Source organism: Phyllobates terribilis, unplaced genomic scaffold (genome assembly GCF_046119375.1).
Source record: "Phyllobates terribilis strain yellow unplaced genomic scaffold, ASM4611937v1 Scaffold_19__1_contigs__length_20705806, whole genome shotgun sequence".
Lineage (NCBI taxonomy): Eukaryota > Metazoa > Chordata > Amphibia > Anura > Dendrobatidae > Phyllobates > Phyllobates terribilis.
Genome location: NW_027362779.1, coordinates 408187 through 696544, shown reverse-complemented (window position 1 = coordinate 696544; position 288358 = coordinate 408187).

Below are 288358 nucleotides of genomic sequence, written 5' to 3'. Positions count from 1 at the left end.
CACAGTATATATATATATATATATATATATATATATATATATATACACTACTCAAAAAATAAAGGGAACCCTTAAACAACAGAATATAACTCCAAGTAAATCAAACTTCTGTGAAATCAAACTGTCCACTTAGGAAGCAACACTGATTGACGATCAATTTCACATGCTGTTGTGCAAATGGAATAGACAATAGATGGAAATTATTGGCAATTATCAAAACACTCTCAATAAAGGAGTGGTTCTGCAGGTGGGGACCACAGACAACATCTCAGTACCAATGCTTTCTGGCTGATGTTTTGGTCACTTTTGAATGTTGGTTGTGCTTTCACACTCGTGGTAGCTTGAGATGGACTCTACAACCCACAGAAGTTGCTCAGGTAGTGCAGCTCTTCCAGGATGGCACATCAATGCGAGCTGTGGAAAGAAGGTTTGCTGTGTCTGTCAGCGTAGTGTCCAGAGGCTGGAGGCACTACCAGGAGACAGGCCAGTACACCAGGAGACGTGGAGGGAGCCGTAGGAGGGCAACAACCCAGCAGCAGGACCGCTACCTCCGCCTTTGTGCAAGGAGGAACAGGAGGATCACTGCCAAAGCCCTGCAAAATGACCTCCAGCTGACCACAAATGTGGATGTGTCTGCAAAAACGGTTAGAAACCAACTCCATAAGGGTGGTATGAGGGCCCGACGTCCACAGATGGGGGTTGTACTCACAGCCCAACACCGTGCAGGACGCTTGGCATTTGCCACAGAACACCAGGATTGGCAAAGTGGCAACTGGCGCCCTGTGCTCTTCACAGATGAAAGCAGGTTCACACTGAGCACATGTGACAGACGTGACAGAGTCTGGAGGCACCATGGAGAACGATCTGCTGCCTGCAACATCCTTCAGCATGACCGGTTTGGCAGTAGGTGAGTAATGGTGTGGGGTGGCATTTCTTTGGAGGGCCGCACAGCCCTCCATGTGCTCGCCAGAGGTAGCCTGACTGCCATTAAGTACTGAGATGAGATCCTCAGACCCCTTGTGAGACCATATGCTGGTGCGGTTGGCCCTGGGTTCCTCCTAATGCAGGACAATGCCAGACCTCATGTGGCTGGAGTGTGTCAGCAGTTCCTGCAAGATGAAGGCATTGAAGTTATGGACTGGCCCGCCCGTTCCCCAGACCTGAATCCGATTGAGCACATCTGGGACATCATGTCTTGCTGCCTGGGACCCGTTCAAGATCCGGAAGGGAGCGAAACGGCCATCGTCCTCTCTCTCACTCCCCCGCACACCCTTAGGGGTCTCCATCCTATGCCGCCAGACAACATGTACTGTTAGTACTAATAAAGGACATCTTCGGAACTTTTGTTGAGTGCTACCTTTATTTTTGCTTCTGCATTACTAGACTGTTTACTTGGACATGCACCACCATGTATCCGGGAGTTTCATTTCATTGAATGAGAGGTGTATTTAAAGCAGAGGTGGTGCCGGATTTCTTCTCTTTTATTGCTCATTTGACATGTCTTGCTCCATGCACCAATGTCACGTTGCACCACAGACTGTCCAGGAGTTGGCGGATGCTTTAGTCCAGGTCTGGCAGGAGATCCCACAGGAGACCATCTGCAACCTCATCAGGAGCATGCCCAGGCGTTGTAGGGAGGTCATACAGGCACGTGGAGGCCACACACAATACTGAGCCTCATCAGGAGCATGCCCAGGCGTTGTAGGGAGGTCATACAAGCACGTGGAGGCCACACACAATACTCAGCCTCATCAGGAGCATGCCCAGGCGTTGTAGGGAGGTCATACAGGCACGTGGAGGCCACACACAATACTCAGCCTCATCAGGAGCATGCCCAGGCGTTGTAGGGAGGTCATACAGGCACGTGGAGGCCACACACAATACTCAGCCTCATCAGGAGCATGCCCAGGCGTTGTAGGGAGGTCATACAGGCACGTGGAGGCCACACACAATACTCAGCATCATCAGGAGCATGCCCAGGCGTTGTAGGGAGGTCATACAGGCACGTGGAGGCCACACACAATACTCAGCCTCATCAGGAGCATGCCCAGGCGTTGTAGGGAGGTCATACAGGCACGTGGAGGCCACACACAATACTCAGCCTCATCAGGAGCATGCCCAGGCGTTGTAGGGAGCTCATACAGGCACGTGGAGGCCACACACAATACTGAGACTCATTTTGACTTTTTTTAAGGATATTACATCAAAGTTGGATCAGCCTGTAGTGTGTTTTTCCACTTTAATTTTGGGGGTGACTCCAAATCCAGGCCTCCATTGGTTAATAAATTTGATTTCCATTGATGATTTTTGTGTGATTTTGTTGTCAGAACAAAGTATTCAATGAGAATATTTCATTCATTCAGATCTAGGATGTGTTATTTGATTGTTCCCTTTATTTTTTTGAGCAGTGTGTATATAAATATACCAGGATGGGGGATATTAACAGAATTGGGGGACATTACCCCTATAACAGTGTAAGCAGCAGACCCCCTCCCCCTTAACAGGGCATAATGACCACATTTTTTGCTTACATTTTTTTTCTATTTACCTACTCTAAAACCTAGGTACGTCTTATGGTCCGGTGCGTCTTATAGTCCGAAAAATTCGGTATATGCATTCAGTATATATATACTACTAGCTATTGAACCCGTTCTACGCCCGGGTGGACAGCATTTTTATTGGTATATGGTCTCCCATGCTGGTATGTGCTGCCCCCCTCCTTGTATTTGTGCTGTCCCCATCCTGTCCCCACCATCCAATCCTGGTATGCGTGGTACACCTCACCCCCAATCCTGGTATGCTTGACACCCCTCACCCCCAATCCTGGTATGCGTGGCACCCCTCACCCCCAATCCTGGTATGCGTGGCACCCCTCACGCCCTATCCTGGTATGCGTGGCACCCCTCATCCCCAATCCTGGTATACGTGGCACCCCTCATCCCTATCCTGGTATGCGTGGCACCCCTCATCCCTATCCTGGTATGTATGGTACCCCTCATCACTATCCTGGTGTGTATGGTATCCCTCATCCTGGTATGCATGGTACGCCATCCCTCATCCCGGTATGCATGGCACTCCATCCCTCATCCCCAATCCCGGTATGCGTGGCACCCCTCATCCTCAATCCCGGCATGCGTGGCACCCCTCATCCCCAATCCCTGCATGCGTGGCACCCCTCATCCCCAATCCCGGCATGCGTGGCACCCCTCATCCCCAATCCCGGCATGAGTGGCACCCCTCATCCCAATCCTTGTATGTGTGGCACCCCTCATCCCCAATCCCGGTATGCGTGGCACCCCTCATCCCCAATCCCGGTATGCATGGCACCCCTCATCCCCAATCCCGGTATGTGTGGCACCCCTCATCCCCAATCCCGGTATGCGTGGCACCCCTCATCCCCAATCCCGGTATGCGTGGCACCCCTCACCCCCAATCCCGGTATGCATGGCACCCCTCACCCCCCAATCCCGGTATGCGTGGCACCCCTCATCCCCAATCCCGGTATGCGTGGCACCCCTCATCCCCCAATACCAATATGCGTGGCAACCCTCATCCCCAATCCCAGTATGCGTGGCACCCCTCATCCCCAATCCCGGTATGCATGGCACCCCTCATCCCCAATCCCGGTATGCGTGGCACCCCTCACCCTCAATCCTGGTATGCATGGTCCCCTCACCCCCCAATCCTGGTATGCGTGTTACCCCTCACCCCCCAATCCTGTTATGCGTGTTACCCCTCACCCCCCAATCCTGGTATGCGTGGCACCCCTCACTCCCCAATCCTGGTATGCGTGGCACCCCTAACCCCCCAAATCCTGGTATGCGTGGTACCCCTCACCGCCCAATCCTGGTATGTGTGGCACTCCTCACCCCCCAATCCTGGTATGTGTGGCACCCCTCACCGCCCAATGTTGGTATGCGTGGTACCCCTCACCCCCAATCGTGGTATGTGTGTTACCCCTCACCCCCCAAATCCTAGTATGCGTGGTACACCTCACCCCACAATCCTGGTATGTGTGGTACCCCTCACCCCCAATCTTGGTATGCGTGGTACCCCTCACCCCCAATCCTGGTATGTGTGGTACCCCTCACCTCCCAATCCTGGTATATGTGGTACCCCTCACCCCCCAATCCTGATATATGCATGGTCCCCTCACCCCACAATCCTGTTATGTGTGGCCCCCTCATCCCTTTCACACTGTACACACATACACAAAAAAAAACAGTTATACTCACCTTTCTTCTCTGTACTCCAGCACTGCTGCGTCCTCTTCTGCCGGAGGCCGAGGGAGAAGTGCGGCGCTGGAGCACCGCGCTGTCCGGCGCCATTTTTCTGAAGACACACTGTAAATGTGTCTTCAGTAAAATGGCGCCGGATAGCGCAATGCGCATGCGTCGATCTGACGCCTTCACTCCGCCCCCGGTCTCCAGCGAAGAGAGGCGCCGCGACAACGCTCCTCCCGGTCAGGTAAGTATGTAAGTATGGCGCCGGAGATCGCGGTATGCGTTCGGTGTCTACGCATCCCGCGATCTCCGGCGCCATACACCTCCTCTTACCTGTAACGGCTGGATGCCTGCTTCTCTCTGGAGCCAGGCTGCGCATCACACATGCGTAGTCTATCGAAGCTTCAGACAGAGACACGCATGCCGCCTTATATATACTATGGTAGATCGGCCCACTCAGTTGCACACAGAAGTAGCCACCGGAGCACTGTCTCCTTAAGTCTCTCACTGGTTTATTTGAAGATGCTGCATAAGCCAGTGAAGAGTTAGCAAAAATAAATACGTGCTTTCTGACCTAAGGAAAAACAAAACATAACATACAGCCGTGTTACTGTGGGGATCTGCCCGCTCAGGAGAACAACCATCCACTAGTTCAGCTTTTCCTTCTCAGGACACAAAGCGCTGGAGTTCCTCTCTACAGCCCTACTGAACACTGAATGCCTTAGAAGGCCGTCTATATATATCCTAGTCCTCACCCAGGGGTGGAGATATGATGAATGACCTCCCAACCCGTTCTATGGTCGTTCACAAAAACCCAGCCCTTAAAATGGCCGATTAATCCCTCTCAACACATAGTGTGCTGGTGTAAAACTTATGGGTTTCAAATCACTGAAGCTAATAGCCTCAGTGAAACATACCTCCCCTCCAGCACTTTGCCAGTGACTTTGTCACCATGTATATATAATCAGCATACTGTATATATATTATAAGCATACTGTATATATCCTTTTAAAAGCAGAAGTGTTAATAAATTATTTTTATCAGTTAACAAAATGCAGAGTAAAGTTTGATGGATGAACCAAGATCTCAGTAATAATAATTGTATTTTTTTATTAATAATAGGATAGAAGGGAGGGACAAAACCAGGAACAGAATCAGTAGGCAAACTTATAATCAGGAAAACAGCCGGGGTCAGATACCAGGTGATCAGTAACCGCCACGTCTGCGAGCAGTATGAATACCGCGGAGCCTGGTGACAGAGGTGATACTGAGATTGTCCCGGCAGAGATGTAACAGTCAGAAGGCCACCGGTAGATGGTGAAGGTCCTTCTGTACAGCTCCAGCAGTGATGGTGGATCTGCTGGACTTCAGGGCGCTGGATGCGGAGGTTTACCGTCTTTTAGATGTCTCTAGGGGAACGGTGACAACACGCAAATACGCGAGCAGCCCTGGATAATCCACGCCGGCAGGATGATAGGATCCGGCGGAAGATGGAACCTATGAGAAGAGAAGGAAATATAATGTAAGTGATGGGACTCCATATGACATGATACTACTGTGCGGTCACTGTGGCCGGACGGCAGAGGAATCTCATCACACAGAGGTCAGGGATCATCGTCAGCCATCATACATGTGACAATCCCATCTCCGACAGATGACATCTGCTCCACATGAATTATTCTCACTGACGACATCACACAACATGGAGATGACTCTCACACTTACCTCGTCTCTTTTTCCCCTTTTTCCCATTTTCTGATTTTTCGTCATCAGCTTGAAATTCTGATCAGAAAAAAGAAAAAACAACAACTCACTAAAGACATATTGTTATGGGGTCTGCATTGTATCGCTCCTGTATATAGTATATAGATTGTTCTAGTCCTTTCCCCTATAGTCCTGATAATCTGGTATTACACAATAGGGCAGAATAAGTCCTATATACCGGACATGACCTCATATGAGGGGCATTAGATGTGTCACTAATATGGAGCAGTGAGCGCCCTGTGTGCCGCCATGTGGTGCATCCCTAATGAGCGATATTCTACTATAGGAGACGATGTCTCATTATGATGACGGAGGTTACTGGATGCAACAATGTATCACAGAATCCATGATAATACTGTACAAAGTTACAGAAATGGAGACACAGTATGGGCCCATGGGCAAAGTAATTGGGATCCATGGAACATAGATAACATAGGAGACCTATTACAGAAAAACCATGTGGAAATATTTCACCGTTGATGATAACATTCACATTGTTTGTGCTATAGACATGTACATACCTGACAATGGGGACGAGGACGGCAAGCTGGTTATAGCATCGTCTCTAGCAGATTCAGGAGAAGATCCTTTCTGCCTGTTAGGAAGAAGAAAAACGTGTCAATCACAAGTAAATTCAGTATAAAAGGGATTGTCTCACTAGAAGAACCCCGACTATAAGGCCTAATAGGACATATGAAAGTCATAGTGGGGAAGGTCTCCTGCTCAAAACTACCTTCTATGGAGCAGAGCGGAAAACAACTACCAATAATGGCCAGCATGTAATACTACATCTGTCCCACAATGTGGGCAATACTACCAATGCCTGACCGGCAGCAATTATGGGCTGTTATCTCCAGCGGATTCTGAAGCCAAAAGCGCAATGACCGCTGATCATGTGGCGGTGGATGCTGCATTCGATATGATGGTATTTATGTCCTATATTTGGTGTTGTGCACATATATTAGTCTGGAGCTCCCAGTAATGACTCCACAATCTACTCACATTTCTGAGATGTTTCTGCTGGATGCCGGGGTACACTCTGGAGGGGACTTGATAACGGTGGTACAGAGCTAAATAAGGACAAAAATAAGATATGAAATTCTATTTTTTACTTTTAGAGGTCTTTTTATGTATTCTGGATTTATTGATCACTTACTTTAGAAAGCCTTTTAGAGGATGTTGTAAAATTTTGGAAGAAAAGGCTCTCATTATCCTCACTTGTGTCCTCCTCCTCTGAGACAATAGGCTTGTCTGTATCAGCGTGATCTACAATACATAGGTAATGAAGTGTTATTAGTGGTTGTCAGTATAACACAGTCACCATTTATCACTACTATTAATGGGAACCGATTGTCACATATTATGGAAGATGAGACAAACAGCCGCTTAGTCTAGATGATGTCTTCTACTTACTGATAAATAAGCTGGTGTCCATATCTGACACAAGCCGAGGAATGTACTCTGGCTTCTGACTTAGAAGGTTTTCAAATTCTAAGTCACTCAGGAATGGATAACTCTTGATCTCAAATGCTCCTCCTGGAAAAAGAAAAACAAAAGTGATGCGGACATTGCTAGAGGCTGCTCCATATCTGAACAGTATATCTTAAGTAATGACAAAACCGAAGGAAACAAACTAAAAGTTATATTATGGAGAACTAGAAATAGGCAAGCAGATAGAGGAGTGCTGATCCTCATGGACAGGAGCGATGAGTCCTCGTTGTAAAAAGTGAATATTAATACTAATACAGTATATCAGTTACCTGTCCCAAGTCTTTGTGCAGGATTTGTTCTGAGCAGGTCATTAATGAGGTCCTGAGCATCGGGGGGAGGAGAGCGATCCCAATCCCAAATTATGTCTCCTGTTATATAGAAAATTACAGAAAATAAAACCTCTGTTTTGGCCTGTAAGATAAAGTAGAGGAAATAACTAAATTCATGTAACCAGTCAAAGCAATGATCGGATTATTCTACTTACCAGTGACAATATTTTTATAGAGCTCAGATAGGGAATCCCCATGAAATGGTACATATCCCACCAGAAACTCATGCAGGATGATCCCCATTGACCACCAGTCCGCAGGTCTTCCATAGCCTTTCTTCAGGATGATTTCTGGGGCCATGTAGAGCGGGGTGCCACAGTCCTGGAAACCAACAGAAGATAAAGATAAGAATCGATGAAATGATTATTATGACAAGTTCTCTACATAAAAACTCAATGACAGAAGATAAAATATCAGTGGAAAAGTTCTCTAGAAATGAAGAACGTAGAGAAGAGACAATAGTGTGATGAGATTTGTAAAGAACCATCTAAGTTCCTGTAAGTGATGCCAACCTCATGGTCCTGGAACTCTCTGGCGATGTCCTCCAATGATTCCTTGTGGGTGTTGGTTTCTGGTATCATGACACCAACTTTTGAAATCCCAAAATCGGCGACTTTAATGTGTCCAGCCGGTGTAATCAGGAGGCTGTGAAAGAGAAGATGGTTTTAGTCTCACAGGCTGTGTGGTAATAAATAACTTACCCCCTTTATTATACTACAGGGGGCACTTACTTCTCTGGTTTCAGGTCTCTATGCAACACACCATAGCTGTGCAGGTATTCCACAGCAAGTATCGCTTCTGCAAAATACAGGCGGGCCAAGGGGACAGATAAAGGACCCTTGGTGCTTAGGAGGATCCCACAGTCTCCACCTATAGAAGAAAGGAAATATGAGCGGTGAGGGGTTTATACAGCAGATCACCACGATGGATCATGAGAAGTGAGCGGAGACATTGGGGCAGGAGAGAATATATACAGATATAATGTATAGAGCACAGAATATTAGTCTGAGGTCATGGTGAGATGTCGTCCATGTCACTAATAGAGTGATGTCTCATCTCGTCTACAGCTGGCGATACTGACGTGCTCAGTGCGGACATACAGGGAGATCACACACATCAATGACTTTCCATAATATCTATAGTAAATGCTCTGCGGGGATGTAACCGTCCACAGGGACAAGTCCTAATGATATGAGCGGTGATAAGATGTCAGCAGACATGGGCTGAATATAATACATGTACATGTCCTACCTCCTACATACTCCATGACCATACACAGGTGAGATCTAGTAGGGAAGGAGCAGAGCATGGAGGTCACAAAGGGACAGTCAGCGAATGTCAGGATGTCCCTCTCCAGATAGGCCCCTTCCACATGTTTTGGAGTATCCAGGTCCCGCTTGGAAATTTTCTTCATAGCGAAGATCTTCTGTGAGTCTTTATGGTGAACTAAGTGGACGGACCTGGAGAGAAGAAGAAACCATGGTTTATAGTGAATCCTTATTAACAGTCCTTCTATAGAAGTCATTATATGATCTTCTGTTCTAATGTTTAATACCAGAAGTCCGACCATTACTAGAAATCCACATCTAGAAATACATGAGATAATACTACATAGACCATCTATGGGAGGGTCTGCACAATACCACGTCTGCCAGACCCTCACCCAGGTCAAATTATCATCTATGGGAAGTCTGCACAATGCCACGTCTGCCAGACCCTCACCCAGGTCACATTATTACCTGTGGGAAGTCTGCACAATGCCACGTCTGCCGGACACTCACTCAGGTCACATTATCACCTGTGGGAGGTCTGCACAATGCCAAGTCTGCCAGACCCTCACCCAGGTTACATTATCACCTGTGGGAGGTCTGCAAAATGCCACATCTTCCACACCCTCACCCAGGTCACATTGTCACCTATGGATGTCTGCACAATGCTACGCCTGCCATACCCTCACCTAGGTCACATTATCACCTATGGGAAGTCTGCACAATGCCACGTCTGCCGGACCCTCACCCAGGTCACATTATCACCTTTCACCTCAGATCATGTCCCTATGATAACACTGAATGGCAGAGCACAGAGGCTGAAGCATTGTCATAGGGAACCCTGAGAAATGTGGCTTATGCCAACTGAAATCTCACCCAAAAGATCCGCTGCTGATCAGCTTAGATGTTTCGTAGTCGCTCATACGCGGCTTTCTCGCCGGGATCAATGATTCCATCAAGTCCTAGAAAAGAAGAAGAAGAAGAAATGATATTAAGATCTAGAACAGACCTGGGCAAACTGCGGCCCGCGGGCCACATCCGGCCCTTTGACAGCTTCTGTGTGGCCCGCTGACACAGTCAGCCAGACGCAGGAGAAAGCCTGAGCTATTATCTTACTCAGACTCAGCATTCTGATTGTAGCTCCGCCCCCCTGTGGATGCCATCTTCTCATTGGTGGATGTGGGGATGCTCAGTTCCTTGCTTGCAGAGCAGAGCTACTGTAATGTCTTCAGGTCAGGAGTGTTCAAGAAGAGGGAAACTTGGACTACTACACCCATCTGCTGCACATAGTGGGCAAGTGACATCTAAGTTGAGCCCCATGGTATAAAATAACAGCTAGGAGTTGACATTGTGTCTACTGTGCTGATCAGTTCACAGCACAGCACTGCCTCCTTTCTCAGACCGCAGTTTACACTCAGTGAGAGCAGCTAATTATCTGCAGCTTACTGAGTCTTCCCCTGGCAGCTCAGACTGATCGGAGAGAACATTTGTATTCCTAGTGAATGACTCCAACAGTGAAGTGCCCCTCCTCACCTGGGATATTCTATGTGCTCCCCAAACTGCACCCCACATACTCTGCTGCCTCTCCACCTTTGAGTGAGGGTTAACCCTTACCTCACCCTTTACACTGAGCTTTTGAGTTATTGCGCTGTGTTCTATGTCCTGTGCAGGTGAGGTAAGTGTTAAGCTCCTCACAATGCTCCCTGCTGTGATCTGTGACTTATCACAGCCATAGACTTTAATAAAGATCCCCCCCACCTGCCTGTTACCTCCTGCCCCACATGTGATGTGGATCTATGCATGTGGAACAGGGGTGGGCAAACAACTTTTTTTTTCCACATGCTCCCAATTTATGTATTGATTGATCAATTGCCAATGCTTGCTATGATAAACTTTATTGTAGCAAGTATTATCAGGGTGTGTTCACACAACTGTATTTTCGGTCCTAGTGCTTTTCGTGAAAAAAATAAAATAAACCTGACTTCACACGGACAGGACTAGTAGCAATGCTTTGCAATTGAGCTATTCAGATTACAGTTTAAGTCCATGGCCCCACTATCAGTATTTGGCAGAATTTTTTTCTCAGGAGTGGGAGCCAAAACCAGGTGAGGAACAATCAGAGAATAATAGAAGATATAATAGAAACAAGTCACCAGTTCTGCATTTATCACCCACTCCTGAGAACAAATACTGTCTGAATACTGATAGTGGGGCCGTGGCCTAACACAGACCAAATATCCGTGTGAAAAAGATCACAGCACACACCAGTTTCTTCTGTGTATCGGATAACACTCACTTATTGAAGTCAGAGTTTGCAAAAAAAAAATTGAATCCCATATTAATCATCTGTATGGCATCTGATTTTTACAGATACATTTCGATTACAATCATACGAAACTGTATTTGTTTTTGTACATTTTATTCACTTCTGATATATAAAAATGGATCACAATACAGATGATAAAAATAGTCTGCCTTTCTGGATGACAATCATGACATCGCTCGTGTAAACGTAATCATATAATCACCTTCTTTTTATAAAGCGATAAAATTAATATTGAGCAGAATTAAAGGGGCGGCCTAAAACAGAAGGTAAATTTCATACTAAATGTCTATTTAATTCAATCCAATCACTTATCTAGTACAGTTCAATTAAAAATTCCCTACCATTTCCTCTCTACTCTAACTTCTTGTTTGTTTTTTCTCATCCAATGATGTTTTGTTGAGAATTCCAGTGCATTTTGGGATACTCACATGGGACGTCATCAAGGGGAAAAGGATGCAATCACTGACGCTGCTTTCCTCACATTTAAACGAAGCACCATCAGTGACCTCTGTTTCGGAGTCTGGGTTAGTCCCTGCTTGCTGCGTGGTGTCCTTACAATTTCCACTGACAGCGCACTCTCTTGCTGGCTCATCACTTCTCTTTAGAGCCAGCAAGGGAGTGCACTGTCACTGTTCATTCAAAGGAATATAGTGCCGGGAGCTCATACTGTCCATAGGTCATAATTTATAACCGATGCATTATCAGTAGAGCAGGGACTAGCCCAACCTCTGAAACAGACATAATTGATGCCACTTCATTTCATGGAGGGGGCAGAAGCTGCGGAAGTGACCACAGCTTCTACCACCTTATGACGTCCTGTGTGAGTATTCCAAACAAAATGCCATTGGAGGTTAAAAAAAAAAGACTGGAAGTCAGACTGGAGAGGGTATATTAGGGAATTTTCAATTGAAGTATATAAAAAAAGGAGATTAGAAAATTACATTATTTAGATAAATGTTTAGTATGAAATTCACCTTTGGTTTCAGACCACCCCTTTAAGTTCAGCCGACTGGTTCGGCCCTCAAAAGCAGTGCCAGTTTCTCATGTGGCCCCTTGGGAAAATTAATTGCCCACCCCTGATCTAGAAGCTGCTGGAGAAAATCTCCAGATGCAGAAACGTCTCCTCCTATATTATGTCCCAGCTGATGTCACTGATCCGATAGGTGAGCAGAAACCTGCTGACGGATTCCCTATAATATAAACGCTATTATCTAATGCAATAGTGTCATCTCCTCTAATAATAGAGGCGCCCCCTGGTTATATGGGGGATAATACTGGACGGGTCATTCACACCCCGTGATCTGGTGATACACAGACATCTACCTCTATAATACTTACACCGGCAGGTTCTTGGATCTCCGGGATCTCTAAGATTACACTGTCAGGATCCAACAGCTCAGTTGTTTCTAAAATAGTGATAAAATGATGAAGAAATAAAATGTATTAGAGGATATTAATCCTACACACATAATACAACAATATAATGGAGAAATGACTATTCTGTATGGAGGACTATGTGGCGCCCATTATTCTGTATGGAGGGCTATGTGGGGCCCCTTATTCTGTATGGAGGACTATGTGGGGCCCATTATTCTGTATGGAGGACTATGTGGGGCCATTATTCTGTATGGAGGACTATGTGGGGCCCATTATATTGTATGGAGGACTATGTGGGGCCCATTATTCTGTATGGAGGGCTATGTGGTGCCCATTATTCTGTATGGAGGGCTATGTGGGGCCCATTATACTGTATGGAGGACTATGTGGGGCCAATTATACTGTATAGAGGACTATGTGGGGCCCATTATTCTGAATGGAGGGCTATGTGGTGCCCATTATACTGTATGGAGGGCTATGTGGGGCCCATTATTCTGTATGGAGGACTATGTGGGGCCCATTATACTGTATGGAGGACTATGTGGGGCCCGTTATACTGTATAGAGGACTATGTGGGGCCCATTATTCTGAATGGAGGGCTATGTGGTGCCCATTATACTGTATGGAGAGCTATGTGGGGCCCATTATTCTGTATGGAGCACTATGTTGAGCCCATTATTCTGTATGGAGGGCTATGTGGTGCCCATAGTACTGTATGGAGGGCTATGTGGGGCCCATTATTCTGTATGAAGGACTATGTGGGGCCCATTATACTGTATTGAGGACTATGTGGGGCCCATTATAATGCATGGAGGACGGACTATGTGGTCCCATTATACTGTATGGAGGACTATGTGGGGCCCATTATACTGTATGGAAGACTATGTGGGGCCATTATACTGTATAGAAGACTATGTGGTCCCATTATACTGTATTGAGGACTATGTGGGGCCATTATACTGTATGGAGCACTATGTGGAGCCCATTATTCTGTATAGAGGACTATGTGGTGCCCATTATACTGTATAGAGGACTATGTGGGGCCCATTATTCTGTATGGAGGACTATGTGGGGCCCATTATTCCGTATGGAGGACTATGTGGGCCCATTATTCTTTATGGAGGACTATGTGGGGCCATTATTCTGTATGGAGGACTATGTGTTGCCCATTATACTGTATGGAGGACTATGTGGGGCCTATTATTCTCTATGGAGGACTATGTGGGGCCCATAATACTTTATGGAGGACTATGTCGGCCCATAATATTGTATGGAGGACTATGTGGGGCCTATTATTCTCTATGAAGGACTATGTGGGGCCCTTTATACTGTGTGGTGGACTATGTGGGGCCCATAATACTGTATGGAGGACTATGTGGGGCCCATTATTCTCTATGGAGGACTATGTGGGGCCCATTATTCTGTATGGAGCACTATGTGGGGCCCATTATACTGTATGGAGGACTATCTGGGGCCTATTATTCTCTATGGAGGACTATGTGGGGCCCTTTATACTCTACGGTGGACGATGTGGGGCCCATAATACTGTATGGAGGACTATGTGGGGCCCATTATTCTCTATGGAGGACTATGTGGGGCTCATTATTCTGTATGGAGGACTATGTGGGGCCCATTATTCTGTATGGAGGATTATGTGGGGTCAATTATCCTGTATGGAAGACTATGTGGGGCCATTATACTGTGTGGAGGACTGTGTGGGGCCATTATTCTGTATGGAGCACTATGTGGGGCCAATATTCCGTAAGGAGGACTGTGTGGGGCCATTATTCTTTATGGAGTACTATGTGGGGCCATTATTCTTTATGGAGTACTATGTGGGGCCATTATATTGTATGGAGGACTATGTGGGGCCATCATTCTGTATGGAAGACTATGTGAGGCCTATTATTCTGTACGGTGTAATATGTGGGGTCCATTATTCTGTATGGAGGACTATGTGGGGCCCATTATTCCGTATGGAGGACTATGTGGTGCCCATTATACTGTATGGAGTACTATGTGGTGCCCATTATACTGTGTGCCGGACTATGTGGGGCCCATTATTCTGCATGGAGGGCTATCTGGGACACATTATTCTGTATGGATGACTTTGTGGGACCCATTATTCTGTATGGAGGACTATCTGGGGCCCATTATTCTGCATGGAGGACTTTGTGGGGCCGATTATTCTGTTTGGAGGACTTTGTGGGTCCCATTATTCTGTATGGAGGACTATGTGGGGCATTATTCTGCATGGAGGACTATGTGGGGACCATTATTCTGTATGGAGGACTATGTGGGGCCCATTATTCTGCATGGAGCACTATGTGGGGCCAATTATTCTGCATGGAGCACTATGTGGGGCCCATTATTCTGCATGGAGGGCTATCTGGGGCACATTATTCTGTATGGATGACTTTGTGGGACCCATTATTCTGTATGGAGGACTATCTGGGGCCCATTATTCTGTATGGAGGACTTTGTGGGGCCCATTATTCTGTATGGAGGACTATGTGGGGCATTATTCTGTATGGAGGACTATGTGGGGCCCATTATTCTGTATGGAGGACTATGTGGGGCCCATTATTCTGCATGGAGCACTATGTGGGGCCCATTATTCTGCATGGAGGACTATGTGGAACCCATTATTCATTATGGAGGACTTTGTGGTACCCAGTATACTGATTGGCTCGTGACTTTTTCCAAGTTTTTCATTTTGGCTCTCTGTATGTTTGATTAGAGAGTGGAAAGAGTAAATGTGAAATGATCCCATGTTCTCTATAATATCCGGATTTTTCCTGTAGAAGGTTGTGTGATCGGCTCACCTGTAGTCAGATCGCTGCTCGGTCCCGGCTGACTTGTATTAGGGTCAGGGGTTTCTGGGGTCACATTTTGCTCATCTTCGGTGTCGCCTTCTGGTGTCTCCTGATTGATAGAATATATAGAATTAGCACGAGGAACCTTCCACTAAATCACCAAATCCACAAATCAGGAAGGACTGAACCTGCATTTACAGACACACCAACTGTAACTATACAGATCAGACGCCATCATGAGGACTTTTCTCAGATAAAATGGATTAAGATGAGGTAACATTGCAAAAACATTAATATGGATAATAGAGGGAGACAGAGGCGGAAATACAGACTTCCCACCACTGAGCTGTGACTACATCAGCAGAATACAGACTGCCATCAGCAGAGACAGGCGGCCATATTACCTCCTGTGCTTGCCAGGAGCTGACAGGGAGGCCGATAAGATCTAACACCAGATCTTCTGATATCTGGCTGGTGATCTGGAGAAGATCAGAAAACAAGGACGTGTGATAGAGAAGATGATGGATCCTTACCGGGCGTTCCGATGAGCGGGCCGGACCTTCCAGTACACACAGGACTTTTTCGGCCAGTTCTTTAACAAAAGACAAATCTCTATATTGAGATCTTTTTTCAGCCTAAAAAGAAGAAAAGAAACACAAATGAAAAATCTCGAGATGAGAAAGATCACAATGAAGGCCGCCATTGTATCTGACGTCTGCTCCTCTCTGCAGATACATTGACTACATATCTGGGGTCTTGTCCTGTTTTATATTGGAAGAAAGAAGAAGCTTCTATCCCACCGTTATTATCCATTATTGTGGAGAAGATTTGTGCGGAGCGTCCACCATTTACCTGCTGTGGAATGTCCTGATGTTCTATAGCGAGAAACTGCAAGTGCTCAGTCACTATGGAGCCAACAACGGCAGCCATGACCCTGTGTAGATTGTACACAGTGACTGTGAGCTCTGATATCATAATGGCCGACCATCACTAGTGATGTCATCATGGAATCTTGTGATGGAATCTTATAGCGGCTGCTCTGCACAAATACATGCTGCCAAGCAATATTTAAAGTGTGTGGGGGCTCATGCTGTATATAGGGGGCTATGTGAGGGCTCAGCTATTTATAGCGGGCTATGTGAGGGCTCATGCTGTATATAGAGGGCTATGTGAGAGCTTGGCTGTATATAGTGAGCTATGTGAGGGCTCATACTCCAAATAGGATTCTGTGTGTGAGCTCATACTGTACATTGGTGCTATGTATGGGCTCTTACTGTATAAAGGGTGCTGTGTGTGGGCTCTTACTGTATATAGGGTATGTGTGTGGGCTCTTACTGTATGTAGGGGGATGCCAGCACACTTAATTCTGCTCAATAATAAGTGATACAGTTAATAATATAAAATATAATTAATATGTTAATATTGAGCAGAATTAATTTCAGCCTATTGGTTCGGCCTCCACAACAGTCACATCTCTCATGTGGCCCCTCAGTAATATTACTTTCCCACCCCTGCTCTATTATGTATAGCGCTCTGTTATGTGTAGTGCACCCGAGCACCTGCATGTTAATCGAATGACTTATCACATGATCTATCAAAGGCAATCTTGTGACATGTCATGTGATACATCGGGTGCTGTGGCCCCACACCTCCTAAACTGCCCAGGGCCCTGGCTACTCTTAATCAGCCCCTGCTTCTATCCCACCATTATTATCCATTATTGAGAAGTTTTATGCGGAGCGTCCGCCATTTACCTGCTGTAGTAATGTCCTGATGTTCTGAGGTAAATCCGTCAGATACTCTGAGGTGAGATGACCTCGGTGGTATTTGGTCAGGCAGTCTCTTACGAGCTCCATCACCAGCCGGTGAGTGAAGCTGAGGACGCCATCGGGTGGTAGAAGCACAATCTCAGGGCGATTGGTGGTAAGAATCTCCCATAGAGCTTCTACTTGAAGATTGTCCAAAAGTAATTCAGCCATAGAAGCTGCAAGTGCGATCAGTCACTATATATAATAGCGAGAAACTGCAAGTGCGCTCAGTCACTATGGGATAGCGAGAAACTGCAAGTGCGATCAGTCACTATAGAATAGCGAGAAACTGCAAGTGCGCTCAGTCACTATGAAGCCAACAAAGGCAGCCGCGACCCTGTGTACATTGTATATATAGTGACTGTGAGCTGTGATGTCATAATGCCCGACCATGACCTGTGATGTCATCATGGAATCTTGTGATGGAATCTTCAAGGAGTGGCTCTACACACATACTTGCTGCCTAGCAATATGCTTTTTTGGCCGTACTGTTTTATTTCCAAATACAACACAACCAGGATAAGGGAATGTTCACACGTTGCGTTTTTGCAGCATTTTTTTCCACACCAAAAACCAGGTTGTACTCAGGAAAAACACTGCATACAATCCACACTTATTTGCTGTGTTTTTGCAGTGTTTATACTTGTGTTGTTTTTTTTTCATTCATTTGAATGGGTGAAAAATGCTGCAAAACCCCTGAAAGAATTAACATCCTGCAAATTTAAAATAAAAAAAGGAAAAAAACGCAGCATGTGAATGAGACTTTAGAAATCTCATTCACTAAGCTGGTACTGTAAAACGCAATGTTTTAGCAGCAGAAAAATAACCCTGAAAAAAATGCCACTTGTGAACATTCCCCAAAGATATAATAGTCATATTATGGGAAATATTGTGTATATTTATTCCTCGCGTGTCTTTTTTTTACCAAATAACATTTACCTCATTGGTTGGAGACTTTACTATTAACAACTGTGACAAATATTGAAGAATTAATGATAAGTGACCCAAGTGATCAATCATTTACGTCATTAATGGTGATGAGCGAGCACTAAAATGCTCGGGTGCTCGTTGCTCGGGTCGAGCACATTGGAATACTCGGGTGCTCGACCCGAGTAACGAGCCCATTGTAAGTCTATAGGAAACTCGAGCATTTTTCAGGCGGCTCCCCCCGGCGGTCTACAGAGGGCCTAAAAATTGCCCAAATCGATGGGAATAATGCTCGAATGACATGGTAACAGCATGGGGAAGACCCCTGGAAGCATCTATGACTCCCAGATCACTGCTGTCAACAACGTGGTCAGAGGTATTACGCCACTTTTACAGACTCACAATAAAACTTACAAAAACGAAACCAAAATGGATTTTCCTGGGAAATATGTTAAGGAACATCCTTTCCAGGGTAATGACTTGTATATAAGGCAAAATAAATAACCAAAAACAAAAATGCTCCTCCACACCTTGGGCTATGTTCACACGTAGCGTTTTTGATGCGTTTTTACACTTTTGCATTGCTTTTAACCAACACAAATGCATTCACCTGGGAATGTCATTTTAACATTTTACAACATTATCTGGCCATGTGGTGTGTGACACATCATCAGACACATGCATACAGTGCTGAAAAGACGTGGGAACAGCATGGGGAAGACCTCTGGAAGCATCTCTGACTCCCAGGTCACTGCCTAAAAGTGTGCCCATCATAAGAGATGCTTGGCGCATGCGAAGATGCCTCCCGCCATGCACCTGTCGTTGCAGACTTGCAAAAATCACCGTCCACGTCCTTGTCCCACTGCAGCGTTCACTTGTCCCTTCTCCATTCCTTGGAATGCAAGCGCAAGTATGCAGGTAGCCACCCACCTACCCACCCACAGGCTGCAATACTATACTGCCAAATTTTTGACAGCTGCTTGCACTTGAAATGTAGCCTTTTAGGCTCGTGGAGGCGGAAGTTTTTCATAACCTCATGCCGGCGGCGGCTGGGTGTCCATACTCGGTCCCCAGCCGCCAATATATTTCCCAGTATCGCCTCTGCCTTCCACAAGCACGGGTCCCACAACATTACCCGTGCCCCCCCAGTGCACTTACTGGGAACGACCGCCTAACCAAACACATGTGGACAGGTGAATGTGGCCAGGGACGGTACGGAGCCAGTCCGCAACTTTTTTTTGCTGACAGTTGTATTTAGCTCGGTGAAAGGACTGGCATAGAGGGAAACCGTATCTACCCTGGGTGTCATTTCTCCCAGGAAGTCCTGTAATTGAGCTTGTTGCAGAAGCAATGGCAGCCCGTCCAACATCAACTCGCACTTGTCGGTGGTGCTTTGACACACACACATCTTTCTTTGCGCATTTAATTTCTTGAATACAGAGTTGGACAATGGCCTGATCTGTAATGCATTTTGAGAAATAACATGCATAAGCATGGCCGATCAACATTAAAAAGGCAGCCACAGAGTGTCCGGAAACCTTCCCCCACACTTTTATTAGCCAGGGCTGCTTTTCGGCAGGGTTGGACGGGCCCACCAGAGAGGGAAACCGTATCTACCCCGGCTGTCAGTTCTCCGTCACCAGGTTCCGCCCATTGTCACACACGACCATGCCTGGCTGTATGTTCAGCGGTGAGAGCCACAGATCAGGCTGCTGTGTTACAGCTTTCAACAACTCTGCAGCGCTGGGCGGTTTGTCACCTAAGCATTAAGCATGTTATCTTCAGCACAGCCTGTTGCCGCTTGGCCAAGGCAGTGCTGCAGTTCTGTCAGCTTGTGACTGATGTGGTCATTACTGCTGGTACTTTTCTGTGGGAATTTGCTTGCCTCCTACCAGCCTGGTATATTTCCAGTAAACTATGGTACGACGCCATGGTATTAGCACTGCCCCAGTACCAGTAGCGAAGCCTTCCCCAATTTCCTTCTCAGGAATTTTATTTGGTAGACTGAGTGGCTGCCCAAATACATTTTCTCACAAAGGAGCTGAAGATAGCGTGGCAGTAGGTGCAAGTTTCTCCAGCCTGTTAGATATTAGAGGGTGAATGGCAGCATTGGATCAGTGGTTAGCACTGAAGACTTGTAGCGCTGGGATCCTGGGTTCAAATCCCAGCAAAGTCAACATCTGCAAGGACTTTGTATGTTCTCCCCGTGTTTGCGTGTGTTTCCTCCTCAGTAAAAAAGCAGCCATAGAGTGTCCGGGAACCTTCCCATACACTTTTCTTAGGACTGCTTTTCGGCAGGGTTGGACGGTCCCAGCAGAGAATCCTCTGGTGTGCCTTGGCTTCTACCTCAGGAGAGTTCATGATAGCGCTAACTTTGCAGCTGCTATGGGGCTCTTGAGCAGGTGAGAAAGGTCAGAATCAAATCCTCTGGTGGGCGCAATGTTTTTCAATCTGAAACAGCTTATCAGTGGGAGTTGTATTTCACCACAGCCATATTCTTTAGCTCGGTGAAAGGACTGGCATAGAGGGAAACCGTATCTACCCCGGCTGTCAGTTCTCCGTCACCAGATTCCACCCATTGTCACACACGACCATGCCTGGCTGTATGTTCAGCGGTGAGAGCCACAGATCAGGCTGCTGTGTTACAGCTTTCAACAACTCTGCAGAGCTGGGCGGTTTGTCACCTAAGCATTAAGCATGTTATCTTCAGCACAGCCTGTTGCCGTTTGGCCAAGGCAGTGCTGCAGTGCTGTCAGCTTGTGACTGATGTGGTCATTTCGGAGATGGAGGAGGAGGTGCAGGAGCTGAACAATGTGATTACATTGAGGTTAAATTGGTGACGCTGCTTTTTATACTAAAGAAATATCCTATTGTTTTGTTTACGTTATTTTTTAAGACAAATGCATTCACTGGGAAATGTCATTTTAACATTTTACAACCTTATCTGGCAATGTGGTGTGTGACACATCATCAGACACATCCTGTTTTATTTATGATGGAGGGACTCTGAAAGTCATAAAGCCTATTTTTATAGGGACATCAGATGGCCCTCACTATTCTTAAAAGGTCAGCAGTCTGCCCTAGCTATTGTTAGACAGCCATCAGCCGGTTATGCTTTGTTGTTCCCATTATTAACAAGTGGGTCTCCTATACTGTTATTGCGTATCCAGTGACTGCAAAGGCTGCCAAAAATTTGGACACAACCCAATACCCCTTTGAAGAGACATAGAGGAGGGTCTCAGTAAAAGAAATGTTCCCATTATAAAGGTGCAAGTCTCCTATAGTGGTAATGCCCATGCTGTGACTGCAAGGGCTGACCAATTTTAGGAAAAAGCCCACTAAGAATTTAAAGACACACAGAGCAGGGCCACAGTAACAAGGTACGACATGTTCCCATTAGAAAGGAGAGGGTTTGCTATACAGTTATAGGGTATGCAGTGAGTCCAACGGCTGAAAAATTTTAAGAAATACCCCACAAAGAATTTAAAGACACACAGAGCAGGGCCACAGTAACAAGGTACGAAATGTTCCCATTAGAAAGGAGAGGGTCTGCTATAAAGTTGTAGGGTATGCAGTGAGTCCAACGGCTGACCAATTTTAGGAAAAACCCCACTAAGAATTTAAAGACACACAGAGCAGGGCCACAGTAACAAGGTACGACATGATCCCATTAGAAAGGAGAGGGTTTGCTATACAGTTATAGGGTATGCAGTGAGTCCAACGGCTGACCAGTTTTAGGAAAAACCCCACTAAAAATTTAAAGACACACGGAGCAGGGCCACAGTAACAAGGTACGACATGTTCCCATTAGAAAGGAGAGGGTCTGCTATACAGTTATAAGGTATGCAGTGAGTCCAACGGCTGACCAATTTTAGGAAAAACCCCACTAAGAATTTAAAGACACACAGAGCAGGGCCACAATAATGACAATTTCCCATTAGAAAGGAGAGAGTCTCCCATAGTGTTGGCCTATGCAGTGAATGCAAGAGCTGCCAAAAATTTGGAGGCACTTCAATGCCCCTTGGAAGAGACGTGGAGGAGGGCCTCATAAAAAATGTTCCCATTAGAAAGCAGCGGGCCTCCTATACTTGTAATGCCCATGCACTAAGTGTATGGGCTGACAAACATTTACCCCTGGGGGGTATACATGAACATACTGTATAAAAAAAATTTTTTACGGGCATCATAAACACCCTTTAAAAAAATTATGTGGGTGTTGCATCACGGACCACGGTCACCCTGGTGATATGGTGGTGGAGGATGAAGAGAAGGAGGAGGACAAGAGCAAATAGCCAAAATCAGTAAGTGTATACCCATGTGTGGGTGTAAAAAGGTGCATGGGAATACATCTCCCAAGAAAAGACACTGGATTGGAGTTTATGTTACGCTGCTATCATTTGGTGGTGATGAGAAGTCTGGCCCAATCCACCCCTTGTTCATTTTTATAAGAGTCAGCCTGTCAGCATTTTCAGTTGACAGGCAGATGCGCTTATCAGTTATAATTCCACCAGCGGCACTAAAAACCCGCTCTGATAAAATGCTGGCGACAGGGCAGGCCAGGCCAGGACCTCCAAGTCATAGAGAGCCAGTTCATTCCACGTATCCAGCTTGGATGCCCAATAATTATAAGGCACAGAGGAATCACGGAGGACGTTGGTACGGTCAGCAAGGTACTCCCTCAGCATCTTCCCAATCTTTGCACTCCTTGTGATAGTACCCCGCGCTTCAGGGCCTGTGCGATGGGAGGGTCTGAGAAAACTCTCCCAGAACTTTGACAGTGTTCCCCTGCCTCTGCTGGATTGAAGTTGTGTCTCTCTCGCCTGTACTCCTTGGTTGTCCAACAAAGTGTGCCCTCTGCCCCCAGCGTTTTCAGATGGGAATTTTCTTAATAGTTCCGCAACAAGGGCCTTCTGGTACTGCCCCATTTTTGTACACCTGTCTGCCTCAGGAATAACAGATATAAAGTTCTCCTTGTAGCGTGGGTCTAGAAGTGTCACCAACCAGTAATGACTGTCACCCAAAATTTTGAGAACGCGAGGGTCATGGGAAAGGCAGCGTAACATAAACTCAGCCATGCGTGCCAGACTACTAACAGGCAAGACTTCAGTGTCCTCACCAAGAGGATGACTGACCATGCTCTCCTCCTCCTCCTCTCTGTCCTCTGGCCATCCACGCTGAACAGACGGTATGACAGCTGTGCAGGTAGTACCATCTATAGTGCATGAAACTAGCTCCTGTCCTTCCTACTCCTCTTCCTCATTGTCACCCAATCTACGTTGGGATGAGATGAGGCTGGGCTGTGTGTAATCACCCTGTATGGTTCCTTGCTCCATCTCATCATGCTCTGCCTGCAATGCATCCTCTTTGATTGTGAGCAGAGAGCGTTTCAGAAGACAGAGAAGTGGGATGGTGACGCTAATTGTGATGTCATCGTCGCTCACCATCTTGGTGGAGTCCTCAAAGTTTTGGAGGATGGTACATATGTCTGACATCCATGTCCACTCCTGAGGTCTTATGTGTGGAGTCTGAACTGAATACCGACGGCCTTGTTGATGCTGGTAGTCAACAACTGCCCTCTTCTGCTCACAATTCCTTCCCAACATCTGCAGTGTAGAGTTCCAACGCGTGGGGACATCACACAGCAGTCTGTGAGCCGGTAGCTGCAAACGTTGCTGAAGCACTGCAAGGGCGGCGGAAGCTGTAGCTGACTTTCTAAAATGGGCACACTGGTGGCGTACTTTAACAAGCAGATCTGGCAGCTCCGGGTAGGATTTGAGAAACCGCTGAACCACGAGGTTAAGCACATGGGCCAGGCATGGTACGTGTGTGAGCTCGCCTCGCCTCAGAGCCGCCACCAGGTTCCGGCCATTGTCACACATGACCATGCCTGGCTGAAGATTCAGCGGTGTGAGCCACAGATCTGCCTGCTCTTTCAGAGCTGTCCACAACTCTTCAGCATTGTGGGTCTTTTCACCCAAGCATATTAGCTTCAGCACAGCCTGTTGCAGCTTGGCCGAGGCAGTGCTGCAGTGCTTCCAGCTTGTGACTGATGTGGTCATTTCGGAGATGGAGGCTGAAGAGGAGGAGGAGGCTAAGGAGGATGAGGTGCAGAAGCTGTAGACCGTGGGGGCAACGCTGATTGACCTAGGGCCCGCAATCCTTGGCGTCGGTAGGACGTGTTCCGTCCCAAGGTCCGACTGGGTCCTGGCTTCCACTATGTTAACCCAGTGTGCCACCAGCGAGATGTACCGTCCCTGCCCACAAGCACTTGTGGATGATATGCATCTCCTGCTTTAACAGACACAAGAGAGGACAAATCTTGCCAAGTAGCTGAGTATGTCTTCTGAATAGCCAAAACTGCACGGTAGAAAGGCATGGGTTGTTTCTCTGGGTCTGGCAATTGGTTGCAGAGTGTCATGGCTTGAGTCGGTGTGAATTTTACATACATGATAGGTTCTGGTTTGCCAAGAGCAGGTGGTGGTATGATAGGCTTAAGGGTTAAATTAGATGGTGGTCTAGGTAGGCTTGGCAGCAACTTTTCTTCATCCACATCATTTTTAATTGGTACTGGTGTGATGGGAGTCACATGTGTTTGACAAGCATCTTTCATTGCCCTTGCAGTGTCAGTCTGTTTACTGACTAGACATATCTCGGTTAGATGGCAAGAAGGCTTAGAGGCCTCTTCTATCACTGTCTGTACTAGCTCCCTTGCACATGCTCTGACTGGGTATCCAAAGATACCGGAGCTAATTAAAGGAAGTGCTATAGTCTTAATGCCAGCAGTCTTGTTTGCAATGTCTAATGCTGCGTGTACAGTCTGGCACAAGAGCCGTGCACTATTATCTGGATAGGAAGGGTCATAGATGGGCCCCACTGCATGAATAATAGTGTTACAGGGTAAATCGCCTGATTCGGTAACTGTGACCATTGCTGGCTGGAAAGGACCATGTCGTCATACAATATTATCACTTTCCCTTTGAATACTGTCTCCCCCTGCCATGACAATATCTCTAGCCAGGCTACCCCTGTGCTGCAGGTGGCTATTGGTAGCATTCACTATAGCATCCACCCGCTGAGTGACCATGTTCCCTACACCCACAGAGATTAGTACCCCAGCCCCTGTCTGACACTGGGCAATCATTTTCTCAAAAATAGGATCCCAGTCCTCTGGGGGGCCCGACACAAAGCTGCCATTATCCACATGTTGATATGATGGGGCAACAGATGGAGCCCCTTCACCTGAATGAGGGACAGGTGATGTAAGAGCTGGGAACATTGGTGTCGGAGGTGGGGAAGATGCTGAGGTAGATTGCTGAGGTGGGGTGTAATATTGTCCTTGCATAGTCACAACCGGATATATAGAAACTGGTGGAGAAACTAATTGGGCATTAGGCTTTGGAATATCTGTCGTCTCATTGTTATCAGGCCTTCCGGGTGGAGTAAGATGGCCGCCACAGAAAGTACCTGTGGGTGGGACTTCCTTTGAGTCATGCATTCCAAAGGTGGGAGGGCACCTGGGTGGTGTGTCTGTCCAAGAGCAGTCAAGAGAAGGCGCTGTGGCTACAAAGTCAGTGGGGAGGGGGGATGGTCTATGAACTCCACAATGTAAACCATTGTCCCCAGAGTCTAAAGTTTGCACATCACTCCTAGAACATGTCCACCCCCTGAGGCCATTATAAGGTGGTGGCTCAACAGTTTTCAAAGCAACATTAAAAACATGGTTCTTAACATACATGTAATATACATCATCATTATCATCTGTTCTCTCTTCCTCTTCCCATCCCTCTTTTGCTATGTCATTTGCCATAGCCACAGATAATAAACCTGTTTCCTCTAGTTTACCCTTTTTTTTTTTTTTTTTCTTTAAAGCTATTTTCCACAGCCCCCGCTGAAGTCTTCCCCTCCTATTCATTCCTACAATGTCCATTAACTGTTTAACCCTAGCAACATACTTAACCCCTTCCCTGTCAGCTACCAGTGTTTGAGCCGTATAGCTGTTATTCGACACCAACTTTCTTTGTGAACAGTCTCAAGAATTTATGCATGGCTGACGAACGTTGACACAATACAAACAGAAAGACGGACCAGACAAAGTGAATTCTTGTGTCAGTATGACTCAATGAAACAGAATAATCTCCTTATTAATAACCGCAGATACTAGCTGGCCAGCCTAGCTTCTGTTTCCTACCCTCGTGCGTTCTATCTTCCAAGAACAGGATGTTTTTTTAGGGAGCGATACAGAACTGCAAAACTTTCTTTTTTTTTTTTAAACCTTCCTCACATCATCCCCCCTACGTTCTCTCAAGAACAGGAGGTATATGGAAATGCAATGTGGGATTCCATCCAGGAGAATACTCCGTTCACAAGTCACACACGACAGCTCATCCACTAAGTCAGTCTCAAACACAAACAAATTAGAATAAGCAAAGGTTACAGTGGATTGGAATGTGAGTGGGTTTCGATAACACCAGCAGGGTCACCCCTATCCCCACTTAAGGATTACCACAACAGACCGACTCGTGCCCTCTGCTAATCTATGAACGACTGGAAACACAAGCAAGTCTGTAATTACAGTGTAATTAACTAGAGTTACCGTGTAAGGGGGGTGATCAGGCCCATCCAGTCATCCACGATCCACAGCTGGACACCTTCATTCGGTCTGCCCTGGTGTGGTGCCCGTGTGGTGCCCCAGTTGGGCGCCAATTGTGGAAGTGAGGTTCAAAGGACCCCAACCCTTTGCTTATCCCTTGCCAAATTAAATTATTCAAGTGTATACGTGAAGCTTTGATATCGGACAGACAGAGTCAGATACTGAACTTCTCTTGAAGAGAAATGGCGCAGGAAAGATGTGTTTATTATTCCAGCATAACATATATATGTTCAGTATGGAGGAAAGTCCCAATAGGGTGTTGCCCTGAGGCAATTGAGCAATCACAGTGGTCTCTGGCCCATGGTATAGATAAGTCTCATTATCTTGTCCTATGGGGTTAAATGTTTCCTCCCCAGATATTCTCCTCATTCCTCAGGATATTCTCTTGGGAGGTGTCATGTTGAATCCTTTGTCTCGTCTCCTTCTTGTAAACAATTTGAAAGTCCACCTCTATAACCAGCTCCAACTAATCCTTTCAGGATATTTATATAGTGACACACGAGTACAGATATCTGATATATATATATATCAAGGTTTTCATAATATATATTAAAGTGAGGGTATATATGACTAAATGATATCCAATATAACAGATATATGCAAAACAAGATTCATAACATATAACAGAATATAAGTATAGATATTTAGTATACATCAGAGTTTCATATAATGTTTTTTAGTAGATTTTAGAATCTTATCTTTAACACACTTATCCACGTCTCCGTGGTTAGGTGGACTTTACCGGTAACTGCATTGTTGAGAGCACGGCTAATGTTTTGGGACACGTGCTTGTGTAATGCGGGGACGGCACACCGAGAGAAATAGTGGTGGCTGGGGACCGAGTAGCGAGGGTCGGCCGCCGCCATCAGGATGCGGAATGCTTCCGCCTCCACGAGCCTAAAAGGCAACATTTCGAGCACAAGCAGTCGTGAAATGTGAGAATTTAGCAGTGTGGCCTGTGGGGCGTTGGCTGCATTTTCGCGCTTGCATTCCAAGGACTGGGGTATGGACAACTGAACGCTGCGCTGGGACAAGGACATGGACTTGCTTCCTGATGCTGCTACTTGAGAGTGTGCAACGACAGGTGCAGGGCAGGAGGCATCTTCACATGCACTATGGACAGGGGATTGGCTTGCATGCACAACAGCGGAAGAAGCAATGGTGCCACCCGCAGACACTGTTCCTGGACCCTGGGGTTCGGCCCACAAAGTCGGGTGCTTTGCTGCCATGTGCCTGATCATGCTGGTGGCGGTTAGGCTGGTCGTTTTGCCACAACTGCTGATGCTGGCCTGGCAGGTGGTGCAAATGGCCTTTTTGGGGTTATCGGCAGAGTCTTTAAAAAACAACCAGACTCGGGAAGACCTAACAGTTGTACTGACAACTTCCTTCGTGTTGGTGTTACGGGGAACGGTAGCCTGCCTTCTGTCTGCGGCCACCACACTGCTTCTTCCTGCCTGTTGGGGTGCTCTGCCTCCCTCCCCCTGTGTGCTGCTGTGCTCTCTCTGAATGTCCTCCTGCCAGGTTGGGTCAGTTACTATATCATCCACCACCTCGTCTTCCACTTCCGCACCCTGGTCCTCCTCCTGACTTTCTGGCAATTGTGTCTCATCATCGTCCATCTCTTGTGACACTTTCCCACCGTCGCCTTGGTGTGACCGTGGCTGCTCAAATACTGTATTTGGGCATCGCTACACGCGATCTCCTCTTGCCCCGCTTCAAATGGACAGGGCGAGAGGCCCGAATCTATAAATGGAAAAGTGAACAGCTCTTCAGAGTGTCCAAGTGTGGGATCAGTTGTCTCTGGGTACTCAGCATGGTGGGAGGAAGGAGGATCAGGGTGAGGAATATGCTGTCCAGACTCACGGCTACTGAGACTTGACCGTGTGGAAGACAGGGTGGTGGTGGTGGTGGCTAAGTGACTGGAAGCATTATCCGCTATCCAACCAACAACCTTTTGACACTGCTCTGGGTTCAATAGTGGTGTGCTGCGGTCCCCTAGTAATTGGGACAGGAAGGTCAGGCGAGAAGATGTGGGTGTTTGTTGTGGCACAATTTTGGCTTGCCCACGGCCTTGTCCTCGGCCTCTGCATGCACCATTACCATCACGTCCAGTTCCCCGTCCCTTGCCACGTGCCTTGCCCATTTTAAATGGAGGACAGTATCTTCCATGCTCACTACAAATGACTGAGTTTGGACTGAACTTATATGTGATCCGTGTGATGGAGAAAACAAAGTTTTAAATACCTGGCCTGTAGGTAAGTAGTTTGAACAGCAAACTGCTGTGAATTGCTTCACTGACACACTAAAGGAAATTTTTAATGGAGGCCAGAAATGGCAGTATTTTCTGACAACGTATATGTGATCCGTTTGACGGAGAAAACACAGTTTTTAATAGTCGAATTTCTAGAGCTCTAATATGGAAAGGACCTGGCTGTATTCTGCCGTGCCAACAAGCAAAAAAAAATCCGTGTTCTCTGGATTGCTTTTTAAGCAAATAATGAGGATTAAGATCCAAAGAAAAGTATTCCTGGCCCCTGAGACCTGGGCCTTTGTATAGAAATATCTAACAGCATCAGAAGGCAGAAATGGAATGGAGACTCTTGTGCTATATGTACTGCAGTCTGCTATATACACCGTCTGCCTATACACCCTGCCTGCCTGATATCTCTGCAGATGAATTAGTCCTCAGAAGGACTGTTTGTTAAGATGGATATGTGTAATGTACGGTTTTTCTCCCTACACTACCTAATACACAATCAAATCTCTCCCTATCGCAGCAGCAGCTCTCCCTACACTGCCTGATTCCGAAGGGACTGTGACGAACATGGCGGCGCCAGGTCTGATATAGACCTGATGACACTGTGCGACCAGCCAATCACTGTAATGCCCACAACCAACATGGCTACTGCATTACAGTGCATGGCAGGCAATCCCTGCATGTTCATTGGCTCTCTAAAGAGCGCCAAACATGCAGGGAGGGGACCCGAGTTCCCCCCCGAGCAACCCGAAAATACTCGGCGAGCACTGAGCATCTCGAGCAGTGAGATGCTCGGGCGAGCACCGAGCAGTAGCGAGCATGCTCGCTCATCACTATTTACTACCTTATTTGGCCATGTGGTGTGTGACACATCATCAGACACATGCATACATTGCTGAAAAGACATGGCAACAGCATGGGGAAGACCCCTGGAAGCATCTCTGACTTCCAGGTCACTGCCTAACACTGTGGTCATCAGACTTGATCCTATATTACTGCGGTAATAATACAGACATTTTTGTCAACGTGACAAATATTAAACTCCATTTAAAATGGGCAAGATGTGTGGCAAGGGACGGGGAAGTGGATGTTATGGTGATTGTGCACGCAAAGGCCGAGGCCGTGGGCAAGATGAAACTGTGCCTGCTGAGGGAGCACAACAAACACCCTCATCATGTCGAACTACCTTCCTGTCCCAATTTCTAGGGGGCCGCGGAACACCACTATTGAAGCCAGAGCTGTGAGAAAAGGTTTTTGGTTGGATAGCAGATAATGCTTCCAGTCACTTTGCCACCACCACCCTGTCTTCCACATTTTTGTTCAAGATTATTGTAATTGTTTTTGCAATGTATACCCCTTTTTCACATCTAAAGCGCCATGGAATAAATGGCGAAAAAGTAACAATAATAATGTGGTCCAGTCTCATTAGCCGTGAGTCTGGACCACATTATTATTGTTACTTTTTCGCCATTTATTCCATGGCGCTTTAGATGTGAAAAAGGGGTATACATTGCAAAAACAATTACAATAATCTTGAACAAAAATGTGACAGTGACTGGTACAGGAGAGGAGAGGACCCTGCCAGCGAGGGCTCATAGTTTACAAGGGATGGATGAGGATACAGTAGGTGAGGACACAGCTGATCGTGCAACGGTGTGGTGGAGCGAGGGTTCCTGCAGGTTGTACGCTTGTCGGAAGAGGTGGGTGTTCAGCTTCCTTTTAAAAGTTTCAACAGTAGGTGAGAGTCAGAAATGGTGGGGTAGAGAGTTCCAGAGTTGGGGGGATGCACGGGAGAAATCTTGTATGCTATTGTGGGAAGAGGAGATAAGAGGGTAGAGAAGGTGATCTTGTGAGGATCGGAGGTTGCGTGCAGGTAAGTACTGGGAGACTAGGTCACAGATGTATGGAGGAGAAAGGTTGTGAATGGCTTTGCATGCCAAGGTTAGGGTTTTGAACTGGAGACAGTGAAGGGATTGACAGAGAGGAGAGGCCAGGGAATAGCGGGGGGATAGGTGGATTAGTCTGGCAACAGAGTTTAGGATATATTGGAGAAATGCGAGAGTGTTAGAAGGGAGGCCACAGAGCAGGAGGTTGCAGTCATCAAGACGGGAGATGATGAGGGCGTGCACTAGTGTTTTTGTAGATTCGTGGTTGAGGAATGTGCGGATCCAGGAGATTTTTTTACTTAAGTCGGCATCTTCCTCACCCTCTTTCCTCCCACCATTCCGAGTGCCCTGAGACAACTGATCCCATACTTGGACTCTCCGAAGAGCTGTTTTGTTCATATTTCCATTTATAGATTCTGGCCTCTCGCTCGGTCCGCACGGAAGTGGAAAGAGCTTGGATATGTGGTTTGAAGGAGAGATTAGAGTCCAGGGTTACCCCAAGAGCTGTTCACTTTTCCATTGATAGATTCGGGCCCCTCGGACGGCCAGTTTCAAGCAGGGCAACAGAAGATCGCATGTAGCGATTTGAGCAGCATTGGTCACCCGAAGGTGACTGTGGGAAACTGCAATTACTGTTGAAAAGATGGTTGATGATGAGACACAATGGACAGAAAGTCAGGAGGAGGACCAGGGTGCGGAAGTGGAAGACGAAGCGGTGGACAATGAAGTCACTGATCCGACCTGGCAAGGGGACATGCAGAGCGAGGACAGCAGCATACAGGGGGAGGGAGGCGTAGCACCACAATAGGCAGGAACAAGCAGTGTGGTGGCCACAGACACAAGGCGGGCAACTGCTCCGCGGAGCACCAACATGACGGAAGTTGCCAGTTCAACTGTTAGGTCTTTCCAAGTCTGGTTCTTTTTTAAAGACTGTTTAGATAACCCCAAAAAGGCCATTTGCAACATCTGCCAGGCCACCATCAGCAAGAGCACCAAAACTACCAGCCTGACCACCACCAGCATGCTCAGGCGCATGACAGCAAAGGACCTGACTAGCTGGGCCGAATGCCAAGGTCCAGAAACAGTGTCTGTGGGTGACACCACTGCCTCTTCCGCTGTTGTGCGTGCACTCCAATCCTTTTCCATGGTGCATGTGAAGATGCCTCCCACCCTGTACCTGTCATTGCAGACTTGCAACCATCACCGTCCACGTCTTGTCCCTTTGCAGCGTTCAGTTGTCCCTACCCCAGTCCCTGGAATGCAAGCGCAAGTATATAGCCAGTCGCTCACCCACCCACCCACAGGCTGCAATACTATACTGCCAAATTTTTGACAGCTGCTTGTGACTCGCCCCCTGAGCCGTGGGGCACTCGGATCCGGGCAATTAGGGAAACGGTGGGAGTAGTAGTGGCAACCCGGTTCCGTGGCTCCGGGTGGTCAGGCCAGTGGTAGTCCGTTATGTGCTGATGTTTATGTCCGACTACGCCACCCGTGGATTGCGGTTATTAGGAACCGCCGCTGCATGCAGACCGCTGGGGCTGATGAGGTGTGCAGCTAGGGTAGTGTGACTCCCCACGGGAAGAGTGCGGCCCCAGGGTAGTATAGTGGATGGTGGGAGTGATGGTAGTGAGAGTCCCAGTGCTGATAGTGCTGGAGGAGCAAGGAGCACACAGACAACAGGTTGCAGTCCAGGGTCTTTACTAAAACAGGTAAACTGACCCACAAACAGTCCCAGCTAGGAGGGGACCTGGATGTCTGAGAGCAACGGGGAAATTGGCCCTGGTCAGGGTGAGGGTGTAGGCCTACCGTGCTTTCTGCGCTCCTTCTGGCTATCTCCTCGTTATAGGGTAACTGCCCACGTTTCCGAGCTTTCGGTGTATTCTCGCCTGTATGGCCTGCGACGTGGGTTCCTTTCTGCTCCCAGCCTTGTACGGCTTTACTGGTCCCTTCGGTTGTGGCAGGGCCTCCAGGCTTCTTAGGCCAAGGAATATACAGTCCCCTGCGGACTGGTTATCTGCTGGAGGATGTAGAATCCTCCCAGCCTCAGACACCAAAGTCTGGTAAATTAAGTCCTTTATCTGCCAGGACAGGCTCTCTTCGCCTCTTGTCTCTGGCTTGTGGCTCTCGTCCTGCCACACTTCCTCTTAGGTGCAATACAACTGTCTGTCCCTGCTCTGCTCTGGGACACATCTCATTGCTGAGACAGGCCATCAAGTTCTCCCTAACCCTGCCCCCAGCACCAGCTTTTCTGGGGCAGCCTGCTCCCCCTACTGGCCTGAGACAGGAGGCATTGCATGCTAATGTTCCCCTGACTAGAGAACCTCCCCCTTGCTCTCAGACACAGCTTTATTTACACTTGTGGCATTCAGGCCAGGGTGACACATTCCCCCCTAGTGAAATTTAGTACTCCGGAACTAAACAATAAACAAAGACAATATTCATAACAATAAAACATTAATAGACAGACGACGCACAAATTGAGTTCTTAAGGTCACAGTGTGGTCTGTGACCGGGTGTCCATATCACCAGCACAACGGGGAGCCTTAACAGTCTTAGTTCATTCCTGGGTTAGGCTCCGAACGCAGTCCATACAAGGTCCCGGTTATAAAAAGTCCATAACCTTTGAGTCCTTACGGTAGCTGCAAGAAACTGAAACACAGAATTACCAAACAAGCATGTAACTTGGCAAACAATTCAACATTTGGCAACAGGGTCATTTACAATTTTAGCGTGCTCTATATTCTCCAGCGAGCGGGTATCTGCCCCTTTGTGCTCCTGGTTGACCTACGTAGCCCACTGTCTGGTGGTGGACCAACCTGGCTTTCCCCACTAGCGTTAGGGGTACAGCTACCAGCTGGGTGTACAGGTAGGGCAGGCAGCTATCTGCGAGTCCTTTGGCTTACCGCAGGCATGGCAGGCTCACTGTCAGCAGAGGGTTGACTCTCCTGGGCTGCTGGTACAGGCTCTTCTGCCCTGGAACTGCTTGCTCCTCTTCACCTTCCGGCTCTGGTGTTGGTTGTTGCTGTGCCGGTTGCAGGAAATGCAGGACGGGTACCACTATGGCATCATTTATGCGAGTCCAGGACTGAGGGAACTCTCCGAGAACGGTGCTGATCATTTCTTCCTTGTCCTCTGCGGGTTCAAGGTCACTCTGATCCTCTTCTGCACTACGGAGTTGCTCGGGGCACCTTTTGAGGTGGTCTCTGGAGACGACACTAGTGGTTTCTCCTCCGTCCTTGGTGATTACGCACACCTTTGGGTTGTCGTGGTCAGACTGCAGTACGGTGTAGGGTTCCCTTTCCCACTGGTCGTCCAACTTATGTAGCCTTCTTTTTCGCTTTAGGACTTGCTCACCAGGTTCTAGGGGACCAGCAGGGGCGTGTTGATTGAAGAGTTTTTCTTGCCTCTCTCTCACCTGGGCCAGGCTCTTCTCCACACTCTCCTGTACCTTCTTGTACTGCAGTTGCCTTTCCGTATCCCAGTCCGCATCCGGGGAGGTGTCCTCAGGTATTAGGACTCCCATCTCCAGGTCTACGGGCAGCTTACCTGGTCTAGCTCGCATCAGGTAAGCCGGGGTGCAGTTTGTAGCATTCACCGGGATATTGTTGTATAGGTCTATTAGGTCCGGCAGTTTTTCTGGCCACAGGCTGCGTTCCTCCAGGGGCAACGTCTTCAGGAGATCAATGACCATATTGTTCATCTTCTCACACATCCCGTTGGTTTGTGGATGGTAAGGCGTTGTCCGAATCTTCTTACAGCCATAGAGGTTGCAGAACTCCTGGAAGATTTCATCCTCGAACGCTGGACCCTGGTCTGTCAGGACCTGTTCCGGATACCCGTGTGGATGGCAGAAATATTGCTGGAAGGCTCTGGCCGCTGTTTGGGCTGTCAAGTCCTTTACCGGGACCACCACTAGAAAACGGGAATAGTGGTCCACGATTGTCAGGGCATAGATGTATCCAGACCGGCTTGGAGCCAATTTGACGTGGTCCAGAGCTACCAGCTCAAGAGGCTGCGTGGTGACGATGGGCCTCAAGGGTGTCTTCTGGCTGGTGCGGTCCTTCCTCCTCAGGTGACAAGGGCCACAATCTCTGCACCACTTTTCTACAGCTCCTCTCATGCCAACCCAAAAGAACCTTCCTCTTAGCAGGAACTCCAATTTCTTCCATCCGAAGTGTCCCGCTCTGTCATGGTAAGCCCCCAGGACCATGGCTGCATCCCGTCTTGGGACCACGACTTGCCAGGTCAGCTCGTGCATCCGGTGGTTAACAATCCTTCTGCACAACTTGCCTTCGTAGAGGAACAGCTTGCTCTTCTCCTTCCATAGCTGCTTTGCTTCCTCTGGGGCATCTGGATCTAAGCGGGCGTCTTCCCGGGTCAGCAGATCTTTCACCAGGCGGACTGCAGGGTCACTATCTTGGGTCTCGGCCCAGCTGTGGTGAGGTAGGGGATTGATTATCACAGTGGTTAGATCCTCCTCCTTCACGCGGTGAGAGTATTGAGCGGCTCCATACCGGTGAAACGCGGGGAGTTCTACCTCCTCCAGCTCTTCTGGGTCTTCGTCACCTTCAGGTAAGTGAGGCATCCTTGATAGGGCGTCCGCGTTGGCATTGGTTTTGCCTGCCCGGTACTTGATCACGAAGTCATAGTTTGAGAGACGGGCCATCCACCGCTGTTCTAGGGCACCCAGTCTTGCATTGTCCAGGTGTGTCAACGGGTTGTTGTCCGTGTACACGGTGAACTTCGCGGAGGCCAGGTAATGCTTGAAGCGTTCCGTCACGGCCCATACCACCGCCAAGAATTCTAGCTTGAAGGAGCTGTAATTCTCCGGGTTCCTCTCGGTGGGCCTCAGCTTCCGGCTGGCGTACGCGATCACCCTTTCTCTGCCCTGTTGGTTTTGGGACAGTACGGCTCCCAGTCCCACATTACTGGCATCTGTGTGGAGAATGAAAGGCTGGCCATAATCAGGGTAGGCCAAGATCTCGTCCCCTGTGAGGGCCATCTTTAGCTGGCGGAAGGACTCCTCTTCCGGTTTATCCCACTTGAAGGGCGGCTTTTGGCTCCTGGACTTAGACTGTCCGATCAGGAGGTCCTGCATAGGAGCTGCCATCTTGGTGAACCCGGGGATGAACCTTCGGTAGTAGCCTACCAACCCGAGAAACTGTCTCACCTCTTTGATGTTCGAGGGTCTTGGCCAGCTCTTGATTGCCGTGACCTTGTCAGGGTCGGGGGCCACTCCTTCCGCGCTTACCACGTGCCCTAGGTACTGGACCTTTGGTTTCAACAGGTGACACTTCAATGGTTTCACCTTCAGGCCGTAGCCTGCCAGGGCTTCGAACACCTCGGCCAGGTGCTTTAGGTGGTCCTCGTAGGTCTTCGAATAGACGATCACGTCGTCCAGGTAAAGGAGAACCGTCTCGAAGTTTCGGTGCCCTAGACAGCATTCCATCAACCGCTGGAAGGTCCCTGGTGCGTTGCAGAGCCCGAAAGGCATACAGTTGAACTCACTCAGTCCCATCGGGGTGGTGAAGGCGGTCTTCTCCTTGTCAGCCTCTGCCACAGGAACCTGCCAGTACCCGCTAGTAAGGTCCAAAGTAGAAAAGAAGTTAGCTGATTTTAGTGCGGCTAAAGACTCCTCTATTCTAGGCAACGGGTATGCGTCTTTGTGGGTGATACGGTTGATTTGTCTATAGTCTACACACATTCTCATGGTGCCGTCTTTCTTTTTGACCAGAACCAAGGGGGCTGCCCAGGGGCTACAGCTGTCTCTAATGACCCCAGCTTCTTTCATCTCTCTTAGCATGCCCTTTGCGTTCTGATAATGTGCAGGGGGTACAGGTCTGTGCCTCTCTTTTATTGGTGGGTGGCTCCCTGTGGGGATGTGGTGTTCTATCCCTTTTACTCTGCCGAAGTCTAGCGGGTGCTTACTAAAGACTCTCTCGTACTCCTGTACCACCCGGTAGACTCCTTGTTTTTGGTGCAGGGGAGTGGAGTCAGCACCCACATTGAGTTTCTGGCACCAGTCCTCCTTTTGTTTCTGGGAGCCATTACCCTCCGCCTGAGGAGATGGAGGCAAGGGTTCCACGGCCCTGATAGCTTTGTGTTCGACAACAAACAGTTTGGCGAGTGTAGCGTACCTGGGTAAGTGTACCTCCCTCTCCCCAATGTTGAGGATGCGGACGGGCACCCTCCCATGACGGACATCAACCACCCCCCGGGCTGTCAAAATGGTGGGCCTGCTGTCTGAGTACACGGGTTCTACCATGGCTTGGTAGTCTCTACCTCTCAACCCGATTGCAGTCCGACACCAGATCATCATTTCACTTTTGGGAGGCATGGAAATGGGGAATGCGTCACTCAGTCTTACGCTACCGATCTCACCACCAGACAGTTCTACCTGCTGCCGTCTCATCAGGGCTTTTATCTCCTTGTTGAGGACTCTCTGTTGGCTGGAACTAGCATTCACCGCCACCTGTTGTAAGATTACAATTACCTTTGAAAGACAATTTTCAATTACGTTAGTACCCACAGTTATTTTAGGGTGACTTTCACGACGGTAATGTCCACAATAATTACTCCCTGTGCCGGCAGTTCAACTTTACCAATTTTAATGGTCATCTCCTTGAACCCCATCTGCGGCACGGGTAAGCCATTACTAGCGATGATGCTCAAGTTACTGTCTGGATACCGTGTGATATCAGCATCAGTCCAATACTGCTTAAAAAGTACATAAGGGATAGTGGTTACTTGCGACCCAGTATCCAGCAAGGCGCTCATGGGGATACCGTCCAGCACCACGGGTAAAACCGGGCGCCCCCCAACGTACTTATCACGCCAATTATAAGGGCCTGGTGATCTTATGCCTGGGGGTTGGCCCTCTGCCCCAGGTTGGACCCGTTTAAATTACAGTACCTGGAAATGTGTCCGGGCTGGTTGCATCGACGGCAAATGGGCTGTCCATCCTCTGCGTAGCGGTCTGTGGGCCTCCCTCGGAACGACGGGATCCTCCTCTGTCGACGCCACGGGACATCCTCCGGACTTGAAGCCAGCTCGATGGGTCTTGACGGGTCCACTTGCAACGCCTGGACGGTCCTGGTCAATGCCGCGACACTCCTGGTCAGCTCCTGGACTTGGTGGTGCAGGTCTTTCGACGGGGCTTGGTTCAGGGCCTGTGCATCAGCCTCCACGGAGTCCATAGAGGAGGGCGCCGCCTCCTGGTGGTAGGTGAGAGCAGGGCACCGGGGGTTTATAGCGCCACTAGTTGCAGATTCACGGAGCACCCTTATGGCCCTGTCCTTAAATTGGGCAAAGGTCAGGTCGGGGTTCTGAAAGAACATGAGGCGCAGTTGGGCCCTGTGGGCGCTAGACAGCAGACCTTCTATGAATTGTTCTGTTAGCAGCTTATCCGTTTCCTGCACACTGCCAGGGTCAGTTTGTTGAATAGCCCTCAAGGCTTCCTGCAGATTTAGGGCATAGTCTCTGATGCTGTCCTGTGCCCGCTGCTTACATCCATAGAACCTCATTTTAATCTCAGCGGAGGTACGTGTGTCAAAGGTACCCCGCAGCCGGGCCAGAATACCCTTCACAGTCCTTTTCTCCTCAGTGGGCCATGATTTTACCTCCCTTTGGGCTGCGCCAGTTAACTGCCCTGTCAATATGCTGACCTTCTGTTCCTCTGTCAGGGGGTAAACGTGGAACAAACTGTATAGCCTTTCCTTGAAGTCAGTTAGGGCATGGGGCTCCCCTGAGTATTTGGGCAGCCAGGCCGCTCCAGGGATGTAGGGCAGGGAAAAGGGCATCAGCGCTGCTGCAGCTGCTTTGGTGGTAGTGGGGGCCTCTGTGTCCGACATCTTCTTCCCCCCTAGTCAAGCGTGGCCTACCTTCCGACGATCCTCTTCTGTAGGCCGCGGCTCCGCTGCTGCTGCTATGGACGAGGACCTGGCGTCGCGTCCTGATGACGTCAGCGTCGCTCTCTCTCCCTTCCAGGACCTTGCGCAGCGTCGGTGCGTGGGGCGGAGCTTCGGATCTCGCGCGGTTTTGACGTCCACGCCCCTCTTCTTCCCGCGCGGCGTCCTGGAGATGGCGTCCGATGGCGGGAAACAGCTGCAGATGGCGGGAAGACGGCAGAAGACGGCAGGAAAAGGTCCAAGATGGCGTCTGATGGCGGGAATCGGCTCCGGATGGCGGGAAACGACTCCGGACGGTGGGAAACTTCGCCACAGGTAAATTACAAAAGTCTTTTTCAGGCACGCAGTACCCGGTGGTTGCGGGCACGAAATCCTGCCGACTACGCCAAAGCTGACTCGCCCCCTGAGCCGTGGGGCACTCGGATCCGGGCAATTAGGGAAACGGTGGGAGTAGTAGTGGCAACCCGGTTCCGTGGCTCAGGGTGGTCAGGCCAGTGGTAGTCCGTTATGTGCTGATGTTTATGTCCGACTACGCCACCCGTGGATTGCGGTTATTAGGAACCGCCGCTGCATGCAGACCGCTGGGGCTGATGAGGTGTGCAGCTAGGGTAGTGTGACTCCCCACGGGAAGAGTGCGGCCCCAGGGCAGTATAGTGGATGGTGGGAGTGATGGTAGTGAGAGTCCCAGTGCTGATAGTGCTGGAGGAGCAAGGAGCACACAGACAACAGGTTGCAGTCCAGGGTCTTTACTAAAACAGGTAAACTGACCCACAAACAGTCCCAGCTAGCAGGGGACCTGGATGTCTGAGAGCAACGGGGAAATTGGCCCTGGTCAGGGTGAGGGTGTAGGCCTACCATGCTTTCTGCGCTCCTTCTGGCTATCTCCTCGTTATAGGGTAACTGCCCACGTTTCCAAGCTTTCCGTGTATTCTCGCCTGTATGGCCTGCGACGTGGGTTCCTTTCTGCTCCCAGCCTTGTACGGCTTTACTGGTCCCTTCGGTTGTGGCAGGGCCTCCAGGCTTCTTAGGCCAAGGAATATACAGTCCCCTGCGGACTGGTTATCTGCTGGAGGATGTAGAATCCTCCCAGCCTCAGACACCAAAGTTTGGTAAATTAAGTCCTTTATCTGCCAGGACAGGCTCTCTTCGCCTCTTGTCTCTGGCTTGTGGCTCTCGTCCTGCCACACTTCCTCTTAGGTGCAATACAACTGTCTGTCCCTGCTCTGCTCTGGGACACGTCTCATTGCTGAGACAGGCCATCAAGTTCTCCCTAACCCTGCCCCCAGCACCAGCTTTTATAGGGGCAGCCTGCTCCCCCTACTGGACTGAGACAGGAGGCATTGCATGCTAATGTTCCCCTGACTAGAGAACCTCCCCCTTGCTCTCAGACACAGCTTTATTTACACTTGTGGCATCCAGGCCAGGGTGACACACTTGCACTTGAAATATGGCCTTTTAGGCTCGTGGAGGTGGAAGCTTTCCAGCCGGGTATCCATACACGTCCCCAGCCACCATTATTTCTCCTGGTGTTGTCCCCGCCTTCCACCAGCACGGGTCCCAGAACTTTACCCGTGCCCTCCTCAGCGCACTTAGTGTGAAGGACCGCCTAACCACAAACACATGGACAAGTGAATGTGGCCAGGGATGGTACATCTCACTGACACATTTCACTGGGTTAATATTCTGGAAGCCGGGACCCAGTGGGACCTTGGGACGGAATGCGTACTCCCGACGCAGAGGATTGCAAGCCCTGGGTCAACCAGGGTTGCCCCCACATTCTACAGCTCCTGCACCACCTCCTCCTCTTCAGCCTCCATCTCCATCACTTGATTCATTTTTTTCAGGAGATATTCCAGATTATGTACTAAAACTTTGTGGGTGCCAATAACAATAAGCAGGACTGTATGCTTAGTTGACAAACCACACACCATTGCAGAGTTGTTGAAAGCTGTGTCAGAGAACCTGGTGGCGGCTCTGAAGCTAGGCAAGCTCACACGCGAGCCATTCCTGGCCCATGTGCTCAACTTAGTGGTTCAGCTGTTTCTCAAAACCTACCCAGGTCTGCCACAGCGACTTGTGAAAGTACGCTGCATGTGTGCCCATTTCAGAAAGTCAGCTACAGCTTTCACCGCTCTGGCAGGGCTTCAGCAGCTTTCAGATCACCGACTAGTGTGCGATGTGACCACGGATTGGAAATCAAAGTTGCAGATGTTTGGAATGATTTTGAGCAGCAGAGAGCAGTTGAGTACCAGCTTCAATACGCCCGTCGGCATTCAGGTCAGCCTCCGCACATAAGAGCTGATGAGTGGGCATGAATGTCTGACATCTGTGCCGTCCTCCAAAACTTTGAGGACTCCACCAAGATGGTGAGCGGCGATGGCGCCATAATTAGCATCATCATCCCGCTTCTCTGTGTACTGGAACAATCGCTGCTCACAATTAAAGAGGAGGCATTGCAGGTGGAGCAAGGAGCTATACAGGGTTATGCTACTCAGCCCAGCCTCATCTCATCCCGACGCGGATTGGGTGATAATGAGGAGGAGGAAGAGAACATGGACAAAAGTCCTCTTGATGAGAACAGGGAAGTCTTGGCTGTTGGCAGTCTGGCACACAAGCCGACTTGGGCATTACAGAAAACTGGCACGGCACGAGAGAAGTCTTGTAGACAGAGGTGTGAGGTTCTGATTAAGGAGAATGTCAGTCTTAGATCAGTTGCAGAACGGAGGGCATGGGAGGGGTGATACACAGAAATGAGGGAAGAGATATAGGCCGGTGCAGAACTGTGGAGAGCTTGGTGGGTGAAAGAGATGAGTTTGTATTGTATTCTGTAGTGATTGTTTAACCTAACCAGTGCAATGACTCGCAAAGGGTAGAGGCTTCGGTGAAGCGGCTTAATAATAATAATTAGGGTTGAGCGAGTATGTTCTGTCCGAGTATGCTCGGGCCGAGCTCCAAGTATTTACAGCTGCTCAGTGATATGGTTGAATCGCTCCCGGGTGCATGATTTGCAACTGTTTGACAGCTTTATTACTTGTGAGGAATGTGTAAGAAATAGACATTACTTCCATGTAATAAAACTGTCAAAACAGTCGCAAATCATGCACACGGGAGCGATTCAACCATATCACCGAGCAGCTATAAATACACGGAGCTCGGCCCGAGCATACTCGCCGAAAGGGTTAATAGAACATACTCGCTCAACACTAATAATAATCTTTTTATTTATATAGCGCCAACATATTCCACAGCGCTTTACAATTCAGACAATTTATAGACATTATGGGCACTGTCCCCATTGGGGCTCACAATCTACATACCCTATCAGTATGTCTTTGGAGTGTGGGAGAAAACCAGAGAACCCAGAGGAAACCCATGCAAACACAGGGAGAACATACAAACTACTTGCAGATGTTGTCCTTGGTGGGATTTGAACCCTGAACCCAGAACCCCAGTGCTGCAAGGCTGCAGAGCTAACCACTGAGCCACCGTGCTGCCCTTTATAGAAATACGACTCTGGCTGCTACATTCAGAAAGGATTGGAGAAGAGAGTTTGTTTAGAGGGAAATTGATTAGAAGATAGCTGCAGTAATTAATCAGAGACACAGTAAGAGTTTTTACAGTATCAAAGGTGCGAAAAGGTTGAATTCTGGATATGTTTTTAAGGTGCAGGTGACATGTGTGGGAGTTATGGTGGCACCACCTAAAAGAAATTGCAAAGTCAGGTATAGGTAGGATAGTAAAAGTCAGATATAGGTAGGTTAGTAAAAGTCAGGTAAAGGAAAGGTAGGTTAGATGGCTACGTGCGGCCTCCTGCTGTGTATAGATGGCTACGTGCGGCCTCCTGCTGTGTATAGATGGCTACGTGCAGTCTCCTGCTGTGTATAGATGGCGCCGTGCGGCCTCCTGCTGTGTATAGATGGCGCCGTGCGTGTGGCCTCCTGCTGTGTATAGATGGTGCCGTGAGGCCTCCTGCTGTGTATAGATGGCTATGTGTGGCCCCCTGCTGTGTATAGATGGCTATGTGCGGCCTCCTGCTGTGTATAGATGGCATCGTGCGGCCTCCTGCTGTGTATAGATGGCGCCATGCGGCCTCCTGCTGTGTATATGGCTACGTCCGGCCTCCTGCTGTGTATAGATGGCTACGTGCGGCCTCCTGCTGTATATAGATGGCTACGTGCGGCCTCCTACTGTGTATAGATGGCTACGTGCAGCCTCCTGCTGTGTATAGATAGCTACGTGCGGCCTCCTGCTGTGTATAGATGGCTACGTGCAGCCTCCTGCTGTGTATAGATTGCGCCGTGCAGCCCCCTGCTGTGTATAGATGGCTACGTGCGGCCTCCCGCTGTGTATAGATGGCTGCGTGCTTCCTCCCGCTATGTATAGATGGCTACGTGCTTCCTCCCGCTGTGTATAGATGGCTATGTGTGGCCCCCTGCTGTGTATAGATGGCTACGTGCGGCCTCCTGCTGTGTATAGATGACTACGTGTTGCCTCCTGCTGTGTATAGATGGCTACATCCGGCCTCCTGCTGTGTATAGATGGCTACGTGCGGCCTCCTGCTGTATATAGATGGCTACGTGCGGCCTCCTGCTGCGTATAGATGGCTATGTGCAGCCTCCTGCTGTGTATAGATGGCTACGTGCGGCCTCCTGCTGTGTATAGATGGCTACCTGCAGCCTCCTGCTGTGTATAGATGGCGCCGTGCAGCCCCCTTCTGTGTATAGATGGCTACGTGCGGCCTCCTGCTGTGTATAGATGACTACGTGCAGCCTCCTGTTGTGTATAGATGGCGCCGTGCAGCCCCCTGCTGTGTATAGATGGCTACGTGCGGCCTCCTGCTGAGTATAGATGGCTACGTGCGGCCTCCTGCTGAGTATAGATGGCTACGTGTGCTCAATATTAAGTCATCCAATGTTAGGCTGTGTGCCCACGATGCAGAAATGCTCCAGATTTTTTTTGAGCGTTTCTGCATCTCCCTGGCAGAAAAAACGCATGCGGATTGTACATGCGGATTGTACATGCGGATTGTACGTGCGTTTTTCCTGCCAGGGACAAGCGGATGTGATGCGTTCTTCACATGCATTTTCGCATGCGGGTTGTAAAGCGTTTTCCAAGCGATTTTAGCATCACTTGGAAAAGTACTTGACAACTTGGTCACACTATATAAATACATGCAACCGGCAAGGATTTATATAGTGTGACCGAAAGAATGGTAAAAAATAAATATACTTACCTTCTGATGGCCTGCCGACGTCAGCGGTCGCGTGACCCGTCACATGACTAAATGACGTCACCACAGGTCCTTTAGTCTACCGCGAGCTGCCGGCGAGCCAGGACGCATCGGATAAAGACACTTGGGGCCATCAGAAGGTAAGTATAATATTTATTTTTTATTTTATTCTTTTTTTTACAGGTTCCATGGTACTCGGGTCCGGAGGAGAGTCTTCTGTTCTCCAAACCCGGGTACCATCCGCACATTGAAACGCATGGAATCCGCATGTACAGATGCAGTGATGCGGATACCATGCGTTCCAATGCAAGTCAATGGCGGCGAAAACGCAGCTCTTCCGCAAAATAATTGGTAGTGCTGCGGATTTTTCCACAATGATACCAAGCGGAAACGCTTAAAAAACCCATAGTGGGCACACAGCCTAAAAAAAAATATTATAAATTATTATTATAATTAATATATTAATATTGTGCCAAATTAATTTCACGTGAACTATCACATGATCTATCACAGGTGATCATGTGACATGTGATACATCAGGTGTGCGTGTGTGTGTGTGTGTGGGGGGGGGGGCGCCTTCTAAACTGCCCGGGGCCCTTGCTACTCTTAATCCACCCCTGCACCCTCCACACTACTTATATGCACATGTAGCTCTTTCACGGACTGTTCCTCCATTACTGAGAAATCAGCTTTTAAATTGGTATGCAAATGAGGCTGAAGAGCTATGGTAGATCTGAAGCCTCTGAATGGTATAAGTATATACAGTACAGATAAATCCAGAGTCTTATCGGTGACATGTTCTTGCTGATCATAGTCATTCACTTTCCCTTCTCTCCTCTATTTAGCCCAGATCACCGTGATAACTTCTTCCATCCACGATGTGTCTCTGCAGAACTTAATGCACAGACGTCTTTGGATTATTATTTAACCGGCACTTTTCCCACTTTTTCCCACCTCTACACAAACTGCATAATGCTATAACCAGCTCTCTGCCTCCATATACTAAAAGTCTCACGTCTGAGCTTCCACATGGTAAAAATGCCCCCATTGTGCTACTATATAGAAATATTAATCTTTCTAGGCACATTAAGGAATAGTTCCCACTCTGTGCCTCTATATAGTAATAATGCACCCCTCTGTGCCTCCATGTAGTAATAGTGCCTCCTCTGTGTCTCCATATAGTAATAGTGCCTCCTCTGTGTTTCCATATAGTAATAGTGCCCCCTCCGTGTCTCCATATAGAAATAATGCCCCCTCTGTGCCTCCATATAGTAATAGTGCCCCCTCTGTGTCTCCATATAGTAATAGTGCCCCCTCCGTGTCTCCATATAGAAATAATGCCCCCTCTGTGCCTCCATATAGTAATAATGCCCCCTCCGTGCCTCCATATAGTAATAGTGCCTCCTCTGTGTCTCCATATAGTAATGATACCCCCTCTGTGTCCCCATATAGTAATAGTGCCCCCTCCATGCTTCCATATAGAAATAGTGCCTCCTCTGTGTCTCCATATAGTAATAGTGCCTCCTCTGTGTTTCCATATAGTAATAGTGCCTCCTCTGTGTCTCCATATAGTAATAGTGCCCCCTCCGTGTCTCCATATAGAAATAATGCCCCCTCTGTGCCTCCATATAGTAATAGTGCCCAATCTGTGTCTCCATATAGTAACAGTGCCACCTCCGTGTCTCCATATAGAAATAATGCCCCCTCTGTGCTTCCATATAGTAATAATGCCCCCTCCGTGCCTCCATATAGTAATAGTGCCTCCTCTGTGTCTCCATATAGTAATAATGCCCCCTCTGTGTCCTCGTATAGTAATAGTGCCCCCTCCGTGCCTCCATGTAGCAATAATGCCCCCTCTGTGTCTCCATATAGTAATAGTGCCTTCTCTGTGTCTCCATATAGTAATAGTGCCCCCTCAATGTCTCCATATAGAAATAATGCCCCCTCTATGCCTCCATAAAGTAATAGTGCCCCCTCTGTGTCTCCATATAGTGATAGTGCCACTTCTATTCCTCCATATAGTAATAGTGCCCCCCTCTGTTTTTCCATATAGTGATAGTGCCCCCTCTGTGCTTCCATATAGTGATAGTGCCCCTTCTATTCCTCCATATAGTGATAGTGCCTCTTCTGTGCCTATATGCAGTATGTCCATATACCAGGCATAGTGCTCCTCTGTAATTCTATATATTACTAGTGCCTCCATACAATTGTAATCCCCCCTTTACATCCTCCCATCCAGTGCCCTGGCAATAAAATAAAAATAAATGAAAACTCCCTTCTCCCACAACGAGTGGTGCTGTCCTTGTGCCGCAGTCTGTAGCTGCAGGCGGTGCGATGGAGTGATGTCATTGCGCTGGAGAAGCCTATAATTCAGGCATGTGCTGCGAGGACTGGCAGATGGTGGTGCAGGGGGCTGTATATAATGTATGGACAGACAGGTGGGAGGTATACAGACATGTAATATGTGCACCGCTCATTTAGACATAGACAACAGAATCAATTACATTTTATAATATATATTTGGAATAAGAAATTTTTACCCCAAGGAGGCGGAGGCTCGTAAAGTGCCTGCCGCACCCAGAGCACTTAAAGGGAAGTTGTCATGTCAGATAACGCTATCAACCTGTTTGGTTTTGAACCTGCAGGTCGTATTACAGGTAAGAGTGCTATCTATGAAAAACACTGTTAGCTTTCCTATGCAGAAAATTCACAAGCTTTTATCAGAGCGCTGACTGCTGTTATGTTCTGCAGCTTAGAACTAAAGAATAGGAGGGAAAAGCTGTCCCTGCACTGAGACTCAGCTAAACTCTACGCTGGGGTGGGTGCTCTATTCCTTGTGAATAGCCCCACCGAAACTCCTGCACTGAACTCAAACAAAGACCTGAAGGAAGGGGAAAAGGGGTCCCTAACAGATCTAAGGACTAGGAGAAAAAACAGGAGACCTCATAATAGAAAAGTTAGTTGCAGAAACGAAGATTAAAGGGAACAAAACTGGTGGAACAAGAAGTCCCAGCATATCAATTGTCCAAAGCACAGAGAACTTAGCAAGGAAACTTAGCCAGAGCACAAGCGTAACAACACTGATGTCTAGCGGGGAATGGGAGACAGGTGCTGAGTAATAAAGAGTGAAGAGATCACGTGACCAAGACACCCAGCACCAGAGGAAAAGACTAGAAGCCAGCAAACCACAACAAGATGGCCGATAGTAAAACAATATAGATTCTAACACCTGCCTTTTTTATATTTTATACAGTGGACCTCACTACGGTTTCGAGGGGATCGCACCCAATATTCCACGGTGCGGCTATTATTTGTTTTCACATATTTTTCTCTATCTATCCAGATCATCCTAATTTCTAGTTTTCATCTTTATGTATCTCATTTTCTATGTTATCTATCTATGTCAGATCAATGTATTTATTATGGTTAATAAAAGGCTGTAAAAGTAAGTATAAGTAATGAAAAACAAATGGAGGGTCAATTTCTAACTAAATCACATGACTGTGTATAAAAAAAAGCATGTTAGAGAGGCAGAGCCTCCCAGAAGCAAAGATGGTCAGAGGTCACCGATCTGTGAACAACTGCGTCTAATAATTGTAGAATAATTTCAGGAAATTTTTCCTCAATATGAAATTACAAAGACTTTGAATATCTTCCATCTACAGGCCATAAAATCATCAAAAAATTCTGGAAAAATCCATGTGCACAAAGAATGGGGCTGATGGTCAATATTGAATGCTCATGATGTACGGACCCTGAGAAGGCTCTGCATGATATCAAGACATGATTCAGTCATCCAAGTCACTGCATGGGCTCAAAAAAATTTCCAGAAATCATTGTCTGTGATCACAGTTCACCATGCGTTCCACAAATGTAAATGACAGCTCTATCATGCAAAGAAAAAGCAGAATATCAGCACAATCCAGAAACGCTGTAGTCTTCTCTGCACTCATTTATAATGGACTCAGGCGAAATAGAAAACTGTTCTGTGGTCAGAAAAATCAAAATGTGAAATTCGTTATGGAAACCACAGACGCTGTGCCCTCAGAGTGAGAGGGACCATTCAGCTTGTTATGGAGGAGACGGACCATCCAGCTTGTTATCAAGGAGAGGGACCATCCAGCTTGTTACGGAGGAGAGTAAACATCCAGCTTGTTATGGAGTTAAAGGATCATCCAGCTTGTTATGGAGAAGAAGGACCATCCAGCTTGTTATCATGGAGAGGGACTATCCAGCTTGCTATGGAGGAGAGGGACCATCCAGCTTGTTATGGAGGAGAGGGACCATCCAGCTTTTTATCAAGGGGAGGGACCTTTATCAAGGAGAGGGACCATCCAGCTTGTTACGGAGGAGAGTAAACATCCAGCTTGTTATGGAGTTAAAAGATCATCCAGCTTGTTATGGAGAAGAGGGACCATCCAGCTTGTTATCATGGAGAGGGACCATCCAGCTTGTTATGGAGGAGAGGGACCATCCAGCTTGTTATGGAGGAGAGGGCATTTGCAGCTTGTTATGGAGGAGAGGGACCATCCAGCTTTTTATCAAGGGGAGGGACCTTTATCAAGGAGAGGGACCATCCAGCTTGTTACGGAGGAGAGTAAACATCCAGCTTGTTATGGAGTTAAAGGATCATCCAGCTTGTTATGGAGAAGAGGGACCAGCCAGCTTGTTATCATTGAGAGGGACCATCCAGCTTGTTATGGAGGAGAGGGACCATCCAGCTTGTTATGGAGGAGAGGGCATTTGCAGCTTGCTATGGAGGAGAGGGACCATCCAGCTTTTTATTAACGGGAGGGACCTTTATCAAGGAGAGGGACCATCCAGCTTGTTATCGAGGAGAAAAAACATCCATCTTGTTATTGAAGAGAGGAACCATCCAGCTTGTTATGGAGGACATGAACCATCCAGCTTGCTGTGGACGAGAGAGACCATAAAGCTTGTTATGGAGGAGAGAGACCATAAAGATTGTTATGGAGTAGAGGAACCATCGAGCTTGATATGGAGGAGAGGAAACATCCAGCTTGATATGGAGGAGAGGAACCATCCAGCTTGATATGGAGGAGAGGAACCATACACCTTATCATGTAGGAGAGGGTCAATCCACCTTGTTATGGAGGAGAGGGACCATCCAGCTTGTTATTGGCACACAGTTCTTTATCTCTGATAGTATCTGGCTGCATTAATGCCTATTATAGGGACAGCACTCACATGAAATGCACCATCAATGCTGAGCCTTACGTGTAGAGATGTTATAACAACATCTGCTCCATCCAGACAACGTCTATTTCAGGGAAGACCTTGTATATGTTGACAGGACAATGGTAAACCACATCCTGCATCCATCACACACCACGGCTCTGCAGAAAAAGAGTCCTGGTGATGAACCGGCCACCTGCAGTCCAGACCTTTCACCAATAGAAAATATTGTGAGCATCATGAAACAAAAAATCCGACAAAGGAGGAGCAGTGAGAATCCGACATCAGACAAGAATGGGTCAACGTTCTTCCCCCAGAACTCCAGCGATTATGTCCTCCCTTCCCCAATTAGGACAACAGTAGAGAAAAACAGGAGCTAAATACCCCATAAGTAATAGCAACAACAAATATAATGCGCATAAAATATGTATTAACTTTATTAAACACTTAAAAAAAATAATAGAGTATCATGAAAAGTATACATGGTTGCTGGTGAAAAACACAAAAAAGTGTAACCACACTGGCAAAGTTCAGATGTCAATACAACAGAAGCAACTGAATAAATATATAACACATGAAACCACATGAGTGTATCAGTCATGTATGGTGACAATCACTGATACAAAAAAAATCCCATCTCAAATGAGTGGTAATAAGATGTTAGGCATAATAGATCCCAGGTGGGAAAAAGGCTCTGTCACAAGGCAAATGCCAGACAGTCCTCATGCTATGATAGCAGTAGTGTGTATAATGCCATACGAATAGCGTCACATGTAGGAGTATGTGCTGTCATGTGTCAAAAGGACACACATTCAGCTGAAGTGTATTGCAGCGCACAGACCCTTCGGGTCCATGCACAGCGATACATGCTGCCAGCCAATCAGAGGCCAGACGCTGACGCCATGCGCTCCCGTCACTTGTACTCTGAAGTCAGCTGCCGGCTTCAGAAGAGGATGCCGCTCGGAGGGGGAGCGCAGGGCAGGGGAGTATTTATTTTTTTCTTTCTAAACCAGTGAGTACATGGTGACCATACTTCTACACAGGTGACTATGGGGAGTGCATTATACTATATGGAGGATATGGGCTTTGTATTATACTAAGATGGAGGACTATGGGCTGTGCATTATATTATATGAAGGATATGGGCTGTGATTTATACGAATACGGAGGACTATGGGGGTGCATCATATTATATGGAGGTGCAGTATACTATATGGAGGACAATGGGGAGTGCATTATACAATATGGAGGACTATGGGAGTGCATTATACTATATGGAGGACTATAGAGAGTGCATTATACTATATGGAGGACTATGGAGAGTGCACTATACTATATGGAGGACTATGGGGAGTGCATTATACAATATGGAGGACTATGGGGAGTGCATTATACTATACGGAGGACTAAGGGGAGTGTATTATACTATATGGAGGACTATGGAGTCCATTATTCTATATGAAGGACTATGGGGAAGAGCATTATACTATATGGAGGACTATGGGGTGCATTATACTACATGGAGGACTATAGAGAGTCCATTATACTATATGGAGGACTATGGAGAGTACATTATACTATATGGAGGACTATGAGGAGTGCATTATACTATATGGAGGACTATGGGCTGTGCATTATACTATATGGAGGACTATGGGGAGTGCATTATTCTATATGGAGGACTATGGGGAAGTGCATTATACTATAAGGAGGACTGTGGGCTGTTCATTATACTATATGGAGGACTATGGGCTGTGCATTATACTATATGGAGGATTATGGGGAGTGCATTTTTCTACATGGAGGTCTATGGGGAAGTGCATTTTACTATATGGAGGACTATGGGGAGTGCATTATTCTTTATGGAGGACTATGGGGAAGTGCATTATACTATATGGAGGTCTATGGGGAGTACATTATTCTATATGGAGGACTATGGGGAAGTGCTTTATACTATATGGAGGACTATGGGGATTGCATTATACTATATGGAGGACTATGGGGAGTGTATTATACTATATGGAGGACTATGGGGTGCATTATTCTATATGGAGGACTATGGGGAAGTGTGCTATACTATATGCAGGACTATGGGCTGTGCATTATACTATATGGAGGACTATGGAGAGTGCATTATACTATATGGAGGACTATGGGGAGTGCATTATTCTATATGGAGGACCATGGGGAAGTGCATTATACTATATGGAGGACTATAGGGAGTGCATTATACTATATAGAGGACTATGGGGTGCATTATTCTATCTGGAGGACTATGGGGAAGTGCATTATACCATATGGAGGACTATGGGGTGCATTATTCTATCAGGAGGACTATGGGGAAGTGCATTATACCATATGGAGGACTATGGGATGCATTATACTATACGGAGGACTATGGGATGCATTATACCATATGGAGGACTATGGATGCATTATACTATATGGAGGACTATGGGGGTGCATTATACCATACGGAGGACTAGGGGGAGTGCATCATACTATATGGAGGACTATGGGGAGTGCATTATTCTAAATGAAGGACTATAGGGAGTGCAATATAATATATGGAGGACTATGGAGAGTGCATTATACTACATGGAGGACTATGGTGAGTGCATTATACTATATGGAGGACTATGGGGTGCATTATTCTATATGGAGAACTATGGGGAAGTGCATTATACTATATGAAGGACTATGGGCTGTGTAGTATACTATATGGAGGACTATGGAGACTGTATTATACTATATGGAGGACTATGGGGAGTGCATTATTCTATATGGAGGACTGTGGGAAGTGTATTATGCTATATGGAGGACTATGGAGAGTGCACTATACTATATGGAGGACTATGGGGAGTGCATTATACTATATGGAGAACTATGGGCAGTGCATTATACCATATGGAGGACTATGGGATGCATTATACTATATGAAGGAGTATGGTGGTGCATTATACAATATAGAGGACTGTGGGGAGTGCATTATACTATATGGAGGACTATGGAGAGTGCATTATACTATATGGAGGACTTTGGAGAATGCATTATACTATATAGAGGATTATGGAGAGTGCATAATACTATATGGAGGACTATGGGGAGGGCATTATACTATAAGGTGGACTATGGGGTGCATTATTCTATATGGAGAACTATGGGTTGTGCATTATACTATATGGAGGACTATGAGTTGTACATTATACTATATGGAGGACTATGGAGAGTGCATTGTACTATATTTGGGACTATGGGGAGTGCATTATTCTATATGGAGGACTATGGGGTGCATTATACTATGTAGTGGACTATGGAGAGTGCATTATACTATATGGAGGACTATGGGGAGTGCATCATACTATATGGAGTACTATGGGGAGTGCATTATACCATATGAAGGACTATGAGATGTATTATACTATATGGAGGACTATGGGGTGCATTATACTATATGGAGGACTATGGGGAAGTGCATTATACTATATGTAGGACTATGGGCTGTGCATTATACTATAAGGAGGACTATGGAGAGTGTATTATACTATATGGAGGACTATGGGGAAGTGCATTATACTATATGGAGGACTATGGGGAGCGCATTATACTATATAGAGGACTATGGGGAGTGTATTATGCTATATGGAGGACTATGGGCTGTGCATTTAACTTTATGGAGGACTATGGAGAGTGCATTATATTATATGGAAGTCTATGGGGAGTTCATTATTCTTTATGGAGGACTATGGCGAAGTGCATTATACTATATGGAGGACTATGGAGAGTGCATTATACTATATGGAGGACTATGGGGAGTGCATTATACTATATGGAGGACTATGGGAAGTTCATTATAACATATGGAGGACTATGGGATGCATTAAACCATATGGAGGACTATGGGATGCATTATACTATATGGAGGACTATGGGGGTGCATTATACAATATGGATGACTATGGGGAGTGCATTATACTACATGGAGGACTATGGGAAATGCATTATTCTATATGGAGGACTATGGGGAGTGCAATATACTATATGGAGGACTATGGGGTGCATTATACTAAATGAAGGACTATGGGCTGTGTATTATACTATATGGAGGACTATGGGAAGTGTATTATACTATATGGAGGACTACGGAGAGTGCACTATACTATATGGAGGACTATGGGGAGTGCATTATACTATATGAAGAACTATGGGGAGTGCATTATACCATAAGGAGGACTATGGGATGAATTATACCATATGAAGGACTATGGGGCTGCATTATACAATATAGAGGACTATGGGATGCATTATACTAAATGAGGACTATGGGGGTGCATTTTACAATATGGAGGACTATGGGGAGTGCATTATACTATATGGAGGACTATGGGGAGTGCATTATTCTATATGGAGGACTATAGGGAGTGCATTATACTATATGGATGAATATGGGGAGTGATTTATACTATATGGAGGACTATGGGGAGTGCATTATACTATATGGAGGACTATGGGGAGTATATTATACTATATGGAGGACTATGGGGTGCATTATTCTATATGGAGGACTATGGGTTGTGCATTATACTATATGGAGGACTATGGAGAGTGCATTATACTATTTTTTGGACTATGGGGAGTGCATTATTCTATATGAATGACTATGGGAAAGTGCATTATACTATATGGAGGACTATGGAGAGTGCATTATACGATATGGAGGACAATGGAGAGTGCATTATACTATATGGAGGACTATAGGGGTGCATTATACAATATGGAGGACTATGAAGAGTGCATTATACTATGTGGAGGACTATGGGGAGTGCATTATTCTATATGGAGGACTATGGAGAGTGCATTATACTACATGAAGGACTTTGGGGAGTGCATTATACCATATTGAGGACTATTGGATGCATTATACTACAAGGAGAACTATGGGGGTGCATTATTCAAAATGTTGGACTATGGGGAGTGCATTATACTATATGGAGGACTATGGGGAGTGCATTATTCTATATGGAGAACTATCGGGAGTGCATTATACTGTATGGAGTATAATGCGGAGTGCAGTATACTGTATGGAGGATTATGGGGAGTGCATTATACTGTATGGTGGACTATGAGGCACATTATACTATACGGAGGACTATGGGGAGTGAATTGTACTCTAAGATGGACTATGGGGCACATTATGCTATATGGAGGACTATGGGGAGTGCATTATACTATAAGGAGGACTATGGGATGCATTATATTATATGGAGGACCATTGGGAGTGTATTATACTATATGAAGGACTATGCGGACTGCAGTATACTATATGGAAGACTATGGGGAGTGCATTTTACTATACAGAGGACTATGGTATGCATTATACCATATGGAGGACTATGGGATGCATTCTACTATATGGATGACTAAGGAATGCATTATATTATATGGAGGACTATGGGGAGTGCATTATGCTACATGGAGGACTATGGGATGCATTATACTATATGGAAAACTATGGGGATTGCATTATGCTATATGGAGGACTATGGGATGCATTATACTATATGGAAGACTATGGAATGGATAATATTATATGGAGGACTATGGGGAGTTCATTATACTGTATGGAGGATTATTGAGAGTGCATTATACTATATGAAGGACTGTGGGATGCATTATACAACATGGAGGACTATGGGATGCATTAAACTATATGGAGGACTATGGGGAGTGCATTATACTATATGGAGGAGTATGGGGAGAACATATACTATATGGAGGACTATGGTATTCATTATACTATATGGAGGACTATAGGGAGTGCATTATACTATATGGAGGACTATGGGATGCATTATGTTTTATGGAGGACTATGGGGAGTGCATTATTCTATATGGAGGAGTATGGGGAGAGCATATACTATATGGAGGACTATGGGATTTATTATACTATATGGAGGACTATAGGGAGTGCCTTATACTATATGGAGGACTATGGGATGCATTATGTTTTATGGAGGACTATGGGGAGTGCATTATACTATATGGAGGAGTATGGAGAGAGCATATACTATATGGAGGACTATAGGATTCATTATACTATATGGAGGACTATAGGGAGTGCATTATACTATATGGAGGACTATGGGATGCATTATGTTTTATGGAGGACTATGGGGAGTGCATTATTCTATATGGAGGAATATGGGGGTGCATTATACTATATGGAGGAATATGGGGAGTTTATTACACCATATTGTGGACTATGGGGAGTGCATTATACTATATGGTGGACTATGGGGAGTGCATTATACTATATAGAGGACTATGGGGAGTGAATTATACTATATGGAGGACTATGGGGGTCCATTATACTATATGGAGGACTATGGCGAGAGCATTAAACTATATGGAGGACTATGGAGAGTGCATTATACTATATGGAGGACTACGGGGAGTACATTATACTATATGGAGGACTATGGGGAGTGCATTGTACTGTATGGAGGAGTATTGGGAGTGCATTATATTATATGAACGGCTATTGGGCACATTATACTATATGGAGTACTGTGGTGAGTGCATCATACTGTATGGAGGACTATGGGGAGTGCATTATACCATATGGAGCACTATGGGGAGTGCATTGTACTATATAGAGGACTATGGGGAGTGTATTACACTATATGGAGGACTATGGGGTGCATTGTACTGTATAGAGGACTATGGGATGCATTATACTATATGGAGGACTATGGGGAGTGCATTATACTGTATGGAGGACTATGAGGAGTGCGTTATGCTATATGAAGGACTATGGGATGCGTTATACTATATGAAGGACTATGGGATGCATTATACTATATGGACGACTATGGGGAGTGCATTATACTATATGGAGGACTATGGGATGCATTAAACTATATAGAGGATTATGGGGAGTACATTATACTATATGGAGGACTATGGGATGCATTATGTTATATGGAGGACTATGGGGAGTGCATTATACTATATGGAGGACTATGGGATGCATTATATTATATGGAGGATCATGGGAAGTTCATTATAATATATGGAGGACTATGGGGAGTGCATTATACTATATGGAGGACTATGGGATGCATTATATTATATTGAGGACTATGGGGAGTGCATTATACTTTATGTAGGACTATGGGATGCATTATATTATATGGAGGACCATGGGAAGTTCATTATACTGTATGAAGGACTATGGGGAGTGCATTATACTATATGTAGGACTACGGGATGCATTATTTTATATGAAGGACTATGAGGAGTGCATTATACTATATGGAGGACTATGTGGTACATTATACTATATGGAGGACTATGGGGAGTGCATTATGCTATATAGAGGACTATGGAGAGTGAATTATACTGTATGGAGGACAATGTGGTGCATTATACTATATGGAGGACTATGAGGAGTGCATTATACTGTTTGGAGGACTATGTCATGTATTATACTATATGAAGGTCTATGTGGTGCATTATACTATATGGAGGACTATGGGGAGTGTATTATGCTATATGGAGGACTATGGGGAGTGCAGTATGCTATATGGAAGACTATGGGGAGTGCATTATACTATATGGAGGACTATGGGGAGTGCATTATACTATATAGAGGACTGTGGGGAGTCTATTACACTATACGGAGGACTATGGGATGCATTATACCATATGAAGGAATATGTGATGCATTCTATTATATGGAGGATTATGGGGAGTGCATTATACTGTATGGAGGAATATGTGGTGCATTATACTATATGGAGTACTATGGGGAGTGCATTATACTATATGGAGGACTATGGGGAGTGCATTATACCATATGGAGGACTATGGGATGCATTATGTTATATGGAGCACTATAAGGAGTGCATTTTACTATATGGAGGACTATGGGGGTGCATTACACTATATGGAGGACTATGACGAGAGCATTATACTATATGGAGGACTATGGAGAGTGCATTATACTATATGGAGGACTATGGGGAGTACATTATACTACATGGAGGACTAAGGGGAATGCATTATTCTGTATGGAGGACTATGGGGAGTACATTATATTATATGAAGGGCTATGGGGCACATTATACTATATGGAGGACAAGGGAGAGTGCATTATACTGCATGGAGGACTATGGGGAGTGGATTATACTATATAGAGGACTATATGATGCATTATATTATATGAAGGACTATGGGGAGTGCATTATACAATATGAAACACTATGGGGAGTGCATTATACTATATGGAGGACTATGGGGAGTGTATTATACTATATGGAGGACTATGGGATGCATTGTACTATATAGAGGACTATGGGATGCATTATACTATATGGAGGATTATTGGGAGTGCATTATACTGTATGGAGGACTATGAGGAGTGCATTATACTATATGAAGGACTATGGGATGCATTGTACTATATGGAGGACTATGGGGATTGAATTATACTGTATGGAGGACTATGAGGAGTGCATTATACTATATGGAGGACTATATGAAGTGCACTATACTATATGGAGGACTACGGTATGTATTATACTGTATAGAGGACTATGGGGAGTACATTATACTATATGGAGGACTATGGGATGCATTATGTTATATGGAGGACTATGGGGAGTGCATCATACTATATGGAGGACTATGGGATGCATTATGTTAAATGGAGCACTATGGGGAGTGTATTTTACTATATGGAGGACTATGGGGGTGCATTATACTATATGGAGGACTATGGCGAGAGCATTATACTATATGGAGGACTATGGAGAGTGCATTATACTATATGCAGGACTATGGGGAGTGCATTATACTATATGGAGGACTATGGGGAATGCATTATTCTGTATGGAGGACTATGGGGAGTACATTATATTATATGGAGGGCTATGTGGCACATTATACTATATGGAGGACAATGAGGAGTGCATTATACTGTATGGAGGACTATGGGGAGTCCATTATACTATATAGAGGACTATATGATGCATTATATTATATGAAAGACTATGGGGAGTGCATTATACAATATGAAACACTATGGGGAGTGCATTATACTATATGGAGGACTATGGGGAGTGTATTATACTATATGGAGGACTATGGAATGCATTGTACTATATAGAGGACTATGGGATGCATTATACTATATGGAGGATTATTGGGAGTGCATTATACTGTATGGAGGACTATGAGGAGTGCATTATACTATATGAAGGACTATGGGATGCATTATACTATATGGAGGACTATGGAGAGTGCATTATACTGTATGGAGCACTATGAGGAGTGCATTATACTATATGGAGGACTATATGAAGTGCACTATACTATATGGAGGACTACGGGATGTATTATACTGTATAGAGGACTATGGGGAGTACATTATACTATATGGAGGACTATGGGATGCATTATGATATATGGAGGACTATGGGGAGTGCATTATTCTATATGGAGGACTATGGGATGCATTATATTATATGGAGGACCATGGGGAGTTCATTATAATATATGGAGGACCATGGGGAGTGCATTATACTGTATGGAGGACTATGGGAAGCATAATATTATATGGAGGACTATGGGGAGTGCATTATACTATATGGAGGACTATGGGATGCATTATATTATATGGAGGACCATGGGGAGTTCATTATACTTTATGGAGGACTATGGGGAGTGCATTAAACTATATGTAGCAGTATGGGGAGTGTATTATACTATTTGGAGGACTATGGGATGCATTATTTTATATGAAGGACTATGAGGAGTGCAATATGCTATATGGATGAGTATGTGGTCCATTATACTATAATGAGGACTATGGGGAGTGCATTATGCTATATGGATGACTCTGGGGAGTGGATTATACTGTATGGAGGACTATGTGGTGCATTATACTATATGGAGGACTATGTGGTGCATTGTGTAACGGGTCTGGGAGGCGGAACCTCTGGGCTACTATACAAGGGAGCGGTCCTTGTAAGGGAGCGGGTGGCGACCAGGCAGGCAGTAACAGCAGGTGACCGGGACAGTCTCTGGGTGTACGGGCAGGAGGTCACGGCAAGTGATCAGGGCAGTCTCTGGAAGAACGGGCTGGAGGTCACGGCAAGTGACCGGGGCAGTCTCTGGAAGAACGGGCTGGAGGTCACGGCAAGTGACCGGGGCAGTCTCTAGGTAAAGGGTAGGTACGACCTGTGATGGCTGAACCTCCAGGTAGGCTAGCAAGGCAGATGGAGGATGTGTGCTCCCAGGTGAGCAAGCGAGAGTCTCTGGAATAGCAGGTGGTCACAGCACGTGACGGCGGAGCCTCCAGGTAGGCAAGCAGGCAGGTAGCGGAGAAGCGCTCCCAGGTGAGCGGGCAAGAGTCTCTGGAATAGCTGGTGGTCCCAGCACGTGACAGCGGAACCCCCGGGCAGACAAGCAGTCAGGTAGTGGAGAAGCGCTCCCAGGTGAGCGGGCAAGAGTCTGGAATAGCTGGTGGTCACAGCACGTGACAGCGGAGCCTCCGGGCAGGCAAGCAGGCAGGTAGCGGAGAAGCGCTCCCAGGTGAGCGGGCAAGCTGGTCCATAGACAGACTGACCGGAGTTGTAAGGCAGACCGTCGGACCTCAGGCAAGCAGGCAGGTAGCTGATGTGCGCTCCCAGGTGAGCGGGCAAGTTGGTCCTTAGACAGACTGACCGGAGTTGTAAGGCAGACCGTCGGACCTCAGGCAGGCAGGCGGGTAACAGGAAATCAGGCAGGATTAGGACAGCAAGCTGGCAGGAATCTGGCAGGTAACTGGCAGGTAACTGGCAACGGGACCTGAGGGCTGAAGCAGAGTAGAACGGTGCAACAACATTGCTCGGGCACCTCCATTTTGGAGGAGGTGCCTTATATATGGTAAAGTCCTCCGGCCATTGGCCGGGGACTCCTTAGGACGGCGCGCGCGGCCGCTTTAAGAGGGAGGGAGGGCGCGCGCGCGCGCCCTAAGCACAGTGGCCGGGAAGGAGCGCGCGCTGCCAGCAGAGCGGGAGAGGGACGCCGGGCACGGAGCAGAGCGGTGAGGGGAACAGCGTCCCTGCCTAGCAGAGGGTAGGGACACCGGCACTACAGTACCCCCCCCTTTAGGCCCCCCCTTTTTTAGGCCAGATAGAAATTTAGCTAGGATGAGAGGGGCATGGATGTTCTCCCGGGGCTCCCACGTTCTCTCCTCAGGACCAAACCCCTTCCAATCTACCAGAAAAAAGGTCTTTCCTCTTACCCTTTTGGTGGCAAGAATGTTCTCTACCTCAAACTCGTCCTCAGCAGAAACCGGAGCAGGAGGCGTACCTGTAGACTTGGAAAAAGAGTTAAGCACCACGGGTTTGAGGAGAGATACATGGAAGGAGTTAGGGATCCGTAAGTTGGCCGGGAGTTTCAATTTATAGGCCACCGGGTTGATCTGACTGATGACCTCCAGAGGACCGATGAACCGAGGCCCTAACTTGTAAGAAGGTATCTTGAGTCGAACATATTTAGATGAGAGCCAGACTTTATCTCCTGGACGAAATTGTGGAGGATCCAGGCGTTTTTTGTCAGCGTGTCTTTTCATACGCTCGGATGACAGAAGGAGTGCGGACCGGGTACTCTCCCATATGGAGGAAAATTTGCTAACGAGAGATTCCGCAGCCGGGTTGTCCACAGAGGTGGAGACAGGAAAAGGAATCCGAGGATGCTGACCAAAGACTACAAAAAACGGGGATTTGGAGGAGGATTCGCTCTCGTGATTATTATAAGAGAACTCGGCCCATGGTAGGAGATCCACCCAGTCAGAATGGTGGGCATTAACGAAGTGCCGGAGGTAACTGGTCAGGTTCTGATTGATCCGCTCCACTTGACCATTGGACTGTGGGTGGTAAGCGGAAGAGAAGTCCAGGGTGACGTCTAGTAGTTTACAAGTGGCTCTCCAGAAACGTGAGGTGAACTGTACCCCACGATCCGACACGATGTGGAGGGGCAGGCCATGAAGACGGAAGATGTGGCGGATAAAGTCTTTAGCCAGCTCGGGTGCAGACGGAAGGCCTGGCAGGGGAATAAAGTGAGCCATCTTGGAAAAGCGGTCAGCGACCACCCAAATGACCGTACAACCGGCAGAGACGGGGAGATCAGTTATAAAGTCCATTGCTATATGCTGCCAGGGGGCAGCAGGTACAGGAAGCGGAAGGAGGCGTCCGGCTGGCAGATGTCTCGGGACTTTGTTGCGGGCGCAGGACACACAGGCAGAAACAAAGTCTATTATGTCCTTGTGCAGGGTAGGCCACCAATAGTGCCGGGCAATAAGCTGGAGGGTCTTTTTCTGACCGGTGTGGCCAGCTAGTTTAGACGAATGGCCCCAGTGTAGGATCTTCTCCCGATCAGGTACTGAAACAAACGTCTTACCGGGAGGGAGACGATTTAGACTCACGGGAGCCACCTGCATTACTCTGGCGGGATCGATGATATGTTTAGGTTCTTCCTCGAGATCGGACACCAGAAAGGATCGGGACAAGGCGTCTGCTTTGACGTTTTTGTCAGCCGGGCGAAAATGAAGAACAAAATCAAAGCGAGCAAAAAACAAGGACCACCGGGCTTGGCGCGGGTTAAGTCTCTGGGCATGCTGGAGGTAAGCCAAGTTCTTGTGGTCAGTGTAAATTATTACCGGATGAAGAGCCCCCTCGAGTAGGTAACGCCACTCCTCCAACGCCAGCTTGATGGCCAATAACTCTCGGTCTCCTATGGAATAGTTGCGCTCAGAAGAGGAGAAGAGTTTGGAGAAGAAGCCACAAGTTACCATTCTCCCGGAAGATGATTTTTGAGTAAGTACCGCTCCGGCTCCAGAGGAGGAGGCGTCAACTTCCAGGAAGAACTGCTTGTTGCCGTCCGGGCGATGCAGCACCGGGGCGGAAGAGAAGGCCTGTTTTAGGGAAAGAAAGGCCTCCTCTGCTTCGGGCGGCCACTCTTTGGGATTAGTACCCTTACGGGTGAGCGCGGAAATTGGGGCAGTCCGGGAAGAGAAGTGCGGGATGAAGAGGCGGTAATAGTTGGCGAAGCCCAGGAACCGTTGAATAGCCTTCAACCCCTCTGGTCGGGGCCATTTCTCGATGGCAGACAGTTTCTCAGGATCCATTTGTAGGCCGGTCTGAGAGATAATGTAGCCCAGAAACCGAAGCGAGGTCTGCTCAAAGAGGCACTTCTCATATTTAGCGTAGAGATGGTTCTGCCTGAGCCTGAGCAGGACCTGACGAACATCCCTCCGGTGAGTCTGGAGATCCGGAGAGAAGACCAAGATGTCGTCCAGGTACACCACTACGCAGGAGTAGAGAAGGTCCCGGAAGATGTCATTGACCAACTCTTGAAAGACGGCAGGAGCGTTACAGAGGCCAAAGGGCATTACCAGATATTCATAGTGGCCGTCCCGGGTGTTGAATGCCGTCTTCCATTCATCCCCCTGACGGATACGAACCAGGTTGTACGCCCCACGGAGGTCCAGTTTGGTGAAGATTCTAGCCCCCCTCAGACGATCAAATAACTCCGGAATGAGCGGAAGGGGGTACTTATTCTTCACCGTGATCTGGTTAAGGCCTCTATAGTCTATACAGGGACGGAGAGAGCCGTCCTTCTTTTTGACGAAAAAGAAGCCTGCTCCCGCCGGGGAGGTAGATTTCCGGATGAATCCCCTGGCCAGATTCTCCTCAATATATTCGGACATCGACCGGGTCTCAGCAGCGGATAATGGATAAATACGCCCACGGGGAGGAGAAGTACCAGGTAACAGGTCGATAGGGCAGTCGTATGGTCTATGAGGGGGTAGTGTCTCTGCCTCCTTTTTATTAAAGACATCAGCATAAGACCAATAAGGAATCGGAAGTCCAGGTAGATTAGCTGGGGTAGGAGAAGGACAGACGGGATGAACGGGAACCAGACAGGTCTTATGACAGCCCTGTCCCCAGCGAAGGACTTCTCCGGTCTGCCAGTCAAGAACGGGTGCATGTTTCTGGAGCCAAGGTAGGCCTAGCAAGAGGGCGTGAGAGAGTCCAGGCAGAACATGGAAGGAGATACTTTCAGAATGCAGCATTCCCACCTGCAGAGTAATGGATTCGGTGATGAGTTGGATGGGGCGTGGTAAGAGCCCCCCATCCACGGCAGCAACAGACAAGGGTACAGCCAGAGGTTTGGTGGGGATGCGGTATTTCTCTACCAGGGACTGTGAAATAAGATTCCCGGCTGCTCCAGAGTCCAGTTGGGCTAGTTCGAAATAAAGGTTCTCCCCGTAGACGATTGAAACTGACAACAGCAGGGATGGAGAGGATTTATTCTTGTCTAGGTGGACCTCTCTGAGCGAACCTAGACACAGGCGTTTCCCGACCTCTCCGGGCAGGCACGGATCCGGTGCTCCTTACTGCCACAGTAGAAGCAGGTCCCCTCGGCACGGCGTAAGTCCTGACGGGTCTTGACCATCTTGGTCTGGTCGACCTGCATAGGCTCAGGAGGGTGTACCTGGTTAGAGACAGAAGGAGTGACGGGTTTCTGAAAAGTAGGAGCTAGACGTGGTAACCTCCTCTCACGGGTGACCTCTCTGGCACGCTCCTGGAACCGTAGGTCAATCCGGGTGGCAAGAGTTATTAAGTCATCGAGAGTGGTAGGAATGTCCCGACCGGCAAGTTCATCTTTAATACGGCCGGACAGACCCTCCCAGAAGACGGAAACCAGAGCGTCGTTATCCCAGGCCAGCTCCTAGGCAAGGGTACGGAACCGTATGGCATATTGGCCCACGGTGAGACTTTCCTGACGGAGGCGTAGCAACGATGATGCGGATGAGGTCTTCCGTCCGGGTTCGTCGAAGACTTTCCGGAAGGCCGTGAGAAAAGCAGGCAAGTTGGACACCAGGGGGTCTCCTCTCTCCCATAGAGGATTTAGCCAGGCCAGGGCCTCCCCGGTGAGATGGGACATGATGAATGCAATTTTGGCTCGGTCGGAGTTAAACTGGTGGGACAATAGTTCAAAGTGCAGGGTGCACTGATTTATGAAGCCCCGAGCCTGGGCTGAGTCGCCTCTGAAGCGAGGAGGTGCAGAAAGCCGAGGTCCGGGGTAGGATATCATGGTATTAGTGGACAGCGGAGCTGCCGGATTGCGAGACATGGCACTGGCGGAGGTTGTTGGTGGAACAGTCAGAGTGTCAAGGCGAGTATTGACATTCCGCAGGTGACCCAGGATGGACTCCTGTTGGGACCTTTGACGGGACAGTTCATGACACAGGTCCGAGAGCGAGGGAGCTTGGGTGCCACCGGGTTCCATGGCCCGAGCAAACTGTAACGGGTCTGGGAGGCGGAACCTCTGGGCTACTATACAAGGGAGCGGTCCTTGTAAGGGAGCGGGTGGCGACCAGGCAGGCAGTCACAGCAGGTGACCGGGACAGTCTCTGGGTGTACGGGCAGGAGGTCACGGCAAGTGATCAGGGCAGTCTCTGGAAGAACGGGCTGGAGGTCACGGCAAGTGACCGGGGCAGTCTCTGGAAAAACGGGCTGGAGGTCACGGCAAGTGACCGGGGCAGTCTCTAGGTAAAGGGTAGGTACGACCTGTGATGGCTGAACCTCCAGGTAGGCTAGCAAGGCAGATGGAGGATGTGTGCTCCCAGGTGAGCAAGCGAGAGTCTCTGGAATAGCAGGTGGTCACAGCACGTGACGGCGGAGCCTCCAGGTAGGCAAGCAGGCAGGTAGCGGAGAAGCGCTCCCAGGTGAGCGGGCAAGAGTCTCTGGAATAGCTGGTGGTCCCAGCACGTGACAGCGGAACCCCCGGGCAGGCAAGCAGGCAGGTAGTGGAGAAGCGCTCCCAGGTGAGCGGGCAAGAGTCTGGAATAGCTGGTGGTCACAGCACGTGACAGCGGAGCCTCCGGGCAGGCAAGCAGGCAGGTAGCGGAGAAGCGCTCCCAGGTGAGCGGGCAAGCTGGTCCATAGACAGACTGACCGGAGTTGTAAGGCAGACCGTCGGACCTCAGGCAAGCAGGCAGGTAGCTGATGTGCGCTCCCAGGTGAGCGGGCAAGTTGGTCCTTAGACAGACTGACCGCAGTTGTAAGGCAGACCGTCGGACCTCAGGCAGGCAGGCGGGTAACAGGAAATCAGGCAGGATTAGGACAGCAAGCTGGCAGGAATCTGGCAGGTAACTGGCAGGTAACTGGCAACGGGACCTGAGGGCTGAAGCAGAGTAGAACGGTGCAACAACATTGCTCGGGCACCTCCATTTTGGAGGAGGTGCCTTATATATGGTAAAGTCCTCCGGCCATTGGCCGGGGACTCCTTAGGACGGCGCGCGCGGCCCCTTTAAGAGGGAGGGAGGGCGCGCGCGCGCGCCCTAAGCGCAGTGGCCGGGAAGGAGCGCGCGCTGCCAGCAGAGCGGGAGAGGGACGCCGGGCACGGAGCAGAGCGGTGAGGGGAACAGCGTCCCTGCCTAGCAGAGGGCAGGGACGCCGGCACTACACATTGTACTATATGAAGGACTATGGTGAGTTCATTATAGTATATGGAGGACTATGGGGAGTGCATTATACTATATGGAGGACTATGGGGAGTTCATTATACTGTATGGAGGACTATGTGGTGTATTATACTATATGGAGGACTATGTAGTGCATTATACTATATGGAGGACTATGGGGAGTGTATTATACTATATGAAAGACTATGGGGAATGCAGTATTGTATATGGAAGACTAAGGGGAGTGCATTATACTATATTGAGGACTATGGGGAGTGTATTATACTATATAGAGGACTGTGGGGAGTCAATTATACTATACGGAGGACTATGGGATGCATTATACTATGTGGAGGAATATGGGATGCATACTATTATATTAAGGACTATGGGGAGTGCATTATACTATATGGATAACTATGGGGAGTGCATTATACTGTATGGAGGACTATGTGGTGCATTATACTATAAGGAGTACTATGGGGAGTGCAATATACTATATGGAGGACTATGGGGAGTGCATTATACTGTATGGAGGACTATGTGGTGCATTATACTATAAGGAGGACTATGGGGAGTGCATTATACTATATGAAGGACTATAGGGAGTGCATTATACTATATGGAGGACTATGGGGAGTGGATTATACTGTATGGAGGACTTTGTGGTGCATTATACTATATGGAGGACTATGTGGTGCATTATACTATATGGAGAACTATGGGGAGTGTATTATACTATATGGAGGACTATGGGGAGCGCAGTATGCTATATGGAAGACTATGGGGAGAATATTATACTATATAGAGGACTGTGGGGAATCCATTATACTATATGGAGGACTACGGCATGCATTATATTATATGAAGGACTATGTGGAATGCATTATGCTATATGGAGGACTATGGGATGCATTATACTATATGGAGAACTATGGGGAGCATATTATACTATATGGAGGACTATGGGATGCATTATACTATATGGAGGAATATGGGACGCATTCTATTTTATGGAGGACTATGGGAAGTGCATTATACTGTATGGAGTACTATGTGGTGCATTATCCTATATGGAAGACTATGGGGAGAATATTATACTATATAGAGGACTGTGGGGAATCCATTATACTATATGGAGGACTACGGCATGCATTATATTATATGGAGGACTATGGGGAATGCATTATGCTATATGGAGGACTATGGGATGCATTATACTATATGGAGGACTATGGGGAGTGTATTATACTATATGGAGGATTATGGGATGCATTATACTATATAGAGTACTGTGGGGAGTCCATTATACTATATGGAGGACTATGGGATGCATTATATTATATGGAGGACTATGGGGGGGTGCATTATGCTATATGGAGAACTATGGGATGCATTATACTATATGGAGGACTATGGGGAGTGTATTATACTATATGGAGGAGTATGGGATGCATTATATCATATGGAGGACTATGGGGAGTGCATTATACTTTATGGAAGACTATGGGGAGTCCATTATACTATATGGAGGACTATGGGATGCATTATTATATGGAGGACTATGGGGAGTGCATTGTAATACACTGCTCAAAAAAATAAAGCAAACATTCAAATAACCCATCCTAGATCTGAAAGAATGAAATATTCTCATTGAATATTTTGTTCTGTACAAAGTTGAATGTGCTGACAACAAAATCACACAAAAATCATCAATGGAAATCAAATTTATTAAGCAATGGAGGCCTGGATTTGGAGTCACCCCCAAAATTAAAGTGGAAAAACACACTACAGGCTTAAATGTCCTTAAATGTCCTTAAAACAAGACAAAATGAGGCTCAGTATTGTGTGTGGCCTCCACGTGCCTGCATGACCTCCCTACAATGCCTGGGCATGCTCCTGATGAGGTTGCGGATGGTCTCCTGTGGGATCTCCTCCCAGACCTGGACTAAAGCATCCGCCAACTCCTGGACAGTCTGTGGTGCAACATGACGTTGGTGGATGGAGCGAGACATGATGTCCCAGATGTGCTCAATCAGATTCAGGTCTGGGGAACGGGCGGTACAGTCCATAACCTCAATGCCTTCATCTTGCAGGAACTGCTGACACACTCCAGCCACATGAGGTCTGGCATTGTCCTGCATTAGGAGGAACCCAGGGCCAACCACACCAGCATATGGTCTTACAAGGGGTCTGAGGATCTCATCTTGGTACCTAATGGCAGTCAGGCTACCTCTGGCGAGCACATGGAGGGCTGTGCGGCCCTCCAAAGAAATGCCACCCCACACCATTACTGACCCACTGCCAAACCGGTCATGCTGAAGGATGTTGCAGGCAGCAGATCGCTCTCCACGGCGTCTCCAGACTCTGTCACGTCTGTCACACGTGCTCAGTGTGAACCTGCTTTCATCTGTGAAGAGCACAGGGCGCAAGTGGCGACTTTGCCAATCCTGGTGTTCTAAGGCAAATGCCAAGCGTCCTGCACGGTGTTGGGCTGTGAGCACAACCCTCATCTGTGGACATCGGGCTCTCATTCCAACCTCATGGAGTCGGTTTCTAACCATTTGTGCAGACACATGCACATTTGTGGCCTGTTGGAGGTCATTTTGCAGGGCTCTGGCAGTGCTCCTCCTGTTCCTCCTAGCACAAAGGTGGAGGTAGCGGTCCTGCTGCTGGGTTGTTGCCCTCCTACGGCCCCCTCCATGTCTCCTGGTGTACTGGCCTGTCTCCTGGTAGCGCCTCCAGCCTCTGGACACTACGCTGACAGACACAGCAAGCCTTCTTGCCACAGCTCGCATTGATGTGCCATCCTGGATGAGCTGCACTACCTGAGCAACTTCTGTGGGTTGTAGAGTCCGTCTCGTGCTACCACGAATGTGAAAGCACAACCAACATTCAAAAGTGACCAAAACATCAGCCAGAAAGCATTGGTACTGAGATGTGGTCTGTGGTCCCCACCTGCAGAACCACTCCTTTATTGAGGGTGTCTTGATAATTGCCAATAATTTCCATCTATTGTCTATTCCATTTGCACAACAAAATATGAAATTAATTGTCAATCAGTGTTGCTTCCTAAGTGGACAGTTTGATTTCACAGAAGTTTGATTTACGTGGAGTTATATTCTGTTGTTTAAGTGTTCCCTTTATTTTTTGAGCAGTGTATATGGAGGACTATGGGGAGTGCATTATACTATATGGAGGACTATGGGATGCATTATATTATATGGAGGACTATGTGGAGTGCATTATACTATATGGAGGACTATGGGGAGTGTATTATACTATATAGAGGATTGTGGGGAGTCCATTATACTATATGGAGGACTATGGGATGCATTATACCATATGGAGGACTATGGGATGCATTATATTATATGGAGGACTATGGTTTGCATTATAGTATAGAGAGGACTATGGGGAGTGTATTATACTATGTGGAGGACTATGGAACGCATTATACTATATGGAGGACTATGGGGAAAGCTTTATACTATATGGAGGACTGTGTGGTGCATTATACTATATGGAGGACTATGGGGAGTGCATTATACTGTATGGAGGACTATGTTGTGCATTATATTAAATGGAGGACTATGGGGAGTGCATTATACTATATGGAGGACTATGGTGTTGTGGTGTTGCTATCAGAGTGTCAAGAGTGGGAGAAGAGGGTTGCATTGACAATCCAACACAATGGGCAGCAATTTGAACACATTTTATAAGTGGTCATAAAGTTACATTAAAACCAAGCACACCATTGTTTTTCTTATCAAATTCTCAATAAGTTTGATGTGTCACATGACCCTCTTTCCTTTGAAAAAAATAAAGTTGGATCCAAAATGGCCGACTTCAAAATAGCCGCCATGGTCACCACCCATCTGGAAAAGTTTTCCCCTCACATATACTAATGTGCCACAAACAGGAAGTTGATATTACCAACCATTCCCATTTAATTTAGGTGTATCCATGTAAATGGCCCACCCTGTATATAATCAGAATGGGGGGGTCCAAATCTTGCTCCGGGACCCATCAGCCTCGTTACGCCACTGGTTATATATTATACTAGGTATTGAACCCCTTCTACGCCCGGGTGGTGAGCATTTTTATTGGTATATTTCTGGCGCCATTTTTTTTTAAGACACTGTCTGCAAATTCGCATATACATTGTCTTCAATAAAATAGCGCCGGATAAGCGCCATTTTACTGAAGTAATGTACTACAACGTCAACACAGCAGTGCACACGTGCCAGCCAAAGGGATAATGGTGATGGGTGGTGCATGCGCACTGCTATGTTGACGTTGTAGTACATTACTTCAATAAAATGGCGCTGGAGTCAGCGTTTGCGCTTATCCGGCGCTATTTTATTGAAGACACTGTATATGCGAATTTGCAGACAGTGTCTTAAAAAAATGGTGCCGGATAGCATGGTATAGGCATACACTGAGTCCGGGTCATTCTATTGAAGTATTGTACTACAAAATTAAAGGGAACCTGTCACCAGAAGTAACACCGTTAACCTGCACATATGTGATTAATCTGCAGGTTAATAGCGTTATTATGTTGCCCGACGCCTGCACGTAGTCGAATGCAGCAGGGAGAAAATAAACCTTCCTGGTATATGATCCCCCAATCCTGGTCCCCTTCTTGGTATATGCTCCACCCCATCCTTGTATATGTTCCCCCAATCCTTGAATATGCTCCCCCCATACTGGTATAAGCTCCCCCCATACTGGTATATGCTTCCTCCATCCTGGTATATGCTCCCTCCATCCTGGTATATGTTCCCCCATCTTGGTATATGCTCTCCCCATCCTGGTATATGCTCCCCCATCCTAGTATATACCCCCCCCCATCCTGGTATATGCTCCCCCCATCCTGGTATATGCTCCCTCCATCCTGGTATATGCTCCCTCCATCCTCGTATATGCTTCCCCTATCCTGGTGTATGCTCCCCCAATCCTGGTATATGCTCCCCCAGTCCTCGCATATGCTCCCTCCATCCTGTTATATGCCCCCCCATCCTGGTATGTGCTACACCCATCCTGGTATATGCTGCCTCAATCCTCGTATATATGCCCCCCCACCCTGGTATATGTCCCCCCATCCTGGTATATGCTTCCCTACCCTGGTATATGCTCCCCCAATTCTTGTATATGCTCCCTCCATCCTGGTATATGTTCCCCCATCCTGGTATATGCTTCCCTATCCTGGTATATGCCCCCCCATCCTGTTATATGCTCCCTCCATCCTGGTATATGCCCCCATCCTGGTATATGCTCCCCCCATCCTGGTATATGCTCCCCCCATCCTGGTATATCCCCCTATCCTGGTATATGCTCCTCCCCATCCTGGTATATGCTCCCCCCATCCTGGTATATGCTACCGCTATCCTGGCATGTGCTCCCCCCATCCTGGTATATGCTCCTCCCCATCCTGGTATATGCCCCACATCCTGGTATATCCCCACATTCTGGTATATGCTCCCCGTTATATGCTCCCCCATCCTGGTATATGCTCCCCCCATCCTGGTATATGCCCACCATCCTGGTATATGCTCCCCTTCATCCTGGTATATGCTCCCCCCATCCTGGTATATGCTCCCCACATCCTGGTATATGCCCCCTCCATCCTGGTATATGTCCCCCATCCTGGTATGTGCTCCCCCCATCCTGGTATATACCCCCCATCCTGGTATATGCTCCCCGCATCCTGGTATATGCTCCCCCTATCCTGTTATATGCTCCCACCATCCTGGTATATGCTCCCCCATCCTGGTATATACTTCCCCATCCTGGTATATGCTCCCCCCTTCCTGGTATATGCTCCCCCCATCCTGGTATATGCTCCCTCCATCCTCATATATGTTTCCCCTATCCTGGTATATGCTCCCTCCATTCTGGTATATGCCCCCCCATTCTGGTATACACTCCACCCATCCTGGTATATGTTGCCTCAATCCTCGTATATGCCTCCCCACCCTGGTATATGCCCCCCATCCTGGTATATGCTTCCCTACCCTGGTATATGCTCCCCCAATTCTTGTATATGCTCCCTCCATCCTGGTATATGCCCCCCATCTTGTTATATGCTCCCTCCATCCTGGTATATTCTCCCCCCATCCTGGTATATGCTCCCCCATCCTGGTATATGCTCCCCCCATCCTGGTATATGCTCCCCCTATCCTGGTATATCCCCCCATCCTGGTATATGCTCCTCCCCATCCTGGTATATGCTCCCCCCATACTGGTATATGTTCCCCCATCCTGGTATATGCTCCCCCCATCCTGGTATATGATCCCCCAATCCTGGTCCCCTTCTTGGTATATGCTCCCCCCCATCCTTGTATATGTTCCCCCAATCCTCGTATATGCTCCCCCCATACTGGTATAAGCTCCCCCCATACTGGTATATGCTCCCTCCATCCTGGTATATGCTCCCTCCATCCTGGTATATGCTCCCCCATCTTTGTATATGCTCTCCCCATCCTGGTATATGCTCACCCATCCTGGTATATAGCCCCCCATCCTGGTATATGCTCCCCCCATCCTGTTATATGCTCCCTCCATCCTGGTATATGCTCCCCCATCCTGGTATATACTTCCCCATTCTGGTATATGCTCCCCCATCCTGGTATATACCCCCCCATCCTGGTATATGCTCCCCCCATCCTGGTATATGCTCCCCCCATCCTGTTATATGCTCCCTCCATCCTGGTATATGCTCCCCCATCCCGGTATATACTTCCCCATTCTGGTATATGCTCCCCCCATCCTGGTATATGCTCCCTCCATCCTGGTATATGCTCCCTCCATCCTCATATATGCTACCCCTATCCTGGTATATGCTCCCCCAATCCTGGTATATGCTCCCCCAATCCTCGTATATGCTCCCTCCATCCTGTTATATGCCCCCCCATCCTGGTATATGCTCCACCCATCTTGGTATATGCTGCCTCAATCCTCGTATATGCCCCCCCACCCTGGTATATGTCCCCCCATCCTGGTATATGCTTCCCTACCCTGGTATATGCTCACCCAATTCTTGTATATGCTCCCTCCATCCTGGTATATGCCCCCCCAACCTGGTATATGCTTCCCTATCCTGGTATATGCCCCCCCATCCTGTTATATGCTCCCTCCATCCTGGTATGTGTCCCCATCCTGGTATATGCTCCCCCATCCTGATATATGCTCCCCCCATCCTGGTATATGCTCCTCCCCATCCTGGTATATGCTCCCCCCATCCTGGTATATAGCCCCCATTCTGGTATATGCCCCCCATCCTGGTATGTGCTCCCCCCATCCTGGTATATGCTCCCCCTATCCTGTTATATGCTCTCTCCATCCTGGTATATGCTCCCCCATCCTGGTATATACTTCCCCATCCTGGTATATGCTCCCCCCATCCTGGTATATGCTCCCTCCATCCTGGTATATGCTCCCTCCATCCTGGTATATGCTCCCTCCATCCTCGTATATGCTTCCCCTATCCTGGTATATGCTCCCCCAATCCTGGTATATGCTCACCCAATGCTAGTATATGCTCCCTCCATCCTGGTATATGCCCCCCCATTCTGGTATATGCTCCCCCCTATCCTGTTATATGCTCCCTCCATCCTGGTATATGCTCCCCCATCCTGGTATATACTTCCCCATCCTGGTATATGCTCCCCCTATCCTGGTATATGCTCCCTCCATCCTGGTATATGCTCCCTCCATCCTGGTATATGCTCCCCCATCTTGGTATATGCTCTCCCCATCCTGGTATATGCTCCCCCATCCTGGTATATACCCCCCCATCCTGGTATATGCTCCCCCCATCCTAGTATATGCTCCCCCCATCCTGTTATATGCTCCCTCCATCCTGGTATATGCTCCCCCATCCTGGTATATACTTCCCCATTCTGGTATATGCTCCCCCCATCCTGGTATATACCCCCCCATCCTGGTATATGCTCCCCCCATCCTGGTATATGCTCCCCCCATCCTGTTATATGCTCCCTCCATCCTGGTATATGCTCCCCCATCCTGGTATATACTTCCCCATTCTGGTATATGCTCCCCCCATCCTGGTATATGCTCCCTCCATCCTCATATATGCTTCCCCTATCCTGGTATATGCTCCCCCAATCCTGGTATATGCTCCCCCAATCCTCGTATATGCTCCCTCCATCCTTTTATATGCCCCCCCATCCTGGTATATGCTCCACCCATCCTGGTATATGCTGCCTCAATCCTCGTATATGCCCCCCCACCCTGGTATATGTCCCCCATCCTGGTATATGCTTCCCTACCCTGGTATATCATAGAATCATAGAATCATAGAATGGTAGAGTTGGAAGGGACCTCCTGGGTCATCTGGTCCAACCCCCTGCTCAAAGCAGGATTCACTAGATCATCTCAGACAGATGTCTGTCCAGCCTCTGTTTGAAGACGTCCATTGAAGGGGAACTCACCACCTCTCGTGGCAGCCTGTTCCACTCATTAATCACCCTAACTGTCAAAAAGTTTTTTCTAATATCTAATCTGTGTCTCCTCCCATTTAGTTTCATCCCATTGCTTCTAGTCTTTCCTTGTGCAAATGAGAATAAAGATGATCCTTCTACAATGTGACAGCCCTTGACATATTTGTAGACAGCTATTAAGTCTCCTCTCAGTCTTCTTTTTTGCAAGCTAAACATTCCCAAATCCTGCAACCGTTCCTCATAGGACATGGTTTGCAGACCAGTCACCATTCTGGTCGCTCTTCTCTGAACTTGCTCCAGTTTGTCTATGTCTTTTTTAAAATGTGGTGCCCAAAACTGTACACAGTATTCCAGATGAGGTCTGACCAAAGAGGAGTAAAGACCAATAATGACTTCACGTGATCTAGACTGTATGCTTCTGTTAATACATCCCAGAATTGTATTTGCCTTTTTTGCTGCTGCATCACACTGTTGACTCATGTTCAGTCTATGATCTATTAGTATACCTAAGTCTTTTTCACATGTACTGTTGCTTAGCTCTATTCCTCCCATTCTGTATATGCTTTTTTCATTTTTATTGCCCAGATGTAGTACTTTGCATTTTTCCCTGTTAAAAACCATTCTGTTGGTTGCTGCCCACTGCTCCAGTTTATTTAGGTCTTTTTGAATCCTCTCTCTCTCTTCTCTAGTATTAGCTATCCCTCCTAGCTTTGTGTCATCAGCAAATTTAATCAGTTTACCCTCAATTCCTTCATCTAAATCATTGATAAAGATGTTGAACAATACAGGTCCCAGGACGGAGCCCTGTGGTACCCCACTTGAGACATTCATCCAGCTGGATGTGAAGCCATTTACAACCACCCTTTGAGTCCGATCACTAAGCCAGTTATGAATCCACCTAACAGTTGCCTGGTCCATTGCATACTTGGTCATTTTTTCAATAAGGATGATGTGAGATACTTTGTCAAATGCTTTGCTGAAGTCAAGATATACTATATCTACAGCATTTCCCTGATCCACCCAGTCAGTGATTCTGTCATAGAAGGAAATTAAGTTAGTCTGACATGACTTGTTAGTTACAAACCCATGCTGACTCTGGTTAATCACTTCATTCTTATCCATGTACTTACATACATGTTGTTTAATAATTTGTTCAAAGATCTTTCCTGGTATAGAAGTCAGACTCACCGGCCTATAGTTCCCTGGGTCCACCTTCTTCCCCTTTTTGAAGATAGGAACAACATTTGCTCTTCTCCAGTCTTCTGGGACTTCTCCTGTTCTCCAAGAATTTTCAAAGATTATGGAGAGTGGTTCTAAAATTTCTTCTACAATCTCCTTCAGTACTCTGGGGTGTAATTCATCTGGACCTGGAGACTTGAACTCATTTATGTTAGCTAAATATTCCCTCACAATCTCTCTGTTTACTGATAACTTGGATTCCTCTATTCCTTTAAAAGGACAGTGAAGATCAGTTGATGTTACATTTTCTTTCTGAGAGAAAACAGATGCAAAATAGGAATTAAAAAGTTCGGCCTTCTCAACATCCTCTCTTACCATTTCTCCATTTTCATCCTGTAAAAATCCTATAGCATCTTTGACTTTTCTTTTACTTTTGACATACCCCCAAAATCCTTTTTTATTGCTTTTGACATCTCTTGCAAGCCTTAATTCATTGTCAGCTTTAGCTAACCTGATACGTGCCCTACAGGATCTGCAGACTGCATTATAATCTTCTTTAGATATGCCTCCCTCTTTCCATTTAATAAACATTTCTTTCTTTCTTTTTAGCATGTGTTTAAGTTCTGTGTTCATCCATCCTGGTTTCCTTAAATGCTTCCCATTTTTCCTACTTTTCGGGATTGTTAACGATTGTGCTTTGAGAATCTCATTTTTAAAAATTTCCCATCCTTCCTGGACATTTTTGTCCTTAAGGACATCCAGCCATTGGATCCCTCCTATTCTCTTTCTGAGTCTCTTAAAATCTGCCTTTCTAAAATCTAACCTTGAAGTTTGAGTCTTCACATGTCTTCCTCCTCTAGTTATCCAAAATTCTATAATAGCATGATCGCTGCCTCCTAGGGTCCCAGCCACCTTTACCTCCTCAACCATTTCCTCCCTGTTTATAAGAATTAGATCCAAAGTAGCAGATCCCCTTGTTTTCTCCCCTACCTTTTGGAAGATAAAGTTGTCAGCAAGAGAGGATAAGAATTTGCTTGACCTGTTAGTTTTACTTGAGAGAGATTCCCAACAAATGTCTGGATAGTTGAAATCTCCCATGACCACTACGTCATATTTTTTGGAGAACTTGGTCATTTGATACATAAAGAGTTCATCCATATCTTCAGCTTGCCCAGGTGGCCTGTAGTAAATGCCTACAATGGTGTCCTTTCCGTTGTTCTCTCCTTGTATTCTTACCCAAACAGTTTCCACAGAACTCCCAGTCTCTGAAGCTTCAATCTCTGTGCAGATATACGCTTCTCTAACATACAATGCAACACCTCCTCCTCGTTTATCAAGTCTGTTTCTTGCAAATAAGTTGTATCCTTTTAGCCTTTTATTCCAATCATGTGTATCGTCCCACCAAGTTTCAGTGATTCCAATGACATCATATTCCTTTTCCTGCATTAGTAGTTCCAATTCTCCTTGTTTGTTGCCCATGCTTTGTGCATTTGTATAAAAACATTTTAGTTTGTGATTGGTTTCTCTTCCTCCCATATTTTTATTATTTTGATTTTTTTGTCTTTGTTCTTCTTTTCCACTTCCAGTAGCAGAGATCTCAATAGTATTTGTCAGCTGTATGGCTTTTTCTGGCCTTTTGCTTCCACTCCCACATTGTTCTAGTTTAAAGCTCTTCTGATGAGTGTAGCAAGGCGACTTCCAAATACATGTTTTCCAGTCTTCGTAAGGTGCACCCCATCTCTAGCAAGTAGTCCATCGTATAGGTAATTCATTCCGTGATCCAGAAATCCAAATCCTTGTTGACGGCACCATCGACGTAGCCAGTTGTTCACCTGTAGAATCTTATTCCACCTCATTGTTCCATGGCCATCCACTGGGAGGATGGATGAGAAGACCACCTGCGCTCCCAATTCTTTCACTTTCTTGCCTAAGTCTTCAAAGTCACTGCAGATGGTTTCCAGGTCCTTTCTTGCGGTGTCATTTGTCCCCACATGTATTAGCAGGAATGGGTAGTGATCTGTAGGTCTGAAGAGTCTTGATATCCTGTCAGACACATCTTTAATTTTTGCTCCTGGAAGACAGCACATTTCTCTTGAGGTTATGTCTGGTCTGCAGATAGCGGTCTCTGTTCCTCTTAACAGGGAATCCCCCATGACCACCACTCTCCGTTTTTTCTTCACAACATTCTTCTTTCTCCATCCAGGAGGATTCTGAGGGCTTACAAGGTTATTCATTGCTGGCAAAGTCTTATCTTGCTGTATTTCTTCATGGTTCTCCTGTGTGAGAGCCTGGTACTGGTTCCTGAGCAGTATGGGTGCTGACTGCCTCTCGATCCTCCTGCTTCTGTGGGTCACATGCTTCCATTCCTCTGTTTCGTCAGGTGCAGTTCGAATTTCTTCTCTTTCTGAATCATGAAGAGATAATTCTGCTCTGTCTAAGAACTCTTCACCTTCCTTAATGATTTTCAAGGTAGTTAACCTCTCTTCTAGATTTCGCAACTTTTCCTCCAACAGGGACACAAGCTTGCATTTCTGGCATGTGAAGTCTGGCTTTTCCACTGGCAAGTCTGTGAACATGTAGCAGGATATGCAGCTCACCAAATGGCTCCTGGACTCTTCCATGTTCTTATTGTTAATGTTCTGAAAACAGTGAAAAAAGCTTAAAAAAAAAGGTTCAAAAAGCTTCAAAATGCATCGGTTTACCGATGTCCTTTTTTCAGCTCCAACAGCCAAAATCCAGTGTTCTTTGAGCTCGCGGAGACTCTTCACTTACCCCAAAATGCAGTGGGAATATGCAAATTATCTCCTCAGGACTCCTCCCCTGGTTTACCGATGTCCTTTTTTCAGCTCCAACAGCCAAAATCCAGTGTTCTTTGAGCTCGCGGAGACTCTTCACTTACCCCAAAATGCAGTGGGAATATGCAAATTATCTCCTCAGGACTCCTCCCCTGGTTTACCGATGTCCTTTTTTCAGCTCCAACAGCCAAAATCCAGTGTTCTTTGAGCTCGCGGAGACTCTTCACTTACCCCAAAATGCAGTGGGAATATGCAAATTATCTCCTCAGGACTCCTCCCCTGGTTTACCGATGTCCTCTTTTCAGCTCCAACAGCCAAAATCCAGTGTTCTTTGAGCTCGCGGAGACTCTTCACTTACCCCAAAATGCAGTGGGAATATGCAAATTATCTCCTCAGGACTCCTCCCCTGGTTTACCGATGTCCTTTTTTCAGCTCCAACAGCCAAAATCCAGTGTTCTTTGAGCTCGCGGAGACTCTTCACTTACCCCAAAATGCAGTGGGAATATGCAAATTATCTCCTCAGGACTCCTCCCCTGGTTTACCGATGTCCTTTTTTCAGCTCCAACAGCCAAAATCCAGTGTTCTTTGAGCTCGCGGAGACTCTTCACTTACCCCAAAATGCAGTGGGAATATGCAAATTATCTCCTCAGGACTCCTCCCCTGGTTTACCGATGTCCTCTTTTCAGCTCCAACAGCCAAAATCCAGTGTTCTTTGAGCTCGCGGAGACTCTTCACTTACCCCAAAATGCAGTGGGAATATGCAAATTATCTCCTCAGGACTCCTCCCCTGGTTTACCGATGTCCTTTTTTCAGCTCCAACAGCCAAAATCCAGTGTTCTTTGAGCTCGCGGAGACTCTTCACTTACCCCAAAATGCAGTGGGAATATGCAAATTATCTCCTCAGGACTCCTCCCCTGGTTTACCGATGTCCTTTTTTCAGCTCCAACAGCCAAAATCCAGTGTTCTTTGAGCTCGCGGAGACTCTTCACTTACCCCAAAATGCAGTGGGAATATGCAAATTATCTCCTCAGGACTCCTCCCCTGGTTTACCGATGTCCTTTTTTCAGCTCCAACAGCCAAAATCCAGTGTTCTTTGAGCTCGCGGAGACTCTTCACTTACCCCAAAATTCAGTGGGAATATGCAAATTATCTCCTCAGGACTCCTCCCCTGGTTTACCGATGTCCTTTTTTCAGCTCCAACAGCCAAAATCCAGTGTTCTTTGAGCTCGCGGAGACTCTTCACTTACCCCAAAATGCAGTGGGAATATGCAAATTATCTCCTCAGGACTCCTCCCCTGGTTTACCGATGTCCTTTTTTCAGCTCCAACAGCCAAAATCCAGTGTTCTTTGAGCTCGCGGAGACTCTTCACTTACCCCAAAATGCAGTGGGAATATGCAAATTATCTCCTCAGGACTCCTCCCCTGGTTTACCGATGTCCTCTTTTCAGCTCCAACAGCCAAAATCCAGTGTTCTTTGAGCTCGCGGAGACTCCTCACTTACCCCAAAATGCAGTGGGAATATGCAAATTATCTCCTCAGGACTCCTCCCCAATTCTTGTATATGCTCCCTCCATCCTGGTATATGCCCCCCCATCCTGGTATATGCTTCCCTATCCTGGTATATGCCCCCCCCCATCCTGTTATATGCTCCCTCCATCCTGGTATGTGTCCCCATCCTGGTATATGCTCCCCCATCCTGGTATATGCTCCCCCCATCCTGGTATATGCTCCTCCCCATCCTGGTATATGCTCCCTCCATCCTGGTATATGCCCCCCATTCTGGTATGTGCTCCCCCCATCCTGGTATATGCTCCCCCTATCCTGTTATATGCTCTCTCCATCCTGGTATATACTTCCCCATCCTGGTATATGCTCCCCCCATCCTGGTATATGCTCCCTCCATCCTGTATATGCTCCCGCCATCCTGGTATATGCTCCCTCCATCCTCGTATATGCTTCCCCTATCCTGGTATATGCTCCCCCAATCCTGGTATATGCTCACCCAATGCTAGTATATGCTCCCTCCATCCTGGTATATGCCCCCCCATTCTGGTATATGCTCCCCCCTATCCTGTTATATGCTCCCTCCATCCTTGTATATGCTCCCCCATCCTGGTATATACTTCCCCATCCTGGTATATGCTCCCCCCATCCTGGTATATGCTCCCCCCATCCTGGTATATGCTCCCTCCATCCTGATATATGCTACCTCCATCCTCGTATATGCTTACCCTATACTGGTATATGCCCCCCATCCTGGTATATGCCCCCCATCCTGGTATATGCCCACATTCTGGTATATGCTCCCCCGTTATATGCTCCCCCATCCTGGTATATGCTCCCCCATCCTGGTATATGCTCCCCCCATCCTGGTATATGCCCCCCATCCTGGTATATGCTCCCCCTCATCCTGGTATATGCTCCCCCCATCCTGGTATATGCTCCCCCCATCCTGGTATATGCCCCCCATCCTGGTATATGTCCCCCATCCTGGTATGTGCTCCCCCCATCCTGGTATATACCCCCCATCCTGGTATATGCTCCCCCCATCCTGGTATATGCTCCCCCTATCCTGTTATATGCTCCCACCATCCTGGTATATGCTCCCCCATCCTGGTATATACTTCCCCATCCTGGTATATGCTCCCCCCATCCTTTTATATGCTCCCCCCATCCTGGTATATGCTCCCTCCATCCTGGTATATGCTCCCCCAATCCTGGTATATGCTCACCCAATGCTAGTATATGCTCCCTCCATCCTGGTATATGCCCCCCCATTCTGGTATATGCTCCCCCCTATCCTGTTATATGCTCCCTCCATCCTGGTATATGCTCCCCCATCCTGGTATATACTTCCCCATCCTGGTATATGCTCCCCCTATCCTGGTATATGCTCCCTCCATCCTGGTATATGCTCCCTCCATCCTGGTATATACTTCCCCATTCTGGTATATGCTCCCCCCATCCTGGTATATGCTCCCTCCATCCTCATATATGCTTCCCCTATCCTGGTATATGCTCCCCCAATCCTGGTATATGCTCCCCCAATCCTCGTATATGCTCCCTCCATCCTTTAATATGCCCCCCCATCCTGGTATATGCTCCACCCATCCTGGTATATGCTGCCTCAATCCTCATATATGCCCCCCCACCCTGGTATATGTCCCCCATCCTGGTATATGCTTCCCTACCCTGGTATATGCTCACCCAATTCTTGTATATGCTCCCTCCATCCTGGTATATGCCCCCCCATCCTGGTATATGCTTCCCTATCCTGGTATATGCCCCCCCCCATCCTGTTATATGCTCCCTCCATCCTGGTATGTGTCCCCATCCTGGTATATGCTCCCCCATCCTGGTATATGCTCCCCCCATCCTGGTATATGCTCCTCCCCATCCTGGTATATGCTCCCTCCATCCTGGTATATGCCCCCCATCCTGGTATGTGCTCCCCCCATCCTGGTATATGCTCCCCCTATCCTGTTATATGCTCTCTCCATCCTGGTATATACTTCCCCATCCTGGTATATGCTCCCCCCATCCTGGTATATGCTCCCTCCATCCTGTATATGCTCCCTCCATCCTGGTATATGCTCCCTCCATCCTCGTATATGCTTCCCCTATCCTGGTATATGCTCCCCCAATCCTGGTATATGCTCACCCAATGCTAGTATATGCTCCCTCCATCCTGGTATATGCCCCCCCATTCTGGTATATGCTCCCCCCTATCCTGTTATATGCTCCCTCCATCCTGGTATATGCTCCCCCATCCTGGTATATACTTCCCCATCCTGGTATATGCTCCCCCCATCCTGGTATATGCTCCCCCCATCCTGGTATATGCTCCCTCCATCCTGATATATGCTACCTCCATCCGCGTATATGCTTACCCTATACTGGTATATGCCCCCCATCCTGGTATATGCCCCCCATCCTGGTATATCCCCACATTCTGGTATATGCTCCCCCGTTATATGCTCCCCCATCCTGGTATATGCTCCCCCATCCTGGTATATGCTCCCCCCATCCTGGTATATGCCCCCCATCCTGGTATATGCTCCCCCTCATCCTGGTATATGCTCCCCCCATCCTGGTATATGCTCCCCCCATCCTGGTATATGCCCCCCATCCTGGTATATGTCCCCCATCCTGGTATGTGCTCCCCCTATCCTGTTATATGCTCCCACCATCCTGGTATATGCTCCCCCATCCTGGTATATACTTCCCCATCCTGGTATATGCTCCCCCCATCCTTTTATATGCTCCCCCCATCCTGGTATATGCTCCCTCCATCCTGGTATATGCTCCCCCAATCCTGGTATATGCTCACCCAATGCTAGTATATGCTCCCTCCATCCTGGTATATGCCCCCCCATTCTGGTATATGCTCCCCCCTATCCTGTTATATGCTCCCTCCATCCTGGTATATGCTCCCCCATCCTGGTATATACTTCCCCATCCTGGTATATGCTCCCCCTATCCTGGTATATGCTCCCTCCATCCTGGTATATGCTCCCTCCATCCTGGTATATGCTCCCCCATCTTGGTATATGCTCTCCCCATCCTGGTATATGCTCCCCCATCCTGGTATATACCCCCCCATCCTGGTATATGCTCCCCCCATCCTAGTATATGCTCCCCCCATCCTGTTATATGCTCCCTCCATCCTGGTATATGCTCCCCCATCCTGGTATATACTTCCCCATTCTGGTATATGCTCCCCCCATCCTGGTATATACCCCCTCATCCTGGTATATGCTCCCCCCATCCTGGTATATGCTCCCCCCATCCTGTTATATGCTCCCTCCATCCTGGTATATGCTCCCCCATCCTGGTATATACTTCCCCATTCTGGTATATGCTCCCCCCATCCTGGTATATGCTCCCTCCATCCTCATATATGCTTCCCCTATCCTGGTATATGCTCCCCCAATCCTGGTATATGCTCCCCCAATCCTCGTATATGCTCCCTCCATCCTTTTATATGCCCCCCCATCCTGGTATATGCTCCACCCATCCTGGTATATGCTGCCTCAATCCTCGTATATGCCCCCCCACCCTGGTATATGTCCCCCATCCTGGTATATGCTTCCCTACCCTGGTATATGCTCACCCAATTCTTGTATATGCTCCCTCCATCCTGGTATATGCCCCCCCATCCTGGTATATGCTTCCCTATCCTGGTATATGCCCCCCCCATCCTGTTATATGCTCCCTCCATCCTGGTATGTGTCCCCATCCTGGTATATGCTCCCCCATCCTGGTATATGCTCCCCCCATCCTGGTATATGCTCCTCCCCATCCTGGTATATGCTCCCTCCATCCTGGTATATGCCCCCCATCCTGGTATGTGCTCCCTCCATCCTGGTATATGCTCCCCCTATCCTGTTATATGCTCTCTCCATCCTGGTATATACTTCCCCATCCTGGTATATGCTCCCCCCATCCTGGTATATGCTCCCTCCATCCTGTATATGCTCCCTCCATCCTGGTATATGCTCCCTCCATCCTCGTATATGCTTCCCCTATCCTGGTATATGCTCCCCCAATCCTGGTATATGTTCACCCAATGCTAGTATATGCTCCCTCCATCCTGGTATATGCCCCCCCATTCTGGTATATGCTCCCCCCTATCCTGTTATATGCTCCCTCCATCCTGGTATATGCTCCCCCATCCTGGTATATACTTCCCCATCCTGGTATATGCTCCCCCCATCCTGGTATATGCTCCCCCCATCCTGGTATATGCTCCCTCCATCCTGATATATGCTACCTCCATCCTCGTATATGCTTACCCTATACTGGTATATGCCCCCCATCCTGGTATATGCCCCCCATCCTGGTATATCCCCACATTCTGGTATATGCTCCCCCGTTATATGCTCCCCCATCCTGGTATATGCTCCCCCATCCTGGTATATGCTCCCCCCATCCTGGTATATGCCCCCCATCCTGGTATATGCTCCCCCTCATCCTGGTATATGCTCCCCCCATCCTGGTATATGCTCCCCCCATCCTGGTATATGCCCCCCATCCTGGTATATGTCCCCCATCCTGGTATGTGCTCCCCCCATCCTGGTATATACCCCCCATCCTGGTATATGCTCCCCCCATCCTGGTATATGCTCCCCCTATCCTGTTATATGCTCCCACCATCCTGGTATATGCTCCCCCATCCTGGTATATACTTCCCCATCCTGGTATATGCTCCCCCCATCCTTTTATATGCTCCCCCCATCCTGGTATATGCTCCCTCCATCCTGGTATATGCTCCCTCCATCCTCGTATATGCTCCCCTATCCTGGTATATGCTCCCTCCATTCTGGTATATGCCCCCCCATTCTGGTATACACTCCACCCATCCTGGTATATGCTGCCTCAATCCTCGTATATGCCTCCCCACCCTGGTATATGCCCCCCATCCTGGTATATGCTTCCCTACCCTGGTATATGCTCCCCCAATTCTTGTATATGCTCCCTCCATCCTGGTATATGCCCCCCATCTTGTTATATGCTCCCTCCATCCTGGTATATTCTCCCCCCATCCTGGTATATGCTCCCCCATCCTGGTATATGCTCCCCCCATCCTGGTATATGCTCCCCCTATCCTGGTATATCCCCCCATCCTGGTATATGCTCCTCCCCATCCTGGTATATGCTCCCCCCATACTGGTATATGTTCCCCCATCCTGGTATATGCTCCCCCCCATCCTGGTATATGATCCCCCAATCCTCGTATATGCTCCCCCCATACTGGTATAAGCTCCCCCCATACTGGTATATGCTCCCTCCATCCTGGTATATGCTCCCCCATCTTGGTATATGCTCTCCCCATCCTGGTATATGCTCCCCCATCCTGGTATATACACCCCCATCCTGGTATATGCTCCCCCCATCCTGTTATATGCTCCCTCCATCCTGGTATATGCTCCCCCATCCTGGTATATACTTCCCCATTCTGGTATATGCTCCCCCCATCCTGGTATATACCCCCCCATCCTGGTATATGCTCCCCCCATCCTGGTATATGCTCCCCCCATCCTGTTATATGCTCCCTCCATCCTGGTATATGCTCCCCCATCCTGGTATATACTTCCCCATTCTGGTATATGCTCCCCCCATCCTGGTATATGCTCCCTCCATCCTGGTATATGCTCCCTCCATCCTCATATATGCTACCCCTATCCTGGTATATGCTCCCCCAATCCTGGTATATGCTCCCCCAATCCTCGTATATGCTCCCTCCATCCTGTTATATGCCCCCCCATCCTGGTATATGCTCCACCCATCCTGGTATATGCTGCCTCAATCCTCATATATGCCCCCCCATCCTGGTATATGCTTCCCTACCCTGGTATATGCTCACCCAATTCTTGTATATGCTCCCTCCATCCTGGTATATGCCCCCCCAACCTGGTATATGCTTCCCTATCCTGGTATATGCCCCCCCATCCTGTTATATGCTCCCTCCATCCTGGTATGTGTCCCCATCCTGGTATATGCTCCCCCATCCTGGTATATGCTCCCCCCATCCTGGTATATGCTCCCCCCATCCTGTTATATGCTCCCTCCATCCTGGTATATGCTCCCCCATCCTGGTATATACTTCCCCATTCTGGTATATGCTCCCCCCATCCTGGTATATGCTCCCTCCATCCTCATATATGCTTCCCCTATCCTGGTATATGCTCCCCCAATCCTGGTATATGCTCCCCCAATCCTCGTATATGCTCCCTCCATCCTTTTATATGCCCCCCCATCCTGGTATATGCTCCACCCATCCTGGTATATGCTGCCTCAATCCTCGTATATGCCCCCCCACCCTGGTATATGTCCCCCATCCTGGTATATGCTTCCCTACCCTGGTATATGCTCACCCAATTCTTGTATATGCTCCCTCCATCCTGGTATATGCCCCCCCATCCTGGTATATGCTTCCCTATCCTGGTATATGCCCCCCCCATCCTGTTATATGCTCCCTCCATCCTGGTATGTGTCCCCATCCTGGTATATGCTCCCCCATCCTGGTATATGCTCCCCCCATCCTGGTATATGCTCCTCCCCATCCTGGTATATGCTCCCTCCATCCTGGTATATGCCCCCCATCCTGGTATGTGCTCCCCCCATCCTGGTATATGCTCCCCCTATCCTGTTATATGCTCTCTCCATCCTGGTATATACTTCCCCATCCTGGTATATGCTCCCCCCATCCTGGTATATGCTCCCTCCATCCTGTATATGCTCCCTCCATCCTGGTATATGCTCCCTCCATCCTCGTATATGCTTCCCCTATCCTGGTATATGCTCCCCCAATCCTGGTATATGTTCACCCAATGCTAGTATATGCTCCCTCCATCCTGGTATATGCCCCCCCATTCTGGTATATGCTCCCCCCTATCCTGTTATATGCTCCCTCCATCCTGGTATATGCTCCCCCATCCTGGTATATACTTCCCCATCCTGGTATATGCTCCCCCCATCCTGGTATATGCTCCCCCCATCCTGGTATATGCTCCCTCCATCCTGATATATGCTACCTCCATCCTCGTATATGCTTACCCTATACTGGTATATGCCCCCCATCCTGGTATATGCCCCCCATCCTGGTATATCCCCACATTCTGGTATATGCTCCCCCGTTATATGCTCCCCCATCCTGGTATATGCTCCCCCATCCTGGTATATGCTCCCCCCATCCTGGTATATGCCCCCCATCCTGGTATATGCTCCCCCTCATCCTGGTATATGCTCCCCCCATCCTGGTATATGCTCCCCCCATCCTGGTATATGCCCCCCATCCTGGTATATGTCCCCCATCCTGGTATGTGCTCCCCCCATCCTGGTATATACCCCCCATCCTGGTATATGCTCCCCCCATCCTGGTATATGCTCCCCCTATCCTGTTATATGCTCCCACCATCCTGGTATATGCTCCCCCATCCTGGTATATACTTCCCCATCCTGGTATATGCTCCCCCCATCCTTTTATATGCTCCCCCCATCCTGGTATATGCTCCCTCCATCCTGGTATATGCTCCCTCCATCCTCGTATATGCTCCCCTATCCTGGTATATGCTCCCTCCATTCTGGTATATGCCCCCCCATTCTGGTATACACTCCACCCATCCTGGTATATGCTGCCTCAATCCTCGTATATGCCTCCCCACCCTGGTATATGCCCCCCATCCTGGTATATGCTTCCCTACCCTGGTATATGCTCCCCCAATTCTTGTATATGCTCCCTCCATCCTGGTATATGCCCCCCATCTTGTTATATGCTCCCTCCATCCTGGTATATTCTCCCCCCATCCTGGTATATGCTCCCCCATCCTGGTATATGCTCCCCCCATCCTGGTATATGCTCCCCCTATCCTGGTATATCCCCCCATCCTGGTATATGCTCCTCCCCATCCTGGTATATGCTCCCCCCATACTGGTATATGTTCCCCCATCCTGGTATATGCTCCCCCCCATCCTGGTATATGATCCCCCAATCCTCGTATATGCTCCCCCCATACTGGTATAAGCTCCCCCCATACTGGTATATGCTCCCTCCATCCTGGTATATGCTCCCCCATCTTGGTATATGCTCTCCCCATCCTGGTATATGCTCCCCCATCCTGGTATATACACCCCCATCCTGGTATATGCTCCCCCCATCCTGTTATATGCTCCCTCCATCCTGGTATATGCTCCCCCATCCTGGTATATACTTCCCCATTCTGGTATATGCTCCCCCCATCCTGGTATATACCCCCCCATCCTGGTATATGCTCCCCCCATCCTGGTATATGCTCCCCCCATCCTGTTATATGCTCCCTCCATCCTGGTATATGCTCCCCCATCCTGGTATATACTTCCCCATTCTGGTATATGCTCCCCCCATCCTGGTATATGCTCCCTCCATCCTGGTATATGCTCCCTCCATCCTCATATATGCTACCCCTATCCTGGTATATGCTCCCCCAATCCTGGTATATGCTCCCCCAATCCTCGTATATGCTCCCTCCATCCTGTTATATGCCCCCCCATCCTGGTATATGCTCCACCCATCCTGGTATATGCTGCCTCAATCCTCATATATGCCCCCCCATCCTGGTATATGCTTCCCTACCCTGGTATATGCTCACCCAATTCTTGTATATGCTCCCTCCATCCTGGTATATGCCCCCCCAACCTGGTATATGCTTCCCTATCCTGGTATATGCCCCCCCATCCTGTTATATGCTCCCTCCATCCTGGTATGTGTCCCCATCCTGGTATATGCTCCCCCATCCTGGTATATGCTCCCCCCATCCTGGTATATGCTCCTCCCCATCCTGGTATATGCTCCCCCCATCCTGGTATATGCCCCCCATTCTGGTATATGCCCCCCATCCTGGTATGTGCTCCCCCCATCCTGGTATATGCTCCCCCTATCCTGTTATATGCTCTCTCCATCCTGGTATATGCTCCCCCATCCTGGTATATACTTCCCCATCCTGGTATATGCTCCCCCCATCCTGGTATATGCTCCCTCCATCCTGGTATATGCTCCCTCCATCCTGGTATATGCTCCCTCCATCCTCGTATATGCTTCCCCTATCCTGGTATATGCTCCCCCAATCCTGGTATACGCTCACGCAATGCTAGTATATGCTCCCTCCATCCTGGTATATGCCCCCCTCATTCTGGTATATGCTCCCCCCTATCCTGTTATATGCTCCCTCCATCCTGGTATATGCTTCCCCATCCTGGTATATACTTCCCCATCCTGGTATATGCTCCCCCCATCCTGGTATATGCTCCCCCCATCCTGGTATATGCTCCCTCCATCCTGGTATATGCTCCTTCCATCCTGGTATATGCTCCCCCATCTTGGTATATGCTCTCCCCATCCTGGTATATGCTCCCCCATCCTGGTATATACCCCCCCATCCTGGTATATGCTCCCCCCATCCTAGTGTATGCTCCCCCCATCCTGTTATATGCTCCCTCCATCCTGGTATATGCTCCCCCATCCTGGTATATACTTCCCCATTCTGGTATATGCTCCCCCCATCCTGGTATATACCCCCCCATCCTGGTATATGCTCCCCCCATCCTGGTATATGCTCCCCCCATCCTGTTATATGCTCCCTCCATCCTGGTATATGCTCCCCCATCCTGGTATATACTTCCCCATTCTGGTATATGCTCCCCCCATCCTGGTATATGCTCCCTCCATCCTGGTATATGCTCCCTCCATCCTCATATATGCTTCCCCTATCCTGGTATATGCTCGCCCAATCCTGGTATATGCTCCCCCAATCCTCGTATATGCTCCCTCCATCCTTTTATATGCCCCCCCATCCTGGTATATGCTCCACCCATCCTGGTATATGCTGCCTCAATCCTCGTATATGCCCCCCCACCCTGGTATATGTCCCCCATCCTAGTATATGCTTCCCTACCCTGGTATATGCTCACCCAATTCTTGTATATGCTCCCTCCATCCTGGTATATGCCCCCCCATCCTGGTATATGCTTCCCTATCCTGGTATATGCCCCCCCATCCTGTTATATGCTCCCTCCATCCTGGTATGTGTCCCCATCCTGGTATATGCTCCCCCATCCTGGTATATGCTCCCCCCATCCTGGTATATGCTCCTCCCCATCCTGGTATATGCTCCCTCCATCCTGGTATATGCCCCCCATCCTGGTATGTGCTCCCCCCATCCTGGTATATGCTCCCACTATCCTGTTATATGCTCTCTCCATCCTGGTATATACTTCCCCATCCTGGTATATGCTCCCCCCATCCTGGTATATGCTCCCTCCATCCTGTATATGCTCCCTCCATCCTGGTATATGCTCCCTCCATCCTCGTATATGCTTCCCCTATCCTGGTATATGCTCCCCCAATCCTGGTATATGCTCACCCAATGCTAGTATATGCTCCCTCCATCCTGGTATATGCCCCCCCATTCTGGTATATGCTCCCCCCTATCCTGTTATATGCTCCCTCCATCCTGGTATATGCTCCCCCATCCTGGTATATACTTCCCCATCCTGGTATATGCTCCCCCCATCCTGGTATATGCTCCCCCCATCCTGGTATATGCTCCCTCCATCCGGATATATGCTCCCTCCATCCTCGTATATGCTTACCCTATACTGGTATTTGCCCCGCATCCTGGTATATGCCCCCCATCCTGGTATATCCCCACATTCTGGTATATGCTCCCCCATTATATGCTCCCCCATCCTGGTATATGCTCCCCCATCCTGGTATATGCTCCCCCCATCCTGGTATATGCCCCCCATCCTGGTATATGCTCCCCCTCATCCTGGTATATGCTCCCCCCATCCTGGTATATGCTCCCCCCATCCTGGTATATGCCCCCCATCCTGGTATATGTCCCCCATCGTGGTATGTGCTCCCCCCATCCTGGTATATACCCCCCATCCTGGTATATGCTCCCCCTATCCTGTTATATGCTCCCACCATCCTGGTATATGCTCCCCCATCCTGGTATATACTTCCCCATCCTGGTATATGCTCCCCCCATCCTTTTATATGCTCCCCCCATCCTGGTATATGCTCCCTCCATCCTGGTATATGCTCCCTCCATCCTCGTATATGCTCCCCTACCTGGTATATGCTCCCTCCATTCTGGTATATGCCCCCCTATTCTGGTATACACTCCACCCATCCTGGTATATGCTGCCTCAATCCTCGTATATGCCTCCCCACCCTGGTATATGCCCCCCACACTGGTATATGCTTCCCTACCGTGGTATATGCTACCCCAATTCTTGTATATGCTCCCTCCATCCTGGTATATGCCCCCCATCTTGTTATATGCTCCCTCCATCCTGGTATATTCTCCCCCCGTCCTGGTATATGCTCCCCCATCCTGGTATATGCTCCCCCCATCCTGGTATATGCTCCCCCTATCCTGGTATATCCCCCCATCCTGGTATATGCTCCTCCCCATCCTGGTATATGCTCCCCCCATACTGGTATATGTTCCCCCATCCTGGTATATGCTCCCCCCCATCCTGGTATATGATCCCCCAATCCTGGTCCCCTTCTTGGTATATGCTCCCCCCATCCTTGTATATGTTCCTCCAATCCTCGTATATGCTCCCCCCATACTGGTATAAGCTCCCCCCATACTGGTATATGCTCCCTCCATCCTGGTATATGCTCCCTCCATCCTGGTATATGCTCCCCCATCTTGGTATATGCTCTCCCCATCCTGGTATATGCTCCCCCATCCTGGTATATACCCCCCATCCTGGTATATGCTCCCCCCATCCTGGTATATGCTCCCCCCATCCTGTTGTATGCTCCCTCCATCCTGGTATATGCTCCCCCATCCTGGTATATACTTCCCCATTCTGGTATATGCTCCCCCCATCCTGGTATATGCTCCCTCCATCCTGGTATATGCTCCCTCCATCCTCATTTATGCTTCCCCTATCCTGGTATATGCTCGCCCACTCCTGGTATATGCTCCCCCAATCCTCGTATATGCTCCCTCCATCCTGCTATATGCCCCCACATCCTGGTATATGCTCAACCCATCCTGGTATATGCTGCCTCAATCCTCGTATATGCCCCCCCACCCTGGTATATGTCCCCCCATCCTGGTATATGCTTCTCTATCCTGGTATATGCTCACCCAATTCTTGTATATGCTCCCTCCATCCTGGTATATGCCCCCCCATCCTGGTATATGCTTCCCTATCCTGGTATACGCCCCCCCATCCTTTTATATGCTCCTTCCATCCTGGTATGTGCCCCCATCCTGGTATATGCTCCCCCATCCTGGTATATGCTCCCCCCATCCTGGTATATGCTCCTCCCCATCCTGGTATATGCTCCCCTCATCCTGGTATATGCTCCCGCTATCCTGGCATATGCTCCCCCCATCCTGATATATGCTCCCCCATCCTGGTATATGCTCCCCCCCATCCTGGTATATGCCCCCCATCCTGGTATATCCCCCCATTCTGGTATATGCTCCCCCGGTATATGCTCCCCCATCCTGGTATATGCTCCCCCATCCTGGTATATGCTCCCCCCATCCTAGTATATGCCCACCATCCTGGTATATGCTCCCCCTCATCCTGGTATATGCTCCCCCCATCCTGGTATATGCTCTCCCCATCCTGGTATATGCCCCCCATCCTGATATATGCCTCTCATCCTGGTATGTGCTCCCCCCATCCTGGTATATACCCCCTATCCTGTTATATGATCCCTCCATCCTGGTATATGCTCCCCCATCATGGTATATACTTCCCCATCCTGGTATATGCTCCCCCCATCCTGGTATATGCTCCCCCCATCCTGGTATATGCTCCCTCCATCCTGGTATATGCTCCCCCTATCCTGGTATATGCTCCCCCAATCCTGGTATATGCTCCTCCAATCCTCGTATATGCTCCCTCCATCCTGGTATATGCCCCCCCATCCTGGTATATGTTCCACCCATCCTGGTATATGCTGCCTCAATCCTCGTATATGCCCCTCCACCCTGGTATATGCCCCCCATCCTGGTATTTGCTTCCCTACCCTGGTATATGCTCCCCCAATTCTTGTATATGCTCCCTCCATCCTGGTATATGCCCCCCATCCTGTTATATACTGCCTCCATCCTGGTATATGCTCCCCCCATCCTGGTATATGCTCCCCCATCCTGGTATATGCTCCCCCTATCCTGGTATATGCTCCCCCTATCCTGGTATATCCCCCCATCCTGGTATATGCTCCTCCCCATCCTGGTATATGCTCCCCCCATACTGGTATATGCTCCCCCATCCAGGTACATGCTCCCCCCATCCTGGTATATGCCCCCCATCCTGGTATATGCCCCCCATCCTGGTATATCCCCCATCCTGGTATATGCTCCCCTCATCCTGGTATATGCTCCCCCATCCTGGTATATGCTCCCCCCATCCTGGTACATGCCCCTCCATCCTGGTATATGCTCCCCCTCATCCTGCTATATGCTCCCTTTAGCCTGGTATATGCTCCCCCCATCCTGGTATATGCCCCCCATCCTGGTATATGCCCACATCCAGGTATGTGCTCCCCCCATCCTGGTATATTCTCCCCCCATCTTGGTATATGCTCCCCCCTATCCTGGTATATGTCACTCCCCGATCCTGGTATATGCTCCCCCCATCCTGGTATGTCACCCCCTGATCCTTGTATATGCTCCCTCCCATCCTGGTATATGTCACCCCCGATCCTGGTATATCGTCCCCCCCATCCTGGTATATACTTCCCCTCATCCTGGTATATGCTCCACCCCATCCTAGTATATGTCAACCCCCAATCCTGGTATATGCTCCCCCCATCCTGGTATATGTCACCCCCCGATCGTGGTATGTGCTCCCCCCATCCTGGTATATGTCACCCCCGATCCTGGTATATGCTACCCCCATACTGATATATGCTCCCCCTCATTAGGTATATGCTCCCCCATCCTGGTATATGCTCCCCCTCATTCTGGTATATGCTCCCCCCATTCTGGTATATGCTCCCCCCATCCTGGTATATGCCCCCCCCATCCTGGTATATGCTCCCCTTCATCCTGGTATATGCTTCCTCCATCCTTGTATATGCTCCCCCCCATCATGGAGAACAAGGAAGCACAAAAGAACTTCATGAAAACATGAAAATACAAAATCTTTATTGAAAAAAATCAAGAATAGAAAAAATGGAAAACACTCAGAGGCATAAAATTAAAAACAATGGAGGAGCATGGAGACGAGGAACAGGTTAAATGTACTGCCCTATGTAAATCAATTGCCTGAAGGCAAAATATGGCACTGCAAAAACAGGTCATAAAGAGGTAGCTCAAGTGTCTATCCAATTGAAAGGTCGCACAGTGAGAGACTTCTGTTTAATGCAGGTTCTAATATAGAAGCATTTTCCCAAAGTGGATGCAAGTATGACACTCAGTACATTAATAGAAATAAGTGTCATGAAAGACAATATAGTCAAAGTGACAACCAATCCAATATATAATATGAAAAGGTTCCATACTTACAGCCGCTGTGGTTGCGTCGCCGCACCTCGCTCCTGCTCTACCCCAGCATCCTGGTATATGCTGCCCCCCATCCTGGTATATGCTCCCCCTCATCCTGGTATATGCTCTCACCCATCCTGGTATATGCTCCCCCTCATCCTGGTATATGCTCTCCCCCATCCTGGTATATGCTCCCCTCCATCCTGGTATATGTCACCGCCGAACCTGGTATATGCTCCCCCCCATCCTGGTATATGTCACCCCCCAATCCTGGTATATGCTCCCCGTCATCCTGGTATATGCTCCCCCTCATTCTGGTATATGCTCCCCCCCATCCTGGTATATGCCCCCCATCCTGGTATATCCCCCATCCTGGTATATGCTCCCCTCATCCTGGTATATGCTCCCCCATCCTGGTATATGCTCCCCCCATCCTGGTACATGCCCCTCCATCCTGGTATATGCTCCCCCTCATCCTGGTATATGCTCCCCCTAGCCTGGTATATGCTCCCCCCATCCTGGTATATGCCCCCCATCCTGGTATATGCCCCTATCCAGGTATGTGCTCCCCCCATCCTGGTATATGCTCCCCCCATCCTTATATATGTCACCCCCATCCTGGTATATTCTCCCCCCATCCTGGTGTATGCTCCCCCCTATCCTGGTATATGTCACTCCCCGATCCTGGTATATGCTCCCCCCATCCTGGTATGTCGCCCCCTGATCCTTGTATATGCTCCCTCCCATCCTGGTATATGTCACCCCCGATCCTGGTATATCGTCCCCCCCATCCTGGTATATACTTCCCCTCATCCTGGTATATGCTCCACCCCATCCTAGTATATGTCAACCCCCAATCCTGGTATATGCTCCCCCCATCCTGGTATATGTCACCCCCCGATCGTGGTATGTGCTCCCCCCATCCTGGTATATGTCACCCCCGATCCTGGTATATGCTACCCCCATACTGATATATGCTCCCCCTCATTAGGTATATTCTCCCCCATCCTGGTATATGCTCCCCCTCATTCTGGTATATGCTCCCCCCATTCTGGTATATGCTCCCCCCATCCTGGTATATGCCCCCCCCATCCTGGTATATGCTCCCCTTCATCCTGGTATATGCTTCCTCCATCCTTGTATATGCTCCCCCCCATCATGGAGAACAAGGAAGCACAAAAGAACTTCATGAAAACATGAAAATACAAAATCTTTATTGAAAAAAATCAAGAATAGAAAAAATGGAAAACACTCAGAGGCATAAAATTAAAAACAATGGAGGAGCATGGAGACGAGGAACAGGTTAAATGTACTGCCCTATGTAAATCAATTGCCTGAAGGCAAAATATGGCACTGCAAAAACAGGTCATAAAGAGGTAGTTCAAGTGTCTATCCAATTGAAAGATCGCACAGTGAGAGACTTCTGTTTAATGCAGGTTCTAATATAGAAGCATTTTCCCAAAGTGGATGCAAGTATGACACTCAGTACATTAATAGAAATAAGTGTCATGAAAGACAATATAGTCAAAGTGACAACCAATCCAATATATAATATGAAAAGGTTCCATACTTACAGCCGCTGTGGTTGCGTCGCCGCACCTCGCTCCTGCTCTACCCCAGCATCCTGGTATATGCTCCCCCCCATCCTGGTATATGCTCCCCCTCATCCTGGTATATGCTCTCACCCATCCTGGTATATGCTCCCCCTCATCCTGGTATATGCTCTCCCCCATCCTGGTATATGCTCCCCTCCATCCTGGTATATGTCACCGCCGAACCTGGTATATGCTCCCCCCAATCCTGGTATATGTCACCCCCCAATCCTGGTATATGCTCCCCGTCATCCTGGTATATGCTCCCCCTCATTCTGGTATATGCTCCCCCCATCCTGGTATATGCCCCCCATCCTGGTATATCCCCCATCCTGGTATATGCTCCCCTCATCCTGGTATATGCTCCCCCATCCTGGTATATGCTCCCCCCATCCTGGTACATGCCCCTCCATCCTGGTATATGCTCCCCCTCATCCTGGTATATGCTCCCCCTAGCCTGGTATATGCTCCCCCCATCCTGGTATATGCCCCCCATCCTGGTATATGCCCCCATCCAGGTATGTGCTCCCCCCATCCTGGTATATGCTCCCCCCATCCTTATATATGTCACCCCCATCCTGGTATATTCTCCCCCCATCCTGGTGTATGCTCCCCCCTATCCTGGTATATGTCACTCCCCGATCCTGGTATATGCTCCCCCCATCCTGGTATGTCGCCCCCTGATCCTTGTATATGCTCCCTCCCATCCTGGTATATGTCACCCCCGATCCTGGTATATCGTCCCCCCCATCCTGGTATATACTTCCCCTCATCCTGGTATATGCTCCACCCCATCCTAGTATATGTCAACCCCCAATCCTGGTATATGCTCCCCCCATCCTGGTATATGTCACCCCCCGATCGTGGTATGTGCTCCCCCCATCCTGGTATATGTCACCCCCGATCCTGGTATATGCTACCCCCATACTGATATATGCTCCCCCTCATTAGGTATATGCTCCCCCATCCTGGTATATGCTCCCCCTCATTCTGGTATATGCTCCCCCCATTCTGGTATATGCTCCCCCCATCCTGGTATATGCCCCCCCATCCTGGTATATGCTCCCCTTCATCCTGGTATATGCTTCCTCCATCCTTGTATATGCTCCCCCCCATCATGGAGAACAAGGAAGCACAAAAGAACTTCATGAAAACATGAAAATACAAAATCTTTATTGAAAAAAATCAAGAATAGAAAAAATGGAAAACACTCAGAGGCATAAAATTAAAAACAATGGAGGAGCATGGAGACGAGGAACAGGTTAAATGTACTGCCCTATGTAAATCAATTGCCTGAAGGCAAAATATGGCACTGCAAAAACAGGTCATAAAGAGGTAGCTCAAGTGTCTATCCAATTGAAAGGTCGCACAGTGAGAGACTTCTGTTTAATGCAGGTTCTAATATAGAAGCATTTTCCCAAAGTGGATGCAAGTATGACACTCAGTACATTAATAGAAATAAGTGTCATGAAAGACAATATAGTCAAAGTGACAACCAATCCAATATATAATATGAAAAGGTTCCATACTTACAGCCGCTGTGGTTGCGTCGCCGCACCTCGCTCCTGCTCTACCCCAGCATCCTGGTATATGCTCCCCCCCATCCTGGTATATGCTCACCCTCATCCTGGTATATGCTCTCACCCATCCTGGTATATGCTCCCCCTCATCCTGGTATATGCTCTCCCCCATCCTGGTATATGCTCCCCTCCATCCTGGTATATGTCACCGCCGAACCTGGTATATGCTCCCCCCCATCCTGGTATATGTCACCCCCCAATCCTGGTATATGCTCCCCGTCATCCTGGTATATGCTCTCCCCCATCCTGGTATATGCTCCCCTCCATCCTGGTATATGTCACCCCCCAATCCTGGTATATGCTCCCCGTCATCCTGGTATATGCTCCCCCTCATTCTGGTATAGCTCGCACCCATCCTGCTATATGTCACCCCCCGATCCTGGTATATGCTCCCCCTCATCCTGGCATATGCCGCCCCCCATCCTGGTATATGTCACCCCCGATACTGGTATATGTCACCCCCCCCCGATCCTGCCTGTCCTGCTCATCCATCCACAAACACTCCTACTCACCCTTCCCCCGCAGCACATCGTCTGTGTTAAATATGTAAATAAAATGGCGCTGGAGTCAGTGTGTGCACATACTGCGCTATTTGGCGCCATTTTGTTGAAGACACTGCGAATTTGTCTTCAACAAAATGGTGCTGGATATCGCGCTATGCGCTGGCTCCGGCACAGACTCCTCCTTAAGCCTCGCCGGAGACGTGGTCAGCGCCTATGCACATGGTGATCTCCGGCGACGCACTCTTCCTCCAGCCTCGTCCTCCCGGCGCAGACTATAGAGGCTTAGGACAGAAGGACACATCCCTGGATATATATATCTCATCTCTCCCAATTACATGGAGTCTATTAGGATCCCTGATCTATTATGTGTCGCCATCTGCACAGATCCAATGTCACACAAAAGGAAGCGACATTTTTAGCGAGTAAACAGCGCATTCCGTCCTCTGCTGATCTACAGCGCCATCTAGAGGCTGATCAGCGGCGCATCAGCTCAGCCTACTCGTTTTCATCTTCGCACCAGATGACGCGTTACCGGGATAAAATATGATTGGGTCCCAGTGAAAATACAAGACTGGGAGCCGGCTGCTCTGCTCCAATCGTCGCGCTTTGGAAGATACCAACTCTTTGTAGCCCTCAGGGGGAGCTGAGGAGAATAAATTGTTATTGTTTGTAAAAGTGCAGATATTTAATGAACTGATAGGTAAAATAAAGATGCGGCTGCGATCAGTGACGGGACAGAGTAAGAGCGGCCGCTGCAGTTCCCCCCCAGTGCTCAGATCAGTGGTAGACGCGACTCCATCTCCGCATTCGGAAGCCGGAAGTTGCAGGCAGTGTTGTGAGAGAGGAGCAGAGAGACAGGTGGGTGATTGGTGCTGTGTGCGCTGCCCCCTGCTGGTCGCATCGCCGCAGTGCAGGTTGTTATGGGCTGATCAGGGGCCCCTATGCCGCTCTCCATGGTGCGACCCCCACTGCTGTGTCTTGGGGTCTGTTACACCTGATATATAGGAGCTGAGTACAGGCGGCTGCTGGGGCCCCTGATACCATTACTATGTGGCCCTTACACCTCATATATAGGAGCTGAGTACAGGCTGCTGCTGGGGCCCCTGATACCATTACTATGTGGCCCTTACACCTGATATATAGGAGCTGAGTACAGGCGGCTGCTGGGGCCCCTGATACCAATACTATGTGGCCCTTACACCTGATATATAGGAGCTGAGTACAGGCTGCTGCTGGGGCCCCTGATACAATTACTATGTGGCCCTTACACCTGATATATAGGAGCTGAGTACAGGCTGCTGCTGGGGCCCCTGATACCATTACTATGTGGCCCTTACACCTGATATATAAGGGCTGAGTACAGGCTGCTGCTGTGGCCCCTGATACCATTACTATGTGGCCCTTAAACCTGATATATAAGGGCTGAGTACAGGCGGCTGCTGGGGCCCCTGATACCATTACTATGTGGCCCTTACACCTGATATATAGGAGCTGAGTACAGGCTGCTGCTGTGGCCCCTGATACCATTACTATGTGGCCCTTAAACCTGATATATAAGGGCTGAGTACAGGCGGCTGCTGGGGCCCCTGATACCATTACTATGTGGCCCTTACACCTGATATATAGGAGCTGAGTACAGGCGGCTGCTGTGGCCCCTGATACCATTACTATGTGGCCCTTACACCTGATATATAGGAGCTGAGTACAGGCGGCTGCTGGGGCCCCTGATACCATTACTATGTGGCCCTTACACCTGATATATAGGAGCTGAGTACAGGCGGCTGCTGGGGCCCCTGATACCATTACTATGTGGCCCTTACACCTCATATATAGGAGCTGAGTACAGGCGGCTGCCGGGGCCCCTGATACCATTACTATGTGGCCCTTGCATCTGATATATAAGGGCTGAGTACAGGCAGCTGCTGGGGCCCCTGATACCATTACTATGTGGCCCTTACACCTGATATATAGGAGCTGAGTACAGGCGGCTGCTGGGGCCTCTGATACAATTACTATGTGGCCCTTACACCTGATATATAGGAGCTGAGTACAGGCTGCTGCTGGGGCCCCTGATACCATTACTATGTGGCCCTTACACCTGATATATAGGAGCTGAGTACAGGCGGCTGCTGGGGCCCCTGATACCATTACTATGTGGCCCTTACACCTGATATATAGGAGCTGAGTACAGGCTGCTGCTGGGGCCCCTGATACCATTACTATGTGGCCCTTACACCTGATATATAAGGGCTGAGTACAGGTGGCTGCTGGGGCCCCTGATACCATTACTATGTGGCCCTTACACCTGATATATAAGGGCTGAGTACAGGCGGCTGCTGGGGCCCCTGATACCATTACTATGTGGCCCTTACACCTGATATATAGGAGCTGAGTACAGGCGGCTGCTGTGGCCCCTGATACCATTACTATGTGGCCCTTACACCTGATATATAGGAGCTGAGTACAGGCAGCTGCTGGGGCCCCTGATACCATTACTATGTGGCCCTTACACCTGATATATAAGGGCTGAGTACAGGCAGCTGCTGGGGCCCCTGATACCATTACTATGTGGCCCTTACACCTGATATATAGGAGCTGAGTACAGGCGGCTGCTGGGGCCCCTGATACCATTACTATGTGGCCCTTACACCTGATATATAGGAGCTGAGTACAGGCGGCTGCTGTGGCCCCTGATACCATTACTATGTGGCCCTTACACCTGATATATAGGAGCTGAGTACAGGCGGCTGCTGGGGCCCCTGATACCATTACTATGTGGCCCTTACACCTGATATATAGGAGCTGAGTACAGGCGGCTGCTGTGGCCCCTGATACCATTACTATGTGGCCCTTACACCTGATATATAGGAGCTGAGTACAGGCGGCTGCTGGGGCCCCTGATACCATTACTATGTGGCCCTTACACCTGATATATAAGGGCTGAGTACAGGCAGCTGCTGGGGCCCCTGATACCATTACTATGTGGCCCTTACACCTGATATATAGGAGCTGAGTACAGGCGGCTGCTGGGGCCCCTGATACCATTACTATGTGGCCCTTACACCTGATATATAAGGGCTGAGTACAGGTGGCTGCTGGGGCCCCTGATACCATTACTATGTGGCCCTTACACCTGATATATAAGGGCTGAGTACAGGCGGCTGCTGGGGCCCCTGATACCATTACTATGTGGCCCTTACACCTGATATATAGGAGCTGAGTACAGGCGGCTGCCGGGGCCCCTGATACCATTACTATGTGGCCCTTGCATCTGATATATAAGGGCTGAGTACAGGCAGCTGCTGGGGCCCCTGATACCATTACTATGTGGCCCTTACACCTGATATATAGGAGCTGAGTACAGGCAGCTGCTGGGGCCCCTGATACCATTACTATGTGGCCCTTACATCTGATATATAGGAGCTGAGTACAGGCGGCTGCTGTGGCCCCTGATACCATTACTATGTGGCCCTTACACCTGATATATAGGAGCTGAGTACAGGCAGCTGCTGGGGCCCCTGATACCATTACTATGTGGCCCTTACACCAGATATATAGGAGCTGAGTACAGGTGGTTGCTGGGGCCCCTGATACCATTACTATGTGGCCCTTACACCTGATATATAGGAGCTGAGTACAGGCGGCTGCTGGGGCCCCTGATACCATTACTATGTGGCCCTTACACCTGATATATAGGAGCTGAGTACAGGCGGCTGCTGGGGCCCCTGATACCATTACTATGTGGCCCTTATATCTGATATATAGGAGCTGAATACAGGCGGCTGCTGGGGCCCCTGATACCATTACTATGTGGCCCTTACACCTGATATATAGGAGCTGAGTACAGGCAGCTGCTGGGGCCCCTGATACCTTTACTATGTGGCCCTTACACCTGATATATAGGAGCTAAGTACAGGCAGCTGCTGGGGCCCCTGATACCATTACTATGTGGCCCTTACACCTGATATATAAGCTCTGCTGGGACTCTGTATCCCGCCTGCATTGCATAATGGGGCCCCTGAATACTCTGCACATAAGGGCCCATAGCTCTAATTATGTTGTTTGCAATAGTCGCCCTCCTGCCACCCTGTAATATCGGGTCCCTGCCTGGTGTGGCCCCTATGACTTAATGTCTCCCAGTAAGTGCAGTACACCAGTTATCAGTCTACACGGCCAGGGTCCGGGACCCCTGTTGTTTTTGTACTGGCTTTGTAATATATGCTCATTATCAGGGCGCCCTCTTCTCAGACATCCATCTAATCATCCGTCTGTCTCATCCATATTTGCCATATGGAGGTTTCCAGAAATAGGGCAGAACCTACTGGACTTCTGTGAAAGTTGACGAATCTGTTGAGCGCGGCTGAAGCCTCCTGGGAGCCGTGGTAAAATTGTGGAGCAGTGGGGTCTGAAAAAGGAATCATGACTATAAGGACAACGTTTGCACAAAGTGATTTCTTTCGAGCCCAACAGCCACTGTGTAAACCTGACAAAAATGCCCCCATCTATCCATCCATTCATCACTCTCATACTCTGTCTATGCAGGTATGTATCTCATCATTCTTCCTTACGGAGTTTCACATGGACCAGTCGGGGCTTTGGTGCGAACTCCCTCACAAAACTGGATTCGGTAGTGTGTGCTGACGAGGCCATAGGCTTAGTAGACTGCGCCTCCAGTAGGCGTACACACCTGATGCACGACAGAGGGCACATTCACTCTGTCTGGACCATTATAGTCTATGGCCACGTCAGATCATATGCCCGAATCCCGTTCAGGTGTAGGCTGCAGCAGGTGGCAGCTGCCTTCTGTGCCCCGCTCCTCCGCCACTGCCGTTCCCCCCAACACCCAGAGCCACAGTATATATATATATATATATATATATATATATATGTACACTACTCAAAAAAATAAAGGGAACACTTAAACTACAGAATATAACTCCAAGTAAATCAAACTTCCGTGACATCAAACTGTCCACTTAGGAAGCAACACTGATTGACAATCAATTTCACATGCTGCTGTGCAAATGGAATAGACAATAGATGGAAATTATTGGCAATTATCAAAACACTCTCAATAAAGGAGTGGTTCTGCAGGTTGGGACCACAGACCACATCTCAGTACCAATGCTTTCTGGCTGATGTTTTGGTCAATTTTGAATGTTGGTTGTGCTCTCACACTAGTGGTAGCTTGAGATGGACTCTACAACCCACAGAAGTTGCTCAAGTAGTGCAGCTCTTCCAGGATGGCACATCAATGCGTGCTGTGGAAAGAAGGTTTGCTGTGTCTGTCAGCGTAGTGTCCAGAGGCTGGAGGCGCTACCAGGAGACAGGCCAGTACACCAGGAGACGTGGAGGGGGCCGTAGGAGGGCAACAACCCAGCAGCAGGACCACTACCTCCGCCTTTGTGCAAGGAGGAACAGGAGGAGCACTGCCAGAGCCCTAAAAAATGACCTCCAGCTGACCACAAATGTGGATGTGTCTGCACAAACGGTTAGAAACCCACTCCATAACGGTGGTATGAGGGCCCGACGTCCACAGATGGGGGTTGTGCTCACAGCCCAACACCGTGCAGGACGCTTTGCATTTGCCACAGAACACCAGGATTGGCAAAGTCGCCACTGGCACCCTGTGCTCTTCACAGATGAAAGCCGGTTCACACTGAGCACATGTGACAGACGTGACAGAGTCTGGAGACGCCGTGGAGAGCGATCTGCTGCCTGCAACATCCTTCAGCATGACCGGTTTGGCAGTGGGTCAGTAATGGTGTGGGGTGGCATTTCTTTGGAGGGCCGCACAGCCCTCCACGTGCTCGCCAGAGGTAGCCTGACTGCCATTAGGTACCGAGATGAGATCCTCAGACCCCTTGTGAGACCATGTGCTGGTGCGGTTGGCCCTGGGTTCCTCCTAATGCAGGACAATGCCAGACCTCATGTGGCTGGAGTGTGTCAGCAGTTCCTGCAAGATGAAGGCATTGAGGTTATGGACTGGCCCGCCCGTTCCCCAGACCTGAATCCGATTGAGCACATCTGGGATATCATGTCTCGCTCCATCCACCAACGTCACGTTGCACCACAGACTGTCCAGGAGTTGGCGGATGCTTTAGTCCAGGTCTGGGAGGAGATCCCACAGGAGACCATCCGCAACCTCATCAGGAGCATGCCCAGGCATTGTAGGGAGGTCATACAGGCACGTGGAGGCCACACACAATACTGAGACTCATTTTGACTTGTTTTAAGGACATTACATCAAAGTTGAATGAGCCTGTAGTGTGTTTTTCCACTTTAATTTTGGGGGTGACTCCAAATCCAGGCCTCCATTGGTTAATAAATGTGATTTCCATTGATGATTTTTGTGTGATTTTGTTTTCAGCACATTCAGCTTTGTACAGAACACAGTATTCAATGAGAATATTTCATTCATTCAGATCTAGGATGTGTTATTTCAGTGTTCCCTTTATTTTTTTGAGCAGTGTATATATAAATATACCAGGATGGGGGATATTAACAGAATTGGGGGACATTACCCCTATAACAGTGTAAGCAGCAGACCCCCTCCCCCTTAACAGGGCATAATGACCACATTTTTTGCTTACATTTTTTTTCTATTTTCCTCCTCTAAAACCTAGGTACGTCTTATGGTCCAGTGCGTCTTATAGTCCGAAAAATACGGTATATGCATTCAGCATATATATACTACTAGCTATTGAACCCGTTCTACGCCCGGGTGGCGAGCATTTTTATTGGTATATGGTCTCCCATGCTGGTATGTGCTGCCCCCCTCCTTGTATTTGTGCTGCCCCCATCCTGTCCCCACCATCCAATCCTGGTATGCGTGGTACCCCTCACCCCCAATCCTGGTATGCGTGGCACCCCTCACCCCCAATCCTGGTATGCGTGGCACCCCTCACCCCCAATCCTGGTATACGTGGCACCCCTCATCCCTATCCTGGTATGTGTGGCACCCCTCATCCCTATCCTGGTATGTATGGTACCCCTCATCCGTATCCTGGTATGTATGGTACCCCTCATCACTATCCTGGTGTGTATGGTATCCCTCATCCTGGTATGCATGGTACCCCATCCCTCATCCCGGTATGCATGGCACTCCATCCCTCATCCCCAATCCCGGTATGCGTGGCACCCCTCATCCCCAATCCCGGAATGTGTGGCACCCCTCATCCCCAATCCCGGCATGCGTGGCACCCCTCATCCCCAATCCCGGCATGCGTGGCACCCCTCATCCCCAATCCTGGCATGCGTGGCATCCCTCATCCCCAATCCCGGCATGCGTGGCACCCCTCATCCTCAATCCTTGTATGTGTGGCACCCCTCATCCCCAATCCCGGTATGCGTGGCACCCCTCATCCCCAATCCCGGTATGCATGGTCCCCTCACCCCCCAATCCTGGTATGCGTGTTACCCCTCACCACCCAATCCTGGTATGCGTGGCACCCCTCACCCCCGCAATCCTTGTATGCGTGGCACCCCTCACCCCCCAAATCCTGGTATGCGTGGTACCCCTCACCGCCCAATCCTGGTATGTGTGGCACTCCTCACCCCCCAATCCTGGTATGTGTGGCACCCCTCACCGCCCAATGCTGGTATGCATGGTACCCCTCACCCCCAATCGTGGTATGTGTGTTATCCCTCACCCCCCAATCCTGGTATGCGTGGTACCCCTCACCCCACAATCCTGGTATGTGTGGTACCCCTCACCCCCAATCTTGGTATGTGTTTTACCCCTCACCCCCAATCTTGGTATGTGTGTTACCCCTCACCCCCAATCCTGGTATGTGTGGTACCCCTCACCCCCAATCCTGGTATGTGTGGTACCCCTCACCCCCCAATCCTGGTATGTGTGGTACCCCTCACCCCCCAGTCCTGATATATGCATGGTACCCCTCACCCCCCAGTCCTGATATATGCATGGTCCCCTCACCCCACAATCCTGTTATGTGTGGCCCCCTCATCCCTTTCACACTGTACACACATACACAAAAAAAAAAACAGTTATACTCACCTTTCTTCTCTGTACTCCAGCGCTGCTGCGTCCTCTTCTGCCAGAGGCCGGGGGAGGAGTGCGGCGCTGGAGCACCGCACTGTCTGGCGCCATTTTGCTGAAGACACACTGTAAATGTGTCTTCAGTAAAATGACGCCGGATAGCGCAATGCGCATGCGTCGATCTGACGCCTTCACTCCGCCCCCGGTCTCCAGCGAAGAGAGGCGCCGCAGCAACGCTCCTCCCGGTCAGGTAAGTATGTAAGTATGGCGCCGGAGATCGCGGTATGCGTTCAGTGTCTACGCATCCCGCGATCTCCGGCGCCATACACCTCCTCTTACCTGTAACGGCTGGATGCCTGCTTCTCTCTGGAGCCAGGCTGCGCATCACGCATGCGCAGTTTATCGAATCTTCAGACAAAGACACGCATGCCGCCTTATATATACTATGGTAGATCGGCCCACTCAGTTGCACACAGAAGTAGCCACCGGAGCGCCGTCTCCTTAAGTCTCTCACTGGTTTATTTGTAGGTGCTGCATAAGCCAGTGAGGAGTTAGCAAAAATAAATACGTGCTTTCTGACCTAAGGAAAAACAAAACATAACATACAGCCGTGTTGCTGTGGGGATCTGCCCGCTCAGGAGAACAACCATCCACTAGTTCAGCTTTTCCTTCTCAGGACACAAAGCGCTGGAGTTCCTCTCTACAGCCCTACTGAACACTGAATGCCTTAGAAGGCCGACTATATACATCCTAGTCCCCACCCTGGGGTGGAGATATGGTGAATGACCTCCCAACCCGTTCTATGGTCGTTCACAAAAACCCAGCCCTTAAAATGGCCGATTAATCCCTCTCAACACATAGTATGCTGGTGTAAAACTTATGGGCTTCAAATCACTGAAGCTAATAGCCTCAGTGAAACATACCTCCCCTCCAGCACTTTGCCAGTGACTTTGTCACCATGTATATATAATCAGCATACTGTATATATATTATAAGCATACTCTATATATCCTTTTAAAAGCAGAAGTGTCAATAAATTATTTTTATCAGTTAACAAAATGCAGAGTAAAGTTTGATGGATGAACCAAGATCTCAGTAATAATAATTGTATTTTTTTTTTATTAATATTAGGATAGAAGGGAGGGACAAAACCAGGAACAGAATCAGTAGGCAAACTCATAGTCAGGAGGACAGCCGGGGTCAGATACCAGGTGATCAGTAACCGCCACGTCTGCGAGCAGTATGAATACCGCGGAGCCTGGTGACAGAGGTGATACTGAGATTGTCCGGGCAGAGATGTAACAGTCAGAAGGCCACCGGTAGATGGTGAAGGTCCTTCTGTACAGCTCCAGCAGTGATGGTGGATCTGCTGGACTTCAGGGCGCTGGATGCGGAGGTTTACCGTCTTTTAGATGTCTCTAGGGGAACGGTGACAACACGCAAATACGCGAGCAGCCCTGGATAATCCACGCCGGCAGGATGATAAGATCCGGCGGAAGATGGAACCTATGAGAAGAGAAGGAAATATAATGTAAGTGATGGGACTCCATATGACATGATACTACTGTGCTGTCACTGTGGCCGGACGCAGAGGAATCTCATCACACAGAGGTCAGGGATCATCGTCAGCCATCATACATGTGACAATCCCATCTCCGACAGATGACATCTGCTCCACATGAATTATTCTCACTGACGACATCACACAACATGGAGATGACTCTCACACTTACCTCGTCTCTTTTTCCCCTTTTTCCCATTTTCTGATTTTTCGTTGTCAGCTGGAAATTCTGATCAGAAAGAAGAAAAAACAACAACTCACTAAAGACATATTATTATGGGGTCTGCATTGTATCGCTCCTGTATATAGTATATAGATTGTTCTAGTCCTGTCCCCTATAGTCCTGACAATCTGGTATTACACAATAGGGCAGAATAAGTCCTATATACCGGACATGACCTCATATGAGGGGCATTAGATGTGTCACTAATATGGAGCAGTGAACGCCCTGTGTGCCGCCATATGGTGCATCCCTAATGAGCGATATTCTACTATAGGAGACGATATCTCATTATGATGGCGGAGGTTACTGGATGCAACAATGTATCACAGAATCCATGATAATACTGTACAAAATTACAGAAATGGAGACACAGTATGGGCCCATGGGCAAAGTAATTGGGTTCCTTGAAACATGGATAACATAGGAGACCCATTAAAGAAAAACTATGTGGAAATATTTCACCCTTGATGACAACATTCACATTGTTTGTGCTATAGACATGTACATACCTGACAATGGGGACGAGGACGGCAAGCTGGTTATAGCATCGTCTCTAGCAGATTCAGGAAAAGATCCTTTCTGCCTGTTAGGAAGAAGAAAAACGTGTAAATCACAAGTAAATTCAGTATAAATGGGATTGTCTCACTAGAAGAACCCCAACTATAAGGCTTAATAGGACATATGAAAGTCATAGTGCGGAAGTCTCCTGCTCAAAACTACCTTCTATGGAAACAACTAGCAACAATGGCCGGCATGTAATACTACATATCTCCTGCAGTGTGGGCAAAACTAACAATGCCTGACCGGCAGCAATTATGGGTTGTTATCTCCAGCGGATTCTGAAGCCAATAGCCAATGACCGCTGATCATGGGGCGGTGGATGCTGCATTCAATATTATGGTATTTATGTCCTATATTTGGTATTGTGCACATATATTAGCCTGGAGCTCCCAATAATGACCCCATAATCTACTCACATTTCTGAGATGTTTCTGCTGGATGCCGGGGTACACTCTGGAGGAAACTTGATAGCGGTGGTACAGAGCTAAAAAAGGACAAAAATAAGATATGAAATTCAATTTTTTACTTTTAGAGGTCTTTTTATGTATTCTGGATTTATTGATCACTTACTTTAGAAAGCCTTTTAGAGGATGTTGTAAAATTTTGGAAGAAAAGGCTCTCATTATCCTCACTTGTGTCCTCCTCCTCTGAGACAATAGGCTTGTTTGTATCAGCGTGATCTACAAGACATAGGTAATGAAGTGTTATTAGCGGTTGTCAGTATAACACAGTCACCATTTATCACTACTATTAATGGGAAACGATTGTCACATATTATTGAAGACGAGACAAACAGCCGCTTAGTCTAGATGACGTCTTCTACTTACTGATAAATAAGCTGGTGTCCTCATCTGAAACAAGCCGAGGAATGTACTCCGGCTTCTGACTTAGAAGGTTTTCAAATTCTAAGTCACTCAGGAATGGATAACTCTTGATCTCAAATGCTCCTCCTGGAAAAAGAAAAACAAAAGTGATGCGGACATTGTTAGAGGCTGCTCCATATCTGAACAGTATATCTTAATCTTAAGTAATGACAAAACCGAAGGAAACAAACTGAAAGTTATATTATGGAGAACTAGAAATAGGCAAGCAGATAGAGAAGTGCTGATCCTCATGGACAGGAGCGAAGAGTCCTCGTTGTAAAAAGTGAATATTAATACTAATAAAGTATATCAGTTACCTGTCCCAAGTCTTTGTGCAGGATTTGTTCTGAGCAGGTCATTAATAAGGTCCTGAGCATCGGGGGGAGGAGCGCGATCCCAATCCCAAATTATGTCTCCTGTTATATAGAAAATTACAGAAAATAAAACCTCTGTTTTGGACTGTAAGATAAAGTAGAGGAAATAACTAAATTCGTGTAACCAGTCAAAGCAATGATCGGATTATTCAACTTACCAGTGACAATATTTTTATAGAGCTCAGATAGGGAATCCCCATGAAATGGTACATATCCCACCAGAAACTCATGCAGGATGATTCCCATTGACCACCAGTCGGCAGGTCTTCCATAGCCTTTCTTCAGAATGATTTCTGGGGCCATGTAAAGCGGGGTGCCACAGTCCTGGAAACCAACAGAAGGTAGAAATGAGAATTGATGAAATTATTATTATGACAAGTTCTCGACATAAAAACTCAATGACAGAAGATAAAATATCAGTTGAAAAGTTCTCTAGAAATGAAGAACGTAGAGAAGAGACAATAGTGTGATGAGATTTGTAAAGAACCATCTAAGTTCCTGTAAGTGATGCCAACCTCATGGTCCTGGAACTCTCTGGCGATGTCCTCCAATGATTCCTTGTGGGTGTTGGTTTCTGGTATCATGACACCAACTTTTGAAATCCCAAAATCGGCGACTTTAATGTGTCCAGCCGGTGTAATCAGGAGGCTGTGAAAGAGAAGATGGTTTTAGGCTCACGGGCTGTGTGGTAATAAATGATAACTTTCCCCCCTTTATTAAACTATAGGGGGCACTTACTTCTCTGGCTTCAGGTCTCTATGCAACACACCATAGCTGTGCAGGTATTCCACAGCAAGTATCGCTTCTGCAAAGTACAGGCGGGCCAAGGGGACAGATAAAGGACCCCTGGTGCTTAGGAGGGTCCCACAGTCTCCACCTATAGAAGAAAGGAAATATGAGCGGTGAGGGGTTTATACAGCAGATCACCACGATGGATCATGAGAAGTGAGCGGAGACATTGGGGCAGGAGAGAATATATACAGATATAATGTATAGAGCACAGAATATTAGTCTGAGGTCATGGTGAGATGTCGTCCATGTCACTAATAAAGTGATGTCTCATCTCGTCTACAGCTGGCGATACTGACGTGCTCAGTGCGGACATACAGGGAGATCACACACATCAATGACTTTCCATAATATCTATAGTAAATGCTCTGCGGGGATGTAACCGTCCACGGGGACAAGTCCTAATGATATGAGCGGTGATAAGATGTCAGCAGACATGGGCTGAATATAATACATGTACATCTCCTACCTCCTACATACTCCATGACCATACACAGGTGAGATCTAGTAGGGAAGGAGCAGAGCATGGAGGTCACAAAGGGACAGTCAGCGAATGTCAGGATGTCCCTCTCCAGATAGGCCCCTTCCACATGTTTTGGAGTATCCAGGTCCCGCTTGGCAATTTTCTTCATAGCGAAGATCTTCTGTGAGTCTTTATGGTGAACTAAGTGGACAGACCTGGAGAGAAGAAGAAACCATGGTTTATAGTGAATCCTTATTAACATTCCTTCTATAGAAGTCATTATATGATCTTCTGTACTAATGTTTAATACCAGAAGTCCGACCATTACTAGAAATCCACATCTAGAAATACATGAAATAATACTACATAGATCATCTATGGGAGGGTCTACACAATGCCACGTCTGCCGGACCCTCACTCAGGTCACATTATCACCTGTGGGAGGTCTGCACAATGCCACATCTTCCACACCCTCACCCAGGCCACATTGTCACCTATGGAAGGTGTGCACAATGCTAGGTCTGCCAGACCCTCACCCAGGTCACATTATCACCTATGGGAAGTCTGCACAATGCCACGTCTGCCGGACCCTCACCCAGGTCATGTTATCACCTTTCACCTCAGATCATGTCCCTATGTTAACACTGAATGGCAAAGCACAGAGGATGAAGCATTATCATAGGGAACCCTGAGAAATGTGGCTTATGCTAACTGAAATCTCACCCAAAAGATCCGCTGCTGATCAGCTTAGATGTTTCGTAGTCGCTCATACGCGGCTTTCTCGCCGGGATCAATGATTCCATCAAGTCCTAGAAAAGAAGAAGAAGAAGAAATGATATTAAGATCTAGAAGCTGCTGGAGAAAATCTCCAGATGCAGAAACGTCTCCTCCTATATTATGTCCCAGCTGATGTCACTGATCCGATAGGTGAGCAGAAACCTGCTGACGGATTCCCTATAATATAAACGCTATTATCTAATGCAATAGTGTCATCTCCTCTAATAATAGAGGCGCCCCCTGGTTATATGGGGGATAATACTGGACGGGTCATTCACACCCCGTGATCTGGTGATACACAGACATCTACCTCTATAATACTTACACCGGCAGGTTCTTGGATCTCCGGGATCTCTAAGATTACACTGTCAGGATCCAACAGCTCAGTTGTTTCTAAAATAGCGATAAAATGATGAGGAAATAAAATGTATTAGAGGATATTAATCCTACAGACATAATACAGCAATATAATGGAGAAATGACTATTCTGTATGGAGGACGATGTGGGGCCATTATTCTTTATGGAGGACTATGTGGGGCCATTATATTGTATGGAGGACTATGTGGGGCCATTATTCTGTATGGAGGACTATGTTAGGCCTTTTATTCTGTATGGTGGAATATGTGGGGCCCATTATTCTGTATGGAGGACTATATGGGGCCCATTATTCTGTATGGAGGACTATGTGGGGCCTATGATTCTCTATGGAGGACTTTGTGGGGCCCATAATACTTTATGGAGGACTATGTGGGCCCATAATACTGTATGGAGGACTATGTGGGGCCTATTATTCTCTATGAAGGACTATGTGGGGCCCTTTATACTCTACGGTGGACTATGTGGGGCCCATAATACTGTATGGAGGACTATGTGGGGCCCATTAATCTCTATGGAGGACTATGTGGGGCCCATTATTCTGTATGGAGGACTATGTGGGGCCCATTATTCTGTATGGAGGATTATGTGGGGTCAATTATCCTGTATGGAGGACTATGTGGGGCCATTATACTGTGTGGAGGACTGTGTGGGGCCATTATTCTGTATGGAGCACTTTGTGGGGCCATTATTCCATAAGGAGGACTATGTGGGGCCATTATTCCTTATGGAGGACTATGTGGGGCCATTATATTGTATGGAGGACTATGTGGGGCCATTATTCTGTATGGAGGACTATGTGGGGCCTATTATTCTGTATGGTGGAATATGTGGGGTCCATTATTCTGTATGGAGGACTATGTGGGGCCCATTATTTCGTATGGAGGACTATGTGGTGCCCATTATACTGTATGGAGTACTATGTGGTGCCCATTATACTGTGTGCCGGACTATGTGGGGCCCATTATTCTGTATGGAGGGCTATCTGGGGCACGTTATTCTGTATGGATGACTTTGTGGGACCCATTATTCTGTATGGAGGACTATCTGGTGCCCATTATTCTGTGTGGAGGACTTTGTGGGGCCCATTATTCTGTTTGGAGGACTTTGGGGGGCCCATTATTCTGTGTGGAGGACTATGTGGGGCATTATTCTGTATGGAGGACTATGTGGGGCCCATTATTCTGCATGGAGCACTATGTGGGGCCCATTATTCTGCATAGAGGACTATGTGGGACCCATTATTCATTATGGAGTACTTTGTGGGACCCATTATTCGTTATGGAGGACTTTGTGGGACCCATTATACTGCATTCTGGTTGGCTCGTGACTTTTTCCAAGTTTTTCATTTTGGCTCTCTGTATGTTTGATTACAGAGTGGAAAGAGTAACTATGACATTATCCCCTGTTCTCTTTAATATCTGGATATTTCCGGTAGAAGGTTGTGTGATCGGCTCACCTGTAGTCAGATCGCTGCTCGGTCCCGGCTGACTCGTATTAGGGTCAGGGGTCTCTGGGGTCACATTTTGCTCGTCTTCGGTGTCGCCTTCTGGTGTCTCCTGATTGATAGAATATATAGAATTACCACGAGGAACCTTCCACTAAATCACCAAATCCACAAATCAGGAAGGACTAAACCCGCATTTACAGACGCACCAACTGTAACTATACAGATCAGCCGCCATCATGAGGACTTTTATCAGATAAAATGGATTAAGATGAGGTAACATTGCAAAAACATTAATATGGATAATAGAGGGAGACAGAGGCGGAAATACAGACTTCCCACCACTGAGCTGTGACTACATCTGCAGAATACAGACTGCCATCAGCAGAGACAGGCGGCCATATTACCTCCTGTGCTTGCCAGGGGCTGACAGGGAGGCCGATAAGATCTAACACCAGATCTTCTGATATCTGGCTGGTGATCTGGAGAAGATCAGAAAACAAGGACGTGTGATAGAGAAGATAATGGATCCTTACCGGGCGTTCCGATGAGCGGGCCGGACCTTCCAGTACACACAGGACTTTTTCGGCCAGTTCTTTAACAAAAGACAAATCTCTATATTGAGATCCTTTTTCAGCCTATAAAGAAGAAAAGAAACACAAATGAATAATCTCGAGATGAGAAAGATCACAATGAAGGCGGCCATTGTATCTGACGTCTGCTCCTCTCTGCAGATACATTGACTACATATCTGGGGTCTTGTCCTGTTTTATATTGGAAGAAAGAAGAAGCTTCTATCCCACCGTTATTATCCATTATTGTGGAGAAGATTTGTGCGGAGCGTCCACCATTTACCTGCTGTGGAATGTCCTAATGTTCCATAGCGAGAAACTGCAAGTGCTCAGTCACTATGGAGCCAACAACGGCAGCCATGACCCTGTGTAGATTGTACACAGTGACTGTGAGCTCTGATGTCATAATGGCCGACCATCACTAGTGATGTCATCATGGAATCTTGTGATGGAATCTTATAGCGGCGGCTCTGCACAAATACATGCTGCCAAGCAATATTTAAAGTGTGTGGGGGCTCATGCTGTATATAGGGGGCTATGTGAGGGCTCAGCTATTTATAGCGGGCCATGTGAGGGCTCATACTGTATATAGAGGGCTATGTGAGAGCTTGGCTGTATATAGAGGGCTATGTGAGGGCTCATACTCTAAATAGGATTCTGTGTGTGAGCTCATACTGTACATTGGTGCTATGTATGGGCTCTTACTGTATAAAGGGTGCTGTGTGTGGGCTCTTACTGTATATAGGGTATGTGTGTGGGCTCTTTCTGTATGTAGGGGGATGCCAGCACACTTAATTCTGCTCAATATTAAGTGATACAGTTAATAATATAAAATATAATTCATATGTTAATATTGAGCAGAATTAATTTCAGCCTATTGATTCAGCCTACACAACAGTCACATTTCTCATTTGGCCCCTCAGTGATATTACTTTCCCACCCCTGCTCTATTATGTATAGCGCTCTGTTATGTGTAGTGCACCCGAGCACCTGCATGTTAATCGCGTGACTTATCACATGATCTATCAAAGGCAATCTTGTGACATGTCATGTGATACATCGGGTGCTGGGAGCCCACGGCTCCTAAACTGCCCAGGGCCCTGGCTACTCTTAATCAGCCCCTGCTTCTATCCCACCATTATTATCCATTATTGAGAAGTGTTATGCGGAGCTTCCGCCACTTACCTGCTGTAGTAATGCCCTGATGTTCTGAGGTAAATCCGTCAGATACTCTGAGGTGAGATGACCTCGGTGGTATTTGGTCAGGCAGTCCCTTACAAGCTCCACCACCAGCCGGTGAGTGAAGCTGAGGACGCCATCGGGTGGTAGAAGCACAATCTCAGGGCGATTGGTGGTAAGAATCTCCCATAGAGCTTCTACTTGAAGATTGTCCAAAAGTAATTCAGCCATAGAAGCTGCAAGTGCGATCAGTCACTATATATAATAGCGAGAAACTGCAAGTGCGCTCAGTCACTATGGGATAGCGAGAAACTGCAAGTGCGATCAGTCACTATAGAATAGCGAGAAACTGCAAGTGCGCTCAGTCACTATGAAGCCAACAAAGGCAGCCGTGACCCTGTGTACATTGTATATATAGTGACTGTGAGCTGTGATGTCATAATGCCCGACCATGACCTGTGATGTCATCATGGAATCTTGTGATGGAATCTTCAAGGAGTGGCTCTACACACATACTTGCTGCCTAGCAATATGCTTTTTTGGCCGTCCTCTTTTATTTCCAAATACAACACAACCAGGATAAGGGAATGTTCACACGTTGCGTTTTTGCAGCATTTTTTTCCACACCAAAAACCAGGTTGTACTCAGGAAAAACACTGCATACAATCCACACTTATTTGCTGTGTTTTTGCAGTGTTTATACTTGTGGGTTTTTTTTTTCATTCATTTGAATGGGTGAAAAATGTTGCAAAACCCCTGAAAGAATTAACATCCTGCAAATTTAAAATAAAAAAAGGAAAAAAACGCAGCATGTGAATGAGACTTTAGAAATCTCATTCACTAAGCTGGTACTATAAAACGCAGTGTTTTAGCAGCAGAAAAATAACCCTGAAAAAAATGCCACTTGTGAACATTCCTCAAAGATATAATAGTCATATTATGGGAAATATTGTGTATATTTATTCCTCGCGTGTCTTTTTTTACCAAATAACATTTACCTCATTGGTTGGAGAGTTTACTATTAACAACTGTGACAAATATTGAAGAATTAATGATAAGTGCCCCAAGTGATCAATCATTTACGTCATTAATGGTGATGGGCGAGCACTAAAATGCTCGGGTGCTCGATGCTCGGGTCGAGCACATTGGAATACTCGGCTGCTCGACCCGAGCAATGAGCCCAATGTAAGTCTATGGGAAACTCGAGCATTTTTCAGGCGGCTCCCCCCGGCGGTCTGCAGAGGGCCTAAAAATTGCCCAAATCGATGGGAACAGTGCTCAAATGACATGGGAACAGCATGGGGAAGACCCCTGGAAGCATTTCTGACTCCCAGGTCACTGCTGTCAACAATGTTGTCAGAAGTATTTACACCACTTTTACGGACTCACAATAAAATATACAAAAACGAAACCAAAATGGATTTTCCTGGGATGTATGTTAAGGAACATCCTTTCCAGAGTTATAACTTGTATATAAGGGAAAATAAATAACCAAAAACAAAAATACACCTCCACACCTTGGGCTATGTTCACACGTAGCGTTTTTGATGCGTTTTTGCACTTTTGCATTGCTTTCAACCAACACAAATGCATTCACCAGGAAATGTCATTTTAACATTTTACAACCTTATCTGGCCATGTGGTGTGTGACACATCATCAGACACATGCATACAGTGCTGAAAAGACATGGGAACAGCATGGAAGCATCTCTGACTCCCAGGTCACTGCCTAAAAGTGTGCCCATCATAAGAGATGCTTGGCGCATGCGAAGATGCCTCCCGCCATGGACCTGTCGTTACAGACTTGCAACAATCACCATCCACGTCCTTGTCCCTCCTCAGCGTTCAGTTCCTTGGAATGCAAGTGCAAGTATGCAGGCAGCCACCAACCTACCCTGAAATACTATACTGACAAATTTTTGACAGCTACTTGCACTTGAAATGTAGCCTTTTAGGCTCGTGGAAGCTTTTCATAACCTCATGTCGGCGGCGGCCGGGTGTCCATACTCTTTCCCCAGCCACCACTATATTTCCCGGTATCGCCTCTGCCTTCCACAAACACGGGTCCCACAACATTACCCGTGCCCTCCCCAGTGCACTTACTGAGAAGGACCGCCTAACCACAAACACGTGGACAGGTGAACGTGGCCAGGGACGGTACATAGCCAGTCCACAACTTTTTTTTGCTGACAGTTGTATTTAGTTCGGTGAAAGGACTGGCATAGAGGGAAACCGTATCTACCCTGGGTGTCATTTCTCCCAGGAAGTCCTGTAATTCAGCTTGTTGCAGAAGCAATGGCAGTCCGTCCAACATCAACTCGCACTTGTCGGTGGTGCTTTGACACACACACATCTTTCTTTTCGCATTTTATTTCTTGAATACAGAGTTGGACAATGGCCTGATCTGTAATGCTTTTTGAGAAATAACATGCATAAGCATGGCCGATCCACATTAAAAAAGCAGCCACAGAGTGTCCGGAAACCTTCCCCCACAATTTTATTAGCCAGGGCAGCTTTTCGGCAGGGTTGGACGGGCCCACCAGAGAACCGGAGACTACTCCGGCGGGCCCTGGCTTCTCCTTCTGGAGAGTTCATAGTGCTGAGGTGAGGCCATGATGATGATAGAGGCCACCATCTGCTTAGTTTTCTGTTACTTGGAATGCAAGTGCAAGTATGCAGCCATCCACCCACCCACAGGCCGCAACACTCAACTGCCAGATTTGTGGGCAGCTGCTTGCACTTGAAATATGGCTTTTTAAGCTCGTGGAGGTGGAAGCTGTCCACAACCTTATGGCGGCGGCGACTGGGTATCTATACTCGGTCCCCAGCCGCCATTATTTTTTCCGGTATTGTCTCCTCCTTCCACAAGCATGGGTCCCACAACATTACCCGTGCCCTCCCCAGTGGAAGGACTGCCTAACCACAAACACGTGGACAGGTGAATATGGCCAGAGACGGTACGGAGCCAGTCCACAACTTTTTTTGCTGAGAGTTGTATTTAGCTCGGTGAAAAGACTGGCATAGAGGGGAACATCATACTGTGTGTGGGGGAATGTACTGTGGGGGCATCATACTGTGTGGGGGGAATGTACTGTGGGGACATCATACTGTGTGTGTGGGGGAATGTACTGTGGGGACATCATACTGTGTGTGTGGGGGAATGTACTGTGGGGACACCATACTGTGTGTTGGGGGGAAATGTACTGTGGGGACATCATACTGTGTGGGGGGAATGTACTGTGTGTGAAGGAATGTACTGTGGGGGCATCATACTGTGTGTGGGGGAATTATACAGTGTGTTGGAGGAATGTACTGTGGGGGCATCATACTGTGTATGTGTGGGAATGTACTGTGGGGGCATCATACTGTGTGTGGGGAGGAATGTACTGTGGGGAATCATACTGTCTGTGGGGGGAATGTACTGTGGGGACATCATACTGTGTGTGGGGGAATGTACTGTGGGGACATCATATTGTGTGTGGGGGGAATGTACTGTGGGGGTATCATACTGTGTGTGGGGGAATGTACTGTGGGGACATCATACTGTGTGTGGGGGAAATGTACTGTGGGAGCATCACACTGTGTGTGGGGGGGAATGTACTGTGGGGACATCATACTTTGTGTGGGGGGGGATGTACTGTTTGGACATCATACTGAGTGTGGGGGAATTTACTGTGGGGGCATCATACTGTGTGTGAGAATTTACTGTGGGGACATCATGCTGTGTAGGGGCATTATATTGTGTGTGAGGGGGAATATACTGTGGGGGCATCATACTGTGTGTGTGGGAATGTACTGTGGGGGCATCATACTGTGTGTGGGGAGGAATGTACTGTGGGGGCATCATACTGTGTGTGTGGGGGGAATGTACTGTGGGGGCATCATACTGTGTGTGTGGGGGGAATGTACTGTGGGGACATCATACTGTGTGTGGAGGAATCTATTGTGGGGACATCATACTTTATGGGGAGGAATGTACTGTGGGGACATCATACTGTGTGTGTGAGGGAATGTACTGTGGGGGCATCATACTGTGTGTGGGGAGGAATGTACTGTGGGGCCATCATACTGTGTGTGGGGGGATGTACTGTGAAGACATCATACTGTGTGTGGAGGAATGTACTGTGGGGGCATCATACTGTGTGTGTGAGGGAATGTACTGTGGGGACATCATACTGTGTGTGGGGAGGAATGTACTGTGGGGCCATCATACTGTGTGTGGGGGGGGGAAGTACTGTGAGGACATCATACTGTGTGTGGGGGGGAATGTACTGTGGGGACATCATACTGTGTGTGGGGGGGAATGTACTGTGGGGGCATCATACTGTGTGTGGGGGGGAATGTGCTGTGGGGACATCATACTGTGTGTGGTGGAATGTACTGTGGGGACATCATACTTTGTCGGGGGAATGTACTGTGGGGGCATCATAATGTGTGTGTGAAGAGCTGTTTATCATCGTACAATGATTGAATAACGGGAGCAGATGATTTATAAAAAGCACTGAATTATATGGTGTGGATTTGCTGCTACTGTGTCACCCCAGGCCTGGATGCCACAAACTTGTAAGGCTGTGTCTGAGAGCAGGAGGGAGGTTCTCTGGTCATGGACCATTAGCATGCAGCACCTCCTGTCCCAGGCCAGTAGGGGGAGCAGGCTGCCCCTATAAAAGCTGGTACTGAGGGCAGGGTTAGGGAGACCAGGACCCACTTCTGAAGCATCCAGAAGGGTTCCCAGAAGAGAGGGACAGGTCAGCGGCAGCTGAGGAGTCCAGGAGGCTAAGGAGGAACAGCAAGCCAGGGACAGAGTCGACGAGAGCTGGTCCTGGCTGAGAGAGAACAACATACCGGACACTGGGATCCGAGGCTGTCAGAATTGCAAGTCCTGCAGCAGATCATCTACTTGCGAGGGATTTTAGGTCCCTTGGCCTAAGAAGCCTGGAAGCTCCGCCACACAGAGGGACCAGTACAGCACAGACAAGCTATAGGTACCTAGGGCCCGAGTCGCAAGCCATACAGGCGTAGTACACGGCCAGCTCAGGGACGTGGGCTATCATACCACTAAAGGGGGAGATAGTCAGCAAGGGCAGAGAGAGAACGGTAGGCCTACCCACTCACCCTGACCAGTGGAGCTCGCCCGAATGCCCTCAGACACCCAGGTCCATTCCTCCCTGTACTCCTGGTGGGTCTGTGATAAGATCTGCAGTAAAAGACCCTGGACTGCATTATTGGACTCTGTGTGATTACTGCTGCGCCTGCACCATCACCCCCAGCATCCTATTACATTGCTCTGAGGCTACACTCCTCCCGTGGGGAGTTGTACTATTCCCTGCTGCACCCCCAACACCAGCCTCAGCGGTCTGCCCCGCAGCGGCGGTCCTCCCTGACCGCAATCCACAGGTGGCGTAGTCGGACTTTCAAAACCTACAAATACACTGCCACAGCATTTGGTCTGACCACCTTGAGCCACGGGACTGGGTCGCCACTACTACTCCCAGCATTGCCCTGTTGTCTGGTTCCGAGAGCCCCACGGCCCAGGGGGCGAGTCACTACAAGTAAGGATAGACGATACAATAAGCTCTATCGTAACATGTAGCAGCGAGTCAGCGGAATGTATCAATTCTAATATTGAGCAGAATTGATTTCAGCCTGTTGATTTTTCCCTCCAGAACAGTGGAGGGCTCCTCGGGAAAATAAATTGGCGATCCCTGGTATAACGTAATACTAAAATCTCACATTTTATGAGAGAAAACTGTATTTTATAACGATGCTTCCGTACATAATTCGAGAGAACTTCTTTTCATCAGACGACCCCTTTATCACCTATCCAAGGTGATCGGTGGTGTCCAACAGCTTAGAGCGGCACTGATGGGCAGAATGCGGCACTTTTATCACTTTTGGAATTGGGCAGCGGTGCACATGCTCAGTCTGACCTCCATTCTTGCCCTTTGGGGCTGCAGAGCGCTCTGCTTTTTCCAACAGCTCCATTGAGAATGAATGGATCAGTGGTCGGGCATCCAACCAGACGCTCCATTTTGTAACAGGGATAGAAATAGATGAGAAGATGCACTTAAATGTTTGGCCGCAGCAAGAGTGCATCGAGTGCCTGTGCTTGGTTTGAACAGTCATTCTGTGCTGACAGAGTCCCTTTAAGGCCTCAAACCTATTAGATAATTGTCAGCCCTACATTGTTTCTGGGCAGACAGTTACACAAGATTATGTCCCATTTCATGAAGATTGGCCTTTTACACGCCTGTTTTAGTGAAGGATTAGCTGGAAAAACCTGCGGCGCTGTTAAGCTTCTCCCCAAGAAGCTCCGCAAGGCTTCAAAATTTTGCCGGTGCTGGTCAAGACTGGTGGACACATGGGAAAAGTCAAATTTTGGCAAAGTTGAACAATCTGCATTGTGTGTAATATTTTATGATACAATAAATGATTAGAAAAATGCAAGTTTTATTAATGAGAAAAAAACTGAACTTTGCAGAATTTGTTGGCGACATAGAAATATGTAAAAAATATAAAAGTGTAAAAAAATTTTTACAATTTTTGATGCTTACATTAAAAACTTGAGCAATTCCCCCAAAAATCATTAGAGCCATGAAATCAATACATATACAGATGAAACCAGAAGTTTCCATCCACTATATAAAGAGACACATCTGCATGTTTTTATCAATATCTGACATGAAATCAGAATAAATCTTTCCCGTTTTAGGTCAATTAGGATTACCATCATTTTTGATATTTTCCAAATGCCAGAATAATGAGAGAGAGAGAATGTTTTAAGGCATTTTTATTACTTACTGCAAAGTCTTAACATTATTCTAATCACTAATCAGTGTGTATATTTGTTCACGACACAATAGAATCCCATAATTTCTGCCTATTCACATCTTAGTATTATGTATGATCAGGTTAGAGTGTATGGCTGCTGAGCGCTAGCATTTATGGGCGCCTCCCCCTGACCTTGGCTGTTTCTGGCTCTTAGACCCTGCTAGCACGCACTGCCGTCATGTCCGTGACTGCACTGCCGGCTTGCGGGTCAAATGCCAGAAGCCGCAGAGTCACATGTATTGTGGCGGGCACAGAATGTCTCACGCCGTATACCAGCCAGAACACATACCGGAAAGTCAGGTGACACAATTTTTTCTCTCCGGCTCGGTTCATGATTGGATTAGGCTCCCTATATAACATCTGGCGTTCCCCTCCCTGGCACGACCCCTGAGGAAGTGTTGATGAAACGCGCGTCGGGGTGGAGGGACGCGTGCTTACCCTGCCTAGAAGCTGCCATTCTAACCAGGTATTTCTTTCTCATGATGTGTTGAGCTGTTTTGTCTATTTGTGGACAGTGCCACTATTACACTATAGTTATTCTATGGGACCGTACCCAGCCTCTTTTATGTACCCAGTCTCCCCTGATAGATATACTAACATTATTAACCGCTATATGCATTAGTTTCTTTGAGGCTGGAAACAATACGTTATCTTTATCTAAGCACTTTGCACTTTTTTGCTGGACAGTCGACTCTATATCATCATATGCACTGCCGCTTTACATTTTATAGGCGTATCTCAAACTCATCAGTGATAGTCTAGTGACCGTTATAATAGCATATGCATTTCTTTCTTTCTATTTTTGCCACATGAGCGGTTATTCAGATTGAAATCTTTTGTAGTGCATTTGTATAGTCACATTATTTCAGTAATGGGGTAATATATGGTTATTACTCTTGCTGCGCAGATATAGGGTACAGCATTTGTTTGTCCCTCACATTTGAGGCCCCTGGTATTTTAATTATTGTTATTTTATGTTCTAATAAAATTATATTGTTAATATTATTTGAAGTGTTCATGTTTTTGTTTATCCTACCAGGGTCCTGGTTATAGCAGAATCAATTTTTGATATATATAAAGTCAAAAGTTTACATACATTTCATTAGTATTTGGTACCATCACCCTTAAACTGAATGACTTGGGTCAAACTTTTGGGATATCCTTCCACAAACTTCTCACAATAGTTGGTCGGAATTTGGACCCATTCCTCCTGACAAAACTGGGGTAACAGATCCAGGTTTGTAGGTCGCCTTGCTCGCAGCAAGAGTGCCCATAAATTTTCAATAGGATTGCAATCAGAGCTTTGTGATAGCCACGCCGAAACATTGACTTTGTTATTCTTAAGCCACTTTGTTCCCATTTTGTCAATATGCTTCGGGTCATTGTCCATTTGGAATACCCATTTCCGCCCAAGCTTTAACTTCCTGGCTGATGTCTTGAGATGTTGCTTCAGTATTGCCACATAATCTTCTTTTCTCATGGTGTCATCTATTTTGTGAAGTGAACCAGTCCCTCCTGCAGCAAATCAACCCCAGATCATGATGCTGCCACCCCCATGTTTCACAGTTGGGATGGTGTTCTTAGGCTTCCAAGCTTCTCCCTTTTTCCTCCAAACGTAGCGATGGTCATTATGCCAAAAAAGTTCAATTTTAGTTTCATCAGACCACAGACATGTCTCCAAAAATTAAGGTCTTTGTTCCTGTGTGCATTTGCAAACATTAATTTGGCTTTTTTATGTTTCTTTTGGAGTAATGGCTTCTTCCTGGCAGAGTGGCCTTTCAGCCCATGTTGATACAGTACTCGTTTCACTGTGGTTATTGACACAATCTTACCAGCTTCCGCCATCATCTTCACAAGGTCTCTTGCTTTTGTCCTTGGGTTGATATGCACGTGTCGGACCAAAGCACGTTCATCTCTGGGACACAGAACCCGTCTCCTTCCTGAGCGATAAGATGGCAGTACATTCCCATCTTGTTTGTACTTGCGTATAATTGTTTGTACAGATGACCGAGGCACCGTCAGGTATCTTGAAATTGTATCTAAGGATGAGCCAGACTTGTGCAAGTCCACAATTCTCTTCCTGATATCTTCGCTAATTTCTTTAGACTTTCCCATGATACTACAGAAAAAAAAACTATTAGAAGCTTCCAAACACATTACATCATCATATGGGCAGTCCAGAATTGTTTAAAGGCATAGTAATCTTAGTGTGTGTAAACTTTTGACTTTGCAGTAAGTAATAAAAATGACTTAAACATTCTCTCTCTCTCATTATTCTGGCATTTGGCAAATTTTCAAAATTATGGTAATCCTAATTGACCTAAAACGGGAAAGGTTTATTCTGATTTCATGTCAGATATTGAGAAAAACATGCAGATGTGTCTTTTTATATAGTGTATGGAAACTTCTGGTTTCAACTGTATGTGTGTGTATGTATGTATATATGTATATATTACACATACAGTTATGGCCGAAAGTGTTCACTCCCTTGAAATTGTTTCAGAAAATGAAGTATTTCTCCCAATTATTGCTGTTACACATGTTTTGCTATACACACTTTATTTTCTTTGTGTGTATTGCAACAACACAAAAAAGCAGAAAAAAAGGCAAATTGGACATAATTTCACACACAGCCCCAAAAATGGTCTGAACAAAATTGTTGGCACCCTCAACTTTAATATTTGGTTGCTCACCCTTTGGAATAAAATAACTGCAATCAATCGCTTCCTATAACCATCAACAAGCTTCTTACACCTCTCAGCTGGAATTTTGACCACTCTTCTTTTGTAAACTGCTCCATGTCTCTCATAGTTGCTGCTACTTCATACCTCTCCAGCGCTATGTTTCCATCCATTTCTGCGGGCTTCTTGAAGTATGTTTTGGGTCATTCTCCTGGAAGAACCATGACCTAGGACGCAAACCCAGCTTTCTGACACTGGGCACTACATTGCGACCCAAAATCCGTTGGTAATATTTTTCAACAATTTTGGTTCTCAAGTACTCAGACAGTTCTCTTCTCTTTCTGTACTCCATGCTTAGTGTGGCACACACAATGCAAAGATTGAGTCAACTTCTCCACTTTTTATCTGGTTTCAGGTGTGATTTTCATATTGCCCACACCTGTTACTTGCCACAGGTTAGTTTGAATGAGCATCACATGCTTGAAACAAAGTTGTTCACCCACAATTTTGGAAAGGTGCTATCAATTTTGTCCGGCCCATTTTTGGGGTTTTGTATGAAATGATGTCCAATTTGCCTTTTTTCCTTTTGTTTGTTTTTTTCTTTTGTTCCAATACACACAAAGAATATTAAACATGTGTATAACAAAACATGTGTAATTGCAATAATTTTCTGGGAGAAATACTTCATTTTCTGGAACAATTTTAAGATTGCCAACACTTTCGGCCGTGGCCATATATAGTAGCTGAGTACAGGTGGCTGCTGGGGCCCCTGATACCATTACTATGTGGCCCTTACACCTGATATACAGTGGTGGCCAAAAGTATTGGCACCCCTGCAATTCTGTCAGATAATACTCAGTTTCTTCCTGAAAATGATTGCAATCACAAATTCTTTGGTATTATTATCTTCATTTAATTTTCTTGCAAAGAAAAAACACAAAAGAGAATGAAACAAAAATCAAATCAATGATCATTTCACACAAAACTCCAAAAATGGGCCAGACAAAAGTATTGGCACCTTCAGCCTAATACTTGGCTGCACAACCTTTAGCCAAAATAACTGCGAACAACCGCTTCCGGTAACCATCAATGAGTTTCTTACAATGCTCTGCTGGAATTGTAGACCATTCTTCTTTGGCAAACTGCTCCAGGTCCCTGATATTTGAAGGGTGCCTTCTCCAAACTGCCATTTTGAGATCTCTGCACAGATGTTCCATGGGATTCAGGTCTGGACTCATTGCTGGCCACCTTAGAAGTCTCCAGTGCTTTCTCTCAAACCATTTTATAGTGCTTTTGGAAGTGTGTTTTGGGTCATTGTCCTGCTGGAAGACCCATGACCTCTGAGGGAGACCCAGCTTTCTCACACTGGGCCCTACATTATGCTGCAAACTTTGTTGGTAGTCTTCAGACTTCATAATGCCATGCATACGGTCAAGCAGTCCAGTGCCAGAGGCAGCAAAGCAACCCCAAAACATCAGGGAACTTCCGCCATGTTTGACTGTAGGGACCATGTTCTTTTCTTTGAATGCCTCTTTTTTTTCCTGTACACTCTATGTTGATGCTTTTTCCCAAAAACCTCTACTTTTGTCTCATCTGACCAGAGAACATTCTTCCAAAACGTTTTAGGCTTTCTCAGGTAAGTTTTGGCAAACTCCAGCCTGGCTTTTTTATGTCTCGGGGTAAGAAGTGGGGTCTTCCTGGGTATCCTACCATACAGTCCCTTTTCATTCAGACGCCGACGGATAGTACGGGTTGACACTGTTGTACCCTCGGACTGCATGGCAGCTTGAACTTGTTTGGATGTTAGTCGAGGTTCTTTATCCACCATCCGCACAATCTTGCGTTGAAATCTCTTGTCAATTTTTCTTTTCCGTCCACATCTAGATAGGTTAGCCACAGTGCCATGGGCTTTAAACTTCTTGATGACACTGCGCACGGAAGACACAGGAACATTCAGGTCTTTGGGGATGGACTTGTAGCCTTGAGATTGCTCATGCTTCCTCACAATTTGGTTTCTCAAGTCCTCAGACAGCTCTTTTGTCTTCTTTCTTTTCTCCATGCTCAATGTGGTACACACAAGGACACAGGACAGAGGCTGAGTCAACTTTACTCTGTTAGAACCCTCCTGTTAGTTTTTGCTATCTTGTGTTTTGCGGTCACGTGACTAGCTGCCTATATATTCCAGCTCCGCCCTTCTGGCTTTGCTGGACTTCAGTGTTTTTTGCCTGTCTCTCTAGCCAGGTGCTTCGGTGCCTATCTCTGTCTAGTTTGCTTGGTCCTCTGGACCTCTAGTACTTTTTGTTCAGTTTGTATTTTTGCTCTGCAACAACTTCTGTTAGGAGGTGTCCATTTTTTGTCCCAGTCCTTAGTTCTTTTAGGGACCCCTCCCTTTATTCTATAGGTCTCTGTTCAGACTAGCCGAGGACGAAGGCGGGTCTGTTCACAAGGAACAGGCTGCCCGCTACATCGTAGGGATTCAGCTTAGTCTTACTGTAGGGACAGCTTTTCCCTTTCTTTCCTTAGTTTATGTTGCAGATCATAACATAATCCATGTTAAATGGCTGCAAGTGTGATTTAGTTATTGCCAATTGTATCCAATGTGGCTTTAGGACAATTCTTTTTGTGTTTTTTCATTGAAGACAAATTAAATGAAGATAATAAGACCAAAGAATTTGTGATTGCAATCATTTTCAGGAAGAAACTGAGTATTATCTGACAGAATTGCAGGGGTGCCAATACTTTTGGCCACCACTGTATAGGAGCTGAGTACAGGCAGCTGCCGGGGCCCCTGATACCATTACTATGTGGCCCTTACACCTGATATATAGGAGCTGAGTACAGGCGGCTGCTGGGGCCCCTGATACCATTACTATGTGGCCCTTACACCTGATATATAGGAGCTGAGTACAGGCGGCTGCTGGGCCCTTGATACCATTACTATGTGGCCCTTACCCCTGATATATAGGAGCTGAGTACAGGCGGCTGCTGGGGCCCCTGATACCATTACTATGTGGCCCTTACCCCTGATATATAAGGGCTGAGTACAGGCGGCTGCTGGGGCCCCTGACACCATTACTATGTGGCCCTTGCACCTGATATAAAAGGGCTGAGTACAGGCGGCTGCTGGGGGCCCTGATACCAGTACTATGTGGCCCTTACACCTGATATATAAGGGCTGAGTACAGGCGGCTGCTGGGGCCCCTGATACCATTGCTATGTGGCCCTTACACCTGATATATAAGGGCTGAGTACAGGCGGCTGCTGGGGCCCCTGATACCATTGCTATGTGGCCCTTACACCTGATATATAAGGGCTGAGTACAGGCGGCTGCTGGGGCCCCTGATACCATTACTGTGTGGCCCTTACACCTGATATATAAGGGCTGAGTACAGGCGGCTGCTGGGGCCCCTGATACTATTACTATGTGGCCCTTACACCTGATATATAGGAGCTGAGTACAGGCGGCTGCTGGGGCCCCTGATACCATTACTATGTGGCCCTTACACCTGATATATAGGAGCTGAGTACAGGCGGCTGCTGGGGCCCCTGATACCATTACTATGTGTCCCTTACACCTGATATATAAGCTCTGCTGGGACTCTGTATCCCGCCTGCATTGCATAATGGGGCCCCTGAATACTCTGCACATAAGGGCCCATAGCTCTAATTATGTTGTTTGCAATAGTCGCCCTCCTGCCACCCTGTAATATCGGGTCCCTGCCTGGTGTGGCCCCTATGACAATGTCCCCCTGTAAGTGCAGTACACCAGTTATCAGTCTACACGGCCAGGGTCCGGGACCCCTGTTGTTTTTGTTCTGGCTTTGTAATATATGCTCATTATCAGGGCGCCCTCTTCTCAGACATCCATCTAATCATCCGTCTGTCTCATCCATATTTGCCATATGGAGGTTTCCAGAAATAGGGCAGAACCTACTGGACTTCTGTGAAAGTTGACGAATCTGTTGAGCGCGGCTGAAGCCTCCTGGGAGCCGAGGTAAAATCAGTGGCCGTGGTAAAATTGTGGAGCGGTGGGGTCTGAAAAAGGAATCATGGCTATAAGGACAACGTTTGCACAAAGTGATTTCTTTCCTGCCCAACAGCCACTGTGTAAACCTGACAAAAATGCCCCCATCTATCCATCCATTCATCACTCTCATACTCTGTCTATGCAGGTATGTATCTCATCATTCTTCCTTACGGAGTTTCACATGGACCAGTCGGGACTTTGGTCCGAACTCCCCCACAAAACTGGATTCGGTAGTGTGCACTGACGAGGCCATAGGCTTAGTAGACTGCGCCTCCAGTAGGCGTACACACCTGATGCACGACAGAGGGCACATTCACTCTGTCTGGACCATTATAGTCTATGGCCACGTCAGATCATATGCCCGAATCCCGTTCAGGTAAAGGCTGCAGCAGGTGGCTGCTGCCTTCTGTGCCCCTCTCCTCCGCCACTGCCGTTCCCCCCAACACCCAGAGCCACAGTGTATATATATATATATATATATATATATATATACACTATTCAAAAAAATAAAGGGAACACTTAAACAACAGAATATAACTCCAAGTAAATCAAACTTCTGTGAAATCAAACTGTCCACTTAGGAAGCAACACTGATTGACAATCAATTTCACATGCTGCTGTGCAAATGGAATAGACAATAGATGGAAATTATTGGCAATTATCAAAACACTCTCAATAAAGGAGTGGTTCTGCAGGTTGGGACCACAGACCACATCTCAGTACCAATGCTTTCTGGCTGATGTTTTGGTCACTTTTGAATGTTGGTTGTGCTTTCACACTAGTGGTAGCTTGAGATGGACTCTACAACCCACAGAAGTTGCTCAAGTAGTGCAGCTCTTCCAGGATGGCACATCAATGCGTGCTGTGGAAAGAAGGTTTGCTGTGTCTGTCAGCGTAGTGTCCAGAGGCTGGAGGCGCTACCAGGAGACAGGCCAGTACACCAGGAGACGTGGAGGGGGCCGTAGGAGGGCAACAACCCAGCAGCAGGACCGCTACCTCCGCCTTTGTGCAAGGAGGAACAGGAGGAGCACTGCCAGAGCCCTGAAAAATGACCTCCAGCTGACCACAAATGTGGATGTGTCTGCACAAACGGTTAGAAACCCACTCCATAACGGTGGTATGAGGGCCCGACGTCCACAGATGGGGGTTGTGCTCACAGCCCAACACCGTGCAGGACGCTTTGCATTTGCCACAGAACACCAGGATTGGCAAAGTCGCCAATGGCACCCTGTGCTCTTCACAGATGAAAGCCGGTTCACACTGAGCACATGTGACAGACGTGACAGAGTCTGGAGACGCCGTGGAGAGCGATCTGCTGCCTGCAACATCCTTCAGCATGACCGGTTTGGCAGTGGGTCAGTAATGGTGTGGGGTGGCATTTCTTTGGAGGGCCGCACAGCCCTCCACGTGCTCGCCAGAGGTAGCCTGACTGCCATTAGGTACCGAGATGAGATCCTCAGACCCCTTGTGAGACCATGTGCTGGTGCGGTTGGCCCTGGGTTCCTCCTAATGCAGGACAATGCCAGACCTCATGTGGCTGGAGTGTGTCAGCAGTTCCTGCAAGATGAAGGCATTGAGGTTATGGACTGGCCCGCCCGTTCCCCAGACCTGAATCCGATTGAGCACATCTGGGATATCATGTCTCGCTCCATCCACCAACGTCACGTTGCACCACAGACTGTCCAGGAGTTGGCGGATGCTTTAGTCCAGGTCTGGGAGGAGATCCCACAGGAGACCATCCGCAACCTCATCAGGAGCATGCCCAGGCATTGTAGGGAGGTCATACAGGCACGTGGAGGCCACACACAATACTGAGACTCATTTTGACTTGTTTTAAGGACATTACATCAAAGTTGAATGAGCCTGTAGTGTGTTTTTCCACTTTAATTTTGGGGGTGACTCCAAATCCAGGCCTCCATTGGTTAATAAATGTGATTTCCATTGATGAGTTTTGTGTGATTTTGTTTTCAGCACATTCAGCTTTGTACAGAACACAGTATTCAATGAGAATATTTCATTCATTCAGATCTAGGATGTGTTATTTCAGTGTTCCCTTTATTTTTTTGAGCAGTGTATATATAAATATACCAGGATGGGGGATATTAACAGAATTGGGGGACATTACCCCTATAACAGTGTAAGCAGCAGACCCCCTCCCCCTTAACAGGGCATAATGACCACATTTTTTGCTTATATTTTTTTTCTATTTTCCTCCTCTAAAACCTAGGTACGTCTTATGGTCCGGTGCGTCTTATAGTCCGAAAAATACGGTATATGCATTCAGCATATATATACTACTAGCTATTGAACCCGTTCTACGCCCGGGTGGCGAGCATTTTTATTGGTATATGGTCTCCCATGCTGGTATGTGCTGCCCCCCTCCTTGTATTTGTGCTGCCCCCATCCTGTCCCCACCATCCAATCCTGGTATGCGTGGTACCCCTCACCCCCAATCCTGGTATGCGTGGCACCCCTCACCCCCAATCCTGGTATGCGTGGCACCCCTCACCTCCAATCCTGGTATACGTGGCACCCCTCATCCCTATCCTGGTATGTGTGGCACCCCTCATCCCTATCCTGGTATGTATGGTACCCCTCATCTCTATCCTGGTATGTATGGTACCCCTCATCACTATCCTGGTGTGTATGGTATCCCTCATCCTGGTATGCATGGTACCCCATCCCTCATCCCGGTATGCATGGCACTCCATCCCTCATCCCCAATCCCGGTATGCGTGGCACCCCTCATCCCCAATCCCGGAATGTGTGGCACTCCTCATCCCCAATCCCGGCATGCGTGGCACCCCTCATCCCCAATCCCGGCATGCGTGGCACCCCTCATCCCCAATCCTGGCATGCGTGGCATCCCTCATCCCCAATCCCGGCATGCGTGGCACCCCTCATCCTCAATCCTTGTATGTGTGGCACCCCTCATCCCCAATCCCGGTATGCGTGGCACCCCTCATCCCCAATCCTGGTATGCATGGTCCCCTCACCCCCCAATCCTGGTATGCGTGTTACCCCTCACCACCCAATCCTGGTATGCGTGGCAACCCTCACCCCCGCAATCCTGGTATGCGTGGCACCCCTCACCCCCCAAATCCTGGTATGCGTGGTACCCCTCACCGCCCAATCCTGGTATGTGTGGCACTCCTCACCCCCCAATCCTGGTATGTGTGGCACCCCTCACCGCCCAATGCTGGTATGCATGGTACCCCTCACCCCCAATCGTGGTATGTGTGTTATCCCTCATCCCCCAATCCTGGTATGCGTGGTACCCCTCACCCCACAATCCTGGTATGTGTGGTACCCCTCACCCCCAATCTTGGTATGTGTGTTACCCCTCACCCCCAATCTTGGTATGTGTGTTACCCCTCACCCCCAATCCTGGTATGTGTGGTACCCCTCACCCCCAATCCTGGTATGTGTGGTACCCCTCACCCCCCAATCCTGGTATGTGTGGTACCCCTCACCCCCCAGTCCTGATATATGCATGGTACCCCTCACCCCCCAGTCCTGATATATGCATGGTCCCCTCACCCCACAATCCTGTTATGTGTGGCCCCCTCATCCCTTTCACACTGTACACACATACACAAAAAAAAAAACAGTTATACTCACCTTTCTTCTCTGTACTCCAACGCTGCTGCGTCCTCTTCTGCCAGAGGCCGGGGGAGGAGTGCGGCGCTGGAGCACCGCACTGTCCGGCGCCATTTTGCTGAAGACACATTGTAAATGTGTCTTCAGTAAAATGACACCGGATAGCGCAATGCGCATGCGTCGATCTGACGCCTTCACTCCGCCCCCGGTCTCCAGCGAAGAGAGGCGCCGCAGCAACGCTCCTCCCGGTCAGGTAAGTATGTAAGTATGGCGCCGGAGATCGCGGTATGCGTTCAGTGTCTACGCATCCCGCGATCTCCGGCGCCATACACCTCCTCTTACCTGTAACGGCTGGATGCCTGCTTCTCTCTGGAGCCAGGCTGCGCATCACGCATGCGCAGTTTATCGAATCTTCAGACAAAGACACGCATGCCGCCTTATATATACTATGGTAGATCGGCCCACTCAGTTGCACACAGAAGTAGCCACCGGAGCGCCGTCTCCTTAAGTCTCTCACTGGTTTATTTGTAGATGCTGCATAAGCCAGTGAGGAGTTAGCAAAAATAAATACGTGCTTTCTGACCTAAGGAAAAATAAAACATAACATACAGCCGTGTTGCTGTGGGGATCTGCCCGCTCAGGAGAACAACCATCCACTAGTTCAGCTTTTCCTTCTCATGACACAAAGCGCTGGAGTTCCTCTCTACAGCCCTACTGAACACTGAATGCCTTAGAAGGCCGACTATATACATCCTAGTCCCCACCCTGGGGTGGAGATATGGTGAATGACCTCCCAACCCGTTCTATGGTCGTTCACAAAAACCCAGCCCTTAAAATGGCCGATTAATCCCTCTCAACACATAGTATGCTGGTGTAAAACTTATGGGCTTCAAATCACTGAAGCTAATAGCCTCAGTGAAACATACCTCCCCTCCAGCACTTTGCCAGTGACTTTGTCACCATGTATATATAATCAGCATACTGTATATATATTATAATCATTCTCTATATATCCTTTTAAAAGCAGAAGTGTCAATAAATTATTTTTATCAGTTAACAAAATGCAGAGTAAAGTTTGATGGATGAACCAAGATCTCAGTAATAATAATTGTATTTTTTTTTTATTAATATTAGGATAGAAGGGAGGGACAAAACCAGGAACAGAATCAGTAGGCAAACTCATAGTCAGGAGGACAGCCGGGGTCAGATACCAGGTGATCAGTAACCGCCACGTCTGCGAGCAGTATGAATACCGCGGAGCCTGGTGACAGAGGTGATACTGAGATTGTCCGGGCAGAGATGTAACAGTCAGAAGGCCACCGGTAGATGGTGAAGGTCCTTCTGTACAGCTCCAGCAGTGATGGTGGATCTGCTGGACTTCAGGGCGCTGGATGCGGAGGTTTACCGTCTTTTAGATGTCTCTAGGGGAACGGTGACAACACGCAAATACGCGAGCAGCCCTGGATAATCCACGCCGGCAGGATGATAAGATCCGGCGGAAGATGGAACCTATGAGAAGAGAAGGAAATATAATGTAAGTGATGGGACTCCATATGACATGATACTACTGTGCGGTCACTGTGGCCGGACGCAGAGGAATCTCATCACACAGAGGTCAGGGATCATCGTCAGCCATCATACATGTGACAATCCCATCTCCGACAGATGACATCTGCTCCACATGAATTATTCTCACTGACGACATCACACAACATGGAGATGACTCTCACACTTACCTCGTCTCTTTTTCCCCTTTTTCCCATTTTCTGATTTTTCGTTGTCAGCTGGAAATTCTGATCAGAAAGAAGAAAAAACAACTCACTAAGGACATATTGTTATGGGATCTGCTTTGTATCGCTCCTGTATATAGTACATAGATTGTTCTAGTCCTGTCCCCTATAGTCCTGACAATCTGGTATTACACAATAGGGCAGAATAAGTCCTATATACCGGACATGACCTCATATGAGGGGCATTAGATGTGTCACTAATATGGAGCAGTGAACGCCCTGTGTGCCGCCATATGGTGCATCCCTAATGAGCGATATTCTACTATAGGAGACGATATCTCATTATGATGGCGGAGGTTACTGGATGCAACAATGTATCACAGAATCCATGATAATACTGTACAAAATTACAGAAATGGAGACACAGTATGGGCCCATGGGCAAAGTAATTGGGTTCCTTGAAACATGGATAACATAGGAGACCCATTAAAGAAAAACCATGTGGAAATATTTCACCCTTGATGACAACATTCACATTGTTTGTGCTATAGACATGTACATACCTGACAATGGGGATGAGGACGGCAAGCTGGTTATAGCATCGTCTCTAGCAGATTCAGGAAAAGATCCTTTCTGCCTGTTAGGAAGAAGAAAAACGTGTAAATCACAAGTAAATTCAGTATAAATGGGATTGTCTCACTAGAAGAACCCCAACTATAAGGCTTAATAGGACATATGAAAGTCATAGTGGGGAAGTCTCCTGCTCAAAACGACCTTCTATGGAAACAACTAGCAACAATGGCCGGCATGTAATACTACATATCTCCTGCAGTGTGGGCAAAACTAACAATGCCTGACCGGCAGCAATTATGGGTTGTTATCTCCAGCGGATTCTGAAGCCAATAGCCAATGACCACTGATCATGGGGCGGTGGATGCTGCATTCAATATTATGGTATTTATGTCCTATATTTGGTATTGTGCACATATATTAGCCTGGAGCTCCCAATAATGACCCCATAATCTACTCACATTTCTGAGATGTTTCTGCTGGATGCCGGGGTACACTCTGGAGGAAACTTGATAGCGGTGGTACAGAGCTAAAAAAGGACAAAAATAAGATTTGAAATTCAATTTTTTACTTTTAGAGGTTTTTTTATGTATTCTGGATTTATTGATCACTTACTTTAGAAAGCCTTTTAGAGGATGTTGTAAAATTTTGGAAGAAAAGGCTCTCATTATCCTCACTTGTGTCCTCCTCCTCTGAGACAATAGGCTTGTTTGTATCAGCGTGATCTACAAGACATAGGTAATGAAGTGTTATTGGCGGTTGTCAGTATAACACAGTCACCATTTATCACTGCTATTAATGGGAACCGAATGTCACATATTATTGAAGACGAGACAAACAGCCGCTTAGTCTAGATGACGTCTTCTACTTACTGATAAATAAGCTGGTGTCCTCATCTGAAACAAGCCGAGGAATGTACTCCGGCTTCTGACTTAGAAGGTTTTCAAATTCTAAGTCACTCAGGAATGGATAACTCTTGATCTCAAATGCTCCTCCTGGAAAAAGAAAAACAAAAGTGATGCGGACATTGTTAGAGGCTGCTCCATATCTGAACAGTATTTCTTAATCTTAAGTAATGACAAAACTGAAGGAAACAAACTGAAAGTTATATTATGGAGAACTAGAAATAGGCAAGCAGATAGAGAAGTGCTGATCCTCATGGACAGGAGCGAAGAGTCCTCGTTGTAAAAAGTGAATATTAATACTAATAAAGTATATCAGTTACCTGTCCCAAGTCTTTGTGCAGGATTTGTTCTGAGCAGGTCATTAATAAGGTCCTGAGCATCGGGGGGAGGAGCGCGATCCCAATCCCAAATTATGTCTCCTGTTATATAGAAAATTACAGAAAATAAAACCTCTGTTTTGGACTGTAAGATAAAGTAGAGGAAATAACTAAATTCATGTAACCAGTCAAAGCAATGATCGGATTATTCTACTTACCAGTGACAATATTTTTATAGAGCTCAGATAGGGAATCCCCATGAAATGGTACATATCCCACCAGAAACTCATGCAGGATGATTCCCATTGACCACCAGTCGGCAGGTCTTCCATAGCCTTTCTTCAGAATGATTTCTGGGGCCATGTAAAGCGGGGTGCCACAGTCCTGGAAACCAACAGAAGGTAAAAATGAGAATTGATGAAATTATTATTATGACAAGTTCTCGACATAAAAACTCAATGACAGAAGATAAAATATCAGTTGAAAAGTTCTCTAGAAATGAAGAACGTAGAGAAGAGACAATAGTGTGATGAGATTTGTAAAGAACCATCTAAGTTCCTGTAAGTGATGCCAACCTCATGGTCCTGGAACTCTCTGGCGATGTCCTCCAATGATTCCTTGTGGGTGTTGGTTTCTGGTATCATGACACCAACTTTTGAAATCCCAAAATCGGCGACTTTAATGTGTCCAGCCGGTGTAATCAGGAGGCTGTGAAAGAGAAGATGGTTTTAGGCTCACGGGCTGTGTGGTAATAAATGATAACTTTCCCCCCTTTATTAAACTATAGGGGGCACTTACTTCTCTGGCTTCAGGTCTCTATGCAACACACCATAGCTGTGCAGGTATTCCACAGCAAGTATCGCTTCTGCAAAGTACAGGCGGGCCAAGGGGACAGATAAAGGACCCCTGGTGCTTAGGAGGGTCCCACAGTCTCCACCTATAGAAGAAAGGAAATATGAGCGGTGAGGGGTTTATACAGCAGATCACCATGATGGACATGAGAAGTGAGCGGAGACATTGGGGCAGGAGAGAATATATACAGATATAATGTATAGAGCACAGAATATTAGTCTGAGGTCATGGTGAGATGTCGTCCATGTCACTAATAAAGTGATGTCTCATCTCGTCTACAGCTGGCGATACTGACGTGCTCAGTGCGGACATACAGGGAGATCACACACATCAATGACTTTCCATAATATCTATAGTAAATGCTGTGCGGGGATGTAACCGTCCACGGGGACAAGTCCTAATGATATGAGCGGTGATAAGATGTCAGCAGACATGGGCTGAATATAATACATGTACATGTCCTACCTCCTACATACTCCATGACCATACACAGGTGAGATCTAGTAGGGAAGGAGCAGAGCATGGAGGTCACAAAGGGACAGTCAGCGAATGTCAGGATGTCCCTCTCCAGATAGGCCGCTTCCACATGTTTTGGAGTATCCAGGTCCCGCTTGGCAATTTTCTTCATAGCGAAGATCTTCTGTGAGTCTTTATGGTGAACTAAGTGGACAGACCTGGAGAGAAGAAGAAACCATGGTTTATAGTGAATCCTTATTAACAGTCCTTCTATAGAAGTCATTATATGATCTTCTGTACTAATGTTTAATACCAGAAGTCTGACCATTACTAGAAATCCACATCTAGAAATACATTAAATAATACTACATAGATCATCTATGGGAGGGTCTACACAATGCCACGTCTGCCGGACCCTCACTCAGGTCACATTATCACCTGTGGGAGGTCTGCACAATGCCACATCTTCCACACCCTCACCCAGGCCACATTGTCACCTATGGAAGGTGTGCACAATGCTAGGTCTGCCAGACCCTCACCCAGGTCACATTATCACCTATGGGAAGTCTGCACAATGCCACGTCTGCCGGACCCTCACCCAGGTCACGTTATCACCTTTCACCTCAGATCATGTCCCTATGATAACACTGAATGGCAAAGCACAGAGGATGAAGCATTATCATAGGGAACCCTGAGAAATGTGGCTTATGCTAACTGAAATCTCACCCAAAAGATCCGCTGCTGATCAGCTTAGATGTTTCGTAGTCGCTCATACGCGGCTTTCTCGCCGGGATCAATGATTCCATCAAGTCCTAGAAAAGAAGAAGAAGAAGAAATGATATTAAGATCTAGAAGCTGCTGGAGAAAATCTCCAGATGCAGAAACGTCTCCCCCTATATTATGTCCCAGCTGATGTCACTGATCCGATAGGTGAGCAGAAACCTGCTGACGGATTCCCTATAATATAAACGCTATTATCTAATGCAATAGTGTCATCTCCTCTAATAATAGAGGCGTCCCCTGGTTATATGGGGGATAATACTGGACGGGTCATTCACACCCCGTGATCTGGTGATACACAGACATCTACCTCTATAATACTTACACCGGCAGGTTCTTGGATCTCCGGGATCTCTAAGATTACACTGTCAGGATCCAACAGCTCAGTTGTTTCTAAAATAGCGATAAAATGATGAGGAAATAAAATGTATTAGAGGATATTAATCCTACAGACATAATACAGCAATATAATGGAGAAATGACTATTCTGTATGGAGGACTATGTGGGGCCATTATTCTTTATGGAGGACTATGTGGGGCCATTATATTGTATGGAGGACTATGTGGGGCCATTATTCTGTATGGAGGACTATGTTAGGCCTATTATTCTGTATGGTGGAATATGTGGGACCCATTTTTCTGTATGGAGGACTATATGGGGCCCATTATTCTGTATGGAGGACTATGTGGGGCCCATTATACTGTATGGAGGACTATGTGGGGCCTATGATTCTCTATGGAGGACTTTGTGGGGCCCATAATACTTTATGGAGGACTATGTGGGCCCATAATACTGTATGGAGGACTATGTGGGGCCTATTATTCTCTATGAAGGACTATGTGGGGCCCTTTATACTCTACGGTGGACTATGTGGGGCCCATAATACTGTATGGAGGACTATGTGGGGCCCATTAATCTCTATGGAGGACTATGTGGGGCCCATTATTCTGTATGGAGGACTATGTGGGGCCCATTATTCTGTATGGAGGATTATGTGGGGTCAATTATCCTGTATGGAGGACTATGTGGGGCCATTATACTGTGTGGAGGACTGTGTGGGGCCATTATTCTGTATGGAGGACTATGTGGGGCCCATTATTTCGTATGGAGGACTATGTGGTGCCCATTATACTGTATGGAGTACTATGTGGTGCCCATTATACTGTGTGCCGGACTATGTGGGGCCCATTATTCTGTATGGAGGACTATGTGGGGCCTATTATTCTGTATGATGGAATATGTGGGGCCATTATTCCTTATGGAGGACTATGTGGGGCCATTATATTGTATGGAGGACTATGTGGGGCCATTATTCTGTATGGAGGACTATGTGGGGCCTATTATTCTGTATGATGGAATATGTGGGGTCCATTATTCTGTATGGAGGACTATGTGGGGCCCATTATTTCGTATGGAGGACTATGTGGTGCCCATTATACTGTATGGAGTACTATGTGGTGCCCATTATACTGTGTGCCGGACTATGTGGGGCCCATTATTCTGTATGGAGAGCTATCTGGGGCACGTTATTCTGTATGGATGACTTTGTGGGACCCATTATTCTGTATGGAGGACTATCTGATGCCCATTATTCTGTGTGGAGGACTTTGTGGGGCCCATTATTCTGTTTGGAGGACTTTGTGGGGCCCATTATTCTGTGTGGAGGACTATGTGGGGCATTATTCTGTATGGAGGACTATGTGGGGCCCATTATTCTGCATGGAGCACTATGTGGGGCCCATTATTCTGCATAGAGGACTATGTGGGACCCATTATTCATTATGGAGGACTTTGTGGGACCCATTATTCGTTATGGAGGACTTTGTGGGACCCATTATACTGCATTCTGGTTGGCTCGTGACTTTTTCCAAGTTTTTCATTTTGGCTCTCTGTATGTTTGATTACAGAGTGGAAAGAGTAACTATGACATTATCCCCTGTTCTCTATAATATCCGGATATCTCCTGTAGAAGGTTGTGTGATCGGCTCACCTGTAGTCAGATCGCTGCTCGGCCCCGGCTGACTCTTATTAGGGTCAGGGGTTTCTGGGGTCACATTTTGCTCGTCTTCGGTGTCGCCTTCTGGTGTCTCCTGATTGATAGAATATATAGAATTACCACGAGGAACCTTCCACTAAATCACCAAATCCACAAATCAGGAAGGACTAAACCCGCATTTACAGACACACCAACTGTAACTATACAGATCAGCCGCCATCATGAGGACTTTTATCAGATAAAATGGATTAAGATGAGGTAACATTGCAAAAACATTAATATGGATAATAGAGGGAGACAGAGGCGGAAATACAGACTTCCCACCACTGAGCTGTGACTACATCTGCAGAATACAGACTGCCATCAGCAGAGACAGGCGGCCATATTACCTCCTGTGCTTGCCAGGGGCTGACAGGGAGGCCGATAAGATCTAACACCAGATCTTCTGATATCTGACTGGTGATCTGGAGAAGATCAGAAAACAAGGACGTGTGATAGAGAAGATGATGGATCCTTACCGGGCGTTCCGATGAGCGGGCCGGACCTTCCAGTACACACAGGACTTTTTCGGCCAGTTCTTTAACAAAAGACAAATCTCTATATTGAGATCTCTTTTCAGCCTATAAAGAAGAAAAGAAACACAAATGAATAATCTCGAGATGAGAAAGATCACAATGAAGGCGGCCATTGTATCTGACGTCTGCTCCTCTCTGCAGATACATTGACTACATATCTGGGGTCTTGTCCTGTTTTATATTGGAAGAAAGAAGAAGCTTCTATCCCACCGTTATTATCCATTATTGTGGAGAAGATTTGTGCGGAGCGTCCACCATTTACCTGCTGTGGAATGTCCTAATGTTCCATAGCGAGAAACTGCAAGTGCTCAGTCACTATGGAGCCAACAACGGCAGCCATGACCCTGTGTAGATTGTACACAGTGACTGTGAGCTCTGATGTCATAATGGCCGACCATCACTAGTGATGTCATCATGGAATCTTGTGATGGAATCTTATAGCGGCGGCTCTGCACAAATACATGCTGCCAAGCAATATTTAAAGTGTGTGGGGGCTCATGCTGTATATAGGGGGCTATGTGACGGCTCAGCTATTTATAGCGGGCTATGTGAGGGCTCATACTGTATATAGAGGGCTATGTGAGAGCTTGGCTGTATATAGAGGGCTATGTGAGGGCTCATACTCTAAATAGGATTCTGTGTGTGAGCTCATACTGTACATTGGTGCTATGTATGGGCTCTTACTGTATAAAGGGTGCTGTGTGTGGGCTCTTACTGTATATAGGGTATGTGTGTGGGCTCTTTCTGTATGTAGGGGGATGCCAGCACACTTAATTCTGCTCAATATTAAGTGATACAGTTAATAATATAAAATATAATTCATATGTTAATATTGAGCAGAATTAATTTCAGCCTATTGATTCGGCCTACACAACAGTCACATTTCTCATGTGGCCCCTCAGTAATATTACTTTCCCACCCCTGCTCTATTATGTATAGCGCTCTGTTATGTGTAGTGCACCCGAGCACCTGCATGTTAATCGCGTGACTTATCACATGATCTATCAAAGGCAATCTTGTGACATGTCATGTGATACATCGGGTGCTGGGAGCCCACGGCTCCTAAACTGCCCAGGGCCCTGGCTACTCTTAATCAGCCCCTGCTTCTATCCCACCATTATTATCTATTATTGAGAAGTTTTATGCGGAGCTTCCGCCACTTACCTGCTGTAGTAATGTCCTGATGTTCTGAGGTAAATCCGTCAGATACTCTGAGGTGAGATGACCTCGGTGGTATTTGGTCAGGCAGTCCCTTACAAGCTCCACCACCAGCCGGTGAGTGAAGCTGAGGACGCCATCGGGTGGTAGAAGCACAATCTCAGGGCGATTGGTGGTAAGAATCTCCCATAGAGCTTCTACTTGAAGATTGTCCAAAAGTAATTCAGCCATAGAAGCTGCAAGTGCGATCAGTCACTATATATAATAGCGAGAAACTGCAAGTGCGCTCAGTCACTATAGGATAGCGAGAAACTGCAAGTGCGATCAGTCACTATAGAATAGCGAGAAACTGCAAGTGCGCTCAGTCACTATGAAGCCAACAAAGGCAGCCGTGACCCTGTGTACATTGTATATATAGTGACTGTGAGCTGTGATGTCATAATGCCCGACCATGACCTGTGATGTCATCATGGAATCTTGTGATGGAATCTTCAAGGAGTGGCTCTACACACATACATGCTGCCTAGCAATATGCTTTTTTGGCCGTCCTCTTTTATTTCCAAATACAACACAACCAGGATAAGGGAATGTTCACACGTTGCGTTTTTGCAGCATTTTTTTCCACACCAAAAACCAGGTTGTACTCAGGAAAAACACTGCATACAATCCACACTTATTTGCTGTGTTTTTGCAGTGTTTATACTTGTGTTTTTTTTTTTTCATTCATTTGAATGGGTGAAAAATGTTGCAAAACCCCTGAAAGAATTAACATCATGCAAATTTAAAATAAAAAAAGGAAAAAAACGCAGCATGTGAATGAGACTTTAGAAATCTCATTCACTAAGCTGGTACTGTAAAACGCAGTGTTTTAGCAGCAGAAAAATAACCCTGAAAAAAATGCCACTTGTGAACATTCCCCAAAGATATAATACTCATATTATGGGAAATATTGTGTATATTTATTCCTCGCGTGTCTTTTTTTACCCAATAACATTTACCTCATTGGTTGCAGAGTTTACTATTAACAACTGTGACAAATATTGAAGAATTAATGATAAGTGACCCAAGTGATCAATCATTTACGTCATTAATGGTGATGGGCGAGCACTAAAATGCTCGGGTGCTCGATGCTCGGGTCGAGCACATTGGAATACTCGGCTGCTCGACCCGAGCAATGAGCCCAATGTAAGTCTATGGGAAACTCGAGCATTTTTCAGGCGGCTCCCCCCGGCGGTCTGCAGAGGGACTAAAAATTGCCCAAATCGATGGGAACAGTGCTCAAATGACATAGGAACAGCATGGGGAAGACCCCTGGAGGCATTTCTGACTCCCAGGTCACTGCTGTCAACAACGTTGTCAGAAGTATTTACGCCACTTTTACGGACTCACAATAAAACATACAAAAACGAAACCAAAATGGATTTTCCTGGGAAGTATGTTAAGGAACATCCTTTCCAGGGTTATAACTTGTATATAGGGGAAAATAAATAACCAAAAACAAAAATACTCCTCCACACCTTGGGCTATGTTCACACGTAGCGTTTTTGATGCGTTTTTGCACTTTTGCATTGCTTTCAACCAACACAAATGCATTCACCAGGAAATGTCATTTTAACATTTTACAACCTTATCTGGCCATGTGTTGTGTGACACGTCATCAGACACATGCATACAGTGCTGAAAAGACATGGGAACAGCATGGAAGCATCTCTGACTCCCAGGTCACTGCCTAAAAGTGTGCCCATCATAAGAGATGCTTGGCGCATGCGAAGATGCCTCCCGCCATGGACCTGTCGTTACAGACTTGCAACAATCACAGTCCACGTCCTTGTCCCTTCTCAGCGTTCAGTTCCTTGGAATGCAAGTGCAAGTATGCAGGCAGCCACCAACCTACCCACCGGCTGCAATACTATACTGACAAATTTTTGACAGCTATTTGCACTTGAAATGTAGCCTTTTAGGCTCGTGGAAGCTTTTCATAACCTCATGTCGGCGGCGGCCGGGTGTCCATACTCTTTCCCCAGCCACCACTATATTTCCCGGTATCGCCTCTGCCTTCCACAAGCACGGGTCCCACAACATTACCCGTGCCCTCCCCAGTGCACTTACTGAGAAGGACCGCCTAACCACAAACATGTGGACAGGTGAACGTGGCCAGGGACGGTACATAGCCAGTCCGCAACTTTTTTTTGCTGACAGTTGTATTTAGCTCGGTGAAAGGACTGGCATAGAGGGAAACCGTATCTAACCTGGGTGTCATTTCTCCCAGGAAGTCCTGTAATTCAGCTTGTTGCAGAAGCAATGGCAGTCCGTCCAACATCAACTCGCACTTGTCGGTGGTGCTTTGACACACACACATCTTTCTTTTCGCATTTTATTTCTTGAATACAGAGTTGGACAATGGCCTGATCTGTAATGCTTTTTGAGAAATAACATGCATAAGCATGGCCGATCCACATTAAAAAAGCAGCCACAGAGTGTCCGGAAACCTTCCCCCACAATTTTATTAGCCAGGGCAGCTTTTCGGCAGGGTTGGACGGGCCCACCAGAGAACCGGAGACTACTCCGGCGGGCCCTGGCTTCTCCTTCTGGAGAGTTCATAGTGCCGAGGTGAGGCCATGATGATGATAGAGGCCACCATCTGCTTAGTTTTCTATTACTTGGAATGCAAGTGCAAGTATGCAGCCATCCACCCACCCACAGGCCGCAACACTAAACTGCCAGATTTCTGGGCAGCTGCTTGCACTTGAAATATGGCTTTTTAAGCTCGTGGAGGCGGAAGCTGTCCACAATCTTATGGCGGCGGCGACTGGGTATCTATACTCGGTCCCCAGCCGCCATTATTTTTTCCGGTATTGTCTCCGCCTTCCACAAGCATGGGTCCCACAACATTACCCGTGCCCTCGCCAGTGGAAGGACTGCCTAACCACAAACACGTGGACAGGTGAATGTGGCCAGAGACGGTACGGAGCCAGTCCACAACTTTTTTTGCTGAGAGTTGTATTTAGCTCGGTGAAAAGACTGGCATAGAGGGGAACATCATACTGTGTGTGGGGGAATGTACTGTGGGGGCATCATACTGTGTGGGGGGAATGTACTGTGGGGACATCATACTGTGTGTGTGGGGGAATGTACTGTGGGGACACCATACTGTGTGTGGGGGGGGAAATGTACTGTGGGGACATCATACTGTGTGGGGGGAATGTACTGTGGGGGCATCATACTGTGTGTGAAGGAATGTACTGTGGGGGCATCATACTGTGTGTGGGGGAATTATACAGTGTGTTCGGGGAATGTACTGTGGGGGCATCATACTGTGTATGTGTGGGAATGTACTGTGGGGGCATCATACTGTGTGTGGGGAGGAATGTACTGTGGGGAATCATACTGTCTGTGGGGGGAATGTACTGTGGGGACATCATACTGTGTGTGGGGGAATGTACTGTGGGGACATCATATTGTGTGTGGGGGGAATGTACTGTGGGGGTATCATACTGTGTGTGGGGGAATGTACTGTGGGGACATCATACTGTGTGTGGGGGAAATGTACTGTGGGAGCATCATACTGTGTGTGGGGGGGAATGTACTGTGGGGACATCATACTTTGTGTGGGGGGGATGTACTGTTTGGACATCATACTGAGTGTGGGGTATTTACTGTGGGGGCATCATACTGTGTGTGAGAATTTACTGTGGGGACATCATGCTGTGTAGGGGCATTATATTGTGTGTGAGGGGGAATATACTGTGGGGGCATCATACTGTGTGTGTGGGAATGTACTGTGGGGGCATCATACTGTGTGTGGGGAGGAATGTACTGTGGGGGCATCATACTGTGTGTGTGGGGGGAATGTACTGTGGGGACATCATACTGTGTGTGGAGGAATCTATTGTGGGGACATCATACTTTATGGGGAGGAATGTACTGTGGGGCATCATACTGTGTGTGTGAGGGAATGTACTGTGGGGGCATCATACTGTGTGTGGGGAGGAATGTACTGTGGGGCCATCATACTGTGTGTGGGGGGGGATGTACTGTGAGGACATCATACTGTGTGTGGGGGGGTGTACTGTGGGGACACCATACTGTGTGTGTGGGGGAATGTACTGTGGGGACATCATACTGTGTGTGGGGGGGTGTACTGTGAGGACATCATACTGTGTGTGGGGGGTGTACTGTGAGGACATCATACTGTGTGTGGGGGGGAATGTACTGTGGGGACATCATACTGTGTGTGGTGGAATGTACTGTGGGGACATCATACTTTGTCGGGGGAATGTACTGTGGGGGCATCATAATGTGTGTGTGAAGAGCTGTTTATCATCGTACAATGATTGAATAACGGAAGCAGATGCTTTATAAAAAGCACTGAATTATATGGTGTGGATTTGCTGCTACTGTGTCACCCCAGGCCTGGATGCCACAAACTTGTAAGGCTGTGTCTGAGAGCAGGAGGGAGGTTCTCTGGTCATGGACCATTAGCATGCAGCACCTCCTGTCCCAGGCCAGTAGGGGGAGCAGGCTGCCCCTATAAAAGCTGGTACTGAGGGCAGGGTTAGGGAGACCAGGACCCACTTCTGAAGCATCCAGAAGGGTTCCCAGAAGAGAGGGACAGGTCAGCGGTAGCTGAGGAGTCCAGGAGGCTAAGGAGGAACAGCAAGCCAGGGACAGAGGCGACGAGAGCTGGTCCTGGCTGAGAGAGAACAACATACCGGACACTGGGATCCGAGGCTGTCAGAATTGCAAGTCCTGCAGCAGATCATCTACTTGCGAGGGATTTTAGGTCCCTTGGCCTAAGAAGCCTGGAAGCTCCGCCACACAGAGGGACCGGTACAGCACAGAGAAGCTACAGGTACCTAAGGCCCGAGTCGCAAGTCATACAAGCGTAGTACACGGCCAGCTCAGGGACGTGGGCTATCATACCACTAAAGGGGGAGATAGTCAGCAAGGGCAGAGAGAGAACGGTAGGCCTACCCACTCACCCTGACCAGTGGAGCTCGCCCGAATGCCCTCAGACACCCAGGTCCATTCCTCCCTGTACTCCTGGTGGGTCTGTGATAAGATCTGCAGTAAAAGACCCTGGACTGCATTATTGGACTCTGTGTGATTACTGCTGCGCCTGCACCATCACCCCCAGCATCCTATTACACTGCCCTGAGTCTACACTCCTCCCATGGGGAGTTGTACTATTCCCTGCTGCACCCCCAACACCAGCCTTAGCGGTCTGCCTTGCAGCGGCGGTCCTCCCTGACCACAATCCACGGGTGGCATAGTCGGACTTTCAAAACCTACAAATACACTGCCACAGCATTTGGTCTGACCACCTTGAGCCACGGTACTGGGTCGCCACTACTACTCCCAGCATTGCCCTGTTGTCCGGTTCCGAGAGCCCCACGGCCCAGGGGGCGAGTCAGCTTTGGCGTAGTCGGCAGGATTGTGACCAACCCTCCACGAACGGGTATTGCGTGCCTGAAAAAGACTGTACACGTACCTTAAAAGGAGGTTTGCCGCCATCCGGAGCCGTTTCCCGCCATTTTCAGCCGTCTCCCGCCATCTTCAGCAGTTTCCCGCCATCTTCAGCCGTTTTCCCGCCATCGGACGCCATCTGCAGGACGCCGCACGGGAAGAAGAGGGGCGTGGACGCCCAAAGCGCGCGAGGCTTGAAGCCCCGCCCTACGCACCGACGCTGCGCAAGGTCCTGGAAGGAGAGAGAGCGAAGCTGACGTCACCGGGACCTCGTCCGGAGCAGCACCAGCGGAGCCGCGGCCTACGGAAGAGGATCAACGGAAGGTAGGCCTCGCTTAACTAGGGGGGAGGAAGATGACGGACGCGGAGGGGCCCTCTACAACCAGCGGGGCTGCAGCAGCAGTGATGCCGTTCTCTATGCCCTACATCCCCGGAGCAGCCTGGCTGCCCCAATACTCAGGGGACTCCCATACCTTGACTGACTTTAGGGAAAGACTGCACAGTTTATTTAAAGTTTATCCCCTGACAGAAGAACAGAAAGTGAGCATTCTAATGGGGCAGCTCACCGGTGCAGCCCAGCGGGAAGTGAAATCATGGTCAGATGAGGAGAAAAGGACAGTAAAGGACATTCTGACCCGGCTGCGGAGTACTTTTGATACCCGTACCTCAGCAGAAATCAAAATGCGGTTCTATGGCTGTAAGCAGCGGGCCCAGGATAGTATCAGAGACTATGCCTTGAACCTGCAAGAAGCCCTGAGAGCTATCAAAATAGCTGACCCTGGCAGCGTACAGGACACCGATAAACTGTTGACTGACCAGTTCATAGAAGGTCTGCTGTCCAGCGCCCACAGAACCCGGCTGCGCCTCATGTCCCTACAGAACCCCGATTTGACTTTTGCGCATTTCAAGGATAGGGCCATCCGGGTGCTCAGAGAACCCGCACCAGGTGGCGCTGTAGCTTCCCGGCGCCCTGCCATCACTTACCACCAGGGGGCAGCGCCCTACCCCGCAGACCTTGTGGGGGCTGATGCACAGGCCCTAAATCCATCCCAGCCTGCAGAACTGCACCATCAGGTCCCGGAGCTAACAAAGAGTGTGGCTGCATTGACCAGGACTGTACAGTCGTTGCAGGTGGAACCGTCAATTCCCATCAAGCTGGCTTCCAGTCCGGAGGATGTCCCGTGGCGTCGACAGAGGAGGATCCCGTCGTTCAGAGGGAGGCCCGCCGACCGCTACACTGAGGATGGACAGCCGATTTGCCGCCGTTGCAGTCAGCCGGGACACATAGCAAGGTACTATACTTTAAATGGGTCCGACCTGGGGCAGAGGGCCAACCCCCAGGCATAAGGTCATCAGGCCCATCTAATTGGCGTGATAAGTACGTGGGGGGACGCCCAGTCTTACCCGTAGTGCTAGACGGTATCCCCATGAGTGCACTGCTGGACACCGGGTCTCAAGTGACTACCATCCCCTACGTACTTTTCAAGCGGTACTGGAGTGACGCTGACATAACCCGCTATCCAGACGATGACTTAAGCGTCATTGCCAGCAATGGCCCACCCGTGTCGCAGGTGGGGTTCAGAGAGATGACCATCAAGATTGGAAAGGTGGAACTGCCGGCACAGGGAGTGATCATTGTGGACATTGACCGTCGTGAAAGTCACCCTAAAATAACCTTGGGTACTAAAGTAATTGAAAACTGTCTTTCAGAAGTAATTATGATTTTGCAGCAGGTGGGTCCTCCAGAAAGAGATAAGAGCCCTGATGAGACGGCAGCAGGTAGAACTGTCTGGTGGTGAGATCGTTAGCGTAAGAATGAGTGACCCATTCCCCATTTCCTTGCCTCCCAAAAGTGAAATGGTGATATGGTGTCGGACTGCAATCGGGTTGAGAGGCAGAGACTACCAAGCCATGGTAGAACCCGTGTACTCAGACAGCAGGCCCACCATTTTGACAGCCCGGGGGGTGGTTGATGTCCGTCATGGGAGGGTGCCCGTTCGCATTCTCAACATTGGGGAGAGGGAGGTACACTTACCCAGGTACGCTACACTTGCCAAACTGTTTGCTGTTGAGCACAAAGCTATCAGGGCCGTGGAACCGTTGCCTCCATCTCCACAGGCGGAGGGTAATGGCTCCCAGAAACAAAAGGAGGACTGGTGCCAGAAACTCCATGTGGGTGCTGACTCCACTCCCCTGCACCAAAAACAAGGAGTCTACCGGGTGGTACAGGAGTACGAGAGAATCTTTAGTAAGCACCCGCTAGACTTCGGCAGAGTAAAAGGGATAGAACACCATATCCCCACGGGGAGCCATTCACCAATAAAAGAGAGACACAGGACTGTACCCCCTGCACATTATCAGAACGCAAAGGGTATGCTGAGAGAAATGAAAGAAGCTGGGGTCATTAGAGATAGCTGTAGCCCCTGGGCAGCCCCCTTGGTTCTGGTAAAAAAGAAAGACGGTACCATGAGAATGTGTGTGGACTATAGACAAATCAATTGTATCACCCATAAAGATGCGTACCCGTTACCTAGGATAGAGGAGTCTTTAGCAGCTCTAAAATCAGCTAATTTCTTCTCTACTTTGGACCTTACTAGCGGGTACTGGCAGGTTCCTGTGGCAGAGGCTGACAAGGAGAAGACCGCCTTCACCACCCCGATGCGATTGAGCGAGTTCAACTGTATGCCCTTCGGGTTCTGCAACGCACCAGGGACCTTCCAGAGGCTGATGGAATGCTGTCTAGGGCACCGAAACTTCGAAACGGCCTCCTTTACCTGGACGACGTGATCGTCTACTCGAAGACTTACGAGGACCATCTAAAGCACCTGGCCGAGGTGTTCGAAGCCCTGGCAGGCTATGGCCTGAAAGTGAAGCCTTCAAAGTGCCACCTGTTAAAACCGAAGGTCCAATACCTAGGACACGTGGTGAGTGCAGAGGGAGTAGCCCCCGATCCCGACAAAGTTACAGCCATCAAGAGCTGGCCAAGCCCCTCTAACATCAAGGAAGTGAGGCAATTCCTCTGGTTGGTAGGCTACTACCGAAGGTTCATCCCCGGGTTCACTAAGATGGCAGCCCCTATGCAGGACCTCCTGATAGGGTAATCTAAATCCAGAAGTCACAAGCCACCCTTGAAGTGGGACAAGCCGGAAGAGGAGTCCTTCCGCCTGTTGAAGATGGCCCTCACGGGGGATGAGATCCTGGCCTACCCCGATTATGGCCAGCATTTTATCCTCCACACAGATGCCAGTATGTGGGGCTGGGAGCCGTACTTTCACAGAACCAACAGGGCAGAGAAAGGGTGATCGCGTATGCCAGCCGGAAGCTGAGGCCCACTGAAAGAAACCCGGAGAACTACAGCTCCTTCAAGCTAGAATTCTTGGCAGTGGTGTGGGCCGTCACAGAGCCGTTTAAGCATTACCTGGCCTCCGCAAGGTTCACCGTGTACACGGACAACAACCCGTTGACACATCTGGACAATGCAAGACTAGGTGCCCTAGAACAGCGGTGGATGGCCCGGTTATCCAATTATGACTTCTCAATCAAATACCGGGCAGGCAGAACCAACGCCAACGCAGACGCCCTATCAAGAATGCCTCACCTACCTGAAGGAGAAGAAGACTCGGAAGAGCTGGAGGAAATAGAGCTCCCTGCGTTCCACCGGTATGGGGCCATTCAGCATTCTCATCGGGTAAGAGACAAAGACTTAACCACCGTCATGTTCAACCCCTTACCCCACCACAGCTGGGCTGAAACGCAAGACAGCGACCCTGCAATACGCCTGGTGAAAGACATGTTAACCCAGGAAGACGCTAGCCCTGGCCCGGACGCTCCAGAGGAAGCCAAGCAGATATGGAAGGAGAAAAGCAGGCTATTCCTCTACGAGGGTAAGCTGTGCAGAAGGCTTGTCAACCACTGGACGCACGAGCTGACCTGGCAGATAGTGGTCCCAAGGCGAGATGCAGCAATGGTCCTGGAGGCCTACCATGACAGAGCGGGACACTTCGGGTGGAAGAAACTGGAGTTCCTACTGAGGGAGCGGTTCTATTGGGTCGGCATGAGAAGGGCCATAGAGAAGTGGAGCAGGGACTGCGGCCCATGTCACCTCAGAAGGAAGGACCGTACCAGCCAGCAGACACCCCTGAGGCCCATCGTCACCAGGCAGCCTCTTGAGCTGGTAGCTCTGGACCATGTGAAATTGGCTCCAAGCCGATCGGGCTACGTCTATGCCCTGACAATTGTGGACCATTACTCCCAGTTCCTGGTAGTGGTTCCTGTTAAAGACCTGACCGCCCAAACAGCGGCCCGAGCCTTCCAGCAACACTTCTGCCGTCCACATGGGTATCCGGAACAGGTCTTGACAGATCAAGGTCCAGCGTTTGAGGCTGAAGTATTCCAGGAGTTCTGCAACCTCTACGGCTGTAGGAAGATTCGGATGACGCCTTACCACCCGCAAACTAACGGGCTGTGTGAGAAAATGAACAATATCATCATTTATCTCCTCAAGACGTTACCCCTGGAAGAACGCAGCCTGTGGTCGGAGAAGCTGCCAGACCTGATTGATTTGTACAACCATATCCCGGTGAATGCTACAAATTTCACCCCGGCTTACCTAATGCGAGCAAGACCAGGTAAGCTGCCGATAGACCTGGAGATGGGAGTCCTGACACCCGAGGACACCTCCCCAGATGCAGACTGGGATACGGAATGGCGGCTACCGTACAAGAAGGTACAGGAGAGTGTGGAGAGGAGTCTGGCTCAAGCGAGAGAAAAGCAAGAGAGGCTCTTCAACCAACACGCCCCTGCTGGTCCCCTGGAACCTGGTGAGCAGGTCCTGAAGCGTAAGAAAAGGATACACAAGCTTGATGACCAGTGGGAGAGAGACCCGTACACAGTACTGCAGTCCGACCACGACAACCCGAAGGTATGTGTGATCACCAAGGATGGAGGAGAAACCACTAGTACTGTTTCCAGAGACCACCTAAAACGGTGCCCCGAGCAACTACAGAGTCCAAATGAAGATCAAGATGACCTTGAATCCGCAGAGGACAAGGAAGAGATGATCAGCACAGTTCTCGGAGAGTTCCCCCGGACCTGGACTCAGATAAATGGCGCAATACTGGTACCCGTCCTACACTTCCTTCAGCCTACCCAGCAGGAGCCTACCGGAGAGCAAGAAGAGCAAGCAGCCCCAGAGGCAGAAGAACCCATGCCAGCAGCCCAGGAGAGTCATCCCTCTGCTGACAGGGAGCCTGCCATGCCTGTGGTAAGCCAAAGAACCTGCGGACAGCTGCCTGCCCTACCTATGAACCTAGCTAGTAGCTGTACCCTCAATGATAGTGGGGAAAGCCAGGTTGGTCCACCACCAGACAGTGGGTTAAGGAGATCAACCAGCAGCACTAGGGGACAAACACCAGCTCGCTGGAGGATATAAGTGCGAGATCTAAACGTACCATGTATATATTTAATATGTTTGTTACCTGTAGCTAATAGTGTTTTCTCCAGTTTTTCTAGATATATGGACTGACAGGTTATGAACTTTGGATAACCGAACTACCTTGTAAATAGTTGCACTTGGTGCCTCTTGCGAAGATGGCCACGGAAGAAAAACCTGTCTGGCGTGGCCCCGAGTGGTCCAAAGTAGTTTGCTTCGCCTTGCAGCCACGCCCAGGGCCAACGCTTGGGGTTTGCTTTGGACATGTCCCCGCACCGGTTAAGACTTCGCCTTACTGGGTGAAACGGACACCCGGTCACAGACCACGCTGTGACCTAAAGAACTCAATATGTGGTGTTGTTTGTTGTTTTCTTCTCTGTTGTGTTTATGTTATAATTTATACCCGGTATTCGTGTTTCTTGTTAGTCCCGGAGTACTAAACTTTACTAGGGGGGAATGTGTCACCCCATGTCTGGATGCCACAAACTTGTAAGGCTGTGTCTGAGAGCAGGAGGGAGGTTCTCTGGTCATGGACCATTAGCCTGCAGCACCTCCTGTCCCAGGCCAGTAGGGGGGGCAGGCTGCCCCTATTAAAGCTGGTACTGAGGGCAGGGTTAGGGAGACCAGGACCCACTTCTGAAGCATCCAGAAGGGTTCCCAGAAGAGAGGGACAGGTCAGCGGCAGCTGAGGAGTCCAGGAGGCTAAGGAGGAACAGCAAGCCAGGGACAGAGGCGACGAGAGTCGGTCCTGGCTGAGAGAGAACTACATACCGTACACTGGGATCCGAGGCTGTCAGGATTGCAAGTCCTGCAGCAGATCATCTACCTGCGAGGGATTTTAGGTCCCTTGGCCAAAGAAGCCTGGAAGCTCCGCCACACAGAGGGACCGGTACAGCACAGAGAAGCTATAGGTACCTAAGGCCCGAGTCGCAAGCCATACAGGCGTAGTACACGGCCAGCTCAGGGACGTGGGCTATCATACCACTAAAGGGGGAGATAGTCAGCAAGGGCAGAGAGAGAACGGTAGGCCTACCCACTCACCCTGACCAGTGGAGCTCGCCCGAATGCCCTCAGACACCCAGGTCCATTCCTCCCTGTACTCCTGGTGGGTCTGTGATAAGATCTGCAGTAAAAGACCCTGGACTGCATTATTGGACTCTGTGTGATTACTGCTGCGCCTGCACCATCACCCCCAGCATCCTATTACACTGCTCTGAGGCTACACTCCTCCCATGGGGAGTTGTACTATTCCCTGCTGCACCCCCAACACCAGCCTCAGCGGTCTGCCCTGCAGCGGCGGTCCTCCCTGACCGCAATCCACAGGTGGCGTAGTCGGACTTTCAAAACCTACAAATACACTGCCACAGCATTTGGTCTGACCACCCTGACCCACGGGACCGGGTCGCCACTACTACTCCCAGCATTGCCCTGTTGTCCGGTTCCGAGAGCCCCACGGCCCAGGGGGCGAGTCACTACAAGTAAGGATAGACGATACAATAAGCTCTATCGTAACATGTAGCAGCGAGTCAGCGGAATGTATCAATTCTAATATTGAGCAGAATTGATTTCAGCCTGTTGATTTTTCCCTCCAGAACAGTGGAGGGCTCCTCGGGAAAATAAATTGGCCATCCCTGGTATAACGTAATACTAAAATCTCACAATTTATGAGAGAAAACTGTATTTTATAACGATGCTTCCGTGCATCAATCGAGAGAACTTCTTTTCATCAGACGACCCCTTTATCACCTATCCAAGGTGATCGGTGGTGTCCAACAGCTTAGAGCGGCACTGATGGGCAGAATGCGGCACTTTTATCACTTTTGGAATTGGGCAGCGGTGCACATGCTCAGTCTGACCTCCATTCTTGCCCTTTGGGGCTGCAGAGCGCTCTGCTTTTTCCAACAGCTCCATTGAGAATGAATGGATCAGTGGTCGGGCATCCAACCAGACGCTCCATTTTGTAACAGGGATAGAAATAGATGAGAAGATGCACTTAAATGTTTGGCCGCAGCAAGAGTGCATCGAGTGCCTGTGCTTGGTTTGAACAGTCATTCTGTGCTGACAGAGTCCCTTTAAGGCCTCAAACCTATTAGATAATTGTCAGCCCTACATTGTTTCTGGGCAGACAGTTACACAAGATTATGTCCCATTTCATGAAGATTGGCCTTTTACACGCCTGTTTTAGTGAAGGATTAGCTGGAAAAACCTGCGGCGCTGTTAAGCCTCTCCCCAAGAAGCTCCGCAAGGCTTCAAAATTTTGCCGGTACTGGTCAAGACTGGTGGACACATGGGAAAAGTCAAATTTTGGCAAAGTTGAACAATCTGCATTGTGTGTAATATTTTATGATACAATAAATGATTAGAAAAATGCAAGTTTTATTAATGAGAAAAAAACTGAACTTTGCAGAATTTGTTGGCGACATAGAAATATGTAAAAAATATAAAAGTGTAAAAAATTTTTTACAATTTTTGATGCTTACATTAAAAACTTGAGCAATTCCCCCAAAAATCATTAGAGCCATGAAATCAATACATATACAGATGAAACCAGAAGTTTCCATCCACTATATAAAGAGACACATCTGCATGTTTTTATCAATATCTGACATGAAATCAGAATAAATCTTTCCCGTTTTAGGATAATTAGGATTACCATCATTTTTGATATTTTCCAAATGCCAGAATAATGAGAGAGAGAGAATGTTTTAAGGCATTTTTATTACTTACTGCAAAGTCTTAACATTATTCTAATCACTAATCAGTGTGTATATTTGTTCACTACACAATAGAATCCCATAATTTCTGCCTATTCACACCTTAGTATTATGTATGATCAGGTTAGAGTGTATGGCTGCTGAGCGCTAGCATTTATGGGCGCCTCCCCCTGACCTTGGCTGTTTCTGGCTCTTAGACCCTGCTGGTACGCACTGCAGTCATGTCCGTGACTGCACTGCCGGCTTGCGGGTCAAATGCCAGAAGCCGCAGAGTCACATGTATTGGGGCGGGCACAGAATGTCTCACGCCGTATACCAGCCAGAACACATACCGGAAAGTCAGGTGACACACTTTTTCTCTCCGGCTCGGTTCATGATTGGATTAGGCTCCCTATATAACATCTGGCGTTCCCCTCCCTGGCACGACCCCTGAGGAAGTGTTGATGAAACGCGCGTCGGGGTGGAGGGACGCGTGCTTACCCTGCCTAGAAGCTGCCATTCTAACCAGGTATTTCTTTCTCATGATGTGTTGAGCTGTTTTGTCTATTTGTGGACAGTGCCACTATTACACTATAGTTATTCTATGGGACCGTACCCAGCCTCTTTTATGTACCCAGTCTCCCCTGATAGATATACTAACATTATTAACCGCTATATGCATTAGTTTCTTTGAGGCTGGAAACAATACGTTATATTTATCTAAGCACTTTGCACTTTTTTTCTGGACAGTCGACTCTATATCATCATATGCACTGCCGCTTTACATTTTATAGGCGTATCTCAAACTCATCAGTGATAGTCTAGTGACCGTTATAATAGCATATGCATTTCTTTCTTTCTATTTTTGCCACATGAGCGGTTATTCAGATTGAAATGTTTTGCAATGCATTTGTATAGTCACATTATTTCAGTAATGGTGTAATATATGGTTATTACTCTTGCTGCGCAGATATCATAGAATCATAGAATCATAGAATGGTAGAGTTGGAAGGGACCTCCTGGGTCATCTGGTCCAACCCCCTGCTCAAAGCAGGATTCACTAGATCATCTCAGACAGATGTCTGTCCAGCCTCTGTTTGAAGACGTCCATTGAAGGGGAACTCACCACCTCTCGTGGCAGCCTGTTCCACTCATTAATCACCCTAACTGTCAAAAAGGTTTTTCTAATATCTAATCTGTGTCTCCTCCCATTTAGTTTCATCCCATTGCTTCTAGTCTTTCCTTGTGCAAATGAGAATAAAGATGATCCTTTACAATGTGACAGCCCTTGACATATTTGTAGACAGCTATTAAGTCTCCTCTCAGTCTTCTTTTTTGCAAGCTAAACATTCCCAAATCCTGCAACCGTTCCTCATAGGACATGGTTTGCAGACCAGTCACCATTCTGGTCGCTCTTCTCTGAACTTGCTCCAGTTTGTCTATGTCTTTTTTAAAATGTGGTGCCCAAAACTGTACACAGCATTCCAGATGAGGTCTGACCAAAGAGGAGTAAAGACCGATAATGACTTCACGTGATCTAGACTGTATGCTTCTGTTAATACATCCCAGAATTGTATTTGCCTTTTTTGCTGCTGCATCACACTGTTGACTCATGTTCAGTCTATGATCTATTAGTATACCTAAGTCTTTTTCACATGTACTGTTGCTTAGCTCTATTCCTCCCATTCTGTATATGCTTTTTTCATTTTTATTGCCCAGATGTAGTACTTTGCATTTTTCCCTGTTAAAAACCATTCTGTTGGTTGCTGCCCACTGCTCCAGTTTATTTAGGTCTTTTTGAATCCTCTCTCTCTCTTCTCTAGTATTAGCTATCCCTCCTAGCTTTGTGTCATCAGCAAATTTAATCAGTTTACCCTCAATTCCTTCAGGAATAGGGTACAGCATTTGTTTGTCCCTCACATTTGAGGCTCCTGGTATTTTAATTATTGTTATTTTATGTTCTAATAAAATTATATTGTTAATATTATTTGAAGTGTTCATGTTTTTGTTTATCCTACCAGGGTTCTGGTTATAGCAGAATCAATTTTTGATATATATAAAGTCAAAAGTTTACATACATTTCATTAGTATTTGGTACCATCACCCTTAAACTGAATGACTTGGGTCAAACTTTTGGGATATCCTTCCACAAGCTTCTCACAATAGTTGGTCGGAATTTGGACCCATTCCTCCTGGCAAAACTGGTGTAACAGATCCAGGTTTGTAGGTCACCTTGCTCGCAGCAAGAGTGCCCATAAATTTTCAATAGGATTGCAATCAGAGCTTTGTGACGGCCACGCCAAAACATTGACTTTGTTATTCTTAAGCCACTTTGTTCCCATTTTGTCAATATGCTTCGGGTCATTGTCCATTTGGAATACCTATTTCCGCCCAAGCTTTAACTTCCTGGCTGATGTCTTGAGATGTTGCTTCAGTATTGCCACATAATCTTCTTTTCTCATGGTGTCATCTATTTTGTGAAGTGAACCAGTCCCTCCTGCAGCAAATCAACCCCAGATCATGATGCTGCCACCCCCATGTTTCACAGTTGGGATGGTGTTCTTAGGCTTCCAAGCTTCTCCCTTTTTCCTCCAAACGTAGCGATGGTCATTATGCCAAAAAAGTTCAATTTTAGTTTCATCAGACCACAGACATGTCTCCAAAAATTAAGGTCTTTGTTCCTGTGTGCATTTGCAAACATTAATTTGGCTTTTTTATGTTTCTTTTGGAGTAATGGCTTCTTCCTGGCAGAGTGGCCTTTCAGCCCATGTTGATACAGTACTCGTTTCACTGTGGTTATTGACACAATCTTACCAGCTTCCGCCATCATCTTCACAAGGTCTCTTGCTTTTGTCCTTGGGTTCATATGCACATGTCGGACCAAAGCACGTTCATCTCTGGGACACAGAAAACGTCTCCTTCCTGAGCGATAAGATGGCAGTACATTCCCATCTTGTTTGTACTTGCGTATAATTGTTTGTACAGATGAACGAGGCACCGTCAGGTATCTTGAAATTGTATCTAAGGATGAGCCAGACTTGTGCAAGTCCACAATTCTCTTCCTGATATCTTCGCTGATTTCTTTAGACTTTCCCATGATACTACAGAAATAAGCAGTGTGTTTCAGGTGTGCATTAAAATACATCTACACGTGTGTCTCTAATTAACTCAGATGTTGCCAAAAAAACTATTAGAAGCTTCCAAACACATTACATCATCATATGGGCAGTCCAGAATTGTTTAAAGGCATAGTAATCTTAGTGTGTGTAAACTTTTGACTTTGCAGTAAGTAATAAAAATGACTTAAACATTCTCTCTCTCTCTCATTATTCTGGCATTTGGCAAATTTTAAAAATTATGGTAATCCTAATTGACCTAAAACGGGAAAGGTTTATTCTGATTTCATGTCAGATATTGAGAAAAACATGCAGATGTGTCTTTTTATATAGTGTATGGAAACTTCTGGTTTCAACTGTGTGTGTGTGTGTATGTATATATGTATATATTACACATACAGTTATGGCCGAAAGTGTTCACTCCCTTGAAATTGTTTCAGAAAATGAAGTATTTCTCCTAATTATTGCAGTTACATCTGTTTTGCTATACACACTTTATTTTCTTTGTGTGTATTGCAACAACACAAAAAAAGCAGAAAAAAAGGCAAATTGGACATAATTTCACACACAGCCCCAAAAATGGTCTGAAGAAAATTGTTGGCACCATCAACTTTAATATTTGGTTGCTCACCCTTTGGAATAAAATAACTGCAATCAATCGCTTCCTATAACCATCAACAAGCTTCTTACACCTCTCAGCTGGAATTTTGACCACTCTTCTTTTGTAAACTGCTCCATGTCTCTCATAGTTGCTGCTACTTCATACCTCTCCAGCGCTATGTTTCCATCCATTTCTGCGGGCTTCTTGAAGTATGTTTTGGGTCATTCTCCTGGAAGAACCATGACCTAGGACGCAAACCCAGCTTTCTGACACTGGGCACTACATTGCGACCCAAAATCCGTTGGTAATCTTCAGATTTCATGATGCCTTGCACACAGTCAAGGCACCCAGTGCATGAGGCAGCAAAACAACCACAAAACGTCTTTGAACTTACACCATATTTGACTGTAGGTAGTGTGTTCTTTTCTTTGTAGGCATTATTCCATTTTCGGTAAACAGTAGAATGATGTGCTTTACCAAAAAGCTCTGTCTTGGTCTCATCTGTCGAAAAGATGCTTTCCCAGAAGGATTTTGGCTTGCATACATTTTGGCACACTTCAGTGTAGCTTTTTATATCTCTGTGTCAGCAGTGGGGTTCTCTTGGGTCTCCTGCCTTAGCGCTTATTTGCGCTAACACTGATGCACCCTGAGCTTGCAGGACAACTTTGAATTTCTTTGGAACTTGATTGGCACTGCTTATCCATCATCCGGACTATCCTGCGTTGCAACCTTTCATCAATTTTTCTCTTCCATCCACGTCCAGGGAGATTAGCTACAGTGCCATGACTTGTAAGCTTCTTAATTATGTTTCGCACCGTGGACAAAGGGACATCAAGATCTCTGGAGATGGAATTGTAACTTTGAGATTGTTGATATTTTTCAACAATTTTGGTTCTCAAGTACTCAGACAGTTCTCTTCTCTTTCTGTTCTCCATGCTTAGTGTGGCACACACAGACACAATGCAAAGATTGAGTCAACTTCTCCACTTTTTATCTGGTTTCAGGTGTGATTTTCATATTGCTCACACCTGTTACTTGCCACAGTTTAGTTTGAATGAGCATCACATGCTTGAAACAAAGTTGTTCACCCACAATTTTGGAAAGGTGCTATCAATTTTGTCCTGCCCATTTTTGGGGTTTTGTATGAAATGATGTCCAATTTGCCTTTTTTCCTTTTGTTTGTTTTTTTCTTTTGTTCCAATACACACAAAGAATATTAAACATGTGTATAACAAAACATGTGTAATTGCAATAATTTTCTGGGAGAAATACTTCACTTTCTGGAACAATTTCAAGATTGCCAACACTTTCGGCCGTGGCCATATATAGTAGCTGAGTACAGGCGGCTGCTGGGGCCCCTGATACCATTACTATGTGGCCCTTACACCTGATATACAGTGGTGGCCAAAAGTATTGGCACCCCTGCAATTCTGTCAGATAATACTCAGTTTCTTCCTGAAAATGATTGCAATCACAAATTCTTTGGTATTATTATTAGAGATGAGCGTTGTTCTACTTGAACTGTTCGCCAATCTCAAATTCGAGCTGTTTTGGGCGGTGTTCGAGCCGTTCGGCGAACACGAACAATTTGAGAAAAATTCGGCTGTTCGAGGTTATGTTCGATAACTGTTCGTGCACCAAAATCATAACTGGATTTTTTCTCAGTAATGATGAAAATTAATGTTAATACGCAGTTTGAGTGTACAGCGGGGTGGGGGGAGGGGCAGGGGATGGATCTCTGCAGGAACAATGAAGATCTCCATTTTTTTTTCTCTTTCCCGCATTTGCAGTGGGGAGGTGCAATCTGTCAGCCTATCAGCAGCGCACACACGGAGCGAAGTGCTTTTTTTCACACAAGCAAGGGCATGTGTCATTGGCAGTGTATGTCACATGTCCTTGCCCTATAAGACCAAGCCATTTTCCCCGTCGCCACCATTTTCTCACTGCTGCAGCTGCGTGTTAGACGGCACCGCTGTTGCTGTGTGCGCTATACCTTGTTAATTTCAAGCCAATTTTCGCACAAATATACAGATAGCTTGGGAGTAGGGAATAGTTGTGATTGCAGTCCTTTTAAGGACTAGGTTACAGCATTTCCTACGACTTTTATCAGGCAGGTCTGTGCTCTTAAATAGATAGGTTGTGGGAGTAAAGACTAATTGTAATTGGAGTCCTTTTCAGGACTAGGTTACATCAGTTCCTATCAGTTTTTGCCAGGCAGGTCTGTGCCAGTGCTGTGCAAGTTTTTTTCACAGCATTTGGCTGAATCTAGCAAAGCTAATCCTTTTTGGCCTATTGCAGAGTGTGTTAGTCAGTGGAGTAGCCTATCTGTGTTGCAAGATATACCACCTGTGTATAGAATACCAATTTTTTTACTGCACCTAGTGAAGTAAAATCTTTTGGGCATAGCATCATTCTATTAGTCCATCTATACTGACCTCCATCAGGTTGCAAACTGAATATATTTTTTTCTGCATCTACCTCTGAAAAAATATTGGGCTTCTAGCTGTGTGTGGGACTTGTTGTATTAGTCCATCTATACTGACCTCCATCAGGTTGCAAACTGAATATATTTTTTTCTGCATCTACCTCTGAAAAAATATTGGGCTTCTAGCTGTGTGTGGGACTTGTTGTATTAGTCCATCTATACTGACCTCCATCAGGTTGCAAACTGAATATATTTTTTTCTGCATCTACCTCTGAAAAAATATTGGGCTTCTAGCTGTGTGTGGGACTTGTTGTATTAGTCCATCTATACTGACCTCCATCAGGTTGCAAACTGAATATAATTTTTTTCTGCATCTAGCTCTGAAAAAATATTTGGCCTTCTAGCAGTGTGTGGGACTTGTTCTATTAGTCCACCTATACTGACCTCCATCAGGTTGCAAATTCAAAATAATTTTTTGTATGCATCTAGCTCTGAAAAAATATTTGGCCTTCTAGCAGTGTGTGGGACTTTCTCTGTTAGTCCATCTATACTGACCTCCATCAGGTTGCAAACTGAATATAATTTTTTTCTGCATCTAGCTCTGAAAAAATATTTGGCCTTCTAGCAGTGTGTCGGACTTTCTCTATTAGTCCATCTATACTGACCTCCATCAGGTTGCAAATTAAAAATAATTTTTATCTGCATCTACAATACCTCTGAAAAAATATTTGGGCTTCTAGCAGTGTGTGGGACTTGTTGTATTAGTCCATCTATACTGACCTCCATCAGGTTGCAAACTGAATATATTTTTTTCTGCATCTACCTCTGAAAAAATATTGGGCTTCTAGCTGTGTGTGGGACTTGTTGTATTAGTCCATCTATACTGACCTCCATCAGGTTGCAAACTGAATATATTTTTTTCTGCATCTAGCTCTGAAAAAATATTTGGCCTTCTAGCAGTGTGTCGGACTTTCTCTATTAGTCCATCTATACTGACCTCCATCAGGTTGCAAATTAAAAATAATTTTTATCTGCATCTACAGTACCTCTGAAAAAATATTTGGGCTTCTAGCTGTGTGTGGGACTTGTTGTATTAGTCCATCTATACTGACCTCCATCAGGTTGCAAACTGAATATATTTTTTTCTGCATCTACCTCTGAAAAAATATTGGGCTTCTAGCTGTGTGTGGGACTTGTTGTATTAGTCCATCTATACTGACCTCCATCAGGTTGCAAACTGAATATATTTTTTTCTGCATCTACCTCTGAAAAAATATTGGGCTTCTAGCTGTGTGTGGGTCTTGTTCTATTAATCCATCTATACAGACCTCCATCAGGTTGCAAACTGAATATAATTTTTTTCTGCATCTAGCTCTGAAAAAATATTTGGCCTTCTAGCAGTGTGTGGGACTTGTTCTATTAGTCCACCTATACTGACCTCCATCAGGTTGCAAATTCAAAATAATTTTTTGTATGCATCTAGCTCTGAAAAAATATTTGGCCTTCTAGCAGTGTGTGGGACTTTCTCTGTTAGTCCATCTATACTGACCTCCATCAGGTTGCAAACTGAATATAATTTTTTTCTGCATCTAGCTCTGAAAAAATATTTGGCCTTCTAGCAGTGTGTCGGACTTTCTCTATTAGTCCATCTATACTGACCTCCATCAGGTTGCAAATTAAAAATAATTTTTATCTGCATCTACAATACCTCTGAAAAAATATTTGGGCTTCTAGCTGTGTGTGGGACTTGTTGTATTAGTCCATCTATACTGACCTCCATCAGGTTGCAAACTGAATATATTTTTTTCTGCATCTACCTCTGAAAAAATATTGGGCTTCTAGCTGTGTGTGGGACTTGTTGTATTAGTCCATCTATACTGACCTCCATCAGGTTGCAAACTGAATATATTTTTTTCTGCATCTAGCTCTGAAAAAATATTTGGCCTTCTAGCAGTGTGTGGGACTTTCTCTGTTAGTCCATCTATACTGACCTCCATCAGGTTGCAAACTGAATATAATTTTTTTCTGCATCTAGCTCTGAAAAAATATTTGGCCTTCTAGCAGTGTGTGGGACTCTCTCTATTAGTCCATCTATACTGACCTCCATCAGGTTGCAAACTGAATATAATTTTTTTCTGCATCTAGCTCTGAAAAAATATTTGGCCTTCTAGCAGTGTGTCGGACTTTCTCTATTAGTCCATCTATACTGACCTCCATCAGGTTGCAAATTAAAAATAATTTTTATCTGCATCTACAGTACCTCTGAAAAAATATTTGGGCTTCTAGCTGTGTGTGGGACTTGTTGTATTAGTCCATCTATACTGACCTCCATCAGGTTGCAAACTGAATATATTTTTTTCTGCATCTACCTCTGAAAAAATATTGGGCTTCTAGCTGTGTGTGGGACTTGTTGTATTAGTCCATCTATACTGACCTCCATCAGGTTGCAAACTGAATATATTTTTTTCTGCATCTACCTCTGAAAAAATATTGGGCTTCTAGCTGTGTGTGGGTCTTGTTCTATTAATCCATCTATACAGACCTCCATCAGGTTGCAAACTGAATATAATTTTTTTCTGCATCTACCTCTGAAAAAATATTGGGCTTCTAGCTGTGTATGGGTCTTGTTCTATTAATCCATCTATACAGACCTCCATCAGGTTGCAAACTGAATATATTTTTTTCTGCATCTACCTCTGAAAAAATATTGGGCTTCTAGCTGTGTGTGGGTCTTGTTCTATTAATCCATCTATACAGACCTCCATCAGGTTGCAAACTGAATTTAATTTTTTTCTGCATCTACCTCTGAAAAAATATTGGGCTTCTAGCTGTGTGTGGGACTTGTTGTATTAGTCCATCTATACTGACCTCCATCAGGTTGCAAATTGAATATAATTTTTTTCTGCATCTAACCCAGCCAATAGTTTTGGCCTAATACCACAGTTTGGCCACTCAGCTCTGCTCGGTTACCATCCATTGTTTTTTTGTGCAAACAACTCCAGAGTTGTGAATTAGTTAACCACCAAAATGAGTGGAAAAAGGCCTGCTGCTGGTGGAAAGGGGAATAGGCGTGTTGGGAAGGGGAAAAAAGGTTGTGTCCGTGGGGTAGGTGTTAAAGCAACAGTAACATCTGCAGAAGAAAGACCATCTTCCAGCCAAACTAAAATGTCTACTTCTTTTAGTGGACAATGTGATAAGATCCCTTTCTTACGGCCACGCCAATCGCTACAAATTCCAGATGAGGCACAAAAACAGCAGGTGCTTCAACGGATATCAAGTGCTCCTTTAAGTGGGCTCTCCTCCACATCAACTTCAACATCACAAATACTCCAGTCCTCAAAGGTGTCACCCCAATCGCACTTGCTTCCTCACAGCTCCCAAATCTCCAGCTGCCCGTCTGAGTATGAGGTAGAACAGATGGTTGAGTCTGCAGAGCTGTTTACTCATACTATAGCCTGGGAATCAGAGGTCGACTCCAGCGCTTCTGTGAATCCAGACGAGGAAATGATCTGCACTGATGCCCAGAATCTTTATGAGTCGGATCCAGGACCAGACGCAGAAGGTTCTGACCATAATGTAGACCCTCATTCCCAAACTGTAACTCCTGTTGGTGGAGACAATGAGGAAGACGATGATAAGACTCAAATACCTGACTGGAGCGACAACTTTAGTTTTTTGTCAGGGCAGGACCAGGTTGTCTCTGAGGACGACGGGTGTGATAACGCACAGGGTGATGATGATGAGGTTGGAGATCCCACTTACTGTCAACCCACAGTCAGCCAAGAGATGAGGTCAGCAGAGGAGGTGGAGGAAGATGCTAGTGACTACGAGGTCAGGTTGCGCCTTCCTGGACAGAGACGTAGTACTGGAAGCACGTCAACAACTGCATCCTCAAACACAACTCTGCCTCTCACCACAAGTCGTGGTGGCTCTTCAGGTCGCATGGGTGCTAAGCCTTGCATAGCCTGGGCATTTTTTCAGATCGATAAAGATGACCCAACTCGTGTTATCTGTAACATTTGTCAGCAAAAGCTAAGTAGAGGCCAAAAAATACATAGTTTGAGTACTTCATGCATGAACCGACACATGGACATGAAGCATAAGTTGCAGTGGGAAGCTCAGTGTGCTACAATGCGGCCTAGCCGGCCGGGCCAACCACCGTCTGCCATATCTTGTGCATCCGCGGCCTCTTCATCCTCTGTGACTGGGGGGACAGCAGTCACACCTGTTTTGGGGCGCAGACCTGCCACCTCTTTACCCGCAACAGCCAGCGTGATTGGCAGGTCATCATTTTCTTTGGAGGTGGGAACACCAGCTGGTGTTGAGCGCTGTCCGACATCGATAGCACCACCTTTGGATCAAGGCAACCTAACATGTCCGCCTGCATCTTCCTCACAGACCGGCAGTTTGCCGGGGACACCCTTATCAACCCCGTCTAAGCACAATAGCCAGCCCTCGGTCCCTCAGATGTGGACAAGTAAAAGACCATTTCCTCTTAGCCATGAGAAAGCTAAGAGGTTGAATTTCACCATCTGCAAGCTCTTGGCTACAGAAATGCTGCCTTTCCGCCTGGTGGACACAGAGGATGTCCGTCGCAGTGCCCCAGTACCAGATGCCCAGTCGGCACTACTTCTCAAAGAAAGGTGTGCCTGCGCTCCACCAGCATGTCGCACACAACATCACCGCTTCTTTGAGAAACTCTGTGTGTGACAGGGTGCATTTCACCACAGACACTTGGACGAGTAGGCATGGACAGGGGCGTTACATGTCGCTGACTGGGCACTGGGTAACTATGGTGACAGCAGGACAAGGGGCTGCTGTCCAAGTCTTGCCGTCCCCACGAGTTGTGCGTCAATCCTCTTTATGTCAAAGTTCCTCCACTGCTTCTGCCTCCTCAACCTCCTCTCGGTCTTCCACCTGCACCCAAAGCCTGTCTGGTCATGCCACAAGCTTTCTAACTGCGCAGAAGGAATCCTGCACACCTCCTTACTATGCTGGCAGTAGGGCTCAACGTCATCAGGCGGTTTTTACATTGAAATGTCTGGGAAATGTGAGTCACACAGCTGAGGAGTTGTGGTCAGCTCTGGAGAACCAATTTCATGAATGGTTGTCTCCACTGGACCTGAAACCAGGGAAGGCCGTGTGCGACAATGCTGCAAACCTGGGTGCGGCCCTTCGCCGGGGCAATGTCACACACGTGCCTTGTAAGGCTCACGTGTTGAACCTGGTTGTCCAGCAATTTTTAGCCCACTATCCCAGACTAGATGGCCTTCTGCAGAGGGCACGGTCGCTGTGTGCTCACTTCCGCCGTTCGCATCCCGCAGCTCAGCGACTTACATCTCTACAGAAGTCGTTGGGCCTGCCACTTCACCGGCTAAAATGCGATGTGCCTACCCGGTGGAATTCAACTCTGCACATGTTGCAGCGACTGTGGCAGCACCGACAAGCCCTGGTGCAATACGTTCTGACGTATAGCCTGGGCCAACGAGATTCAGAGGTGGGGCAAATCACGCTGGAGGAGTGGTCTCAGATCAGGGACCTATGCACCCTTCTGCACAGTTTTGAAATGGCGACGAAGATGTTTAGTGCTGACGATGCCATTATCAGCATGACTATTCCGGTGATTTACATGCTGGAGCACATGTTAAACAGAATTCGGAGTCAGGTGGTGGCACAAGAGGAGGTGGAGGAAGTAGAGGAGGAGGAGTTGTATGCGGAAGGGCTAACATCTGCAAGGTCCAGACGGTCGGCAGCACCAAGGCGGCAGGCATGTGAGGGTGGGGGAGATGGTTTTACCAGGGCGCATGGTAGCAGCCAAACTAGTGAGGAAGGTGCAGGAGCCCAGGAAGAAGTGGAGGACGAACTGATGGAAGACTCATCAGATGAGGGAGACCTTGATCACATTTCTGTTGTGCGAGGTTGGGGGGAGAGGACAGAGGAAGGAAGCATGATTGTTACCTCGCCACCAACACAACAGGGACTTGGTGCTCCTGGATGCGCAACACACATGAGTGCCTTCTTGCTGCACTACCTGCAACATGACCCTCGAATTGTGAGAATTAGAAATAATCCTGACTACTGGGTTGCCACACTGTTAGATCCCCGGTACAAAAGTAAATTTGCAGAAATTATTCCTGCCATAGAAAGGGATGCACGCATGCAGGAGTATCAGCAGAGACTGTTGCAGAATCTTACATGTGCTTTTCCACAAAATACCAGTGGTGCACGTAGTGAATCTCACAGTTCCAACTTGCCAACCGTGGGACCGTCAAGTGTTCAGCACTCAAACCGTAACAGAACCACAGTATCTGCTGGTAACATCAATTTTGCGGAATCATTTCACCACTTTTTTAGCCCATCCTTTGCAAGGCCACAGGAGACAAGAAGTCTGACACATAGTCAACGCCTAGAGACGATGGTACAGGAGTATCTCCAAGTAAACATTGAAGCCACGACTGTGTCACTGGACCCTTGCTCTTTTTGGGCTTCCAATCTGGATAAATGGCCGGAGCTAGCCACTTACGCCTTGGAGATCTTGTCATGCCCCGCAGCCAGCGTTCTGTCTGAACGTGTGTTCAGCGCTGCTGGTGGTGTGCTGACAGATAAGCGCACGCGGCTCTCCACTGATAATGTAGACAGACTCACGTTCATAAAGATGAACAAATCATGGATCCGAAACGACTTTTCTACCCCTGTGTCATCCTGGGGAGAGTAAAAGCTTGATGATTGGTTAAAATCACCCTACCAACCGTTTTAAGCTTTCAAATTACTAATCATGTTTATCTGTATCTTGACTGGAAAATAATTTGGGCTTTGTAGCAGTGTGCAGCACTGATCCTATTAGGCCATCTATACTAAAGCTTCACCAGATTTAAAATTAAAAATAATTTTTAGCTGCATCTAGCCCGGAAAATAATTTTGGGGCTCCGAGATGCGCAAGACACATAAGTGCCTTCTTGCTGCACTACCTGCAGCATGACCCTCATATTGTCAGAATTCGAAGTAATCTTGACTACTGGGTTGCCACACTCTTAGATCCCCCAAACTTTTCGATCAACCTTTTCATTTTAATAAAGACCAAAAAAATGGTCATTTTTGAAATTATAAGCATTAGCAGGTTGTTGGAAACTGAAATCAAACAGTTTTCAACTCAAAACTTTATTCTAGGTGATGTTACATTTTCACATAGGACCCCTTGTTCGAAAGGAGCTTCTGAACTCTCTCGTCCATTGAATTTGTCAGGTTTTGGATGGTTTCTGCTTCAATTGTTTTGCATGAGGACAGAATACCCTCCCAGAGCTGTTGCTTAGATGTGAACTGCCTCCCGCCATCATAGACACTCCTTTTAATGATGCTCCTATGGTTCTGAATGGGGTAGAGGTCAGGGGAGCATGGGGGTCACACCATAAGTTTGTCCCCTTTTATGCCCATATCAGCCAGAGATGCAGATGTTTTATGTGCAGCATGAGATGGTGCATTATCATGCAGAAAAATGATCTTGCTGTGAAATACATGGTTCTTCTTCTTGAACCATGGCAGGAAGTGCTGTTTGAGAAAATCCACATACATTATGGAGTTCATCTTTAGCGCCTTCAGGGATCCTAAAGGGGCCGACAATCTCTCTCCCCATGATTCCAGCCCAAAACATTACTCCACCTCCTCCTTGTTGGCGCTGTAGCCGTGTTTGCGTGGGGTGTCCATCAACCAGCCATCCTCCACTCCATCCATCTGGACCATCGAGCGCTGCACGGCACTCATCCGTGAACAAAACTGTTTTGAAATCAGTCTTCATGTAATGTTTGGCCCACTGGAGCCGTTTCTGCTTGTGTGAAGTGGATAGAGGAGGTCGACAGGATGGCGTATGCACAGCTGCAAACCTCTGAAGGACCCTGCATCTTGTTGTTCGGGGGACGTTGGAGGCACAAGCAGCTTCAAAAACTTGTCTGCTGCTATGACAAGGCTTTTTTGCCGCTGCTCTTTCAACCTGACGTAACTGCCTGTAGGAAAGAGTCCTCAATTTGCCCTTATCAGCACGCACACGTGTGTACTGTGAATCAGCTACATACTTCTTGATTGCCAAGACACTTCATCCTGATCATCGCACAATGTTGATTGTAGTCATGCCTTGACCTAAACACTCCACAATTTGTTGCTTCTCAGCAGCCGACACATCCTTTTTCTTTCCCATTTTGGCAGAAAATGTAGGCTGCTTAATAATGTGAGAGAGCCTTCTTAAGTAGTCTTGCCTTTCATTGGACACACCTGCCAAACTAATTAGCACAGGTGTCTGCAATTGCTTACAGTGATCTAAAGAGCCCTGACACACATCACCATCAATGAGTTTAACTGACAAACAAACAAATTCTTCCCTTATCACTCCTAAACACTTTTTGCATAATAATTTGGAACGCAGTGTACATGTGCTTTTCCACAAAACACCAGCGGTTCACGTAGTGAATCTTACAGTTCTAACTTGCCAACCGTGGTCTGTATGGAGTTGTTCAATAAAGGGCCCAAAATTAAGATAACATAGATGGGAGAGGTCTCTATGAATAGGAATTCCTAAGTATTTGATACCCTGTGAGGGCCAGGCAAAGGGAAAGTTGGACTGGATGGAATCCTATATGGATTTGGGGAGGGAGACATCGAGGGCCTCAGACTTCGCTGCATTGATTTTAAAATTTGACCATGTAACAAAGTGATCTATTTCAGCCATAACAGCATGGATGGATATATGTGATTGAGTGATATATACTAGGACATCATCAGCAAATAGAGAGCACTTGTACTCGGTGCCTCCCACCTCAATCCACCTAATATTGGGGTTATGGCGAATTGATGAGAGCAGGTGCTCCGTCACTAGGATGTATAAGAGAGGGGACAGAGGACATCCCTGCCTTGTCCCATTGGTGATTGTGAAAGGTGCTGAAAATGTTCTGACGCACCCCCTGGGCCTTGAGACACCCGGAGCCGGACCCTTTTTGGTGGATGCTGGTGGTTGTAGTCTTCGTGGCGGCGACCCGGTTCCGTGGCTCAGGGCGGTCAAACCAGTGGCGGAACTATTTATGTGGTTTTGATGTTTAAATGTACGACTATGCCACCCGTGGATTGCGGTCAGAGTGAACCGCCGCTACAGGGCAGACCGCTGAGGCTGGTGTTGTGGGTGCAGCAGAGCGTAGCATAACTCCCCACGGGAGGAGTATAGCCTCAGGGCAGTGTATGCGGAGGATGGGGGTGATGGTGCAGGGCAGCAGCAGTAACGACACGGAGTCAGTGATGCAGTTCAGGGTCTTTACTCACAGTTCTTATTATCCAGACCACGTCTGCAGGTAACGGCTGCCCACGTCGTACTGTGCTCACCAGGTGAGGGGCTCAGACAACTCCCAGATAACTTTGGAGCACTTCACAGGACCCCCTTTGTGTGTCCTTTGTCTGGCCTTTCTTACCAACACTTCTGTCCGGCTGCCTCGGGCCTCCTCTTGGTAAACTTGGCGCCAGTTTCCCTGACCCTATGTGGTGCCTTCCTAGCGGGTGTAGCGAGGGGCTGCGCCACATAAAATGTCAGAGCCTCCGGTTTCTAGCTGAGGGTCGTTTCCTGCCTCCACTAGTTCGGGGACCGGTCTCCCCCTTTGGCCTGACCCCTCCACGCAGGTGGATTCGGGCGTGCGGTGGCGACTCGCCCGTCCGCACCCCTGGGATCCCTTCATTCCTCGTTCCTGGAGCCTTCTCCGCTCCTCTTCCTTCCTTCTCCCTCTTCCAGGCCTGGGCCTCTGTTACTAGGCCCGCCTCCGGAGCAGAGCTCATGCAGAACCCCTGCTCCCTGCCACTTCTGCTCAGACTTCTCTGCACTGAACTAAGATGGTGCCCACCTTTTATACTCCCTTCTCAATGCACCCAGGAACTGCTTCCTCCCTGCTCCTGCACTACAGGGTTCCCCTTCCTCAGTGTTCCCTCCCCCCACTCCAGCCAGGGACAGGGACTGTCGTGCCCATCTCAGGGGCATATTGGTCGCCCTGCCCCACGGCAATGTGGTGTAATGCATGCAGGTGTCGGGTCCTGATCCACACTCCATCCTTACCTGAGAGTGAGATATCACACCTCTGGGTGAGGTGCAATACGTCTGTAGCAACCGAGCCCTCAGGGTGCTACAGTTCCATTTATCTTCAGCCTAGGTGACGTATTGTGATACAGGGCCGTGATTTTGGCTATAAAAGGGTCCCCTAGACCCCTACCCCAAGCTTTTTAAGAGAATCATATATGGCGTGCCAGGAGACTCTATGGAATGCTTTCTCAGCATCCAACGAGAGTATCTAATTACAAATTTTTAACTGCATCTAGCCCAGGAAATACTTTGTGCCTAGTAGCAGTGTCTGCTAGTCAGCGGATTATCCCGGCTGTTAAGCAAGCTACACCACCTGTAGTTTAGACACTTAATTTTTTCAAAGGAAATGCTTCGGGACCATGGGATACTTAGTGAAGAGCATCAGGAGGCACCCCAAGGCATAGGGGCTGGGACTGGCAGTAGGATGCCTTGCGGTGGACAGCCGAGCTCGATCCTTATAAAAGCTTTTTAACTGCAGCAGCTTTAGTGGACGCTACTGGAGCTGGAATTACGCGGCTGCTGGCATGAGACTTGCCCTCCAATAGATCCTTGTAAATGGATTTAAAGTGTATTCATTCAAATTAGAGAGACAATTTAAATTAAAAAGCTTAGAGCTGCCTCCACCACAGGGGGCTCGCTCGACCCACCAGCGGACAGGCACCAGTATTGGGAGAGGGGGACTGGCCATCAGGGTTCACCGCGGCTCTGGCACAAACCCGGCGACACGGAGGTGGCACGGGCAGGAGCGGACTGGCCGTGTCGGCTTCTCACTTTTTGGATTTTAGAAGGGCATGACATGCCTATATCTGTGTCTCCCCCTCCTTTTACTCCTCCACCTCTTTTATTTTCGCATGACTATATGTACTTGTCACTTTTCCATGTGTTAGTTATGTCTTCTGAGCAGTTTGTCAGCTTTTGGACACCTTTGAAGGTGTGTTCTATGTGTTTCTATGTGTTTTTGTTTGCCTGCCATTGGTTTTAACGGTGTTCGAAGGTGTTCGACGAACAGTTCGACGAACAGTTCGGCGAACACACGGGTGTTCGACGAACCGAACTCGAACACTACGGGGGTGGCTCAACACTAATTATTATCCTCATTTAATTTTCTTGCAAAGAAAAAACACAAAAGAGAATGAAACAAAAATCAAATCAATGATCATTTCACACAAAACTCCAAAAATGGGCCAGACAAAAGTATTGGCACCCTCAGCCTAATACTTGGTTGCACAACCTTTAGCCAAAATAACTGCGAACAACCGCTTCCGGTAACCATCAATGAGTTTCTTACAATGCTCTGCTGGAATTGTAGACCATTCTTCTTTGGCAAACTGCTCCAGGTCCCTGATATTTGAAGGGTGCCTTCTCCAAACTGCCATTTTGAGATCTCTCCACAGGTGTTCTATGGGATTCAGGTCTGGACTCATTGCTGGCCACCTTAGAAGTCTCCAGTGCTTTCTCTAAAACCATTTTATAGTGCTTTTGGAAGTGTGTTTTGGGTCATTGTCCTGCTGGAAGACCCATGTCCTCTGAGGGAGACCCAGGTTTCTCACACTGGGCCCTACATTATGCTGCAAACTTTGTTGGTAGTCTTCAGACTTCATAATGCCATGCACACGGTCAAGCAGTCCAGTGCCAGAGGCAGCAAAGCAACCCCAAAACATCAGGGAACCTCCGCCATGTTTGACTGTAGGGACCGTGTTCTTTTCTTTGAATGCCTCTTTTTTTCCCTGTACACTCTATGTTGATGCTTTTTCCCAAAAAGCTCTACTTTTGTCTCATCTGACCAGAGAACATTCTTCCAAAACGTTTTAGGCTTTCTCAGGTAAGTTTTGGCAAACTCCAGCCTGGCTTTTTTATGTCTCGGGGTAAGAAGTGGGGTCTTCCTGGGTATCCTACCATACAGTCCCTTTTCATTCAGATGCCGACGGATAGTACGGGTTGACACTGTTGTACCCTCGGACTGCAGGGCAGCTTGAACTTGTTTGGATGTTAGTCGAGGTTCTTTATCCACCATCCACACAATCTTGCGTTGAAATCTCTTGTCAATTTTTCTTTTCCGTCCACATCTAGATAGGTTAGCCACAGTGCCATGGGCTTTACACTTCTTGATGACACTGCGCACGGAAGACACAGGAACATTCAGGTCTTTGGAGATGGACTTGTAGCCTTGAGATTGCTCATGCTTCCTCACAATTTGGTTTCTCAAGTCCTCAGACAGTTCTTTTGTCTTCTTTCTTTTCTCCATGCTCAATGTGGTACACACAAGGACACAGGACAGAGGCTGAGTCAACTTTAATCTGTTAGAACCCTCCTGTTAGTTTTTGCTATCTTGTGTTTTGCGGTCACGTGACTAGCTACCTATATATTCCAGCTCCGCCCTTCTGGCTTTGCTGGACTTCAGTGTTTTTTGCCTGTCTCTCTAGCCAGGTGCTTCGGTGCCTATCTCTGTCTAGTTTGCTTGGTCCTCTGGACCTCTAGTACTTTTTGTTCAGTTTGTATTTTTGCTCTGCAACAACTTCTGTTAGGAGGATTCCATTTTTTGTCCCAGTCCTTAGTTCTTTTAGGGACCCCTCCCTTTATTCTATAGGTCTCTGTTCAGACTAGCCGAGGACGAAGGCGGGTCTGTTCACAAGGAACAGGCAGCCCGCTACATCGTAGGGATTCAGCTTAGTCTTACTGTAGGGACAGCTTTTCCCTTTCTTTCCTTAGTTTATGTTGCAGATCATAACATAATCCATGTTAACTGGCTGCAAGTGTGATTTAGTTATTGCTAATTGTATCCAATTTGGCTTTAGGACAATTATTTTTGTGTTTTTTCATTGAAGATAAATTAAATGAAGATAATAAGACCAAAGAATTTGTGATTGCAATCATTTTCAGGAAGAAACTGAGTATTATCTGACAGAATTGCAGGGGTGCCAATACTTTTGGCCACCACTGTATAGGAGCTGAGTACAGGCGGCTGCTGGTGCCCCTGATGCCATTACTATGTGGCCCTTACACCTGATATATAGGAGCTGAGTACAGGCGGCTGCTGGGGCCCCTGATACCATTACTATGTGGCCCTTACACCTGATATATAGGAGCTGAGTACAGGTGGCTGCTGGGGCCCCTGATACCATTACTATGTGGCCCTTACCCCTGATATATAAGGGCTGAGTACAGGCGGCTGCTGGGGCCCCTGACACCATTACTATGTGGCCCTTACACCTGATATATAGGAGCTGAGTACAGGCGGCTGCTGGGGCCCCTGATACCATTACTATGTGGCCCTTACACCTGATATATAGGAGCTGAGTACAGGCGGCTGCCGGGGCCCCTGATACCATTACTATGTGGCCTTTACACCTGATATATAGGAGCTGAGTACAGGCGGCTGCTGGGGCCCCTGATACCACTACTATGTGGCCCTTACACCTGATATATAAGGGCTGAATACAGGCGGCTGCTGGGGCCCCCGATACCATTACTATGTGGCCTTTACACCTGATATATAGGAGCTGAGTACAGGCGGCTGCTGGGGCCCCTGATACCATTACTATGTGGCCCTTACACCTGATATATAGGAGCTGAGTACAGGCGGCTGCCGGGGCCCCTGATACCATTACTATGTTGCCCTTACACCTGATATATAGGAGCTGAGTACAGGCGGCTGCCGGGGCCCCTGATACCATTACTATGTGGCCCTTACACCTGATATATAGGAGCTGAGTACAGGCGGCTGCTGGGGCCCCTGATACCATTACTATGTGGCCCTTACACTTGATATATAGGAGCTGAGTACAGGCGGCTGCCGGGGCCCCTGATACCATTACACTGGTGCCTTGTTATTAGGTCAATTCCATTATAAAACATTGTATCCGTCATTGTTGAGCTCTGCTGGGACTCTGTATCCCGCCTGCATTGCATAATGGGGCCCCTGAATACTCTGCACATAAGGGCCCATAGCTCTAATTATGTTGTTTGCAATAGTCGCCCTCCTGCCACCCTGTAATATCGGGTCCCTGCCTGGTGTGCCCCCTATGACTTAATGTCCCCCTGTACGACAGAGGGCACATTCACTCTGTCTGGACCATTATAGTCTATGGCCACGTCAGATCATATGCCCGAATCCCGTTCAGGTAAAGGCTGCAGCCACCGCAGCCATGCTGCCTTCAATGCCCCGCTCCTCCGCCACTGCCGTTCCCCCCACCACCCAGAGCCACAGTATATATATATATATATATATATATATATATATATATATATACACACTACTCAAAAAATAAAGGGAACCCTTAAACAACAGAATATAACTCCAAGTAAATCAAACTTCTGTGAAATCAAACTGTCCACTTAGGAAGCAACACTGATTGACAATCAATTTCACATGCTGTTGTGCAAATGGAATAGACAATAGATGGAAATTATTGGCAATTATCAAAACACTCTCAATAAAGGAGTGGTTCTGCAGGTGGGGACCACAGACCACATCACAGTACCAATGCTTTCTGACTGATGTTTTGGTCACTTTTGAATGTTGGTTGTGCTTTCACACTCGTGGTAGCTTGAGATGGACTCTACAACCCACAGAAGTTGCTCAGGTAGTGCAGCTCTTCCAGGATGGCACATCAATGCGAGCTGTGGAAAGAAGGTTTGCTGTGTCTGTCAGCGTAGTGTCCAGAGGCTGGAGGCGCTACCAGGAGACAGGCCAGTACACCAGGAGACGTGGAGGGGGCCGTAGGAGGGCAACAACCCAGCAGCAGGACCACTACCTCCGCCTTTGTGCAAGGAGGAACAGGAGGAGCACTGCCAGAGCCCTGCAAAATGACCTCCAGCTGACCACAAATGTGGATATGTCTGCAAAAACGGTTAGAAACCAACTCCATAAGGGTGGTATGAGGGCCCGACGTCCACAGATGGGGGTTGTACTCACAGCCCAACACCGTGCAGGACGCTTGGCATTTGCCACAGAACACCAGGATTGGCAAAGTGGCAACTGGCGCCCTGTGCTCTTCACAGATGGAAGCAGGTTCACACTGAGCCCATGTGACAGACGTGACAGAGTCTGGAGACACCGTGGAGAACGATCTGCTGCCTGCAACATCCTTCAGCATGACCGGTTTGGCAGTGGGTGAGTAATGGTGTGGGGTGGCATTTCTTTGGAGGGCCGCACAGCCCTCCATGTGCTCGCCAGAGGTAGCCTGACTGCCATTAAGTACTGAGATGAGATCCTCAGACCCCTTGTGAGACCATATGCTGGTGCGGTTGGCCCTGGGTTCCTCCTAATGCAGGACAATGCCAGACCTCATGTGGCTGGAGTGTGTCAGCAGTTCCTGCAAGATGAAGGCATTGAAGTTATGGACTGGCCCGCCCGTTCCCCAGACCTGAATCCGATTGAGCACATCTGGGACATCATGTCTTGCTCCCTGGGACCCGTTCAAGCTCCGGAAGGGAGCGAAACGGCCATCGTCCTCTCCCTCACTCCCCCGCACACCCTTAGGGGTCTCCATCCTATGCCGCCAGACAACATGTACTGTTAGTACTAATAAAGGACATCTTCGGAACTTTTGTTGAGTGCTACCTTTATTTTTGCTTCTGCATTACTAGACTGTTTACTTGGATATGCACCACCATGTATCCGGGAGTTTCATTTCATTGAATGAGAGGTGTATTTAAAGCAGAGGTGGTGCCGGATTTCTTCTCTTTTATTGCTCATTTGACATGTCTTGCTCCATGCACCAATGTCACGTTGCACCACAGACTGTCCAGGAGTTGGCGGATGCTTTAGTCCAGGTCTGGCAGGAGATCCCACAGGAGACCATCCGCAACCTCATCAGGAGCATGCCCAGGCGTTGTAGGGAGGTCATACAGGCACGTGGAGGCCACACACAATACTCAGCCTCATCAGGAGCATGCCCAGGCGTTGTAGGGAGGTCATACAGGCACGTGGAGGCCACACACAATACTGAGACTCATTTTGACTTTTTTTAAGGATATTACATCAAAGTTGGATCAGCCTGTAGTGTGTTTTTCCACTTTAATTTTGGGGGTGACTCCAAATCCAGGCCTCCATTGGTTAATAAATGTGATTTCCATTGATGATTTTTGTGTGATTTTGTTGTCAGCACATTCAACTTTGTACAGAACAAAGTATTCAATGAGAATATTTCATTCATTCAGATCTAGGATGGGTTATTTGATTGTTCCCTTAATTTTTTTGAGCAGTGTATATATAAATATACCAGGATGGGGGATATTAACAGAATTGGGGGACATTACCCCTATAACAGTGTAAGCAGCAGTCCCCCTCCCCCTTAACAGGGCATAATGACCACATTTTTTGCTTACATTTTTTTTCTATTTACCTACTCTAAAACCTAGGTACGTCTTATGGTCCGGTGCGTCTTATAGTCCGAAAAATACGGTATATGCATTCAGTATATATATACTACTAGCTATTGAACCCGTTCTACGCCCGGGTGGACAGCATTTTTATTGGTATATGGTCTCCCATGCTGGTATGTGCTGCCCCCCTCCTTGTATTTGTGCTGTCCCCATCCTGTCCCCACCATCCAATCCTGGTATGCGTGGTACCCCTCACCCCCAATCCTGGTATGCTTGACACCCCTCACCCCCAATCCTGGTATGCGTGGCACCCCTCACCCCCAATCCTGGTATGCGTGGCACCCCTCACGCCCTATCCTGGTATGCGTGGCACCCCTCATCCCCAATCCTGGTATACGTGGCACCCCTCATCCCTATCCTGGTATGCGTGGCACCCCTCATCCCTATCCTGGTATGTATGGTACCCCTCATCACTATCCTGGTGTGTATGGTATCCCTCATCCTGGTATGCATGGTACTCCATCCCTCATCCCGGGATATGCATGGCACTCCATCCCTCATCCCCAATCCCGGCATGCGTGGCACCCCTCATCCCCAATCCCGGCATGAGTGGCACCCCTCATCCCCAATCCTTGTATGTGTGGCACCCCTCATCCCCAATCCCGGTATGCGTGGCACCCCTCATCCCCAATCCCGGTATGCATGGCACCCTTCATCCCCAATCCCGGTATGCGTGGCACCCCTCATCCCCAATCCCGGTATGCGTGGCACCCCTTTCACACTGTACACACATACACAAAAAAAAAACAGTTATACTCACCTTTCTTCTCTGTACTCCAGCACTGCTGCGTCCTCTTCTGCCAGAGGCCGAGGGAGAAGTGCGGTGCTGGAGCACCGCGCTGTCCGGCGCCATTTTTCTGAAGACACACTGTAAATGTGTCTTCAGTAAAATGGCGCCGGATAGCGCAATGCGCATGCGTCGATCTGACGCCTTCACTCCGCCCCCGGTCTCCAGCGAAGAGAGGCGCCGCGACAACGCTCCTCCCGGTCAGGTAAGTATGTAAGTATGGCGCCGGAGATCGCGGTATGCGTTCAGTGTCTACGCATCCCGCGATCTCCGGCGCCATACACCTCCTCTTACCTGTAACGGCTGGATGCGTGCTTCTCTCTGGAGCCAGGCTGCGCATCACACATGCGCAGTCTATCGAAGCTTCAGACAGAGACACGCATGCCGCCTTATATATACTATGGTAGATCGGCCCACTCAGTTGCACACAGAAGTAGCCACCGGAGCGCTGTCTCCTTAAGTCTCTCACTGGTTTATTTGAAGATGCTGCATAAGCCAGTGAAGAGTTAGCAAAAATAAATACGTGCTTTCTGACCTAAGGAAAAACAAAACATAACATACAGCCGTGTTGCTGTGGGGATCTGCCCGCTCAGGAGAACAACCATCCACTAGTTCAGCTTTTCCTTCTCAGGACACAAAGCGCTGGAGTTCCTCTCTACAGCCCTACTGAACACTGAATGCCTTAGAAGGCCGTCTATATATATCCTAGTCCTCACCCAGGGGTGGAGATATGATGAATGACCTCCCAACCCGTTCTATGGTCGTTCACAAAAACCCAGCCCTTAAAATGGCCGATTAATCCCTATCAACACATAGTGTGCTGGTGTAAAACTTATGGGTTTCAAATCACTGAAGCTAATAGCCTCAGTGAAACATACCTCCCCTCCAGCACTTTGCCAGTGACTTTGTCACCATGTATATATAATCAGCATACTGTATATATATTATAAGCATACTGTATATATCCTTTTAAAAGCAGAAGTGTTAATAAATTATTTTTATCAGTTAACAAAATGCAGAGTAAAGTTTGATGGATGAACCAAGATCTCAGTAATAATAATTGTATTTTTTTTTTATTAATAATAGGATAGAAGGGAGGGACAAAACCAGGAACAGAATCAGTAGGCAAACTTATAATCAGGAAAACAGCCGGGGTCAGATACCAGGTGATCAGTAACCGCCACGTCTGCGAGCAGTATGAATACCGCGGAGCCTGGTGACAGAGGTGATACTGAGATTGTCCCGGCAGAGATGTAACAGTCAGAAGGCCACCGGTAGATGGTGAAGGTCCTTCTGTACAGCTCCAGCAGTGATGGTGGATCTGCTGGACTTCAGGGAGCTGGATGCGGAGGTTTACCGTCTTTTAGATGTCTCTAGGGGAACGGTGACAACACGCAAATACGCGAGCAGCCCTGGATAATCCACGCCGGCAGGATGATAGGATCCGGCGGAAGATGGAACCTATGAGAAGAGAAGGAAATATAATGTAAGTGATGGGACTCCATATGACATGATACTACTGTGCGGTCACTGTGGCCGGACGGCAGAGGAATCTCATCACACAGAGGTCAGGGATCATCGTCAGCCATCATACATGTGACAATCCCATCTCCGACAGATGACATCTGCTCCACATGAATTATTCTCACTGACGACATCACACAACATGGAGATGACTCTCACACTTACCTCGTCTCTTTTTCCCCTTTTTCCCATTTTCTGATTTTTCGTCATCAGCTTGAAATTCTGATCAGAAAAAAGAAAAAACAACAACTCACTAAAGACATATTGTTATGGGGTCTGCATTGTATCGCTCCTGTATATAGTATATAGATTGTTCTAGTCCTTTCCCCTATAGTCCTGATAATCTGGTATTACACAATAGGGCAGAATAAGTCCTATATACCGGACATCACCTAATATGAGGGGCATTAGATGTGTCACTAATATGGAGCAGTGAGCGCCCTGTGTGCCGCCATGTGGTGCATCCCTAATGAGCGATATTCTACTATAGGAGACGATGTCTCATTATGATGACGGAGGTTACTGGATGCAACAATGTATCACAGAATCCATGATAATACTGTACAAAGTTACAGAAATGGAGACACAGTATGGGCCCATGGGCAAAGTAATTGGGATCCATGGAACATAGATAACATAGGAGACCTATTACAGAAAAACCATGTGGAAATATTTCACCGTTGATGACAACATTCACATTGTTTGTGCTATAGACATGTACATACCTGACAATGGGGACGAGGACGGCAAGCTGGTTATAGCATCGTCTCTAGCAGATTCAGGAGAAGATCCTTTCTGCCTGTTAGGAAGAAGAAAAACGTGTAAATCACAAGTAAATTCAGTATAAAAGGGATTGTCTCACTAGAAGAACCCTGACTATAAGGCCTAATAGGACATATGAAAGTCATAGTGGGGAAGTCTCCTGCTCAAAACTACCTTCTATGGAGCAGAGCGGAAAACAACTACCAATAATGGCCGGCAGGTAATACTACATCTGTCCCACAATGTGGGCAATACTACCAATGCCTGACCAGCAGCAATTATGGGCTGTTATCTCCAGCGGATTCTGAAGCCAAAAGCGCAATGACCGCTGATCATGTGGCGGTGGATGCTGCATTCGATATGATGGTATTTATGTCCTATATTTGGTGTTGTGCACATATATTAGTCTGGAGCTCCCAGTAATGACTCCACAATCTACTCACATTTCTGAGATGTTTCTGCTGGATGCCGGGGTACACTCTGGAGGGGACTTGATAACGGTGGTACAGAGCTAAATAAGGACAAAAATAAGATATGAAATTATATTTTTTACTTTTAGAGGTCTTTTTATGTATTCTGGATTTATTGATCACTTACTTTAGAAAGCCTTTTAGAGGATGTTGTAAAATTTTGGAAGAAAAGGCTCTCATTATCCTCACTTGTGTCCTCCTCCTCTGAGACAATAGGCTTGTCTGTATCAGCGTGATCTACAATACATAGGTAATGAAGTGTTATTAGTGGTTGTCAGTATAACACAGTCACCATTTATCACTACTATTAATGGGAACCGATTGTCACATATTATGGAAGATGAGACAAACAGCCGCTTAGTCTAGATGATGTCTTCTACTTACTGATAAATAAGCTGGTGTCCATATCTGACACAAGCCGAGGAATGTACTCTGGCTTCTGACTTAGAAGGTTTTCAAATTCTAAGTCACTCAGGAATGGATAACTCTTGATCTCAAATGCTCCTCCTGGAAAAAGAAAAACAAAAGTGATGCGGATGTTGCTAGAGGCTGCTCCATATCTGAACAGTATATCTGAAGTAATGACAAAACTGAAGGAAACAAACTAAAAGTTATATTATGGAGAACTAGAAATAGGCAAGCAGATAGAGGAGTGCTGATCCTCATGGACAGGAGCGATGAGTCCTCGTTGTAAAAAGTGAATATTAATACTAATACAGTATATCAGTTACCTGTCCCAAGTCTTTGTGCAGGATTTGTTCTGAGCAGGTCATTAATGAGGTCCTGAGCATCGGGGGGAGGAGAGCGATCCCAATCCCAAATTATGTCTCCTGTTATATAGAAAATTACAGAAAATAAAACCTCTGTTTTGGACTGTAAGATAAAGTAGACGAAATAACTAAATTCATGTAACCAGTCAAAGCAATGATCGGATTATTCTACTTACCAGTGACAATATTTTTATAGAGCTCAGATAGGGAATCCCCATGAAATGGTACATATCCCACCAGAAACTCATGCAGGATGATCCCCATTGACCACCAGTCGGCAGGTCTTCCATAGCCTTTCTTCAGGATGATTTCTGGGGCCATGTAGAGCGGGGTGCCACAGTCCTGGAAACCAACAGAAGGTAAAGATAAGAATCGATGAAATGATTATTATGACAAGTTCTCTACATAAAAAGCCAATGACAGAAGATAAAATATCAGTGGAAAAGTTCTCTAGAAATGAAGAACGTAGAGAAGAGACAATAGTGTGATGAGATTTGTAAAGAACAAGCTAAGATCCTGTAAGTGATGCCAACCTCATGGTCCTGGAACTCTCTGGCGATGTCCTCCAATGATTCCCTGTGGGTGTTGGTTTCTGGTATCATGACACCAACTTTTGAAATCCCAAAATCGGCGACTTTAATGTGTCCAGCCGGTGTAATCAGGAGGCTGTGAAAGAGAAGATGGTTTTAGGCTCACGGGCTGTGTGGTAATAAATAACTTCCCCCTTTATTATACTACAGGGGGCACTTACTTCTCTGGTTTCAGGTCTCTATGCAACACACCATAGCTGTGCAGGTATTCCACAGCAAGTATCGCTTCTGCAAAGTACAGGCGGGCCAAGGGGACAGATAAAGGACCCCTGGTGCTTAGGAGGGTCCCACAGTCTCCACCTATAGAAGAAAGGAAATATGAGCGGTGAGGGGTTTATACAGCAGATCACCACGATGGATCATGAGAAGTGAGCGGAGACATTGGGGCAGGAGAGAATATATACAGATATAATGTATAGAGCACAGAATATTAGTCTGAGGTCATGGTGAGATGTCGTCCATGTCACTAATAAAGTGATGTCTCATCTCGTCTACATCTGGCGATACTGACGTGCTCAGTGCGGACATACAGGGAGATCACACACATCAATGACTTTCCATAATATCTATAGTAAATGCTCTGCGGGGATGTAACCGTCCACGGGGACAAGTCCTAATGATATGAGTGGTGATAAGATGTCAGCAGACATGGGCTGAATATAATACATGTACATCTCCTACCTCCTACATACTCCATGACCATACACAGGTGAGATCTAGTAGGGAAGGAGCAGAGCATGGAGGTCACAAAGGGACAGTCAGCGAATGTCAGGATGTCCCTCTCCAGATAGGCCGCTTCCACATGTTTTGGAGTATCCAGGTCCCGCTTGGCAATTTTCTTCATAGCGAAGATCTTCTGTGAGTCTTTATGGTGAACTAAGTGGACAGACCTGGAGAGAAGAAGAAACCATGGTTTATAGTGAATCCTTATTAACAGTCCTTCTATAGAAGTCATTATATGATCTTCTGTACTAATGTTTAATACCAGAAGTCCGACCATTACTAGAAATCCACATCTAGAAATACATTAAATAATACTACATAGATCATCTATGGGAGGGTCTACACAATGCCACGTCTGCCGGACCCTCACTCAGGTCACATTATCACCTGTGGGAGGTCTGCACAATGCCACATCTTCCACACCCTCACCCAGGCCACATTGTCACCTATGGAAGGTGTGCACAATGCTAGGTCTGCCAGACCCTCACCCAGGTCACATTATCACCTATGGGAAGTCTGCACAATGCCACTTCTGCCGGACCCTCACCCAGGTCACGTTATCACCTTTCACCTCAGATCATGTCCCTATGATAACACTGAATGGCAAAGCACAGAGGATGAAGCATTATCATAGGGAACCCTGAGAAATGTGGCTTATGCTAACTGAAATCTCACCCAAAAGATCCGCTGCTGATCAGCTTAGATGTTTCGTAGTCGCTCATACGCGGCTTTCTCGCCGGGATCAATGATTCCATCAAGTCCTAGAAAAGAAGAAGAAGAAGAAATGATATTAAGATCTAGAAGCTGCTGGAGAAAATCTCCAGATGCAGAAACGTCTCCTCCTATATTATGTCCCAGCTGATGTCACTGATCCGATAGGTGAGCAGAAACCTGCTGACGGATTCCCTATAATATAAACGCTATTATCTAATGCAATAGTGTCATCTCCTCTAATAATAGAGGCGCCCCCTGGTTATATGGGGGATAATACTGGACGGGTCATTCACACCCCGTGATCTGGTGATACACAGACATCTACCTCTATAATACTTACACCGGCAGGTTCTTGGATCTCCGGGATCTCTAAGATTACACTGTCAGGATCCAACAGCTCAGTTGTTTCTAAAATAGCGATAAAATGATGAGGAAATAAAATGTATTAGAGGATATTAATCCTACAGACATAATACAGCAATATAATGGAGAAATGACTATTCTGTATGGAGGACGATGTGGGGCCCATTATTCTGTATGGAGGACTATGTGGGGCCATTATACTGTATGGAGGACTATGTGGTGCCCATTATTCTGTATGGAGGGCTATGTGGGGCCATTATACTGTATGGAGGACTATGTGGTGCCCATTATTCTGTATGGAGGGCTATGTGGGGCCATTATACTGTATGGAGGACTATGTGGTGCCCATTATTCTGTATGGAGGGCTATGTGGGGCCATTATACTGTATGGAGGGCTATGTGGGGCCCATTATACTGTATGGAGGACTATGTGGGGCCATTATTCTGTATGGAGGACTATGTGGGGCCCCTTATTCTGTATGGAGGACTATGTGGGGCCCATTATACTGTATGGAGGACTATGTGGGGCCCATTATTCTGTATGGAGGGCTATGTGGTGCCCCTTATTCTGTATGGAGGGCTATGTGGGGCCCATTATACTGTATGGAGGACTATGTGGGGCCATTATTCTGTATGGAGGACTATGTGGGGCCCATTATACTGTATGGAGGACTATGTGGGGCCCATTATTCTGTATGGAGGGCTATGTGGTGCCCCTTATTCTGTATGGAGGGCTATGTGGGGCCCATTATACTGTATGAAGGACTATGTGGGGCCATTATTCTGTATGGAGGACTATGTGGTGCCCATTATACTGTATGGAGGACTATGTGGGGCCCATTATTCTGTATGGAGGGCTATGTGGGGCCCCTTATTCTGTATGGAGGACTATGTGGGGCCCATTATTCTGTATGGAGGACTATGTGGGGCCATTATTCTGTATGGAGGACTATGTGGGGCCCATTATACTGTATGGAGGACTATGTGGGGCCCATTATTCTGTATGGAGGGCTATGTGGTGCCCATTATTCTGTATGGAGGGCTATGTGGGGCCCATTATACTGTATGGAGGACTATGTGGGGCCAATTATACTGTATAGAGGACTATGTGGGGCCCATTATTCTGAATGGAGGGCTATGTGGTGCCCATTATACTGTATGGAGGGCTATGTGGGGCCCATTATTCTGTATGGAGGACTATGTGGGGCCCATTATACTGTATGGAGGACTATGTGGGGCCCATTATACTGTATAGAGGACTATGTGGGGCCCATTATTCTGAATGGAGGGCTATGTGGTGCCCATTATACTGTATGGAGGGCTATGTGGGGCCCATTATTCTGTATGGAGCACTATGTTGAGCCCATTATTCTGTATGGAGGGCTATGTTGTGCCCATAGTACTTTATGGAGGGCTATGTGGGGCCCATTATTCTGTATGAAGGACTATGTGGGGCCCATTATACTGTATTGAGGACTATGTGGGGCCCATTATAATGCATGGAGGATGGACTATGTGGTCCCATTATACTGTATGGAGGACTATGTGGGGCCCATTATACTGTATGGAAGACTATGTGGGGCCATTATACTGTATGGAAGACTATGTGGTCCCATTATACTGTATGGAGGACTATTTGGGGCCATTATACTGTATGGAGCACTATGTGGAGCCTATTATTCTGTATGGAGGACTATGTGGTGCCCATTATACTGTATAGAGGACTATGTGGGGCCCATTGTTCTGTATGGAGGACTATGTGGGGCCCATTATTCCGTATGGAGGACTATGTGGGCCCATTATTCTTTATGGAGGACTATGTGGGGCCATTATTCTGTATGGAGGACTATGTGTTGCCCATTATACTGTATGGAGGACTTTGTGGGGCCTATTATTCTCTATGGAGGACTATGTGGGGCCCATAATACTTTATGGAGGACTATGTCGGCCCATAATACTGTATGGAGGACTATGTGGGGCCTATTATTCTCTATGAAGGACTATATGGGGCCCTTTATACTGTATGGTGGACTATGTGGGGCCCATAATACTGTATGGAGGACTATGTGGGGCCCATTATTCTCTATGGAGGACTATGTGGGGCCCATTATTCTGTATGGAGCACTATGTGGGGCCCATTATACTGTATGGAGGACTATCTGGGGCCTATTATTCTCTATGGAGGACTATGTGGGGCCCTTTATACTCTACGTTGGACGATGTGGGGCCCATAATACTGTATGGAGGACTATGTGGGGCCCATTATTCTCTATGGAGGACTATGTGGGGCTCATTATTCTGTATGGAGGACTATGTGGGGCCCATTATTCTGTATGGAGGATTATGTGGGGTCAATTATCCTGTATGGAAGACTATGTGGGGCCATTATACTGTGTGGAGGACTGTGTGGGGCCATTATTCTTTATGGAGCACTATGTGGGGCCATTATTCCGTAAGGAGGACTGTGTGGGGCCATTATTCTTTATGGAGTACTATGTGGGGCCATTATATTGTATGGAGGACTATGTGGGGCCATCATTCTGTATGGAGGACTATGTGAGGCCTATTATTCTGTACGGTGGAATATGTGGGGTCCATTATTCTGTATGGAGGACTATGTGGGGCCCATTATTCCGTATGGAGGACTATGTGGTGCCCATTATACTATATGGAGTACTATGTGGTGCCCATTATACTGTGTGCCGGACTATGTGGGGCCCATTATTCTGCATGGAGGGCTATCTGGGGCACATTATTCTGTATGGATGACTTTGTGGGACCCATTATTCTGTATGGAGGACTATCTGGGGCCCATTATTCTGCATGGAGGACTTTGTGGGGCCGATTATTCTGTTTGGAGGACTTTGTGGGGCCCATTATTCTGTATGGAGGACTATGTGGGGCATTATTCTGCATGGAGGATTATGTGGGGCCCATTATTCTGTATGGAGGACTATGTGGTGCCCATTATTCTGCATGGAGCACTATGTGGGGCCAATTATTCTGCATGGAGCACTATGTGGGGCCCATTATTCTGCATGGAGGGCTATCTGGGGCACATTATTCTGTATGGATGACTTTGTGGGACCCATTATTCTGTATGGAGGACTATCTGGGGCCCATTATTCTGTATGGAGGACTTTGTGGGGCCGATTATTCTGTTTGGAGGACTTTGTGGGGCCCATTATTCTGTATGGAGGACTATGTGGGGCATTATTCTGTATGGAGGACTATGTGGGGCCCATTATTCTGTATGGAGGACTATGTGGGGCCCATTATTCTGCATGGAGCACTATGTGGGGCCCATTATTCTGCATGGAGGACTATGTGGGACCCATTATTCATTATGGAGGACTTTGTTGTACCCAGTATACTGATTGGCTCGTGACTTTTTCCAAGTTTTTCATTTTGGCTCTCTGTATGTTTGATTAGAGAGTGGAAAGAGTAAATGTGAAATGATCCCCTGTTCTCTATAATATCCGGATATTTCCTGTAGAAGGTTGTGTGATCGGCTCACCTGTAGTCAGATCGCTGCTCGGTCCCAGCTGACTCGTATTAGGGTCAGGGGTTTCTGGGGTCACATTTTGCTCATCTTCGGTGTCGCCTTCTGGTGTCTCCTGATTGATAGAATATATAGAATTAACACGAGGAACCTTCCACTAAATGACCAAATCCACAAATCAGGAAGGACTGAACCTGCATTTACAGACACACCAACTGTAACTATACAGATCAGACGCCATCATGAGGACTTTTCTCAGATAAAATGGATTAAAATGAGGTAACATTGCAAAAACATTAATATGGATAATAGAGGGAGACAGAGGCGGAAATACAGACTTCCCACCACTGAGCTGTGACTACATCAGCAGAATACAGACTGCCATCAGCAGAGACAGGCGGCCATATTACCTCCTGTGCTTGACAGGGGCTGACAGGGAGGCCGATAAGATCTAACACCAGATCTTCTGATATCTGGCTGGTGATCTGGAGAAGATCAGAAAACAAGGACGTGTGATAGAGAAGATGATGGATCCTTACCGGGCGTTCCGATGAGCGGGCCGGACCTTCCAGTACACACAGGACTTTTTCGGCCAGTTCTTTAACAAAAGACAAATCTCTATATTGAGATCTTTTTTCAGCCTAAAAAGAAGAAAAGAAACACAAATGAATAATCTCGAGATGAGAAAGATCACAATGAAGGCGGCCATTGTATCTGACGTCTGCTCCTCTCTGCAGATACATTGACTACATATCTGGGGTCTTGTCCTGTTTTATATTGGAAGAAAGAAGAAGCTTCTATCCCACCATTATTATCCATTATTGTGGAGAAGATTTGTGCGGAGCGTCCACCATTTACCTGCTGTAGTAATGTCCTGATTTTCCATAGCGAGAAACTGCAAGTGCTCAGTCACTATGGAGCCAACAACGGCAGCCATGACCCTGTGTAGATTGTACACAGTGACTGTGAGCTCTGATGTCATAATGGCCGACCATCACTAGTGATGTCATCATGGAATCTTGTGATGGAATCTTATAGCGGCTGCTCTGCACAAATACATGCTGCCAAGCAATATTTAAAGTGTGTGGGGGCTCATGCTGTATATAGGGGGCTATGTGAGGGCTCAGCTATTTATAGCGGGCTATGTGAGGGCTCATACTGTATATAGAGGGCTATGTGAGGGCTTGGCTGTATATAGTGAGCTATGTGAGGGCTCATACTCTAAATAGGATTCTGTGTGTGAGCTCATACTGTACATTGGTGCTATGTATGGGCTCTTACTGTATAAAGGGTGCTGTGTGTGGGCTCTTACTGTATATAGGGTATGTGTGTGGGCTCTTTCTGTATGTAGGGGGATGCCAGCACACTTAATTCTGCTCAATATTAAGTGATACAGTTAATAATATAAAATATAATTCATATGTTAATATTGAGCAGAATTAATTTCAGCCTATTGATTCGGCCTACACAACAGTCACATTTCTCATGTGGCCCCTCAGTAATATTACTTTCCCACCCCTGCTCTATTATGTATAGCGCTCTGTTATGTGTAGTGCACCCGAGCACCTGCATGTTAATCGAATGGCTTATCACATGATCTATCAAAGGCAATCTTGTGACATGTCATGTGATACATCGGGTGCTGTGGCCCCACACCTCCTAAACTGCCCAGGGCCCTGGCTACTCTTAATACGTTCCTGCTTCTATCCCACCATTATTATCCATTATTGAGAAGTTTTATGCGGAGCTTCCGCCACTTACCTGCTGTAGTAATGTCCTGATGTTCTGAGGTAAATCCGTCAGATACTCTGAGGTGAGATGACCTCGGTGGTATTTGGTCAGGCAGTCCCTTACAAGCTCCACCACCAGCCGGTGAGTGAAGCTGAAGACGCCATCGGGTGGTTGAAGCACAATCTCAGGGCGATTGGTGGTAAGAATCTCCCATAGAGCTTCTACTTGAAGATTGTCCAAAAGTAATTCAGCCATAGAAGCTGCAACTGCGATCAGTCACTATATATAATAGCGAGAAACTGCAAGTGCGCTCAGTCACTATGGGATAGCGAGAAACTGCAAGTGCGATCAGTCACTATAGAATAGCGAGAAACTGCAAGTGCGCTCAGTCACTATGAAGCCAACAAAGGCAGCCGTGACCCTGTGTACATTGTATATATAGTGACTGTGAGCTGTGATGTCATAATGCCCGACCATGACCTGCGATGTCATCATGGAATCTTGTGATGGAATCTTCAAGGAGTGGCTCTACACACATACTTGCTGCCTAGCAATATGCTTTTTTGGCCGTACTGTTTTATTTCCAAATACAACACAACCAGGATAAGGGAATGTTCACACGTTGCGTTTTTGCAGCATTTTTTTCCACACCAAAAACCAGGTTGTACTCAGGAAAAACACTGCATACAATCCACACTTATTTGCTGTGTTTTTGCAGTGTTTATACTTGTGTTGTTTTTTTTTCATTCATTTGAATGGGTGAAAAATGCTGCAAAACCCCTGAAAGAATTAACATCCTGCAAATTTAAAATAAAAAAAGGAAAAAAAACGCAGCATGTGAATGAGACTTTAGAAATCTCATTCACTAAGCTGGTACTGTAAAACGCAATGTTTTAGCAGCAGAAAAATAACCCTGAAAAAAATTCCACTTGTGAACATTCCCCAAAGATATAATAGTCATATTATGGGAAATATTGTGTATATTTATTCCTCGCGTGTCTTTTTTTTACCAAATAACATTTACCTCATTGGTTGGAGAGTTTACTATTAACAACTGTGACAAATATTGAAGAATTAATGATAAGTGACCCAAGTGATCAATCATTTACGTCATTAATGGTGATGAGCGAGCACTAAAATGCTCGGGTGCTCGTTGCTCGGGTCGAGCACATTGGAATACTCGGGTGCTCGACCCGAGTAACGAGCCCATTGTAAGTCTATGTGAAACTCGAGCATTTTTCAGGCGGCTCCCCCCGGCGGTCTACAGAGGGCCTAAAAATTGCCCAAATCGATGGGAATAATGCTCAAATGACATGGTAACAGCATGGGAAAGACCCCTGGAAGCATCTATGACTCCCAGATCACTGCTGTCAACACCGTGGTCAGAGGTATTACGCCACTTTTACAGACTCACAATAAAACTTACAAAAACGAAACCAAAATGGATTTTCCTGGGAAATATGTTAAGGAACATCCTTTCCAGGGTAATGACTTGTATATAAGGCAAAATAAATAACCAAAAACAAAAATGCTCCTCCACACCTTGGGCTATGTTCACACGTAGCGTTTTTGATGCGTTTTTACACTTTTGCATTGCTTTTAACCAACACAAATGCATTCACCTGGGAATGTCATTTTAACATTTTACAACATTATCTGGCCATGTGGTGTGTGACACATCATCAGACACATGCATACAGTGCTGAAAAGATGTGGGAACAGCATGGGGAAGACCTCTGGAAGCATCTCTGACTCCCAGGTCACTGCCTAAAAGTGTGCCCATCATAAGAGATGCTTGGCGCATGCGAAGATGCCTCCCGCCATGCACCTGTCGTTGCAGACTTGCAACAATCACCGTCCACGTCCTTGTCCCACTGCAGCGTTCACTTGTCCCTTCTCCATTCCTTGGAATGCAAGCGCAAGTATGCAGGTAGCCACCCACCTACCCACCCACAGGCTGCAATACTATACTGCCAAATTTTTGACAGCTGCTTGCACTTGAAATGTAGCCTTTTAGGCTCGTGGAGGCGGAAGTTTTTCATAACCTCATGCCGGCGGCGGCTGGGTGTCCATACTCGGTCCCCAGCCGCCAATATATTTCCCAGTATCGCCTCTGCCTTCCACAAGCACGGGTCCCACAACATTACCCGTGCCCCCCCAGTGCACTTACTGGGAACGACCGCCTAACCAAACACATGTGGACAGGTGAATGTGGCCAGGGACGGTACGGAGCCAGTCCGCAACTTTTTTTTGCTGACAGTTGTATTTAGCTCGGTGAAAGGACTGGCATAGAGGGAAACCGTATCTACCCTGGGTGTCATTTCTCCCAGGAAGTCCTGTAATTGAGCTTGTTGCAGAAGCAATGGCAGCCCATCCAACATCAACTCGCACTTGTTGGTGGTGCTTTGACACACACACATCTTTCTTTGCGCATTTAATTTCTTGAATACAGAGTTGGACAATGGCCTGATCTGTAATGCATTTTGAGAAATAACATGCATAAGCATGGCCGATCAACACTAAAAAAGCAGCCACAGAGTGTCCGGAAACCTTCCCCCACACTTTTATTAGCCAGGGCTGCTTTTCGGCAGGGTTGGACGGGCCCACCAGAGAGGGAAACCGTATCTACCCCAGCTGTCAGTTCTCCGTCACCAGGTTCCGCCCATTGTCACACACGACCATGCCTGGCTGTATGTTCAGCGGTGAGAGCCACAGATCAGGCTGCTGTGTTACAGCTTTCAACAACTCTGCAGCGCTGGGCGGTTTGTCACCTAAGCATTAAGCATGTTATCTTCAGCACAGCCTGTTGCCGCTTGGCCAAGGCAGTGCTGCAGTTCTGTCAGCTTGTGACTGATGTGGTCATTTCGGAGATGGAGGAGGAGGTGCATGAGCTGAACAATGTGATTACATTGAGGTTAAATTGCTTTTTATACTAAAGAAATATCCTATTGTTTTGTTTACGTTATTTTTTAAGACAAATGCGTTCACCGGGAAATGTCATTTTAACATTTTACAACCTTATCTGGCAATGTGGTGTGTGACACATCATCAGACACATCCTGTTTTATTTATGATGGAGGGACTCTGAAAGTCATAAAGCCTATTTTTATAGGGACATCAGATGGCCCTTACTATTCTTAAAAGGCCAGCAGTCTGCCCTAGCTATTGTTAGAGAGCCATCAGCCGGCTATGCTTTGTTGTTCCCATTATTAACAAGTGGGTCTCCTATACTGTTATTGCGTATCCAGGGCTGCTTTTCGGCAGGGTTGGACGGGCCCACCAGAGAACCGGAGACTCCTCCGGCGGGCCCTGGCTTCTCCTTCAGGAGAGTTCATAGTGCCGAGGTGAGGCCATGATGATGATAGAGGCCACCATCTGCTTAGTTTTCTGTTACTTGGAATGTAAGTGCAAGTATGCAGCCAGCCACCCACCCAGCCACAGGTCACAACACTAAACTGCCAGATTTGTGGGCAGCTGCTTGCACTTGAAATATGGGTTTTTAAGCTCATGGAGGCGGAAGCTGTCCACAATCTTATGGCGGTGGCGACTGGGTATCCATACTCGGTCCCCAGCCGCCATTATTTTTCCCGGTATCGTCTCCGCCTTCCACAAGCATGGGTCCCACAACATTACCCATGCCCTCCCCAGTGGAAGGACCGCCTAACCACAAACACGTGGACAGGTGAATGTGGCCAGGGACGGTATGGAGCCAGTCCACAACTTTTTTTGCTGAGAGTTGTATTTAGCTCAGTGAAAAGACTGGCATAGAGGGAAACCGTATCTACCCTGCGTGTCATTTCTCCCAGGAAGTCCTCTAAAGCTGCTTGCACTTGAAATGTGACCTGAATATTACTGCTGGTACTTTTCTGTGGGAATTTGCTTGCTTCCTACCAGCCTGGAATATTTCCAGTAAACTATGGTACGACGCCATGGTATTAGCACTGCCCCAGTACCAGTAGCGAAGCCTTCCCCAATTTCCTTCTCAGGAATTTTATTTGGTAGACTGAGTGGCTGCCCAAATACATTTTCTCACAAAGGAGCTGAAGATAGCGTGGCAGTAGGTGCAAGTTTCTCCAGCCTGTTAGATATTAGAGGGTGAATGGCAGCATTGGATCAGTGGTTAGCACTGAAGACTTGTAGCGCTGGGATCCTGGTTTCAAATCCCAACAAGGTCAACATCTGCAAGGACTTTGTATGTTCTCCCCGTGTTTGCGTGTGTTTCCTCCTCAGTAAAAAAGCAGCCATAGAGTGTCCGGGAACCTTCCCACACACTTTTCTTAGGACTGCTTTTCGGCAGGGTTGGACGGTCCCAGCAGAGAATCCTCTGGTGTGCCTTGGCTTCTACCTCAGGAGAGTTCATGATAGCGCTAACTTTGCAGCTGCTATGGGGCTCTTGAGCAGGTGAGAAAGGTCAGAATCAAATCCTCTGGTGGGCGCAATGTTTTTCAATCTGAAACAGCTTATCAGTGGGAGTTGTATTTCACCACAGCCATATTCTTTAGCTCGGTGAAAGGACTGGCATAGAGGGAAACCGTATCTACCCCGGCTGTCAGTTCTCCGTCACCAGATTCCGCCCATTGTCACACACGACCATGCCTGGCTGTATGTTCAGCGGTGAGAGCCACAGATCAGGCTGCTGTGTTACAGCTTTCAACAACTCTGCAGAGCTGGGCGGTTTGTCACCTAAGCATTAAGCATGTTATCTTCAGCACAGCCTGTTGACGTTTGGCCAAGGCAGTGCTGCAGTGCTGTCAGCTTGTGACTGATGTGGTCATTTCGGAGATGGAGGAGGAGGTGCAGGAGCTGAACAATGTGATTACATTGAGGTTAAATTGGTGACGCTGCTTTTTATACTAAAGAAATATCCTATTGTTTTGTTTACGTTATTTTTTAAGACAAATGCATTCACTGGGAAATGTCATTTTAACATTTTACAACCTTATCTGGCAATGTGGTGTGTGACACATCATCAGACACATCCTGTTTTATTTATGATGGAGGGACTCTGAAAGTCATAAAGCCTATTTTTATAGGGACATCAGATGGCCCTCACTATTCTTAAAAGGTCAGCAGTCTGCCCTAGCTATTGTTAGACAGCCATCAGCCGGTTATGCTTTGTTGTTCCCATTATTAACAAGTGGGTCTCCTATACTGTTTTTGCGTATCCAGTGACTGCAAGGGCTGCCAAAAATTTGGACACAACCCAATACCCCTTTGAAGAGACATAGAGGAGGGTCTCAGTAAAAAAAATGTTCCCATTATAAAGGTGCAGGTCTCCTATAGTGGTAATGCCCATGCTGTGACTGCAAGGGCTGACCAATTTTAGGAAAAAGCCCACTAAGAATTTAAAGACACACAGAGCAGGGCCACAGTAACAAGGTACGACATGTTCCCATTAGAAAGGAGAGGGTCTGCTATACAGTTATAGGGTATGCAGTGAGTCCAACGGCTGACCAATTTTAGGAAAAACCCCACTAAGAATTTAAAGACACACAGAGCAGGGCCACAGTAACAAGGTACGACATGATCCCATTAGAAAGGAGAGGGTTTGCTATACAGTTATAGGGTATGCAGTGAGTCCAATGGCTGACCAGTTTTAGGAAAAACCCCACTAAAAATTTAAAGACACACGGAGCAGGGCCACAGTAACAAGGTACGACATGTTCCCATTAGAAAGGAGAGGGTCTGCTATACAGTTATAAGGTATGCAGTGAGTCCAACGGCTGACCAATTTTAGGAAAAACCCCACTAAGAATTTAAAGACACACAGAGCAGGGCCACAGTAATGACAATTTCCCATTAGAAAGGAGAGAGTCTCCCATAGTGTTGGCCTATGCAGTGAATGCAAGAGCTGCCAAAAATTTGGAGGCACTTCAATGCCCCTTGGAAGAGACGTGGAGGAGGGCCTCATAAAAAATGTTCCCATTAGAAAGCAGCGGGCCTCCTATACTTGTAATGCCCATGCACTAAGTGTATGGGCTGACAAACATTTACCCCTGGGGGGTATACATGAACATACTGTATAAAAAAAATTTTTTACGGGCATCATAAACACCCTTTAAAAAAATTATGTGGGTGTTGCATCACGGACCACGGTCACCCTGGTGATATGGTGGTGGAGGATGAAGAGAAGGAGGAGGACAAGAGCAAATAGCCAAAATCAGTAAGTGTATACCCATGTGTGGGTGTAAAAAGGTGCATGGGAATACACCTCCCAAGAAAAGACACTGGATTGGAGTTTATGTTACGCTGCTTTCATTTGGTGGTGATGAGAAGTCTGGCCCAATCCACCCCTTGTTCATTTTTATAAGAGTCAGCCTGTCAGCATTTTCAGTTGACAGGCAGATGCGCTTATCAGTTATAATTCCACCAGTGGCACTAAAAACCCGCTCTGATAAAACGCTGGCGACAGGGCAGGCCAGGCCAGGACCTCCAAGTCATAGAGAGCCAGTTCATTCCACGTATCCAGCTTGGATACCCAATAATTATAAGGCACAGAGGAATCACGGAGGACGTTGGTACGGTCGGCAAGGTACTCCCTCAGCATCTTCCCAAACTTTGCACTCCTTGTGATAGTACCCCGCGCTTCAGGGCCTGTGCGATGGGAGGGTCTGAGAAAACTCTCCCAGAACTTTGACAGTGTTCCGCTGCCTCTGCTGGATTGAAGTTGTGTCTCTCTCGCCTGTACTCCTTGGTTGTCCAACAAAGTGTGCCCTCTGCCCCCAGCGTTTTCAGATGGGAATTTTCTTAATAGTTCCGCAACAAGGGCCTTCTGGTACTGCCCCATTTTTGTACACCTGTCTGCCTCAGGAATAACAGATATAAAGTTCTCCTTGTAGCGTGGGTCTAGAAGTGTCACCAACCAGTAATGACTGTCACCCAAAATTTTGAGAACGCGAGGGTCATGGGAAAGGCAGCATAACATAAACTCAGCCATGCGTGCCAGACTACTAACAGGCAAGACTTCAGTGTCCTCACCAAGAGGATGACTGACCATGCTCTCCTCCTCCTCCTCTCTGTCCTCTGGCCATCCACGCTGAACAGACGGTATGACAGCTGTGCAGGTAGTACCATCTATAGTGCATGAAACTAGCTCCTGTCCTTCCTACTCCTCTTCCTCATTGTCACCCAATCTACGTTGGGATGAGATGAGGCTGGGCTGTGTGTAATCACCCTGTATGGTTCCTTGCTCCATCTCATCATGCTCTGCCTGCAATGCATCCTCTTTGATTGTGAGCAGAGAGCGTTTCAGAAGACAGAGAAGTGGGATGGTGACGCTAATTGTGATGTCATCGCCGCTCACCATCTTGGTGGAGTCCTCAAAGTTTTGGAGGATGGTACATATGTCTGACATCCATGTCCACTCCTGAGGTCTTATGTGTGGAGTCTGAACTGAATACCGACGGCCTTGTTGATGCTGGTAGTCAACAACTGCCCTCTTCTGCTCACAATTCCTTCCCAACATCTGCAGTGTAGAGTTCCAACGCGTGGGGACATCACACAGCAGTCTGTGAGCCGGTAGCTGCAAACGCTGCTGAAGCACCCTCAAGGGCGGCGGAAGCTGTAGCTGACTTTCTAAAATGGGCACACTGGTGGCGTACTTTAACAAGCAGATCTGGCAGCTCAGGGTAGGATTTGAGAAACCGCTGAACCACGAGGTTAAGCACATGGGCCAGGCATGGTACGTGTGTGAGCTCGCCTCGCCTCAGAGCCACCACCAGGTTCCGGCCATTGTCACACATGACCATGCCTGGCTGAAGATTCAGCGGTGTGAGCCACAGATCTGCCTGCTCTTTCAGAGCTGTCCACAACTCTTCAGCATTGTGGGTCTTTTCACCCAAGCATATTAGCTTCAGCACAGCCTGTTGCAGCTTGGCCGAGGCAGTGCTGCAGTGTTTCCAGCTTGTGACTGATGTGGTCATTTCGGAGATGGAGGCTGAAGAGGAGGAGGAGGCTAAGGAGGATGAGGTGCAGAAGCTGTAGACCGTGGAGGCAACGCTGATTGACCTAGGGCCCGCAATCCTTGGCGTCGGGAGGACGTGTTCCGTCCCAAGGTCCGACTGGGTCCTGGCTTCCACTATGTTAACCCAGTGTGCCAAAAGCGAGATGTACCGTCCCTGCCCACAAGCACTTGTGGATGATATGCATCTCCTGCTTTAACAGACACAAGAGAGGACAAATCTTGCCAAGTAGCTGAGTATGTCTTCTGAATAGCCAAAACTGCACGGTAGAAAGGCATGGGTTGTTTCTCTGGGTCTGGCAATTGGTTACAGAGTGTCATGGCTTGAGTCGGTGTGAATTTTACATACATGATAGGTTCTGGTTTGCCAAGAGCAGGTGGTGGTATGATAGGCTTAAGGGTTAAATTAGATGGTGGTCTAGGTAGGCTTGGCAGCAACTTTTCTTCATCCACATCATTTTTAATTGGTACTGGTGTGATGGGAGTCACATGTGTTTGACAAGCATCTTTCATTGCCCTTGCAGTGTCAGTCTGTTTACTGACTAGACATATCTCGGTTAGATGGCAAGAAGGCTTAGAGGCCTCTTCTATCACTGTCTGTACTAGCTCCCTTGCACATGCTCTGACTGGGTATCCAAAGATACCGGAGCTAATTAAAGGAAGTGCTATAGTCTTAATGCCAGCAGTCTTGTTTGCAATGTCTAATGCTGCGTGTACAGTCTGGCACAAGAGCCGTGCACTATTATCTGGATAGGAAGGGTCATAGATGGGCCCCACTGCATGAATAATAGTGTTACAGGGTAAATCGCCTGATTCGGTAACTGTGACCATTGCTGGCTGGAAAGGACCATGTCGTCATACAATATTATCACTTTCCCTTTGAATACTGTCTCCCCCTGCCATGACAATATCTCTAGCCAGGCCACCCCTGTGCTGCAGGTGGCTATTGGTAGCATTCACTATAGCATCCACCCGCTGAGTGACCATGTTCCCTACACCCACAGAGATTAGTACCCCAGCCCCTGTCTGACACTGGGCAATCATTTTCTCAAAAATAGGATCCCAGTCCTCTGGGGGGCCCGACACAAAGCTGCCATTGTCCACATTTTGATATGATGGGGCAACAGATGGAGCCCCTTCACCTGAATGAGGGACAGGTGATGTAAGAGCTGGGAACATTGGTGTCGGAGGTGGGGAAGATGCTGAGGTAGATTGCTGAGGTGGGGTGTAATATTGTCCTTGCATAGTCACAACCGGATATATAGAAACTGGTGGAGAAACTAATTGGGCATTAGGCTTTGGAATATCTGTCATCTCATTGTTATCAGGCCTTCCGGGTGGAGTAAGATGGCCGCCACAGAAAGTACCTGTGGGTGGGACTTCCTTTGAGTCATGCATTCCAAAGGTGGGAGGGCACCTGGGTGGTGTGTCTGTCCAAGAGCAGTCAAGAGAAGGCGCTGTGGCTACAAAGTCAGTGGGGAGGGGGGATGGTCTATGAACTCCACAATGTAAACCATTGTCCCCAGAGTCTAAAGTTTGCACATCACTCCTAGAACATGTCCACCCCCTGAGGCCATTATAAGGTGGTGGCTCAACATTTTTCAAAGCAACATTAAAAACATGGTTCTTAACATACATGTAATATACATCATCATTATCATCTGTTCTCTCTTCCTCTTCCCATCCCTCTTTTGCTATGTCATTTGCCATAGCCACAGATAATAAACCTGTTTCCTCTAGTTTACCCTTTTTTTTTTTCTTTTCTTTAAAGCTATTTTCCACAGCACCCGCTGAAGTCTTCCCCTCCTATTCATTCCTACAATGTCCATTAACTGTTTAACCTTAGCAACATACTTAACCCCTTCCCTGTCAGCTACCAGTGTCTGAGCCGTATAGCTGTTATTCGACACCAACTTTCTTTGTGAACAGTCTCAAGAATTTATGCATGGCTGACGAACGTGGACACAATACAAACAGAAAGACGGACCAGACAAAGTGAATTCTTGTGTCAGTATGACTCAATGAAACAGAATAATCTCCTTATTAATAACCGCAGATACTAGCTGGCCAGCCTAGCTTCTGTTTCCTACCCTCGTGCGTTCTATCTTCCAAGAACAGGATGTTTTTTTAGGGAGCGATACAGAACTGCAAAACTTTCTTTTTTTTTTTTAAACCTTCCTCACATCATCCCCCCTACGTTCTCTCAAGAACAGGAGGTATATGGAAATGCAATGTGGGATTCCATCCAGGAGAATACTCCGTTCACAAGTCACACACGACAGCTCATCCACTAAGTCAGTCTCAAACACAAACAAATTAGAATAAGCAAAGGTTACAGTGGATTGGAATGTGAGTGGGTTTCGATAACACCAGCAGGGTCACCCCTATCCCCACTTAAGGATTACCACAACAGACCGACTCGTGCCCTCTGCTAATCTATGAACGACTGGAAACACAAGCAAGTCTGTAATTACAGTGTAATTAACTAGAGTTACCGTGTAAGGGGGGTGATCAGGCCCATCCAGTCATCCACGATCCACAGCTGGACACCTTCATTCGGTCTGCCCTGGTGTGGTGCCCGTGTGGTGCCCCACGTTGGGCGCCAATTGTGGAAGTGAGGTTCAAAGGACCCCAACCCTTTGCTTATCCCTTGCCAAATTAAATTATTCAAGTGTATACGTGAAGCTTTGATATCGGACAGACAGAATCAGATACTGAACTTTTCTTGTAGAGAAATGGCGCAGGAAAGATGTGTTTATTATTCCAGCATAACATATATATGTTCAGTATGGAGGAAAGTCCCAATAGGGTGTTGCCCTGAGGCAATTGAGCAATCACAGTGGTCTCTGGCCCATGGTATAGATAAGTCTCATTATCTTGTCCTATGGGGTTAAATGTTTCCTCCCCAGATATTCTCCTCATTCCTCAGGATATTCTCTTGGGAGGTGTCATGTTGAATCCTTTGTCTCGTCTCCTTCTTGTAAACAATTTGAAAGTCCACCTCTATAACCAGCTCCAACTAATCCTTTCAGGATATTTATATAGTGACACACGAGTACACATATCTGATATATATATATATCAAGGTTTTCATAATATATATTAAAGTGAGGGTATATATGACTAAATGATATCCAATATAACAGATATATGCAAAACAAGATTCATAACATATAACAGAATATAAGTATAGATATTTAGTATACATCAGAGTTTCATATAATGTTTTTTAGTAGATTTTAGAATCTTATCTTTAACACACTTATCCACGTCTCCGTGGTTAGGTGGACTTTACCGGTAACTGCATTGTTGAGAGCACGGCTAATGTTTTGGGACACGTGCTTGTGTAATGCGGGGACGGCACACCGGGAGAAATAGTGGTGGCTGGGGACCGAGTACCGAGGGTCGGCCGCCGCCATCAGGATGCGGAATGCTTCCACCTCCACGAGCCTAAAAGGCAACATTTCGAGCACAAGCAGTCGTGAAATGTGAGAATTTAGCAGTGTGGCCTGTGGGGCGTTGGCTGCATTTTCGCGCTTGCATTCCAAGGACTGGGGTATGGACAACTGAACGCTGCGCTGGGACAAGGACATGGACTTGCTTCCTGGTGCTGCTACTTGAGAGTGTGCAACGACAGGTGCAGGGCAGGAGGCATCTTCACATGCACTATGGACAGGGTATTGGCTTGCATGCACAACAGCGGAAGAAGCAATGGTGCCACCCGCAGACACTGTTCCTGGACCCTGGGGTTCGGCCCACAAAGTCGGGTGCTTTGCTGCCATGTGCCTGATCATGCTGGTGGTGGTCAGGCTGGTCGTTTTGCCACAACTGCTGATGCTGGCCTGGCAGGTGGTGCAAATGGCCTTTTTGGGGTTATCGGCAGAGTCTTTAAAAAACAACCAGACTCGGGAAGACCTAACAGTTGTACTGGCAACTTCCTTCGTGTTGGTGTTACGGGGAACGGTTGCCTGCCTTCTGTCTGCGGCCACCACACTGCTTCTTCCTGCCTGTTGGGGTGCTCTGCCTCCCTCCCCCTGTGTGCTGCTGTGCTCTCTCTGAATGTCCTCCTGCCAGGTTGGGTCAGTTACTATATCATCCACCACCTCGTCTTCCACTTCCGCACCCTGGTCCTCCTCCTGACTTTCTGGCAATTGTGTCTCATCATCGTCCATCTCTTGTGACACTTTCCCACCGTCGCCTTGGTGTGACCGTGCTGCTCAAATACTGTATTTGGGCATCGCTACACGCGATCTCCTCTTGCCCCACTTCAAATGGACAGGGCGAGAGGCCCGAATCTATAAATGGAAAAGTGAACAGCTCTTCAGAGTGTCCAAGTGTGGGATCAGTTGTCTCTGGGTACTCAGCATGGTGGGAGGAAGGAGGATCAGGGTGAGGAATATGCTGTCCAGACTCACGGCTACTGAGACTTGACCGTGTGGAAGACAGGGTGGTGGTGGTGGTGGCTAAGTGACTGGAAGCATTATCCGCTATCCAACCAACAACCTTTTGACACTGCTCTGGGTTCAATAGTGGTGTGCTGCGGTCCCCTAGTAATTGGGACAGGAAGGTCAGGCGAGAAGATGTGGGTGTTTGTTGTGGCACAATTTTGGCTTGCCCACGGCCTTGTCCTCGGCCTCTGCATGCACCATTACCATCACGTCCAGTTCCCCATCCCTTGCCACGTGCCTTGCCCATTTTAAATGGAGGACAGTATCTTCCATGCTCACTACAAATGACTGAGTTTGGACTGAACTTATATGTGATCCGTGTGAGGGAGAAAACAAAGTTTTAAATACCTGGCCTGTAGGTAAGTAGTTTGAACAGCAAACTGCTGTGAATTGCTTCACTGACACACTAAAGGAAATTTTTAATGGAGGCCAGAAATGGCAGTATTTTCTGACAACGTATATGTGATCCGTTTGACGGAGAAAACACAGTTTTTAATAGCCGAATTTCTAGAGCTCTAATATGGAAAGGACCTGGCTGTATTCTGCCGTGCCAACAAGCAAAAAAAAACCTGTGTTCTCTGGATTGCTTTTTAAGCAAATAATGAGGATTAAGATCCAAAGAAAAGTATTCCTGGCCCCTGAGACCTGGGCTTTTGTATAGAAATATCTAACAGCATCAGAAGGCAGAAATGGAATGGAGACTCTTGTGCTATATGTACTGCAGTCTGCTATATACACCGTCTGCCTATACACCCTGCCTGCCTGATATCTCTGCAGATGAATTAGTCCTCAGAAGGACTGTTTGTTAAGATGGATATGTGTAATGTACGGTTTTTCTCCCTACACTACCTAATACACAATCAAATCTCTCCCTATCGCAGCAGCAGCTCTCCCTACACTGCCTGATTCCGAAGGGACTGTGATGAACATGGCGGCGCCAGGTCTGATATAGACCTGATGATACTGTGCGACCAGCCAATCACTGTAATGCCCACAACCAACATGGCTACTGCATTACAATGCATGGCAGGCAATCCTTGCATGTTCATTGGCTCTCTAAAGAGCGCCAAACATGCAGGGAGGGGACCCGAGTTCCCCCCCGAGCAACCCGAAAATACTCGGCGAGCACTGAGCATCTCGAGCAGTGAGATGCTCGGGCGAGCACCGAGCAGTAGCGAGCATGCTCGCTCATCACTATTTACTACCTTATTTGGCCATGTGGTGTGTGACACATCATCAGACACATGCATACATTGCTGAAAAGACATGGGAACAGCATGGGGAAGACCCCTGGAAGCATCTCTGACTTCCAGGTCACTGCCTAACACTGTGGTCATCAGACTTGATCCTATATTACTGCGGTAATAATACAGACATTTTTGTCAACGTGACAAATATTAAACTCCATTTAAAATGGGCAAGATGTGTGGCAAGGGACGGGGAAGTGGATGTTATGGTGATTGTGCACGCAGAGGCCGAGGCCGTGGGCAAGATGAAACTGTGCCTGCTGAGGGAGCACAACAAACACCCTCATCATGTCGAACTACCTTCCTGTCCCAATTTCTAGGGGGCCGCGGAACACCCCTATTGAAGCCAGAGCTGTGAGAAAAGGTTTTTGGTTGGATAGCAGATAATGCTTCCAGTCACTTTGCCACCACCACCCTGTCTTCCACATTTTTGTTCAAGATTATTGTAATTGTTTTTGCAATGTATACCCCTTTTTCACATCTAAAGCGCCATGGAATAAATGGCGAAAAAGTAACAATAATAATGTGGTCCAGTCTCATTAGCCGTGAGTCTGGACCACATTATTATTGTTACTTTTTCGCCATTTATTCCATGGCGCTTTAGATGTGAAAAAGGGGTATACATTGCAAAAACAATTACAATAATCTTGAACAAAAATGTGACAGTGACTGGTACAGGAGAGGAGAGGACCCTGCCAGCGAGGGCTCATAGTTTACAAGGGATGGATGAGGATACAGTAGGTGAGGACAAAGCTGATCGTGCAACGGTGTGGTGGAGCGAGGGTTCCTGCAGGTTGTACGCTTGTCGGAAGAGGTGGGTGTTCAGCTTCCTTTTAAAAGTTTCAACAGTAGGTGAGAGTCAGAAATGGTGGGGTAGAGAGTTCCAGAGTTGGGGGGATGCACGGGAGAAATCTTGTATGCTATTGTGGGAAGAGGAGATAAGAGGGTAGAGAAGGTGATCTTGTGAGGATCGGAGGTTGCGTGCAGGTAAGTACTGGGAGACTAGGTCACAGATGTATGGAGGAGACAGGTTGTGAATGGCTTTGCATGCCAAGGTTAGGGTTTTGAACTGGAGACAGTGAAGGGATTGACAGAGAGGAGAGGCCAGGGAATAGCGGGGGGATAGGTGGATTAGTCTGGCAACAGAGTTTAGGATATATTGGAGAAATGCGAGAGTGTTAGAAGGGAGGCCACAGAGCAGGAGGTTGCAGTCATCGAGACGGGAGATGATGAGGGCGTGCACTAGTGTTTTTGTAGATTCGTGGTTGAGGAATGTGCGGATCCAGGAGATTTTTTTACTTAAGTCGGCATCTTCCTCACCCTCTTTCCTCCCACCATTCCGAGTGCCCTGAGACAACTGATCCCATACTTGGACTCTCCGAAGAGCTGTTTTGTTCATATTTCCATTTATAGATTCTGGCCTCTCGCTCGGTCCGCACGGAAGTGGAAAGAGCTTGGATATGTGGTTTGAAGGAGAGATTAGAGTCCAGGGTTACCCCAAGAGCTGTTCACTTTTCCATTGATAGATTCGGGCCCCTCGGACGGCCAGTTTCAAGCAGGGCAACAGAAGATCGCATGTAGCGATTTGAGCAGCATTGGTCACCCGAAGGTGACTGTGGGAAACTGCAATTACTGTTGCAAAAGATGGTTGATGATGAGACACAATGGACAGAAAGTCAGGAGGAGGACCAGGGTGCGGAAGTGGAAGACGAAGCGGTGGACAATGAAGTCACTGATCCGACCTGGCAAGGGGACATGCAGAGCGAGGACAGCAGCATACAGGGGGAGGGAGGCGTAGCACCACAATAGGCAGGAACAAGCAGTGTGGTGGCCACAGACACAAGGCGGGCAACTGCTCCGCGGAACACCAACATGACGGAAGTTGCCAGTTCAACTGTTAGGTCTTTCCAAGTCTGGTTCTTTTTTAAAGACTGTTTAGATAACCCCAAAAAGGCCATTTGCAACATCTGCCAGGCCACCATCAGCAAGAGCACCAAAACTACCAGCCTGACCACCACCAGCATGCTCAGGCGCATGACAGCAAAGGACCTGACTAGCTGGGCCGAATGCCAAGGTCCAGAAACAGTGTCTGTGGGTGACACCACTGCCTCTTCTGCTGTTGTGCGTGCACTCCAATCCTTTTCCATGGTGCATGTGAAGATGCCTCCCACCCTGTACCTGTCATTGCAGACTTGCAACCATTACCGTCCACGTCTTGTCCCTTTGCAGCGTTCAGTTGTCCCTACCCCAGTCCCTGGAATGCAAGCGCAAGTATATAGCCAGCCGCTCACCCACCCACCCACAGGCTGCAATACTATACTGCCAAATTTTTGACAGCTGCTTGTGACTCGCCCCCTGAGCCGTGGGGCACTCGGATCCGGGCAATTAGGGAAACGGTGGGAGTAGTAGTGGCAACCCGGTTCCGTGGCTCAGGGTGGTCAGGCCAGTGGTAGTCCGTTATGTGCTGATGTTTATGTCCGACTATGCCACCCGTGGATTGCGGTTATTAGGAACCGCCGCTGCATGCAGACCGCTGGGGCTGATGAGGTGTGCAGCTAGGGTAGTGTGACTCCCCACGGGAAGAGTGCGGCCCCAGGGCAGTATAGTGGATGGTGGGAGTGATGGTAGTGAGAGTCCCAGTGCTGATAGTGCTGGAGGAGCAAGGAGCACACAGACAACAGGTTGCAGTCCAGGGTCTTTACTAAAACAGGTAAACTGACCCACAAACAGTCCCAGCTAGGAGGGGACCTGGATGTCTGAGAGCAACGGGGAAATTGGCCCTGGTCAGGGTGAGGGTGTAGGCCTACCGTGCTTTCTGCGCTCCTTCTGGCTATCTCCTCGTTATAGGGTAACTGCCCACGTTTCCGAGCTTTCCGTGTATTCTTGCCTGTATGGCCTGCGACGTGGGTTCCTTTCTGCTCCCAGCCTTGTACGGCTTTACTGGTCCCTTCGGTTGTGGCAGGGCCTCCAGGCTTCTTAGGCCAAGGAATATACAGTCCCCTGCGGACTGGTTATCTGCTGGAGGATGTAGAATCCTCCCAGCCTCAGACACCAAAGTCTGGTAAATTAAGTCCTTTATCTGCCAGGACAGGCTCTCTTCGCCTCTTGTCTCTGGCTTGTGGCTCTCCTCCTGCCACACTTCCTCTTAGGTGCAATACAACTGTCTGTCCCTGCTCTGCTCTGGGACACGTCTCATTGCTGAGACAGGCCATCAAGTTCTCCCTAACCCTGCCCCCAGCACCAGCTTTTCTGGGGCAGCCTGCTCTCCCTACTGGCCTGAGACAGGAGGCATTGCATGCTAATGTTCCCCTGACTAGAGAACCTCCCCCTTGCTCTCAGACACAGCTTTATTTACACTTGTGGCATCCAGGCCAGGGTGACACATTCCCCCCTAGTGAAATTTAGTACTCCGGGACTAAACAATAAACAAAGACAATATGCATAACAATAAAACATTAATAGACAGACGACGCACAAATTGAGTTCTTAAAGTCACAGTGTGGTCTGTGACCGGGTGTCCATATCACCAGCACAACGGGGAGCCTTAACCAGGTGGGAGTCTGTCCTACCCCAAGTCCTTCACAGTCTTAGTTCATTCCTGGGTTAGGCTCCGAACGCAGTCCATACAAGGTCCCGGTTATAAAAAGTCCATAACCTTTGAGTCCTTACGGTAGCTGCAAGAAACTGAAACACAGAATTACCAAACAAGCATGTAACTTGGCAAACAATTCAACATTTGGCAACAGGGTCATTTACAATTTTAGCGTGCTCTATATTCTCCAGCGAGCGGGTATCTGCCCCTTTGTGCTCCTGGTTGACCTACGTAGCCCACTGTCTGGTGGTGGACCAACCTGGCTTTCCCCACTAGCGTTAGGGGTACAGCTACCAGCTGGGTGTACAGGTAGGGCAGGCAGCTATCTGCGAGTCCTTTGGCTTACCGCAGGCATGGCAGGCTCACTGTCAGCAGAGGGTTGACTCTCCTGGGCTGCTGGTACAGGCTCTTCTGCCCTGGAACTGCTTGCTCCTCTTCACCTTCCGGCTCTGGTGTTGGTTGTTGCTGTGCCGGTTGCAGGAAATGCAGGACGGGTACCACTATGGCATCATTTATGCGAGTCCAGGACTGAGGGAACTCTCCGAGAACGGTGCTGATCATTTCTTCCTTGTCCTCTGCGGGTTCAAGGTCACTCTGATCCTCTTCTGCACTACGGAGTTGCTCGGGGCACCTTTTGAGGTGGTCTCTGGAGACGACACTAGTGGTTTCTCCTCCGTCCTTGGTGATTACGCACACCTTTGGGTTGTCGTGGTCAGACTGCAGTACGGTGTAGGGTTCCCTTTCCCACTGGTCGTCCAACTTATGTAGCCTTCTTTTTCGCTTTAGGACTTGCTCACCAGGTTCTAGGGGACCAGCAGGGGCGTGTTGATTGAAGAGTTTTTCTTGCCTCTCTCTCACCTGGGCCAGGCTCTTCTCCACACTCTCCTGTACCTTCTTGTACTGCAGTTGCCTTTCCGTATCCCAGTCCGCATCCGGGGAGGTGTCCTCAGGTATTAGAACTCCCATCTCCAGGTCTACGGGCAGCTTACCTGGTCTAGCTCGCATCAGGTAAGCCGGGGTGCAGTTTGTAGCATTCACCGGGATATTGTTGTATAGGTCTATTAGGTCCGGCAGTTTTTCTGGCCACAGGCTGCGTTCCTCCAGGGGCAACGTCTTCAGGAGATCAATGACCATATTGTTCATCTTCTCACACATCCCGTTGGTTTGTGGATGGTAAGGCGTTGTCCGAATCTTCTTACAGCCATAGAGGTTGCAGAACTCCTGGAAGATTTCATCCTCGAACGCTGGACCCTGGTCTGTCAGGACCTGTTCCGGATACCCGTGTGGATGGCAGAAATATTGCTGGAAGGCTCTGGCCGCTGTTTGGGCTGTCAAGTCCTTTACCGGGACCACCACTAGAAAACGGGAATAGTGGTCCACGATTGTCAGGGCATAGATGTATCCAGACCGGCTTGGAGCCAATTTGACGTGGTCCAGAGCTACCAGCTCAAGAGGCTGCGTGGTGACGATGGGCCTCAAGGGTGTCTTCTGGCTGGTGCGGTCCTTCCTCCTCAGGTGACAAGGGCCACAATCTCTGCACCACTTTTCTACAGCTCCTCTCATGCCAACCCAAAAGAACCTTCCTCTTAGCAGGAACTCCAATTTCTTCCATCCGAAGTGTCCCGCTCTGTCATGGTAAGCCCCCAGGACCATGGCTGCATCCCGTCTTGGGACCACGACTTGCCAGGTCAGCTCGTGCATCCGGTGGTTAACAATCCTTCTGCACAACTTGCCTTCGTAGAGGAACAGCTTGCTCTTCTCCTTCCATAGCTGCTTGGCTTCCTCTGGGGCATCTGGATCTAAGCGGGCGTCTTCCCGGGTCAGCAGATCTTTCACCAGGCGGACTGCAGGGTCACTATCTTGGGTCTCGGCCCAGCTGTGGTGAGGTAGGGGATTGATTATCACAGTGGTTAGATCCTCCTCCTTCACGCGGTGAGAGTATTGAGCGGCTCCATACCGGTGAAACGCGGGGAGTTCTACCTCCTCCAGCTCTTCTGGGTCTTCGTCACCTTCAGGTAAGTGAGGCATCCTTGATAGGGCGTCCGCGTTGGCATTGGTTTTGCCTGCCCGGTACTTGATCACGAAGTCATAGTTTGAGAGACGGGCCATCCACCGCTGTTCTAGGGCACCCAGTCTTGCATTGTCCAGGTGTGTCAACGGGTTGTTGTCCGTGTACACGGTGAACTTCGCGGAGGCCAGGTAATGCTTGAAGCGTTCCGTCACGGCCCATACCACCGCCAAGAATTCTAGCTTGAAGGAGCTGTAATTCTCCGGGTTCCTCTCGGTGGGCCTCAGCTTCCGGCTGGCGTACGCGATCACCCTTTCTCTGCCCTGTTGGTTTTGGGACAGTACGGCTCCCAGTCCCACATTACTGGCATCTGTGTGGAGAATGAAAGGCTGGCCATAATCAGGGTAGGCCAAGATCTCGTCCCCTGTGAGGGCCATCTTTAGCTGGCGGAAGGACTCCTCTTCCGGTTTATCCCACTTGAAGGGCGGCTTTTGGCTCCTGGACTTAGACTGTCCGATCAGGAGGTCCTGCATAGGAGCTGCCATCTTGGTGAACCCGGGGATGAACCTTCGGTAGTAGCCTACCAACCCGAGAAACTGTCTCACCTCTTTGATGTTCGAGGGTCTTGGCCAGCTCTTGATTGCCGTGACCTTGTCAGGGTCGGGGGCCACTCCTTCCGCGCTTACCACGTGCCCTAGGCACTGGACCTTTGGTTTCAACAGGTGACACTTCAATGGTTTCACCTTCAGGCCGTAGCCTGCCAGGGCTTCGAACACCTCGGCCAGGTGCTTTAGGTGGTCCTCGTAGGTCTTCGAATAGACGATCACGTCGTCCAGGTAAAGGAGAACCGTCTCGAAGTTTCGGTGCCCTAGACAGCATTCCATCAACCGCTGGAAGGTCCCTGGTGCGTTGCAGAGCCCGAAAGGCATACAGTTGAACTCACTCAGTCCCATCGGGGTGGTGAAGGCGGTCTTCTCCTTGTCAGCCTCTGCCACAGGAACCTGCCAGTACCCGCTAGTAAGGTCCAAAGTAGAAAAGAAGTTAGCTGATTTTAGTGCGGCTAAAGACTCCTCTATTCTAGGCAACGGGTATGCGTCTTTGTGGGTGATACGGTTGATTTGTCTATAGTCTACACACATTCTCATGGTGCCGTCTTTCTTTTTGACCAGAACCAAGGGGGCTGCCCAGGGGCTACAGCTGTCTCTAATGACCCCAGCTTCTTTCATCTCTCTTAGCATGCCCTTTGCGTTCTGATAATGTGCAGGGGGTACAGGTCTGTGCCTCTCTTTTATTGGTGGGTGGCTCCCTGTGGGGATGTGGTGTTATATCCCTTTTACTCTGCCGAAGTCTAGCGGGTGCTTACTAAAGACTCTCTCGTACTCCTGTACCACCCGGTAGACTCCTTGTTTTTGGTGCAGGGGAGTGGAGTCAGCACCCACATTGAGTTTCTGGCACCAGTCCTCCTTTTGTTTCTGGGAGCCATTACCCTCCGCCTGAGGAGATGGAGGCAAGGGTTCCACGGCCCTGATAGCTTTGTGTTCGACAACAAACAGTTTGGCGAGTGTAGCGTACCTGGGTAAGTGTACCTCCCTCTCCCCAATGTTGAGGATGCGGACGGGCACCCTCCCATGACGGACATCAACCACCCCCCGGGCTGTCAAAATGGTGGGCCTGCTGTCTGAGTACACGGGTTCTACCATGGCTTGGTAGTCTCTACCTCTCAACCCGATTGCAGTCCGACACCAGATCATCATTTCACTTTTGGGAGGCATGGAAATGGGGAATGCGTCACTCAGTCTTACGCTACCGATCTCACCACCAGACAGTTCTACCTGCTGCCGTCTCATCAGGGCTTTTATCTCCTTGTTGAGGACTCTCTGTTGGCTGGAACTAGCATTCACCGCCACCTGTTGTAAGATTACAATTACCTCTGAAAGACAATTTTCAATTACGTTAGTACCCACAGTTATTTTAGGGTGACTTTCACGACGGTCAATGTCCACAATAATTACTCCCTGTGCCGGCAGTTCAACTTTACCAATTTTAATGGTCATCTCCTTGAACCCCATCTGCGGCACGGGTAAGCCATTACTAGCGATGATGCTCAAGTTACTGTCTGGATACAGTGTGATATCAGCATCAGTCCAATACTGCTTAAAAAGTACATAAGGGATAGTGGTTACTTGCGACCCAGTATCCAGCAAGGCGCTCATGGGGATACCGTCCAGCACCACGGGTAAAACTGGGCGCCCCCCAACGTACTTATCACGCCAATTATAAGGGCCTGGTGATCTTATGCCTGGGGGTTGGCCCTCTGCCCCAGGTTGGACCCGTTTAAATTACAGTACCTGGAAATGTGTCCGGGCTGGTTGCATCGACGGCAAATGGGCTGTCCATCCTCTGCGTAGCGGTCTGTGGGCCTCCCTCGGAACGACGGGATCCTCCTCTGTCGACGCCACGGGACATCCTCCGGACTTGAAGCCAGCTCGATGGGTCTTGACGGGTCCACTTGCAACGCCTGGACGGTCCTGGTCAACGCCGCGACACTCCTGGTCAGCTCCTGGACTTGGTGGTGCAGGTCTTTCGACGGGGCTTGGTTCAGGGCCTGTGCATCAGCCTCCACGGAGTCCATAGAGGAGGGCGCCGCCTCCTGGTGGTAGGTGAGAGCAGGGCACCGGGGGTTTATAGCGCCACTAGTTGCAGATTCACGGAGCACCTTTATAGCCCTGTCCTTAAATTGGGCAAAGGTCAGGTCGGGGTTCTGAAAGAACATGAGGCGCAGTTGGGCCCTGTGGGCGCTAGACAGCAGACCTTCTATGAATTGTTCTGTTAGCAGCTTATCCATTTCATGCACACTGCCAGGGTCAGTTTGTTGAATAGCCCTCAAGACTTCCTGCAGATTTAGGGCATAGTCTCTGATGCTGTCCTGTGCCCGCTGCTTACATCCATAGAACCTCATTTTAATCTCAGCGGAGGTACGTGTGTCAAAGGTACCCCGCAGCCGGGCCAGAATACCCTTCACAGTCCTTTTCTCCTCAGTGGGCCATGATTTTACCTCCCTTTGGGCTGCGCCAGTTAACTGCCCTGTCAATATGCTGACCTTCTGTTCCTCTGTCAGGGGGTAAACGTGGAACAAACTGTATAGCCTTTCCTTGAAGTCAGTTAGGGCATGGGGCTCCCCTGAGTATTTGGGCAGCCAGGCCGCTCCAGGGATGTAGGGCAGGGAAAAGGGCATCAGCGCTGCTGCAGCTGCTTTGGTGGTAGTGGGGGCCTCTGTGTCCGACATCTTCCTCCCCCCTAGTCAAGCGTGGCCTACCTTCCGACGATCCTCTTCTGTAGGCCGCGGCTCCGCTGCTGCTGCTATAGACGAGGACCTGGCGTCGCGTCCTGATGACGTCAGCGTCGCTCTCTCTCCCTTCCAGGACCTTGCGCAGCGTCGGTGCGTGGGGCGGAGCTTCGGATCTCGCGCGGTTTTGACGTCCACGCCCCTCTTCTTTTTCGCGCGGCGTCCTGGAGATGGCGTCCGATGGCGGGAAACAGCTGCAGATGGCGGGAAGACGGCAGAAGACGGCGGGAAAAGGTCCAAGATGGCGTCTGATAGCGGGAATCGGCTCCGGATGGCGGGAAACGACTCCGGACGGTGGGAAACTTCGCCACAGGTAAATTACAAAAGTCTTTTTCAGGCACGCAGTACCCGGTGGTTGCGGGCACGAAATCCTGCCGACTACGCCAAAGCTGACTCGCCCCCTGAGCCGTGGGGCACTCGGATCCGGGCAATTAGGGAAACGGTGGGAGTAGTAGTGGCAACCCGGTTCCGTGGCTCAGGGTGGTCAGGCCAGTGGTAGTCCGTTATGTGCTGATGTTTATGTACGACTACGCCACCCGTGGATTGCGGTTATTAGGAACCGCCGCTGCATGCAGACCGCTGGGGCTGATGAGGTGTGCAGCTAGGGTAGTGTGACTCCCCACGGGAAGAGTGCGGCCCCAGGGCAGTATAGTGGATGGTGGGAGTGATGGTAGTGAGAGTCCCAGTGCTGATAGTGCTGGAGGAGCAAGGAGCACACAGACAACAGGTTGCAGTCCAGGGTCTTTACTAAAACAGGTAAACTGACCCACAAACAGTCCCAGCTAGGAGGGGACCTGGATGTCTGAGAGCAACGGGGAAATTGGCCCTGGCCAGGGTGAGGGTGTAGGCCTACCGTGCTTTCTGCGCTCCTTCTGGCTATCTCCTCGTTATAGGGTAACTGCCCACGTTTCCGAGCTTTCCGTGTATTCTCGCCTGTATGGCCTGCGACGTGGGTTCCTTTCTGCTCCCAGCCTTGTACGGCTTTACTGGTCCCTTCGGTTGTGGCAGGGCCTCCAGGCTTCTTAGGCCAAGGAATATACAGTCCCCTGCGGACTGGTTATCTGCTGGAGGATGTAGAATCCTCCCAGCCTCAGACACCAAAGTTTGGTAAATTAAGTCCTTTATCTGCCAGGACAGGCTCTCTTCGCCTCTTGTCTCTGGCTTGTGGCTCTCGTCCTGCCACACTTCCTCTTAGGTGCAATACAACTGTCTGTCCCTGCTCTGCTCTGGGACACGTCTCATTGCTGAGACAGGCCATCAAGTTCTCCCTAACCCTGCCCCCAGCATCAGCTTTTATAGGGGCAGCCTGCTCCCCCTACTGGCCTGAGACAGGAGGCATTGCATGCTAATGTTCCCCTGACTAGAGAACCTCCCCCTTGCTCTCAGACACAGCTTTATTTACACTTGTGGCATCCAGGCCAGGGTGACACACTTGCACTTGAAATATGGCCTTTTAGGCTCGTGGAGGTGGAAGCTTTCCAGCCGGGTATCCATACACGTCCCCAGCCACCTTTATTTCTCCTGGTGTCGTCCCCGCCTTCCACCAGCTCGGGTCCCAGAACTTTACCCGTGCCCTCCTCAGCGCACTTAGTGTGAAGGACCGCCTAACCACAAACACATGTGTGGCACCCCAGGGGTCTGGTTTCCACAGTAATGCAATGTTATGTCTGAGAGCAGGTGGGAGGTCTCTTGGTCAGGAATCCTATGCATGCCACACCTCCTGCCCAGTCCTGGGAGGGGAAGAACTTCCCCTATATAAACCTGGGGCTGAGGCAGGGTTAGAGAGTTCAGAGGGAGAGTGCAGCCAGGAGGGCTGACAGGGAGCTGTGGCTCCGGCTGGGCCCAGCTCCTGGGCCATGCCAGAAGTAGAGAAGAGAAGCAGATATAGGAAAGAACATCAGGAGCTCTGTGGGAGCAGTGCTACAAGGAGTCAGGGGCTGGCAGCTGCAGAGCTCGCCCTGACTGAGAAGTTATCACCGGACCCGGAGTCCGAGGCTGTGGGGACTAACTCCTAACCAGCAGCAGAATCCGTCAGGCAGGGGATTTCAGGTCCTCTGGCCAAGAAACCTGAAGGCACGGTCACACGCATGGGACCAGCACCGCCGTCATGGAGCGGAAGCTACTAGAAGGCCCCGAGTCACCGGCCATACGGGTGAGCACCACACGGTACACTCAGGGACGTGGGCTACTTATACCCGCTTCTAGCAAGGTAGCCAGAAGAGTACAGTCAGTTTGGGAGGCCTACAACTCCGCCTGGCCAGGGGAGATCCCATCTGCTCAAGGACTGACCAGGCCCCGATCGCTAGCCAGTACTCCGGGAGGGTCTATCTTTGTCACCAGTAAAGGTCCTGAATCACACCGCATCGTCTCTGAGTGATTCCTGCTACCCCCATCATCCACGTCGGCTGCCCTGAGGCCATACCCCTCCCGTTGGGGGTTATACAATCTACGCTGCACTATCCTACCACCGGCCTCAGCGGTCTGCCCTGCAGCGGCAGCTCCATAGCTGCATTCAACGGGTGGCATAGTCGTCCAACATCTACCGCTGATACAGCGCCACTTAGTCTGACTCCCTGGGCACGGACCGGATCACCGCCACGAGACTACAACCCTCAAGAGATCCGGCTCCGGGTAAGCTCCCGCGTGCGCAACGCAGCGCGACACAGGCCCAGGGGCGCGTCAACTTTTGGCGTAGTCGGCAGGATTTCGTGCCCGCAACCACCGAGTACTGCGTGCCTGAAAAAGACTGTTCAAACTTACCAGTGGTGAAGATTCCTGCCATCCGGCGCCATCTTCAGCCTTCTTCCCGCCATCGGTGAAGATTCCCGCCATCCGGCGCCATTTTCAGCCTTCTTCCCGCCTTCCGTGGAGTTTTCCCGCCGTTGGACGCCATCTTGAAGACGCCGCGCGGGAAGAAGAGGGGCGTGGACTCCGAAAGCGCGCGAGAACTGAAGCCCCGCCTCACGTCCGGACGTTGCGTAAGGTCCTGGAAGGAGCCTAGCAGACGCCGACGTCACAGGAGCGCGACGGAAGGTCCTCAACCCTGACGATCCACTGCGGAGCCGCGGCCGACGGAAGAGGATCATCGCAAGGTAGGCCACGGTCCACTAGGGGGGAGAAGGATGCCGGATACGGAGGAGAGCTTCACCGCTTCAACCCCCGCCAGCGCCACCGCTGTTGAGGTCATGCCTTTCACCATGCCCTATATCCCGGGGGCAGCCTGGCTACCCCAGTACTCAGGGGAGTCACATACCCTGCATGACTTTAGAGAAAAGCTGGATAGCCTCTTCCAGGTGTACCCCCTCACAGAGGAGCAAAAAGTGAGCATCCTGGTGGCCCAATTAACCAGGGCAGCCCAAAGGGGGGTAAAGTCCTGGCCACCTGGGAGGAGGACTGTCGCAGAGATACTAACCCAGCTAACCGAGGAGGAGCTGCAGTACTACCAATACGAGGAAAGCCAAGAGGACCCGGACGGGTCTGAGGACTACCCTCAGGAGGGAGCACAAAGAGGACATAGCTACTGAAGGGAAGTAGCGTGAATAAAGAGCTGTAAATAGTTACCCGTAAGGGTACAAGGACTGCTGCTAATTAAAATATGGTCCCCGTTGGGATTAGTGAATTGTTCCCCATGTGCCCCTATCCCTTACCAGGCTGAGGACTGTGAGCAGCCATCCCCTATCCCTTACCAGGCTGAGGACTGTGAGCAGCCAATCCTTATCCCCACTGGCCGAGGACTGAGAGCGGCCATATCCTGTAAATAATTATGTGTTTCTAGTAATTTCTAGGAGTCCTTGGTGGATTTACCGGGAATCCTTTGTACAGTTAGTGGAGCGTAACCCAGGATGGACTAAAAGACTGTTAAGAACTCGGGGCAGGACCGACCCCTATCTGGTTACGTCTCCCTGTTTTGGTGAAATGGACACCTTGCTTTCTTCAAAGACTGCACCCGGTTACGGACATGCCGTGACCACCTTTATGTGTTTCTTTATTGTATTGTTATTGTTATACCTTGTTATGTTTTTCTAAAAATATGTTTAGTCCCGGAGTACTAAATTTCACTAGGGGGGAATGTGGCACCCCAGGGGTCTGGTTTCCACAGTAATGCAATGTTATGTCTGAGAGCAGGTGGGAGGTCTCTTGGTCAGGAATCCTATGCATGCCACACCTCCTGCCCAGTCCTGGGAGGGGAAGAACTTCCCCTATATAAACCTGGGGCTGAGGCAGGGTTAGAGAGTTCAGAGGGAGAGTGTAGCCAGGAGGGCTGACAGGGAGCTGTGGCTCCGGCTGGGCCCAGCTCCTGGGCCATGCCAGAAGTAGAGAAGAGAAGCAGATATAGGAAAGAACATCAGGAGCTCTGTGGGAGCAGTGCTACAAGGAGTCAGGGGCTGGCAGCTGCAGAGCTCGCCCTGACTGAGAAGTTATCACCGGACCCGGAGTCCGAGGCTGAGGGGACTAACTCCTATCCAGCAGCAGAATCCGTCAGGCAGGGGATTTCTGGTCCTCTGGCCAAGAAACCCGAAGGCACGGTCACACGCATGGGACCAGCACCGCCGTCATGGAGCGGAAGCTACTAGAAGGCCCCGAGTCACCGGCCATACGGGTGAGCACCACACGGTACACTCAGGGACGTGGGCTACTTATACCCGCTTCTAGCAAGGTAGCCAGAAGAGTACAGTCAGTTTGGGAGGCCTACAACTCCGCCTGGCCAGGGGAGATCCCATCTGCTCAAGGACTGACCAGGCCCCGATCGCTAGCCAGTACTCCGGGAGGGTCTATCTTTGTCACCAGTAAAGACCCTGAATCACACCGCATCGTCTCTGAGTGATTCCTGCTACCCCCATCATCCACGTCGGCTGCCCTGAGGCCATACCCCTCCCGTTGGGGGTTATACCATCTACGCTGCACTATCCTACCACCGGCCTCATCGGTCTGCGCTGCAGCGGCAGCTCCATAGCTGCATTCAACGGGTGGCATAGTCGTCCAACATCTACCGCTGATACAGCGCCACTTAGTTTGACTCCCTGGGCACGGACCGGATCACCGCCACGAGACTACAACCCTCAAGAGATCCGGCTCCGGGTAAGCTCCCGCGTGCGCAACGCAGCGCGACACAGGCCCAGGGGCGCGTCACATGGACAAGTGAATGTGGCCAGGGATGATACATCTCACTGACACATTTCACTGGGTTAACATTCTGGAAGCCGGGACCCAGTGGGACCTTGGGACGGAATGCGTACTCCCGACGCAGAGGATTGCAAGCCCTGGGTCAACCAGGGTTGCCCCCACATTCTACAGCTCCTGCACCACCTCCTCCTCTTCAGCCTCCATCTCCATCACTTGATTCATTTTTTTCAGGAGATATTCCAGATTATGTACTAAAACTTTGTGGGTGCCAATAACAATAAGCAGGACTGTATGCTTAGTTGACAAACCACACACCATTGCAGAGTTGTTGAAAGCTGTGTCAGAGAACCTGGTGGCGGCTCTGAAGCTAGGCAAGCTCACACGCGAGCCATTCCTGGCCCATGTGCTCAACTTAGTGGTTCAGCTGTTTCTCAAAACCTACCCAGGTCTGCCACAGCAACTTGTGAAAGTACGCTGCATGTGTGCCCATTTCAGAAAGTCAGCTACAGCTTTCACCGCTCTGGCAGGGCTTCAGCAGCTTTCAGATCACCGACTAGTGTGCGATGTGACCACGGATTGGAAATCAAAGTTGCAGATGTTTGGAATGATTTTGAGCAGCAGAGAGCAGTTGAGTACCAGCTTCAATACGCCCGTCGGCATTCAGGTCAGCCTCCGCACATAAGAGCTGATGAGTGGGCATGAATGTCTGACATCTGTGCCGTCCTCCAAAACTTTGAGGACTCCACCAAGATGGTGAGCGGCGATGACGCCATAATTAGCATCATCATCCCGCTTCTCTGTGTACTGGAACAATCGCTGCTCACAATTAAAGAGGAGGCATTGCAGGTGGAGCAAGGAGCTATACAGGGTTATGCTACTCAGCCCAGCCTCATCTCATCCCGACGCGGATTGGGTGATAATGAGGAGGAGGAAGAGAACATGGACAAAAGTCCTCTTGATGAGAACAGGGAAGTCTTGGCTGTTGGCAGTCTGGCACACAAGCCGACTTGGGCATTACAGAAAACTGGCACGGCACGAGAGAAGTCTTGTAGACAGAGGTGTGAGGTTCTGATTAAGGAGAATGTCAGTCTTAGATCAGTTGCAGAACGGAGGGCATGGGAGGGGTGATACACAGAAATGAGGGAAGAGATATAGGCCGGTGCAGAACTGTGGAGAGCTTGGTGGGTGAAAGAGATGAGTTTGTATTGTATTCTGTAGTGATTGTTTAACCTAACCAGTGCAATGACTCGCAAAGGGTAGAGGCTTCGGTGAAGCGGCTTAATAATAATAATTAGGGTTGAGCGAGTATGTTCTGTCCGAGTATGCTCGGGCCGAGCTCCAAGTATTTACAGCTGCTCAGTGATATGGTTGAATCGCTCCCGGGTGCATGATTTGCAACTGTTTGACAGCTTTATTACTTGTGAGGAATGTGTAAGAAATAGACATTACTTCCATGTAATAAAACTGTCAAAACAGTCGGAAATCATGCACACGGGAGCAATTCAACCATATCACCGAGCAGCTATAAATACACGGAGCTCGGCCCGAGCATACTCGCCGAAAGGGTTAATAGAACATACTCGCTCAACACTAATAATAATCTTTTTATTTATATAGCGCCAACATATTCCACAGCGCTTTACAATTCAGACAATTTATAGACATTATGGGCACTGTCCCCATTGGGGCTCACAATCTACATACCCTATCAGTATGTCTTTGGAGTGTGGGAGAAAACCAGACAACCCAGAGGAAACCCATGCAAACACAGGGAGAACATACAAACTACTTGCAGATGTTGTCCTTGGTGGGATTTGAACCCAGAACCCCAGCGCTGCAAGGCTGCAGTGCTAACCACTGAGCCACCGTGCTGCCCTTTATAGAAATACGACTCTGGCTGCTACATTCAGAAAGGATTGGAGAAGAGAGTTTGTTTAGAGGGAAATTGATTAGAAGATAGCTGCAGTAATTAATCAGAGACACAGTAAGAGTTTTTACAGTATCAAAGGTGCGAAAAGGTTGAATTCTGGATATGTTTTTAAGGTGCAGGTGACATGTGTGGGAGTTATGGTGGCACCACCTAAAAGAAATTGCAAAGTCAGGTATAGGTAGGATAGTAAAAGTCAGATATAGGTAGGTTAGTAAAAGTCAGGTAAAGGAAAGGTAGGTTAGATGGCTACGTGCGGCCTCCTGCTGTGTATAGATGGCTACGTGCGGCCTCCTGCTGTGTATAGATGGCTACGTGCAGCCTCCTGCTGTGTATAGATGGCGCCGTGCGGCCTCCTGCTGTGTATAGATGGCGCCGTGTGGCCTCCTGCTGTGTATAGATGGCGCCGTGAGGCCTCCTGCTGTGTATAGATGGCTATGTGTGGCCCCCTGCTGTGTATAGATGGCTATGTGCGGCCTCCTGCTGTGTATAGATGGCATCGTGCGGCCTCCTGCTGTGTATAGATGGCGCCATGCAGCCTCCTGCTGTGTATATGGCTACGTCCGGCCTCCTGCTGTGTATAGATGGCTACGTGCGGCCTCCTGCTGTGTATAGATGGCTACGTGCAGCCTCCTGCTGTGTATAGATGGCTACGTGCGGCCTCCTGCTGTGCATAGATGGCTACGTGCAGCCTCCTGCTGTGTATAGATGGCGCCGTGCAGCCCCCTGCTGTGTATAGATGGCTACGTGCGGCCTCCTGCTGTGTATAGATGGCGCCGTGCAGCCCCCTGCTGTGTATAGATGGCTACGTGCGGCCTCCTGCTGTGTATAGATGGCTACGTGCAGCCTCCTGTTGTGTATAGATGGCGCCGTGCAGCCCCCTGCTGTGTATAGATGGCTATGTGCGGCCTCCCGCTGTGTATAGATGGCTACGTGCTTCCTCCCGCTGTGTATAGATGGCTACGTGCTTCCTCCCGCTGTGTATAGATGGCTATGTGCGGCCCCCTGCTGTGTATAGATGGCGCCGTGTGGCCTCCTGCTGTGTATAGATGGCGCCGTGAGGCCTCCTGCTGTGTATAGATGGCTATGTGTGGCCCCCTGCTGTGTATAGATGGCTATGTGCGGCCTCCTGCTGTGTATAGATGGCATCGTGCGGCCTCCTGCTGTGTATAGATGGCGCCATGCAGCCTCCTGCTGTGTATATGGCTACGTCCGGCCTCCTGCTGTGTATAGATGGCTACGTGCGGCCTCCTGCTGTGTATAGATGGCTACGTGCAGCCTCCTGCTGTGTATAGATGGCTACGTGCGGCCTCCTGCTGTGCATAGATGGCTACGTGCAGCCTCCTGCTGTGTATAGATGGCGCCGTGCAGCCCCCTGCTGTGTATAGATGGCTACGTGCGGCCTCCTGCTGTGTATAGATGGCGCCGTGCAGCCCCCTGCTGTGTATAGATGGCTACGTGCGGCCTCCTGCTGTGTATAGATGGCTACGTGCAGCCTCCTGTTGTGTATAGATGGCGCCGTGCAGCCCCCTGCTGTGTATAGATGGCTATGTGCGGCCTCCCGCTGTGTATAGATGGCTACGTGCTTCCTCCCGCTGTGTATAGATGGCTACGTGCTTCCTCCCGCTGTGTATAGATGGCTATGTGCGGCCCCCTGCTGTGTATAGATGGCTACGTGCGGCCTCCTGCTGTGTATAGATGACTACGTGCTGCCTCCTGCTGTGTATAGATGGCTACGTCCGGCCTCCTGCTGTGCATAGATGGCTACGTGCGGCCTCCTGCTGTATATAGATGGCTACGTGCGGCCTCCTGCTGTGTATAGATGGCTACGTGCAGCCTCCTGCTGTGTATAGATGGCTACGTGCGGCCTCCTGCTGTGTATAGATGGCTACGTGCAGCCTCCTGCTGTGTATAGATGGCTACGTGCGGCCTCCTGCTGTGTATAGATGGCTACGTGCAGCCTCCTGCTGTGTATAGATGGCGCCGTGCAGCCCCCTGCTGTGTATAGATGGCTACGTGCGGCCTCCTGCTGTGTATAGATGACTACGTGCAGCCTCCTGTTGTGTATAGATGGCGCCGCGCAGCCCCCTGCTGTGTATAGATGGCTACGTGCGGCCTCCTGCTGAGTATAGATGGCTACGTGCGGCCTCCTGCTGAGTATAGATGGCTACGTGTGCTCAATATTAAGTCATCCAATGTTAGGCTGTGTGCCCACGATGCAGAAATGCTCCAGATTTTTTTTGAGCGTTTCTGCATCTCCCTGGCAGAAAAAACGCATGCGGATTGTACATGCGGATTGTACATGCGGATTGTACATGCGGATTGTACGTGCGTTTTTCCTGCCAGGGACAAGCGGATGTGATGCGTTCTTCACATGCATTTTCGCATGCGGGTTGTCAAGCGTTTTCCAAGCGATTTTAGCATCACTTGGAAAAGTACTTGACAACTTGGTCACACTATATAAATACATGCAACCGGCAAGGATTTATATAGTGTGACCGAAAGAATGGTAAAAAATAAATATACTTACCTTCTGATGGCCTGCCGACGTCAGCGGTCGCGTGACCCGTCACATGACTAAATGACGTCACCACAGGTCCTTTAGTCTACCGCGAGCTGCCGGCGAGCCAGGACGCATCGGATAAAGACACCGGGGGCCATCAGAAGGTAAGTATAATATTTATTTTTTATTTTATTCTTTTTTTTACAGGTTCCATGGTACTCGGGTCCGGAGGAGAGTCTTCTGTTCTCCAAACCCGGGTACCATCCGCACATTGAAACGCATGGAATCCGCATGTACAGATGCAGTGATGCGGATACCATGCGTTCCAATGCAAGTCAATGGCGGCGAAAACACAGCTCTTCCGCAAAATAATTGGTAGTGCTGCGGATTTTTCCACAATGATACCAAGCGGAAACGCTTAAAAAACCCATAGTGGGCACACAGCCTAAAAAAAAATATTATAAATTATTATTATAATTAATATATTAATATTGTGCCAAATTAATTTCACGTGAACTATCACATGATCTATCACAGGTGATCATGTGACATGTGATACATCAGGTGTGCGTGTGTGTGTGTGTGTGTGTGTGTGTGTGTGTGGGGGGGGGGCGCGCCTTCTAAACTGCCCGGGGCCCTTGCTACTCTTAATCCACCCCTGCACCCTCCACACTACTTATATGCACATGTAGCTCTTTCACGGACTGTTCCTCCATTACTGAGAAATCAGCTTTTAAATTGGTATGCAAATGAGGCTGAAGAGCTATGGTAGATCTGAAGCCTCTGAACGGTATAAGTATATACAGTACAGATAAATCCAGAGTCTTATCGGTGACATGTTCTTGCTGATCATAGTCATTCACTTTCCCTTCTCTCCTCTATTTAGCCCAGATCACCGTGATAACTTCTTCCATCCACGATGTGTCTCTGCAGAACTTAATGCACAGACGTCTTTGGATTATTATTTAACCGGCACTTTGCCCACTTTTTCCCACCTCTACACAAACTGCATAATGCTATAACCATCTCTAGTGCCCTGGAGAGTAATAATGCCCTCTCTGTTGCCCCACACAGTAATAGTACACCCCTCTTTGCCTTTATACAGTAATTGTGTCCAGCTCTCTGCCTCCATATACTAAAAGTCTCACGTCTGAGCTTCCACATGGTAAAAATGCCCCCATTGTGCTACTATATAGAAATATTAATCTTTCTAGGCACATTAAGGAATAGTTCCCACTCTGTGCCTCTATATAGTAATAATGCACCCCTCTGTGCCTCCATATAGTAATAATGCCCCCTCTCCCCTCTGTGCCTCCATGTAGTAATAGTGCCTCCTCTGTGTCTCCATATGGTAATAATGCCCCCCTATGTGTCCCCATATAGTAATAGTGCCCCCTCCGTGCCTCCATATAGTAATAGTGCCTCCTCTGTGTCTCTATATACTAATAGTGCCTCCTCTGTGTTTCCATATAGTAATAGTGCCCCCTCCGTGTCTCCATATAGAAATAATGCCCCCTCTGTGCCTCCATATAGTAATAGTGCCCCCTCCGTGTCTCCATATAGAAATAATGCCCCCTCTGTGCCTCCATATAGTAATAATGCCCCCTCCGTGCCTCCATATAGTAATAGTGCCTCCTCTGTGTCTCCATATAGTAATGATACCCCCTCTGTGTCCCCATATAGTAATAGTGCCCCCTCCATGCTTCCATATAGAAATAGTGCCTCCTCTGTGTCTCCATATAGTAATAGTGCCTCCTCTGTGTTTCCATATAGTAATAGTGCCTCCTCTGTGTCTCCATATAGTAATAGTGCCCCCTCCGTGTCTCCATATAGAAATAATGCCCCCTCTGTGCCTCCATATAGTAATAGTGCCCAATCTGTGTCTCCATATAGTAACAGTGCCACCTCCGTGTCTCCATATAGAAATAATGCCCCCTCTGTGCTTCCATATAGTAATAATGCCCCCTCCGTGCCTCCATATAGTAATAGTGCCTCCTCTGTGTCTCCATATAGTAATAATGCCCCCTCTGTGTCCTCGTATAGTAATAGTGCCCCCTCCGTGCCTCCATGTAGCAATAATGCCCCCTCTGTGTCTCCATATAGTAATAGTGCCTTCTCTGTGTCTCCATATAGTAATAGTGCCCCCTCCATGTCTCCATATAGAAATAATGCCCCCTCTATGCCTCCATAAAGTAATAGTGCCCCCTCTGTGTCTCCATATAGTGATAGTGCCACTTCTATTCCTCCATATAGTAATAGTGCCCCCCTCTGTTTTTCCATATAGTGATAGTGCCCCCTCTGTGCTTCCATATAGTGATAGTGCCCCTTCTATTCCTCCATATAGTGATAGTGCCTCTTCTGTGCCTATATGCAGTATGTCCATATACCAGGCATAGTGCTCCTCTGTAATTCTATATATTACTAGTGCCTCCATACAATTGTAATCCCCCCTTTACATCCTCCCATCCAGTGCCCTGGCAATAAAATAAAGATAAATGAAAACTCCCTTCTCCCACAACGAGTGGTGCTGTCCTTGTGCCGCAGTCTGTAGCTGCAGGCGGTGCGATGGAGTGATGTCATTGCGCTGGAGAAGCCTATAATTCAGGCATGTGCTGCGAGGACTGGCAGATGGTGGTGCAGGGGGCTGTATATAATGTATGGACAGACAGGTGGGAGGTATACAGACATGTAATATGTGCACCGCTCATTTAGACATAGACAACAGAATCAATTACATTTTATAATATATATTTGGGATAAGAAATTTTTACCCCAAGGAGGCGGAGGCTCGTAAAGTGCCTGCCGCACCCAGAGCACTTAAAGGGAAGTTGTCATGTCAGATAACGCTATCAACCTGTTTGGTTTTGAACCTGCAGGTCGTATTACAGGTAAGAGTGCTATCTATGAAAACCACTGTTAGCTTTCCTATGCAGAAAATTCACGAGCTTTTATCAGAGCGCTGACTGCTGTTATGTTCTGCAGCTTAGAACTAAAGAATAGGAGGGAAAAGCTGTCCCTGCACTGAGACTCAGCTAAACTCTACGCTGGGGTGGGTGCTCTATTCCTTGTGAATAGCCCCACCGAAACTCCTGCACTGAACTCAAACAAAGACCTGAAGGAAGGGGAAAAGGGGTCCCTAACAGATCTAAGGACTAGGAGAAAAAACAGGAGACCTCCTAATAGAAAAGTTAGTTGCAGAAACGAAGATTAAAGGGAACAAAACTGGTGGAACAAGAAGTCCCAGCATATCAATTGTCCAAAGCACAGAGAACTTAGCAAGGAAACTTAGCCAGAGCACAAGCGTAACAACACTGATGTCTAGCGGGGAATGGGAGACAGTTGCTGAGTAATAAAGAGTGAAGAGATCACGTGACCAAGACACCCAGCACCAGAGGAAAAGACTAGAAGCCAGCAAACCACAACAAGATGGCCGATAGTAAAACAATATAGATTCTAACACCTGCCTTTTTTATATTTTATACAGTGGACCTCACTACGGTTTCGAGGGGATCGCACCCAATATTCCACGGTGCGGCTATTATTTGTTTTCACATATTTTTCTCTATCTATCCAGATCATCCTAATTTCTAGTTTTCATCTTTATGTATCTCATTTTCTATGTTATCTATCTATGTCAGATCAATGTATTTATTATGGTTAATAAAAGGCTGTAAAAGTAAGTATAAGTAATGAAAAACAAATGGAGGGTCAATTTCTAACTAAATCACATGACTGTGTATAAAAAAAAGCATGTTAGAGAGGCAGAGCCTCCCAGAAGCAAAGATGGTCAGAGGTCACCGATCTGTGAACAACTGCGTCTGATAATTGTAGAATAATTTCAGGAAATTTTTCCTCAATGTGAAATTACAAAGACTTTGAATATCTTCCATCTACAGGCCATAAAATCATCAAAAAATTCTGGAAAAATCCATGTGCACAAAGAATGGGGCTGATGGTCAATATTGAATGCTCATGATGTACGGACCCTGAGAAGGCTCTGCATGATATCAAGACATGATTCAGTCATCCAAGTCACTGCATGGGCTCAAAAAAATTTCCAGAAATCATTGTCTGTGATCACAGTTCACCATGCGTTCCACAAATGTAAATGACAGCTCTATCATGCAAAGAAAAAGCAGAATATCAGCACAATCCAGAAACGCTGTAGTCTTCTCTGCACTCATTTATAATGGACTCAGGCGAAATAGAAAACTGTTCTGTGGTCAGAAAAATCAAAATGTGAAATTCGTTATGGAAACCACAGACGCTGTGCCCTCAGAGTGAGAGGGACCATTCAGCTTGTTATGGAGGAGACGGACCATCCAGCTTGTTATCAAGGAGAGGGACCATCCAGCTTGTTACGGAGGAGAGTAAACATCCAGCTTGTTATGGAGTTAAAGAATCATCCAGCTTGTTATGGAGAAGAAGGACCATCCAGCTTGTTATCATGGAGAGGGACTATCCAGCTTGTTATGGAGGAGAGGGACCATCCAGCTTGTTATGGAGGAGAGGGCATTTGCAGCTTGTTATGGAGGAGAGGGACCATCCAGCTTTTTATCAAGGGGAGGGACCTTTATCAAGGAGAGGGACCATCCAGCTTGTTACGGAGGAGAGTAAACATCCAGCTTGTTATGGAGTTAAAAGATCATCCAGCTTGTTATGGAGAAGAGGGACCATCCAGCTTGTTATCATGGAGAGGGACCATCCAGCTTGTTATGGAGGAGAGGGACCATCCAGCTTGTTATGGAGGAGAGGGCATTTGCAGCTTGTTATGGAGGAGAGGGACCATCCAGCTTTTTATCAAGGGGAGGGACCTTTATCAAGGAGAGGGACCATCCAGCTTGTTACGGAGGAGAGTAAACATCCAGCTTGTTATGGAGTTAAAGGATCATCCAGCTTGTTATGGAGAAGAGGGACCAGCCAGCTTGTTATCATGGAGAGGGACCATCCAGCTTGTTATGGAGGAGAGGGACCATCCAGCTTGTTATGGAGGAGAGGGCATTTGCAGCTTGCTATGGAGGAGAGGGACCATCCAGCTTTTTATCAACGGGAGGGACCTTTATCAAGGAGAGGGACCATCCAGCTTGTTATCGAGGAGAAAAAACATCCATCTTGTTATTGAAGAGAGGAACCATACAGCTTGTTATGGAGGACATGAACCATCCAGCTTGCTGTGGACGAGAGAGACCATAAAGCTTGTTATGGAGGAGAGAGACCATAAAGATTGTTATGGAGTAGAGGAACCATCGAGCTTGATATGGAGGAGAGGAAACATCCAGCTTGATATGGAGGAGAGGAACCATCCAGCTTGATATGGAGGAGAGGAACCATACACCTTATCATGTAGGAGAGGGTCAATCCACCTTGTTATGGAGGAGAGGGACCATCCAGCTTGTTATTGGCACACAGTTCTTTATCTCTGATAGTATCTGGCTGCATTAATGCCTATTATAGGGACAGCACTCACATGAAATGCACCATCAATGCTGAGCCTTACGTGTAGAGATGTTATAACAACATTTGCTCCATCCAGACAACGTCTATTTCAGGGAAGACCTTGTATATGTTGACAGGACAATGGTAAACCACATCCTGCATCCATCACACACCACGGCTCTGCAGAAAAAGAGTCCTGGTGATGAACCGGCCACCTGCAGTCCAGACCTTTCACCAATAGAAAATATTGTGAGCATCATGAAACAAAAAATCCGACAAAGGAGGAGCAGTGAGAATCCGACATCAGACAAGAATGGGTCAACGTTCTTCCCCCAGAACTCCAGCGATTATGTCCTCCCTTCCCCAATTAGGACAACAGTAGAGAAAAACAGGAGCTAAATACCCCATAAGTAATAGCAACAACAAATATAATGCGCATAAAATATGTATTAACTTTATTAAACACTTAAAAAAAATAATAGAGTATCATGAAAAGTATACATGGTTGCTGGTGAAAAACACAAAAAAGTGTAACCACACTGGCAAAGTTCAGATGTCAATACAACAGAAGCAACTGAATAAATATATAACACATGAAACCACATGAGTGTATCAGTCATGTATGGTGACAATCACTGATACACAAAAAATCCCATCTCAAATGAGTGGTAATAAGATGTTAGGCATAATAGATCCCAGGTGGGAAAAAGGCTCTGTCACAAGGCAAATGCCAGACAGTCCTCATGCTATGATAGCAGTAGTGTGTATAATGCCATACGAATAGCGTCACATGTAGGAGTATGTGCTGTCATGTGTCAAAAGGACACACATTCAGCTGAAGTGTATTGCAGCGCACAGACCCTTCGGGTCCATGCACGGCGATACATGCTGCCAGCCAATCAGAGGCCAGACGCTGACGTCATGCGCTCCCGTCACTTGTACTCTGAAGTCAGCTGCCGGCTTCAGAAGAGGATGCCGCTCGGAGGGGGAGCGCAGGGCAGGGGAGTATTTATTTTTTTCTTTCTAAACCAGTGAGTACATGGTGACCATACTTCTACACAGGTGACTATGGGGAGTGCATTATACTATATGGAGGATATGGGCTTTGTATTATACTAAGATGGAGGACTATGGGCTGTGCATTATATTATATGAAGGATATGGGCTGTGATTTACACGAATACGGAGGACTATGGGGGTGCATCATATTATATGGAGGTGCAGTATACTATATGGAGGACAATGGGGAGTGCATTATACAATATGGAGGACTATGGGAGTGCATTATACTATATGGAGGACTATAGAGAGTGCATTATACTATATGGAGGACTATGGAGAGTGCACTATACTTTATGGAGGACTATGGGGAGTGCATTATACAATATGGAGGACTATGGGGAGTGCATTATACTATACGGAGGACTAAGGGGAGTGTATTATACTATATGGAGGACTATGGAGTCCATTATTCTATATGAAGGACTATGGGGAAGAGCATTATACTATATGGAGGACTATGGGGTGCATTATACTACATGGAGGACTATAGAGAGTCCATTATACTATATGGAGGACTATGGAGAGTACATTATACTATATGGAGGACTATGAGGAGTGCATTATACTATATGGAGGACTATGGGCTGTGCATTATACTATATGGAGGACTATGGGGAGTGCATTATTCTATATGGAGGACTACGGGGAAGTGCATTATACTATAAGGAGGACTGTGGGCTGTTCATTATACTATATGGAGGACTATGGGCTGTGCATTATACTATATGGAGGATTATGGGGAGTGCATTTTTCTACATGGAGGTCTATGGGGAAGTGCATTTTACTATATGGAGGACTATGGGGAGTGCATTATTCTTTATGGAGGACTATGGGGAAGTGGATTATACTATATGGAGGTCTATGGGGAGTACATTATTCTATATGGAGGACTATGGGGAAGTGCTTTATACTATATGGAGGACTATGGGGATTGCATTATACTATATGGAGGACTATGGGGAGTGTATTATACTATATGGAGGACTATGGGGTGCATTATTCTATATGGAGGACTATGGGGAAGTGTGCTATACTATATGCAGGACTATGGGCTGTGCATTATACTATATGGAGGACTATGGAGAGTGCATTATACTATATGGAGGACTATGGGGAGTGCATTATTCTATATGGAGGACCATGGGGAAGTGCATTATACTATATGGAGGACTATAGGGAGTGCATTATACTATATAGAGGACTATGGGGTGCATTATTCTATCTGGAGGACTATGGGGGAGTGCATTATACCATATGGAGGACTATGGGGTGCATTATTCTATCAGGAGGACTATGGGGAAGTGCATTATACCATATGGAGGACTATGGGATGCATTATACTATACGGAGGACTATGGGATGCATTATACCATATGGAGGACTATGGATGCATTATACTATATGGAGGACTATGGGGGTGCATTATACCATACGGAGGACTAGGGGGAGTGCATCATACTATATGGAGGACTATGGGGAGTGCATTATTCTAAATGAAGGACTATAGGGAGTGCAATATAATATATGGAGGACTATGGAGAGTGCATTATACTACATGGAGGACTATGGTGAGTGCATTATACTATATGGAGGACTATGGGGTGCATTATTCTATATGGAGAACTATGGGGAAGTGCATTATACTATATGAAGGACTATGGGCTGTGTAGTATACTATATGGAGGACAATGGAGACTGTATTATACTATATGGAGGACTATGGGGAGTGCATTATTCTATATGGAGGACTGAGGGAAGTGTATTATGCTATATGGAGGACTATGGAGAGTGCACTATACTATATGGAGGACTATGGGGAGTGCATTATACTATATGGAGAACTATGGGCAGTGCATTATACCATATGGAGGACTATGGGATGCATTATACTATATGAAGGAGTATGGGGGTGCATTATACAATATAGAGGACTGTGGGGAGTGCATTATACTATATGGAGGACTATGGAGAGTGCATTATACTATATGGAGGACTTTGGAGAATGCATTATACTATATAGAGGATTATGGAGAGTGCATAATACTATATGGAGGACTATGGGGAGGGCATTATACTATAAGGTGGACTATGGGGTGCATTATTCTATATGGAGAACTATGGGTTGTGCATTATACTATATGGAGGACTATGAGTTGTACATTATACTATATGGAGGACTATGGAGAGTGCATTGTACTATATTTGGGACTATAGGGAGTGCATTATTCTATATGGAGGACTATGGGGTGCGTTATACTATGTAGTGGACTATGGAGAGTGCATTATACTATATGGAGGACTATGGGGAGTGCATCATACTATATGGAGTACTATGGGGAGTGCATTATACCATATGAAGGACTATGAGATGTATTATACTATATGGAGGACTATGGGGTGCATTATTCTATATGGAGGACTATGGGGAAGTGCATTATACTATATGTAGGACTATGGGCTGTGCATTATACTATATGGAGGACTATGGAGAGTGTATTATACTATATGGACGACTATGGGGAAGTGCATTATACTATATGGAGGACTATGGGGAGCGCATTATACTATATAGAGGACTATGGGGAGTGTATTATACTATATGGAGGACTATGGGCTGTGCATTTAACTTTATGGAGGACTATGGAGAGTGCATTATATTATATGGAAGTCTATGGGGAGTTCATTATTCTTTATGGAGGACTATGGCGAAGTGCATTATACTATATGGAGGACTATGGAGAGTGCATTATACTATATGGAGGACTATGGGGAGTGCATTATACTATATGGAGGACTATGGGAAGTTCATTATAACATATGGAGGACTATGGGATGCATTAAACCATATGGAGGACTATGGGATGCATTATACTATATGGAGGACTATGGGGGTGCATTATACAATATGGATGACTATGGGGAGTGCATTATACTACATGGAGGACTATGGGAAATGCATTATTCTATATGGAGGACTATGGGGAGTGCAATATACTATATGGAGGACTATGGGGTGCATTATACTAAATGAAGGACTATGGGCTGTGTATTATACTATATGGAGGACTATGGGAAGTGTATTATACTATATGGAGGACTACGGAGAGTGCACTATACTATATAGAGGACTATGGGGAGTGCATTATACTATATGAAGAACTATGGGGAGTGCATTATACCATAAGGAGGACTATGGGATGAATTATACCATATGAAGGACTATGGGGCTGCATTATACAATATAGAGGACTATGGGATGCATTATACTAAATGAGGACTATGGGGTTGCATTTTACAATATGGAGGACTATGGGGAGTGCATTATACTATATGGAGGACTATGGGGAGTGCATTATTCTATATGGAGGACTATAGGGAGTGCATTATACTATATGGATGACTATGGGGAGTGATTTATACTATATGGAGGACTATGGGGAGTGCATTATACTATATGGAGGACTATGGGGAGTATATTATACTATATGGAGGACTATGGGGTGCATTATTCTATATGGAGGACTATGGGTTGTGCATTATACTATATGGAGGACTATGGAGAGTGCATTATACTATTTTTTGGACTATGGGGAGTGCATTATTCTATATGAATGACTATGGGAAAGTGCATTATACTATATGGAGGACTATGGAGAGTGCATTATACGATATGGAGGACAATGGAGAGTGCATTATACTATATGGAGGACTATAGGGGTGCATTATACAATATGGAGGACTATGAAGAGTGCATTATACTATGTGGAGGACTATGGGGAGTGCATTATTCTATATGGAGGACTATGGAGAGTGCATTATACTACATGAAGGACTTTGGGGAGTGCATTATACCATATTGAGGACTATTGGATGCATTATACTACAAGGAGAACTATGGGGGTGCATTATTCAAAATGTTGGACTATGGGGAGTGCATTATACTATATGGAGGACTATGGGGAGTGCATTATTCTATATGGAGAACTATCGGGAGTGCATTATACTGTATGGAGTATAATGCGGAGTGCAGTATACTGTATGGAGGATTATGGGGAGTGCATTATACTGTATGGTGGACTATGAGGCACATTATACTATACGGAGGACTATGGGGAGTGAATTGTACTCTAAGATGGACTATGGGGCACATTATGCTATATGGAGGACTATGGGGAGTGCATTATACTATAAGGAGGACTATGGGATGCATTATATTATATGGAGGACCATTGGGAGTGTATTATACTATATGAAGGACTAAGCGGACTGCAGTATACTATATGGAAGACTATGGGGAGTGCATTTTACTATACAGAGGACTATGGTATGCATTATACCATATGGAGGACTATGGGATGCATTCTACTATATGGATGACTAAGGAATGCATTATATTATATGGAGGACTATGGGGAGTGCATTATGCTACATGGAGGACTATGGGATGCATTATACTATATGGAAAACTATGGGGATTGCATTATGCTATATGGAGGACTATGGGATGCATTATACTATATGGAAGACTATGGAATGGATAATATTATATGGAGGACTATCGGGAGTTCATTATACTGTATGGAGGACTATTGAGAGTGCATTATACTATATGAAGGACTGTGGGATGCATTATACAACATGGAGGACTATGGGATGCATTAAACTATATGGAGGACTATGGGGAGTGCATTATACTATATGGAGGAGTATGGGGAGAACATATACTATATGGAGGACTATGGTATTCATTATACTATATGGAGGACTAAAGGGAGTGCATTATACTATATGGAGGACTATGGGATGCATTATGTTTTATGGAGGACTATGGGGAGTGCATTATTCTATATGGAGGAGTATGGGGAGAGCATATACTATATGGAGGACTATGGGATTTATTATACTATATGGAGGACTATAGGGAGTGCCTTATACTATATGGAGGACTATGGGATGCATTATGTTTTATGGAGGACTATGGGGAGTGCATTATACTATATGGAGGAGTATGGAGAGAGCATATACTATATGGAGGACTATAGGATTCATTATACTATATGGAGGACTATAGGGAGTGCATTATACTATATGGAGGACTATGGGATGCATTATGTTTTATGGAGGACTATGGGGAGTGCATTATTCTATATGGAGGAATATGGGGGTGCATTATACTATATGGAGGAATATGGGGAGTTTATTATACCATATTGTGGACTATGGGGAGTGCATTATACTATATGGTGGACTATGGGGAGTGCATTATACTATATAGAGGACTATGGGGAGTGAATTATACTATATGGAGGACTATGGGGGTCCATTATACTATATGGAGGACTATGGCGAGAGCATTATACTATATGGAGGACTATGGAGAGTGCATTATACTATATGGAGGACTACGGGGAGTACATTATACTATATGGAGGACTATGGGGAGTGCATTGTACTGTATGGAGGAGTATTGGGAGTGCATTATATTATATGAACGGCTATTGGGCACATTATACTATATGGAGTTCTGTGGTGAGTGCATCATACTGTATGGAGGACTATGGGGAGTGCATTATACCATATGGAGCACTATGGGGAGTGCATTGTACTATATAGAGGACTATGGGGAGTGCATTACACTATATGGAGGACTATGGGGTGCATTGTACTGTATAGAGGACTATGGGATGCATTATACTATATGGAGGACTATGGGGAGTGCATTATACTGTATGGAGGACTATGAGGAGTGCATTATGCTATATGAAGGACTATGGGATGCGTTATACTATATGAAGGACTATGGGATGCATTATACTATATGGACGACTATGGGGAGTGCATTATACTATATGGAGGACTATGGGATGCATTAAACTATATAGAGGATTATGGGGAGTACATTATACTATATGGAGGACTATGGGATGCATTATGTTATATGGAGGACTATGGGGAGTGCATTATACTATATGGAGGACTATGGGATGCATTATATTATATGGAGGATCATGGGAAGTTCATTATAATATATGGAGGACTATGGGGAGTGCATTATACTATATGGAGGACTATGGGATGCATTATATTATATTGAGGACTATGGGGAGTGCATTATACTTTATGTAGGACTATGGGATGCATTATATTATATGGAGGACCATGGGAAGTTCATTATACTGTATGAAGGACTATGGGGAGTGCATTATACTATATGTAGGACTACGGGATGCATTATTTTATATGAAGGACTATGAGGAGTGCATTATACTATATGGAGGACTATGTGGTACATTATACTATATGGAGGACTATGGGGAGTGCATTATGCTATATAGAGGACTATGGGGAGTGAATTATACTGTATGGAGGACAATGTGGTGCATTATACTATATGGAGGACTATGAGGAGTGCATTATACTGTTTGGAGGACTATGTCATGTATTATACTATATGAAGGTCTATGTGGTGCATTATACTATATGGAGGACTATGGGGAGTGTATTATACTATATGGAGGACTATGGGGAGTGCAGTATGCTATATGGAAGACTATGGGGAGTGCATTATACTATATGGAGGACTATGGGGAGTGCATTATACTATATAGAGGACTGTGGGGAGTCTATTAAACTATACGGAGGACTATGGGATGCATTATACCATATGAAGGAATATGTGATGCATTCTATTATATGGAGGATTATGGGGAGTGCATTATACTGTATGGAGGAATATGTGGTGCATTATACTATATAGAGTACTATGGGGAGTGCATTATACTATATGGAGGACTATGGGGAGTGCATTATACCATATGGAGGACTATGGGATGCATTATGTTATATGGAGCACTATGAGGAGTGCATTTTACTATATGGAGGACTATGGGGGTGCATTACACTATATGGAGGACTATGACGAGAGCATTATACTATATGGAGGACTATGGAGAGTGCATTATACTATATGGAGGACTATGGGGAGTACATTATACTACATGGAGGACTAAGGGGAATGCATTATTCTGTATGGAGGACTATGGGGAGTACATTATATTATATGGAGGGCTATGGGGCACATTATACTATATGGAGGACAAGGGAGAGTGCATTATACTGCATGGAGGACTATGGGGAGTGCATTATACTATATAGAGGACTATATGATGCATTATATTATATGAAGGACTATGGGGAGTGCATTATACAATATGAAACACTATGGGGAGTGCATTATACTATATGGAGGACTATGGGGAGTGTATTATACTATATGGAGGACTATGGGATGCATTGTACTATATAGAGGACCATGGGATGCATTATACTATATGGAGGATTATTGGGAGTGCATTATACTGTATGGAGGACTATGAGGAGTGCATTATACTATATGAAGGACTATGGGATGCATTGTACTATATGGAGGACTATGGGGATTGAATTATACTGTATGGAGGACTATGAGGAGTGCATTATACTATATGGAGGACTATATGAAGTGCACTATACTATATGGAGGACTACGGTATGTATTATACTGTATAGAGGACTATGGGGAGTACATTATACTATATGGAGGACTATGGGATGCATTATGTTATATGGAGGACTATGGGGAGTGCATCATACTATATGGAGGACTATGGGATGCATTATGTTATATGGAGCACTATGGGGAGTGCATTTTACTATATGGAGGACTATGGGGGTGCATTATACTATATGGAGGACTATGGCGAGAGCATTATACTATATGGAGGACTATGGAGAGTGCATTATACTATATGCAGGACTATGGTGAGTGCATTATACTATATGGAGGACTATGGGGAATGCATTATTCTGTATGGAGGACTATGGGGAGTACATTATATTATATGTAGGGCTATGTGGCACATTATACTATATGGAGGACAATGAGGAGTGCATTATACTGTATGGAGGACTATGGGGAGTCCATTATACTATATAGAGGACTATATGATGCATTATATTATATGAAAGACTATGGGGAGTGCATTATACAATATGAAACACTATGGGGAGTGCATTATACTATATGGAGGACTATGGGGAGTGTATTATACTATATGGAGGACTATGGAATGCATTGTACTATATAGAGGACTATGGGATGCATTATACTATATGGAGGATTATTGGGAGTGCCTTATACTGTATGGAGGACTATGAGGAGTGCATTATACTATATGAAGGACTATGGGATGCATTATACTATATGGAGGACTATGGAGAGTGCATTATACTGTATGGAGCACTATGAGGAGTGCATTATACTATATGGAGGACTATATGAAGTGCACTATACTATATGGAGGACTACGGGATGTATTATACTGTATAGAGGACTATGGGGAGTACATTATACTATATGGAGGACTATGGGATGCATTATGCTATATGGAGGACTATGGGGAGTGCATTATTCTATATGGAGGACTATGGGATGCATTATATTATATGGAGGACCATGGGGAGTTCATTATAATATATGGAGGACCATGGGGAGTGCATTATACTGTATGGAGGACTATGGGAAGCATAATATTATATGGAGGACTATGGGGAGTGCATTATACTATATGGAGGACTATGGGATGCATTATATTATATGGAGGACCATGGGGAGTTCATTATACTTTATGGAGGACTATGGGGAGTGCATTAAACTATATGTAGCAGTATGGGGAGTGTATTATACTATTTGGAGGACTATGGGATGCATTATTTTATATGAAGGACTATGAGGAGTGCAATATGCTATATGGATGAGTATGTGGTCCATTATACTATAATGAGGACTATGGGGAGTGCATTATGCTATATGGATGACTCTGGGGAGTGGATTATACTGTATGGAGGACTATGTGGTGCATTATACTATATGGAGGACTATGTGGTGCATTGTGTAACGGGTCTGGGAGGCGGAACCTCTGGGCTACTATACAAGGGAGCGGTCCTTGTAAGGGAGCGGGTGGCGACCAGGCAGGCAGTCACAGCAGGTGACCGGGACAGTCTCTGGGTGTACGGGCAGGAGGTCACGGCAAGTGATCAGGGCAGTCTCTGGAAGAACGGGCTGGAGGTCACGGCAAGTGACCGGGGCAGTCTCTGGAAGAACGGGCTGGAGGTCACGGCAAGTGACCGGGGCAGTCTCTAGGTAAAGGGTAGGTACGACCTGTGATGGCTGAACCTCCAGGTAGGCTAGCAAGGCAGATGGAGGATGTGTGCTCCCAGGTGAGCAAGCGAGAGTCTCTGGAATAGCAGGTGGTCACAGCACGTGACGGCGGAGCCTCCAGGTAGGCAAGCAGGCAGGTAGCGGAGAAGCGCTCCCAGGTGAGCGGGCAAGAGTCTCTGGAATAGCTGGTGGTCCCAGCACGTGACAGCGGAACCCCCGGGCAGGCAAGCAGGCAGGTAGTGGAGAAGCGCTCCCAGGTGAGCGGGCAAGAGTCTGGAATAGCTGGTGGTCACAGCACGTGACAGCGGAGCCTCCGGGCAGGCAAGCAGGCAGGTAGCGGAGAAGCGCTCCCAGGTGAGCGGGCAAGCTGGTCCATAGACAGACTGACCGGAGTTGTAAGGCAGACCGTCGGACCTCAGGCAAGCAGGCAGGTAGCTGATGTGCGCTCCCAGGTGAGCGGGCAAGTTGGTCCTTAGACAGACTGACCGGAGTTGTAAGGCAGACCGTCGGACCTCAGGCAGGCAGGCGGGTAACAGGAAATCAAGCAGGATTAGGACAGCAAGCTGGCAGGAATCTGGCAGGTAACTGGCAGGTAACTGGCAACGGGACCTGAGGTCTGAAGCAGAGTAGAACGGTGCAACAACATTGCTCGGGCACCTCCATTTTGGAGGAGGTGCCTTATATATGGTAATGTCCTCCGGCCATTGGCCGGGGACTCCTTAGGACGGCGCGCGCGGCCCCTTTAAGAGGGAGGGAGGGCGCGCGCGCGCGCCCTAAGCACAGTGGCCGGGAAGGAGCGCGCGCTGCCAGCAGAGCGGGAGAGGGACGCCGGGCACGGAGCAGAGCGGTGAGGGGAACAGCGTCCCTGCCTAGCAGAGGGCAGGGACGCCGGCACTACAGTACCCCCCCCTTTAGGCCCCCCCTTTTTTAGGCCAGATAGAAATTTAGCTAGGATGAGAGGGGCATGGATGTTCTCCCGGGGCTCCCACGTTCTCTCCTCAGGACCAAACCCCTTCCAATCTACCAGAAAAAAGGTCTTTCCTCTTACCCTTTTGGTGGCAAGAATGTTCTCTACCTCAAACTCGTCCTCAGCAGAAACCGGAGCAGGAGGCGTACCTGTAGACTTGGAAAAAGAGTTAAGCACCACGGGTTTGAGGAGAGATACATGGAAGGAGTTAGGGATCCGTAAGTTGGCCGGGAGTTTCAATTTATAGGCCACCGGGTTGATCTGACTGATGACCTCCAGAGGACCGATGAACCGAGGCCCTAACTTGTAAGAAGGTATCTTGAGTCGAACATATTTAGATGAGAGCCAGACTTTATCTCCTGGACGAAATTGTGGAGGATCCAGGCGTTTTTTGTCAGCGTGTCTTTTCATACGCTCGGATGACAGAAGGAGTGCGGACCGGGTACTCTCCCATATGGAGGAAAATTTGCTAACGAGAGATTCCGCAGCCGGGTTGTCCACAGAGGTGGAGACAGGAAAAGGAATCCGAGGATGCTGACCAAAGACTACAAAAAACGGGGATTTGGAGGAGGATTCGCTCTCGTGATTATTATAAGAGAACTCGGCCCATGGTAGGAGATCCACCCAGTCTGAATGGTGGGCATTAACGAAGTGCCGGAGGTAACTGGTCAGGTTCTGATTGATCCGCTCCACTTGACCATTGGACTGTGGGTGGTAAGCGGAAGAGAAGTCCAGGGTGACGTCTAGTAGTTTACAAGTGGCTCTCCAGAAACGTGAGGTGAACTGTACCCCACGATCCGACACGATGTGGAGGGGCAGGCCATGAAGACGGAAGATGTGGCGGATAAAGTCTTTAGCCAGCTCGGGTGCAGACGGAAGGCCTGGCAGGGGAATAAAGTGAGCCATCTTGGAAAAGCGGTCAGCGACCACCCAAATGACCGTACAACCGGCAGAGACGGGGAGATCAGTTATAAAGTCCATTGCTATATGCTGCCAGGGGGCAGCAGGTACAGGAAGCGGAAGGAGGCGTCCGGCTGGCAGATGTCTCGGGACTTTGTTGCGGGCGCAGGACACACAGGCAGAAACAAAGTCTATTATGTCCTTGTGCAGGGTAGGCCACCAATAGTGCCGGGCAATAAGCTGGAGGGTCTTTTTCTGACCGGTGTGGCCAGCTAGTTTAGACGAATGGCCCCAGTGTAGGATCTTCTCCCGATCAGGTACTGAAACAAACGTCTTACCGGGAGGGAGACGATTTAGACTCACGGGAGCCACCTGCATTACTCTGGCGGGATCGATGATATGTTTAGGTTCTTCCTCGAGATCGGACACCAGAAAGGATCGGGACAAGGCGTCTGCTTTGACGTTTTTGTCAGCCGGGCGAAAATGAAGAACAAAATCAAAGCGAGCAAAAAACAAGGACCACCGGGCTTGGCGCGGGTTAAGTCTCTGGGCATGCTGGAGGTAAGCCAAGTTCTTGTGGTCAGTGTAAATTATTACCGGATGAAGAGCCCCCTCGAGTAGGTAACGCCACTCCTCCAACGCCAGCTTGATGGCCAATAACTCTCGGTCTCCTATGGAATAGTTGCGCTCAGAAGAGGAGAAGAGTTTGGAGAAGAAGCCACAAGTTACCATTCTCCCGGAAGATGATTTTTGAGTAAGTACCGCTCCGGCTCCAGAGGAGGAGGCATCAACTTCCAGGAAGAACTGCTTGTTGCCGTCCGGGCGATGCAGCACCGGGGCGGAAGAGAAGGCCTGTTTTAGGGAAAGAAAGGCCTCCTCTGCTTCGGGCGGCCACTCTTTGGGATTAGTACCCTTACGGGTGAGCGCGGAAATTGGGGCAGTCCGGGAAGAGAAGTGCGGGATGAAGAGGCGGTAATAGTTGGCGAAGCCCAGGAACCGTTGAATAGCCTTCAACCCCTCTGGTCGGGGCCATTTCTCGATGGCAGACAGTTTCTCAGGATCCATTTGTAGGCCGGTCTGAGAGATAATGTAGCCCAGAAACCGAAGCGAGGTCTGCTCAAAGAGGCACTTCTCATATTTAGCGTAGAGATGGTTCTGCCTGAGCCTGAGCAGGACCTGACGAACATCCCTCCGGTGAGTCTGGAGATCCGGAGAGAAGACCAAGATGTCGTCCAGGTACACCACTACGCAGGAGTAGAGAAGGTCCCGGAAGATGTCATTGACCAACTCTTGAAAGACGGCAGGAGCGTTACAGAGGCCAAAGGGCATTACCAGATATTCATAGTGGCCGTCCCGGGTGTTGAATGCCGTCTTCCATTCATCCCCCTGACGGATACGAACCAGGTTGTACACCCCACGGAGGTCCAGTTTGGTGAAGACTCTAGCCCCCCTCAGACGATCAAATAACTCCGGAATGAGCGGAAGGGGGTACTTATTCTTCACCGTGATCTGGTTAAGGCCTCTATAGTCTATACAGGGACGGAGAGAGCCGTCCTTCTTTTTGACGAAAAAGAAGCCTGCTCCCGCCGGGGAGGTAGATTTCCGGATGAATCCCCTGGCCAGATTCTCCTCAATATATTCGGACATCGACCGGGTCTCAGCAGCGGATAATGGATAAATACGCCCACGGGGAGGAGAAGTACCAGGTAACAGGTCGATAGGGCAGTCGTATGGTCTATGAGGGGGTAGTGTCTCTGCCTCCTTTTTATTAAAGACATCAGCATAAGACCAATAAGGAATCGGAAGTCCAGGTAGATTAGCTGGGGTAGGAGAAGGACGGACGGGATGAACGGGAACCAGACAGGTCTTATGACAGCCCTGTCCCCAGCGAAGGACTTCTCCGGTCTGCCAGTCAAGAACGGGTGCATGTTTCTGGAGCCAAGGTAGGCCTAGCAAGAGGGCGTGAGAGAGTCCAGGCAGAACATGGAAGGAGATACTTTCAGAATGCAGCATTCCCACCTGCAGAGTAATGGATTCGGTGATGAGTTGGATGGGGCGTGGTAAGAGCCCCCCATCCACGGCAGCAACAGACAAGGGTACAGCCAGAGGTTTGGTGGGGATGCGGTATTTCTCTACCAGGGACTGTGAAATAAGATTCCCGGCTGCTCCAGAGTCCAGTTGGGCTAGTTCGAAATAAAGGTTCTCCCCGTAGACGATTGAAACTGACAACAGCAGGGATGGAGAGGATTTATTCTTGTCTAGGTGGACCTCTCTGAGCGAACCTAGACACAGGCGTTTCCCGACCTCTCCGGGCAGGCACGGATCCGGTGCTCCTTACTGCCACAGTAGAAGCAGGTCCCCTCGGCACGGCGTAAGTCCTGACGGGTCTTGACCATCTTGGTCTGGTCGACCTGCATAGGCTCAGGAGGGTGTACCTGGTTAGAGACAGAAGGAGTGACGGGTTTCTGAAAAGTAGGAGCTAGATGTGGTAACCTCCTCTCACGGGTGACCTCTCTGGCACGCTCCTGGAACCGTAGGTCAATCCGGGTGGCAAGAGTTATTAAGTCATCGAGAGTGGTAGGAATGTCCCGACCGGCAAGTTCATCTTTAATACGGCCAGACAGACCCTCCCAGAAGACGGAAACCAGAGCGTCGTTATCCCAGGCCAGCTCCTAGGCAAGGGTACGGAACCGTATGGCATATTGGCCCACGGTGAGACTTTCCTGACGGAGGCGTAGCAACGATGATGCGGATGAGGTCTTCCGTCCGGGTTCGTCGAAGACTTTCCGGAAGGCCGTGAGAAAAGCAGGCAAGTTGGACACCAGGGGGTCTCCTCTCTCCCATAAAGGATTTAGCCAGGCCAGGGCCTCCCCGGTGAGATGGGACATGATGAATGCAATTTTGGCTCGGTCGGAGTTAAACTGGTGGGACAATAGTTCAAAGTGCAAGGTGCACTGATTTATGAAGCCCCGAGCCTGGGCTGAGTCGCCTCCGAAGCGAGGAGGTGCAGAAAGCCGAGGTCCGGGGTAGGATATCATGGTATTAGTGGACAGCGGAGCTGCCGGATTGCGAGACATGGCACTGGCGGAGGTTGTTGGTGGAACAGTCAGAGTGTCCAGGCGAGTATTGACATTCCGCAGGTGACCCAGGATGGACTCCTGTTGGGACCTTTGACGGGACAGTTCATGACACAGGTCCGAGAGCGAGGGAGCTTGGGTGCCACCGGGTTCCATGGCCCGAGCAAACTGTAACGGGTCTGGGAGGCGGAACCTCTGGGCTACTATACAAGGGAGCGGTCCTTGTAAGGGAGCGGGTGGCGACCAGGCAGGCAGTCACAGCAGGTGACCGGGACAGTCTCTGGGTGTACGGGCAGGAGGTCACGGCAAGTGATCAGGGCAGTCTCTGGAAGAACGGGCTGGAGGTCACGGCAAGTGACCGGGGCAGTCTCTGGAAGAACGGGCTGGAGGTCACGGCAAGTGACCGGGGCAGTCTCTAGGTAAAGGGTAGGTACGACCTGTGATGGCTGAACCTCCAGGTAGGCTAGCAAGGCAGATGGAGGATGTGTGCTCCCAGGTGAGCAAGCGAGAGTCTCTGGAATAGCAGGTGGTCACAGCACGTGACGGCGGAGCCTCCAGGTAGGCAAGCAGGCAGGTAGCGGAGAAGCGCTCCCAGGTGAGCGGGCAAGAGTCTCTGGAATAGCTGGTGGTCCCAGCACGTGACAGCGGAACCCCCGGGCAGGCAAGCAGGCAGGTAGTGGAGAAGCGCTCCCAGGTGAGCGGGCAATAGTCTGGAATAGCTGGTGGTCACAGCACGTGACAGCGGAGCCTCCGGGCAGGCAAGCAGGCAGGTAGCGGAGAAGCGCTCCCAGGTAAGCGGGCAAGCTGGTCCATAGACAGACTGACCGGAGTTGTAAGGCAGACCGTTGGACCTCAGGCAAGCAGGCAGGTAGCTGATGTGCGCTCCCAGGTGAGCGGACAAGTTGGTCCTTAGACAGACTGACCGCAGTTGTAAGGCAGACCGTCGGACCTCAGGCAGGCAGGCGGGTAACAGGAAATCAGGCAGGATTAGGACAGCAAGCTGGCAGGAATCTGGCAGGTAACTGGCAGGTAACTGGCAACGGGACCTGAGGGCTGAAGCAGAGTAGAACGGTGCAACAACATTGCTCGGGCACCTCCATTTTGGAGGAGGTGCCTTATATATGGTAAAGTCCTCCGGCCATTGGCCGGGGACTCCTTAGGACGGCACGCGCGGCCCCTTTAAGAGGGAGGGAGGGCGCGCGCGCCCTAAGCACAGTGGCCGGGAAGGAGCGCGCGCTGCCAGCAGAGCGGGAGAGGGACGCCGGGCACGGAGCAGAGCGGTGAGGGGAACAGCGTCCCTGCCTAGCAGAGGGCAGGGACGCCGGCACTACACATTGTACTATATGAAGGACTATGGTGAGTTCATTATAGTATATGGAGGACTATGGGGAGTGCATTATACTATATGGAGGACTATGGGGAGTTCATTATACTGTATGGAGGACTATGTGGTGTATTATACTATATGGAGGACTATGTAGTGCATTATACTATATGGAGGACTATGGGGAGTGTATTATACTATATGAAAGACTATGGGGAATGCAGTATTGTATATGGAAGACTAAGGGGAGTGCATTATACTATATTGAGGACTATGGGGAGTGTATTATACTATATAGAGGACTGTGGGGAGTCAATTATACTATACGGAGGACTATGGGATGCATTATACTATGTGGAGGAATATGGGATGCATACTATTATATTAAGGACTATGGGGAGTGCATTATACTATATGGATAACTATGGGGAGTGCATTATACTGTATGGAGGACTATGTGGTGCATTATACTATAAGGAGTACTATGGGGAGTGCAATATACTATATGGAGGACTATGGGGAGTGCATTATACTGTATGGAGGACTATGTGGTGCATTATACTATAAGGAGGACTATGGGGAGTGCATTATACTATATGAAGGACTATAGGGAGTGCATTATACTATATGGAGGACTATGGGGAGTGGATTATACTGTATGGAGGACTTTGTGGTGCATTATACTATATGGAGGACTATGTGGTGCATTATACTATATGGAGAACTATGGGGAGTGTATTATACTATATGGAGGACTATGGGGAGCGCAGTATGCTATATGGAAGACTATGGGGAGAATATTATACTATATAGAGGACTGTGGGGAATCCATTATACTATATGGAGGACTACAGCATGCATTATATTATATGGAGGACTATGTGGAATGCATTATGCTATATGGAGGACTATGGGATGCATTATACTATATGGAGAACTATGGGGAGCATATTATACTATATGGAGGACTATGGGATGCATTATACTATATGGAGGAATATGGGACGCATTCTATTTTATGGAGGACTATGGGAAGTGCATTATACTGTATGGAGTACTATGTGGTGCATTATCCTATATGGAAGACTATGGGGAGAATATTATACTATATAGAGGACTGTGGGGAATCCATTATACTATATGGAGGACTACGGCATGCATTATATTATATGGAGGACTATGGGGAATGCATTATGCTATATGGAGGACTATGGGATGCATTATACTATATGGAGGACTATGGGGAGTGTATTATACTATATGGAGGATTATGGGATGCATTATACTATATAGAGTACTGTGGGGAGTCCATTATACTATATGGAGGACTATGGGATGCATTATATTATATGGAGGACTATGGGGGGGTGCATTATGCTATATGGAGAACGATGGGATGCATTATACTATATGGAGGACTATGGGGAGTGTATTATACTATATGGAGGAGTATGGGATGCATTATATCATATGGAGGACTATGGGGAGTGCATTATACTTTATGGAAGACTATGGGGAGTCCATTATACTATATGGAGGACTATGGGATGCATTATTATATGGAGGACTATGGGGAGTGCATTGTAATACACTGCTCAAAAAAATAAAGCAAACACTCAAATAACCCATCCTAGATCTGAAAGAATGAAATATTCTCATTGAATATTTTGTTCTGTACAAAGTTGAATGTGCTGACAACAAAATCACACAAAAATCATCAATGGAAATCAAATTTATTAAGCAATGGAGGCCTGGATTTGGAGTCACCCCCAAAATTAAAGTGGAAAAACACACTACAGGCTTAAATGTCCTTAAATGTCCTTAAAACAAGTCAAAATGAGGCTCAGTATTGTGTGTGGCCTCCACGTGCCTGCATGACCTCCCTACAATGCCTGGGCATGCTCCTGATGGGGTTGCGGATGGTCTCCTGTGGGATCTCCTCCCAGACCTGGACTAAAGCATCCGCCAACTCCTGGACAGTCTGTGGTGCAACATGACGTTGGTGGATGGAGCGAGACATGATGTCCCAGATGTGCTCAATCAGATTCAGGTCTGGGGAACGGGCGGTACAGTCCATAACCTCAATGCCTTCATCTTGCAGGAACTGCTGACACACTCCAGCCACATGAGGTCTGGCATTGTCCTGCATTAGGAGGAACCCAGGGCCAACCACACCAGCATATGGTCTTACAAGGGGTCTGAGGATCTCATCTTGGTACCTAATGGCAGTCAGGCTACCTCTGGCGAGCACATGGAGGGCTGTGCGGCCCTCCAAAGAAATGCCACCCCACACCATTACTGACCCACTGCCAAACCGGTCATGCTGAAGGATGTTGCAGGCAGCAGATCGCTCTCCACGGCGTCTCCAGACTCTGTCACGTCTGTCACACGTGCTCAGTGTGAACCTGCTTTCATCTGTGAAGAGCACAGGGCGCAAGTGGCGACTTTGCCAATCCTGGTGTTCTAAGGCAAATGCCAAGCGTCCTGCACGGTGTTGGGCTGTGAGCACAACCCTCATCTGTGGACATCGGGCCCTCATTCCAACCTCATGGAGTCGGTTTCTAACCATTTGTGCAGACACATGCACATTTGTGGCCTGTTGGAGGTCATTTTGCAGGGCTCTGGCAGTGCTCCTCCTGTTCCTCCTAGCACAAAGGCGGAGGTAGCGGTCCTGCTGCTGGGTTGTTGCCCTCCTACGGCCCCCTCCATGTCTCCTGGTGTACTGGCCTGTCTCCTGGTAGCGCCTCCAGCCTCTGGACACTACGCTGACAGACACAGCAAGCCTTCTTGCCACAGCTCGCATTGATGTGCCATCCTGGATGAGCTGCACTACCTGAGCAACTTCTGTGGGTTGTAGAGTCCGTCTCGTGCTACCACGAATGTGAAAGCACAACCAACATTCAAAAGTGACCAAAACATCAGCCAGAAAGCATTGGTACTGAGATGTGGTCTGTGGTCCCCACCTGCAGAACCACTCCTTTATTGAGGGTGTCTTGATAATTGCCAATAATTTCCATCTATTGTCTATTCCATTTGCACAACAAAATATGAAATTGATTGTCAATCAGTGTTGCTTCCTAAGTGGACAGTTTGATTTCACAGAAGTTTGATTTACGTGGAGTGATATTCTGTTGTTTAAGTGTTCCCTTTATTTTTTGAGCAGTGTATATGGAGGACTATGGGGAGTGCATTATACTATATGGAGGACTATGGGATGCATTATATTATATGGAGGACTATGTGGAGTGCATTATACTATATGGAGGACTATGGGGAGTGTATTATACTATATAGAGGATTGTGGGGAGTCCATTATACTATATGGAGGACTATGGGATGCATTATACCATATGGAGGACTATGGGATGCATTATATTATATGGAGGACTATGGTTTGCATTATAGTATAGAGAGGACTATGGGGAGTGTATTATACTATGTGGAGGACTATGTAACGCATTATACTATATGGAGGACTATGGGGAAAGCTTTATACTATATGGAGGACTGTGTGGTGCATTATACTATATGGAGGACTATGGGGAGTGCATTATACTGTATGGAGGACTATGTTGTGCATTATATTAAATGGAGGACTATGGGGAGTGCATTATACTATATGGAGGACTATGGTGTTGTGGTGTTGCTATCAGAGTGTCAAGAGTGGGAGAAGAGGGTTGCATTGACAATCCAACACAATGGGCAGCAATTTGAAAACATTTTATAAGTGGTCATAAAGTTACATTAAAACCAAGCACACCATTGTTTTTCTTATCAAATTCTCAATAAGTTTGATGTGTCACATGACCCTCTTTCCTTTGAAAAAAATAAAGTTGGATCCAAAATGGCCGACTTCAAAATAGCCGCCATGGTCACCACCCATCTGGAAAAGTTTTCCCCTCACATATACTAATGTGCCACAAACAGGAAGTTGATATTACCAACCATTCCCATTTAATTTAGGTGTATCCATGTAAATGGCCCACCCTGTATATAATCAGAATGGGGGGGTCCAAATCTTGCTCCGGGACCCATCAGCCTCGTTACGCCACTGGTTATATATTATACTAGCTATTGAACCCCTTCTACGCCCGGGTGGTGAGCATTTTTATTGGTATATTTCTGGCGCCATTTTTTTTTAAGACACTGTCTGCAAATTCGCATATACATTGTCTTCAATAAAATAGCGCCGGATAAGCGCCATTTTACTGAAGTAATGTACTACAACGTCAACACAGCAGTGCACACGTGCCAGCCAAAGGGATAATGGTGATGGGTGGTGCATGCGCACTGCTATGTTGACGTTGTAGTACATTACTTCAATAAAATGGCGCTGGAGTCAGCGTTTGCGCTTATCCGGCGCTATTTTATTGAAGACACTGTATATGCGAATTTGCAGACAGTGTCTTAAAAAAATGGTGCCGGATAGCATGGTATAGGCATACACTGAGTCCGGGTCATTCTATTGAAGTATTGTACTACAAAATTAAAGGGAACCTGTCACCAGAAATAACACCGTTAACCTGCACATATGTGATTAATCTGCAGGTTAATAGCGTTATTATGTTGCCCGACGCCTGCACGTAGTCGAATGCAGCAGGGAGAAAATAAACCTTCCTGGTATATGATCCCCCAATCCTGGTCCCCTTCTTGGTATATGCTCCACCCCATCCTTGTATATGTTCCCCCAATCCTTGAATATGCTCCCCCCATACTGGTATAAGCTCCCCCCATACTGGTATATGCTCCCTCCATCCTGGTATATGCTCCCTCCATCCTGGTATATGCTCCCCCATCTTGGTATATGCTCTCCCCATCCTGGTATATGCTCACCCATCCTGGTATATAGCCCCCCATCCTGGTATATGCTCCCCCCATCCTGTTATATGCTCCCTCCATCCTGGTATATGCTCCCCCATCCTGGTATATACTTCCCCATTCTGGTATATGCTCCCCCCATCCTGGTATATACCCCCCCATCCTGGTATATGCTCCCCCCATCCTGGTATATGCTCCCCCCATCCTGTTATATGCTCCCTCCATCCTGGTATATGCTCCCCCATCCTGGTATATACTTCCCCATTCTGGTATATGCTCCCCCCATCCTGGTATATGCTCCCTCCATCCTGGTATATGCTCCCTCCATCCTCATATATGCTACCCCTATCCTGGTATATGCTCCCCCAATCCTGGTATATGCTCCCCCAATCCTCGTATATGCTCCCTCCATCCTGTTATATGCCCCCCCATCCTGGTATATGCTCCACCCATCCTGGTATATGCTGCCTCAATCCTCGTATATGCCCCCCCACCCTGGTATATGTCCCCCCATCCTGGTATATGCTTCCCTACCCTGGTATATGCTCACCCAATTCTTGTATATGCTCCCTCCATCCTGGTATATGCCCCCAAAACCTGGTATATGCTTCCCTATCCTGGTATATGCCCCCCCATCCTGTTATATGCTCCCTCCATCCTGGTATGTGTCCCCATCCTGGTATATGCTCCCCTATCCTGGTATATGCTCCCCCCATCCAGGTATATGCTCCTCCCCATCCTGGTATATGCTCCCTCCATCCTGGTATATGCCCCCCATTCTGGTATATGCCCCCCATCCTGGTATGTGCTCCCCCCATCCTGGTATATGCTCCCCCTATCCTGTTATATGCTCTCTCCATCCTGGTATATGCTCCCCCATCCTGGTATATACTTCCCCATCCTGGTATATGCTCCCCCCATCCTGGTATATGCTCCCTCCATCCTGGTATATGCTCCCTCCATCCTGGTATATGCTCCCTCCATCCTCGTATATGCTTCCCCTATCCTGGTATATGCTCCCCCAATCCTGGTATATGCTCACCCAATGCTAGTATATGCTCCCTCCATCCTGGTATATGCCCCCCCATTCTGGTATATGCTCCCCCCTATCCTGTTATATGCTCCCTCCATCCTGGTATATGCTCCCCCATCCTGGTATATACTTCCCCATCCTGGTATATGCTCCCCCTATCCTGGTATATGCTCCCTCCATCCTGGTATATGCTCCCTCCATCCTGGTATATGCTCCCCCATCTTGGTATATGCTCTCCCCATCCTGGTATATGCTCCCCCATCCTGGTATATACCCCCCCATCCTGGTATATGCTCCCCCCATCCTAGTATATGCTCCCCCCATCCTGTTATATGCTCCCTCCATCCTGGTATATGCTCCCCCATCCTGGTATATACTTCCCCATTCTGGTATATGCTCCCCCCATCCTGGTATATACCCCCCCATCCTGGTATATGCTCCCCCCATCCTGGTATATGCTCCCCCCATCCTGTTATATGCTCCCTCCATCCTGGTATATGCTCCCCCATCCTGGTATATACTTCCCCATTCTGGTATATGCTCCCCCCATCCTGGTATATGCTCCCTCCATCCTGGTATATGCTCCCTCCATCCTCATATATGCTTCCCCTATCCTGGTATATGCTCCCCCAATCCTGGTATATGCTCCCCCAATCCTCGTATATGCTCCCTCCATCCTTTTATATGCCCCCCCATCCTGGTATATGCTCCACCCATCCTGGTATATGCTGCCTCAATCCTCGTATATGCCCCCCCACCCTGGTATATGTCCCCCATCCTGGTATATGCTTCCCTACCCTGGTATATGCTCACCCAATTCTTGTATATGCTCCCTCCATCCTGGTATATGCCCCCCCATCCTGGTATATGCTTCCCTATCCTGGTATTTGCCCCCCCATCCTGTTATATGCTCCCTCCATCCTGGTATGTGTCCCCATCCTGGTATATGCTCCCCCATCCTGGTATATGCTCCCCCCATCCTGGTATATGCTCCTCCCCATCCTGGTATATGCTCCCTCCATCCTGGTATATGCCCCCCATCCTGGTATGTGCTCCCCCCATCCTGGTATATGCTCCCCCTATCCTGTTATATGCTCTCTCCATCCTGGTATATACTTCCCCATCCTGGTATATGCTCCCCCCATCCTGGTATATGCTCCCTCCATCCTGTATATGCTCCCTCCATCCTGGTATATGCTCCCTCCATCCTCGTATATGCTTCCCCTATCCTGGTATATGCTCCCCCAATCCTGGTATATGCTCACCCAATGCTAGTATATGCTCCCTCCATCCTGGTATATGCCTCCCCATTCTGGTATATGCTCCCCCCTATCCTGTTATATGCACCCTCCATCCTGGTATATGCTCCCCCATCCTGGTATATACTTCCCCATCCTGGTATATGCTCCCCCCATCCTGGTATATGCTCCCCCCATCCTGGTATATGCTCCCTCCATCCTGATATATGCTCCCTCCATCCTCGTATATGCTTACCCTATACTGGTATATGCCCCTCATCCTGGTATATGCCCCCCATCCTGGTATATCCCCACATTCTGGTATATGCTCCACCGTTATATGCTCCCCCATCCTGGTATATGCTCCCCCATCCTGATATATGCTCCCCCCATCCTGATATATGCCCCCCATCCTGGTATATGCCCCCCATCCTGGTATATGTCCCCCATCCTGGTATGTGCTCCCCCCATCCTGGTATATACCCCCCATCCTGGTATATGCTCCCCCCATCCTGGTATATGCTCCCCCTATCCTGTTATATGCTCCCACCATCCTGGTATATGCTCCCCTATCCTGATATATACTTCCCCATCCTGGTATATGCTCCCCCCATCCTTTTATATGCTCCCCCCATCCTGGTATATGCTCCCTCCATCCTGGTATATGCTCCCTCCATCCTCGTATATGCTCCCCTATCCTGATATATGCTCCCTCCATTCTGGTATATGCCCCCCCATTCTGGTATACACTCCACCCATCCTGGTATATGCTGCCTCAATCCTCGTATATGCCTCCCCACCCTGGTATATGCCCCCCATCCTGGTATATCCTTCCCTACCCTGGTATATGCTCCCCCAATTCTTGTATATGCTCCCTCCATCCTGGTATATGCCCCCCATCTTGTTATATGCTCCCTCCATCCTGGTATATTCTCCCCCCATCCTGGTATATGCTCCCCCATCCTGGTATATGCTCCCCCCATCCTGGTATATGCTCCCCCTATCCTGGTATACCCCCCCATCCTGGTATATGCTCCTCCCCATCCTGGTATATGCTCCCCCCATACTGGTATATGTTCCCCCATCCTGGTATATGCTCCCCCCCATCCTGGTATATGATCCCCCAATCCTGGTCCCCTTCTTGGTATATTCTCCCCCCCATCCTTGTATATGTTCCATCAATCCTCGTATATGCTCCCCCCATACTGGTATAAGCTCCCCCCATACTGGTATATGCTCCCTCCATCCTGGTATATGCTCCCTCCATCCTGGTATATGCTGCCCCATCTTGGTATATGCTCTCCCCATCCTGGTATATGCTCCCCCATCCTGGTATATACCCCCCCATCCTGGTATATGCTCCCCCCATCCTGTTATATGCTCCCTCCATCCTGGTATATGCTCCCCCATCCTGGTATATACTTCCCCATTCTGGTATATGCTCCCCCCATCCTGGTATATACCCCTTCATCCTGGTATATGCTCCCCCCATCCTGGTATATGCTCCCCCCATCCTGTTATATGCTCCCTCCATCCTGGTATATGCTCCCCCATCCTGGTATATACTTCCCCATTCTGGTATATGCTCCCCCCATCCTGGTATATGCTCCCTCCATCCTGGTATATGCTCCCTCCATCCTCATATATGCTACCCCTATCCTGGTATATGCTCCCCCAATCCTGGTATATGCTCCCCCAATCCTCGTATATGCTCCCTCCATCCTGTTATATGCCCCCCCATCCTGGTATATGCTCCACCCATCCTGGTATATGCTGCCTCAATCCTCGTATATGCCCCCCCACCCTGGTATATGTCCCCCCATCCTGGTATATGCTTCCCTACCCTGGTATATGCTTACCCAATTCTTGTATATGCTCCCTCCATCCTGGTATATGCCCCCCCAACCTGGTATATGCTTCCCTATCCTGGTATATGCCCCCCCATCCTGTTATATGCTCCCTCCATCCTGGTATGTGTCCCCATCCTGGTATATGCTCCCCCATCCTGGTATATGCTCCCCCCCATCCTGGTATATGCTCCTCCCCATCCTGGTATATGCTCCCCCCATCCTGGTATATGCCCCCCATTCTGGTATATGCCCCCCATCCTGGTATGTGCTCCCCCCATCCTGGTATATGCTCCCCCTATCCTGTTATATGCTCTCTCCATCCTGGTATATGCTCCCCCATCCTGGTATATACTTCCCCATCCTGGTATATGCTCCCCCCATCCTGGTATATGCTCCCTCCATCCTGGTATATGCTCCCTCCATCCTGGTATATGCTCCCTCCATCCTCGTATATGCTTCCCCTATCCTGGTATATGCTCCCCCAATCCTGGTATATGCTCACCCAATGCTAGTATATGCTCCCTCCATCCTGGTATATGCCCCCCCATTCTGGTATATGCTCCCCCCTATCCTGTTATATGCTCCCTCCATCCTGGTATATGCTTCCCCATCCTGGTATATACTTCCCCATCCTGGTATATGCTCCCCCCATCCTGGTATATGCTCCCCCCATCCTGGTATATGCTCCCTCCATCCTGGTATATGCTCCCTCCATCCTGGTATATGCTCCCCCATCTTGGTATATGCTCTCCCCATCCTGGTATATGCTCCCCCATCCTGGTATATACCCCCCCATCCTGGTATATGCTCCCCCCATCCTAGTATATGCTCCCCCCAACCTGTTATATGCTCCCTCCATCCTGGTATATGCTCCCCCATCCTGGTATATACTTCCCCATTCTGGTATATGCTCCCCCCATCCTGGTATATACCCCCCCATCCTGGTATATGCTCCCCCCATCCTGGTATATGCTCCCCCCATCCTGTTATATGCTCCCTCCATCCTGGTATATGCTCCCCCATCCTGGTATATACTTCCCCATTCTGGTATATGCTCCCACCATCCTGGTATATGCTCCCTCCATCCTGGTATATGCTCCCTCCATCCTCATATATGCTTCCCCTATCCTGGTATATGCTCGCCCAATCCTGGTATATGCTCCCCCAATCCTCGTATATGCTCCCTCCATCCTTTTATATGCCCTCCCATCCTGGTATATGCTCCACCCATCCTGGTATATGCTGCCTCAATCCTCGTATATGCCCCCCCACTCTGGTATATGTCCCCCATCCTGGTATATGCTTCCCTACCCTGGTATATGCTCACCCAATTCTTGTATATGCTCCCTCCATCCTGGTATATGCCCCCCCATCCTGGTATATGCTTCCCTATCCTGGTATATGCCCCCCCATCCTGTTATATGCTCCCTCCATCCTGGTATGTGTCCCCATCCTGGTATATGCTCCCCCATCCTGGTATATGCTCCCCCCATCCTGGTATATGCTCCTCCCCATCCTGGTATATGCTCCCTCCATCCTGGTATATGCCCCCCATCCTGGTATGTGCTCCCCCCATCCTGGTATATGCTCCCCCTATCCTGTTATATGCTCTCTCCACCCTGGTATATACTTCCCCATCCTGGTATATGCTCCCCCCATCCTGGTATATGCTCCCTCCATCCTGTATATGCTCCCTCCATCCTGGTATATGCTCCCTCCATCCTCGTATATGCTTCCCCTATCCTGGTATATGCTCCCCCAATCCTGGTATATGCTCACCCAATGCTAGTATATGCTCCCTCCATCCTGGTATATGCCCCCCCATTCTGGTATATGCTCCCCCCTATCCTGTTATATGCTCCCTCCATCCTGGTATATGCTCCCCCATCCTGGTATATACTTCCCCATCCTGGTATATGCTCCCCCCGTCCTGGTATATGCTCCCCCCATCCTGGTATATGCTCCCTCCATCCTGATATATGCTCCCTCCATCCTCGTATATGCTTACCCTATACTGGTATATGCCCCCCATCCTGGTATATCCCCACATTCTGGTATATGCTCCCCCATTATATGCTCCCCCATCCTGGTATATGCTCCCCCATCCTGGTATATGCTCCCCCCATCCTGGTATATGCCCCCCATCCTGGTATATGCTCCCCCTCATCCTGGTATATGCTCCCCCCATCCTGGTATATGCTCCCCCCATCCTGGTATATGCCCCCCATCCTGGTATATGTCCCCCATCCTGGTATGTGCTCCCCCCATCCTGGTATATACCCCCCATCCTGGTATATGCTCCCCCCATCCTGGTATATGCTCCCCCTATCCTGTTATATGCTCCCACCATCCTGGTATATGCTCCCCCATCCTGGTATATACTTCCCCATCCTGGTATATGCTCCCCCCATCCTTTTATATGCTCCCCCCATCCTGGTATATGCTCCCTCCATCCTGGTATATGCTCCCTCCATGCTCGTATATGCTCCCCTATCCTGGTATATGCTCCCTCCATTCTGGTATATGCCCCCCCATTCTGGTATACACTCCACCCATCCTGGTATATGCTGCCTCAATCCTCGTATATGCCTCCCCACCCTGGTATATGCCCCCCATCCTGGTATATGCTTCCCTACCCTGGTATATGCTACCCCAATTCTTGTATATGCTCCCTCCATCCTGGTATATGCCCCCCATCTTGTTATATGCTCCCTCCATCCTGGTATATTCTCCCCCCATCCTGGTATATGCTCCCCCATCCTGGTATATGCTCCCCCCATCCTGGTATATGCTCCCCCTATCCTGGTATATCCCCCCATCCTGGTATATGCTCCTCCCCATCCTGGTATATGCTCCCCCCATACTGGTATATGTTCCCCCATCCTGGTATATGCTCCCCCCCATCCTGGTATATGATCCCCCAATCCTGGTCCCCTTCTTGGTATATGCTCCCCCCCATCCTTGTATATGTTCCCCCAATCCTCGTATATGCTCCCCCCATACTGGTATAAGCTCCCCCCATACTGGTATATGCTCCCTCCATCCTGGTATATACTCCCTCCATCCTGGTATATGCTCCCCCATCTTGGTATATGCTCTCCCCATCCTGGTATATGCTCCCCCATCCTGGTATATACCCCCCATCCTGGTATATGCTCCCCCCATCCTGGTATATGCTCCCCCCATCCTGTTATATGCTCCCTCCATCCTGGTATATGCTCCCCCATCCTGGTATATACTTCCCCATTCTGGTATATGCTCCCCCCATCCTGGTATATGCTTCCTCCATCCTTGTATATGCTCCCCCCATCATGGAGAACAAGGAAGCACAAAAGAACTTCATGAAAACATGAAAATACAAAATCTTTATTGAAAAAAATCAAGAATAGAAAAAATGGAAAACACTCAGAGGCATAAAATTAAAAACAATGGAGGAGCATAGAGACGAGGAACAGGTTAAATGTACTGCCCTATGTAAATCAATTGCCTGAAGGCAAAATATGGCACTGCAAAAACAGGTCATAAAGAGGTAGCTCAAGTGTCTATCCAATTGAAAGGTCGCACAGTGAGAGACTTCTGTTTAATGCAGGTTCTAATATAGAAGCATTTTCCCAAAGTGGATGCAAGTATGACACTCAGTACATTAATAGAAATAAGTGTCATGAAAGACAATATAGTCAAAGTGACAACCAATCCAATATATAATATGAAAAGGTTCCATACTTACAGCCGCTGTGGTTGCGTCGCCGCACCTCGCTCCTGCTCTACCCCAGCATCCTGGTATATGCTCCCCCCCATCCTGGTATATGCTCCCCCTCATCCTGGTATATGCTCTCACCCATCCTGGTATATGCTCCCCCTCATCCTGGTATATGCTCTCCCCCATCCTGGTATATGCTCCCCTCCATCCTGGTATATGTCACCGCCGAACCTGGTATATGCTCCCCCCCATCCTGGTATATGTCACCCCCCAATCCTGGTATATGCTCCCCGTCATCCTGGTATATGCTCCCCCTCATTCTGGTATATGCTCCCCCACATCCTGGTATATGCCCCCCATCCTGGTATATCCCCCATCCTGGTATATGCTCCCCTCATCCTGGTATATGCTCCCCCATCCTGGTATATGCTCCCCCCATCCTGGTACATGCCCCTCCATCCTGGTATATGCTCCCCCTCATCCTGGTATATGCTCCCCCTAGCCTGGTATATGCTCCCCCCATCCTGGTATATGCCCCCCATCCTGGTATATGCCCCCATCCAGGTATGTGCTCCCCCCATCCTGGTATATGCTCCCCCCATCCTTATATATGTCACCCCCATCCTGGTATATTCTCCCCCCATCCTGGTATATGCTCCCCCCTATCCTGGTATATGTCACTCCCCGATCCTGGTATATGCTCCCCCCATCCTGATATGTCGCCCCCTGATCCTTGTATATGCTCCCTCCCATCCTGGTATATGTCACCCCCGATCCTGGTATATCGTCCCCCCCATCCTGGTATATACTTCCCCTCATTCTGGTATATGCTCCACCCCATCCTAGTATATGTCAACCCCCAATCCTGGTATATGCTCCCCCCATCCTGGTATATGTCACCCCCCGATCGTGGTATGTGCTCCCCCCATCCTGGTATATGTCACCCCCGATCCTGGTATATGCTACCCCCATACTGATATATGCTCCCCCTCATAAGGTATATGCTCCCCCATCCTGGTATATGCTCCCCCTCATTCTGGTATATGCTCCCCCCATTCTGGTATATGCTCCCCCCATCCTGGTATATGCCCCCCCCATCCTGGTATATGCTCCCCTTCATCCTGGTATATGCTTCCTCCATCCTTGTATATGCTCCCCCCCATCATGGAGAACAAGGAAGCACAAAAGAACTTCATGAAAACATGAAAATACAAAATCTTTATTGAAAAAAATCAAGAATAGAAAAAATGGAAAACACTCAGAGGCATAAAATTAAAAACAATGGAGGAGCATAGAGACGAGGAACAGGTTAAATGTACTGCCCTATGTAAATCAATTGCCTGAAGGCAAAATATGGCACTGCAAAAACAGGTCATAAAGAGGTAGCTCAAGTGTCTATCCAATTGAAAGGTCGCACAGTGAGAGACTTCTGTTTAATGCAGGTTCTAATATAGAAGCATTTTCCCAAAGTGGATGCAAGTATGACACTCAGTACATTAATAGAAATAAGTGTCATGAAAGACAATATAGTCAAAGTGACAACCAATCCAATATATAATATGAAAAGGTTCCATACTTACAGCCGCTGTGGTTGCGTCGCCGCACCTCGCTCCTGCTCTACCCCAGCATCCTGGTATATGCTCCCCCCCATCCTGGTATATGCTCACCCTCATCCTGGTATATGCTCTCACCCATCCTGGTATATGCTCACCCTCATCCTGGTATATGCTCTCCCCCATCCTGGTATATGCTCCCCTCCATCCTGGTATATGTCAACGCCGAACCTGGTATATGCTCCCCCCATCCTGGTATATGTCACCCCCCAATCATGGTATATGCTCCCCGTCATCCTGGTATATGCTCCCCCTCATTCTGGTATATGCTCCCCCCCATCCTGGTATATGCCCCCCATCCTGGTATATGCCCCCCATCCTGGTATATCCCCCATCCTGGTATATGCTCCCCTCATCCTGGTATATGACTTCTGTTTAATGCAGGTTCTAATATAGAAGCATTTTCCCAAAGTGGATGCAAGTATGACACTCAGTACATTAATAGAAATAAGTGTCATGAAAGACAATATAGTCAAAGTGACAACCAATCCAATATATAATATGAAAAGGTTCCATACTTACAGCCGCTGTGGTTGCGTCGCCGCACCTCGCTCCTGCTCTACCCCAGCATCCTGGTATATGCTCCCCCCCATCCTGGTATATGCTCCCCCTCATCCTGGTATATGCTCTCACCCATCCTGGTATATGCTCCCCCTCATCCTGGTATATGCTCTCCCCCATCCTGGTATATGCTCCCCTCCATCCTGGTATATGTCACCGCCGAACCTGGTATATGCTCCCCCCCATCCTGGTATATGTCACCCCCCAATCCTGGTATATGCTCCCCGTCATCCTGGTATATGCTCCCCCTCATTCTGGTATATGCTCCCCCACATCCTGGTATATGCCCCCCATCCTGGTATATCCCCCATCCTGGTATATGCTCCCCTCATCCTGGTATATGCTCCCCCATCCTGGTATATGCTCCCCCCATCCTGGTACATGCCCCTCCATCCTGGTATATGCTCCCCCTCATCCTGGTATATGCTCCCCCTAGCCTGGTATATGCTCCCCCCATCCTGGTATATGCCCCCCATCCTGGTATATGCCCCCATCCAGGTATGTGCTCCCCCCATCCTGGTATATGCTCCCCCCATCCTTATATATGTCACCCCCATCCTGGTATATTCTCCCCCCATCCTGGTATATGCTCCCCCCTATCCTGGTATATGTCACTCCCCGATCCTGGTATATGCTCCCCCCATCCTGATATGTCGCCCCCTGATCCTTGTATATGCTCCCTCCCATCCTGGTATATGTCACCCCCGATCCTGGTATATCGTCCCCCCCATCCTGGTATATACTTCCCCTCATTCTGGTATATGCTCCACCCCATCCTAGTATATGTCAACCCCCAATCCTGGTATATGCTCCCCCCATCCTGGTATATGTCACCCCCCGATCGTGGTATGTGCTCCCCCCATCCTGGTATATGTCACCCCCGATCCTGGTATATGCTACCCCCATACTGATATATGCTCCCCCTCATTAGGTATATGCTCCCCCATCCTGGTATATGCTCCCCCTCATTCTGGTATATGCTCCCCCCATTCTGGTATATGCTCCCCCCATCCTGGTATATGCCCCCCCCATCCTGGTATATGCTCCCCTTCATCCTGGTATATGCTTCCTCCATCCTTGTATATGCTCCCCCCCATCATGGAGAACAAGGAAGCACAAAAGAACTTCATGAAAACATGAAAATACAAAATCTTTATTGAAAAAAATCAAGAATAGAAAAAATGGAAAACACTCAGAGGCATAAAATTAAAAACAATGGAGGAGCATGGAGACGAGGAACAGGTTAAATGTACTGCCCTATGTAAATCAATTGCCTGAAGGCAAAATATGGCACTGCAAAAACAGGTCATAAAGAGGTAGCTCAAGTGTCTATCCAATTGAAAGGTCGCACAGTGAGAGACTTCTGTTTAATGCAGGTTCTAATATAGAAGCATTTTCCCAAAGTGGATGCAAGTATGACACTCAGTACATTAATAGAAATAAGTGTCATGAAAGACAATATAGTCAAAGTGACAACCAATCCAATATATAATATGAAAAGGTTCCATACTTACAGCCGCTGTGGTTGCGTCGCCGCACCTCGCTCCTGCTCTACCCCAGCATCCTGGTATATGCTCCCCCCCATCCTGGTATATGCTCACCCTCATCCTGGTATATGCTCTCACCCATCCTGGTATATGCTCCCCCTCATCCTGGTATATGCTCTCCCCCATCCTGGTATATGCTCCCCTCCATCCTGGTATATGTCAACGCCGAACCTGGTATATGCTCCCCCCATCCTGGTATATGTCACCCCCCAATCATGGTATATGCTCGCCGTCATCCTGGTATATGCTCCCCCTCATTCTGGTATATGCTCCCCCCCATCCTGGTATATGCCCCCCATCCTGGTATATGCCCCCCATCCTGGTATATCCCCCATCCTGGTATATGCTCCCCTCATCCTGGTATATGACTTCTGTTTAATGCAGGTTCTAATATAGAAGCATTTTCCCAAAGTGGATGCAAGTATGACACTCAGTACATTAATAGAAATAAGTGTCATGAAAGACAATATAGTCAAAGTGACAACCAATCCAATATATAATATGAAAAGGTTCCATACTTACAGCCGCTGTGGTTGCGTCGCCGCACCTCGCTCCTGCTCTACCCCAGCATCCTGGTATATGCTCCCCCCCATCCTGGTATATGCTCCCCCTCATCCTGGTATATGCTCTCCCCCATCCTGGTATATGCTCCCCTCCATCCTGGTATATGCTCTCCCCCATCCTGGTATATGCTCCCCTCCATCCTGGTATATGCTCCCCTCCATCCTGGTATATGTCACCGCCGAACCTGGTATATGCTCCCCCCCATCCTGGTATATGTCACCCCCCAATCCTGGTATATGCTCCCTGTCATCCTGGTATATGCTCTCCCCCATCCTGGTATATGCTCCCCTCCATCCTGGTATATGTCACCCCCCAATCCTGGTATATGCTCCCCGTCATCCTGGTATATGCTCCCCCTCATTCTGGTATATGCTCCCCCCATCCTGGTATATGTCACCCCCCGATCCTGGTATATGCTCCCCCTCATCCTGGCATATGCCGCCCCCCATCCTGGTATATGTCACCCCCGATCCTGGTATATGTCACCCCCCCCCCGATCCTGCCTGTCCTGCTCATCCATCCACAAACACTCCTACTCACCCTTCCCCCGCAGCACATCGTCTGTGTTAAATATGTAAATAAAATGGTGCTGGAGTCAGTGTGTGCACATACTGCGCTATTTGGCGCCATTTTGTTGAAGACACTGCGAATTTGTCTTCAACAAAATGGTGCTGGATATCGCGCTATGCGCTGGCTCCGGCACAGACTCCTCCTTAAGCCTCGCCGGAGACGTGGTCAGCGCCTATGCACATGGTGATCTCCGGCGACGCACTCTTCCTCCAGCCTCGTCCTCCCGGCGCAGACTATAGAGGCTTAGGACAAAAGGACACATCCCTGGATATATATATCTCATCTCTCCCAATTACATGGAGTCTATTAGGATCCCTGATCTATTATGTGTCGCCATCTGCACAGATCCAATGTCACACAAAAGGAAGCGACATTTTTAGCGAGTAAACAGCGCATTCCGTCCTGTGCTGATCTACAGCGCCATCTAGAGGCTGATCAGCGGCGCATCAGCTCAGCCTACTCGTTTTCATCTTCGCACCAGATGACGCGTTACCGGGATAAAATATGATTGGGTCCCAGTGAAAATACAAGACTGGGAGCCGGCTGCTCTGCTCCAATCGTCGCGCTTTGGAAGATACCAACTCTTTGTAGGCCCTCAGGGGGAGCTGAGGAGAATAAATTGTTATTGTTTGTAAAAGTGCAGATATTTAATGAACTGATAGGTAAAATAAAGATGCGGCTGCGATCAGTGACGGGACAGAGTAAGAGCGGCCGCTGCAGTTCCCCCCCGTGCTCAGATCAGTGGTAGGCGCGACTCCTCCTCCGCCTTCGGAAGCCGCAAGTGGCAGGCAGTGTTGTGAGAGAGGAGCAGAGATTGGTGCTGTGTGCGCTGCCCCCTGCTGGTCGCATCGCCGCAGTGCAGGTTGTTATGGGCTGATCAGGAGCCCCTATGCCGCTCTCCATGGTGCGACCCCCACTGCTGTGTCTTGGGGTCTGTTACACCTGATATATAGGAGCTGAGTACAGGCGGCTGCTGGGGCCCCTGATACCATTACTATGTGGCCCTTACACCTGATATATAGGAGCTGAGTACAGGTGGCTGCTGGGGCCCCTGATACCATTACTATGTGGCCCTTACACCTGATATATAGGAGCTGAGTACAGGCGGCTGCTGGGGCCCCTGATACCATTACTATGTGGCCCTTACACCTGATATATAGGAGCTGAGTACAGGCTGCTGCTGGGGCCCCTGATACCATTACTATGTGGCCCTTACACCTGATATATAGGAGCTGAGTACAGGCTGCTGCTGGGGCCCCTGATACCATTACTATGTGGCCCTTACACCTGATATATAGGAGCTGAGTACAGGCGGCTGCTGGAGCCCCTGATACCATTACTATGTAGCCCTTACACCTGATATATAGGAGCTGAGTACAGGCGGCTGCCGGGGCCCCTGATACCATTACTATGTGGCCCTTACACCTGATATATAGGAGCTGAGTACAGGCGGCTGCCGGGGCCCCTGATACCATTACTATGTGGCCCTTACACCTGATATATAGGAGCTGAGTACAGGCGGCTGCTGGGGCCCCTGATACCATTACTATGTGGCCCTTACACCTGATATATAGGAGCTGAGTACAGGCGGCTGCTGGGGCCCCTGATACCATTACTATGTGGCCCTTACACCTGATATATAGGAGCTGAGTACAGGCGGCTGCTGGGGCCCCTGATACCATTACTATGTGGCCCTTACACCTGATATATAGGAGCTGAGTACAGGCGGCTGCTGGGGCCCCTGATACCATTACTATGTGGCCCTTACACCTGATATTTAGGAGCTGAGTACAGGCGGCTGCTGGGGCCCCTGATACCATTACTATGTGGCCCTTACACCTGATATATAGGAGCTGAGTACAGGCGGCTGCTGGGGCCCCTGATACCATTACTATGTGGCCCTTACACCTGATATATAGGAGCTGAGTACAGGCTGCTGCTGGGGCCCCTGATACCATTACTATGTGGCCCTTACACCTGATATATAGGAGCTGAGTACAGGCGGCTGCTGGGGCCCCTGATACCATTACTATGTGGCCCTTACACCTGATATTTAGGAGCTGAGTACAGGCGGCTGCTGGGGCCCCTGATACCATTACTATGTGGCCCTTACACCTGATATATAAGAGCTGAGTACAGGCGGCTGCTGGGGCCCCTGATACCATTACTATGTGGCCCTTACACCTGATATATAGGAGCTGAGTACAGGCGGCTGCTGGGGCCCCTGATACCATTACTATGTGGCCCTTACACCTGATATATAAGGGCTGAGTACAGGCGGCTGCTGGGGCCCCTGATACCATTACTATGTGGCCCTTACACCTGATATATAGGAGCTGAGTACAGGCGGCTGCCGGGGCCCCTGATACCATTACTATGTGGCCCTTACACCTGATATATAGGAGCTGAGTACAGGCTGCTGCTGGGGCCCCTGATACCATTACTATGTGGCCCTTACACCTGATATATAGGAGCTGAGTACAGGTGGCTGCTGGGGCCCCTGATACCATTACTATGTGGCCCTTACACCTGATATATAGGAGCTGAGTACAGGCGGCTGCTGGGGCCCCTGATACCATTACTATGTGGCCCTTACACCTGATATATAGGAGCTGAGTACAGGTGGCTGCTGGGGCCCCTGATACCATTACTATGTGGCCCTTACACCTGATATATAGGAGCTGAGTACAGGCGGCTGCTGGGGCCCCTGATACCATTACTATGTGGCCCTTACACCAGATATATAAGGGCTGAGTACAGGCGGCTGCTGGGGCCCCTGATACCATTACTATGTGGCCCTTACACCTGATATATAAGGGCTGAGTACAGGCGGCTGCTGGGGCCCCTGATACCATTACTATGTGGCCCTTACACCTGATATATAGGAGCTGAGTACAGGCTGCTGCTGGGGCCCCTGATACCATTACTATGTGGCCCTTACACCTGATATATAGGAGCTGAGTACAGGCGGCTGCCGGGGCCCCTGATACCATTACTATGTGGCCCTTACACCTGATATATAGGAGCTGAGTACAGGCGGCTGCCGGGGCCCCTGATACCATTACTATGTGGCCCTTACACCTGATATATAGGAGCTGAGTACAGGCGGCTGCCGGGGCCCCTGATACCATTACTATGTGGCCCTTACACCTGATATATAGGAGCTGAGTACAGGCTGCTGCTGGGGCCCCTGATACCATTACTATGTGGCCCTTACACCTGATATATAGGAGCTGAGTACAGGCGGCTGCTGGGGCCCCTGATACCATTACTATGTGGCCCTTACACCTGATATTTAGGAGCTGAGTACAGGCGGCTGCTGGGGCCCCTGATACCATTACTATGTGGCCCTTACACCTGATATATAGGAGCTGAGTACAGGCGGCTGCTGGGGCCCCTGATACCATTACTATGTGGCCCTTACACCTGATATATAGGAGCTGAGTACAGGCTGCTGCTGGGGCCCCTGATACCATTACTATGTGGCCCTTACACCTGATATATAGGAGCTGAGTACAGGCGGCTGCTGGGGCCCCTGATACCATTACTATGTGGCCCTTACACCTGATATTTAGGAGCTGAGTACAGGCGGCTGCTGGGGCCCCTGATACCATTACTATGTGGCCCTTACACCTGATATATAAGAGCTGAGTACAGGCGGCTGCTGGGGCCCCTGATACCATTACTATGTGGCCCTTACACCTGATATATAGGAGCTGAGTACAGGCGGCTGCTGGGGCCCCTGATACCATTACTATGTGGCCCTTACACCTGATATATAAGGGCTGAGTACAGGCGGCTGCTGGGGCCCCTGATACCATTACTATGTGGCCCTTACACCTGATATATAGGAGCTGAGTACAGGCGGCTGCCGGGGCCCCTGATACCATTACTATGTGGCCCTTACACCTGATATATAGGAGCTGAGTACAGGCTGCTGCTGGGGCCCCTGATACCATTACTATGTGGCCCTTACACCTGATATATAGGAGCTGAGTACAGGTGGCTGCTGGGGCCCCTGATACCATTACTATGTGGCCCTTACACCTGATATATAGGAGCTGAGTACAGGCGGCTGCTGGGGCCCCTGATACCATTACTATGTGGCCCTTACACCTGATATATAGGAGCTGAGTACAGGTGGCTGCTGGGGCCCCTGATACCATTACTATGTGGCCCTTACACCTGATATATAGGAGCTGAGTACAGGCGGCTGCTGGGGCCCCTGATACCATTACTATGTGGCCCTTACACCAGATATATAAGGGCTGAGTACAGGCGGCTGCTGGGGCCCCTGATACCATTACTATGTGGCCCTTACACCTGATATATAAGGGCTGAGTACAGGCGGCTGCTGGGGCCCCTGATACCATTACTATGTGGCCCTTACACCTGATATATAGGAGCTGAGTACAGGCTGCTGCTGGGGCCCCTGATACCATTACTATGTGGCCCTTACACCTGATATATAGGAGCTGAGTACAGGCGGCTGCCGGGGCCCCTGATACCATTACTATGTGGCCCTTACACCTGATATATAGGAGCTGAGTACAGGCGGCTGCCGGGGCCCCTGATACCATTACTATGTGGCCCTTACACCTGATATATAGGAGCTGAGTACAGGCGGCTGCCGGGGCCCCTGATACCATTACTATGTGGCCCTTACACCTGATATATAGGAGCTGAGTACAGGCTGCTGCTGGGGCCCCTGATACCATTACTATGTGGCCCTTACACCTGATATATAGGAGCTGAGTACAGGCGGCTGCTGGGGCCCCTGATACCATTACTATGTGGCCCTTACACCTGATATTTAGGAGCTGAGTACAGGCGGCTGCTGGGGCCCCTGATACCATTACTATGTGGCCCTTACACCTGATATATAGGAGCTGAGTACAGGCGGCTGCTGGGGCCCCTGATACCATTACTATGTGGCCCTTACACCTGATATATAGGAGCTGAGTACAGGCTGCTGCTGGGGCCCCTGATACCATTACTATGTGGCCCTTACACCTGATATATAGGAGCTGAGTACAGGCGGCTGCTGGGGCCCCTGATACCATTACTATGTGGCCCTTACACCTGATATTTAGGAGCTGAGTACAGGCGGCTGCTGGGGCCCCTGATACCATTACTATGTGGCCCTTACACCTGATATATAAGAGCTGAGTACAGGCGGCTGCTGGGGCCCCTGATACCATTACTATGTGGCCCTTACACCTGATATATAGGAGCTGAGTACAGGCGGCTGCTGGGGCCCCTGATACCATTACTATGTGGCCCTTACACCTGATATATAAGGGCTGAGTACAGGCGGCTGCTGGGGCCCCTGATACCATTACTATGTGGCCCTTACACCTGATATATAGGAGCTGAGTACAGGCGGCTGCCGGGGCCCCTGATACCATTACTATGTGGCCCTTACACCTGATATATAGGAGCTGAGTACAGGCTGCTGCTGGGGCCCCTGATACCATTACTATGTGGCCCTTACACCTGATATATAGGAGCTGAGTACAGGTGGCTGCTGGGGCCCCTGATACCATTACTATGTGGCCCTTACACCTGATATATAGGAGCTGAGTACAGGCGGCTGCTGGGGCCCCTGATACCATTACTATGTGGCCCTTACACCTGATATATAGGAGCTGAGTACAGGTGGCTGCTGGGGCCCCTGATACCATTACTATGTGGCCCTTACACCTGATATATAGGAGCTGAGTACAGGCGGCTGCTGGGGCCCCTGATACCATTACTATGTGGCCCTTACACCAGATATATAAGGGCTGAGTACAGGCGGCTGCTGGGGCCCCTGATACCATTACTATGTGGCCCTTACACCTGATATATAAGGGCTGAGTACAGGCGGCTGCTGGGGCCCCTGATACCATTACTATGTGGCCCTTACACCTGATATATAGGAGCTGAGTACAGGCTGCTGCTGGGGCCCCTGATACCATTACTATGTGGCCCTTACACCTGATATATAGGAGCTGAGTACAGGCGGCTGCCGGGGCCCCTGATACCATTACTATGTGGCCCTTACACCTGATATATAGGAGCTGAGTACAGGCGGCTGCCGGGGCCCCTGATACCATTACTATGTGGCCCTTACACCTGATATATAGGAGCTGAGTACAGGCGGCTGCCGGGGCCCCTGATACCATTACTATGTGGCCCTTACACCTGATATATAGGAGCTGAGTACAGGCGGCTGCTGGGGCCCCTGATACCATTACTATGTGGCCCTTACACCTGATATATAGGAGCTGAGTACAGGCGGCTGCTGGGGCCCCTGATACCATTACTATGTGGCCCTTACACCTGATATATAGGAGCTGAGTACAGGCGGCTGCCGGTGCCCCTGATACCATTACTATGTGGCCCTTACACCTGATATATAGGGGCTGAGTACAGGCGGCTGCCGGTGCCCCTGATACCATTACTATGTGGCCCTTACACCTGATATATAGGAGCTGAGTACAGGCGGCTGCCGGTGCCCCTGATACCATTACTATGTGGCCCTTACACCTGATATATAGGAGCTGAGTACAGGCGGCTGCTGGGGCCCCTGATACCATTACTATGTGGCCCTTACACCTGATATATAGGAGCTGAGTACAGGCGGCTGCTGGGGCCCCTGATACCATTACTATGTGGCCCTTACACCTGATATATAGGAGCTGAGTACAGGCGGCTGCCGGGGCCCCTGATACCATTACTATGTGGCCCTTACACCTGATATATAGGAGCTGAGTACAGGCTGCTGCTGGGGCCCCTGATACCATTACTATGTGGCCCTTACACCTGATATATAGGAGCTGAGTACAGGTGGCTGCTGGGGCCCCTGATACCATTACTATGTGGCCCTTACACCTGATATATAGGAGCTGAGTACAGGTGGCTGCTGGGGCCCCTGATACCATTACTATGTGGCCCTTACACCTGATATATAGGAGCTGAGTACAGGCGGCTGCTGGGGCCCCTGATACCATTACTATGTGGCCCTTACACCAGATATATAAGGGCTGAGTACAGGCGGCTGCTGGGGCCCCTGATACCATTACTATGTGGCCCTTACACCTGATATATAAGGGCTGAGTACAGGCGGCTGCTGGGGCCCCTGATACCATTACTATGTGGCCCTTACACCTGATATATAGGAGCTGAGTACAGGCTGCTGCTGGGGCCCCTGATACCATTACTATGTGGCCCTTACACCTGATATATAGGAGCTGAGTACAGGCGGCTGCCGGGGCCCCTGATACCATTACTATGTGGCCCTTACACCTGATATATAGGAGCTGAGTACAGGCGGCTGCCGGGGCCCCTGATACCATTACTATGTGGCCCTTACACCTGATATATAGGAGCTGAGTACAGGCGGCTGCCGGGGCCCCTGATACCATTACTATGTGGCCCTTACACCTGATATATAGGAGCTGAGTACAGGCGGCTGCTGGGGCCCCTGATACCATTACTATGTGGCCCTTACACCTGATATATAGGAGCTGAGTACAGGCGGCTGCTGGGGCCCCTGATACCATTACTATGTGGCCCTTACACCTGATATATAGGAGCTGAGTACAGGCGGCTGCCGGTGCCCCTGATACCATTACTATGTGGCCCTTACACCTGATATATAGGAGCTGAGTACAGGCTGCTGCTGGGGCCCCTGATACCATTACTATGTGGCCTTTACACCTGATATATAGGAGCTGAGTACAGGCTGCTGCTGGGGCCCCTGATACCATTACTATGTGGCCCTTACACCTGATATATAGGAGCTGAGTACAGGCGGCTGCTGGGGCCCCTGATACCATTCCTATGTGGCCCTTACACCTGATATTTAGGAGCTGAGTACAGGCGGCTGCTGGGGCCCCTGATACCATTACTATGTGGCCCTTACACCTGATATATAAGAGCTGAGTACAGGCGGCTGCTGGGGCCCCTGATACCATTACTATGTGGCCCTTACACCTGATATATAGGAGCTGAGTACAGGCGGCTGCTGGGGCCCCTGATACCATTACTATGTGGCCCTTACACCTGATATATAAGGGCTGAGTACAGGCGGCTGCTGGGGCCCCTGATACCATTACTATGTGGCCCTTACACCTGATATATAGGAGCTGAGTACAGGCGGCTGCCGGGGCCCCTGATACCATTACTATGTGGCCCTTACACCTGATATATAGGAGCTGAGTACAGGCTGCTGCTGGGGCCCCTGATACCATTACTATGTGGCCCTTACACCTGATATATAGGAGCTGAGTACAGGTGGCTGCTGGGGCCCCTGATACCATTACTATGTGGCCCTTACACCTGATATATAGGAGCTGAGTACAGGTGGCTGCTGGGGCCCCTGATACCATTACTATGTGGCCCTTACACCTGATATATAAGGGCTGAGTACAGGCGGCTGCTGGGGCCCCTGATACCATTACTATGTGGCCCTTACACCTGATATATAGGAGCTGAGTACAGGTGGCTGCCGGGGCCCCTGATACCATTACTATGTGGCCCTTACACCTGATATATAAGGGCTGAGTACAGGCGGCTGCTGGGGCCCCTGATACCATTACTATGTGGCCCTTACACCTGATATATAGGAGCTGAGTACAGGCTGCTGCTGGGGCCCCTGATACCATTACTATGTGGCCCTTACACCTGATATATAGGAGCTGAGTACAGGCGGCTGCCGGGGCCCCTGATACCATTACTATGTGGCCCTTACACCTGATATATAGGAGCTGAGTACAGGCGGCTGCCGGGGCCCCTGATACCATTACTATGTGGCCCTTACACCTGATATATAGGAGCTGAGTACAGGCGGCTGCCGGGGCCCCTGATACCATTACTATGTGGCCCTTACACCTGATATATAGGAGCTGAGTACAGGCGGCTGCTGGGGCCCCTGATACCATTACTATGTGGCCCTTACACCTGATATATAGGAGCTGAGTACAGGCGGCTGCTGGGGCCCCTGATACCATTACTATGTGGCCCTTACACCTGATATATAGGAGCTGAGTACAGGCGGCTGCCGGTGCCCCTGATACCATTACTATGTGGCCCTTACACCTGATATATAGGAGCTGAGTACAGGCTGCTGCTGGGGCCCCTGATACCATTACTATGTGGCCTTTACACCTGATATATAGGAGCTGAGTACAGGCTGCTGCTGGGGCCCCTGATACCATTACTATGTGGCCCTTACACCTGATATATAGGAGCTGAGTACAGGCGGCTGCTGGGGCCCCTGATACCATTCCTATGTGGCCCTTACACCTGATATTTAGGAGCTGAGTACAGGCGGCTGCTGGGGCCCCTGATACCATTACTATGTGGCCCTTACACCTGATATATAAGAGCTGAGTACAGGCGGCTGCTGGGGCCCCTGATACCATTACTATGTGGCCCTTACACCTGATATATAGGAGCTGAGTACAGGCGGCTGCTGGGGCCCCTGATACCATTACTATGTGGCCCTTACACCTGATATATAAGGGCTGAGTACAGGCGGCTGCTGGGGCCCCTGATACCATTACTATGTGGCCCTTACACCTGATATATAGGAGCTGAGTACAGGCGGCTGCCGGGGCCCCTGATACCATTACTATGTGGCCCTTACACCTGATATATAGGAGCTGAGTACAGGCTGCTGCTGGGGCCCCTGATACCATTACTATGTGGCCCTTACACCTGATATATAGGAGCTGAGTACAGGTGGCTGCTGGGGCCCCTGATACCATTACTATGTGGCCCTTACACCTGATATATAGGAGCTGAGTACAGGTGGCTGCTGGGGCCCCTGATACCATTACTATGTGGCCCTTACACCTGATATATAGGAGCTGAGTACAGGCGGCTGCTGGGGCCCCTGATACCATTACTATGTGGCCCTTACACCAGATATATAAGGGCTGAGTACAGGCGGCTGCTGGGGCCCCTGATACCATTACTATGTGGCCCTTACACCTGATATATAAGGGCTGAGTACAGGCGGCTGCTGGGGCCCCTGATACCATTACTATGTGGCCCTTACACCTGATATATAGGAGCTGAGTACAGGCTGCTGCTGGGGCCCCTGATACCATTACTATGTGGCCCTTACACCTGATATATAGGAGCTGAGTACAGGCGGCTGCCGGGGCCCCTGATACCATTACTATGTGGCCCTTACACCTGATATATAGGAGCTGAGTACAGGCGGCTGCCGGGGCCCCTGATACCATTACTATGTGGCCCTTACACCTGATATATAGGAGCTGAGTACAGGCGGCTGCCGGGGCCCCTGATACCATTACTATGTGGCCCTTACACCTGATATATAGGAGCTGAGTACAGGCGGCTGCTGGGGCCCCTGATACCATTACTATGTGGCCCTTACACCTGATATATAGGAGCTGAGTACAGGCGGCTGCTGGGGCCCCTGATACCATTACTATGTGGCCCTTACACCTGATATATAGGAGCTGAGTACAGGCGGCTGCCGGTGCCCCTGATACCATTACTATGTGGCCCTTACACCTGATATATAGGAGCTGAGTACAGGCGGCTGCCGGGGCCCCTGATACCATTACTATGTGGCCCTTGCATCTGATATATAAGGGCTGAGTACAGGCAGCTGCTGGGGCCCCTGATACCATTACTATGTGGCCCTTACACCTGATATATAGGAGCTGAGTACAGGCAGCTGCTGGGGCCCCTGATACCATTACTATGTGGCCCTTACATCTGATATATAGGAGCTGAGTACAGGCGGCTGCTGTGGCCCCTGATACCATTACTATGTGGCCCTTACACCTGATATATAGGAGCTGAGTACAGGCAGCTGCTGGGGCCCCTGATACCATTACTATGTGGCCCTTACACCAGATATATAGGAGCTGAGTACAGGTGGTTGCTGGGGCCCCTGATACCATTACTATGTGGCCCTTACACCTGATATATAGGAGCTGAGTACAGGCGGCTGCTGGGGCCCCTGATACCATTACTATGTGGCCCTTACACCTGATATATAGGAGCTGAGTACAGGCGGCTGCTGGGGCCCCTGATACCATTACTATGTGGCCCTTATATCTGATATATAGGAGCTGAATACAGGCGGCTGCTGGGGCCCCTGATACCATTACTATGTGGCCCTTACACCTGATATATAGGAGCTGAGTACAGGCAGCTGCTGGGGCCCCTGATACCTTTACTATGTGGCCCTTACACCAGATATATAGGAGCTGAGTACAGGCGGCTGCTGGGGCCCCTGATACCATTACTATGTGGCCCTTACACCTGATATAAAGGAGCTGAGTACAGGCGGCTGCTGGGGCCCCTGATACCATTACTATGTGGCCCTTACACCAGATATATAGGCGCTGAGTACAGGCGGCTGCTGGGGCCCCTGATACCATTACTATGTGGCCCTTACACCTGATATATAGGAGCTGAGTACAGGCGGCTGCTGGGGCCCCTGATACCATTACTATGTGGCCCTTACACCTGATATATAGGAGCTGAGTACAGGCGGCTGCTGGGGCCCCTGATACCATTACTATGTGGCCCTTACACCTGATATATAGGAGCTGAGTACAGGCAGCTGCTGGGGCCCCTGATACCATTACTATGTGGCCCTTACACCTGATATATAAGGGCTGAGTACAGGCAGATGCTGGGGTCCCTGATATCATTACTATGTGGCCTTTACACCTGATATATAGGAGCTGAGTACAGGCGGCTGCTGGGGCCCCTGATACCATTACTATGTGGCCCTTACACCTGATATATAGGAGCTGAGTACAGGCGGCTGCTGGGGCCCCTGATACCATTACTATGTGGCCCTTACACCTGATATATAAGCTCTGCTGGGACTCTGTATCCCGCCTGCATTGCATAATGGGGCCCCTGAATACTCTGCACATAAGGGCCCATAGCTCTAATTATGTTGTTTGCAATAGTCGCCCTCCTGCCACCCTGTAATATCGGTTCCCTGCCTGGTGTGGCCCCTATGACTTAATGTCTCCCAGTAAGTGCAGCACACCAGTTATCAGTCTGCACGGCCAGGGTCCGGGACCCCTGTTGTTTTTGTACTGGCTTTGTAATATATGCTCATTATCAGGGCGCCCTCTTCTCAGACATCCATCTAATCATCCGTCTGTCTCATCCATATTTGCCATATGGAGGTTTCCAGAAATAGGGCAGAACCTACTGGACTTCTGTGAAAGTTGACGAATCTGTTGAGCGCGGCTGAAGCCTCCTGGGAGCCGAGGTAAAATCAGTGGCCGTGGTAAAATTGTGGAGCGGTGGGGTCTGAAAAAGGAATCATGGCTATAAGGACAACGTTTGCACAAAGTGATTTCTTTCGAGCCCAACAGCCACTGTGTAAACCTGACAAAAATGCCCCCATCTATCCATCCATTCATCACTCTCATACTCTGTCTATGCAGGTATGTATCTCATCATTCTTCCTTACGGAGTTTCACATTGACCAGTCGGGGCTTTGGTGCGAACTCCCTCACAAAACTGGATTCGGTAGTGTGTGCTGACGAGGCCATAGGCTTAGTAGACTGCGCCTCCAGTAGGCGTACACACCTGATGCACGACAGAGGGCACATTCACTCTGTCTGGACCATTATAGTCTATGGCCACGTCAGATCATATGCCCGAATCCCGTTCAGGTGTAGGCTGCAGCAGGTGGCTGCTGCCTTCTGTGCCCCGCTCCTCCGCCACTGCCGTTCCCCCCAACACCCAGAGCCACAGTATATATATATATATATATATATATATATATATATATATATATATATATATATATATATATATATATATATATACACTACTCAAAAAAATAAAGGGAACACTTAAACTACAGAATATAACTCCAAGTAAATCAAACTTCCGTGACATCAAACTGTCCACTTAGGAAGCAACACTGATTGACAATCAATTTCACATGCTGTTGTGCAAATGGAATAGACAATAGATGGAAATTATTGGCAATTATTAAGACACCCTCAATAAAGGAGTGATTCTGCAGGTGGGGACCACAGACCACATCTCAGTACCAATGCTTTCTGACTGATGTTTTGGTCACTTTTGAATGTTGGTTGTGCTTTCACACTCGTGGTAGTTTGAGATGGACTCTACAACCCACAGAAGTTGCTCAGGTAGTGCAGCTCATCCAGGATGGCACATCAATGCGAGCTGTAGAAAGAAGGTTTGCTGTGTCTGTCAGCGTAGTGTCCAGAGGCTGGAGGCGCTACCAGGAGACAGGCCAGTACACCAGGAGACGTGGAGGGGGCCGTAGGAGGGCAACAGCCCAGCAGCAGGACAGCTACCTCCGCCTTTGTGCAAGGAGGAACAGGAGGAGCACTGCCAGAGCCCTGCAAAATGACCTCCAACTGACCACAAATGTGGATGTGTCTGCACAAACGCTTAGAAACCCACTCCATAACGGTGGTATGAGAGCCCGACGTCCACAGATGGGGGTTGTGCTCACAGCCCAACACCGTGCAGGACTCTTGGCATTTGCCACAGAACACCAGGATTGGCAAAGTGGCAACTGGCGCCCTGTGCTCTTCACAGATGAAATCAAGTTCACACTGAGCACATGTGACAGACGTGACAGAGTCTGGAGACGCCGTGGAGAGCGATCTGCTGCCTGCAACATCCTTCAGCATGACCGGTTTGGCAGTGGGTCAGTAATGGTGTGGGGTGGCATTTGTTTGGAGGGCCGCACAACCCTCCATGTGCTCGCCAGAGGTAGCCTGACTGCCATTAGGTACCGAGATGAGATCCTCAGACCCCTTGTGAGACCATGTGCTGGTGCGGTTGGCCCTGGGTTCCTCCTAATACAGCACAATGCCAGACCTCATGTGGCTGGAGTGTGTCAGCAGTTCCTGCAAGATGAAGGCATTGAGGTTATGGACTGGCCCACCCGTTCCCCAGACCTGAATCCGATTGAGCACATCTGGGACATCATGTCTCGCTCCATCCACCAACGTCACGTTGCACCACAGACTGTCCAGGAGTTGGCGGATGCTTTAGTCCAGGTCTGGCAGGAGATCCCACAGGAGACCATCCGCAACCTCATCAGGAGCATGCCCAGGCGTTGTAGGGAGGTCATACAGGCACGTGGAGGCCACACACAATACTCAGCCTCATCAGGAGCATGCCCAGGCGTTGTAGGGAGGTCATACAGGCACGTGGAGGCCACACACAATACTGAGACTCATTTTGACTTGTTTTAAGGACATTACATCAAAGTTGGATCAGCCTGTAGTGTGTTTTTCCACTTTAATTTTGGGGGTGACTCCAAATCCAGGCCTCCATTGGTTAATAAATGTGATTTCCATTGATGATTTTTGTGTGATTTTGTTTTCAGCACATTCAGCTTTGTACAGAACACAGTATTCAATGAGAATATTTCATTCATTCAGATCTAGGATGTGTTATTTCAGTGTTCCCTTTATTTTTTTGAGCAGTGTATATATAAATATACCAGGATGGGGGATATTAACAGAATTGGGGGACATTACCCCTATAACAGTGTAAGCAGCAGACCCCCTCCCCCTTAACAGGGCATAATGACCACATTTTTTGCTTACATTTTTTTTCTATTTTCCTCCTCTAAAACCTAGGTACGTCTTATGGTCCAGTGCGTCTTATAGTCCGAAAAATACGGTATATGCATTCAGCATATATATACTACTAGCTATTGAACCCGTTCTACGCCCGGGTGGCGAGAATTTTTATTGGTATATGGTCTCCCATGCTGGTATGTGCTGCCCACCTCCTTGTATTTGTGCTGCCCCCATCCTGTCCCCACCATCCAATCCTGGTATGCGTGGCACCCCTCACCCCCAATCCTGGTATGCGTGGCACCCCTCACCCCCAATCCTGGTATGCGTGGCACCCCTCACCCCCAATCCTGGTATACGTGGCACCCCTCATCCCTATCCTGGTATGTGTGGCACCCCTCATCCCTATCCTGGTATGTATGGTACCCCTCATCCCTATCCTGGTATGTATGGTACCCCTCATCACTATCCTGGTGTGTATGGTATCCCTCATCCTGGTATGCATGGTACCCCATCCCTCATCCCGGTATGCATGGCACTCCATCCCTCATCCCCAATCCCGGTATGCGTGGCACCCCTCATCCCCAATCCCGGAATGCGTGGCACCCCTCATCCCCAATCCCGGCATGCGTGGCACCCCTCATCCCCAATCCCGGCATGCGTGGCACCCCTCATCCCCAATCCTGGCATGCGTAGCATCCCTCATCCCCAATCCGGCATGCGTGGCATCCCTCATCCCCAATCCCGGCATGCGTGGCATCCCTCATCCCCAATCCCGGTATGCGTGGCACCCCTCATCCCCAATCCCGGTATGCGTGGCACCCCTCATCCCCAATCCCGGTATGCATGGTCCCCTCACCCCCCAATCCTGGTATGCGTGTTACCCCTCACCACCCAATCCTTGTATGCGTGGCACCCCTCACCCCCGCAATCCTTGTATGCGTGGCACCCCTCACCCCCCAATCCTGGTATGCGTGTTACCCCTCACCACCCAATCCTGGTATGCGTGGCACCCCTCACCCCCGCAATCCTGGTATGCGTGGCACCCCTCACCCCCCAAATCCTGGTATGCGTGGTACCCCTCACCGCCCAATCCTGGTATGTGTGGCACTCCTCACCCCCCAATCCTGGTATGTGTGGCACCCCTCACCGCCCAATGCTGGTATGCATGGTACCCCTCACCCCCAATCGTGGTATGTGTGTTATCCCTCACCCCCCAATCCTGGTATGCGTGGTACCCCTCACCCCACAATCCTGGTATGTGTGGTACCCCTCACCCCCAATCTTGGTATGTGTGTTACCCCTCACCCCCAATCTTGGTATGTGTGGTACCCCTCACCCCCAATCCTGGTATGTGTGGTACCCCTCACCCCCCAATCCTGGTATGTGTGGTACCCCTCACCCCCCAGTCCTGATATATGCATGGTACCCCTCACCCCCCAGTCCTGATATATGCATGGTCACCTCACCCCACAATCCTGTTATGTGTGGCCCCCTCATCCCTTTCACACTGTACACACATACACAAAAAAAAAAACAGTTATACTCACCTTTCTTCTCTGTACTCCAGCGCTGCTGCGTCCTCTTCTGCCAGAGGCCGGGGGAGGAGTGCGGCGCTGGAGCACCGCACTGTCCGGCGCCATTTTGCTGAAGACACACTGTAAATGTGTCTTCAGTAAAATTACGCCGGATAGCGCAATGCGCATGCGTCGATCTGACGCCTTCACTCCGCCCCCGGTCTCCAGCGAAGAGAGGCGCCGCAGCAACGCTCCTCCCGGTCAGGTAAGTATGTAAGTATGGCGCCGGAGATCGCGGTATGCGTTCAGTGTCTACGCATCCCGCGATCTCCGGCGCCATACACCTCCTCTTACCTGTAACGGCTGGATGCCTGCTTCTCTCTGGAGCCAGGCTGCGCATCACGCATGCGCAGTTTATCGAATCTTCAGACAAAGACACGCATGCCGCCTTATATATACTATGGTAGATCGGCCCACTCAGTTGCACACAGAAGTAGCCACCGGAGCGCCGTCTCCTTAAGTCTCTCACTGGTTTATTTGTAGATGCTGCATAAGCCAGTGAGGAGTTAGCAAAAATAAATACGTGCTTTCTGACCTAAGGAAAAATAAAACATAACATACAGCCGTGTTGCTGTGGGGATCTGCCCGCTCAGGAGAACAACCATCCACTAGTTCAGCTTTTCCTTCTCATGACACAAAGCGCTGGAGTTCCTCTCTACAGCCCTACTGAACACTGAATGCCTTAGAAGGCCGACTATATACATCCTAGTCCCCACCCTGGGGTGGAGATATGGTGAATGACCTCCCAACCCGTTCTATGGTCGTTCACAAAAACCCAGCCCTTAAAATGGCCGATTAATCCCTCTCAACACATAGTATGCTGGTGTAAAACTTATGGGCTTCAAATCACTGAAGCTAATAGCCTCAGTGAAACATACCTCCCCTCCAGCACTTTGCCAGTGACTTTGTCACCATGTATATATAATCAGCATACTGTATATATATTATAAGCATACTCTATATATCCTTTTAAAAGCAGAAGTGTCAATAAATTATTTTTATCAGTTAACAAAATGCAGAGTAAAGTTTGATGGATGAACCAAGATCTCAGTAATAATAATTGTATTTTTTTTTTATTAATATTAGGATAGAAGGGAGGGACAAAACCAGGAACAGAATCAGTAGGCAAACTCATAGTCAGGAGGACAGCCGGGGTCAGATACCAGGTGATCAGTAACCGCCACGTCTGCGAGCAGTATGAATACCGCGGAGCCTGGTGACAGAGGTGATACTGAGATTGTCCGGGCAGAGATGTAACAGTCAGAAGGCCACCGGTAGATGGTGAAGGTCCTTCTGTACAGCTCCAGCAGTGATGGTGGATCTGCTGGACTTCAGGGCGCTGGATGCGGAGGTTTACCGTCTTTTAGATGTCTCTAGGGGAACGGTGACAACACGCAAATACGCGAGCAGCCCTGGATAATCCACGCCGGCAGGATGATAAGATCCGGCGGAAGATGGAACCTATGAGAAGAGAAGGAAATATAATGTAAGTGATGGGACTCCATATGACATGATACTACTGTGCGGTCACTGTGGCCGGACGGCAGAGGAATCTCATCACACAGAGGTCAGGGATCATCGTCAGCCATCATACATGTGACAATCCCATCTCCGACAGATGACATCTGCTCCACATGAATTATTCTCACTGACGACATCACACAACATGGAGATGACTCTCACACTTACCTCGTCTCTTTTTCCCCTTTTTCCCATTTTCTGATTTTTCGTTGTCAGCTGGAAATTCTGATCAGAAAGAAGAAAAAACAACAACTCACTAAAGACATATTGTTATGGGATCTGCTTTGTATCGCTCCTGTATATAGTACATAGATTGTTCTAGTCCTGTCCCCTATAGTCCTGACAATCTGGTATTACACAATAGGGCAGAATAAGTCCTATATACCGGACATGACCTCATATGAGGGGCATTAGATGTGTCACTAATATGGAGCAGTGAACGCCCTGTGTGCCGCCATATGGTGCATCCCTAATGAGCGATATTCTACTATAGGAGACGATATCTCATTATGATGGCGGAGGTTACTGGATGCAACAATGTATCACAGAATCCATGATAATACTGTACAAAATTACAGAAATGGAGACACAGTATGGGCCCATGGGCAAAGTAATTGGGTTCCTTGAAACATGGATAACATAGGAGACCCATTAAAGAAAAACCATGTGGAAATATTTCACCCTTGATGACAACATTCACATTGTTTGTGCTATAGACATGTACATACCTGACAATGGGGATGAGGACGGCAAGCTGGTTATAGCATCGTCTCTAGCAGATTCAGGAAAAGATCCTTTCTGCCTGTTAGGAAGAAGAAAAACATGTAAATCACAAGTAAATTCAGTATAAATGGGATTGTCTCACTAGAAGAACCCCAACTATAAGGCTTAATAGGACATATGAAAGTCATAGTGGGGAAGTCTCCTGCTCAAAACGACCTTCTATGGAAACAACTAGCAACAATGGCCGGCATGTAATACTACATATCTCCTGCAGTGTGGGCAAAACTAACAATGCCTGACCGGCAGCAATTATGGGTTGTTATCTCCAGCGGATTCTGAAGCCAATAGCCAATGACCACTGATCATGGGGCGGTGGATGCTGCATTCAATATTATGGTATTTATATCCTATATTTGGTATTGTGCACATATATTAGCCTGGAGCTCCCAATAATGACCCCATAATCTACTCACATTTCTGAGATGTTTCTGCTGGATGCCGGGGTACACTCTGGAGGAAACTTGATAGCGGTGGTACAGAGCTAAAAAAGGACAAAAATAAGATATGAAATTCAATTTTTTACTTTTAGAGGTTTTTTTATGTATTCTGGATTTATTGATCACTTACTTTAGAAAGCCTTTTAGAGGATGTTGTAAAATTTTGGAAGAAAAGGCTCTCATTATCCTCACTTGTGTCCTCCTCCTCTGAGACAATAGGCTTGTTTGTATCAGCGTGATCTACAAGACATAGGTAATGAAGTGTTATTGGCGGTTGTCAGTATAACACAGTCACCATTTATCACTACTATTAATGGGAACCGAATGTCACATATTATTGAAGACGAGACAAACAGCCGCTTAGTCTAGATGACGTCTTCTACTTACTGATAAATAAGCTGGTGTCCTCATCTGAAACAAGCCGAGGAATGTACTCCGGCTTCTGACTTAGAAGGTTTTCAAATTCTAAGTCACTCAGGAATGGATAACTCTTGATCTCAAATGCTCCTCCTGGAAAAAGAAAAACAAAAGTGATGCGGACATTGTTAGAGGCTGCTCCATATCTGAACAGTATTTCTTAATCTTAAGTAATGACAAAACCGAAGGAAACAAACTGAAAGTTATATTATGGAGAACTAGAAATAGGCAAGCAGATAGAGAAGTGCTGATCCTCATGGACAGGAGCGAAGAGTCCTCGTTGTAAAAAGTGAATATTAATACTAATAAAGTATATCAGTTACCTGTCCCAAGTCTTTGTGCAGGATTTGTTCTGAGCAGGTCATTAATAAGGTCCTGAGCATCGGGGGGAGGAGCGCGATCCCAATCCCAAATTATGTCTCCTGTTATATAGAAAATTACAGAAAATAAAACCTCTGTTTTGGACTGTAAGATAAAGTAGAGGAAATAACTAAATTCATGTAACCAGTCAAAGCAATGATCGGATTATTCTACTTACCAGTGACAATATTTTTATAGAGCTCAGATAGGGAATCCCCATGAAATGGTACATATCCCACCAGAAACTCATGCAGGATGATTCCCATTGACCACCAGTCGGCAGGTCTTCCATAGCCTTTCTTCAGAATGATTTCTGGGGCCATGTAAAGCGGGGTGCCACAGTCCTGGAAACCAACAGAAGGTAAAAATGAGAATTGATGAAATTATTATTATGACAAGTTCTCGACATAAAAACTCCATGACAGAAGATAAAATATCAGTTGAAAAGTTCTCTAGAAATGAAGAACGTAGAGAAGAGACAATAGTGTGATGAGATTTGTAAAGAACCATCTAAGTTCCTGTAAGTGATGCCAACCTCATGGTCCTGGAACTCTCTGGCGATGTCCTCCAATGATTCCTTGTGGGTGTTGGTTTCTGGTATCATGACACCAACTTTTGAAATCCCAAAATCGGCGACTTTAATGTGTCCAGCCGGTGTAATCAGGAGGCTGTGAAAGAGAAGATGGTTTTAGGCTCACGGGCTGTGTGGTAATAAATGATAACTTTCCCCCCTTTATTAAACTATAGGGGGCACTTACTTCTCTGGCTTCAGGTCTCTATGCAACACACCATAGCTGTGCAGGTATTCCACAGCAAGTATCGCTTCTGCAAAGTACAGGCGGGCCAAGGGGACAGATAAAGGACCCCTGGTGCTTAGGAGGGTCCCACAGTCTCCACCTATAGAAGAAAGGAAATATGAGCGGTGAGGGGTTTATACAGCAGATCACCACGATGGATCATGAGAAGTGAGCGGAGACATTGGGGCAGGAGAGAATATATACAGATATAATGTATAGAGCACAGAATATTAGTCTGAGGTCATGGTGAGATGTCGTCCATGTCACTAATAAAGTGATGTCTCATCTCGTCTACAGCTGGCGATACTGACGTGCTCAGTGCGGACATACAGGGAGATCACACACATCAATGACTTTCCATAATATCTATAGTAAATGCTGTGCGGGGATGTAACCGTCCACGGGGACAAGTCCTAATGATATGAGCGGTGATAAGATGTCAGCAGACATGGGCTGAATATAATACATGTACATCTCCTACCTCCTACATACTCCATGACCATACACAGGTGAGATCTAGTAGGGAAGGAGCAGAGCATGGAGGTCACAAAGGGACAGTCAGCGAATGTCAGGATGTCCCTCTCCAGATAGGCCCCTTCCACATGTTTTGGAGTATCCAGGTCCCGCTTGGCAATTTTCTTCATAGCGAAGATCTTCTGTGAGTCTTTATGGTGAACTAAGTGGACGGACCTGGAGAGAAGAAGAAACCATGGTTTATAGTGAATCCTTATTAACAGTCCGTCTATAGAAGTCATTATATGATCTTCTGTTCTAATGTTTAATACCAGAAGTCCGACCATTACTAGAAATCCACATCTAGAAATACATTAAATAATACTACATAGATCATCTATGGGAGGGTCTACACAATGCCACGTCTGCCGGACCCTCACTCAGGTCACATTATCACCTGTTGGAGGTCTGCACAATGCCACATCTTCCACACCCTCACCCAGGCCACATTGTCACCTATGGAAGGTGTGCACAATGCTAGGTCTGCCAGACCCTCACCCAGGTCACATTATCACCTATGGGAAGTCTGCACAATGCCACGTCTGCCGGACCCTCACCCAGGTCACGTTATCACCTTTCACCTCAGATCATGTCCCTATGATAACACTGAATGGCAAAGCACAGAGGATGAAGCATTATCATAGGGAACCCTGAGAAATGTGGCTTATGCTAACTGAAATCTCACCCAAAAGATCCGCTGCTGATCAGATTAGATGTTTCGTAGTCGATCATACGCGGCTTTCTCGCCGGGATCAATGATTCCATCAAGTCCTAGAAAAGAAGAAGAAGAAGAAATGATATTAAGATCTAGAAGCTGCTGGAGAAAATCTCCAGATGCAGAAACGTCTCCTCCTATATTATGTCCCAGCTGATGTCACTGATCCGATAGGTGAGCAGAAACCTGCTGACGGATTCCCTATAATATAAACGCTATTATCTAATGCAATAGTGTCATCTCCTCTAATAATAGAGGCGCCCCCTGGTTATATGGGGGATAATACTGGACGGGTCATTCACACCCCGTGATCTGGTGATACACAGACATCTACCTCTATAATACTTACACCGGCAGGTTCTTGGATCTCCGGGATCTCTAAGATTACACTGTCAGGATCCAACAGCTCAGTTGTTTCTAAAATAGCGATAAAATGATGAGGAAATAAAATGTATTAGAGGATATTAATCCTACAGACATAATACAGCAATATAATGGAGAAATGACTATTCTGTATGGAGGACTATGTGGGGCCATTATTCTGTATGGAGGACTATGTGGGGCCATTATATTGTATGGAGGACTATGTGGGGCCATTATTCTGTATGGAGGACTATGTTAGGCCTATTATTCTGTATGGTGGAATATGTGGGGCCCATTATTCTGTATGGAGGACTATATGGGGCCCATTATTCTGTATGGAGGACTATGTGGGGCCCATTATACTGTATGGAGGACTATGTGGGGCCTATGATTCTCTATGGAGGACTTTGTGGGGCCCATAATACTTTATGGAGGACTATGTGGGCCCATAATACTGTATGGAGGACTATGTGGGGCCTATTATTCTCTATGAAGGACTATGTGGGGCCCTTTATACTCTACGGTGGACTATGTGGGGCCCATAATACTGTATGGAGGACTATGTGGGGCCCATTAATCTCTATGGAGGACTATGTGGGGCCCATTATTCTGTATGGAGGACTATGTGGGGCCCATTATTCTGTATGGAGGATTATGTGGGGTCAATTATCCTGTATGGAGGACTATGTGGGGCCATTATACTGTGTGAAGGACTGTGTGGGGCCATTATTCTGTATGGAGCACTATGTGGGGCCATTATTCCATAAGGAGGACTATGTGGGGCCATTATTCCTTATGGAGGACTATGTGGGGCCATTATATTGTATGGAGGACTATGTGGGGCCATTATTCTGTATGGAGGACTATGTGGGGCCTATTATTCTGTATGGTGGAATATGTGGGGTCCATTATTCTGTATGGAGGACTATGTGGGGCCCATTATTTCGTATGGAGGACTATGTGGTGCCCATTATACTGTATGGAGTACTATGTGGTGCCCATTATACTGTGTGCCGGACTATGTGGGGCCCATTATTCTGTATGGAGAGCTATCTGGGGCACGTTATTCTGTATGGATGACTTTGTGGGACCCATTATTCTGTATGGAGGACTATCTGGTGCCCATTATTCTGTGTGGAGGACTTTGTGGGGCCCATTATTCTGTTTGGAGGACTTTGTGGGGCCCATTATTCTGTGTGGAGGACTATGTGGGGCATTATTCTGTATGGAGGACTATGTGGGGCCCATTATTCTGCATGGAGCACTATGTGGGGCCCATTATTCTGCATAGAGGACTATGTGGGACCCATTATTCATTATGGAGGACTTTGTGGGACCCATTATTCGTTATGGAGGACTTTGTGGGACCCATTATACTGCATTCTGGTTGGCTCGTGACTTTTTCCAAGTTTTTCATTTTGGCTCTCTGTATGTTTGATTACAGAGTGGAAAGAGTAACTATGACATTATCCCCTGTTCTCTTTAATATCTGGATATTTCCGGTAGAAGGTTGTGTGATCGGCTCACCTGTAGTCAGATCGCTGCTCGGCCCCGGCTGACTCGTATTAGGGTCAGGGGTTTCTGGGGTCACATTTTGCTCGTCTTCGGTGTCGCCTTCTGGTGTCTCCTGATTGATAGAATATATAGAATTACCACGAGGAACCTTCCACTAAATCACCAAATCCACAAATCAGGAAGGACTAAACCCGCATTTACAGACACACCAACTGTAACTATACAGATCAGCCGCCATCATGAGGACTTTTATCAGATAAAATGGATTAAGATGAGGTAACATTGCAAAAACATTAATATGGATAATAGAGGGAGACAGAGGCGGAAATACAGACTTCCCACCACTGAGCTGTGACTACATCTGCAGAATACAGACTGCCATCAGCAGAGACAGGCGGCCATATTACCTCCTGTGCTTGCCAGGGGCTGACAGGGAGGCCGATAAGATCTAACACCAGATCTTCTGATATCTGGCTGGTGATCTGGAGAAGATCAGAAAACAAGGACGTGTGATAGAGAAGATGATGGATCCTTACCGGGCGTTCCGATGAGCGGGCCGGACCTTCCAGTACACACAGGACTTTTTCGGCCAGTTCTTTAACAAAAGACAAATCTCCATATTGAGATCTCTTTTCAGCCTATAAAGAAGAAAAGAAACACAAATGAATAATCTCGAGATGAGAAAGATCACAATGAAGGCGGCCATTGTATCTGACGTCTGCTCCTCTCTGCAGATACATTGACTACATATCTGGGGTCTTGTCCTGTTTTATATTGGAAGAAAGAAGAAGCTTCTATCCCACCGTTATTATCCATTATTGTGGAGAAGATTTGTGCGGAGCGTCCACCATTTACCTGCTGTGGAATGTCCTAATGTTCCATAGCGAGAAACTGCAAGTGCTCAGTCACTATGGAGCCAACAACGGCAGCCATGACCCTGTGTAGATTGTACACAGTGACTGTGAGCTCTGATGTCATAATGGCCGACCATCACTAGTGATGTCATCATGGAATCTTGTGATGGAATCTTATAGCGGCGGCTCTGCACAAATACATGCTGCCAAGCAATATTTAAAGTGTGTGGGGGCTCATGCTGTATATAGGGGGCTATGTGACGGCTCAGCTATTTATAGCGGGCTATGTGAGGGCTCATACTGTATATAGAGGGCTATGTGAGAGCTTGGCTGTATATAGAGGGCTATGTGAGGGCTCATACTCTAAATAGGATTCTGTGTGTGAGCTCATACTGTACATTGGTGCTATGTATGGGCTCTTACTGTATAAAGGGTGCTGTGTGTGGGCTCTTACTGTATATAGGGTATGTGTGTGGGCTCTTTCTGTATGTAGGGGGATGCCAGCACACTTAATTCTGCTCAATATTAAGTGATACAGTTAATAATATAAAATATAATTCATATGTTAATATTGAGCAGAATTAATTTCAGCCTATTGATTCGGCCTACACAACAGTCACATTTCTCATGTGGCCCCTCAGTAATATTACTTTCCCACCCCTGCTCTATTATGTATAGCGCTCTGTTATGTGTAGTGCACCCGAGCACCTGCATGTTAATCGCGTGACTTATCACATGATCTATCAAAGGCAATCTTGTGACATGTCATGTGATACATCGGGTGCTGGGAGCCCACGGCTCCTAAACTGCCCAGGGCCCTGGCTACTCTTAATCAGCCCCTGCTTCTATCCCACCATTATTATCCATTATTGAGAAGTTTTATGCGGAGCTTCCGCCACTTACCTGCTGTAGTAATGTCCTGATGTTCTGAGGTAAATCCGTCACATACTCTGAGGTGAGATGACCTCGGTGGTATTTGGTCAGGCAGTCCCTTACAAGCTCCACCACCAGCCGGTGAGTGAAGCTGAGGACGCCATCGGGTGGTAGAAGCACAATCTCAGGGCGATTGGTGGTAAGAATCTCCCATAGAGCTTCTACTTGAAGATTGTCCAAAAGTAATTCAGCCATAGAAGCTGCAAGTGCGATCAGTCACTATATATAATAGCGAGAAACTGCAAGTGCGCTCAGTCACTATGGGATAGCGAGAAACTGCAAGTGCGATCAGTCACTATAGAATAGCGAGAAACTGCAAGTGCGCTCAGTCACTATGAAGCCAACAAAGGCAGCCGTGACCCTGTGTACATTGTATATATAGTGACTGTGAGCTGTGATGTCATAATGCCCGACCATGACCTGTGATGTCATCATGGAATCTTGTGATGGAATCTTCAAGGAGTGGCTCTACACACATACATGCTGCCTAGCAATATGCTTTTTTGGCCGTCCTCTTTTATTTCCAAATACAACACAACCAGGATAAGGGAATGTTCACACGTTGCGTTTTTGCAGCATTTTTTTCCACACCAAAAACCAGGTTGTACTCAGGAAAAACACTGCATACAATCCACACTTATTTGCTGTGTTTTTGCAGTGTTTATACTTGTGGGTTTTTTTTTTCATTCATTTGAATGGGTGAAAAATGTTGCAAAACCCCTGAAAGAATTAACATCCTGCAAATTTAAAATAAAAAAAGGAAAAAAACGCAGCATGTGAATGAGACTTTAGAAATCTCATTCACTAAGCTGGTACTGTAAAACGCAGTGTTTTAGCAGCAGAAAAATAACCCTGAAAAAAATGCCACTTGTGAACATTCCCCAAAGATATAATACTCATATTATGGGAAATATTGTGTATATTTATTCCTCGTGTGTCTTTTTTTACCCAATAACATTTACCTCATTGGTTGCAGAGTTTACTATTAACAACTGTGACAAATATTGAAGAATTAATGATAAGTGACCCAAGTGATCAATCATTTACGTCATTAATGGTGATGGGCGAGCACTAAAATGCTCGGGTGCTCGATGCTCGGGTCGAGCACATTGGAATACTCGGCTGCTCGACCCGAGCAATGAGCCCAATGTAAGTCTATGGGAAACTCGAGCATTTTTCAGGCGGCTCCCCCCGGCGGTCTGCAGAGGGACTAAAAATTGCCCAAATCGATGGGAACAGTGCTCAAATGACATGGGAACAGCATGGGGAAGACCCCTGGAAGCATTTCTGACTCCCAGGTCACTGCTGTCAACAACGTTGTCAGAAGTATTTACGCCACTTTTACGGACTCACAATAAAACATACAAAAACGAAACCAAAATGGATTTTCCTGGGAAGTATGTTAAGGAACATCCTTTCCAGGGTTATAACTTGTATATAGGGGAAAATAAATAACCAAAAACAA